This window comes from Stegodyphus dumicola, chromosome X1 (assembly GCF_044657685.1).
Source record: "Stegodyphus dumicola isolate Sdum_Otavi_A_Nest chromosome X1, ASM4465768v1".
Classification (NCBI taxonomy): domain Eukaryota; kingdom Metazoa; phylum Arthropoda; class Arachnida; order Araneae; family Eresidae; genus Stegodyphus; species Stegodyphus dumicola.
The window spans coordinates 238,806,873-239,093,779 of NC_140780.1; the positions used below are offsets into that span (position 1 = coordinate 238,806,873).

The 286,907-nt window shown below is 33.7% G+C and overlaps 2 protein-coding genes and 1 long non-coding RNA gene across 4 annotated transcripts; 2 read left to right on the forward strand and 1 right to left on the reverse strand.

Moving 5' to 3' along the window:
* Nucleotides 1-21,730: 21,730 nt before the first annotated feature.
* LOC118202861 (sushi, von Willebrand factor type A, EGF and pentraxin domain-containing protein 1-like) lies at nt 21,731-161,603 on the forward strand. Its single transcript, XM_085807230.1, has 32 exons — nt 21,731-22,405; nt 41,214-41,428; nt 50,061-50,240; nt 54,506-54,655; nt 55,196-55,429; nt 61,323-61,502; nt 64,676-64,769; nt 64,873-64,985; nt 68,073-68,327; nt 68,672-68,772; nt 74,252-74,402; nt 76,390-76,635; nt 81,464-81,576; nt 87,762-88,052; nt 92,250-92,430; nt 98,024-98,185; nt 99,218-99,379; nt 112,150-112,311; nt 114,600-114,851; nt 116,764-116,918; nt 117,030-117,318; nt 120,034-120,307; nt 124,890-125,097; nt 130,339-130,486; nt 132,206-132,262; nt 143,513-143,644; nt 147,662-147,784; nt 147,915-147,952; nt 148,050-148,148; nt 149,839-149,890; nt 154,532-154,980; nt 161,174-161,603. The coding sequence occupies exons 1-32, from the start codon at nt 21,978-21,980 to the stop codon at nt 161,333-161,335; spliced, it is 5,856 nt and encodes a 1,951-aa protein (XP_085663356.1). The 5' UTR covers nt 21,731-21,977; the 3' UTR covers nt 161,336-161,603.
* Nucleotides 148,557-187,512, reverse strand: LOC146993453 (uncharacterized). Its single transcript, XR_015038394.1, has 3 exons — nt 187,385-187,512; nt 180,530-180,647; nt 148,557-148,940 (listed from the first exon to the last, which is right to left on the reverse strand). It is a non-coding gene; the product is annotated as an uncharacterized LOC146993453 (long non-coding RNA).
* Nucleotides 187,513-187,956: 444 nt separating this feature from the next.
* Nucleotides 187,957-243,593, forward strand: LOC118202862 (dnaJ homolog subfamily C member 25 homolog). Of its 2 annotated transcripts, none has more exons than XM_035375070.2 (12): nt 187,957-188,115; nt 188,244-188,272; nt 204,486-204,551; nt 204,640-204,693; nt 204,770-204,824; nt 212,322-212,428; nt 212,575-212,646; nt 218,537-218,602; nt 227,892-227,956; nt 234,051-234,216; nt 239,121-239,263; nt 243,287-243,593. In XM_035375070.2, the coding sequence occupies exons 1-11, from the start codon at nt 187,962-187,964 to the stop codon at nt 239,238-239,240; spliced, it is 954 nt and encodes a 317-aa protein (XP_035230961.1). In that variant the 5' UTR covers nt 187,957-187,961; the 3' UTR covers nt 239,241-239,263; nt 243,287-243,593. The 2 variants fall into 2 exon arrangements, with proteins under 2 accessions (XP_035230961.1, XP_035230960.1); XM_035375069.2 differs by having other exon boundaries at nt 187,958-188,115; nt 233,955-234,216.
* Nucleotides 243,594-286,907: the final 43,314 nt, after the last annotated feature.

The window sequence follows — 286,907 nt, forward strand, 5'->3', positions numbered from 1 at the left end:
TGTATAATGCGGCTGTTCGATTAGATAGTCGTACTCCCCTATGTTTTTAATAACTTCGTGAGTGGAGGAATCACATTTTTCGTAGAATTTGAATGTAATCTTTAGTAATTTGGCATCTAATGGTAAAATCTTTAGAGAATTATGGATGACAGTGTTCCTAACGAACCACGGAGAGTTCGATAGGAATCTGAAAATTTTACTCTGAAAACTTTGAAGCCTTGCTCTGTTTGAACGTGCAGTAGCTGCCCACGCCGGAGCGGCATATAGAATATTGGGTCGGATTGCCTGTAGATAGAGTGTTCTTTTAGCACATCAGAGAGTATATGCTCATTAAGGCACGTTGTGCTTTGTCTCTCATATAATTAACATGAAATTTGAAAGTTAACTTCTGGTCGAGATAAACACCTAGATATTTTACTTGGTGCTCACGTGACACGATTTGTCCGTCCATCGTAATTTCTTCTAAGTCTTGAGGGATATTTCCTTTTTTAAGTAAATCACTTTTGATTTTTCGGGGTTAATTTTAATTTTCCATCCTTTAAATCAGGGTGAAATGTAATTAATGGCATTCTGTAGTTTATTTTTTGCATGATATGGATTGAGTGACATAAAAGTGCCGTGTCATCGGCATAGCATGCAGTGAGAATATTTTCAATATTAGGAAGATCATTAATATATAAATTATAGAGAAGCGGGGAAATTACTGACCTCTGTGGTAAACCCGCGTGAATTTTTCTTGTGGTGGAATAGTTATTTTGAATCTTAACTTGAAAAGTTCTGTTCTTTAAAAAATCAGAGATTAGATGGATGATGGAAGGTGGGAAATTATAGTTCATCAGCTTTATGATAAGACCGTGATGCCAAACTTTATCGAAGGCTTTCTCTACATCCATAAAAATAGCAGCAACTACTTCCTTTTTATTAAAATTTTCACTTATGAATTCTACGATTCGGGCGATCTGCTGAGTCGTTGAGAATCTAAATCCGAATAGATGGTCTTTGATGATGTTATTTTCATTAATAAAAGTTGATTAGACAGACAGACAGACAGACAAAGTAGACAGATGTCTTGTTTTGCACCCGCTAAGTCTTTCTGCACCGATGGGCGAAAAATCAAGCTTAGGTGCGAAGGAAAGGTATATAGAAAGGGGGGGCAATTTCGTATTTCAGAGGAGAGTAGAAAGGAACTTCGTACATTTTGTACGAGTTCGAAAGGTCAGGAAGAAAAGATGAGACAAAATAAAATTTAAAATAAATGGCCCAAAAAATAATAGAGGGGGAAAAAAGGCCTATAGAAAGAAAAGGAAAAGAAGTAGAAAATATCCTAAAATACGATTGTGTCCATAAATGTAGTTAAAAGGAGAAGAAGCTGTCTTCATTTACAATAAATAGTGTCTCACAGGTGTGTGTGTAGTGAGTGTGTTTAATAATGCTGAATAGATGTGATATTGGGGGGGGGAAGGTGTAAGTGTTAAAATGCTTCGTATCAAGGTATTTAGCATTGAATACAAAGTAATATGTATGCTTGCATCCTGAGACACAACAGCAAAAGACCCATAACATCAAACAAAAGTAGCTATTAATTTAACTAAAGAAACTTACGCTATTTTCGTTCCCAACATTTTCATACATTTTTCAAAAAACAGCAGCAGACAAAAGAACATAGAACCATACAGAAGAAAGCGAAAACGCTGCTTTCGCATGCTTCAACTTAAATGACAATCTTCGACGACAATACAAGACCACAACCGCGCACACACACACACAAAAGTATATATGTTTATATATATGTGTGTGTATGTGTGTGTAAATTACAGAGTATACGTATTAAAAACATAAATTAAACATAGTATTTATTAATTTACCTATCATAATTTATTACAAGTTTAATTATTATACTATCATAATTTATTACTAGTTAATTAATGCTAGTTTAACACATAGGAACACTGTTATTTATATAAGCTTATAGTTCTAAGAATTTATTTACGCCAATGAAGAATAATCCATCCCTTACATTTGGACATTTAACAGATAGCAAGGAACAGTATGAGAAAAAAAATCGGCGAGGTGTAATATTATTTGAAGGCGAAAATATATTTAAGCGATCTAAAAAAAAAAAAGGGGGGGAAACCAAAAGATCCGAGAGGGAAGTAACGCGATGCCCCAAATCCCCAATTTTCCTTTTCACGAGATTCCTCAAAACAAGATAAGGGGGGCTTTATAAGTGGGGACAGATGTGAGCTGATAACGATGGCGTCTGTTTGGAATTGTAACCACAAAGGAAGCCACAAGCAATGAGCAATTTCAAGTATTGTTTAATACTAAAAACTGATGAAAAATTAAAATTGATTGATTTAAAGGCACTTATTTATAGAAATTTTATTTACTTTAGATGAAAGAAGGGTACTCATATTAAAATTCCAGGCTTTCGTACTATATCCTCACATTGTGCGCAGTTTCATTCTCATCAACATCGGAGCTTAAAATCTTTAGGTTTTGTAGAAAAAACACTATTTCAAAGTAATTTAATTGATAATCACTAAGGGGAAAGGAATGTTTTTCACTTTTTAACAGAGCGCTGCGAAAGTGCAGCCGCTTGCCTCGGTGATCTCAGCGCCCTCTCCATAAAAGTTGATTGAAAAATTACAGGACCGTAAAGCGCTGAAATGAACAGTTTTTGTTCCGAAAATTTTCTGGAATCCGAATATAAAGCCTAAAAGTTTCTCGAATCTTTCAAATAGGAAAAATGAAAGGTAAAGAAAAAAAAAAAAAAAAAAAAAAAAAAAAAACCCTTCATTTAATATTAAAAGTTTATAATTAAAGCAAAGTTTTAAATTTGCATTTAATAATAATAATAATAATAATAATAATAATAATAATAATAAAGAAGCTAAAAGAATCAGAAGTATAAATTCTGAAAAGACATCTACGTGTATAATAAAGCTACGAATGTTATATTATAAATAAAATACACAATCAATTTCATCAATTCAATTTTTTCACAATCAGGTTCATTTTCTCACTATAATTTGCTATAAAGATTAAGAATCAGAGTTTAAATTGCACCCGAGACCACCGGAGCCCGGCTCCGGTACTACTCAGTTTTCGAGATAAACTATAATTTCAGTCGGAGCTCACCGGAGCACTAAACAAAAGGGATCCGGGACTTTTTTATGCAAATGAACCATAATTTTAGCAGATAATTTTTTTTAAAAACATACCTTAAAAATTGATTCTAACTTCTGAATGCAGGTCTGTCTTTCCCTCGCACTCAAACCTTCCACAGAGTTTGAGACTTTTAAGGGAAGAAAAACCCCCAATCATATATCAAAGGCTTATTCTCCAGGATGTACAATGAATTTGTGACAGGGGGTAAATTTTCTGTTTTTGAAAGTATTAAAAGTGATACCCTGGTCGTGCACTTTCCACGCTGGTGACTTCCTACTGCAGAGCTCCTGTAGATTTTTTGAATGATGTAAGCAAACAGAAAGACCACTGCTGTCACTGGGACAAAGGTGTATTACGATTATTCTCTCGTTTTCATTTGATCGTATTCAGGGAAAATTTCTTCTTGACTGTTAGAGTTAGACAGGACATTGCCATCAGAAAATCTTGAACTTTTCCCTCTGTATTTTCAAAGCTGCACCTTTTCCGTTAAAATTTCCTTCTATATCCTCATTCTGTTTTTAGACTTGTAAATATTCTCCTTTTGTCTTTTCCTACTGGTGTATGTGTGTGATTATGGCAAAGCCTCGAGGGCTATCTGCCTAAGGGGAGGGATGCCTTCGTGGAGGACTTTCTAAGGGGAACTGGCTCGTATACACGTTACACATGGGGAAAACCACGAAAACGCCCATGCAGCCAGCCCCTTTTCCTACTGGTGTGCTGCAAAAAAGGAATGGCTTTTGTATCTGTCATCCCTCAAGATAATGCATTATACTTAAGACGGAGATCGGCCGAGCTGCTTCTTAGCTTCTGAGTGGAATTGCGATGAGTGAACGTGACATTTACCGTTACGTCTTTACATTTCTTTTAATTTAAATTTAATTAGTCAATTATTTTAATTTTTAGTTGTTTCATTTATTTATTTCTTCTTTTGTTCCTCTGAGTACTCTGTAGGGCACTGGCACTTCTAATTTTAGAAGATAATCTTCCGGAATTTGAGTGGAGCAAGTGTTGAGGACGAATAATTCCCGAACAAGTTATGAGCATGTGGGAGTGTTCCTTAACACTTCCGAAGCAAGTGTTTAAGAAGCAGGATTGTTTCAATAGTTGATATAGATAAACACTAGCAACAGCATTCTAAATCCTCTTCAGAAAACTAAAAGAAATCAAAAACTCATTACTTTAAACGCTCATAAAAGCTCACCTGCCAGGCGGCTGCTAATGGTGATACGAGCACCAGAAAAATTAAAACCATAGTATTATTTTTTTTGATAAATGCTTCTATAAGACGTAGAAAAAAAGAAATCTTCACTACTCTTCGAAAGGTTTTAGTTAAAATGCTTAAAATTTAGAATTCGAAAGATCAAAACGACGAAAAATGGAGTTTTGGAATCTTGGATCTTTTTCAAAACTCCAGTTTCCCATCTGTAACTTTCCTTGCACTCACGTTCTATCGCATTAGTTAATGAATTCTGTCATGCGTTTTTATAATAAGATGTAAACTAGGTGGACGACAGAGGCTGTATATTGGAAGTGTATGAGTCATACAGCTTCCTGAAGATTTTTTTTTTTTTTCATTCGCAGACTCATTTCCCTCATCAGTAAAGTAAGAGTCAATTTAAGATAATTATCAGCCTGGTGATTTCGTAGTGTTCGAGGTCCATATCTACGTCAGTTCTCTCAGGAATAACAAAATATTTGACAGTGATGGGCCCCTATACTCCTCGGGTCCATGCACAGTGCCCGAAAATCAAAACGGACACTACGTGCACTGCTTATAGCGTTTCTCAATAATAATAATAATAATTAAAAAAAAAAAAAAAAAAAAAAAAAAAAAGGCCTTACATCTGTTCAGAAACTACTGAGGTTCCCATTCTATTTGGGGATCACACGGGATGCGAATTTAATTTAATTAATTAATTGTTAAAGTTACATGATGTTAGCATAAAATAAAGTTCTATAACACTGTATTCGTGTTATTTTACAAAGGCTAGATAATTCAGTTCTTTTGAATTTTTATAAGCTATTATTATTACGGCCAAATTTATCAAAATTTATGCATCGAAAACAGAAAACAAAATTTAGCGTTCTGAAAATACCATTAGGAAATGCTCCCTCATGCGTAATTTTCTGTTATCTGCGCAATCAGCGACTGGCGGAGCAAACAAGGAAGTTTTTACTTTTGTTTGGTGTTCTTTTCTGAGAACTTAACTGGAGTTTCGAAGTGATGAAAACAGCTTCCGAAACGTCGTTCTTGATTGCGAATCGAAATGTTATTCATTGCTGATGATAGGTATCGGAAAGTTCTAGTGAAACGCTTTGATTAATCGAAAAACTGGGGTTTAATACCATGAATGGTTTAGATTTCCGTAAAATGTTAAAAGCATTTATTTTTTATTCATAATTCATTAAATAAATTTTAAAATGAAACCCCGTTTCATAGAGCTAATTGTGGGTAAACCTTTTCAGGCAAACGTGCCACGTTCGCTGGAAAAAAAAAAAAAAGAAATGGATAATTTTTCTTTAAATCATTTTTGGCAGCGACTTTCTGAATACATTTTGCATGAAAAACTCTACGAAAGTTTCCTTTTAAACTTCTTATTCTGTTTCAAATCCTGCAAATGAAATGGTAAGTCCTTTACTGGAATTAGAGATGTCCTTTCCTGTGTTTTTTAATGCATTATATTTAAATTATTTGTTTTCATTGCAAAATAATATATTAACTTCTAAATAACGATACCATGAAAAAAAATGCCCGGTTAAGAGAAAGGAGGTATCCTCTTTTTGGACTCATCGTTTCAGTTTTACTTTTGTCCATCATTTAAGTCAGCGCGGTGTTTTACTTAAGACTTTACGATTTAAGAATGAGAGATAATCAGGTTGATAAAGAAAAAACAAAGAAAGAAAAGAAAAATAGCAGAAATTGGTAAAGGTCATAATAATTTGTCAATTAGAAACAAGGCAATGCGCTTACATTAAACAGTTGTTTTTTAATTAATTTTGAGATAATAATTTAACTAGTGTGAAACATATTTTATAGATTTAATATAGATATTCTTAAAAATGTGTATACAATGCCAATAAATATCTAACCCGAGCAAAATGCTCTATATAAACTCATTGTTAATCATATCCATGGCAATAACGTCCTGGCGCTGTCATATATTAGTCCACTTTCTACACTGAGGATAAATTCAAAATTTATTAACTAGTTACATAAGACGCTAATAGACAAATATCTAATCTGAGTTAATATCAAATTATTTATAAAATTCTACATGCGCTATAAATTAAAAGATTCAGACAGTTACTTGTAGATAAAAATTTGAGGAATGGATAAGGAGCACGATAACTCATGATTTTTATTATTTTTACAAGTACGGTAATACTAGTATGAAGAAATCAAGTTTCCTTAATTTATACTTCTTTCGAGGTATGGAACATGTGAGGTTATAATGATATATAATATAAAGAATAAAGATCTGAAATTTATAACTGGACAAGAAAATGTGTCCTGAAAGTTTGAACTTTCATTCTCCATTTCACATTCCTGGCAACTGCGTACTTTAAAACGTCCTGTTTAAAAGCCTAATGATTTTCCAAAAAAATTTCTTTTGGTGTAAAATAGTGAGGATTTTATTTTGAACATCGTTAGAGATCAGAAAATAGAGGCAAAATTTGAATGAAGTTTAGTGAAAAGATGCTTAAAATTGTGTATGATGTGGCTCATAAAAGTAAATTGAATATTTTACAATTCTCAACAGATGACCAGCTAGAACGTTAATATCATTCTTCACTGGGGGGCTTTATGAAAGTTAAATACAAGTTTTTATTCTTAGAAAATCTTTCGAAGTGCGTATCTTCTTGGGTGTTTTACAATGTCCTTAATTTTCATAAACAGTTATGACACACATGAAAAATCAGTTGATTAACAGAGGTAAATTTAGAGCGCATGCTTTAGAAAATTAGACAGAAAATGTATAGAAAGAAAGAGATTGATGTAAAATTCCATTATATCTAATTTTAATGTTAAATTCTACCACATCAGATATATAATCGACCAGAATTATCAACTGTTGTTTAGTAAATGTAAATAAAATGTCATAAATTCTTAAGCTTTCATGCATCGACAACCTAAGTTTTTAGAACTCTAATTTTTATTTTTGTCGTCATTTCGCCTAACTTAGAAACAAACTATCTTACGAGTGAAGTATCTAAATTTATAGGTACGCAAAAATTCTTACCTTATACCAGCAGGGCTTATCCGAATCATCTTGCTGAAACTCACATCCAGAAACTGGTTCTGTTTCGATTCAGTATAAAATCAAGCAAAGAGAAATTAAATAAACTGTCGATTCATTAAGCATTTTTTATTAGTACATATTGCTAACTCCAATTATTTACAGAAGTACTAAGCTGGTAAGCTCACACATTCTCCTTCGAATTAATGGTTCTTATACAATCATAACCAAACCGACGCGGCGTCTATTGCCGAAATCAAAAGTTCTGCAGCGGAATATGAGCGGAGTTAGATGAAGTGAACCATAAGATTTCAGGCAACTTCCCACTTTTGAGTTTTTTAATGTCAATAAAACTCAAACACAGACGCGCTAAAAAGGTCTTCCGTTCGAGCCTCTGAAAAGGTTTTAAAATTCGTTCACAGCGAGAATGAGATGTTGCTCGAATTTATTGTTCTTCCAGGAATTCGTTTTTGAATGTTACAGGTATCAGTGTGTAGAGTCATTAGGATTTTCTGAAGCAGGGAACATGAAAAATATGCACTGCCCGTGCCAGGAATCGAACCTGGATCTCTCGAATACGCTCCGAGTGTGCTACCGTTATATCACGAAGGCATGCTGGAAATAGGGAGAAAATACCTTGTATACTCCCCCCTTTAAAGGGTGACTGAGGATTAGGGGACTCAGTCGCCAAATTTTGGCTACTTTGTTTTGTACTTTTTTTGTACTATTTTGAACTTTTATTTTGTACTACGTCCTCTGGAAGGAAGTTGTGCTGGATTCAGGGTCCAAATGTGGCCAATCTTCAGGTTTAGTTAATTCTCTGATTTCCACACTCGATTATAAACAAATCTGGCTCAGTAACCATTTTTTTTGCTATCCATCACAACGCGTTAATAGAATCTGTCCAATAAGTCGTAGCCATTCTCTCAAGATTTATATAAGTTTTAAGAATATTAACTAATTTAGCACCAATCGAACACTGTAAAAGCTCCAATCTAGAAACAAATATATGTTTTAGTGGGGTTACTCGACATCTCTTCTGAATTAACGGACATGTTGTATCTTTATCCGTTTGATATCTTACGAAAACACAGGTTGAGTAAACTTATTTACTAGCATCGCAAAACGCGTACGAGGATATGTCAGCTTCTTGCTGAGAGCCTGTTAAAAGACATTTTAGTATTTCAAGTTATGGCAAATTTTTCAGCTCGTTTTTTCATTGTTCAAACGTTTTTTTCATTGATCCACGAAGTCTTGAATCCCATTTTACTTTATTCTTCCAACATTTTTGCAAAAGTGTATATTAGGCAGCAGTAGCTAAAGCCTGTCAGTTCGAAAATTCGATGGATAGCTGAAAGAATTTTCCTTTTGGTTACTGCTGGTTCTTCATTGGTAAAGGGTATTAGATCAATGATTAGTTAATCTTCATGCAATCTCTAATTCATTTTCAACACTTTAATAACCTTTTAGTTTTCCGTAAGTTGCACAGAGGAAGCTGAATTTTACTCTTACTCTCGGGATTCGAATTTAACTTCTCTCAAAATACTTTGCGATTCAACAATTAATTTATTTAGTTCTTCGTTGCTATTGATACTGCATACCACACTGTCAACATAAAATGCCTTTATGAGGAAATGTACGGTTTTCCTATAATGGTCTGGATAATTTTCAAGTGGAATTCTAACATGAACCCTAAAAGAAATGGGATAAATGATATCCCGAATACTACTCTTTTGTGTTGATAGAGAGTTAGGTTTTCTTTTTTTTACATTTTTCCAACAAAGAAATTAAAAAAAAAAAAAAAAAAAAAAAAAGGGGGTCTGTCACGTTTTTGAAGCGCAATTTGTAATAAAGTTTTCCTTACATCAGCAGTTACCCCAAATCTACCATATTGAAACCTACTTATGACAGAAGATATAAATTCGATATGATTTGTACCTTTTACCAAACATTTGCTGATCGATGGAAACTTTTTTCTTTCACAGATCCATATGAAACAGGGCGAACGCTTGAGTTAAAGTTTCTTATTTAGCGCTAGTTTCCTTAAATAACGGCCTGTGTGGTAAATAATGTTCTTCAACTATTTCTTGACTAGACTTCGGCTATTTCTTGACTGACTAATAATTTAAAAGACGGAATGTCTTTTAAATTATTTCTTCTTTCACCCACTCATTAAGCACTTCTTCGTAGTAGTGTAATTTTTTATTCTTTCTATTGATTTGACACAGTTTGCAAGTCTTGTTTTCAGCTATCTTCTTGCAGCTTGTAAAAGGATAATATGATGATGATCTTTTATCCAAATTTTACCATGTAATTGCCTTCTGATATCTTTTAACATTTTGAACAAAACGCATTTCTGCTGCCTCTTCTAATTTCTTTTTTGATCGATTTTCACTGCAATCTCGAATACCTGTTGTATCCAACCGCCATAATTCTAGGATACTCAAATCGTTAAAATGGAGAGAAAGCAGATAACAACTTCTAGATTTTCGCCCTGATACTCACATCAGCGTCTACCCTAAACGTGTATGCACGGCATTCAGTCCCTCAGATATTTGCTTGACTTTACACGTGAACAATCTCTCTGTAAAGTCAGCCCCAACTAACATATGCATTTTGTTTGTAGCTTTTTCATACATACAAGTATGTTCGTTAATGGAAAGGTCACTTATTAAAATATCAGTCATTTGATCTTACTGATAATTCAGGAATTACTGATTTTGGGCATCGAAGCGCAAATGTTTTCTTGATCCATAACATCTAACTCGCAAGAGAAACTCTGATCAATATTACTTATATTATAAGGTATTTATCCCGCCTTCTTAGCATGCCTTCGGGGTGTAATGGTCAGCCTACTCGGCACGTATGCAAGAGGAACGTGGTTCGAGTCCCGGCGAGGGCATTGCTAATTTTTCACATCTTCTGCTTCATACTGATCTAATGAATCTACAATATTAATGCGATACTTTCTGTGATCTTCTTTTATTTTTTTCAAATCCGAAAAATAGACCATGAACAGCAGTTTCTTCCCCTAAACATTCTAATTTTAAAGCAGCTGCCATTAATTTACTGAGAAAAGATTTTACAGATACAATGTTAACTAATATTCTAACTTAATTATCTAATCTAAAACATTTAGACCAAGAAATAAAACCAAAAGTTTGCAAAAGCAATTGTTTCGAAAATGAACTGTTAGCAAGTACTCTGTTACCGACGTCATTGTTAAGCATATAACTATTAAGATTTACTTTCAGCAGTTGTACTTTGATTAGCATAACACAGAGTGTCAGAATTATTTTTTAACAAAGTTTAACAAACTACTTGGCCTCTAAATGTGTTCGATAAATGATTAGTTCACCTCATACAATGAAATCAGTAACCCTTCTCCATTAAAACATCTTTTCGATTTTGCAAAGGCAATGAAAAATCAAATTTAAGCTTCGATGATTCATATGTTAATTCATTACAAAATATGCACTAGAAGTTATACCTTTTAAACGCTCCTTTCTATTCCATTCCATTTTCCACTGTCCATTAAATACATTTTTATTTATTTTTTTATTCTCTTCTGCCGAATAGTTTTGTTTCGGTTTGTTTTCGGTTTGTGTGACTCATAGTCTCGGCGCCAACACTTGCTTAATTTGCTCTCGACAAGGTTATTCAAATTGGATCTTTCTGTTGCATTCAGTTGTTGGGATAAAAACTCAGACATCGGCTTTAAATCATATTGTATTTTCCAGTTTGTTTATTAAACTCAAAAGTTTAAATCTGGAGATAATAATTTTATTAACATAGGCATTGAAAGATTCCTTTAAATGAGAATTAATTCCAAACAATTCGAGAATTCAAATTTCAGTTTGTACTCTTGAAATATTCTAAATAATATAGGGTCTCTTGTATTTTTTAAACGTGGATAATAAACTCTTCATGTGGGTGTTTATTAAGATAGTCTTTTTTCCGAAACGAATTAACATAATATTTATGTCAGTATCATAATTTTCTGGCATTATCACTTAACTTTCTATTGAGCAAAATGCAGATCCTTTCAGATATGTTCTCAAATAACTAAACTAACTAACTTTATCTAAGGATTCATTTTTATGTATCGCTATCTGATAGGTATTCTAAAATGTGAGCCATTGATTATTATCTCCATAGAAATTATTATTAGTAAGTTTCGGTAATTTAACACTAGCTATTTCTGACACAAAAGCGTTGGATATTCGTTTAGGCATCTGCGATGTCGTATAGATTTCCATTGTATTAATCTTTGACAACTATATTTTCTTTGCTGCGCAAAAGGTCCACGTCATTATCTCGTCTTGATATTCTTCTGCGCTTTTTAATTCATTATCTAAATTCTAAGATCTACAACGTACTCTATTTCTGCATATATAGCTTTTAGTTCATCAGAGCAAATTCTTATATTCGTATATTCTAAAATTTCTTCCAAGATGTGTATAGAAACTTCAAAATTGTTACTTTCAGTTTCAATACCATTAACAATTTTAGTGACTGAAGATCTAGTACTAGTACGTTTCTTTTTTAACCTATTCAAAAATTTCTCAGACATATTAATGGTTATGTGTGTCAAAATAATTTTATAAGCTTCAGTTCTAATAAAATCCAATCAAAACTCTTCTTTATAAAGCCCATCCTGGAAAGGATGCCAGACATGTCGCCACTCCGCTTAACTTACAAATAAAACAATCTTCGGAATGGCGTATCTAAATTTATCGGTAAGCAAAATTTCTTACCTATAAGATTATTCCGGAAGAGCATTTCCGTTGAAAGTAGATCCGAAAATTCTTGTTGAAACTACATCCAGAATCTATTCAATGTAAAATTGATCCGAGAGACATTAAATAAACTCCAAATTAATTAAGCACTTTTTAATATTACATACTAGCAGCATCTCTGCCAGCCTTCGTCTGACTTTTAAATGTACCGGAAAAATGGCTGAAGGGAACAATAAACGTTAAATTTAAAAACTGCGTAGAATTTTATTCTGCAGAACAACTTCATAAAAAAACTTATTACGCATAACAAAATTACAATGAAATAAGCAATATCCCTTAATACAAATATTAATTATGTTAATAAATAAATTAACCAACTTCCCTTTGCAAAATCTTAAGAACTCAAATGGTATAAAGGAGGTTAAGAAATTTGTTTCCTAAAATAATCACTCAAAACTTTTCACTATCTTAAAAACAGTGAAATGAGCAATAAATAACATAAAAGAATACAAAAAACAAAAAATTCTGAAAAGCAAAGTATAATTAATGATATTTTATCTTATATTTTCAACAGAAAAAAAAATTACAATGAAATAAGATATATCCCTTAATACAAATATTAATTATCCTAATAAAAATTAACTAACTTTCCGTTGAAGAAAAAAAAATGATGCAAAACTTTTCAATATCTTACAAACAGTGAAATAAGCAAAAAATAACATGAAAGCAACTCAAAAAACATAAAATTCCGCGCAGAATTTTACTCTGCAGAACAACTTTATCAAAAAAAAAATTCAATAAAAATGTATTATATATATATATATATATATAAGTGGCAATGAAATATGCCAATCTCTTAAAAACAGTGACATGAGAAATACCCCATATTATGGGTTGCCAAACCCATATTTCTAAAAGAATGAAACTATTCAAAATGACGCGATTTCATCAAAAATCTATCAACAACCATAAGACAGGAAAATAGTTGCCAAAATCACATTTTTAAAGATGTGAGCTGTGAGAAGTGTATTCGGAAGCTTCATTAAAAAATTTTTTAAAAAAATACAAAATATTATCATTTTTCCAAAATTCTTTTCGTAAAAGCAGTCGCAAGGATGAAAGTTTAACGTTTCCAAAAATCAAAGAAAAATAAACTGTACATTTTTAAAAATAAACTTTTTAAGAAAAAATTCCGTTGTAAAGGTGTTAAGCTCCCTTTGTTAAATAAATTCGTATTTAATCGATTTATTGATACCCGAAATTTATTTTAATTTCGTAAAATAGTTAAGTGCCTACGTTTCATGACGATGTGAAAATGGAGTGTGTAGAGTAAAATCTCGCTTTCCTATAGCCCATTATGTGTCAAAATGACGCGATTTCGTCACAAAACATAAAATTAAAAAAATTCTAATTCGAATTTCGAAAAACTCGTTTCGAGGTGCACTGGCTCTTGTCTAGATGCACCTATGTACCAAATTTCGTAGTCGTGGGTCTATTAGCTTACGCGCAGCGCGAACGAAAGACACACACAGACAGACTCTTTATTTTATTATATGTAGAGATCGCTAACTACAATTATTTATAGAGGAATGAATTGGAGAGATCCTACATAACCGTATTCCTTCGAATGAATGTTTCTTGCACAATTAGAACAAACGCGACGCGGCATCTATTGCCGAAATTTAAAAAAGTTACGCACTAGAATGTAGGCGGAGTCAAACGAAGTGAACCATGGGCTTTGAGACACCGCTTGTTCAGTACAAAAATTTGAAGCACAAACTCGGATAGATATTCTTTGCGGTAATTCGACAGAAACTTTACCAGGGTAATTCTGTATTTTAAAATAAACTATTTGTAAATCTCATACTTATGTATTTAAAAGAATACTAATCTAATCTTTCTTCGTTGTTCGTGGTTGATATTATCAATTTTCCAGTGATCCATTCAAGTGAGTTGGTTAATTCCTCATGGCAATTAAGAAAGGGATATGTATCTCTAAAAAGTACTTTTCATTGGGATATTTTTACTGAAGTCGGCTAGCAGCAATGAAAAATTTGTATTTTGAGAATTATGAATGCTTCAGTAAAGCATTTTAAAAATTCGTAGCAAACATACTACACAACCGGCACCAACATTTTGTGCTTTGGAAAAGAGTTGAGCCAACACCTCCTAGAACTAAGATCCTAGATCGTGGAGTTAGTTCTAGGAGGTGTTGGTTGAGCTCGCTATGAACATTTTATTAAACATATCTTGCAAATGTGCCTTCAACTTTGCAGTTACTGGGAGGATAAGACTTGGACACGAATTTGGCTGCAACGGAATCAAAAGAGCTATTTATCATCATTTTATTTCAACAATACAGTTATCCGTCTTATTACCAGGCAGACTGTCATGGAGGTAATTGGCGAGAAAAAGTTCTAACAGAATTAACCACTAAGATAGAAACATCATTTCAGAGATTACCTCAAATAAACGTAAGATAGGGTATCCAGGAAACGTAGAGATGATGCGTTAATGCGGTAGTCATCCAAATGTAATTTTTTAGATTTCTAATACATTCTAACCAAATCTAGCCCTTCCTTTTTTGGGGGGGATGATAATATTAATAATGACAACAAGAATAGCAACATAAGAAGTAAAGATTTGAGTTTAATATTTTTCTCTTCTCTCACTTTCCCAAGTGTCATATTTAGGAACACATGCATAATTTCTATGGTTTTCCGCAACAACTGTTTTTTGCTTTATCGCATTTAGCATTAAGTCTTTAATGAGTCTATTCTTGAGCATTACGAGTAAAATAATAACGATCATAGTATACTTGACGAAGCTAAAATTCACATTTCAAAGATAATCCTACGAGGAACCACAGTTCACTACGTTTTATCAAGCTAGTCATAAAATCTATAGCTTATCGATTTGGACAAGAACTTTCCTTATCGCCATGTACTCCAGCATGAATAATGAACAGCTACTGCCTCAGTGGTTCCATCTGTACGAACTGCCACGCTTATGATCAGAGTCGGTTGCCGACACTCCAGCTTAGGCGCAATCAGACATTCAGCATAAGACAACTACAGTCTACTGACCGACTGACCAACTATCAGTTCCAGTTAAGTGCTTAATCCCTACGCTGTTCTCAAAATCTGCATGACTCTCTGGAGGGAACGAGCTCGCGACTGAATTCAAAGTGATTGAACAATATGCAATTTGTCACAAGATAAGTGGACTAGTAAAGGATTAAGTTGCCAAGCATCTTGATTTTGGATTTAAAGTCCCCATGAGCAAAGGAAGCAGTTTTCCAAATTTTAGCAAGATCAGCCGGGCTAACAGTTTAACGAAGCAGGATTTTAGACTTTACTGTATGGGGCCAAAATGTCTCTTCGCATGTGTTGAATTTTATATTTTTATGAATATTCTGTTCTAGGAAACACTATTCTTTATTTTTTTAGTCATTTTTATCATAGTCGTGGAGTCTAGTAAAAGGCGTTATGATTTCAATCTAAGGGATAACCGTGACTTGTTTTACTATGCTATATGCTGTGATAATCTCCCAAAAATGAGTCAACGGAATGCTGTCTTAATAAATGAAATATTTCTCAACCCCTCTTATGGGATATATTGAAGAATCGTGAAGATATTATTTACAAACAAACAAAGAATAATTGAAAACACGAAACAGAGAATTAGAGGGAAAGATTATATTGTTGAGAGAGCATTGATGATTTGGTTTATAAATGTTCGGGGGAAAGATGTGGCAACCAAAGGTCCATTAATGCAGCAGAAAGCTGAAAAATTAGCCGTAAGAACTGGGGAAAATGATTTTGTAGAAAGATATGACTGGTTTAGCCAATGGAAGAAAAAAGAAATGACTATCTGCAAGTGCATTCATGATGAAGAAAGAGATGCTGATTTACCTACTGCTGGAATATGGTTGTTAAACAAAGGATCGAAATTCTCTACAAAGTACTGTTCTGAAAATATTTATGATTCAGACGAAACACGTCTGTGCTACTAATTGCTAATAACACATATTTATTTAAAACTGAAAGTTCAGAAAGATCTAAAATATCGAAAGATAGTGAAGCCCTTTTATGCTACATACAAATACGTGGTAAACAAGAAAGAAAACTTTTAATAATCGGAAAAAGAAAAATTTCTGATGCTTTGAAGGAGTAAAATCTTTGCAGTCTTTTTTTTTTTTTTTTTTGGAAATAGAATGAGAAAAAGAATAATATCTTCTTCTTACTGGTAGTTGTACAATACATAATTGTAATATTACATTTTGAGCATATTCAAGTTGCATATTTACCAGCAGGTATCACAACCATAATTCAACCTTGTGATCTAAGGGATTATTAGAGTAATGCCGTGATATGAGAGTTAACAGACTGATGTCCTGAAGTAACCTTAGAGTCCTTAATAATGTAGATAATACTGATGTAAATGCAAATGAATTATCAAAGAAAACTGACCTAATAGATGCGTTACCTTTGCTGAATATGTCTTGGAACCCCGTGCCAGAAAATAAAGAATTGCTTGAGCATTCAAACCTTTCAATAAATGATAAAATAGATGAAGCTGAAAACGAAATAAACAACTAACCGACTAATATCAGTTGTAAAGAATTTAAGAATCAGATAATAAAATAAAAGAATTCACACTGCACCAGAATTAAGGGATGCTTTCCGACTGTTAAGATTAGAATTATAGCATTAATCAAATAATTTTCCAGAACGTTTATGAATTTAAGCAGTTTATAAACGTAATTTTGAGCAACAATTGCAGAAAATTTAGTATTCATTACTGTTTCCTATTTAAAATACTAGTAATATTTATATGTTTACATGTAAAGTAAATATTTACTTTACATTTTAGAGTAAAATAAAATTAAGTAAGTAAATATTTATATGTTTCTGTTTATGTTTATATCAATTTAGTTAAATTCCATTGATATTTTGAAGGGCATTTGTCTCATCTTTTAATGTTATTATTCGGTTAATATTATCAAAACAGTCACGGACAAACCTGATCACAAAAAAAGCGGCACCTACTGTATGAAAAATGAGTTTTCTTTGGTACAACAGTTTCCAAAAGATCAGTTTTATCAATACCCTGCAAGGCATTTTATCCTTTAAGATTTCTAGATTTCTCCGTACTGTAAAGTTGATTTCAAAAATTAAAGTTGTAAGAATGATGGAGTAAGAAATTATCTTAAAATGTTACCAAAAGGTTTTGAAAAAAAATTCTAAAATAGAAGAAAAATTAGAAAACTAAAAAATTGAAAATTCAGAGCAAATTGTTTGACAGGAGATGTTAAGGAATTAGTCTTTTGAATGTTATGTAGGTAATTGTCTTCGATATTTATATCTGAATTTTTTTTAGATTTATTTCGAGTTTTTAGTCTCTAGAAATTTCATTTTCTTATGTCTGCTCCAATTTCTCGAATTTCTTATAGAAAAATAGATGATGTGAGAGGCATTAAGTCATCGCTGTAATTAGATAATAAATAAATGCAGACTGTACTATTGTAAATGCAGTAGGTCTGTTGTTGAGTACCATTTAACAGCAAAATAAAACTGTGTTCATTTCTTCATAGTTTATAGATGCTCTTCCTGATGTCTTTGAAAGAATTGTTTCAGGATGCATTTTAATCTTTCTCACGAACCACTCCACCAGAGATATGAATATCCAAGCTATCTTTTGCATGGTTATTACTTGAGGTATAGAATCTCAAATAATTGTATCGAACATTGTGTCTACTCCAGTAAAGCTGATACCGTTGTCCAAGTAGTAGACATAAAGTTGATCCAGACAAGCTATAAACTTTCGAAAAGCTCGAAGAAAATTCTTAGTTGTCAGGAATAGATGAGTTCTAAATGGGCAGTTCTGAATAAAGAGCATGTGAAGATTACGATCCGTGTCTTTCGATTTCTTTTAAGACTAAAGGATCTTCTAGATCTATCCCAACTGTTACAGCTACTATTTAGAACTATTGTTTCAAATGAGTTCTGGAATGCTTTCGAGAACAACCTCCTTAAGTTCAACAACACAAACTCAGGGCCTCTTATGCACAGTATATTGAAAGCAACCCATAAATTTAATATTCAACAGATGTGGAATAATTTTCCTATCTGCTATCACTTATATATATATATATTTTATTTTTGCATTCATTTGATTTCCAAATTAGTATGCCAAGAAAAGCTAAGTTTAGAAATGTGGATCAATGTTGCCCAGCTGATATAGTCCAAGTGATAGTGATGCTAACTGCCATACTAATCGGCTCGGGCTCAAATCCAGGAGAAAGCATCGATAGAAAGTATTTCGTATTCGCAGTATTTCGTAAGCGTATAGTGTCTGTTAGGCAAGGGGGGCACTCAAAATACACTGCGAAGTTTTCTTGAGAGATTCGTGGCAGGAAATGAGGTATGGGAGACACTTGGGCCCGCCCCCAGGGTTTTTGCTTTCGAAATTATAGCGGAAGTATACAGTTACTGAGGTGGGATTATAGCTGTACGATCAATGATGAAATTTTGATGTCCAACCCACTTTTTCTTGTACCTGTTCTAGATCATTGTTCTTCACCAAATTTCGGCTATCTGTGCATATAGTGTGAGAACAAATTGTTCGAAATTAAACACGTGTCTTTCATGTGATAATTTCAGATACTGGAAAAACTAGTATTGTTATTTAGTTGATTTAGATGTTTATTCTATTAACATAATAAAGCACAAAGAAACGATAAAAAGTAAAAATAATTAAGAAAGTAAATTTATCAAATTTATAAAGTAATCCAGATTCTGTATTCGATACTCTCTATTACAGTGTAAGGATTATGTTAATTTTATGAGTTAAACTTCTTTCCTGTCAAATTCTTAACTTCAACTTAGTACTTTCGGCCAGAACGTAGTTTTGGAATCACTCTGAATACTTAATGAGGAAGAGGAGCGGTATTTAAACCGCGAAGTTCTACTTGCTGAACTAGAGAGAAACAGAGTTTCTGGTTTGCGCGCGTCTGCCTTTTGGCTACTCTCTCTCAAAGCCGTTATTACGCTCTGCCGTACTCAGGCCCTTGATAAGCTTCGTAGTCAAATAGAGTTAAGTTAGTTAAGGGTTCGTAGTCAAATAGAGTTAAGGGGCTAACTCGATTAGAATCTTGATAGCTTCGGCTATATCTCTTTCGTTAATCTTAGTTTTAGTTTATTTCTTAGTCCCTTAAGTTCAAGCCCAAGTGTCGGCTTTTTCTGTACACTCCAAGACGAAGTTTTGTTAAATCTTATTGGAATAATAAAGGGTTAGTTATCCTTCCATCTTGTTGTTTCTTGTTACACGAACTTAAGCGATTATTCTCTAACTAGTTCTTAAGATTCGTGACTTTCTACAGTAACTGAGAAATACACTATTATTGAGAATCTTACAACAGTATTTGAGCTGAGTGTTATAGCACAGCAAATCTGTATTTAGTTTTATAAATTATATTTGAATTGTATAAAAATATTTTTGAATTTATCATTTAAAAATAAACTCAATTTTATAGCAAGCCATTCTTCCGTAAATCTTTCAATATTGCATTTATTTCCAACGAGTAAATTTATTTCATTTCTCCACCATGTACAGTATTTTTATTTCCAAAGGATAGCCTTTCATTATTTTCGAGGTTTTCTGAATCATATAAAAACATCACCACTTTATTCATATAGCAGTTTTATGTGATTAAAAATGTCACTATTTCCCTCTTTTTTCTACTCCTCTTAAGAATCTGCGCTAATTTTAAGTGGGGAATTTCTCTTTAGTTCATTTTAAAATTTATCACATTTTCAGACTTTTGCTCTGTTTCTGAGAGAGCTTTATTTTAGTTCCTAGTTACTTTTTTCATTAGTGTATATGATATTTTAAAACCTCCTATTTACTATATATTTTTGATCAAATGAAGTGTTCTTAAGACCTTTTTAATATTAATAGATTTTTATTTCGTATTATTATTTTTTCGAAATTTGATTGTAATACATAGCATTCTCTTCTTTTTTTCCTTCAGAATAAATTTTTCATTTAAAGATTATTTGGTTTAAAAATCTTTCTTTTTATTACATAAGTTTAATTTTTAATTCGTAGTATATATCTATGTAATTTAAAAATTGTTTGGCGTTAAGAATTATTTAAGATGAAATTTCAAGTGCTATTATTTTGTCATCTTAGTTGACGCATGTCATAGTATCCTTTTATTTCAGGTCTTTTCATTAATCATATTTTTTCTTTCAACATTTTTATTTTCGATTTACCATATATAGCAAGAGAATCTTAAGAAGAAAAGCAACAAAAATTTCTATTAAGAAACATTAACCACGAAATTTGGCACTTCCTTTTAGTGAGTGTACATATCTAAAGAGTGATGAGAGTAAAGAGGGACGAAAATTACGACAAAAGCTGTGACTAGATTTTGGAATAACATTGCAACATTAACTTCAATTTATACTGGTATTAACATAAAAGATAAGAAGCACATTCAAGGTTAATTTTTAATCTCAAAGATGCACAACAAACAAGTTTCAGTGTGTTTCAGAAAAGTATGCTGAAAAACATCGCAAACTTTATTATTACGAAAAGTGATTGTTTGCTTTTTAAGAACAAATTTTTATCATTTTGTTCTTCTTCCAACTTTTCTAATAGTTTTTGGGAGTAGTGTTTTTCCATTTCCCGTACGAGGAGCGATTATTTTGTTCATAAATAAAAAGTAATTTTGAACAAAAATAGATCAATAAATAAAATATTAATGATAAAATTAAACTAAAATAATAAAAAATAAAATAAAAATAATAACAAATAAAATAAAAACAATAAAAAATGAAATAAAAATAACAAAAAGTATAATAAATAAAAATAAAACGTAAATGAGCCAATTATTGCCCGCATAAAATGAGAAGTCCAATAAATCGAATATATAACGGAGAAAAAAAAAAGAGAGAGAGAGAGAGAAAATGAAAGAAACAGACTCTGTATGAGACACAATAATTTTTCTATGAAGCCAATTTATAGAAGAGTTAGAACCAGTCAGGAAAAACGATTAATTCACTTATAGCCAGCAAAAACGACGTATCCTTATAATTCCAGTATCAGTTCTTTTACCCATATCTTTTGGTTTCCTGTGATATGCATATTACAGTTCTGATAAAAATCTTTTAGCAAATTTCCCACGTTTAAAGAGCTATCTTTAAGTAACTGATAAGTTTATTTATTATTAAAGCAGCATCTTCGAAGGTTGTCTGTATTAAAAGTATAAGGGCAAAAGGTAGAAAAAATCTAAATCGCACTCAATAAACCTTCTCAGTTTCGAAACCAATCTCAAATTCACACAAAATTTATCGTACTTTTTTCCTAAGAAGACTTTTAAACACTGATAGCGTGAAATGATAAAACGATAGTAGTTAAATGAAAAGCTGTTTATGCTAGCCGGTTGTCATCATTCAGAAATCATTCAGAAATAAGTTTCATTTTCTCAAAGGAAATCTGGCACTCGAAATTTGCCTACGTCATATATAGCCATGCCCCTGACGCGTTATTTCCCTTCTCGTGATACTGAATCAGCGGTAGTATTTTCCCTTTCGAGTCCGTTAAGTTTTTAAGGTCAGACATGGTTTCTTAACTGCCGCAAAAAATCTTTTCGCTCCTGTGTGTGTAAGTAGTGAACTGTCGCTAATAGTTCATGTGCTTTTCTAAAGCAGCTTTGTGAATCCTCCCGATCTTAGTTTCATGGATTATAGCTGCATTTTCTCTTCTTCAAATTGCTTTGAATTTAGGTAGACAGAATAGTGGTTTCCAACCGTTTATCGAGATGTTATTTATTGCATTTGCCTATTTTACTTTTGTCGCAATTCTTGCTGAAAGAGTTCCTATCGATGAAAAGCTTGGCACTTTCTTGGGCACACTCGAACGATATGCACCGAATCCTAATGATGTAGTTTTCCTTCTGGACGAGTCAGGCAGCATTGGAGCAGAAAGATTCGAACACGTGAAACTATTCACCGAATTAATTGTACGCCGGTTACCTGTGTCTTCCGAATACACCAGAGTTGCTATCGTCACTTTTGCAACAGAACCTCGGACACATGTGAACTATATTAGAGACAGTTTGGGCAATAATATGTGCACACTCCTAAGGAGTATAAAGCATATAGACTACGCTGCCGAATGGACACATACAAAAGAAGCGATGATTGAAGCTAGGAATATCTTAAGGTCTGCAAGGCTAAATTCTACGAAGTAAGATAGATTTATTGATTCTATTTACTCTGTGTTTAATCAACTCTTTTTTGATTAATAATATAAATAACCATTTATTTAAAATTTGTGTTAAATTAACATAATTTGTTTTATTTATTAATCATTTAAAAATGACAAAAGCTTAAAACAAATACCTATTGATTTTCCTTGAATATTTTCATCTGAAACTACAGAAGGTTAATTGAAAGCTCAGTTTTTAATGAAACATAGTGAAAGAGTAACCCGTCATATACAGTACAAAAGATTTGCAAAGCGGGCCACTAGAAATAAAGCATTTCTCAATTTTCTACACTTTCCTATACGTCTTCATTATGCAGAAAAAAGGAGTGTTTAATATCATTTAAACAGGAACTATATGGTTGGGTGTTGTTGTTTGGTTTAACTGTGACAAAGCACGCGAGGACTGCCCGCCAACGGACAAATGCCATCGTGGAGAACATTAAAAGAGAAAGTGGCTGGTATATGTGTGAAAACTATGAAACCGCCCCTTCAGACAGCTCGTTCCCTTGGTCAAGCTATCAGTGTTTAACGATTTTATCCATTTGTTCACTGGGTGGGCCTAGAAACTGCAAAAAACATTTTTATCATTACACAAATGTAACTGCAGCTGAAGGCATTGATGTTCAAAGTGAAGCAAAGAATGCCAAAAAAAAAACCTATTCTTTATGGTGTTTGTTGCAATAAAACAACATATTCATTCGGTTATATTTATGCTCAGTATTGTTTCTCTTTAAAGTTTTTGTCATGATTTTTCATGGCTTAAGATATTTCCATCTTTTCTTCTTTACTTAACCCACTCCTTTCAGTTTTCACTTTTACTGAAAAAGTAATAAAGTTATATAAGATTTCACCTCGCATTGCTTAAGACGTTACATTTTAATTCCTTATTTTTTAAGGCCCACCAGTGGCCAAGCGGTAAAGTTGGATGATGTGCCTGAAGATATAACGGAAGAGAATATGATGAACTTTTCATTTTATTGCATAATGAACATTTTTAAGTTCATAAGCAATGTAATTTTGTAAGGTATAGCATGCCTGCGTAGTGTTGTTGATTGAGTTGTTTGATCAGCACACTCGGCGCGCATTCAAGAGATCCGAGGTTCCAGTCCCGGTGAGGGCATTGCTCATTTGCACGTCTCCAGCATCAAAATAACCTAATGTCTCTACAGTGATGCCCGAGCTTAAAAAGATGGTGGAGAAATTATTCTGCACCTCCAGGATTTGGCGATTATGTCCCCTAATCTTCAGAAGAAGTTAGTAGTTTCAATCCATTAATAGGCTAAAAATTATATAAAATATATGATGAGAATTTTGTGCTTCGCTTTAAATATTGAATGATTAATAGTTAATCAATTTTCGATTTAGTTTTGTTAGGATTAAGTAAAACGAAGCGAGTGCAGAAGTGCTGAAGAATCGCCATTTTTAGTTCAAAGGGGCTTTGTCCCTGAAGGACTATTGTTTTCGTTTTGCGATTTTGCGTCGATTCACTACAAACGGCGAATCACTTTTCAAAATTTTGCCACGAAGTATTATCTCCCTGTGTTATATTCAAAGAAATTAAATAATGAAAAATCTACATAAATGTATGTATATTTCTCGCATTGGGATAAAACAATGGTACATAGAGCCATCGAATTTTGAATGACGTAATACTTCTACGAATATGGCATGTGGAAGACCAAATTTGAAATCTGGAATTTGTTTTATTATCAATTTAATATTTTGTAATACTTTAACGAATTTTTGATTAACAAAATCAAGGATTTCAAAGCAAGCAATGGCAACGTTGTACAGAAAGAACATTTTTATCTCCAGCGCGTGAGTCTCTGTATCGGAAATTCTAAAGGATATGCTCACTTTAAAACTATTTTGCGATATTGCTGTTGAACTGAATTTTATGGTTTAAGTGCGAAGAACGTGATATTTAATAAATAAAAGTAACACACAAAATGTTAAAAAAACGCCCCTTTGGACGTAGTTTAAAATCTGAAACATTTCAGATTTTTTTTTTTTTTTTTTTAATGTGCTGCTTCAGGACTGTGTTTACGGTTCAAAATTGAAAGTTAACAATCAAAATTTATCTTTTAAACGTATTTCTAAATTTTCGCAGCTAATTTGTAGTCCCTCTTAGCCGGTCATCTGAGGCAAGTGCTTCGCTTGTCTCCCTCTTGTCCAGGCTCTGGGAGACATCCTAGTAATATTTAGTGACCTGTTTTAATATTCATTCAGTGTGCTGCATCAACAAGATAATTTGAGCGTATTTTCTACTTTTTCAAAATATTTATAAATGGTAAAAAATATTTTTAGGATCATTCATTAATATGATACCTTAGTAAGGTCTTTGAATGATCCTATGGCCATCTTAACACTATCTGAGAATGAAATGGTAATTTGAAATGCACACTTCTCTGTGTCGTTCGTCAGTGTGGAAGCTTGCAAATGGTCTGCATTACTCGCCGTTATTTACTTGTACATTATCTTATCTTCGAAAACTTGAATTCTATTGTTGATGGGGGTTGAAACTTGGTAGCACTTCCACGGTATCTAAAGAAATCAATCCATATTTTTGAAATATTAATTGATAAGACGGAATTGAACGCTATAACTCTGTGGCATCTAACTTCAGTTCAGTTTTTGATCAAGAATCTATTGTGAGAATTTACAATCGCAATACTTTAGCATTTTGAACTTTAATGTTTTTCTGAAAAATGAAACCAGGAATGTGTTCATATTGCATTTTCCGGGTTTTATATCATTCTTAGTCATTAAACATATTATTTTCTTTATTGGTATTACTTGTTATGTAGTTCGGTTGTTCGAGATTTTGTAGCGTTATCTTAAACTTGGAAGATAATTTATTTTTTCGGAATTGTTTTTTTCATATTTCCTTTTCTTTTTAATTTTGGATTAAATGTTTTCTACTATAGCTATAGGTTTATCACAACCTGCTGCATCTGCATTTTTGTATTTAGTAAAATTTTTTTGCCTGACATAACGTCGAAGGTGACTGTGATTGCTCTCTGTATTAATGATCTAAAGGCAGATTTACTCTCACCATTGGCCGAATGGTTACGACCGCTGAATACTGGTGATCCCAGGTACAAACCTAGGAGAACAGTCTGGCTATATGGTTGGATTTCATGGTTTTCCCCTTGTATAACCTGAATATGAGTCAATCCTTCACGAAGGCATCTCTTCCTTACGTAGATAGCTCTCGAGTGGTTTGCGATCTTTAGATAACCTAACCTGAAGAAGATACTTCGCTTCATTTTGGTACGTTCGGAACTATTAACCAAAAACCGCTGCAGCTTCAGAAAACTGTAACTGGTGTGTAGTTCTCTTAAAATTACTATTCTGCCTTTCAGAACATTAAGAATGTCCCGATTAACAGTGGGAGCGCTGGGCTCCAGTTTTCTTTCGAATATTTTTTAATTAATTTTGAGTTTTTATAATTATTAAATAAATTATTTTATTTAAATATTTGTATCATAAAAATAAGTAAGCCCTTACACCTGCATCAAAAATAGGTTTCTAAACTTATCACAGTGTTTTGAAAATTATATAAATTTTATACAATATTCGGGTTATATCTTTCATAAGTTCATATGATTCGAAATTTTTATATTTGATGTGAATCGGATGTCATCCCATAACATGCTGTCCATTGCCCTTCAAAAAGCAAGTGAAATTCTTTTGGTGGAGGGCACAAGCATGTGACAGACTTACACAATCAAGGATTTGACATGGTTCGCAACGATGAATTTGTGAATTTAGAATTTCTTTCATCTGTAATCAATATACATATTAAATTTTACATTAATTTAAATATTTTTCGGACTCTTGTTTTTCTGTGCTTGGATTATCCTTTTATCGATTATCGTATCTCTAAAATGTGCTTGGACTACTGTTTGAAAACAGTGAAATACATAGAATAGTTTGGAAGTAATTAACGATTTTGTTGCGGTAAAGCTCATTTGGATATAAATTAAAACTTTGCAACCTTGACATGGTATGTTTTACGTCCACTTCCGACCTGATAAAGAACAACTTTGCTAATTATGTTTTACTCCCTTCAGATTTTGATAATATTCGATCATTGTAGTGGGCTCAAGGCTAAGGGATATTTAGTTCTTTCTTGTCCTAGTCAGAATAGAAGAGAGAATTTGACAGGGATAGGGTAGGAAGTGACAAAGATGAGACAGCAGAACGCAAAGAGCGTCGTCCTGTTCTTATAAATTGCTAAAGTTGTTTAATATTTACGGCAAAACGCTTATTATTATTATTATTATTATTATTATTTTGCAAGATGTTTAAACAATATTGTATTGTGTCTCTAATGGCCACCCATTGACGCCGCAATTTAAAGCGGAGATGAGAAAACATTCTTTTCTGCTTAAATAGGAAAGTAGCATCGATGAAGAGATAACACTGTACAGCCTGTTTGAAATTATTTGAAGTGCTTAAATGTTTAACTGGAGAAAGCGCATAAGGGAGAAAAAAAATTAAGTTATAGATTTAATTAACGGGGAATTCTGGTGAAATAGCAAGGCTTCCGCAGTAATGTCAGGGTGAATGATTATGTAGAGACATTAGGTATTTTTGAAAGCAGGCACGATGAAAAACTAGTAATCGCCTTCGCCGGGAATCGAACCACTGACTTCCGGAATACCGGCCCAGCGTACAGAACCACTATACCACGAAGGCACGCTGGAAAGGGGGGGGAGAAATATCCGATCCAGATCCTATGCGTGTTTGAGTGGTATACGGTCCTAAGAAAGGTTCCAAAGTGGGTGCGTATCCCTTAAAAAAGGGCAAGTGGCAGGCTTCAATGCCGCCAAGAAAGGAAGAAAAAATTACTTTTATCATCGTACTAGCAGTCGTTAAGGTAGCGCCATCTCTCGGTAGCCGTGGAAGATATTCTGGAAAGTCAGTTAGGTTTAGCTGAGCTTGTCCTGTGCCGCCATCTGCTGAGGGGAACTGGAAGTAGTCTTGAATTCTGGAACTAGGCTTAGTAAGGTAGCATAAGTGTCGCCATATATTGTCGAAAACTGTAGTTCAGGTGAGATAAGCAAAGAACGAAAGTCTTTAGTAATGGCAGCATTTAAAATTTCTGAGCATTTAAAATGGCATTTCGAAGATTTAATTATCTTCTGAGAATCTGAACGTTAGCTCTTTTATACGGAAGGCAAGTATCATTTTTTCTGTAGTGCTGTTGGTGTTTTTAATTGGATGTGCGATTCCGGTAATGCTCTGAATAAATTTGAAGACTTTGGGATCTTGAAAAATTTGAGTGACTTCTGAAATGGTTTTAGGAGTATTTTTCTGTTGCAATGCAGCGCTAAAATTTAGGTATTATGAGCTTGCTGGTTGAGCATCTGGATTATTATATAAATTTGGAAATTTGGTTTAGGCAGAGGGGTGTGGTTATTTTCTTTTCTGTTAATTTATTTTCGAATCTTCTTTTGTAAACTTCACATCCACGATAGGAAGGTACTTGTTCTTTTGAACAAAAAATACATTTTTATTTTTCATTTTTTTTTTCATTTTAATTGGCAAGTGTTGCTTCTGTGATTCCCTGAGCATTTGCAGCAGCGAACTTTCTTAAAGCAGTTTGACTGTGAGTGACCGAACTCCTGACAGTTAAAACACTACACAGAACGTTTGCGAGGGGTGTACTTTTATATTTTAAGGTTGAAATCAAAAATATTATTCAAGCGATGAATTTGTTCTCCAGCGGCATTTCTGTGTAATTCGATGAAATAAATGGATAGTAGGAGTCTTTGGTCTTCAACTTTCTTGGAGAATTGTCTGACTTTAATAATTGGGAAACCTCTGCTGGTTAGAACTTCGGAAATTTCAGTTTCTGTGGTAGTACTGGGCATATCTTTAAGGATCACTTTAATTGCAGATTCACTGTAAAGTGAAAAGGTGCGGAACTGTAATTCTGTTCCTTTAAAGGATTGTATTAAATTTTGAAAATCTTCTTGTGTGGTAGTTCTTAAATAAATTGCTCAGTTCTTCATTTGGGCTTCAAAACTACTTTTGCATTTTCTTGGCACATTTGCCGAATAGATCGCCAATCGGGGTTTGTTTCCGTATTTACAATAGGAGGAATGTTTTCTGGTGGAGTAACTTCATGAGTGTCCATTGCTGTACTTAGTGGGGTGAATTTATTTTCTTCTGGTATCGAAGACTTTTCTGCTAAGCTGATTGTGGGTTTACAAGGTTTTGCAGGTTTTATCCATTTAGTAAGCTTTTCAATTTCTGCTTTCTTCTGTTCGATAAGTTCACGTCTGATATTTTTTTCTGTGTCTATAAAGTCCTGATATAATTCGTGGTTGGGGTTGTTTTTAATATGCCTGTAATTATTGTTAAGTAAATTCAATTTAAGATTTGCATCTAAAGTCGAGGTAAGTAAATCATCAGCTTTCGGGGACTGGAGTGGCGTTGATTTTTTATTTACTTCTGGGGTTTTTTCCGTATTCGTAGTTACGGCTTGAGCGGCTAGTAAATTTGGAAAAATATCTTTGAATTTCTCTTGAGGATTAGCATTGCTATCTGCTTTTTTACTTCTTTTCTTAAAGGGTTGTCGAAATCTTGGTCTTTATTTTTGAGGAATTGTTTGCGAAGCTGATTACTGGCGCTTGATTTTGCGGAATAATCTGACTCGTTAACATTGGAATTCATCGAATAATCTGAATCTATCTCGTAGTCGCTTTCTTCTCTATTTGCCCAACTTTTTATCCGGAGCTTTATTACTACTACTGGCCATGGAGGGGAGCGAGTAAAGGTCAACTAACCAAACATCAAGATGAGAAGAATCAAATCGAAAATCAAGAGCTCTGGTCAACCGCCTACCGTACTGGGTTGGGCTTTGATGGATGTGATGTGTGTGTATGGAGAAATACCTTACATACTCCCCCTTTTAAACGGCGACTGGGGTTTTTAGGGGACCCAATCGCCAAATCTTGTGTGGGGAGAAATCATCATCCACCACCCTTTCAGTTCGGGCGCCACTGTAGAGACATTAGGTATTTTTGAAAGCAGGCAAGATGAAAAATTAGCAATCACTTTCGCCGGCAATCGAACCACGGATCTCCGGAATACAAACCCAGCGTGCAGAACCACTGCACCACGAAGGCACGCTAGGAAGGCGGGGGGGAATACCTTACAATTATATAAGCGAATAGAAGTTCGAATTTAATAACATCATAGCTTAGGGCTGTGTTTGCTATAGGACTTGAACGAATACCAATATAAAGTCAAAAAGAAGTATAGTATACGAGTATCGAATGAAAAGCTAAATATGCATCTAAGATCTACATTTATTAAATTAATTCTACTATTTTTATTACTTTTATCAAAGTAAGGTCTATTTTAACCTTATTATATAAACAGTATACTGTTGTTAGCTCATTTAAAAACCATTGAAAAATTCATTCGGTTATGGTATCCGGATATAGTTTCAATTTTAGAAGGCCATTTTCTCTTTAAAAATGTTTTCTGATTATTTGTTTCATTATCCGTGCATTGATTAGCATGCATAATCAGGAATTTGATGTTACATGAAAGATGCACTTCTTTGTATAAAAATGGTAACTATCCGTTCAGTACTACTGTCAGATCTTTGCTCAAGTAAAATGCGTATACTACTGTAGAGTGATTAGGTTTTTATTTCATAGCAAAAGTGAAAACGTGTAGTGCTCTCGCTAGAATTCGAACTTCGAACTTTCCGACTGCTAACAGTACGTGCTATCTAATTACACCACAAAAGCATGTGTTAAAGAGTGATTAAATACCTTACAGTATGTGACAAAATAAAAAAGAAACTGAACCTCATGAACTTCTTTAAAATCGTTAGAAATTTCCGTTTTTAAATGAATTCTAAATGCTTGGTTGAACTTGTTCTCGGGAATATTGATTTGTTGGCACTCTTATTTATTATTTTTATTTTTTTAATACTCTACCACAGCAGTTCCCCAACTGTACGCCAGAAAGCCCTAAGGACTCCTCTTGCATATCTCAAGGGCTTCGTGGCCGCTGCAGGAAAATAGAATAAATAAAAACTGAAGAAAATAAAGAATAAGAAACAAAGAGTAAAGTAAAAACAGAAAAAAGAAATTACATCATAAAGGGGATTTTTGGCCAATTTCAGTTTCATATCTCAGATGACGCGTATCTGTTAGAAGAGGGCTATATAATCGCGTTGTTTATACTATATAATGTATTTTTCCCCTCCTTTCTACATACGTTCGTGGTATAACGGTAACACACTCGGCGCGTATTCAAGAGGTCCAGGTTCGAGACCCGGCGAGGGCATTGCTCACTTATCGTGTTTCCTGCTTCAAAAATCCTAATAACTCTACAACTATGAAGAATATAAAAACGAATTTTTGGATTCCATAGCATATTCCTCCTCCTCCTTCTTAACGCCTTAAATGGTAGAAACAGTCATTGGTGAGACAATTGCGTTTTGTGTGAGAATATTTAGTCCAAACTTTCGTCTAATGTTGTCTGATTTGATTTATAATTCCTTTAGTTTTTATTACTAATTTGACTACTTCTCACAGATAAGTCAAGTATAGGTATTTAATATATGTTTAATAATTTGTACGCAGTAATAAAAAATTTCTATTATATAAAATTTCAATCTTTATTAATTATAAAGAACATTTTAAAATTTGCAGTTTTAAAATGTTCTTTATAATTGACGAGATCAAAGAAAAAAGAAATCTTCTTTAGTTTCTGCATCACGTTTGTCTCCATAATGATAGCAGGTATTCATCACAAAATAAAACAGGACGTTTTAATTCCTTGATAATATAACTGAACGTTTTAATATCGCGCTGGAAAGTATTGCAACTTCACTTCACCAAGAAGAATGGGGAAAAAATTAAGACATAATTCTTACTAACCGGTATTCCCGTTAAAGACATAATTTTTACAAACCGTATTCCACGGACCTCAAGCCATTAAGCTGCGTTTATAGCATCTGTTGTGGCTCTTGATATTTCGCCTTGATCTTATTGAGAAGAATACAAGTTTAATAATGATGTTTATCACGATAAACATAAGACTAAAAATAATTTGCTATAGGTGTAGGATATAAATTTAAATACAAATGTTTAAGCAAGGGAATACGTAAGTGTTTTTGTAAGTACCTTGTAGAGACATTAGGTATTTTTGGAAGCAGACAATATGAAAAATGAGCAACGTCTTAGCCGGGAATCGAAACGCGGACCTCTGGAATACGCACTTAGATCACTACACCACGAAGTCACTCTAAGAAGGCGGGAGAAATACCTTATATACTCCCCCTTTTAAAGGACGACTGGGGTTTTAGAGGACCCAATCGCCAAATCCTTGGTGTGGAGAATCATCATCAACCACGTTTTTAGTTCGGGCGCCACTGTAGAGACATTAGGTATTTTTGGAAACAGACAGGATGAAAAATGAGCAGCGCCTTCGCCGAGAATCGAACTGCGGATCTCTGGAATACGTACCCAGCGTGGAGACCACTACACCACGAAGGCACGTTAAGACGACGGAAAGAATACCTTATAACCTTAGGCATACCAGCGGCCGAGCTGTGTCGGTTCCACGAAGTCGCCGAATACTGATAGTTCGGTTCTGGGTTTGAATCCCGGCGAACAAGCTGGCTGCATGGGCTTTTTCGTGGTTTTCCCATGTGTAACGTGTATACGAGCAAATGCCCCTCAGAAAGTCCTCCACGAAGGCATCACTCCCCCTTAGGGAGATAGCCCTCGAGATTTTTGCCGTTATCAAGTAAACCAAACCGTATTCTAAATTCATGAATCATTCCGAAAATTAAGGTTTCTCGGCAAACATATAACGTCATTCATAAGCTTCTTCTACTGCACCAGTGGCTGAGTGACCAAGACCGCTAAATTATGGTAGTGCGATCTCAGGCGAACAGAGTGGCTGCATAGGTATTTTTTGTCGCTTTCCACGTGTAACACGAATACGAGCCAGTCTCCCTTAAAACGTCCTCCATGAAGATATCTGTTCTTAACCATATAGCCCTTAGGTGTTGTATCGTATTCAATTTACAACCTACAAGGTTTTTTTTTTCGTTTTGTGCAGAGTTTAGTGTAAAAGAAAGAGAGTACAACGTAATACTTTAACTAATACTTAGCAAGTTTACGGATTGTTTTAGGGATAGCTAAAGAATAAGGACTGTGCAAGGTATTTCCTCTCTTTTTAGAAGAAATTTTTCATCCGAGAAAAATTCGATACTTTGATAATATGTTTAAACTTCATATTATTCAGTTATAAAATAATCACATCATTATTGCTTCTGTAATAGGTTTAATACAAGAAAAAAGCAATATTTCGGGAAATAGAAATAATGGGATACGTTTTATGAGGGTTTTAGTTTCATGCTTCAAGTCGGTTACCACTTTCCTTCAATATGCAACGTTTTGCAGGAGGATTATATTTACTTTATATTGAATGGTACTTTAATTTTAAAAAGAGAATTTCCCACATACGATATATTCTAGTTCTAACAATAACGACGATATAAAAGTTTGCAAAATGATATAAAAATGGGTATTTTATTATAAAAATTACTGTCGATATTATTGCGCGTTTTTTTATCTTCATATGTATAATATGAACATGTACATGCTCTTTCCTTATCTATATATACGCTGTTTGTATATAAATTTTTTTAACCTTTAGGTAGAGGGGTGGACTGTTTCATACCTTCGATGTTTTTGTTTATTCCATTTTTTCACGGAACGTTTAATTTCTAACCACCTCTCACCACTAAAATCTGTTACTTTAAAATAGGCACTTCAATAGCTTTCCAACTCTTTTTCGTCTTTGCGATCGTAATAGTGTCCTCATCACCACAAAACGTTTTTTTTTCCTCCACGTCATTTAAGACTCTTATTCAAATTAACATGCTTTCATGCGCTTCTTACGAAGGAAACCTCGCTAGACGGAAATGAAATGGGAAAGAAGCAATTAGGACCCTCAACCATCTGCCGTCACCATAGGTACGAGACAAGCTGAGCGGGGGAAAATGCCACTGAAAATGCCTATCATAAAGTAACAAAATTTAGTAAAAGATCTCAATTGTATGATGAAAACTTTAATTTTTTTCGTAAGTCACTGCACAGTTGCACATAGCTATCAAAACAATTTCTTATCCATAGGAAGAAAATAGACTGTAAGCAACTAATTGCCCAGGATTTTCCGTATCATATCTGATTTACAATCGGATTGTCTGGAAAAGAACGCTCCTCGAAGGCCTTAAAGCAGTCATACAATGTTTCGTAATTGTATTTTCACTTTCACTTCTGAATAAATGCAGTTCTTTCCTGTTCCACTTTCACATGTGAGTTCCTCGACTCTCTTATCTTTTCTCAAGGTCATTTGAATAATTTCAAAGTTATATCAGAGGTAATAATTTCATTAGCAATTTAAAGCGGTTTATTTAATAAAGACGTTCACTTAAGAAACCTTTATTAATTGAGCTCGTTTTGTTCCTCTTAAAAACATTAATATTCATTGAGATTTTTTTAACTCTTTCGCTACTATGGCGCGTTAGAAGCTAATGCAAACAAAAGATTAAAATCGTGTGAAAGTACCGTTGACAGTTGAATTGATCAGGATTAAAGGCGCTAACATACTACGCATTTGAAATTAACGCGTATAAATTTTGTCACCTCAAGAACTTCAACATAGCTTCCAGTTATTTAACAAAAACCTTAACTATAACATAAAATAATAAATTAAGGCATATTTTGCCTTTCACATGTGGTATGCGTATTATATGCAATAATCTTCCCATGAAGTGTATTAGATACCAGAAAAAAAAAATAAATTCAGAAGAGTTCTAATAGAGAAAATCGCAGAAAAGAGGAAATACTTCTACTATACTGCACAGTATTCATGAATTTTAGTTTATTTCGCCTATTGACGAAATGAATCACCTGTCTGTATCTACATCAATATGTTTGAAAGAGAGCTATGATGAATAGCGAGTTTAATCCGTGACACAGTTAACAACAGGAAAGTCTATTCAGATTTGTTCTACTGGCAATTTCTTAAACCTGCTAGACAAATTTCAACTATTTTTAAATTTCTAGTTAGTTTATGCTCACTAAGAATACGAGACGTTGTAACCTCGTTAATTTCTGTGCACTAGATCAGTATTGCTGTCTGTGAAACTGAAGCTAGGTACTTCTTTTTTTATTTAACGTTTTATGTATGATGCTAAACCTTAGCTTAAGTACGGAAGTTAAATTCATTATACGTCATGTAGTTTTGGGAAATTCAGACGAAAATGCGATAGAAATTGGTTGGTTGATTACGACAAAGCAGGCGAAGACTATATGCAGAGTTTCCTTGGGGTTTTTTTAAGGTATACTGGTCTCTATTCACATTACGCATGGGGAAGAATATGACGCCATTTAACTGATTCGTTTGCAAAATAAAAATGCAGAGTGAACTACCATAGTTAAGCAATTTTATGAATTGGCTACTTGTCGACGATGGAGGCTGGAATATTATAGTTTTTTCCTTTCAACATACGTTGCATAAGAATTATGTACACGCGTTTTGATTTCATATAATCACAACTATGGTTACGCTACTTAATACGCTTTCCTAGTACTGCAAAACCTGAAACTGATTATTCTGATGCTAGATTTCATAATTATCGTGAATGATTTGAAGTTATTTTGTTAAAGATCGTGCTTAAGGAAATGTATCTGCTATCCTTTGCTGATGTTGATGAGAAATTCTTCTTTCTTAGTCTTAATGATATTGGGGTGAACAATTCCTGAGTAAACGTTTTGATTGGTAATTTAACATTTGAGCTGTATTTGGACATATCCTGTGTTCCTTGAGAATTTTCTACCTTCCTAATGAGCAAATTAAAATGCAGCTTTAGAGATAAATTATTCTGCAGCTGTGCAAAGAGTGGTAAAAAAATAGGAAGAGTTTTGTGGGGACAGAGCAATTGATGAGGTTAACAGATGTTAGACAGAATGGAAGAAAGTGTTGAATAAAAGCGTAAGTAATATAAAGACGAAAATCAGTTTAGTAGTGGTTGTTCTGATTTTCTTGTTTAGACGTGATTGTCAATGTAAATAACGTGTTATGTTTTGCAAGAACTGAGTTGTTCTTCGATAGGATGTCAGAGCGTGTACATTCTGAAATTTTAGTGACTTATACTGCAGAAAATAAAGGAAATGAGTATTGGGTTCTGTAAATAATTATAATCCCTTGCTAATGCATGCAAGATTGATAGGATTTATAGTGTAATTTAAAAATGCTGAATCAATTCTAAATATGTAAGGAAATGCTGCTTCTGTTTCGCTTAATTCCACTGTTAGTTAGCTTCTCTGCCGAGAAAGTAGAACTGCTGGGAAAACTTTCTACAGTAAGCTACAGTAACCTACTGATGAAGAATTAGACCAGAAACTATGTGTGCTAAAATTTAAAGAAAGCTTAAAAGTGAACTAAAAGGGGGGGGAGAAGTAGAATATAATATCAATCAAGAGGAGTTTAAAAGGTGTTAGCAATATGTTGTTCACAAGATTCTTTGTTCTGGGAAATAGATACGATCTGTTAAGGTAAATTTTGTTAATATTCCTCTAATACATACCCCTCTTAATAGTTGCTTGAATATATCCCTTTCTTGAGTAGCTGTAGCTTAGACTGTAAATTTGCCTTGGTGCATTAAATATTGATTAACATGTTAAAAAGTACTGTCACTGTAGACAGTTGTATGCTCTTTATATATCTATAAGTACACCTGTTATGAATAATCAGTTGATACAACAAGATGCAGACAAAATCTTACTATTTCAAGGATGTTTGACTGAACTACAAAAAATAAAAAGATTACCATATCAATACCAATGGAACTTTATTCACCAACTCAGAAGTAGTCAAAATTCATCTATCTATTTTCTAAAACAAATTGGATTCAAAAGATAAAATTTGTTGCCAAAAACGATAATACAAGAATATACAAAGTAAACATTTATAATTATTAAGATATTTGTGAGTTACTTTCAAATTAATTATTTACATTTTATGCCGTTACATTCACTCCCCTTCCAGTAACGAACGTTACGTTAGAAAGAAGAATTGGAAGAAGTAATGGTGCTTATCATCAAAATAATAACAAAATTAATGTATAAGTAAAACATCAGTTTTTGAATCGCAACGGTGTCTTAAGAATTCTACCAGTTCGGGATTGTCTTAAAGCTGTTTTGATTTTAGGTTAGTCTCAGTTATTTTGGTTTGAATTTCAATCGACGTAAGCGCTTGTTTACACAATTTGGAGTCGTAGGTTTCTTGTTCAGGGATTTGTTGTGGTACAATATATGCTGGCTTCAATCTGTCTATCGATGCATTTACTTCTTTATTCTTTATCCTGAGAGTAAAATATTTTGGTAAACGATTGATAAACAATGTGGACTTTCATTTTGGGGTTCGAGTTGCTTACGAACTCTGCCAATGCGCAGAAAAACGTGAGAAGCTAATTCTAAATCTGTATGTACAAATAATTTAGGGATACCTTTATTTTGTATTTCCTTCAGCCGAATTAATTCCGTATACTTTTGTAATTTACGTATAAAAGTTCCAGGTGGTGTGTGACGGATTTTTCTCTTCAAGGAATTTCAATTCGGAAGTTTAATATTTTCTCCATATACCAATGGTATAATACCATTTCCGCTATTGTATAGTTAGTATTGTTGTGGATTGCCGTTCGTAGGCCTAAAAGAACCGTTGATAATATCTCACTCCAAAATTTATTATTATGGGCTCTGAAAGCAGCCTTTATTGATCTTGTGGAGCCGTTCTACCTTGCCGTTGCACTGCGGGTGATAGGTTGTAGTGTGTGAGAGCTTAATGCCGCAGATTCTTGACAGGGTTTGAAATATTTCAGATGAAAATTGATTTTCTTAATCAGTTATTAGATACAAGGGTATTCCAAATCTTGCTATTCAATTGCTATAGAAAGCTTTCGCTACAGTTTTTACTGACATGTCTTCGAACAGAATAGCTGCTATCCAATTTGTTTATCTATCTATACATGTTAGAGAGTAGGTGTTACAATTTGATGGTGGTAACTGACCAACAAGATCAACGTATACGTCTAGAAATCTTTCTGCTGGCGTTGGATATTCGCCAGTTATTGATTTCGTATAGGGGGATATTTTAGAGTTTTGACATGGAATACAAGATTTCGCCAAATGCTGAACATCTTTTTTGATATTTGACCGAATAAATTTTGAAGGGATTAATTTTATTGTTGGTTTGATTCCAGGATGGGATAATCCGTGAAACTGATGAAATATTTTCATACGATGACTCTTGGGTATATAGGGTCTACCATGCTGTGTTGAAATATCACACCATAATTTTTTCCAGATGGAAGGGAAAACTGCTTAAAAGTCAAATTTGTAGATTTTTGCAATGCCTTAAATTCATCCTCTCTGTCTTGTTTTCGGCAGTTTCGTCATAGTTAATTAAGGCGATTTCTTCGATTCTGGATAATGTATCCGCTACTACGTTATTCTCTCCTGTAATGTACCTAATAACTGTTATAAATTCTGAAATGTATTGGAGATGCCCAGTTCGTCTTAGAGATGCTCTATCTAGTTTTGGGGAAAATGCATAGATTAAGGGCTTGTGGTCAGTATACACTATGATTTTTCGTCCTTCCAACAAATGTTTGAAATGTTTAATGGACAGATAAATTGCGAGATGTTCGCGATCATATTTACTGTAATTTTGCTGCGTAACGTTAAGTTTCTTGAAAAAAAATCCGATTGGTTCCCAACTACCATTTTCAATTTGCTGTAAAATTGAAACGACTGCCGAATCCGAAGCAGCTGTGCACAATGATAAAGGTAAGTCTGGGTCGGGGTGAGAGACAAGAGCTACATTTGCTAAGCTTGTTTACATATTTCAAATTTCTCAATGGCCTCATCCGTCCAAGTTATTTTTGGATTATCTCTTTTCTTTGCGCCTTTTAGGTAGTCTTGTAAAACAGCTTCAGTACTTGTGGCGGTTTTTAAAAAACGACGGTAGAACTTAACCATTCCAAGAAAGGTTCGTAGTTGGTGAATTATGTCAGGAAATTTAATATTAAGAATAGCTTTAACCTTGTCAGGAAGAGGTTTTTGATCCTTCAGGTGTAAATAGAAAGTCTAAAAATTCCAATTCATTAACCCCAAAAAACAGGTTTAGAAATATTTTGTATTATATTAGGATTAAGTCTCAATCCATACTTTTGCAATCTATCAAAAACTAATTTTAAATGCTTTTCGTTTTCCTTTTCATTATTTGATGCAATTAAAGCATCATCCAAATATGTAAAAACAAAATTTAGTCCGCTAAATACCTCATTAATAAATCTCTGAAAGGTAGAAGATGCGTTACGCAACCCGAAACTCATGACATGAAATTCATATAGTCCAAAAGGGGTTATAATGGCAGCTTTTGGCTTATCATTTTCATTAATAGGAATCTGAAAATATGCTTTTTGCTAATCAATTTTAGAAAATATTTTAGTATTTTTTAAAATGTGGTTGAAATCGTCTAATCGGGTCATAAGATAACGATCTGGTATTGTTTGTGCATTCAAACGTCAAATCCCCGCATGGTTGGAAGGAAACATCTTTTTTCGGAACCATATGAAGGGGATTGGCCCATTTTGATTTAAAGGGACGAATAATATCATTTTCTAACATATATTAAAATTCCTGTTTTGCTGTTTGTAATTGCTTGGGATCCAATTGTCTAGCTCTGGTATAAACAGGTTGTCCGGTATAACTGTAATATAATGCACAGCACCATGCTTAAATGTTGATACTGACACAATCGGTTTTGTTAAATCTGGATATTGTTGTAATAAATTTAGCATATTTAGAATTTTACTATCTAGAGTACTAACAGCATGATCCAAAAACACTGTTGTTTCATTACTTCGAACAGATAGGTTAGTTATTCCATCAATTAATTGCTTATTATGAATGTCAATTAAAAGTTTTACTTTATTTAGAAAATCAGCTTCTATAATAGCTCTATCAACTTTAGCTAATATAAACGAAAATTGGATTTCTCATCTAAGTCCTAAATTTAAAGATAAAATTTTAATTGCATAAGTAGGAATTTCTGTTTCATTCGCTGATAATTTAAAATCATCTGCTTTTGTAATATGAGTATTCGCAAGAATGAAACTTAACATCAGCACCTGAATCTACTAAGAACCGCAGTCCTGTGTTTTGTCCTTAACAAACTAGCGCATTGCTCATTTTTCATCTCTCCTGCTTCGAAATTACCTAATGTCTCTACAGTGGCGCCCAAACTAAAAAAAGTGGTGGATGATGGTTCCCCACCACCAGGATTAGGCGATTGGGTACTCTAATCCCCAGTCGCCCTTTAAAAAGGGGGAGTATATAAGGTATTTCTCCCGCCTTCCTAGCATGCCTTCGTGGTGTAGTGGCCAGCACGTTCGACGCGTATTCGAGAGGTCCGTGGTTCAGGTCCCGGCGAGGGCATTGCTCATTTTTCATCTCTCCTGCTTCGAAATAACCTAATGTCTCTATAACTTATTTAACTGTGATACCAAATATATAACTATTTAAATAAAAATAAGTTGTTTTACAATTGCGAATAACTTACTTCACATAACGCATTAGCTCTATATTTACACATCACTCCTTCACATTAATACTGTTAGTGAAAAATCTAAATATTATGAGTATTATGAAACAAATTGCCAAAGAGAGAGTTAAAGGAAATACTAAAAACCATACTTACAGTAAAATGGCTTTATTATGACACAATAACACGCCGAATAAATACTAATTCAGAAGTCAAACAACAAAAATCAGCGTTATATTCACAAAATTTTCACAGGACTAGTTTCGATGGTTTTACCGAACCAGCTGAAGATGATGGTTCGGTAAAACCATCGAAACTAGTCCTGTGAAAATTTTGTGAATATAACGCTGATTTTTGTTGTTTGACTTCTGAATTAGTATGGCTTTATTAATTCGTGACAATACTGATAAGAAACCTAATTAGAGAAAAGAGACTAATTTACTTTTAATTCGTGAAAGAGCTTATTCAATTGCAACGAGCAGAACTCAAATGCAGTTAAAAAGGTGTGCTGTTTTTTCATTATCATTTAGATAAGAAAAATACATTTAATTTTCACAAGACTATTTATATACTTTTTATTTTTTCACTATTGAATTTATTTGGACTACCATTCACAAATCTAATCCTTAAAATTGCATTAAATAACAAAAAGTAGTTATTTTGAGTGAGTAATGGTTTATTGCTTCCGATGTTTTCTATTCTTACCAAATATATAAGAAATCAAAAGCGCTCAAAATATATGTTTGCAATGGATAATAGTAGTACATATTATTATTTTTAATCAAATAAATTAATGTGAAGATTATTTTCACTCTGAAATAAATTAAGTGTGACGAAAATCCAAAATATAATTTAAGTAAATCTGTAAATATTCTGAAACAGACACATTGGTTCGTAAATGGTTATTTCTAATAATAAAATGAAATGTTTCGCTTCTCACTTTCAGCATCTTTCACAAATATTAAATTCATTTTCATTTCCGTTTGAGAGAAAAGCAAGATAAAATTTACTTAGTCTCTTGTCTAACAGTATTACAAAATTTCATATTTTATGGTTGTTAACGTATAATATATTATAAGTTACCTTAATTTAGAAATTTATGAAATTTATAAAGCATTTTTTTCAGGATAATAATTTTACTCACGGATGGTCAGAGTAATGATGGACATAATCCAGTTTCTGTAGCAAAGGAGTTGAAAAATAGCGGAGTTATAATTTTTAGTGTCGGAGTTGCTGAAGTTAATGTGGAAGAAGTTAAAGAAGTAGCGACCTCTCTTGATCACATGTATATCTTATCAGACTTTTCTTATATTGAAACGGTGAATAAACACTTAATAAATGGTAAGTGTGAAGTATTTTGTTATTTATTTACTAATGTTATTTAAACTTCTTAGGCAACTGAAACCTAAATTAAAATTTCTTTACATATTTGAAGCGTTCAGATTAAAGATTTATAAATTTCATTTCTGCTGCAATAGAAAACGAAAATTCTCATTTTGCTCTTCCCTTATTTTCTGAATACCGAAAGAAGCAATTATAGAAACATAAGAATAATATGGCAAGAGAAAATTTGCGTATTTTATAGCTGAATAACAGTTTACCAATACTTATAGAGGAATAATATTTGGTTGTAACGACAGTTTCCCAGCAAAAAACGTTCTTAATAAAGTTAGAAAAAAATGAAAACAGTGCCTTTAGTGCAGGTAGCAATCACCATTCGAAATTTATAATTTTCTGCAAACGTTTCGGTAGTTTTTCAAAGACTTCGGCCCAGAAACCTGGTGGCCGCGAATCCAAAAAAAGACCAACCTCATTTCGGACGTCCTGTACAGAATGGAAGATAGCGCAAGCAAGTTATAGCTGCAGGTGTTAAAAAAGGTAGAAGTCCGAAGGAGCGAAGTTGGGACTATATGGTGAGTGTGGAAAAAGATACCATTCGAGTCTGCGCCGAGTCCAAACTGGTGAAGGCAAACACGTGTGGTCTGCGTTGAAAGTTTAGATACTCTGATGAATACAAATGCCATTAAATAGATAAAAAGTTAACCTGGTTGCTTACTGAGTAAGCAGGCTGAACAGAATATGATTTTAACATCATTTTTTAAATTGATGAATCAAAATTAGGTGAACAATTTTTTTTCAACTCATGTGAAACAACCGTTAATTTTGCTTGAAAGTATATAAAAAAGGAAAACAAAATCCTGTAGCCATTGATTCGATGTAACAATCATTATATGTAATACATCTTTCTTTAGAAAGAAATTAAAACATTTTATTGAATACATTGAACTGTAAAAAATTATACTTCTTAATGCACTTACTATTAAATGCAAATTTTTTTAATGGTTGGTCATAGACTTATGGTTCAATTTAAAGAATGAAAATGAGATAATTTTATTCAAACATAACAATTTAGTACATATGAAGCTTAAAATTTTATTAGGACTATGGTAAAAAAATCAATTATTAAAGTGCTTACAGTGGTTGAATTTGTCAGACAAAAGTAGTCTGTTACAGCACATTAATAAAATATCATTTACTAAAATTTTGATGTTTTGAACGGTTGGTCGTAGATATGTGATTCCAATTTAAGAAATAGTCACGTAATTTTGTTCATAGATATATCTGTTACTTACATTATATTATCAGGTTCAGTGTTTCGCCTTACTTGCTTGGGGAACATTCAAGAACCTGACTCGGAACAGGGAGCTTACTAAAGCTATGCTCAATAAATGTGGGAAGTAGACAAGATACACAGGAAGGGTATACGAAACCCTTTATTTTTCACTCTTTACAATAATTTCCGGACTTCGGAATACAGAGACCAACCACTTGTGGTCTGAACGTAAGAATATAAAAATATTAACTAAACTCTAACTTAACTTTGGAATAATAAACAAGGGCCTACGTGGAAGATTGGCCGTATATTAACAGGAAGCCGTATGTAGTACAGAGAACTGTTAACACTACAATACGTTTAAAAATTATCAAGAGGATTAAACCTCTGGCCTGGAAGGCAACCAGCAACCGAGTAAAACTGCTAAGGCAAGCGGCCTGCTTCTACTAACTCCTTCCTCTCTCTTGCTTGGCAAAAAGCCACAACTTAAGTACTTGGCGTTCGCCAGACAAATTTGCATAAATAAGTTAAAGCTTTTAATTCTGGCCGGAAGTATAAAATAAGAAGTGATAGTAAAGATTTAAAATAAAATAAACGTTAGTAAAACTTAAGATCCTTACAATATTGCATGAAATTAAACACGAACTTAAAATCATATTACACGAATTTATAAACTTGTAATGTAAAGTTATGTTACACGAAAATTAATTACGACACTTAGTTACTATTATATTGCACAAAACGAAGAGTTTTGTTTGGGCTGTACATATAATGTCAACCCACTGACAAGCCAAAATTCACAAAACTAGCTTCATATGTTTGTAATGATTAAATTTCATTTAAAGGCATTTGTAAGATTATAAAATAAAGTCAATTTTGGAAAAAGTTTAAATCGACATATTTTATATTTATTTAACAATTGGAAATAACAAATTTGCCTACAATTGTGCACAGATGCATATTTTAATAATAGTATGACGCAGATTTACTCTCCTCCTGGCTCAATATTTAAGCCATGAATAGCTGGGAGATTATTATGAAGACTATGGTCCTTTTGGTAGCAAAAAATATAGACTCTATGTAGAAGACGAAGTAGCGAATACTCACTGTCTTTGAAAAATAAATACTGTTGAGGAAGATTTTAAATAACCTTTTTTATTTAAACTATGCAAAATATCCATTTTGACCACTGTTAAACAAATGCACGCACTTGGTGTTCATAATTCACCAGCACTTGTGGCCAACTAAATTAACAGAAAATAAAAAAATGTAAAATGAGCATTAAATTAAGATGGCTAATCACTGGCTCCTTAGCTTAACCAAACACTAAATAGACTGCACACAGCAAAGCCAAGCCTAGAAATTTCAATATTAAGTGAAAGGTGTTTAACACCAACTAGAGAGCTAAATTCAAACATGCAGCATAAACTCGGAACTAACTTCGCTGCTACTCCTTTCAAACTCTTGAAACTTCTGAACGACGTTTAGATTAGCATACTACGTCATTTATAAATTTTCATTCCGGCAGAAAACTGAAATAAGGAGGAAGAGGAAAGTAAACCTAAAAATAACTGGTTAGAGTAAAAGTCCTTACAAGACTTTTTCAAAAATCTTTTGTTTTCTTTTGGAGAGCTGTCTTTAACTTCTTATGACTGAAGACTAATATGCAGTTCTGCACAAATGTTTATTTTATTAATTAATTTAGGTTAAATGGCCTACTGATTTTAAATATTGGAAGCTGAAGTCAGCTGAACACCTGGGAAATTATTATGAAACCTTACAAAAAACAATTTTCTGTTTTCTTGTAACTCCTTACGACTGAATTGAATGCAATCAGCATCAAATTAGATATTTAAATATAACCTCATGATATTTTGATTGGGAGCACTTTAAGATAAACGGCCTCTTTCAAAGGGCCGATTTTGGCTAAAAATCTCAAATTTGTTTTATTAAACATTTTTAAAGGCCAAATTCTTAGCTATCAAAAACAACTTTTATTTTCTTGATATGTTAATTAGATGTGGTGGTATGCCAATTTTTCTAAAAGGCAGCAAACCACAGCAAACCGGAAGTTACTGTCTGCCACACCGGAAACCAAAGTTTAAAGGGCAAATTAAAGACGCAGTTTTCCCCCTTTTTACTTCCTTGTGCGAAGTAAAAAGCAAGTATTGAAATCGCGAAAAGTTTCAGGCAGCATAGTTTAACGAAAATATCCATTTTGACCGCTATCGAATGCAATTTAACGATGTTTTTGCGTGACATCTGTACGTAAGGACAGAATAAAAGACTCTTTTCCTCCAAAAAATTATAAAACTGCTTTAAAATAAATTCTGAAGAGAATTTTTCGTGTTGTCTGTACGTATGTATCTCGCATAACTCAAAAACGAGTCTGTTACCCGGCTCACTGATCTCAGTTTCTTTACTCTTATATGTTTGTAAATTATGCATTTTTTGCTTTAAAAATGATTGAATTATGTTGTTCTTATCTTCCGGTTAAGGGTTTTATGCCTTTAGGAAATCTGCAAGAAATATTTGTAGAATTATCAACAATTTAAAGCTTTTTAAGTGCGGTTAAGACTAATTTTTAAATAACACGGCGGATATGCTTGTTTACATTTGAAACAGAAGAATAGTAGATTTGTTGCCAATATAGAGAGACTAAGCTTCGCAACAACAAAGATAACGCCTTCATTTATTATTGCGAATTAAATCATGCTTAACTCTTTTTTTGAATTTTTTCGAGGAAGTAAGTGTTTAAGATTTACTTCCTAATTTTTAATATAGATATTTTGAGTTTTTATGTATTTTTGTCTTGTCGCGAAGTGAGAACTCAATTATTTGAATGAGAAATACTGAATCGTCTGTGAAAAACTGTTTCTTTTTTGTTTTGTTTGATTAATTTCTTTTATATATTGTTCTAGATTTATTATAATAATTAAATAGAACATGTGGCAACGATTAGATAGTTCTTCAAAGGATATAAATTTTGTGTATTCTGAGTTATAATATAAACGAAATATAACGCTGTTAAGTGAACCTAGCGCCAGAGTGTCGCTATGATAAACAAATACAGTGAATTTTAAAGAGTGCATTTATTCTATTGTGGTTTATGCGCTATCGACGAAGTAGATTTAATTCAATCCAATAAGTTTAAATAAAATGCGTATAATTTAATATTCCGTACAAGGAAGTCATGTGGTGTACACATCAGATTTTTTATGTTATGTTTTTAGATAAATAATTTTAAGCATTTCAATATGTATCGGTAATGTGGCAAAGTATTATGCATTTTCTCATTTTCATTTGGCAGTGTGAATAGTTGTGTATATAGTCATGTAACGTTAATCTGAAAACTGTAAATGCGATTTTTGATTAAATGTTTTTTATTATTTATGTTCACAGTAACCATGATAACTCTAAAAGTTCCTTATGGAATCACTTGAAATTTTGCAAAGTTTTTACATTATTATGCATGATGTAGAGTAGAGTTGAAGATGATGAAGAGTTAGAAAGTTAGCCTTATAGAATTTTATTATGTCATTTTTCCTTCAATAGTTAAAATATTTTTTAGTGTTGAGTAACATATTTGGCCATATATTTTTAATTAATCAATATTTTTCTAGTGTTCTGCTTCACTGTATGCTTACGGTTAGTGTATACAACATAAATTTTTTATCTGTCAACTGATTGACAAGAAGCAACCGCAATTATTATCAGCCTTGTGAAAGAATAACTTATTTAGAGTAGAGGGCATGTAAAATTATGGATAAAGATGAAAAATCGTATCAGTAGTGAACTTCTTGAACCTTTCATCCTTGATATTAATGTCGCTTGATATCGTCTTCAAAATTATATTAACTTAGCAAGTCTTCGTTTACTCGAGTGATCATTGATGACAAATCTTCAGTCCCAAAAGACCTTCTAACAGAATACACATCATCTAAATTTTCAAGTCTAGGCTTAATCTGATCTTTTATTAAACTCATCTGATCTTTAAATTCTTTTTGTACACATGTTTTGTTCTGGGCTTTATGTTCTTTATCCTTATTTATAGTTTGCCGTTTTGTACAGAGAATTTGTATTCGAGATCCAAAAATTGTGGTACTGATGCATCCATTTCTAGATTTGAAGAATCATATGATCTTTCTGCTAATTTTTCTATACAGTTAAATTCTTTTGAACTTGCTCCACAAATATTAAACCATTGCATGGAAATGGTGTTCCTCAGTTGCAAAATTTCCTTCAATCATAATAAAGCAGATTTTATGTAGCGCATAAGTTTTTCCCTTCAAAATTCATTAAAGTGCTTTTGAATTATTTATTTCTTCGTCTTTTCATTCTTTACAAACGAAATTTCTGTTGATTCTTTAATAAAATCCGTTTATGCTTGGATGGCCAAATCTTGCAGACAACGCTGGTATATTCTGCCAAACTACTAGAGCGTCTTTTGTATTAGACACAACGAATGATATGAATAGACGCAAGTGATGATATGAATACACTGAGATCGTTCTCAATTGTTCTGAGAAATCTTGTTTATAGAAAGAATGGCCCGAATACTCATTAAATACTCACTTCAAAATTAAACACTTTTCTTTCAAATGTACCAGTTCCAACACAACAATGCCAGCTTTCTGAACATTAATAAAACTTTCGGTTGTCTAATTTAGAAACGCTTGCACTATAACTTCTGCAAAAATAGAATTAAATTTTCTTTATTTGAGTAACAAGTTCTCTTTGCAGATTGGACTCTCTTAAATAAACGGAAATCTTTTTAGATCTTCGGTTCTTACGACGCTATATTGGTGCGAATTGAGTTGAGCTTCCACAATAGCTGAAAGTGCTTCTTCCCAAGACAATATTTTTAAATGAAGTTCTTCTGCTGCCGATTCCTTATCTGCTCGTTTGTACCTGGATGATTATTTAGGCGAACGTACAGTATCTTCTAAGAGTTTTGCAGGGTAATGCATTCTTTGCATAACCCAAAATTACACATTGGGCAACTCATATTTGTTCTTTCTATGTTCATTTGTATACAACGAGCACAGCGGCGTCTTGATTTTACAATTATTGGAGGGTGATCCCCAACATTCTGGAGATTCTAAGTCATTTTTAACCCAGCAGTACTTTTTAAACTTTTAGTGGTCTTGTGAGTAGTCAAAGGGTTAAAATAATTTTCGTAGTAATGTTTATGAATGTATACTTGCTTCATCATCAATAAAAGCAGTAAATAGTGTTTGATGAATTCCTGTTCATTAACTACTAATTACCGCTGCAACAACTGTTTTAATTTTCAAAGTTTTATACATTGTATTTACTCACGTATCCCCATTTTTTGCTAATTTTATCATAAGAAAATCGAGAGGGGGGAATTATGCGAGTAATTTAATTTCCAAAGGACCCGGTTACAGTACGAACATAACAAATGAAACATCATCATGGGTAGACTGCCGGTAACTCTCATAATTTTTTAAAAAAAACCACATTTCAAAAAGACCGCATAGCTATGTTAACATTACAATATCTAACAAGATACCTTCATTTTTATGTTCTCTGTATCTTGAATCTCGCCTGCTCTTATTTTTGTCTTCTGTCACTCCCTAAGTCTCAAATCATTTAATGCTGCTGGAAAGATTGCTTATGTCTCGGATGCAGTTTTGAAAGTTGTCGTCATCGTTATTATGGCTACCGTTCAGTCTGTCTTCAAATGTACAGTGATCTTCAGAACCTTTCAAGAGCATTAGATATTCCCGTTTTCTTGATGTTCTTCACTGTGATTTATCACAGCTCATGCATCCAACATCCATGAACAAATAAATTAGTAAAACAAAAACAGACACTACATTGACGAATACGTTTTAAAATTTAGGGAAGCTCGCTTTCGGAACTTTTTCTTGAGTAAAAGAAAAATTACGCGAATACTTAAGAGAATTTCACAATCATATGCTAAGCTAGGCGGGACAAATACAAGAGAAGGGAAAATATTCGAGTAAACATGGTATTAACTGTTAAAACAGTTATTTTTTTCTGATTTTTTTCAGCTTTTAATATTTCATCAAATTTTATTTAATTTTTTATTTGCATTATCAGTTAACTGTTTATAATTATGCATGTTTATTAATTATTTCTTTATTATGACATTACTTTTTGCCCTAGGATTACCTTTTCTTTCCCAGTATCTGTATCGCGTGGGTGGTGATAATTTGCAACAATACATGAGTGGGTAGTGAGACTGAAACGTTTGTTAAAGTACTGTTATAAAGGATATTATTTCGATGAAGATTTCAGAATTATCGAGATTTAAACTGTAATATAACTCGACAAAGGAAATTACATTTACAACGGTAATCAAGTCTAATACTAAATTCATCGGAATCTAAAGTTCTCTTGTATTGTAAAGAACTCGAAAGAAAAATCATAAAATTATAGGCTTTTCCTTATGCTATCTTTCCTGAACTCCTCAACTTCCCCTCGCATCTCCTCACCAGGACGCTAATTTAAAGTTAAGGTAAGTGAAGGGAGTATTTAAATGGGTGAATCTTGGAGTTTATTCAGAGCGTATTTTTGCTAGCCAGCGTACGTCACGCGTTTGTCCTTGCTGTTACGTAGAGTTAGTTGCTGATACGCCTTTTTGACCATTTACATAATTATCACGCTGGGTAGGTTGTCGAGTCAACCTACTTAGTCCTTAACTTAAGGTACTAGTCCAGCACTACTCATTTGACTTGAATTTATTGTGTTACGGTTCTTAAGTTCCACCGCAAGTTGTCGGTGTTATTGTAAAGCACGAAGTACGTGTCTTTCTGTTCATAGTTGAAAATAATAAAGGGTTATTTTCACCATTCTTCGGTGCTGGTATTATTTCACGCCTGCGCGAGAAGTCGCCAGGTTCCTTAGTGGGATCTAGTAGAGTTTATGTGGCCAAGGAAAGTAAGATCTTGTAAAATTATATTAATCAAACTCACTATTGTTCTTAACAATAGGTGTAAATAATATTTCTATATAGTAGTGTATTATTAAGAGTTAGAATTCACAAAAAAATTTCACAGAAATTCCAGGAACAGTGAAATTCCTGAAATCATTCAGTGGGATTTGAGAAAATTTAATATATATTAATTTATTATTCTTCAAGTAATTATCTGGTTTATTTTATTATTTTTTGCTGGTTTACTAAAAAATGTACAATTTTGGTCTTTATAAATTTTTTTAAAAATTTATTTGAAATTTTAATTTGACAGCTGGAGTAATAAAAAATAGGAAGAATGAGAATATGATAAACAATGTATTTTAAAATTTCGTGTTATAAAAACTAATTTATAATGAAAGATGTATCATATACGCTTTGAATTATTTTTGCAGATACAGTCGAAGTCAGCTGGGATTACACTAAAGACACATCATTATGCAACACGTACTGTGATAGTGGAAGTGACTGCTGTGATAATAATGCTAAATGTTATTGTGGAACTAAAGGAGGGCAGTATGAGTGCGTTTGTAATGCTGGACACTTCGGAAGTGGTCACAAACATAAGTGCCATTGTAAGTAGTCATAAACATCAGTACCATCAGTGTCATTGCATTCATTTGTTAATATTTATCATGATCGAAAATTATGTTATTTTGCTTTCATTTTTAGAGTGTATAACTATGAATGATACTTTTGTTCATATACTAAATTTTTCTCTTTGAAGTTTTGATACGTGTTTCTGTTAGATTTCACATTTCTGAATCCAAATACTTTCATTTTCCATTTCCGCAAACCAGTTTTTGAGTAATACAAAAACCTGAATCCACACTGCTTTTATTCATAGCTTTAAGTACATTTTAATGAATCTAATTTCTAATTTTAAGTTAAGTGGAGGTAAGTAACTTTTATGCTTTCTTATACTGCTTTATATATCATACGTTTCTCACCAGGCATATTATTTTCGTATAGGGAAAATTTTTATGACTGCCACATCCGTTCTTACAAAACGTAGGAACTGATAAAATCTGATTTTATCAAATATTAATGCACAAACTCTAAATCAGTACAAAGGTACTTGCTATGATCTTTTTGTAGTATAGTTTGAAGAAGTAATACATGAAAATCTTCATAAGTTCCTTTGGTGGAAACTGAAGGAGCTACAGTAATAACATATCCATTCACTTATATTGCATTTTAGTATTTAGATGAACTGCTAATTTTCTGAATTATGTGTTGAATAATCTAATCTTGATCATCATGACAGTAGTACTGTTTTCAATCCCACTTACTATATTTATGATTTTAGGTTCTGTATTTTACTTTACTTCTGTAAAGAATGTAACTGATTTGTAACTTGCTTATGATAAAATATTTTACTTCAACAATAGTGACCATTTTGGACTAAAATCGCCGTTTTGAAGCAAAATTCGATTTACAGAGGTATTATCGCATTCTCAATCAGCACACAAGACACCTGCAATTTACCTGAAAGATGCAAAATGCCGGAATATGCAGATGACTAGCATTTCACGGCATGCACTTATTACAGACAAAATTAATGATGTCTTGAAGTTGTATAAAGAGGAAGATTGAAATGTCAACTTTTCATTCGGAAATCGCCATTCATTTGGAAATTTTTATTCGGAAAGAGGACTTTCGGCTCGCCTTATATTTTGAGTGCTCGCATGCCGCACAGACACTATACGTTTACAAACATCCATGGATTCTTCGGATTCAAACCCAAGCCCTTCGGTACGGTAGTAGAGTCCCTAACCACTATCCCGGTTGGGCGACTGAGATTCTATTTGGAGAAACGTCGTAGCCTCTTGGCAAAGCGGTTTATCATACTGTACAACTGATCCTCGCCACGGCCGTAATACAACGAATACAGTGATAATTTGCAGTCGGAGGATCCAGGAGGGTCACGTAGAGTAACGGGAGAAATATCAGTAGTTCACATTCAGAAATGCCGGAGACTGCTGGACAACAGTTTCGCATCGTTGTTAGGGATCGTGTAGCCAAATACCTCCTCCTGGGTCAGGAAACTGAGTGTGTTGCACAACACTAAGTAGCTTCATGTACGGTGCGAAGACTTCTGCATCATTACAGATTATCAGCAAGGCGACCATTTTCTTGGCTACTCTGAAGATAAAGCACAGGAATCAGTACCTAAAATGGCGTTTCAATGACGCACACGAACGCATCAATAACTTCACGACGACTTTAATGACAAATTTTACTTTGGTTTGCGGCATTATAAGGAAGTATCCATATGTAGAATCGCTAAAGTGAATGAATGTTGGAAACTTGCTTTTCATACACTCATATCGACACAGCAACTGAGTGTATGGTTATGGGTACCATTGGATAACACATCTTATTTGCCTTTAGTCCGCATATGCGAACTGCGATCAGCCACTATTATATTGTTTATTTTGGTACCTGTTCCATATATTCCGAGTCTTCGTCATCCCACTTTTGAACAAGACAGTGTGAGATTATCTGTTGCCCAGAATGTCTCAGGTTTCTTAAATAAGCAATATTGTCGGCTTCTGGCTTAGCTGGCATATTCTCCTTATCTCCCACCATCTGAAAACCTCCGGTTAGAGAATTGCAGAGAAATTGGCCCGACGACACTCAGCCATAGAATTGAAGTTGCATGCCTTGTAGCAGCCATTTAAATCCTATCTGATTCCATGTCCAGCTATCGTTTTTAAAGACAGAAACTCGGGATTCTGAGTTCTTCATATTTGGTACTGCTAACAGCTTTCCCTCATAGCGTGGAAATTTTATTAGCTTAGGAGTATAATTCAAAAAATAGCAGGCGCAATTAAAAACATCGCGATGGAAGGGCACCATTTCATTTTCAAATTTCAGAACTTTAAGCAAAAAGCACGTCGATCAGTCGCAGCTTAGTAAATGCATTATTTTCTTGCAAGTTTGGCGATCTGCTAAATTCGTTTTAAATATACGTTTGATTATATTACAGGAAAGTCATTTCCCGGTTTATTTAAACACAGAGCTGTTCAAAGCAAAGACAGCAAGATTTAATTTTAATTTTAGCATAATTCTTTTGGAATGTGATCTTCGGGCTACTTCCAAGGCAAAGAAAGGATACAACCAATTATCACCTTGGGTCTTCCAGGATTTGGGTATACCGAAACTGAATCTAGACATACAGTGTTTGAGTAGAAAATGTTTGATAAAGATTCACATTATGTACTCCATCCTGGAATATTTCTTGGTTTTCGGAATTAACGACTGCTTAAATGTTAAAGAAGAAATAGATTCTAGCTTAGGTTAGGTTAGGTTATTTAATTACGGCAAAGCCTCGAGGGCTGTCTGGATGGGATGCCTTCGTCGAGGACTTTCTAAGGGAAACTGGCTCGTATACACGTTACACATGGAGAAAACCACGAAAACACCCATGAAGCCAGCCCGTTCGCGAGATTCGAACCTCGGACCGAAGAACCAGTGTTCAGCGACGTTACCGCTCAGCCGCTGGTGGACTTTAGATTCTAGCTCTACACTGTAACAAAAACATCAAATTTACACTTCCTGGCCATTAAAAGCTCTTTCTCGTGAAAAATGTGCACCATAAACATGAAAATTACACGAAAGATTGAACATGCTGGGATATGCGAATGGTTTGCATATCAGGGAGTGCGTAAGCAAGAGTAATGACGCATCGAAGAAGCATAAAAAAACGGATTTAATCCTATTGTTCTGTTGCATATCACACTGATTCGTTGTTTTTGTATTGTTGTTTGTGTTATGCTTCTGGTAAGGAGAAGAAACGCATGCCAACCAATCTCAAAATTCCTTTGCGAGAATCGTAGCCTATCGGGATTGCGGATTATCGTACTGTACGACTGATATTAGCGTTGATCAAGATGAGAATTAACAGTGGAAGTTCTCAAGAGGGCCATAGATCGTGAGGGGAGAAATCTCAGTGGCACACACTTAACATTGCCTGAGACGACGCACATCTTGTGCGCTCTATTGTCAGATATCGTATAGCCACAACAAATACCCTAGATCAGAAAACTGTGGATGTTTCACAGCTCTAAGTAGCTGCATATAAATCGTGCAAAGCCGTTCGTATTGCTACAAATTGTCAGAAAAGTGATCTTTTCTTCGGCTTTCCTTGATGCTACAGCAGGTGTGATATGCTGAGCGATGCATAAGAACACATCACTGCCTTTTCCGATGCATCCTGTTTTTGATTACAGCGTCATGATGTTCTTATCCATATGTAGAGGAACCGAGAAAAATGAGTGCTGAAAGTTGCGTTTCTCATCATCACAGCGAAAGAGCACTTGGATTCATGGTATGGGTTTCCACTGGATACACATACAGTTCACTTATGATCTATATATTCGGAATTTTCCCATATCATAGGCTGTACCATGTTTTAGAGGCCTCCTTTACTGCATCTTTCAATAAAATGATGAGAGACCGCCTATAAATCGTGTCTTACGTTTCCTCAATACACAAGCTTTTTAATTCCTGCTTAGGTTGCACAAATTGAAAACATCTGGTCAATAGTAGCAGATACACCACCATGGCATCTAAAGCCGCTATATGACTTCATGCCGAGCTGTATAACTGTAGTTATGGTTGCTAGAGGCAGAAGCTGGGTATAGTGGATTCTGCAAGTTTCCTATATCCAAGCATTAATTGAATTCTTAACCATTTCGTCTGTGCATTACAATGTATTCTTAATATAAATATGAGTCTGTTAACTTCAGTCCTTCACAGAATAGCAATTTTAATAGTCAGCAGTGTATATCTTTTATTTTATTGTATTTTATTTTCTTATTATTTATTTTTCCAGTGTGTCCTAAAGGAACGTATAAAGCCGATGCAAGTAAACAGCCTTGTATACCTTGTCCAGAAAATTTCACAACCATTGCTGAGGGAAGTTCCAGTTTCTCAGATTGCATATGTCTGAATGGTTATCAAAGACATGGAAATTTTTGTAAACGTAAGTTATTTTATTATTATTATTTTCCTTTTGTTTGCACTTGTATAGTAAATTACTTTACCCTGAAAGAGAAAAGGGTAATTTAAATATTTGTATGAGCGTTGGTTCAGCGCAAAATATTTTCTTTCGAAAGAAATTTCTTATTAAAAAAACAATTTCAGTTTTTCAAAAATTTGGAAAGTATTCCTGAGTACAAAGTTTTTAATAAAATTTTAAGAAACGCTTTTTTATTTGATGTAAAATTTTAATCTAAAAAGAGTTTCATTTTTATATGTTTTGTTTATTGAAAGGAGCTTAATTATCTTTTATTTTATTAAAAATCCTTATATTATTTTAATAAAAGTTACTTTTATGAAATATGTCTAAGGTATATACATGACATATTTTTAAATAGTAAGTACTTCTCAACTTTCAGTAGCTTTGAAAAAAGTTTTATTATGCATGAGTATGAATACCATCAGAATATAAGATTGGAAAGCAATCTGTTTTCATATTCCATAAATATTATTGCAGACTACTTATTTGCTTTTCATTTTACAGCTATTGAGTGCGCAAAGCTAAGTGCTCCAGATGGCGGTGTTCTTGTCCCTTCGCGCTGTGAAGCTACCTATGGAATGAAATGCACATTCAAATGCAAGGAAGGCTTCTGTCCATACTCTTGCAACGCGACTGATTTACAGAGTACTAATGATTTTCCATGGCATCATTTACCAACTCAGTCCAGAGAATGCCTGGAAAGTGGAAAATGGAGTGGCGTAGATTTTCACTGTGAAAGTAAATTTCATCTCTTTGACTTAACAAAATCTCGTTTAATAATTTTACTGGTCATTTGAATTTTGGGAATACAGAGAAATGTTATTTTATGGACCCTAATTTGATGATTAACATATGTAACAATTCAAAGACCTAGACCAGTAGTTATCAAATCTTGTTCAATACTGCGAGATGTTCCATGTAAAATCTAATACGTTTTCATAATTTTATTTAATAATAATCCTCAAACTTTAATGTAGCTAAACCCAGACTCATTTTAAATCGTGTTAGACTTCGTTGATGCAACATACAATTGAATTAAGGGGGCTCATACACCTTAAACCCCTTATGATCTTCGAATATGTGACTGTTGCAAGAATTGGGATATTTTATTTATTTTAAAAGCAATTACTTCCAAATTTTTACAGCTGACTACATAATACAGCTACTTTAGAAACTAGTAACCAGAAAGTGTGTGTTGCCACAAATATTTTTGTAATTTAATCCGCTTTGTGACAAAAGTTTTCATCATGTTTTCACCTTGCGCGCATGATATTTTAAAAATGGCTAATGGTACATACTTGAAATTGGATGGAATTCTTTATATGGCCACTATTTTCTAACTGAACCAAAAATTTGATGAATATTTTAGTATTAAAAAAATTTATGTTCGAAAACATTACAGATTTTTTTAATAAAATACATTTTATAAACTCAACTCAAAATAAAATAAAAATTTAACATGACATTTTTAGAATTTTAGGTTCACAGTAGTTTCCAAATGTTATAAAAATTATATATTAAATATGGAATTAAATTATGCAACAGAATGTTTTAAACTGTGCGCGCGAGGTGGAAACATGACGAAAAATGTTGTCACAAAGCGGATTAAATTATCAAAATATTTGAGGCAACATAAACTTTCTGATTACTATTTCAGAAAGCAGCTATATTATATAGTCAGCTGTAAAACGTTGGAAGTAATTGCTTTTAAAATAAATAAGTTATTCCAATTCTTGCAACAGTGACATATTCTAAGATCTTATGGGTTTTAAGGTGTATGAGTCCCCTTAACTCCGCATTCGAGAAAATGACGCCAAAATTTTGAATCTATTAGTTTTGCTCTACTGAAATTTGGTGTTCAATTAACTAACTGATTTTATAAACTCTACGTACTCTAGAGAAATTCAAAGTTAAGTTAGTCATCAATTACATTAAATATTCAGAAACAATATTAATTAAATCGTCGAAATAATAGATAATTAATTAATTATTTTCTTGAATTTAATACAAAGAATTTCCAGTGCTGCGTATCAATAAATTTAATGTAAAACGTAAGAAATTTAATTTCCCATTGTATATAAATGCCCCACCTGATTTTGATCAAGCAGTGTAATTATTTTGCTTAAGCAGTCGAAGGTTTTATTTCGTGAGCATAAAAAGAAATATGAATTTTGAAGGTTAAGAAGCTTAACATTTAACTGGTCGCCTTAAGGATGCAGGTAATGTATAAGGATAATTAAATGATGTATACTTCTAAAGAAGATTTATTTGCAAACAGAATGCAAATTTTTATTAAAACACTCTAAATTGAGAGATTTCGTGGATTTTTTAATATTGAGTTTTCCAAAGCAAATAGTAGACACGCAGTTCCCATTGCTAACCGTTTGAACATTTAAGAGTAATTTCAGATAACTAAAACAGTGTCGAAAACTATGCAACCTTAGGAGCTAAAATAATACCAATACAAAAACCATTACAAGTACCGTTGAAACAGTACTTTTAAAGGCATCAATTTTGGGGTTGCTGAAACTGGTATAGACCGTACAAATGTAAAGTGCATACAAACAACAGTTCTAAATTTAAAAGGTAAAGTGCATGCAACTAGTTCTAAATGTAAAATATTTAGAACATAAAAATGCAACAGTCCGCTCAAAAACAATTTCCTTTTCTGATACAAATGTGATACGACTGTAATTTAAAGTTTTATGCTGTGTGACATATATATCGATATCTCCAAGCTTTGTTAAAATAAGAAGCGTGAAGATTGAACGGAAGAACTGGTTTCGATCAGGACATCTCTAGATCGCAACCGTTTTATGCTCTCTGGTTTGCCAACGTATGAATTTATTAGTTAATTACGAAAGGTGACGTATTTTGAAGCTCCCCAGTTATATTGTTAATAACGACAAATCATGGACATTTATCTGGCTTCGCATCTGTTCTCGTTTTCATCATTTTGTAGGAAGAAATTTTATCAGTGCTTTCTTGATTATTTAGAGCCCCGTTAAAGAAACAAAACATTCGGACTCGGCAGTTCCACTCTTCACGAAGTCCAACAAAGGTACGCAGATTTTGTTGGACTTTGTTGTTCTGAAGCGCAACAGCCAGCTTTCCTGAGAGCTTATTCCCTGGCCACTAAGGACGACTGACCAGCCGACTGACGCTAGTGATGACAGCTAAGTGCCCCCCCCATTTCAGTCTGAAGTAAAGGCCAAAGCAGTAGTACTTCGTTCCTCAACTACCAGGATCCTCCTTTCCAACTTTACGGTTCACAACGCACGGCAAACGCATAGTCATTTAACTCTCTATGAGAAACTAGAAATAAAAGGATCTCACTTTGAGCCCCAACTTCCGAAAAGGGAAACCTCAAGGAAGAAAAATTAGAAAGATAGTAGATAAGAAGAGGGGGAAAGGAAAGATCGCTGGTGCTGCAGGATCATGACCTTTATCTCACCAAAAAGGGTGATCCCATGAAAGGGCTAGGATACTTCGGGACTGCCACACTCGTACTCACAAAAAGTGAGCCTCTGAGAGTCAGCTGTGAGGAAAAAACTATTCCTAAACAAACATTTTTATTGCAAAAATTCATGACCGATGATGGGAGTGTGAGAAATAGGTTTATCATATCTGTATCTTCATTTTTGTGATTAGGATTTATAGCGCACTGTAAATTAATTAGCTATATATTTTCTGCTTCTATATTTTCTGGAGTGTTACTCGTGGTTGTTTTGAATGTGAATGAAATAAATGTAATTCGAGATTCAAAATTATTAAAATCTTAAACCTTTCTTGAAATTCGTGCCATAATTATTAAATTTCGTAAAAACACAAATTAATTTACAGGAAATGTACTAGCGGACTGCATAAAATTGCTTCAGGAGCCGCCTGCGAGTTTGAGACTAACTGCGTTCGTGTCAAGCCATACTACATTCGTGCCAAGTGAGAAGAATCATTTAAGGGAAAACTACCAGATGCAAAGGTGATTCGTTTGCGAGACAACAGCCATGCTCGTAATGTGTCTGAAGACGTAAATGTGAAAAACATTCGTGTTATGATTCTGCCTCCCGAAGTAGCAAGCCTTGCCCAACTAATGGACCAAGGATTTACCCAGAATATAAACTACTACTTTCTTTTTGTGCGTCGACATGTTAACTGTAGTGTTCCTCACTCTTATTCTGCTAAATGAAATGCCGAGGAACCTAATGAAATGTTAAGCGTATTATTAGTTCAAATAACAGAGATCATAAACTCAAGAAGGGTTAATTACCCTTTATTTCATTTAAAGTAAGATGAACAGTCGGACCCTTTCTTCGGGCTTACAACAAAGCCTCCACTTGTACTTAAAAATAAGAAATAAGAACTAATTATGCCTAAGAGATTTAGTCGAAGATAACACAGTTGTAACGTAGTTTGCCCTTAGTTTTAAACTAGCCGGCCAACTATCAAAAGGCACGTAATATACGGCCGAGCGTAACAACAATTAGAGAGACTTAGCCCAAAAGCAAACGCGCACTACTCAGGATTCCTAGCTCTCTCTCTCTCTCGAAGTGAGTTGAACTTTCCTTTAATACTATCTCTTACTCATTTGCGTTCAACGCGATTCTAAAACCTCATTCTGGTAGGGAGTTGTAAGTTAAAACGAGGTGCGATAGGAAACGTTAACTCAGCGGTGCCCAACCTTGTGCTCGCCGATCCTTTTGTATGTGCTCGCCAGCCCGCATAGGTACTATGAACAAAATTATTTTAAAAATAAAGATTGATTTATATTTCTTATTGCTAAAATATAGTAAGCATTTATAGTTATAAGAGATATCTTGCAAGACGTTATAAAATAATTGATTGTTGACTGATGAACTTGATAGCGAACATGGAATCTTATTGCTTCATTCCGATGTTAGATGGCTCAGCAGGGTAAAAGTACTTTAACGATTTGTAGAACTTCTTTCGTCAATAAAGCAGTTTTTAGAATCCGAAAATGAAAGTTATAAGGAATTGGACGATAATAATTGTTATCCGATATGTATTTTCTCACGGATATAACAGCTAAATTGAACAAACTGAACGAAGATCTCCAGGGAAAAGAGAAAAAACCCTTTTTCAATTGACTGGGACTGTAACTGCTTTTCAGATAAAGTTAAATTTGTGGATAAAGCAGATGAAAGAAAATAATTTCACCCATTTTCAGAATTTATAAAGCCATATTATTAACCACAAGGCAATTGAAACAGGGAAGTACTCGGAAAACCTAAATGCACAAAATTTTAAGCTCCGCTTCTCTGATTTCCATAAAGTTCAACCAATATTATTATTCATCTCAAACCCATTTGCCGAAATTAATATTTCAGATGTATCACATAAGATTGGAAATATGTTTAACAAAAATGTTGATGTTTTGGAAATGTGCTCGCGATAGGCCAAAGGTTGGGCACCACTGCGTTAACTAAATTAAAATAACTGTTATAAAATTAAAATATGCCTTACAAAATTTTGATGGTAGTTTCTCTGATTTTCAGAAACAGTTAATATTGAAAAACACTATATTTATTTTATCTTTTGCTGTAAACATGTAAAGACCGTTACATTGCGTCTTTGATGGCGTAAACTCTGTCATATGATCCTGTTTGTCCTATGATCGTGTAGAAAGATGAAAATTCTGGTAAGTTTTAAAATGAGCCTTCCAGCCGGGTCTGACATTTTTTAGTTTTATGTTTGAAGATTAGTATTAGTGAAGAGAAGGTGCAGGCTTGAGTGAATGTAAACAATTCTGTCCCTGTTATACAGTTGGACTTGCTTTGGAAGTATAAACTGTTTTTAAACTCCTAACAGACGTGAAGCGAATTATTGCTGCATGTGAAACTACAGAGGGCTACATAGACTTGAAAAATTTTAAACAGCCTTTTCATTTCATTTTTTAAACATAAATACACTTTTCGTGCTCCCAGAAATAAACCACCATTTGTGGCGATGCAACTAAAGTAAGAGTCAAGTTTAAATTTAAACGTAGACTCGTAGCCAAGGACCACACAATTAAATTTAAATCAAAGATGGCTCAAAATTCTAACTGGTGTATAAGTTAAAATGTCGGCAGCAAATAATGCAAAGCCGAATAATTACAAATTTATCGGTGACGGCAGATCTAAGTAACGGGGCCTCGAGAGGCAGAAACACGCTCTGTCTTACAATCCAAAAACCTCAGCTTATATATTTTCTAACTGGTTTGCATTATGGGGATTAAACAGAAAGTGGAAGTTATAGTAAAAACTGAAATTATAAAGGAACGGTTATTTCAAAATGGTAATAACCTTATAACATCCCACTTTTTCAAGGAAACGACAGAAGAAAAAAGGCAACTTTGTTGTTATCAAATCTTAATCCCACCTCCGTCTTTATCTTCTCATTGGTTGTGCACAATTTCATGAAGATCCAGTGACTGTTCAAGATGCGCTATGTTTTTACTTCTTCCAAATTGCATATACATTTACTGTGGATAACATATCTTTGCATTCGCGACGTTAAAACGTTTAAGACCAAAACTCAGTAATACTTCTTCATACTTCAATATATATTTTATATAAAAGTTCATACTATAAATTAAATATGATATTTTTACTAATCATGATGCTTTCTTCAGAGGTAAGATGCCCGATATTAGAGCACCCTTCCAAAGGAAGTCATAACTGCTCTGGACAGGACTTCACTTTTGGAACAACTTGCCAGTTTCGATGTGACAAGGGTTATGAATTACTTGGTTCAGAAAGCAGAACCTGTCTTTCGAATAGTTCATGGACTGGCTATCGCAGTAAATGCAGAGGTAATATTTTTTGTTTTGAATCTTTTCTCTTTTTAAAGTCCAGTAGAAAAATACCATGCATTATCTATTATAAAGTTTTGTAGCATTGCATGTGCAAGCACGAAACTCCCATATTCAGCCCCAAAATCAATACAATTTGTTCAAATACAGAAATCCTGTGAAGAATTTATAATTGCATTAAAATTATTCTACATCTGCCATTGAAATATCAAAAGAGTTAATAATCAGTTCTCAAACATTATAAGAAATCCAAGATGATATCTAAGAATATATAGCAGTAGTAGAATCCAGTGATTTGTGATATAAATTATTTAAATTTTACTAACGGTTTGCTTTATGTTAATTGGGTTTCTTTATACCGGGCCTTTACTATGTTAAAATTACAGTGTAATCTTAATACATAGCTCTACAAAATTCTCCCCGTTACATTGCCGTTTGCTGTAAGGAACCGCCCATAGAATGGAAGGTTAGAGCGGCTGACGTAAACGGAGTTCCATTATGGACCTTATAAGGTCCATGAGTTCCATAAGTGAAAGAAGTTAGGCGGTTCGTTCCATTCTAATCAATGTCGTTGTACTTGTGATTCTTTGAAAATGTAAGCCCGTCCATAACTGCAGCTTATCAGCCAGTCGATGATGTTGATAATTGACGATAAATAGCATTATTTATTTTATTATAAATTTTTATTGCGTTATCAGCTGTTAGGTTTGATAAAAAATAAGTTTTAGTTAATTAAGCATCTTTAGGAGTTATAATATTTCATAAAAGTTGGAAGCTTAAAACGAATTTTCCACCTTTTCCTCTCAGAATGTTATGACTGAGGAAATAGGGGCAAAAGTTATAAAAAACTATGTTTTGCATAAGATCCAAAGCATAGAAAAGTGTTGAGGAACGTGAAAGAGGGGGTAAATTGTTCCACTGTCTCACTATAAATTACAAATATGTTCGATAAATATATTCCTGTAAATATATTCCTGTAATATATTCCTGTATCATTCTGAGAATTTGAATTTTATAACTGAAATCAAATAAAAAAATTCATCATAATCGTTTGGCAATCGTAGTGCACGCTTTTTCTGAAACTTCATCTTGCTCTTTATACTGCGACATAAGTATTGTTTCCAACTTTACTTATGTAATTCCAATCTTCCTCTTTGTATACCTACTTCTGCATTACTGTTTTTAGATGTTGATGGCAGTTTTGTGCAAAAGCTTTCTGTTCAATGACATTCACTTTTGGAAGTTAACTACCATAATTTTAACTGTTAGTTGATTTATTTGCAGTAAACTGCTGTGGTTAAATTCTAGAGCATGTCCAATAAGACGGAGTTTTAATTTTCTTGTAAATGAAATCAGCGGGCAGAGATACGAAGTTGTTTAACAGTTGTCAGTTCTGCATGTGCAGTAATCTCGTAAGGGAAAAGTAATATCTAAACATGAGAATATTTTATTCTTTTTTATTTTGTTCAAGCTTCTCCTTGATATTAGAAATTTCTTCAACCTCTCCTGTTGCTCTATTAATGAAAATGCTTTTTTTCCCTGCACTAATTGTGTATTTTTTGTCAAGACTAATTTTTGTACAGCAGATTATCTTATGTCTTCATGAATTAGCTACCTTTTCGTCTCCTGATATAACTGAATTAATTATTGTTTGAGTTAGTGAAGCACAAGTGGCTGTCCTTGTCTCAAATTTGCCTCTCGTTTTATTACGAAATTATATTTTTTTTTCAGTTATATGTCATAATTTAACCAAATTTTAATTTGAGCCATTTTTAACAATTTTAATATAATTTTTTATGCATCTCTAACTATAAATAAAAGTTATGATAAATAAGTATAAAACTGCCCAGGAAGTCACTTGGTAACTTGTGAATATACAAGAACAGCAACAGCAGTCTTCTTCAAGTAAAATTTTAAAATGAAGTTAAAAAAAAAAAAAAAAAAAAAAAAAAAAAAAACACTCTGTTCATTTTTCTTGTAAGATTATATCCAAATTTTACTCTGAATTTTAAACTTAAAAAATATTTCGAAAAGTATAAAATGTGTTGGTTAGCTGATAAGGTATTTCTACCGCCTTTTTAGCATGCCTTCGTGGTGTAGTGGTTAGCACAGTCGGTGCGTATGCGAGAGGAACGTGGTTCGAGTCCCGGCGAGGGCATTGCTCATTTTTGATTTCTCCTGCTTCGAAATAACCTTATGACTCTAAAAGCTGAGAATTGTTGGCACAACAACAACAACAACAAAATGTCACTATTGACGCAATTAAAATGCAAGCTTGAATTGCAACTTATGTATTTTACTTATGGCTACCATTTGGCAGAGTTACAACAAATACAAAAGATTTAAATCAACTGCCCAGTGCAACTGGTATGGCCAAATGAAGCCTGCTTAAACTGTGAATGCTCAATGTATTATAAATGCTTGGTAAGTCAAAGGCTACTTGCACCTAAGGCTTCTAGTACCAGTATGAATTGAGTATTCCTTCAGTGATATGCATTTAAACGTAACAGAACTAAAACAATATATGCTGGAACCAGATGAAACTCACTGAACCGGCAGAGGAACCCAGAAGAACTGTCATCATGTTATTAAGTATATGCTAACTTAACTAATTAATTAAGTCTAATTAAGTACTACTAATACTATAAGGTTAACTAATTAATTAAGTACTACTAATACTATAAGGTTAACTAATTAATTAAGTACTACTAATACTATAAGGTTAACTAATTAATTAAGTCTAATTAAGTACTACTAATACTATAAGGTTAATTAATTAATTGTTACTAATACTATAAGTTATTTTCTTTTTCCTTTTCTCATGCCTTCGTGATGTAATTGGAAGCATGCTTGAAGCGTATTTGAGAGGTCCAGCGTTCGAGTACCGGCGAGGGCAACGCATGTTTTTCACGTCTTCTGTTTCAAAAAAGACCTAGTGACAGTACAATTTCCTAAATTTCCTGAAAAGTTATGATAAAACAGAAAATATTAAAGGAAAATTTATAAACTTCAAAAAACTGACTAGTAAAATTGCCACTTTAAATCTCTGAATTTATTCATGCAGTTATAAAAAATGTGAATATTAGTAAATGGAAAGACAGATTTTCATCTTTTCTTTTTCTTTTTCTTGTATTTTGGTCTTTGTTCATTTATTTACTTATTTACTTATGTAGAAATTTACTGCGAACCTCTGAAGACAAATGATATTTTATTCGTGAAACCTACGAAATGCAGCAAAGAAAATATGCCATATAGATCCATCTGTCAGTACGTGTCAAGTTTATATTATATTTTTATTTTTCTCGTTTCTAATTTTTCTTCTTAATTTATACTTACTGCATTGCAATTAGCAACTTTTGTGCTGTTTTAGATATTACTGCGCAAAAGGTTACAATTTGACATCTCCAACAAATGCTGATGGAATTAATGAATGCCTAGCGGACAGAAAATGGTCTCAAAGTGGACATAAAATTTCATGTAATGGTAAGTGATCTGCATTTCTTAAGGTCTTGAAACATCCTCTGGTAAAGTAGATTCATCTCTTGTATTGTATTTTGCTTACTTTCAAGCAATTTTAACTATGTTTGTCCTCATGCACCAAAAGAGCCAATAATCATATTAAATGTTACCTTATTGTTATAATTAATTGTTTAAAAAATATTAAATTGAATGAATTTGACGAAGAAAATGAAAAATTACATCATAAAATGTCAAAAAAAATGGATAAAAATTATTGAAAAAGAGTGTAAAAGTTTTTAATTTTTTACTATCACACGTATTTTATTCGTTCTTTCCGTAAGATATCTTTTACCCTAAACTGTAAAATTACCTGTGATTGTCGTTGAATTCAATCATAATTTTTTTTCTTTTCTATGCCTGAATCTTAATTTGAGTGCAAATTTTTAAGTATAGAATTATTTTTATTGAATTATTCAAATGTTTTACATCATTAAACTTCTTTGCACATTTACTGTGAATAAATTTATGCATTCAAAAATATTACAACTTAAACTAGATCTGTAATTTCCTTGCCTGCAAATGATAAGAATTTAATTTTAAAGCATGTTTTATTCTTTCGGTCATATCATAAATATTGGGTTAGCTAAAATTTCGAAAAAAGATTAACGTTCTTACAGAATAGTAATAGATTAGCATGTAATATCGTTTCATTTAGTTTCAAGAAGGACGTAATGAGTAATTATTCATAAATTATTATTGTTGAAGAGGATATTTTTAGTACTGTATTTGATTTAAGGATTCCCTTGTTTTAGGGATTGTAAAAAGGATTTAATTATTTACTTAAGCATAAAAAATAATTTTAGGAAACTTAAAAATATAATTATATTGTTGTGTAAAAATTTACTATTTTGAATGATCATTCACGTTTTCGAAGTAAATAAATGATATATTCTTATTATAGTAAAAATGATTATTATTATTAATGATATATTCACATCGTAGTAAAGACGTAGCCCATTGCTGTCCTAAAGGATATAAATTTCACACATAATGTATAATGCAGCGAGGCTTATTATCACTAAGAATTCAGTAAAACAAAGCAAGATATAAATTAAATTTTTGTAAAGAATGTAATGTATAAAATTTGAGAGTGAAGCTTGGAGCTCAATGAAGACAGTATGGAGCCCTAGGCGCAATACCGCTTCAGAAGCCCGCATCCATAGTTTCTTTCATTTTATGAAGAAATATTACCAACATTTGAACTACAAGATGTTTCGTGGTACACTTAAAAATATCTGGGTCCGCCGCCCAAGACATTGTAGATCTAGGAGGTAAACAGAACTCAGTTAATCAGGTCAAAGGATTTTCTCTGATTTGAATTCCAGTTTTTCGGAATAGGAGCAGAGTTCCTATATTTCTCTGTAAATGAACAATCTCTAAGAATGAATGTTCGCACAATTTATTTAACTTCTTTGTGGCTTAATAAACCGTAAATGACTTATCTCTTACCACAATCAATCGCGTTTTTAAAGCGAAATTAGCAGATCTCCAAATTTATCAAAACATTACGTATTTTCTAAATTGCGACTGACCCACCTGCAACTTGTTTAAATTCTCCAAATCTGAATAGAATTAAATAAAATCCTTCCATTACACTTTTTTCAACTGCTCTTGTATTTTTTAAACCATTTTTCTGGATACTAAAAGTTTTAACCATAACGGAAAGCAGTTAGCTTATTTTACAACTTCGTAGCAGAAGGATGAAATGACTGAAATTTTAGTCATTTTAAGGCACAGAATTATACAGAACACAGTGTCCCGAGCATCTGTCTCTAAATCTAAAGCAGCTGTATTACGGCTGGGCATGAAATCAAACAGAGTTTGAACTGTAGCTGCAATCTATGCGGCTTCAGTTCTATGCTAGATATTATTTCTCATACTGTCTGCCGAGTTTTACCGGGCCAGTTTCTCTGAAATAATTTATCAGACTTTTTCATATCTGGAAGTCTGGAGAATGCGCCTGCTAAGCCAGGAGTCGAAAACATTGCGAATGTAGGAAACCTGGCATTGTCTTGTTAAAAAATGGGATAACGGAGACTTTGAATATATAGCACAGCTACGGGTACTGTAAACTTAACAATATGACGTTGGATGATCGAATTTCGAATATGCGGGTAAAGGCAAACGAGATGTATTACCTATTGGTGTCTATAACCAAACATCCGGCTAGTAGGCCGATATGATGATTTGAAAAGCAAGTTTCCAACATTCATTCGCTTTGGTAGTTCTACAGGCGGATACATTCATCATAATGCTGTAAACGAAAGAGAGATTTGTCATAACAGACGACGTCACGCCATTGATGTTTTCATACACATCGTTGAATTCGCCATTCTAGGCATTGATTCCTGTGCTTTAGCGTCATAGAAGTCGAAGAAATGGTCGCTTTGCTGACAGTCTATAATGATGTAGACTTCTTCGCGCCTTACATGCAGCTACTTGGTGCATGTAAGGCGCGACACACTTAGTTTCTTTACTCAGGTTGTGATATATGGCTATACGATACCAAACAACTATGCGGACAAGATGTGTTGCCGTTTCAGGCGTTGCTGTAGGGAGGCACAGTTCCGATTTCTCAGTGCGAGCATTCGCTGGGCTATACGATAATCTGCAGTTCCAGTACGCTACGACGTTCCACGAACGGATTGTGAGATGAGTTGGTATGAATTTCTTCTCCTACGATGCATGACATCACATCTAACATAGAAGCAAGGAATCAACATGATTTCCAAATGAAAAATTGATATTTAAGTCTGCTTTTTTTTTTTTTTTGTATTGCTCTGATGCATAATTATTCTTGTTTCGGATATGCATCCTATGAAATGACAAGTATTTACATAACCCCGCATGTTCTACCTATTATGAAAATTTCAGTTTTGTTGTACGCATCTTTTACGACATAAAAATCTTAATGGGCCAGCTATGCATATTTGATGTTTTTATTACTCTTTAGAGCTAAAATTTATTTCTTCCTTAACCTTAAGAGAGCTGCCAATTTCCAAGGTTAAGAAAATTTCAGAGTTGGAATACATTTTTTTTATTCTTTTTCAGATATTTCTTACCCAAATATCAAATGTCCAGAATCAGTTTCGGTGAATACGGATCCTGGCAGGCCAACAGCTATGGTTGATTGGATGCTTCCAAATGCTACGGATAACATTCTTGTGTTGAATATAAAAATAAAGCATCCTTCTGGCATTACGAAGCCCCCACACGTGTTTCCTATTAACACAACAAAAGTGGTTTATGAAGCTACTGACGTTTCTGGCCTTAAAAGTACTTGCTCCTTTAGTGTCACTGTTTATGGTACGTATTAATACATTTAAATGAATTGCCATAGTCTGTCTTGTATACGCATATTTGAGAATGTTCTGAAAAAATAAACGGGCTTACTGAATTCTTAATAAAATTATGCATAACTGTTACATAGTGTTAGTGACATATTTGAGTGCATTGTCTATTAATTACTAAGCACAATTATATTGAATCATATTTTAAGAGCACATGGTTTCTTTTGTCTTTTTATTTCAATTTAAAATTTGAAAATGTAAAAAATGCTAATTTATGTTTAAAAAGTCTCTAAACCTAACAGATTTTTTTATGCTAAACAATGCTTTTTAAATGTAGAAAATGTGCATTTATTTTTCCAGACAAGGAGCCTCCTAAAGTTATGTATTGTCCATCAGATATAGAAGTTTATCATGACAAAAATGAGCTTATACCAGTTATGTGGAAAGAACCTGAATTCGAGGTACTGTAATGAAGCTTTATAGCACCATACACTCCTGCTAAAAAAAGGCACACAAAGGCAAAACATGGATCAATTTCACGCAAATCCATTAAATAGTTTTTGTTTAATTCCATAATCGTGAAATTGATCCAAGAGGTTGGTGTAGCATTACTAGACCACACAACAAACAATAAAGCAAAGAAATACAAAAGCACATACATCGCGAAATGGGTCGGAGGAATGTACAATGGAAACATCACGCTAATAACGGGTATGATACCTTCTAGCTGAAAATGCGTGCTTGACAACGGCGAGGCAAGCTGGTAATAGTGTCGTTGATCGATTTTTGTGAAAGTAACCCCCATTCCTGTAGTAATGCATGTCGGAGCTCGCGGAGGGTACCTGGCGGCACAATACGACCTGCTATCCGTCGTCCCAACATATTCCGCACCTGTTATGCGGGATTCAGGTTCGGTGATGTAGCACACCACGGCAGATGCCACGTACGCAGTGTCCGGCTTCACTCTCCAGATAACTCTGCACCACTCGAGCTCTATGCGGGCGAGCGTTATCGCCGATAAACAATGCGTCGGTACCCATTGCAGCGATTAAGAACGCACAAGAGCAGTAGCATTTCGTCGCGATATCGACAGCTCTGAGGGAACCACCAGGAATCACTTATAGGTCGGTTTAGCTGTTTGTTGCTATCCCAGCCCGTACAAATGAGCTTCATCTTCTATAATGGTCTTTTTCGACAATGTTTGGCCCTCGATAGCGTGTTCCTGGCTCTCGCCATATCATTGCCCTTCAGGAATCATTCCGGATTATAAATCGAAACTCATCCATAAAATGTACTTAGCCCCACTGCAGTTTGGCGGCTTATGGCCGTCCTGCAGCAACACAGAGATGTACTCCAGCTGTCGTGCTATTAGTGATCTACGGCGTCTTGCACACAGCAAACGGAAGCGATGTGGTAATCCTCCGGCATCCAGACCCGTGCCTTCTGCAGGGGTTTCGATACCTTAGGTAACGATTTCCAAGCCTATTGATGACACTACGATGCACATTCAGCTCTATCACAACAGCGGATTTTCTTGCACCAGCTTGCAACATCCCGTTAGCCCTCCAAAGCATTTCATCGTGCAAATGGTGTCTTCGGCTATTGCTTTCCACTTTGGGTATCTCGAATTACATGCAACTGTCGCTGTTTGCGAATTGAAGCATGCGTCCGGCATGCCCCTTTTTAGGCATCCTGGTATCACTGCGGGATTGCGGGATATTCTAATTTTGGTTGTCTATTTGCATTCGGCGATGCAACCTCTACCTCATATGTAAAATTGCATGTTTTAACTCCCCTTTCTGCATTCTTACCTTTTTCTTTTATTTTTTTATTTCTTTTTTTTTTTTTTTTTTTTTTTTTTTTTTAACAGAGTGTATTTAGTTACTGCATATTCTCTTTTAAATTAAATTTAGCTTCCCGTACAACATGGAAAATTTTACTAATTTTGATTACTGTCTATTTTTTTCGGCGATGCAATCTCTACCTCATATGTAAATTGCATGTTTTAACTCCCCTTTTTATATTCTTACCCTTTCTTTTAGCGTTTATTTCTAATTTTTTTGGCAGAGTGTATTTAACTACTGCATATTCTATTTTAAATTAAATTTAGCTTTCCATACAACGTGGGAAAATTTGATAATTTTATTTTTAATAATGTTATCAGATGTGTATATTCATAGACCTCAATTATGGCTATTTATATTATTGCGTATTTCCGTAAATGCTTACAGCATAACAAAACACGTAACAGCAAATATAGATTTAAAAATTCCATTTCTTATATTATATTTTAGATAATCAGTTATAATATTTATGCAATAACATGAGTAATATACAACAAACTAGGCTTTACTGGTTTATTGGCGTGGTTTTAGAGATGTTAGAACGAAGAAAAATGTCTAAACGTATTTCCAAAATGTTAAGTGATCCCTCTATTGATGAGAATTTAAAGCATACTCAGATGTGAAATTTGTTTCCGGTAAAATAATAAAGGGAGTAATAAATAAGTAAATAAGAACTTCCAGAAAAAAATCTGAAATTTGACGATACCTGAAGATATAAAGATTTTCATAAAAATAGAAAGTTTTAAGAAAAATTCATTTATTTCATTGCAAACGTTTTTGGATAATTTTGACATGAAATATATACTTAAGGCAAAAATGTGATAAGTGATTAAGTTTCGTGTTTTATTTCCTTGAATGGTATAACATTTAAAATCAATAGTTCCAAAATTCCTCTAGGTAAGTTGGCGGTAAGGGCAGAAAGGCGCAACACTCTCGAATCCCACCTGCGAGCTGCATATAAGCATTCTGTACCGTGCCACGCACATAGGGTAAAAAATCCCTCCTCGTGAGTGGATATGACTTCCGATGACATCACTTCTTCTACGCTTAGGAACATTTTGACTTTGCTTTGGCTCGAGGGTATACCTCCATACTGTTTTTACAATTTGTTAGCAGTTCCGAAAACATTATTATGTACTTTGTATTTGTATTGCTATGAGATAACACTTCTTACAAAACTGTAAGGTGGTGAACTTAATATAAAAAAAGTAGTGGTCTTTTTTTCCTCTAGAGAGAAAAAGTATTATTTCTTCTTGTTCCAACTCCGTAAATGTGTACTAATAGAGAGGAGAGAGTTTTTAATAAATATATTCTCAGAGGTTTTTAATAAATATATTCTAAATTTAAAACCCTTCATATTAGAAGTGTTGTGATTATTAATTCCTTATTTCATGTTCATTATGTACATTCTCTGCAGATGCAATCTCCGAAAGCATGAGACAAGTCAATTTTCGGAAATAGAAAACCCGACGTCGGAAGTTAAATAGTACTCACTAAATTAACAATATTTATAATCAGTCTGATAAAGTAAAATTTATTTTTGAAGTTTGACTAATATAGATTTGGAGCAGAGAAACAGATACATATTTTAAATTGAATAATATTAATTTATGAATATTGCCCATTTTTAATGTATAACATCTTTTGTACCTTTGCATAAAAATAGTGTTTGTCAAATAAAGAAATTTCCTTTCTTACATAATTATGTAAGAAATAATTATGTATTAAATTCAGCGACAATACTGAATGCACTTTTTTCTTTCATTTAAGCCAACAGAATATTAGAAATGCTGTAGGATTTTCCACAGTGTAATTTCAAGTTACCATTGAAAGTGAAGAATCTTAAGAACTGATAAACGAATAATCACTTGAGTTCGAGTGACAAAAAACAACAAGATAAAAGGGTAAAATAACCCTTTATTCCAATCAAGTGTAACAGAACTGGAGTTGTACAATAAAGCCGACACTTGGGCTTGAACTTAAGAGACTAAGAATCAAACTAAACTAATTTTAACTAAAGAGATGTAGCCGAAGCTATCAAAATTCTAACAGAGTTGGCCGCTTAAGGCAAATAGGCTGCGAATGTTATCAAGGGCCTAAAGTACGGCCCAGCGTAATAATAGCTTACGAGAGAATATCCTAAAAAGGCGGACGCGTACAGCCAGAATATCTGGTATCTCTCTCTCTCTAAGACAGTAGAACTTTGCGGTTAACTACCGCTCTTCCTCATTAGCATTCAGACGGGATTCTAAAACTGCGTTCTGGCCGGAAGTGGTAAGTTGAAATTAAGAATCAATAGAAAAGGAAGTTTAATTAAAAATTTAACTGTTAATAAAATTAACATAATCCTTACATAGACATGGATAGGGAAATATCATAACATTTGCAAAGGAAATATTTTCTGCAATATGAAAGGAACAGAATGCAACAAAACTGCAATAATAATAATAATATACTCACTAGAACACAATGCCTTTATAGTTGGATCGAGGTCGTCGTGTTTTGATTTTTGCACTAAATTCATGAACTCAGCTATTTGTATAATTTAAGCGCTTAAGATTGCTTCTGATATTAACAGCATCTTTGAAAGATTTCATAATTTTATAATTCCATGAAACAGGAAGCCATATGTAGAACGCTAAAGCTAAATGTTTTCGTTTTAAAGAAAAAGGAACGATAATTTTCACGCTTCCGTGTCATTCGTCGATAACAAAACCGTACAAATTCCGTCTAAGCGTCATTACGATGACGAGAAAATGATGTCATCGAAAGGTATGTCCGATCACAAGGTAGGGATTCTTCCCTATGCCCGTGGCGCGGTACAGAATGCTTATATGCCTGCGGGCTGCTTTTGGTCAAAACGTAGGTAGGGCTTCTACAAATAGCTCTCGTGTTTTACATCAATTAAATGAAGTAAGCTTTAGTTAAATTTCCCATTAACAGTTTTTAAGTGGACATTTTTAGATGCTTGTATTTAGAGTTATGCATGAATGCTAAAAAGGAAGCCAATATTCTACATATACCTAAATTGCTGGCCTACTGATTAGCGTAGCAATTTAAGTATATGTAGAACATTGCCTTTAAAAGTCAACTCTCAAATTCAGTGCGTTACAAGTAAATAAATACAAATGAGAATGTATGAAATGATAAGTTGAAGTTTAAATTCTAGAATCCAAGCAGCTTTCTCATATTTTACATTCTTCTCTAATCTATGCAAAATTACCTTTTGTGGGATTTTATTTATATTGAAATATACATGCATTTTTAATAAGCGAAATAATTTTTTGAATGTTAGCAACATGTCATGAGATATCTTCAAATTGGTAACATTAGTTTTTTACTTTTATTTACGCTTTTTATCATATTTGCATTGAATGGGATTTTAAAGAAACACTGTAATTGAAAATTTAACAAAAAGGAGTCTTTTTAATATATATGCTTCCCCTACATCTTTTTAACGTAATTTAAATATAAAAATTGAAATAAAATGAAACCTAATGTAAATCACAATTTGAAAACCCGTATTATAGTTCAAACTGTCAAATTATGATACACGAAAAGTAAAACCAAAAGAGTTAGATTAAATTTAAAACAGTTATCATTCTAGACTTGCGTGTACTTAACGCATAAATTGAAATTGATGACTAAAGTTACTGTAGAGTGTGTGTGTGTGGTTATGGCAAAGCCTCGAGGGCTATCTGCCTAAGGGAAGAGATGCCTTCGTGGAGGACTTTCTAAGGGAAACTGGCTCGTATACACGTTACACATGGGAAAAACCACGAACCCGTTCGGGGGATTCGAACCTCGGACCGAACTACCAGTGTTCAGCGACTTTACCGCTCGGCCGCTGGTGGGCTTAAGAGGAAATTAAATATTTGCTAAGCATTTTAAGCCAAAAATATTTAAATGATTTCAAGAAATTCTGTGTTCTTGCAATGCTGATCGATATGAAAAGAAATTTGATGCAAATATGGCGTCGTAATGAAATTGTTTTATTTAAATAAATATTGCTCTAACGTGCTTCATCCAGAAATAATGTATCTATATATAGTAATACAATATTAGTAAACTAATATTTGTTTTTCTTTTTTATTAGGATAATTCAGGAAAATATTCCTTGTTTAACAACAAGAAAAGTGGAAGTGAGTTCAGTTGGACAGACAAAACTACTAGTAACATTGTTTATTACAATGCCACGGATCCGTCGGGGAACACAGCCGTTTGCAAATTTGTAGTTAAAGTTAAACGTACGTATATGTCTATTTAAAAGTCTGCGAGTGTCATTCGCGAAGTATCTTTTTCAGCTTTTTTTTTTTTTTTTTTTTTTTTTTTTTTTTTTTTTTTTGTGCATTATCCTTTTTAGGTTATGTATACCGATCGTTTTAGAAAACAGGTTGAATTTATTGATAATAAACTAGCATTATGTATGTAACTAGCATTATGTACCAAGAATGTAAGAAGAGTGGAAAATTTTGTAAATTTATATTTCATAGCCTGGAAGATAAAGTGGCTACCGTAAATTAAGACAAAATCATTGTAAACAAAAAAAAAAAAAAAATCTGCATGGGGAGATTTTTATGCAATTTCGTGAAAACAGAAATTGCGTTGTAAGTTTCCGAATAGAATTTTGATGTTCTGAATGGAATTTTAATCAGAAAACATTTTTCTCACCTAGATGTGACCTCAATACTCTGAGCATTGAAATACGTATGTTCAGGATATATATCTAAAGAATACCACTTCAAACTTTCGTAGAATTACTGTAGGATAGTACCAGGATCTCAAATTCGTAAGCGCAGCGGTCGTAGTGGCAGGAAAAAACGGACAGGGGCAATCTTACAGCACACTCAGTCAGCAAATTAATGAATGCTGAGGGCATGGTGTTGGAGATATAGATCCTTTATACGCTGCATTTATATGGTTGTACTGCAATGTAATTTCTTGAATAGTTCATTTATTTTAATTAATTTTGTTAGCACGTTTTAATTATATTTTTAACAATTCGTTTCCTAATTCTTTGTCTTATTTAAGGTGTTTCTGTTTGTTTCATAACTTATAATTTTCTACATACACAGGATTCTGAATTCCTTTCCTGATCCTCTATAGTACATAAATGATAACTCTTATTCTTTGGCTGCTATGCTTGCTTTAATAACCATATTTAAGATTTTCATCACATTCTTAACTTCATTCTTCTACCTTCATTTGGTACTTGTTCATATCAGTCTCATAATCTGAGCACTCACCTTTAATAATTCCATTATGTAAGTTTATACATAATTTTTTAATTTCATTTAGTTTTTAATTTTCGTAACTTATAACTTCCTGCGTATCTTCAGTATTCTTGTGTTTATCTTAGCTTTTAATATTTTTTAAATGTAATGATTTGTGTCACGTGTTTCTTGATGCGTTTTCTTGCTTATTCAGTTATTTTACTAAATAAAGCTTACAGTTTCCAGATCAGGTAGTACGTTAAATCTTTCAGTTCAATTTTCGCTCAATTTTCAGCTCTACTTTTGAAACTTTATTATTATTTTTATTTAATGAGTATAAAATTTCCAAAATATAAGTATACGAACCAAAATTCAGTGTTTAGATTTATTTTTCACGAAGCATCCTTCATGATTTGACTTGAAACCTTTTTTGACATGCTAATCTTGCGCTCCGTTCATTGGTTATCACATTCTTCCGCATGGCTTCCAGATCGCGATTTTACTTTACAGTTTGTATCACTAACTAGTAACGCAGTAAATGCTAGTTTCTATCGTCATAGAGTAACAATAATTCAGTAGACTTTACCTTCTGATTTATATTTGATTCGCATACACATCTTCTGCATTCAGAACTTCAAAACTACTTCTCATGTGCAAAAATAATCTTTTTATTTTTATACAACTAATGTGATACATATTCGACCAACTAGTTCTACATAACTTCATTATTTGTATAAATTAATGTGAGCCTAAAGCTTTTAAGACATCGACATTTTTCCATGTATTTTTTTTAATAAATACTGTTTATAATTATGACATTGTCTTATGATGCATAGCTGCTTAATTTAATTTTGGGTTTTTCTCTTTTAATATTATTCACAGATTCTTTTGGTGACCGACAGTATACTTTTATTTAATATATAATATATTCTAGGTTTAGCAAACTGTATATTTTTACTTAGCAATGTGTAGAATTACTTTAAAAACATGTGTGTAAGTGTATAAGTATTTGGTGTTGCAGCTTATTCTTGTCCATATTATAATCCACCTGCAAATGGAGTGCTGACTTGCGATACATGGGCAGATGGACGACTATGCAGTGTGTTTTGCCACGAAGGATATGAATTCGTCGGCAATAAAAATGTTCATAAATTATATATGTGTGATCAAAGAGTGAGAAACGGAAAGAGTGTAAGCAAGTGGATCCCATTTCCCTCCGCTGGGCAATCTCCAGACACTTTTAAGGTGCCATGGCCCGACTGTTCAAGTAAGTGAAATTTTTTTTACTGAATTTCTGTCGTACTTCTATAATAAGCTTGTGTCTTAATTAATTTTGAATTTCTCTTGCCCGCGTTACTTTTTCAACAACCATATAATTCAGCATCTAATTTACTCAAAAGCCGAAATTTGGAAGTGTTCATTTAAAATAGGGTGCATTTAAGATGCATATTAATTTCCTAAATATAAGAAGTTATGAAGATTAAAATTAAATTTAAGAGCAATCTTACGTGTTATCCTTCCAAAAGATAAAGATACCGACAGGAAATGTACTTAGGACGAAAATGAAACGTGACAAAATTTGAATGGAAAAGAATATGAATAACATATAAAAGACTGAAAACGGGAATACTTCAAAATATGAATTTATGTGTCCTATTTACTTGCTTTCTCTTCTCATTTCGCGAAGAGTCTCTCTGTTTTCATTCTTTTCACAAAATCAAACTACAGTTTCTGATTTAATCTTTAGTAATTCAAATTCTGTCATTCAATTTAACTATATGCGATAATTGCAGCTGTTTCATAAACGCTTCCATTAAATTTTTCACGTTATATGTTTCTCCTCGTTTTCATCGCTGTTACATATTACAATAAATATTTTACTCTTACCCATATTTATTACATATTTCTTAACACTGTAAAACAGTGTTAAAAAACTATCAAATTCAACTTTATTTCTGCTCTTAACTATATTCTAACGAAAAGCTGACTTTGAAACAATTTAATATTTCTATGCTATCATTCAATAAAATCACAAAAATAATCGTAATACAATAGGTCAGCCCTGTGCAGGGGATCAAAGTAACTAAATAATAGCAATGGTACAGTTTTGAACAATTACTTGAAAACCTCTATTTTCTAAAAAGTGTAATTTAAATCTTGAAATGTTTAAGTTTACCTCGACACGGTGTCGAAGTATATGAAAATAAAGTATATTTTACTTCTCATGTGGACATGCAAAAGTTGCAAACAATTAAAAAAGTGCTTCATTTTCGAAACTTCTGAACAAGAGTGTGTTTGGCTCATAATTGCTACAAATTTATAGATCTTTTATTAGCAGTTATAACAATTAGTTTTATTTCCGAGGCTTGCTACAGCAGTCGTATATCTGTATCAATAGTCATCTTGTATTAAATAACAAAAATCAGTATCTGCCCTTATTTAAGGAAAAAGGAGCTTTGCATTTTGCGCGATGAACAAATGATATACCAGTGCATAGAGAATTTTCATTTTTTTTTTTTCGATTTCCTCATTCAGAACCATGACTAGTATTGTCTCGGCAACTGAAGACATCCAAGACGGGAAGCATATAAGCATTCTGTACCGCCCCAGGCGCATAGGAAAGAATCCATACCTTGTGATTGGACATACCTTTCGATGGCATCATTTTCTCTTGGCGTAATGACGCTTAGGTGGAATTCTTACGGTTTTGTTTTCGACAAATGACACGGAAACGTGAAAAATATCGTCCGGTTTCTTTGAAACGAAAACATTTAGCTTTAGCGTTCTGCATATGGCTTCCTGTTTCATGAAATTATAAAATTATAAAATCTTCCAAAGATGCTGTTAATATCAGAAACAATCTTAAGCAATCTCAGAAGCAATCTTAAATTATTTAAATCATGAATTTAGTGCAAAAGTCAAAACACGACGATCTCGATCCAGCTATAAAGTCATTTTGTTCTAGTAAGTGTATTATTATTATTGCAGTTTTGTTGAATTCTGTACCTTTCACATTGCAGAAAATGTTTTTTTTTTTTTTTTTTTTTTGCAAATGTTATGTTATTTCCACATCCATGTCTATGTAAGGATTACGTTAATTTTATTAACAGTTAAATTTTGAGTTAAACTTCCTTTACTATTGATTCTTAATTTCAACTTACCACTTCCGGCCAGAACGTAGTTTTAGAATCACGCCTGAATGCTAATAAGAAAGAGCGGTATTTAACCGCAAAGTTCTACTGTCTTAGAGAGAGAGATACCAGATATTCTGGCTGCACGCGTCCGCCTTTTTAGGCTTTTCTCTCGTAAGCTATTATTACGCTCGGCCGTACTTTACGCCCTTGATAGCTTCGCAGTCTGTTAGCCTTAAGGGCCAACTTTGTTCTAATTTTGATAGCTTTGGCTACATCTCTTTAGTTAAAATTAGTTTAGTTTGATTCTTAGTCTCTTAAGTTTAAGCCCAAGTGTCGGCTTTATTGTACAACTCCAGTTCTGTTACACTTGATTGGAATAAAGGGTTATTTTACCCTTTTATCTTGTTGTTTTTGGTCACTCGAACTCAAGTGATTATTCGTTTATCAGTTCTTAAGATTCTTCACTTTCAACGGTAACTTGAAATTACACTGTGGAAAATCCTACAGCATTTCTAATATTCTGTTGGTTTAAATGAAAGAAAAAAGTGCATTCAGTATTGTCGCTGAATTTAATACACTTATGTAAGAAAGGAAATTTCTTTATTTGACAAACACTATTTGTATGCAAAGGTACAAAAGATGTTATACATTAAAAATGGGCAATATTCATAAATTAATATTATTCAATTTAAAATATGTATCTGTTTCTCTGCTCCGAATCTATATTAGTCAAACTTCAAAAATAAATTTTACTTTATCAGACTGATTATAAATATTGTTAATTTAGTGAGTACTATTTAACTTCCGACGTCGGGTTTTCTATTTACGAAAATTGACTTGTCTCATGCTTTCGGAGATTGCATCTGCAGAGAATTTACATAATGAACATGAAATAAGGAATTAATAATCACAACACTTCTAATATGAAGGATTTTAAATTAAGAATATATTTATTAAAAACCTCTGCAGGATATATTTATTAAAAACTCTCTCTCTCTCTTTTCTATTAATACACATTTACGGAGTTAGCACAAGAAGAAATAATACTTTTTCTCTCTAGAGGAAAAAAGACTACTACATTTTTTACATTAAGTTCACCACACTACAGTGTTGTAGGAAGTGTAATCTCATAGCAATACAAATACAAAACACGTAATAATTATTTCGGAACTGCTAACAAATTGTAAAAACAGTATGGAGGTGTACCCAAAGCAAAGTCAAGGCGTTCCTAAGCGTGGAAGAAGTGATGTTATCGGAAGCCATATCCACTCTCGAGGAGGGATTTTTACCCTATGTGCGTGGCACGGTACAGAATGCTTATATGCAGACGGAAACAGCGGGCCCATTTGTTTTCTTTTTATGCTTTTCATTCATAAGTTCACTTCATTTGTGTCATTTACGCCTCACGAAAGCATTGCTATATTTGCATAGTGCATCTGTTACTTCAGTTTTCCTCTTCACAGCAGTCATGCATTGGCAATTCCATGTCAATTAGGTATCGAAAGATTCTTATGTACCACGTTTTTGACTGGATCGCTTTCTTATAATACTTAAAGTTAAATCTAAGTTATCAATATCTTCTGTAGATATATTATACACCTTTATGACTTTTGGATATGTAATCATTTGAAAATCATTCTTGAACATGAAGAAACTCAGTATGTCCTCAGCTGGTCGGCTTCACGCAAATAATAATAATAAATATACTAGTTTGTTTTTTTACTAAGTCACTGAAGATAAATTCACTTCAGTGTTTGCAGTTTTCTCAATGAACGATCTTCGTCCCCTTTTCTTCCGTTTTTCAGCTTTATAACACACATCCGCAGCCGCATAAATGGACATTACGTGGACATACATCTCTCTGTTTCGCTTTATCTAACTGCTAACCCAAAAGCACAACCAAACAAGTTACCATGAACAACAAGGGCCAAACATATATGAACCAATCAATATAAACATATATCAAACATATGTGAACAAATATGAAACAAATAATTTACTGATTAGAAGTGTCTATAATGACTTTAGTACTAAACGTTTTGTAGGGATTTCACATAGAAATTTCAACTTTCATGAAAATTTTTATTTTAGCTATTTTGAGCTATTTATCAAAGAAATACGAAATAAAAACTCCTTTTAACTTAAGGTCTCTAGCCATTCACAATTTGCTATATTCACTCTGCTAGAATTTCATTCGGCGTGTAACTGGTGGCAACACCTGAGTACAGCGTGTTAGAAGAGGTCTTTTTCTGGCCTGAAACTTAATTTTTCCAATAGCAGTTTTTCCAAAACCACCTATTTCATGCGACTTTAATTTAGTCACTTAGTTTTAGCGAAGAGCTAAAAATAAATATTTTTTAGTTTCTTACATTGCCCCATAAATTGCGCGAATTTTGCTTGATCGAGAATATGTGTGTGAGTATGCTATTACTAAATTGTAATAAGGTCATTTCTGCACTCAAGTCGCTAATTAAATTTCATTCCTTAACAGTTCTTTTTTTCATATGTGCACAAAAGTTAATCTTTGTTCCGACAGAAGCATTAATTAAAGCCTTAATTATTGGCTGCGGTATTCATGCACGTTTTCAAAATAAGAGGTAAATATTTAAAGCTAACTCTAGCTTTGATGAAGTAAAAATTTTACTGAATAAATGAATTTTAACTGTCACCTTTTTATGGATCTATTAAAGCAATAAAATTTCAAACTTTGCGTCGCTCATTTTTAACAGGGATATCAAATATTGTCTCTTTATTTGTAATAGTTTTACAAATATCTGAAAACCATTGCGCATGTGCATGTTGATGTACTACAATTTTTGAAAAATCTTAGTTCCCTTCATCACTACTTTGAAGTTATTTCAGCTTAAAACACTTTTTTGTCTCATACCATGTTGTGGAGAAAAAGCAAACTTTTGTCCATCAAAGTGTAACGAAAATTTTTCCTTTTTGTCTCTCTCACAGAAATGCGCAGCCCTAAAGCTCTAAACATTTCATTGGAAATGTCGTATCCCGTGCAATACTGCACAGAAGAAGTTATAAAGGAAATGAAAGAAAGGTTTATCAAAACTCTCAAGGTATTTTACTTTGTTTTTTTCTTTATAGACTTCAGTTATATTCATCAGTTTTAATAGCAAAAAAATGAGTCTTAAAATTAAAATCTGGTAGAACTGTCATTCAATAAAGTAAAACGTAAAAGCTGTAACATTTGTAAAAGCTGTAACGTTTATAACATTTAGCAAGCATTGCTTGCTAAATGTTATAAATCCTAGAGTAAATTCAACGTAACTTAAAGATCTGATAAATTCAAATTCCCTCATGAAGCTAAACAATTTGGCTATGTATTCATACTAAAAAATTATAGTAAAATATATATAAGCATATATATTTGTAATCATTTACATCAGATTTTGTACTGAAGATTTCCCGAAAAAGAAATTTTGTAAGCTATGTCTAAAGTATGGAGCTAACTTTAAATCTCCGAAAACGCAACTTTGTAAGCTATGCCAAACAAACCTTAATAAACCTTAATAACCTTAATTTACCTTAATAAGAAATATTACCACGTCTGACCTTAATACAAACTAAGTCGCAACGTTCCATACCTTCAATTAAGCGTTCAGCTGCATCAGATGGCAGCAATTGGAATTCCTATATTAAGGCAGTTTCCATCTATTTTAGAGTAACTGGAGGGATATAGGGACAGAAAGAGCAAGTCCAATAGCATCCCAAAAACCTTCGATGTGTTTGAGGTCAGGTTAATATAGTGGCTACTCCATGCGAGCAGTACAGTCAAAAGTCGTTAATCCGGACTCGTCGGGACTTCGGCGATTCCTGATTATCGATTTTTCCGGATTATAGATCATCAGTTTAAATCTGGTAAGATGGCATGCAAAAATTACAAAATTAAAAATATGAAACCGTAATTTATGAAATAAAGAACAATTACGAACTAAAGGGTATCAAAATTTACAAAAAGAAAAAGCTTAATATTTATTTGTTTACTTTATTAAACATTCCTTCAATGTAAGTTGCTTCGTTTCATGTGATAATACTTTCTCTTTAATTCTATTAAACAGACATAATTTCTTGTTTAGTTACAAAGTTCCGCTGTTCAAGTCCTATAATTGCTGTGTTGAGAATACCGACTAATTTGTCAATCCAAATGTTTTCGTTTTCAATAACCTCTGGGTCACTTTCTTCACTATCAGAAGCGAATTATAATGACGAAGAACTTGATTTAAATCATATCAAAGACGGAGATGAAATACTACACTTAGTACGGAATTATAAACCAAATAAAATAAAAACATCTACCCTGAAGTAAGGATAGTGCTGACAGATCAACTTCCAATCCTCGGCGTGAAATTGATAAACAGATTTCGGATTTCAAAACATACTTTCGCTTTGTAGATACAAATTACATATTAGTAAATATATATCGGAAATTCTATATGACATAATCTTTCTAATCTATCATAATTTAATAATGACGTTTCTACCCCCCCCCTCTGCCGCAGAGCAGCGTGAAATTGATAAACAGATTTCGGATTTCAAAACATACTTTCGCTTTGTAGTAAATATATATCGGAAATTCAATTTGACATAATCGAAATTTCAAGCTTACTTTTATAAAATTGCTCTAACAGTCTGCAAAAAATAATAGGCCGGATCCAATTCGAAGATTAAGGAACAACGCAATCTGCAACATTAACTGAATTAGATAACTTTAGCTTAGCGTATTACTTCGTTACACATTAAACGCGTATGCGCACAAACATATTCGCAGCCGTAAGAGTCTTACGCGCTCTCGTAAACGCCTGTGCGCATGCGTGAACGCGACGCATGCGCAGAAAGTTTGTAGCTTTGAGGTCCGGATTATAGATCATTCTGGATTATGGGTGTCCGAATTAACGACTTTTAACTGTATCATCACTCTCGAGTTATTATGAAAATTTGCTTACGTGGATGTGCACTGCAGTCCACAGGAATAAATGGACGACCAGCTGGCTGAAGAGCACAGTAATACAGAAAGGTCAAGTATTTTATCTCGATTGCTTCGTGTTGTCACAATATCTGTTATATAGATGTACTGATCGGTGCAATATTTCAAAGAAAATCCAGTCTACTCCATAACACTACTGCTACTGAAGGCGTGATGTTCTATAATATGACAGGAATTATTCCGTGTTGTCTGTGTTTTTTTTCCAGATTAAGGTCTACAAATTTATTCAACCAAAAAACTTAACTCATCTGCTAGTAACACGTTAGTCTGCTTAGTTGGCTTTCCTCTACAAATGCTGAAGACTCCATTCGAGTTGTGCTTCTCTGAATTTGACGCTTAAGGGAAGCCAAGTTCATAGTACTTAGGTATAAAGTATTTTATATTGGAGTTTTGTCGCACAGAAGTCGCAAATATCAACCTTCCTAATGTTATAATAACCATAGCTCTTAGGGTTCACATGTTCACTTGCCCATTGCGCTTACCTAATGAAGCCATATATTTATTATCAAAGGGTGCTATAATACTTGGAAGATTCGTAATAAGTCTCAGAAAAGTGCCAAGAATAACAGCAGTCGTTGTAGATGATATTGAAACACAGAAGTTGTTTACACATTTTTAGAACGATTTCTAATAGGTATAAAAAGATAATTTGGAGAAAACATTTCTGGCAGAGCTTATTATTTGAAATAAGAAATGTCGTTTTCTACTTTAAATTTATTCATCTTTCAAAATGCTGTGGATTGAAGGATATTTGCATTTTACGAAGAAACATATTCCTATCCCATAATTCAGGACGTTGTAAAATGCATGGTATAAAAATTCCTAATCGGAAAGAGGAAAAGAGTCAGTCAGTACCTCTACATGGAAGAAGACTCCAAAGGAATATCCAAAAAAGCTACATACTGTTTCTCATCTTTCTAAGATTAAATCATTGGTAACAACAGAAAATTTACCGACGCAAAAATCAATCGCAAAGTCTTTAAATACTTCTGTATCAACAATAAATAATGTAATAAACCAAGATTTACAACTTATAAAAGCTAAAAAAACATAATGTTTTTCAGCTTATGTGGAGATGCGTGACTCAACCCAGAACAATTTGTAAAACTGTGCATGGAAACTATATTTAGGAGGAGATAAGTGGAAATACGTTATGACCCTTGATGAAACAAGGGTTTACTTAAATGACTGAAAGAAGAAAGGTCTTTTTGTTACAGAAAAGGAAGAGAAAAAAATGTGCAAGCTGGATTCCGTCGATGCAAAGAATTAAAAATACGAAGAGTGAGGAAAATTGTTAAAACCAAGTCAGCGTACTATCAGTAGAAATTTTTACATCCAATATTTGCAGAAGAAATTCCATTTCTTTATTCTAATGAATATAAAAGAGTGAAATTTCATTAAAACAAAGCAAAAATCATACTTTGAAACATATGACTAGATTTCTTGAAAAAAATGGAGACTAATACAGGTGTCGCATACATTTCCAACGCATTCTTGCGAAGTCCCCTAATATTTCACTTATGGACTGTTGTGCTTTGGTCTCTTGAAAGAGCACTTTTAATCTCAAACCCTCCACCGAACCTAGAAAGTAGTAAAAGAGGCATGCATATCCATACCTCTGAAAATTTTACGAAAAGCCCTTCCATCATGGAAATTACGATGTAGACTTATAGTCTAGACTCTAGAAAATAGCCTGTTAGATCAAATATTTAAAATAAAACATTGCGTATTTAAAAAAACTGTGCATTTTAAACATTAAACGATTCTGAATTCTTTCTAAAAATGTGTAAACACTATCTGTATTTCATAGTAGTTTTTATCCACTATAGTGCATAATTTAACTGGACATAAATAGGAATATATAAATATCACTGAATCATCTGTTAAAAGTTAATTAGTCAGTCGGAAAAATAAACAAATTGTATAGCCATTCATTTTTTTGTTTCAAATTGACTTCTGCTGAAATACAAGTGTAATATAAACAAAAACAAACGCAGAGGCACCCGTGACTTCTGTTATTTACACTATATTCTTTTCGTTTTGAATATTTTTTTAATTCACTTAACAAAGTTAACTCATTCCTCAAAGTAAAATATTTGAAAACATGAATAAAATGTTCATAATATTTTCCTGCTGGTTATAAGATTTATTTTAACTGCCCTTGGATTAACAGTGATTTTGAGTTACGTGAATGTTACCCAAGTAACATCTATCACCCAGGAATTGATTGCAGTTGTGTTAGCCTAAAACAAGTGAAATGCATTTAAACTTTACTTTCTATAAATGCAATTATTAATTTTATTGAAATTCTCGTTAGAAAAATTAGATGTGATGTTAGCACACAAATAAATATTTTATATCATAGAATGTGTCAGTCTTCATTGCATAGATTAAGATTCTCCTTCAAGACATTAGTTATACCCGGAAGTCAGTTGTAAGAGCTTAGGTTATATCTGAAATTCTAAAAGGTTGTAAATGTTGTTTCTGAAAACAAATCTTATCAGAAAATATAATTTCATTGCTATGATTTCTTTTTCCTGAAATTTTATTATTTTTTATTCTTTTTATCATAACTGTTTAATCATGTCTTTTAAAATTAATTAATTCATTCACAAATAAACATTCTGCATTTTATATGGGAAAAAATATGAATTAAAATCAAGAAATCTGAGGTTTATTAAAAATCATCTTCGATTTTAAGGTCATTCACACCATATATGCATCACTGATTTTAATCGCTGTTTTCAGTTCAAAAATATTGATTATACGACTTTCAGTTTCATTTGAACTAAAGCATGCAGTCTCCTTAAAAGCAAAATGTAGTTTTTTCCTTGGCGAACTAATTATATGCTGTAAACTGTGTAGCGTCAATTCTGATCACCATGACGTTTTTAGTCATAGCTCAAACGAATAATATACAACTGTACTGTATTAGGATTTGATAGTACTTATTATTAGATTATTAGAAGGTTATGTTGTTCAATAATATTGTCAAGCTCGTGATGATGAGTTTATTTTGTATATAATTACACGTTACCTCGAACGTGTCCTAGACACAGTTTATTCCTACAAAATATCATTTTTAAACGTTAGGAAAGTTTTCACTAATAGCATTTTGAGTGATGCTTTAGCAGTGAATGCCAAGGGTTGTAATGCTTCAACTTCTTCATAGCCCCTAAACGGCACAGGTTCATTATGCCATGAGATATTGCTGTATGGCATTATGTCGAAAGGAAATGCTTTTTTAGGGATACTGTCTATTTATAACTTCATGAATGTGAACTGTAAACTTGGAAATCTGCAGTGTGATTTCCTTTGATTGCTGTCTATAGGAAAGAGGAAACTTACTCTGGCTCAGAGAATGCTATGCTTGCAAGCAGGAACACTGGGATCTGAGTAGTTTACTGTTTACTCCGGATGAAAACTATTCAGTGATTCACTCATTGCCATCATGGGAAGAAACCTGCTAAAAGGTAGGCTTTGACATTTTAGTATCATTATGATGATGGTGGTATCATAGTGTAGAGTGACATTTTATTGGATTCCTGAGCACTTTTCTTATAACTTGATGGAAGAATTGTCATTATATATTACTCGAACTTTTCAGTGGGATAGTAAAGTTCTAGAACATCTTTTAAGTGGGATAGTAAAGTTCTAGTTCCTTTTTATGTTTTATAGTACAATCCTATGTAAAATTAGTTTATCATATAAATACTTGAATGTGGGATATCTTTTCTACGCAAAAATTAATAAACTACCCTTATTCAAATGTTATTTGAGCAAGATTCCATATTGTTCACATTTGTTCACTGTTCAACATGTGCCTAAGTTCGGGAGCTTGAGGTAATGTATTAAATCTCTAACCACCTGAAATGTTTGGAACAGCACTGGACGAGTTTTGCGGATAAACTTGAAGATTTGCGCATTACACCATCTTGAAGATAATTCTGTATTTTCTGTATTTTTTTAATTTTCTCTTTTTTTGGGAGTAAAATATTCACATATCGAGAGCTGTCTGGTTACGGTTATATGATCTGAAGAGTTTCAAATATAATCCTTAATTTTTGAATAGCAGTTTAATGTTACGGAATTCAAACATGCTGCATAAAACTTCAAATAATGTCATTTAGAAATGTTTTCATTCTTTAAAAATGTTTTCAGATATATTTTTAAATATTTATATTTAACATTTGCTTATCTGGAATAAAACCATGTTTAAGGTAAAATAAACAACTACAAAACCGTATCTTTTCGTAGGTTCAGTCTCAGAATGAAAAGATTTTTAAAATGATATGCCCTAAGGACAAGGGCTGCAGTCCTGAAAATGTAAACATAACTTGCAGCGAAGCACTATCAAGAGTTAGGAGGAGTCTCAGAATAAGTGATGTTCACGCTGCTAAACCCTATGAATTGGAGATCCTGAAACATTCGCCTAGTGAGTCTAGATATCGTCGATTCCTGAAGCCAGATGTGCATCCAGTACTCAAAATTTCATTTAGTTTAGAGTTGCATACGAATGAGTCTGATACCACGGAGGAGAAACCGAATGTAAGTATGATTTCACTTAAAGACTTTATGAAAGTGCTATCGAACTGAACTGTGTTTCTTAAAGATAGTAGTAGTGTGTATATATGCATTTCATAAAATCATTTATTATTAAGTTGCTTTAATTTATTTTAAAAATAGTTTATAATGTATGAGATTAAAAATTCATTGTTTTGATCTTAAAAATCAATAATTTGTCTCTCTAACAAAAATTATATACTAACCTTGAACTCCAGATTAGTTTGAAAATTTAGAACTGATTCCATTCATTCAAAGAGAACCACACCAGTTAAAATTAGCTGCTGAATCTCTATATAAATCTAAAAAAATATTATTACTTATGAAGTTTCTGACCGCTAAAGACGAATTCTCAAATAATAAATTTAAATAATAAATTTCAGCACTTTTTGAATTTAAGTCACCAAACAGCACTGCATTGCATAAAGTAGAAGTTAAGTTTACGTATTTTTAACCATCTCTTTATATTGATTTTGTAGCAAATGTTTTTAGCATTGTGTACTTCTAGATGAACAGAACTGATTCGCATTTTTTGTACATTGCTTAGTTCTTGCTGCACTTTATAATATTTTCATTATTGCAAATAATGTTACTATTTTATCAAAAACCCCTTGCTTAGTGTTTTACAAAATTTGGAGTGTACTCTTTGAAGTAAGGTCGTCAAATTGTTTTTGCTTTACTTATGTTAGTGACTGCGTATTAGTTAATGACTGTTTCTTATGTACTGTGTAGCTTTTTGCAGTTCTCAAACTGGTGTTTTTATTCAATTTAGTATAAGCATCTGCTGTAAACTGTGTTATTATTTTGTTAATTTCATCCATATATCTCATCTGTACTGGTCCTTCGATGAAACGTTTCTGATTCTGAAATGAAGAAACCACAGGTAGCGGACTCTAACATTCTTTATTTGAATGGACTGCTTCACACAACCCGAAGTACACATGATTGATGAGCCACCACATTAGGCTAAAATAAGCGCAGTTGTCAGAAAAGTCATTCAAGTTGCTACCAGTAACACTTCTGGCGAGCATTACTTGCCCTGTATGCTCCTTTTCTTCTTGCCTTGTCTCTTCCCGACAGTATACTGATTTAAGCACGATATGACTTCACTAAAACCGTGTCACAATATGAATCCCGTTTGAAACATTCCGGTCCAGTAAATTTTAAAATATCAACACTTAATCAATTATAATTAGTCATACAGAGGTTAAATAATAGAAAAGTATTTAGAGTCTCACTTGTTTGGCAACATAATCAAGACTCTATGTAGATCTAAGCGACTTATCGCTATCTTCTCGACTTGCAGCCAGTTTAATGCTTCATTTACATTTTACAGGGGCGGCTTCGTTTTACACTTGACTTTTCACTGCATAAAGTCTTTTCTTTTCTTTTTTTTTTTTTTTTTTCTTGGTTTCTTATTTATCAGAGCTGAATTTTTTTTTCTTAATTCAAAGGCTGCAGGTTTTCAAATTTCATTTTGTAAGATTTTCATCCACGGTATCTACTAACATGTTCCTCGCCGCAAAAAATACAGGAGGGTATCTTATCAGTGTTTTTGCACTCCTGGCATTGGACACATTAAGTAGATTTTGAGGGGGGGGAGTGTATTTTTAGATCATCACACTTTTACACATATACTGAATAGTGAAAAACTGATTTGGCAGGTACATTCCTTCTCAGCTCGAGGAAAAAAATGGGAAGCTTCTCAGTTTTTCTAATCTTGTAAATCGCTTCACAATGGAGAACTTCTTTCTGCGTCATTAAATATTGCCTCTTCATTTACAGATACTAGAAGATTTTTTTAAACTGCTGTCCTGTGTCTTTCACTTGCTGATACGTTTGGAACCAGATATTCCGTTTTTTAAGAGTTCTAGTCATTTTTCTGAAGTCTGAGGAGTTCTTCACATGAACAAAGATAGAATGAATTTTCATATGAGTCTCGCGATCACAAATTTCTGTAAAGGTTATCGATTTTTAACCAAAAGGTTGAGTTTTGTGCAAAATTATTAAGGAAACTTTCCTTCTTTCAAGTTTTCATTTTCTCAATCTTTTGCTTTTAAGTTTTCAAAGCTGTGGAAAGGTTTTTCATGCTCTATTTCCATGGGTTCGATATTTTTAGAAACTTTAGCAGGATTTCTGAGGACTTTCCACTCATATTTCTGTATGTGCATATTTCTTCAAATATTCGAAGCTTATTCGGTTCTGATTTATTTACCTTTACCTCTGAGTTTTTTGGTTTTATTCAGAAGTGCATCGACAACTTTCTGGATTCCATCTTCATCTATCAATTTTTATTACTTTTTTGGATTGGTCATGCGATCACAGCTTTACGGGGGCATCAGGTTTCTCCTTGTCAGTGTGGAGTTTCACGTGGCCTTCGGAGGTTTGCTTAGCTAAGCCTTTTTTCATTTCTGTATCGGAGAATACTCTCTTAAAATTCGATTGTTTTTGAAACTTCCTGGAAATTTTGTTGAGAATAGGATTTTGTTTTCAAAATTTCATGTGGTCTTGAAGTATGCGGTTGAGTCTGAGAATCAGCATAATCGCTATAATCATCATCCTCGTAGTTATCATGAGTCCTGAAAAACAGTTTGAGGAGCTGCGTAGAGTTTGGCATTTTTAGGTAGCATAAGCTATGTCCAAATTCCATGCAGACGTAGAGCGAATTATCACTGTGTCTGAAAAGAACTTAAAAATCTTAAGAAGTTTTGAGAAACATGCCTATCAAAACACAACTGGAATGCAAATGCACGACTCGTACTTACAAATCAACCACGACTTGTGGCGATGTTACTTAAAGTAACAGCCAAATACAAGTTTAATACCAAGTCTCATAGCCAAAGGTTACACAAATGATTTAACGCGAAGTTGGCTGAAACTTCTCACTTTACAGTAACAATTTAAATGTCGGCAGCTATGCAAAACCAAAGAATGCAATCTTAGCTAAGTTAGCAGAAACCTAGTAACTTAAAACTGAGAGGCAGAAACATTGTTTTTGGATTGTAAGACAACAATCTGAAAACCTCATATTAAATGTTGATAGCTTACTCTGCATTCGGTAGGGAAACGTAAAGGAAAAGTGACAGTAATGATCTGAATCATAATAATTGGTTAAATTAACATAACAGTACCTTACAAGTGTAATCCAAAGCTACACTTAAACAATCAAGTCAAAATATTTCGAGAGAACAGAGCAGCATGCTACACGATCAACGGTTACCGCTCCAAATCTCCGTTCCATATGTCAGAACATATGCACCGTTCGAGTCGTTCCAGCAGGTAAACACAAGTCATTCAAGTTTAGTTCTCGATAACTAAATAAATTGGTGAATGGGATTTTCTTTTTACCCCTTAAGGAGCACAAGTTCTAATCAGTTTCTCATAATCTACTTCTTGAAAATGTTCTTTCCACTACCCACCATGTAACCAACATTGTATAGGTATGTAAACCAACCTTTCAAAGGAATTTATCAAAGAAATGGCTTATTACAGAGCAAAAGGGAACCGAAAACTTTTGAGTACATAAATAAATTTCATTTTAGATATCGAGTTCAGATTGGAACCTCCAATGTTTATAACTTTGCTTAAATTAATATAAGAATCTTTGTTTTGTAAAAGTTAAGAATCTCAACAAAACGTGGCACAAATTTTTGATTTCCTGTTCTAAGGAAAGCGTATGTCCATTTGTTCAGTCACATGCTTAATTCATAGTAATTTTTATTAAAATCTTTCTGATATCAAGTAACTTAATTAAAATTTTGTTACTTCTTATCACCTTCACATAATCTTCGTTAAATTTAATTGAATACAAAAGTCTTTATGGTAATATTTAGAAGTAATTTCATAGCCTTAGTACTGAAGCCAAAGCATAATTCGTATTGCTCAAATAGAACTTAAAACATTAAATTATTACTTACGTAGTTACCATAGATTTAATAAATTACTATACAGCTGTATTTTACCAGATGGCCATAAAATAGCATTCCACAGATAAATGCTCTTAATGTTCAACGATTCGGAACGAAATTCGAGATATAATGTTTTCTCGAAGAACAACAATCAAACCTTCACTGTTGCCGCTACAGCAAACAAGTTTGAAATTTTTTCTTTTAGTTTTGGCATGCAAATTATAACAGTTGTGTATCTTGTTGAACATATTGCGTAATTTTTTTTATTCCTTAGGAGGAGAATATAATAGATGAACTAAATAAAGAACCGGACTCTCTTCTAACCTACATGAACGAAAAGGTATCTGGAAACATAAAAGATGTTTACAACCTAACGTCTGTACCCAGTCCTGAAATCAATTACGAAATCATGGCTGTGTGCTCCATTGGTCAAATTAGAGTGAGAAATTCTTGCCGTAAGTGTGATTAGTAATGGTGATAATTATTGAATGTATGTTAATTATTAAATACGCATTTGCTCATATAATTGTAAATTAATTTAATTAGTGTATTGCAACTAGCTACGTATTTTCTATGATGAGTTATTGTTTTGAGAATTGCTTTATTTCAAAGCAAGTGTCAAAACTGGAAGTCGTCCGCTTGCATAATTTGCTGCACACTTCTGATCTGTACTTCTGTTGCAAAGGAATACCGCGAAGATATTTGTGGTTATATAGTAAAACAATGGCAATCTTGTTATAGATTCGGCAAACTGCTGCAGAAGATGTCATTTCTAACACTTTGCTCTTCCGTTTTTGACAGCTTTCAAATGTATAGCTATTTTATGCATATACATTAAAATGAAGACTAGTTAGCTGATGAATAATTGTAAAATAATGTAAAGGAAAAATAGGAAGATTTTGAGGAGAGGGGTTAACTATAATGTTTAATCACTATCTGTGCAGAATTATTCACGTTAGTTCTGCTTTTTAATTTCGTTGAATTTATTTGCTTCATTACTGAGCAGATACAGAGTTTAAAGAATCCGTAATCAGTATAATATCTAAAGTGTTATTAAAAATATACTCCATAACAAAACAAAAAAAAAATCGACGCACCAAGAAGGAATCATCCGATTGCTTTAAAATTTCGTACGCATAAATGTTTTGACCAAATATGCAAATGATTAAAATTTGGTGTCCAATAAATGAATAGTACAATCTCCAGCGCATCGGAACTGCGCATCCAGCAGATTTACATAAGGAGCTATTCTTGAAGTGTTAAAAATTTCTGTTACATTGCGATTAAGGATACCTTTCGACGACTGAAAAAATGCCTCGCCGCAGGATTCGAGCTCATAACGAGCAACTTTCAAGAGTCGTATCATTCTACTGAAAGAGGCAGGTTAGGCAAATCAGAGCATTGCTCGTCATATGAGTCGAAGCGATGCGACGATTAGATGATGCTAACAAGAATGGGTGGACAATGACAGATTTCAGCATCATGATGGTAGCGGTCGACCTAGAGCCATAACAGATCGGGAGGACATTTAACTGTCAGATCAGCTGTCACAGTGCTTGATTCATCGCTATCAGCCATTAGATGTGCGACCTGTACACGGTCGCACGTCCCTTCATGACCATTAACAGACACTTCATGACCATTAACAGACGGCTGATAGAGCAAAATCTACACTCGTATCGACCGTTATGCCACCTGACGCTCACGCCTGCACACTGTCGAGCCAGATTACAGTGGTGTTTGGCTCGATCAGGTTGGAATGATGCTGACTGCGGACGTATAGTCGTTAGCGACGAATCCCTCTTACAACTGTGTCGTGACATTCATCGAAGACGTGTCTGGAGACGCCCAGAATAGCGTGCCTATCCTTCTTTCACTATTGCACGCCACACAGGCCCTCAACCAGGGGTTATGGTCTGGGGTGACGTTTCCCTTGATAGCCGGACCCCTTTGGTCGTCATTAGAGGCACACTTACAGCACAGCGGTACGTCGACAACTTTCTGAGACCTGTTTTGCTACTGTTCCTTTGCAATACCCTGGCCTTATTTTTCAGCAAGATAATGTCAGGCCACACACTGCACATGTTGCTATGAACTGTCTTACAGCTTATCAAACGCTTCCTTGGCCAGCTAGATCGCCAGATCTCTCTCCCATCGAATATGTCTGGAATATGATGGGAAGGCGACTGCATCTACGAGGGAGCGTTGATGACCTAGCCAGACCATTATACCGCTATTTGGAGCAAATTTGGCAAGAAATACCTCAGGAGACCATCCGGAAACTTTATCAGTCAGCTTATATCCAGGCTAGGAGGTGAGTCAACACCTTATGGAGCTCGTTACTTTGTAACTATATAACTCTGAAATAAAACATTCAATTGTTCTTAAATTTTAATCATTTTCTATTTCTGTACATAATGTTCCTATCCATCAATTTTTGTCTCCATCGGAAAACTCCTTCTTGGTGCGTCGATTTATGTTTTATTTTGTTATTATAGAGTGTGTTATGAAAATACTTTCATAATATTGTAATTTGGAACAGAAATAAATCCGCTATGGTATAGAGATTTTGTTTTTGTTTTTTATGTTGGAACAGCTAAATTTAGTATTCATTATGCCCATTCAGCAGCATTTCCAACACAAGTTACTGCAAAAAATATTTAAGAAGATGCAAATAGCACTGACATCGTACTTAGCAGCTGACGTAAATTTCTGCTTCTGATTTTAAGGTTTTGATCTTGCTCGCCTTGCCATGACTAGATATATATGACCTTAGCATATCAGCTGGAAAGATGTTTCAGTATTAGTCTGAATGCCTCAAAGCATCCACAGAGCTTTGAATCAATAGGCTACTTTAATTTATAAATGTAGCGGCAAGGATGGGCAAAGTTTAAATTCGAATTTATATAAAACCTCTGGGCATGAAATATAGTTTGTTATTTTAAAATAGGCACTCCAAGACCATTCATTGCCAGCCCTCCCCATTTGCAATTGAAACGCTTGTCATCATCATCACACAACGGGTATTCTTTCCGGCTCATTTGAGACTATATTAAAGTCTAATTATATTAAAGTCTGTTACTAGTAATTGCTGAAGTCATTTTCTGAAAGTAATGTAATACGTAAGGCAGAAGTCTATTTTACAATGATTTAGAAATTTTATGCTTAATTGTATCTGAGATTTTAAACATTTATTGCACCATTAGCTAATGTGATATTATAGATTCTTCTCCTTTTTTGATACACTTGTGCATTTGAAAAATACTTACAGCGTGTTTCAAAAAGAATACACGTATTTCGAATGCATATATTTATTAAACTGTATGACATACGAATATGAAACTTTACATGAAACTCTCAAGTTCAAATTACAGATGTTACAGATGTTCAATATGTCCTCCATCAACTACACGAACATTATCACATCGGTACACAAATTCCTCCCATAATCTGGAAAGCATGTCCGTTGTCACTGATGTTATGGCAGTACGGATCCGGTTTTTCACCTCTTCCAGGTTCTGTGGGAGTGATGGTGCATAAAAGTTGTCTTTAATGAAATCCCACATGAAGAAGTTACAGGGTGTCAAATCCAGTGACCGTGGAGGCCAGCTGAAACATGTCAAGTCGCCAGCCCCTTGACGGCCAATCCAACGGCTCGGTAAAAATTCATTCAAATAATTACACACTTGGCGACACCAGTGAGGGGGTGCCCCGTCTTATTGAAAAACGAAGTTGTCTTCGTGCAGCCTCAGAAACAACCAGTTTCGTATCATAGCGAGATACTGCTGACCGTTAACCGTGTTTCCATCAGAAGAATGGGCCGTAAACAGGTAATCGGGATATCGCACAAAACACATTGATTTTGGGCGAATCTCGCACATGTTCAATGGCTGCATATGGGTTCTGTAGTCCCCCAAATTCGAACATTGTGTTTGTTTACATGACCATTAACATGAAAACTCGCTTCATCACTGAACACGATGCGTTGTGCGAAAGTGTTATCATTGTCAATAGCATCAATAATCTCGTTACAAAATGCCACACGTTTGCGTTTGTCATCAGGACGCAGAGCCTGTAACAAATGTAACTTGTACGCCTTCATAACCAACCGACGTCTCAAAACATGCCAAATTGTTGTTGTAGGCAGTTGTAACTCCCGACTGGCACGAAGAGTTGATTTTGGAGGTTTACGTTGGAAAGCAGTTTGAATTCGTGCAACATTTGCGTAGGGAACACGAGGGCGGCCAGGACTCTTTCCTTTACATACACAATCCTGTATTTACAAACTGTCGATACCATCTGCGAATGTTCCACCCATTCGGAGGATCACTTTGGTACCTCAACTTGAAACGTCTTTGCACTGTAATCACGGAATTGCACTTCGCAAACTCGAGAACACAAAATGATTTCTGCTGTGGAGTAGCCATTTTAAACATGTGACGGTTACTACGCATAACAGAAGACAACTGACATCCAGCCGCTATTAATAAAAACGAGACTAGTATTCGTTTCGCCAATAGCCGAGCTGAGGCGCAATGATCGATAGTTTGGACAAAATAACACTTTGTAATACGTATATTCGTTTTGAAACACGGTGTATATTTTAATATAATATTATGCGGATGCTGTATTGTAGATGGCTCTGTATCATTTATTATGTATCCTGATTTAAAGTATTTCCTTTTGCGCTTGCCTTTTTTGTTTTCTTGCTGTTTACTTTCTGATTTGAACAATTTTATATTTTCATGATTAATTACAGGTAATATAAATATATGGCAGCGAACAAAAAGAGAGATACAAGTCGACAAAATATACTTTCTAACTCATAATGACTCAATCAAGCGATCGTCATGTTGGAGTGCTTTTAGATTGTACTTTTATTTATCATCTCATTATATCATCCAGCTTTTTGTAAGGGGACCGGCATATATGAATGAATTCGTTGACAAGATAGATAATTTTAAATGATAACTAGATAGAAAAATTAGAATAAATATAAGACACCTGAACCCCAATCATTCTCTTATTCTCATTTGCTTCATTCTCATTCTTATTCTCATTTGCTTCATTGAATCATTCTCTAATTTGCTTCTCACTATACAGTCTATATACAAATACATTCAAGTTATATATTAGCCCACCAGCGGCCGAGCGGTAAAGACGCTGAACACTGGTAGTTCGGTCCGAGGTTCGAATCCCGCGAACGGGCTGGCTGCATGGGCGTTTTCGTGGTTTTCCCCATGTGTAACGTGTATACGAGCCAGTTTCCCTTAGAAAGTCCTCCACGAAAGGCATCCCTCCCCTTAGGCAGATAGCCCTAGTGTGCTTAGCCATAATTAAAAACACCACACCACCACCAAATTATATATTTGTATATCTCAAATATTTGTATATGTCAAATGTATTTGAATATGTAAATGTATTTGGATATGTGAATGTATTTGTATATGTCAAATATACAAATACATTTAAAATTATACTGTTCATTAAAATATTTTACGTAGTTACCCCTAAAATTCTAATTCATTATTCATACAGTTTGTGCTTGGCTAATAAAGTACTCTAGCATTTTGAATTATTTCTTGTTTAAAGTTTTATACTTGGCTGGGTTACATCTGGTGGAAATAATAAGATTTAATGCCATAACTTCAACAACCAAACTTTACATTCTGAATAGCGTTAATAATGACTTTTTTGCCAGTAAATCTATATCCCAAATGAATATTGTTTGCTTATTTTCGTTTTCAGCATTTGTGTATGGATAATGATTTGTTTTTTTTTTTTTTTTTTTTAGTCTCTACTTACGACTGTATGTTTCTAAATTGAGCTTCAGAGTGATTAATCTTCATTTTCAAGAATTATTTTACTTTTGTGCTATATAGTTTTTTGTAAAATTTATCTTTAATGCTGATAAAATAATGATGTGATTCATATCTCATATTTTCCTTGAGATGTAGCGTAGTAGAAATTCTGAATAATCAAAAATAGTTTTATTTTTATAATTCACGAATAAAAACGAATTCCTATGCTATTTTATCATTTTTGCAGTCAATTGTCCGGCTGGAACGTTCAAGGATGATATAACAGAGTCATGTAAAGAATGCCCAACAGCAACATATCAAGATAAGGAAAAAAGCTTATCCTGCTTGCCTTGTCCGAAAGGGTACACTACATACAGTATCATGTCTAAATCCCTAGAAGACTGTAAAGGTTAGAGCTAATCATGTACTATTGTTTTTAAAACATTCGTTTTCTCTGCTGTCAGATTTTCGTATGCTGTCATCTATTTAAAAAAATACGTCTTATTTTCTCAAGTAATCAATGGGTCTTATTTTTCACAAATAAATATATTACCTTAGAATGTTTTACATAGGTGATGCTCATTTGTATAGTAAAATCGAATGGTAAAGAGTTAAGTTTTGAAGCTATAAACTTTCGAACTATTATTGCATCTAAGTTTATGAAAAATGCTTTTTGAAAAAGGTGTGTTAAATTTTTAAAAATTTAGGTAAATTCTCAGTTTACTTGCTTACAAATATCGTTTCCATTTTCTTTCTTCGAAACTAAGAGTTTTACCTATAGAAAACGTAAAATATTTCTCAAGTACCGTTTAACATATTGATTTACGTATTCCACCTGAGGAGAAGATTTTGTGTCTTGTCATACCCATATTTCACGACGTGATTTCTCTAATTCGAGAAAGGTGATAGAAAAGCAGATGTAACGTATCTGAAGAACTATCACACTTGAGCCTAAAATTATAAAATCCTTTATTTTCTAATACGTTTGATGGAAAAGTAAAACTCTAGGCTCTGTGTTTTCAGTTGCTTATTTAATTTTAGAACTGGAGTTTTTTTTTTTTTTCGGGGGGGGGGTTAATTTTTTCAAATTTAGTTTTATGTATATATCTGCATTTCCCCAAGTGCTTTCTATATTTTTTTTACCTTTGATTCTAAAGCTTCTTCTCAAAGTACTTAGCATCTCATATGTTTCATTTTATCTTTTAAATAAAAGCACTTTAAAGCATCTGCCCTGTAGTGTACTCAAAAAAAAAAAAAAAAAAAAAAAAAAAAAGAGCACTATAGAATTAAACAATTGAATATGCGGAAGAGACGTTCGCTTAGCTTATGCTCATTAAGTATGTAAACTGAATTCTAGTTGTTTACTTTGATTTAGTTCAATGAAATGATAGATAAATGTATTACGTCTTCCTTAATCTTATCCTGAACATACATTTTTCAGCTCCTTGCCTTCCTGGAACGTATTCGAATACAACTTTTGAGCCATGCTTAACATGTTCTTTGCACACTTATCAAGAATACAGTGGAAGAAAAGACTGTCGTAAATGCTCTCCTGGTTTATACACATCAAGAGTGGGAAGTAATTCATCGAGTGATTGTGCTTGTAAGTTTATCATTTTTGTAACTAGTTAAATACGCAGTATAAAGCAGGTAATATGTGTAGATTAATGGAGCTCACATGACTTTTACTAAACGTTTAATTTTGAAATTAAAACAAATATGAGGTCTATAGCCCGCTGTTACTAAAACTGTAACTGCTACAGTTTACTTCATATTATTGTTGCCCCCTCGGGGCATATTTTCTGCTCTAATATTTACTTTAAAAATATCAAAACGTGTCCCAAGTTAAGTAAGAAAAGTTTATGTAAAAAACGTATATACAGTGCGAAGAAAAAAGGGGGGAGAGTTCTATACCTCCCGATTTACTGGGCCGACTGACAAAATTCAAATTGCGTTTTTCATGTCTCGAAAGCGCGACTTAGCATATATATTAGATTTATATATAGCACTATTCTAACATAAGTATTTTGACACAAAATCGGACCTTTTTCTGAAATAACATACCAATTTTTTTACATATTTCCATTCTACGACTCAAATTATGCCAGATTGCCAAGTATTGTAAAAATCGTACAGTAGTTTAAAAAAATTAGCTTTCAAAATTTTAGCTCCTCAATGTTAATTTAATTTGGCATATTTTTATTCATATCTCTTTTTTTATTAAACTTTTTTGATTTTTCCTTTGACATTTCGAAATTTAGATTCATTCCAAAGAAAATTCAGCCATTTTTTTGTGTTTTATTTTTTAAATTTCAATTTTTAAATAATTTTTATAGATTTTTCGAAAAACATTTTGAATTATAACCTATAAAATTTTACCATCATCTTAAATTAGGTGTAGTTCTAAGCACACCTGCAAAAAATTTGAGTTTTTTGTTCAAAATTCTCTAAGATATACACGAATTTATATATTTTCGCGTATAGAAATTTGGCATCTTTTTTTTTTTTTTTTTTGAGCGATAATAACGCCAAATGTGGTTTATGGATTTTTTAATTGAATTACCACAGCTATTTTTAACCTTAAATTTCAAATAAATTTTTACGAAGAATTAATTATATGAAATTTTCTCTCAGTGATGCGTAATAAATATTTATTAATACTATATGAAAACCTATTTTTTAAAAATTATAGATGATATTATTCAAATTTTTAACTTTTTTTTAAATTTCTTTCTTTCTTACTTTTTTTTAAATATTTGTAAGAGTAAATTTTTATCTTCGCCGTGTTATCGTCTGCTAAATTTCTTTCCTTCTTCCCTTTTTACTCCCTTGTACGAAGTAAAAAGGAAGTATTGTAATCGCGAAAAGTTTCAGGCAGCATATTTCAACGAAAATATCCATTTTGAGCGCTATCGAATGCAATTTAACGATGTTTTTGCGTCATATCTGTACGTAAGGACAGAATAAAATACTCTTTTCCTTCAAAAAAATTATAAAACTGCTTTAAAACTAATTCTGAAGAGAATTTTTCGTGGCGTCTGTACGAACGTATGTACGTATGTATCTCGCATAACTCAAAAAACGAGTAGCCTCAGAACGTTGAAATTTTGTATAGAGGACTGCTATAACATGTAGATGTGCACCTCGTATTTTGGTTGCAATCGGCCGCACCAAACGTATATAAATATATTTATATATATATCCACTCTGTTACCCGGCTCAGTAATCTCAGATTCTTTACTCTTATATGTTGGTAAATTGTACATTTTTTGCTTTAAAAATGATTGAATTATGTTGTTTTTATCTTCCGGTTAAGGATTTTATGCCTTTAGTAAATCTGTGTGCAATATTTTTAGAATTATCAGCAATTTTAAAGTTGTTTAATTGCCGCTAAGCCTGTTTTTAATGGCGGCCATTAATGTTTACATTTGAAACAGGAGACTAGTGGATTTGTTGCCAATCTAGAGAAACTTAGCTTAGCAGCAACAAAGATAACGCATACATTTAATTATTGCCAATTAAATCATGCTTAATTCTTTCTGGGAATTTTTTCGAGGAAATAAGCGTTTGAGATTTACTTCGTGATTTTTAATATAGATATTTTGAGTTTTTATGTATTTTTGCCTTCTCGCGAAGTGAGAACTGAATTAATTAAATGAGAAATACTCAATCGTCTGTGAAAAACTGTTTCTGTTTTGTTTTGTTTGCTTAATTTCTTTTATACATAGTTCTAGCTTTATTATAGTATTTGAATAGAACATGTGGCAACGATTAGATAATTCTTTAAATGATATACATTTTGTGCATTCTGAGTTATAATATGAATGAAATATAATACTGTTAAGTAAACCTAGTGCCAGAGTGTCGTTATGGTAAACAAAGTGAATTTTAAAGAATGCATTTATTCTATTGTGGTTTATGCGCTGTCGGCGAAGTAGGTTTAATTCAATCTAATAAGTTTAAATAAAATGCAAGAAAAATTGCGTATAATTTAATATTTCGTACAAGGAAGTCATGTGGTGTACACATCAGATTTTTTTAAATACTTGTAAGAGTAAATTTTTACCTTTGCCGTGTTATCATCTGCTACTTTATTTTGCATTTAAATTGAATTCCCTAAAACTGAGAAAGTTCGTTTGATGTTTATTTTCACAAAGTTTTAATCGAACAGGACGTTGACAGTTTGGGTCATGTCCCATCTTTAAAAATTATATATATAAGTATCCATTTTTACATTAATCCTCTTCGAAAGAATGTTTTAAGTAGCTAATTTTCTCTCGTGTTATAGATTGTATAAAAAACATGATGTTTAATAGGATTTAGGTTTTTTTGTAGCCGAGATAATATTCGGGTCACTCAGTGGTACAGAATAAACACTGCTGGACTTCTTTTTCTGGTCATTTAGCAAAAAATATTTTAAATAAAATATTTATCCTTTGGACTTTGCTCTAAACTTTATTTATAGTTAAAATGCTTAGAAAATGAAAAGCTGTCTTCAATTGAAACGCAGTTGATGTAACTGATATTTTAAAAAAATTGACAAGAATGCAAAATTTATGGAAGTGTAACAAAATCTTAATTTTCTTGTGGTGAGCACTGAAAATAAGTGTATAAGGAAAGAAGAAAAATTAGGGAGAAAAGTAAGCAAAAATTTGAAGGGGAATTTGGCTGTCAGAAATACCAAGGTGTTTCGAAAAGTTGGATGTTTTTGAATATACTTTCAGAATACTTCAAGGAATTTGGGTGTTCAAAGGGAAAACACTTGAACGCGTACACCAGCAAATACTATCAATTGAGCTTGTGCTAACGGAAGAGACAAAAACGATATCATTGCAGATTAAAGTGAAGAACGACTGGTTTTCGACTATATGTTTGTATAAATTTAAATTACGTTATAAAACATCATATCATCATAAACGGAGACTCCCATGATTTCTTAGTCAAATTATTTGAATATTCAGGAATTTATCCAGTGATGTATGTGGATGTCACCTAAAGTCCCTCTTGATGAAACCAGTCTTTTCTTGCATCTCATGTCTTCAAAATGCTTAAATGCTTCAAAATGCTTCTAAACACTGAACAAGGCTCTGACTAAATACTGATGAAACGGATTGAATTAGATTATTAAGTTGCGGTAAAGCAGGGTTATCTGCCTAAAAAGGAGGGATGCCTTCGTGAAGAACTTTCTAAGCGAAACCATCTGGCATACACGTTACGATGTAAAAATCACGAAAACGCCCATGCAACCAGCCCATTCGCCGGGATTCGAACCCCGGAGCGATCTACCAGTGTTCAGGGACTTTACCGCTCGGCCGTTTGTGGGCCTTTATGAAATGGAAGACGAGAACTTTATTTAAAATAAATGTCAGAAATATTAAGATATTTCGAAAATTTGGATGCTTTTTAATATACTTGCAGAATGCCTGAAGAAATAGGCAAGCCATTAAGAAGAAAAAAATAAATTTTTACACAAAATTTAGTATTTTTTTTTAAATTTAAACCTTTTTAATCTTATGATATTTGATTCTTGCGATTTCAAAAATAAAATATTTGACTAAAATAGGAATAACATTTTAAGAAACTAAATGCAGGATGATAAAATTGTGCAAAGCAATGAGCACAATCTTAAGCTATTTAAAGCAATATATGTAAGTCATTCTAAGTTAAAATGTCGGTTATAAATCTTTCTCATTTATATATCTTTTCTGAATGGAACATTGAAAGGCGTGTTAACTGTGCTTTACTGTATTTTCTCTTTTAATATATTCAGTTTTCAGACGCACCGTAGCCTGGAACGCAAAGTACTCTTCCGAAAGAACCGCAATTCAAATAAATAAAATAAAATCCTGCAAAATATATATTAATAAATATATTTAAAATGCTCACTTTGAATGAATAAATAGAAAATTTTAAAACAGTTATCTGAAGAGACAATGCGACATAAACAATTAAAATAAAAGTCTAAAAATTTAAAAATTACCTAAAATAATAACTATGACAAAACAAAATTATAAAGAAAACTATTTAAAAAAAATAATAAGCGATGCACCTTTTATTTAAACTACGCAGTTCGAATGGGTAAATAGAAATTTTTAAAACAGTTATTCGAAAGAGACAATGCGACATAAACAATTCAAATAAAAGTCTAAAAATTTAAAAATTACCTAAAATAATAACTATGACAAAACAAAATTATAAAGAAAACTATTTAAAAAAAATAATAAGCGATGCACCTATCAGGTTCAATGTTTCTTCTAACTTTCTTCGGAAACATACAATGACCTGACTAGAACAGAGAGCTTACTAAAGCTATGTTCACTAATTGTAGTAAGTGGACAGGATACAGACGAAGGGTATACAAAACCCTTTATTTTTTTCTTTATATACAATGACTTCCGTACTTCGGAATACAATGACCCTCCACTCGGGGTCTAACTTAAAAGATATCAAAATAAAACTAAACTCTAATTTAACTTTAGAATAAGATTGGCCTTATAATAACAGAAAGCGTATGTAGCACAGAGACTGTGAACACTACAATACGTTTAATTTATCAAGAGGATTAAAACCTCTGGCCTGGAAGGCAAAGTAGCAACTGCGTAACTTCTAAGGTAAGCGGCCTGCTTCGAACTCACGGCTTCCTCTCTTCTGCTTGGCAAAAAGGCCACACTTAAATACTTGGCGTTCGCCAGACAACTTTGCATAAAACTCCTTCACGCTTATAATTCTGGCCGGAAGTAGAAAATAAGAAGTGATAGTAAAGATTTAAAATAAAATAAACGTTAGTAAAACTTAAGATCCTTACATACTTCCCGCCAGAGTTAATTAGTTTGAAACTGAGGTCTAAAACGACCTTGTTGAAAACTTTTAGCTCTAGAAACTAACGCGAGGCCAACCTTTAACAAAAAATGCTTCGCTAGAAACTAGAAAAATTTAAAAGAAAGAAATTTGTTACAATAGCAGCTCCCGGAATATACAACAATCTTTTTTCTTTTTCATCTGTACTGCATCAAAACAGGAGCTTTATTCAATTCTGGTTCCTTCCAGAGATCTGGAAGGAAAACTAGTTTAATGAAATGTTACAGAATGACATTGCAAATAACATATAGAATATACTTTTCTTAACATTCTTATTTCATTCATGACTATTTTAATTATCTCTCCCCGTGCTCTCTGACATGTGTTGTAAAAACACCAAACACGAATGTGTTTCTGTCTATGTGTTCAACACTTCCTCCTACAATCAAAACACTAACGTGTTAAAATTCAACATACGAGACCTCTTAACACACCCTAATTTCAACTCTAGACCCTGAGGTACTATTCTGAAAGTGGCTAACTCTAAAGTGTAGCGTCAGAGAGCCTAACTACATCATTCAACCTTTAACACATATTCAGCATGATTTAATCTTTACAGTCACACGAATAACAAATTTTTTAACATTACTTTCACTTTTACCATATCACGGTATTTCTAAACATTCAAAATAACAGTTCACATGTATACAAGAACATATCAAGATGCCGTTAATTTTACACATTTGAAAACATCCATTAGTAGTACATTGTTAACTTCTATTCTTTTCAAAGCAAGTGCCAATTCTTTCTACATTGAAATAATACTACATTTCAAAAAGTCTTTCAGACTAAAACTTCTTTCTTGTTAGAATGTTTTAAATAAAATTTATACAATAACTTTTTACAATATTTAAGTCTTTAGACAACGCTATTATACATCAACTTTAGTTTTACGCGCGAGTAATTGAAAAACATAATAAGAAAATCGGTCACAACTCATTTCTCGCCCTTTTGGCGATAAAGGTAGACCTCGCATGAGGTAAAACTTCTTCAAATCTGCCACTTGCAGTAAGAATGAAAGATTAACTTAAGTTTGTAAAGTAACACAAAATTTTACTTATCTTTGTAATATTCAGACATCCTTTTCTGGGCCCAGTCTTTAAAGGTGCTGCAAACCGTAGCTTGGTTGATCCTCCTTCTTGTACGGGCTCGCCCTTCAGTGCTTTCCTCTGGAAGCTTCCGTTTTTCACCACTACGGCCACCCTTGAACATCTTCCTTCTGTCCTCTGCTTGTGGTCTTGGCCGTTTGAAGGCAGCTGGTCTTGGTGGAACCGGGAAACTTCTGTCGTGATCCTGCTTGGACCTCGTTGTTGGCCGTTCAAATTTTTCTTGTACTTTTTCCTCCGCCGCTGATGGCCCTTCCGCAGTTCGGCGACTTTTGCTGCGGAGAGTTCTGTCGGATGAGTCAATCTTCCGTTTCACAGCCGGGTTATAGTTGCCGTCCTTTCTCCCGGTCTTTTCCACATACGTCGTCCTTCTCCCTTCTTCATTCTGGGGGTGTTCGTGAACTCTGTTTTTTGGACGGTGGAACGACTTCTTTTTCTTTGTACCTTCAATTTTTCCGCGGGGCAATTTTCTTTTCACTTGCTTCTGTCTCTCATTGGCTTGCCCTTGTACTTGTCGTTTTCCCACCTCTGGAACTTGTACCTGCGGTGTCTGCCGTACCGGATCCTGCAAAAGATCTGAAAAGATTTGCATTTTATTACGGTCATAGAATGGTTTTATCTGGTCAATGTTTGCGGAACAGGTTTCGCCATTTCTTGCCTTTAATACTACAACAGCGTGAGTTATTTTTTTTATAACATATGGTCCTTCAAAGCGTGGGAAAAATTTGGCAGTTTTATCTTCTGGTGCTGAAGAAAGTGAATGCTTAATTTTTAGTACTTCATCCCCTACTTTATAAGTTACTCCCCGTCGTTTCAAATCATAATAGAGCTTCTGTTTTCTTTGTGCTACTTCCGTATTCTTCTTTGCTTCCTTAATTAGTTTTTCTATATCACCCATTTTAAATTCTGGGGCTCTTTGTTGCACATAAAATAATTTATCTAACGGTGTTATAATCTTTCTGCCTAGAAATAACTCAGCAGGAGTTTTGCCCGTTGTATCATGTTTTGCGGTCCTAAGGGCGAAAGCAAATTCATTGACATAGTTATCCCAGCTTTTATGAAAATTTTTAACATAACTACGGATAATTTTCACTATATTTCTGTTGACCCGTTCCGCTATATTTGATTGCGGCCGATACGGGACCATTTTTAAATGACGTATGCCCAGTTTTTGGCACATGTCTTCAAATATATTACTTACAAATTGAGGACCATTATCCGATATAACTTTTAGGGGCGCCCCGTATTTTAAAATATATTTATTTAAAATAGAATCGGTAACTAATTTCGCGGAGGCTCGTTTTAAGGGAACAATTTCGGTCCATTTACTAAAATGATCAACTATAACAAGGAGATAGCGACTTTTGTTTAACTGACTTTTTGGGAAAGGGCCCAATAAATCGATACCGATTATTTCATTTGGAAATTCGGATTTAATACTATTTAGAAACCCGGCCGGGCGGAAATTAATATAATTAACGGCTTGACATGTTGGGCAGGACTGGACATACGCCCTTGTTAACTTTTGCAGTTCAGGAAAGTAGACTGCCTCGCGTACGCGTTGAGTAGTTTTTCGAATACCAGCATGAGAAGCTAAAGGGCTGTCATGGAGCTCTTGCAGGATATTTAATCTAAGACTAGCTGGGATAACAGGTCGAAATTCGTTGTTGGAATTCGTAGTTTTTGTATAAAATAATAGACCATCTATTAGTTCGTAATGGGCCGCCCTATTTCTTATCGCCACAATATCTTGGTGGCTAAAATTTTCAGGATCCTTCAAATACTCATAAATACTTCCAAACTCAGGATCCTTACCCAGTTCGGTTATTACAGTTTCTCGGGAATTTATTGTACACGCTGTCAGCATTGCAACTTTTACGGTATTACCCTGTTCGTCTAATTTAATTCGTGACAGGGCATCTGCTACGATATTTTCCTTTCCGGGGGTATGCTTGATTACCAGATTATATTCTTGCAGCTTGAGTGCCCATCTTATTAACCTTGGGGATAAATTTTTTCCAGAGTACAATCTAGTTACCGCCGCATGATCAGAATATACTGTTATCGGCGCCTTTCCAAAATAGACTCGGAACTTTTGCACTGCTAACAGAACTGCAAGTGCCTCTCTCTCGGTCGCGGAATAGTTTCTTTGTGTTTGATTTAAAGTTCGGCTAAAAAATGCTACTGGCTGCTGATTTTGCGAAAGTACCGCTCCTACCGCATAATCCGAAGCATCCGCTGAAATTTCTAAATTTTCATCCTTTTCAGGAAATTTCAACACAGGGGCTTGCGTTAATGCTTGTTTTAATTTTTCGAAAGCACTATTGGCTTCGGCCGTCCACGAGAATCTTGCCTTTTTCCTTTTTAATTTTAACAATGGCTCAGCAATAGCCGCAAAATCTTTTATAAAGGACCTATAATATGAACAAAGTCCTAGAAAAGAAGAGAGCTTCTTTGCCGTGTTTGGAGTCGGATACTTTTGTACAGCGATTATTTTTGATTCATCTGTCTCGATCCCTTTTTGCGATATTTTGTAACCTAAATATTTTAATTCAGGGGCTGCAAATTTGCATTTTTCGACATTAACTTTTAGACCGGCCTCATTTAATAAAGAAAACACCTGTCTTAAATCCTGTACATGTTGGTCTAGATTATCACTAGTAATAATGATATCGTCTAAATAGATAAATGTGGACTTTCCGAGAACAGGTCTTAACACAATGTCCATGCATCGCTGAAATGTTGCTGGGGCGCCTGAAAGGCCAAACGGCATTCGCAAAAATGCATAAGTGCCAGACTTGGTTATAAAAGCAGTCTTAGGCACGTCCTCAGGCCTGATCCCTATTTGAAAATAACCATTCGTTAAGTCTAAAGTTGTCATAAATTTGGTTGATTTTATGTTCCTTAAAATTTCTTCTATAATCGGTAACGGATATACCGGATATTTCGTTATGGAATTTAATTTACGGTAATCAATAGCGAATCTCCACCTTTTTGGATGCTCCAAAGGATAATCATTATTTTTCTTACATAAAACCACCGGACTAGCATAACTACTTGAGATAGGCGTTACGATCTTTTTACGTAGCATATCGGTAATATGCCATTCTATAATTTTTTCCTTATTCTTATCATACCGGTATGGTTTTTGACGAACCGGCAATGCATCTCCGGTGTCAATACTATGGTTGGTAACCTGGGTAAATCCTGGAATATCACTAAATAAGGAAGCAAATTCACTTACCACTTGTCGGATTCTATCTTGCTCGTCATTAGGCAGGTGGTCGAGATTTACCCTTGGCGGTTCAACCTTTTCTACACGCACTGGTTTCATCGTCAGTTTAAGAGACGCTTCATTAAAATCCAGTGTAGCTTGTGCGTCTGAAAGAAAGTCTATTCCTAGTATTAAGTGTGCTTGCAAATTCTTTACTATAAAAAACATCACCTTTACTTGTTCGTCCTTGATACGGATGTACAAAGGTACTTTACCTACGCACTTACATTGTTCTCCTTGCGCCGCTAATACTGTTGTATTATCCGCATTATATATGCGGTATTTGCGAAAATACTTTCTAAAAAAGACTTCTGCCACACAGGAACACTGCGCGCCGGTATCCAGGAGTGCGGTGGCCGGGATATTATTTACCAAGACTTCAATCTTCGGAAGAGTTAAATTTTTCACCATTACTGTATTTAACTTGTAGGAAGAGGGGTTTTCGTGGCCTTCGGATTTCCGCACCCTCTCGTCAGCAGAAATCCGTTTTAGTTTAAATTATTTTTTCTTTCGGTGCTTTCCTTCTTTCTCCACTGGCCTTGAGACTTTTTTCCTGGGTTGCTATTGAACTGTCGACGTTCGCCGGCTGTTTTTGAATGCTCGGGTTTCCTTGCCCACTGATTCGCTTTTTCTCCGTAGCCATGTGCTTGAGTTTGCTGTAGTCTTGGCGTACCAAATTGGTTTCGCTGTTGATATTGGCGTCTTCTTTCGACGTCCGCCGTTCTTCTACTTTCAAACTGGATTGCTAGCTCAAATAATTTTTCCAGTGTAGTCGGATTTCTCAATTCAATAAAGTCTTGCACTTGGGGTAGTAACCTCGGCAAAATCACTTGAATTATTTCAGGATCCGGACGGTTTCCATACAAGAGCTTGAAAACGTGAATTTTTCTTAAAATAAACCTGGAGAGGTTTTCCATTCTTTGTTGATATATACTGAACAGTTCTGTTTCTAATTTCGCACGATCCCTTACAACAGGGAAGGCTTTTAGTAGGGCAGTCTTGAAATTTTCGTAGGTATAGGTGGGACTTCCTGCTTGACCCAAGAGACTTCTGCCGATACATTTGAACCAGTTAAGCGCTTGGCCCCTCAAAGCGCTGGTAGCTAAGGTAACTTTTTGAAACTCGTGCACGGGGTAGAGCATGAAGTGGTCATCCAATTTTTCCAAAAAACTGGTTACCTGTGAGTTTCCATTAAACGTTGCTTCCGGTTTCATCGAAGCGCGCATGGTCTGGACAATATACCCAAATCCTTCCAGGGCGGCAGCTGGCATTTCTGGATTCTGAGCTGTTTCTGCAGGCAGCACAGGTTCTTCTTGAAACTCGGCCATGGTTATTCTTCGTCGGGCGCCACTATCAGGTTCAATGTTTCTTCTAACTTTCTTCGGAAACATACAATGACCTGACTAGAACAGAGAGCTTACTAAAGCTATGTTCACTAATTGTAGTAAGTGGACAGGATACAGACGAAGGGTATACAAAACCCTTTATTTTTTTCTTTATATACAATGACTTCCGTACTTCGGAATACAATGACCCTCCACTCGGGGTCTAACTTAAAAGATATCAAAATAAAACTAAACTCTAATTTAACTTTAGAATAAGATTGGCCTTATAATAACAGAAAGCGTATGTAGCACAGAGACTGTGAACACTACAATACGTTTAATTTATCAAGAGGATTAAAACCTCTGGCCTGGAAGGCAAAGTAGCAACTGCGTAACTTCTAAGGTAAGCGGCCTGCTTCGAACTCACGGCTTCCTCTCTTCTGCTTGGCAAAAAGGCCACACTTAAATACTTGGCGTTCGCCAGACAACTTTGCATAAAACTCCTTCACGCTTATAATTCTGGCCGGAAGTAGAAAATAAGAAGTGATAGTAAAGATTTAAAATAAAATAAACGTTAGTAAAACTTAAGATCCTTACACACCTTTTATTTAAACTACGCAGTTCGAATGGGTAAATAGAAATTTTTAAAACAGTTATTCGAAAGAAACCATGCAACTTAAACAATTAAAATGAAATTCGAAAAAGAGAAAATTACTTAAACTAATAACAATTTTAATTAAAAATATAATATGAAGAACATTATTTGAAAAAAGGAATGATTGTGACTTTTTTTCCGCTCACAGGAAAGGAAAATTGGTTGTCATATATATTAAGAAGTTCGCCAAGTGAACTATTCCTGGCACAAACTGAAAAAAAGCGCCAACATAAATTTGTGAATTTCTCCGTAAATTTCGCACCAAATTTTACAAAATTTAATATCTAGGCATAATTTGAGTCGTAGAATCAAAATATGGAAAAACGTGGTATGTTATTTCAGAAAAAGTTCGATTTCGTGTCAAAATAACTATGTTAGAATAGAGCTATATATAAATCTAATATATATCCTAAGTCGCGCTTTCCAGACATGAAGAACGCAATTTGAATTTCGTCAATCGGCCCAGTAGAACGGGAGGTATAGAACTGTTCCATTTTTTTTTCCGCACTGTACATAATAGATATTTATTGATTTAAATGTTATAGAACCCAAAGATAGGAAAAATAAAGACATTCGAAAATATCTAAAACGCCCTTTCTTTGTAGCTTAAAGTGTGAAAAATTCTGTAAATTTTTTATTATTGCGTTCAATAAAAGTAATCTCATTTTAGACATTGTATAAATATTGCGCTTTGTTCGCAAAGCGTCTCGTTACTAAAATTATTGATAGATTTCATATTTAGGCTTTCTATTTTTACTCAAGAAGCTGTGTTAAATTAAGAAATACAGAAATCTCCCGCGACGAAATAGAGTGTTATTTATAAATTTACTTAATTATGCCTATTTTGTAAAAGTTTTATACCTTTTCTCTTCCCCTAATTCATATTCTTAGAAGCAATAAATTTAACACGTATCGAAGGCTACCGTGATTTAGAGTCCAGATGCAAAAGGAAAAGAATTTTTAAGCATTTAAATTGCTATTCTGTTTTGATGTAGCCCAAATATCGTTAGTCGTATGTGTAAAATTGTTACGTTTGGTACAATATTTTACTACAAATATTGGTACCTGATTATTATTATCACTTTAAATAAATAAAAGTATGTGCATATACGTGTATATGTTCCAGTTTTTTATTCTATCAATAATTTATTTTAGACCCTTGTAGCCTAGGATCATATTCAGACAGCGGTTTAAAACCCTGTGTTGTCTGTCCTGTCGGATCGTATCAAGATGAAGCTCAACAGAATTCTTGTAAAACATGTCCTCCTGGTAAAAGTACAGAGACTTCCGGCTCAAAATCAGTAAAAGAGTGTAAAGGTATGTGTCAGTTTTCACAATTAACGTAAAGGAAATATTTCTGTTGAAAATGATTACAAAATCGTAAAAGTGTTGTCCTTCAGATGTACAGAAAATGTCTGTTGTAGAAGATAACTTATATATTAATGTGTTTTGCATATTAAAAAATGTCTTCCAACCTCAAAACACAGTAGATGATTTCCGTTGCAAAATTTAATTATGCAAAACTAATTACAATTTACGTAAAGGAAAGAATCTTCCGTACTGGAAGATTTCCAATGTAGATTATAAGTTACTTTCGCCTTCCTCACGACGTTCTTTCGTAGTGTAATCGGTATCAGGTCCAACAAGCAGTCGGAAGATCCGGAGTTTTTTGTGATTCTTATGGCAAATAAACACCTAATAGCTGTACAGTGGTGCCCAACTAAGATGTGGTGGACGATAATTCTTCACTATTTGAATTTGGCAGAATGGGTCTCGTTCTTTTCACTTAAGCTGCCTTAAAATGGGAGAGAATGTAAGAAGTTTTCTCCTTTCTTATTACTTTCTCCGCAGTGTATCCGACTGGCAATCGAAAAATCCAGTGCTCGAACCCGCCGACGACGCAGATGATTTTTCGTAATTCGTGCTTCAAATAAATGCCTAACAGCTCTGCAAAGTTACAGCACAGTACATGTTCAATGGCTGAAATTGCTTTTCCTTTAATTGATTAAAATGTAATAGATTTGTAAAGATATGTATTTTTTTAGACTTGTATATATCTAATTTTATAAGAATAAGTCTTGATTTAATGGGCATTCTAAGTTTCTGGTAAAACACAAATGTATTATTAAATAGTTCTGATTACAGGATTTTGCTTTATTTATTACATGTTTAGAAACTTTAAAATTATGGAGGAAAAAAAGGCGAACTTGGATTAAAAAAAAATTGGATTTACGGGTGATCAGCATATGTCCTTTTTCATCAGGAACAAAAAAAAATGGTTTGCTATGTAGAAACGTGAAACCAGATATCACTCAATCCATAAACATGTTTTCATAAAATTATAATAAAATTATAAACTGTAACAACTCTTAATGTTAATCAAAAATCTGCAAAATCCGCAGTTATTATCATTATTAAACTCGATGTTGACTTATTGATGTATTTTTTGCTCTTTAAGAATATGGAATTAATCTTGATTTTAATAATTAATTTGCTCCGATACCTTAAAATTTATGCAAACGCTGTAGGTAAATCTGATTAAACCTTATATACTGAGTTTACTCGAGTTTTACAGGATTTCTCTACAGTAATTGATTTTTACTCCAAATTGAATTGACTAAAATGCTTCATGAGAATAAGTTCTTTGAGTAGCAACTATTCGCGGAAATATTTGGTCTGACTAGAATTGCCGGTTTGGCTTTAACTTTTAACTCGAGTAAAGACGAAACACTTTCATATTTACGTATTTTTATCAATTATTGTTCATTGAACGGGAGTTGGTTTGTTCCCCTTGAAAAGTCAACTAATTTCCGATCAATGACAATAATTACATGTTTTAATTTTTCCTTTTACAATTGTAATATTATTCTTCGTGACGATTTAACTCCAGTCCCCGTTAAAACATTATTAACATTTTGCTTTCAAATTACTTCAAAACATCTTTCAAAATATAACTTACCAGTATGGATGCACACTTTTAAAATAATTCTACTTTAAATAAACTTAGGAGATAATATAATCAATTAATCAATACTGTTTAGGAAATAAATTATATATATATATATATATATATATACATTCTATATAAATCAAATTGTCATACGTATACTATAGGACTTTACTCTGTGCAATAGAGTTATTGTGCATATATATCTGTACAATCTCTGCCAACTCCATGCTCATAGGTATCAAAATCGAATCTGTTTTTAATATACACCTGATAAAGCGTTCTTAGGAGCCTCACAGAAGTTGCTGGTATTTCTAGATAGTGGAAGACGCGGATAAATACCTGCTTACCCCTGTTAGACATCAGGTAACCCCGTCTTCCGTCACATGTGCTAAGGATGTCCAGAAGACCGGTGCCATTCAAACGGACGCGGAATAAGCGATGAGAAATAATATACTATTTTCTATTTAAAGATCTTAAGTGTGAAGCAAAAGTCTTGGCTTAGGCAGTTTCTAACTGAGGCAGATTTAGTAAATAATTTTTATTTTTACATGAAGTACATTTTATATTCTTAAGAAAAATAAAAGTATGTGTTTATTTCGTTATAAAATTGCTTTTTGTCAGTGCATATACTTACAGATCGGCCTAACTTTTACAGAAATTGACATATGTCAAGTCTACCGGCCTTGTCCTAATGTGTCTACATGTATTTGCACTGAAGATGGCTATAAATGCTTGTGCCCCGAAGGATTGCTTGGACGTCATTGTGAAATTAATATCGACGAATGTGCATCTGATCCCTGTATTAATGGTGGAACTTGCACTGATGGCATTGGTGATTACATATGTAGTTGCCCTGAAGGATTTTCTGGACATCAGTGTGAAATTAACATCAACGATTGTAAAGAAGGTAAGTGCTTTCTTATTAAATTTATTGCTTTTGTTTTTGTTATGGAATTTATCGATTTATACATATATAATAATTATGGATTGTACATGGGAAAGACTTTTACTGATTTTTTTAAGTCTTATAAACAACCGCGCTTTTTTTTTTTTTTTTTTTTTTTTTTTTTGAGGTTTCTTACATTAATTTCTTACTCTAACCATTCTATATTTTTCAGAAAGAAAGCAAAATAATATATATTATTATTAAGTAACTAAAATTATATATATACAAGAAGAAACATAAGAGGCACAAAATTAAAAGCAAATTTTTATACCCGTTCCTTGCTATAGCTACAAGATTGAAGTAAAATAGACTTGAAGATTCTAAAGTTAAAAGTAAATTGGAGTCAAAGCAAGGTAATTCCTCAACGATATTAATATTAGCAATCGTGTATAAGAGGTTAACACAAAATACAAACATATCAAAATTAAAATAGGAATTTATAGTAGTACAAACTCCAAAAATAAAAATGCAAAAGGGAAAAAAACGCAGGATAATAAAAAATAAAAATAATAATTAATCTACCTTTACTAAAACTCCAATTCAGGACTCATCAGGGGAAAAGAAATTAAAGCTTCACAAAAGTCGGTTAATATGTTTCGAAAACGGGTTTTGTTCTCCTGGTTCATTTGAGATCAAAAACCAAAATAAGAATCTATTAAATGTTCATTTAAGACTCTAAAATTCATATAAAACAGAAAATTCGAATCTCAAATGTACTAGTATTTTCCCTACACGCCTTCGAAACACTTGATAAAAATAACATTGTCCTAAATTTACTACTCCAGGGAAAAAAAAAAAAAAAAAAAAAACCCACAAAAATTTACATTATGTTAAAAAGACCATTAAAAAAATCAAATTGGTCTAAAATCATGATATGCAAATCCGAAATTCAAAAGCAAATAAATATAAAGCCTATCAACTTTAAACCAAATTATCATTTAAACAACACTAAAAAAAAATTGGGAGGTCCCTGATTATGATAAACTAAACTTTTAATGCCGAGAAAACGAAAAACCTTTCGCAAAGATTCTTTTATTTAAAGAATATTATATTCCGTATAATAAATAATAATAATATAAATATTCCGTCTAATAAATTCCGTATTAAGAAGCCGTATATTTCACGATATCCTCTGCAATGTAGGGCCATAAATAGGTAGTGAACGTTTTCTGTAGTTATAATTTATGGAGCAGGTCTCATTTCTGCCTGGGCCCACAAAGAACGAGCGCGAATTTCTCGCTTCTAGGAGCCCACAAATCATCCTGTAACTCTTCATAACCTTATGCTCGGGAGAAAAACTTTATGTTTTCTTCCGAAAACAAAGGAAAGTAAGCGCTGAAAGAACGCTACACCTTGGGTATCAGACTACCTTAGTCAGGCCTTATGCTGAGGCTTTATGCTACATTATAACAGGGCAAGGCATTACCTGTACAATTTAATTTTACATTTTTTATGTTACATTTATTTTCTACTGTTTCAAGCTGCACGTTGAAACAAAATTTTAAAAGAGTTTTATTTAAAAAGATAAAGTAAAAAGATAAAGGATATAAACTTAACGTTGCTTTATTAAGTCTGAGCACATAAAATATTCACGTAACTCGCCAGTTTGACGTTAATATTAAATTCATTGGCAGTTTTAAAATATTAATTACCACAAATAAAGAGAAAAATCTCAACTAACTGTCATAAATCAAAGTTGAATTTTACATGAAGCAACTAAATAATTATTTTAAGCCTAAAGCTAGATGACATACATGATTTTATAATATAATCCGAGTTTAATTTCCATGTGCATTACAAGTGTATATGTTGTAAGCATTAAGCATCTCTGAAATATAATAAAGGTATATCAGCATTTTGTTAATATTTTTAGGTAGTTGCGAGAACGGTGGGACATGCATAGACCTGATCAATGACTATAAGTGTGAATGTGTACCTGGTTACAATGGACAACACTGTGAAATAAACACTTATGAATGCACTTCGAATCCATGTCATAATGGAGGGATTTGTTTTGATAAACTGAATGTAAGAAATCTTTTTCATTTTTTTACAGTACTAGTGTAGAGGCTTAAAATTCAATCGCGTATGTGCCTGTTATCCTTACAACCTTACAGTTATTGATGATTTCCTCTACAGAGTTACAAATGCTGCTGTCAAGCTGGATTTGGGGGAGAAAATTGTGAACTAACAGTGGAGCCTCCGGATCCTTGTGACCATATAAATTGTCTGAATGGTGGAGCCTGTGTTTCTAATGGAAGTGACTCCAGTTGCTCTTGTCCCTTGGGATTCCGAGGAGAATTCTGTGAAGAGAATATTGATGATTGCTCAGATTACACTTGCTATAATGGCGGAACATGTGTTGATGGCATTGAAAATGCTACCTGCCGCTGTTCCCTGCGGTTTACTGGAAAACACTGTGAAGAAGGTAATAAATATAATTTTTCAATTATATAGTTTATTAGTCATGCATAAATTATGTCACCTTGAGTTTATTTTCTTTCAAGCTGGATATATATCAGTATATGAGTTAATAAATCGAAGGTCGTAACTACGTATTGAGAACCTAAAACCGCTAGTGTGTAAAGACATTAGAATTTTTTTGGAAGCAGGCAAGATGAAAAATGATCAATCGCCTTCACCGGGATTCGAACCAAGGACCTCTGGAATACCGGCTCAGCGTGCAGAACTACTACACCACGAAGGCACGCTATGAAGGCAGGAGAAATACTTCATATACTCCGTCTTTTAACAGGCGACTGAGGTGTTTAGGAGACCCAATCGCCAAATCCTGGGTGAGGAGAATCTTTCTTTCTTTCCACCGACAGCGAGGCAGCCGGTCCACTGGGTAGTTAGCATATCGGCCAGGTAGCCCCGCTGACGGAAATAACTTGATCAAAATAACACACTTATATATACATATTGTGCTCAAGACGACTGCTGGGGGCAGTGCAAACAAATGCTGGACGAAGACGATAGTGCAGTGATGGAAGAAGGGTGCATTGCGTGTGAGAAGAACAATTTCAGTTGCATATTTACAGAGTTATGGATAGGTGGTTATAAAAGACATCCACAACGTGAACAATAAATGAGTACAGTGCATCATCCAACACCCTTTTAATTCGGGCGCCACTGTAGAGACATTAGGTTAATTAGAAAAGCCGGAGAGATGAAAAATGAGAATCGCCTTCCCCAGGAATCGAACTACGGACCTCTGGAATACCAGCCCAGCGTGCAGAATCACTACACCACGAAGGCACGCTAGGAAGGCGGGATTAGTTAGATCTTTAACATAATCAAGAAGTTCCTGTATAATTTGCTTTTCATTGGAAACTTCTGCAAAATTATTTTCAATGTCTTCGTTAGACTGAGAAGTAAACATTAAACTATACAGCAACAACTTAATGATAAAATGAGAAGGAATAACTCTGTTAGCATGTGCAAGCAAGAATCCCCAGCTATACTCCAGAAAAGAGTATATCCCAAAAATACATAAACGACGCCTTTAGAAAATAGTGACGAGCCAGCATGATACATTTGAACATGCGCTCCGAAATCCGTGAAATTTGAAGGAACCATAGTATAGATGGCAAAATTTTTTATACTAATCTGCGAATTATAACGTTATGTGTATCTTCACAGCATGCTAAAATAAAAAAAAATTTTAATTTTACATATTATTTAGAATTTACCACTTAAAACTTTTATATACCTGGGAGAAGGTATGATACTTTGTCACTTGGTGAGAAGAGGGAAATGGCATAATAAAGGTTTATGACCGTTATTATATTATATTTCTTAATTAATAGGATTGTGGATATGAACAAAGCTATTCCACGCTGTGCCAGTGTAGATGAGCAATAAACGTATCAAAATCATTCAAGGTACAAAACAAATTTGAAACCTCTTCAGTAAAATCTTATGATTTTTGGAAAGAATGAATACTTTTTCTTACTACAACACAAGCACTGATATTTTCCTTTAAGATATGTACTGCATTTCACCTTTACATTATAAGATTATTATTTAAATAAACCAGTTACTTATAGTTTCAGCCTTTACTATAGCTACTGCTTTCCGTTTCCTCACGAGAATGTAAATGAGGTTAGATAGGGATTAAACTGGGGTTTTTAGATTGTAAGACAGAGCATGTTTCTGACCCTGCGCGTGCACATTACGTTTAGTTCCTGGCAGCTCTGATAAATTGTAATTATTCTATTTTGCATTATGTCGTTTCCGACACTTGAATTTGATACGTCGGTAGAGTTACTGAGCCAACTTAGAGTATATTTAAATTGGGTAATCTTTGACGACGCTTAACTTGAATTCGTCTGTTTCTGTTTAGTTACATCAGCACGAGCTGTGGTTGAGTTTGGTAGTGTTCTAAGTTCTGCTTGAATTAAAAGTTTTATTTAAACCTTTTCCTGAGATTGTAGTTACTTTTAGATATAAAGATAATTTGCTTAATGCCTGTTAAGGGTTTTGAGATTAATTAACTTTTACCAGATCAAGGAAAATCCCATAACATGAAAAATAAAATGTGAGTTACTGAGCAAGAGAAGATGTATGGGCATTATGTTCATATCATATAATATCAAGAATTAATTTCCTAAAACGTTTCAGTGAATGGCTATCCTAATTCACATAAAAAATAATTAGATATATATTGGGTATTATTTAGAAAGTTTTTTATTAGTTTTGTTATTAAATAGTATAATAACTAATAAATAACTAATATATGAATTAAATTCTCAATGTAAATTGTTTTAAATGGTGCATATGATCTGATTTTTGTACATTTTAAGAAAGATTTGAATTTTTTGTATATATTTAATTGCATTTAAAGGGATAAATCCTTTATCTAAAAGTATGATTTCTTTGCATTGCTAAGATGCAGATACCTAACGTCGTTATTTCAGAATTGATTGTTTTTAATTAAGAGATTTGTTAATATTAATTTTAGGTGCTTATAAATGAGTAAAATAGACAGAAGTAATTAGGTGAGTGCTACTAATTAGTAATTAGTTGTAGTAATTAAGTAAGCAAGTGATAAATATTTAAATAAATGAAATGGATATTAAATGAAACTATACTTATGTAAGAGAAAAATTATACAAAGGTGCGTTTTTTATATGTGTTATAGATGCAGTTCCTGAATATACGCTGAGTTTCATGAAACAGACAACATCAAATTTCGTAAAATTGGAAACTCACCGTTTAATGCATGCTATAACTGTCTCTTTCTTTATGAGAACTAATTACAAAAATGATAAAAGTAGAGCCACTCCAGTGTCATTTAGCTATTACAACAAGAAAGAAAAAAAACTGGTAGACAATGCTCTGACTGTTTTGGACATTAATCGAATAGTTCTGTTTCTGCATGGAGAATTGATTCATACTGGATATGTTGCTAATAAGTAAGTACGTTTAATCTTTCCTAGTAAATGTTAACTAATTACGTTAAGTGTTAAATAAGAAAATGAAACATTAATATGCACACACACTCCTTCAAACGCTGCTGAACTAAGCTAAGCTGCTGACGTACAAAATGTACATAATAATGAGCAACTCATTAAAAACGCAAAGGATTTTAAACAAAGTAATGGAATAATTCAGTGTTATACCTAAAAGCCCGGGCCGTTGGATGTCCTCGTTTGCGGTTCGATGGGACGTAGTCCTATTACCATACAGATAAGACTACGTCCATTGTTTAGTACACGAGTCTTCGAGGCTTTTTTACTTAACAGTAAATATGAAAACACATAATGAAGATTCATTAAGTGATTACAGGTATATTGACATAAACCATAGATTTATAACATATGATAAGGAAATGAAGTATGCAAGAATGTACTCAGTATAAAGAACAATTTCCTAAATGTTTGAAATACAGGTTTAGAAAACTGGAAAAAGAACCGAGAGATAAATATCAATAAGAGATGAGAAAGATGAACTAAAGGATTCTGAGTTTAAGTTTGAAGATATTTCATTGGATAAAGCAAACAAAATTCTGGAAACAAAAAGTACATAGAGAATATTGTATGTTGGACACCTTATTTAAAAAAACCTCAAACTGCAAACCAGAGCACTGAGAACTAGCACTCTGTAAGATAACACTGAAAAGGACGAAAAATGTGTTTAAAATGAAATTTTTCTTAGAGAGCACAAGATAATACGATGGATTTTTGCTTGTGAAACTTCTGCTCGCAGGAAGCTGTTGTTGGAAGTGGTCAATGTTAAAGCTGTTGTTGGAAGTCTTATTTGTTGGAAGTGGTCAATGGTTAAACGGAGACTGCTATGAAGTAGTTATGGATCATGTGAAAATACATTTTTGATTGTGGAAAAGCATAGAACGGCGTATTTGGAGAGGTTTGTTGTAAGATTATGTTTGTGGTCAGGATTATCTGCTATTTACTGTGGAAGAGATTGGTAGTGTTGTCGGTAAATTGCGAAATAGAGGCGCTCAAAGGCTAGACGAGATTCCCGCAATTATTGTAAAGCAATTATTTTTTAGTTCCTCTGATATTTTGTGATGCTGTTTAATAAGTGTTTAGTGTTATCTACTTTTCTGTAGATATGTAGAATTATTTTTTACCCCTAAGTCCTGTGGTTCGGCTAGGCCTATATCTTCTGCGAACGTCCCAGAGAAATTGCTGACTAATAAATCATGTCATTATTTACTAAGGAAAAATCATATTTCACCTAGACAGTATGGATTTGCGTCTGGTCGGTCCACTGAGAATGTATTTTATAATTTATTTAATATTATTAAGATACAAAAAGAGAAATATAATACGGCGTTGATATCGTTTAATGCGTATGGGACTTTTGATGCTATAAAATGGCCATCTCTACTTGAGCCTTGAAATTCCAAGGAACATTTATAAAATATGTATTAATTATTTTTGGGACAAGAAAGTTTTCTATCGTTTCGATGAAGACATAAAAATGAAAAATCTGTATTAAAAGGGCGTGCACGAAGTTCCTGCAGTTCCTGCTCCGAAACACAATTACATTTAGTTTTAAAATACGTAAAGGCAGCCAACAGGATCTAATATACTATGTTACGATTGAACGATACTAATAATACTATGTTACGATTACGATCTAATATACTATGTTACGAATGAAGATTTTAGGATCACTTCTACGGAAGATTTATATGATAGGAAGAATTATAAGACTGCTCGAGAGATCATAAATATTGTCAATTCAAATAGAGAAAGAATTGGAATTGTGAGCTGAGTTCAACTTTTGATTGCTTGTGTTTTTGTTTGTTTTGTATTGTTTTTACATGATGTCGTACTAGTTTTATTTTGTCTCGTCATGTGACGTCTTACTGCATAGCTCTGTAACCTTGATTTACTATTATATTTTTATGTTCATTTAGTTTTTTTGTTTTTTGTGTGTAGTGTGATGTGGGCTCAGCCCCTTTGTGTCATAAGACGAGCTTCGCTCGTCAGGCAGGCCGGACTGCATCCTAAATAAGCAATAAACTATGTTGCGCTGATGATATTCTGCCTGTTGTTAGCGAATCCTCATTGAAATAATTGAGAAGAACGTTTCTGTCTGTTGTTTAAGTTTTAGATAGAGTTGGGCTATGAAAGAAAATTTGAACTTTAACTATTTTTATTTTCCCAAGATACGAGAAATTGACAAGACCGCCTAGACTGAACCATAAGGATGTTTATGATCAAATGTGTTGATAATCTTAAATATCTAGGATTGCATATTGAGAACAAGCTGAATTTTTAACGTCATTTTGATCATTTATGAAGAAAAACAAATCGAATTTTATTGTGTTTATAAGAGAAATTTTTTAGCTAACGTATTAACTCTCGAAAGCAGTATTATTAGACATATTTACAATTTTGTAATTATTTCCATAATTATACATGGAGTAGGAGTATGTGGCCAGGCCCAAGGACCTGCGGAAAATCATAATCAAGTTAAATACACTTCAAATACCGTGGCTGCTATCACTGACCAGATACTTTAGAACTGTCTCAACGGAAGCCGCTTGCACTTCGCCGGTATACCGCCCCTCTCAGTCAGATATCGTTTTAATTTTGATGAACTGAATTTACGCATACAGAAGGAATGAGTATTAGCATATTGTACAGCAATTTTTGTTTTTAATATGTATGTCATCCGCAAAGTGAATTTCTATCATATATCATAGGACTGTTGCTAAGGTTTATATCCCTAACATTGGCTGATAGTTTATGCTTAAAAATCTAACATATCTACGTTAAGGCCATAAATGAAAACCCAGGGGGTAAAACCAGTTTTGCCACTTTATGTGAAAACTGAAGTAATAATCTAACATATCTACGTAAAGGCCATAAATGAAAACCCAGGGGGTAAAACCAGTTTTGCCACTTTATGTGAAAACTGAAGTAATAATGCCATCTAACGGGTAACAGTAATAGCTTCTACATCATGAATTACTTCAGGAGAAAAAGTATTCATATTCGTAACTGTAACCGAGAAAATATTTTGCATTACTGGAAAAAAAAATTTTTTTTGTCCACTCGCCAAGAGGAAAGAAACGTTTATGTCCAACTTCTTTTATCAGACTTATTCATGTTCATTCTTGTCTCTTCTAACGACGGTCTGTTAGTTTCGTGCATCGGTACTTCTGTAGTGCTTGTGAACATGGAAAGTGAAAATTCCAGTGCAGGCTTCAAGTCAGTGACCGCGTTTTCTTCCAAGAAGAGGGGATAAAAAGAGAGATTCTGCGATGTTATGAAAATTTTAAGAGCAACCACACGTGAGTTAGGACCTGACTATAAGTGCAAATATTTTCAGCGCTTTCTATGATTTTTGATGGTGAAAACAGCGAATTCTAAGCTTTTAATGAACTTGGGAATTATAATGCATGTTATCATTAACTCTCCAGTCTTATAACGCTTTTACCTGCAATATGCTGACTGTCTGGAGAATGAGGGATCTTCACACAATGCATATTCCTCTTACCGAACATGTTGTTTCCAAGACGAGCAACGTAATGATAATAGTCGTTTCTAAACTAAGTTTGTAGAAACGACTTTGCTTCATTCCACGAATACAAAAAATGGGCTTAAAAAATAAAAGAAGCTTTGTCCGATGATGTAAAAGTATCGGTGGATCGCAGAGAAAACGTACAAACCGAAAACATGTTTTTCCTGAGGAAACTATTTCTAAATCAATTAAGTTTATCAGTTCCCTCAAGGGGATAAAGCTTTATTATTCCTTAAAAATATGTACCGGAAGAATTCAACATCACAAAATTACGTGGCATGTGCAAAACAAACAATCCATTGCCGTATGATAAATTCAGAGATATTTTAATTCCATGTTTAACCCTGGATTCGGTTACCCAAGAAAGGACACTTGTAGTCTTTGTGATACATTAAAAGCAGAGACTAATATGTTTACCAAAATATCGGAAAACCTTGCTCAAGGACAGAAAAAAAAAAAAATGCAAAACTAATTCAAGACCTGAAAAAATAATTGACAAACAGAACTTTATTTGAGGAAGAGCCAATTATGACAGCGAAGGAAATTTGTGTTTCCAAGCTTAACAGAAAAGATTAGGTAAAAAGAATTTTAGGAACCTTGAAAAACAATTCAAATTTTGTTTCTTTCTTATTTTTACATATTTCTTGTTTACTATTCAAATTTTGCTAAATAAAGGTTAAAAGTTTATTACGAATTTTTGTATCATTTTATAACAATATTTCCTTGATCACCCAAATTATATAAACTAAAAATTCGTTTTCTTCAAAATTCCTGTCAGTGTACATTAAATGGTCCGTTCCTCCCGGATCTTCAGTTGTCTCAGCGCAAAATACTGCTGCATCACGTTCCGAGAAAATTTTACTAACCATGGGTTTTTATAGGACCAAGCATTCGCACAGGCTTTTGATTATTCCGAATGCTCCTCTAATACGTCTTTTAATTGTTTATTCATCTTCATCAGCCTTGAATACTAATTGGTTTGTTTTGTATTTCTAGAGATTCTAATTGGCACCACTATGCAATAACATGGGAGGGCAGTAAAGGAGAATGGATTTTTTACGTCGACGGAGAAATTATCGTCAATGGCTCACAGCCTGGGGAGAAAAAATTGTTTTGGCCTGGCGTGTTTATTTTAGGTCAAGAGCAGGACAGTCTCGGCGGAACTTTTAGCGTCTCAGAAGCTTTTGTTGGGAATATAACAGAGGTAATACAATTATTTGTCGATTATAGATATGTGTAATTATAAACGACTTTCTTCAATGTTGCTTGAAAGGTCATTTGGAAATAACGTTAAACTTGATCAGTTGCAAAAGCGTAGATTCTAAACTAATTAACTATTTCTAGCTGTCTTAACATCAACAGACAGTGAGAAATGGAATTCTATTAAAAATTATATACCCTTGTTTTCATATGAAAGATATATTTGCTTGCAACTGTCAAAGAACTTAAATTTCTTTATGAAAATGTATAATAAATTGAAAATAAACATTCACTTGTTGCCGTTCTACTACAGAATTCTTGATATTATGAAGGTATATCTGTTGGTTAAGCCATTCAATATATTATTTTTTATGAATGCATAAAAGGTATTTCATCTGTATTTTAACAATAGCTTCAGAATTATCCATAGGAAAACTTTGATCCGGCACTGATTTTTTGTGAATATGCTAGGTGAATGTGATCTGGTGCTTTTCCCGTATATGAGGTCAAAATGAGACCGTGTCCCGTATAAATTACTCTATGAAGATATCCCTCCCTTTAGGTAGATAATCGTCTATCATATTATTTTAATTAATTAAACAACTGAATAGTAGTTAAAAGAAGCTTACGGACCAAGGACCAAGGCATTTGGATTACGGAGTACCTTTGCAATTAATTGCAATTACCTCCACATCATCGTTAATAAAACCGAAATAATTAAGAGACAAGCAATCGCTAAAGTAAAAGGAAGGAGCAGTTATGCTAAAGTCAAAACGTCGAAGGGTCCTTATTGTTAGGACACAGGAGGAGAGTACGAGAGTTTATCACAAAGGAAAGGCATTTAGCTCCCCGTTGTGAATCAACTTCAGGTAACTCAGATACAGAGTGAGAGCAACCGGAACGCGAACAGCGTGAATGGTTGCTATGGAAACAGATCAGCTGATGGAGTGAGGCGCAGTTGAAAGAGAACCGGTCCTCGGGTTAGGTACAAAAAGTATTGTATCCAAACGTAGAGCTAAGAGCATTGGGATCAGGGATTAATCTCTTTTAAAGTCCTGCTTGGGATGGTCGCCGAGAGGGGGGATGGGTCAGTGACCGAAGGAGGGAGAAAGAGGCGAAAAACAGTTGCGGCGAGTCGTTCAGATGGCGACGATAGTCATAAGGGCATAAAATACGGGAGTTCCGTTCACACCTGAAAGAACGGTGTGTAAAGCGTGGCCAATGAGAGAAGCTAAATTTGCGCATGCGTGGATGTGTCTACAACTTTCCCGCGCTGTTATCCTGCTCGATTGATTTCCCGCCTTCGCTCTGCTTGTTTTGTGACAGCGAAATCTTCTGTAGAACGCAGCCTCTTTTTAGCTTCGCTCTGATTGATCGACGCTTATCCCAAACTCGACGTAAAGTTGAAAACTTTGAACCCTATGCCACCAGCCCTAAACCAGATTTTGTGACGTAGGACAGACTGGTTGCCTTGGCAACGGAGCTCGGCTTTAACCACGTCTGAACGCTTAGCTCGGCTTTAACCACGTCTGAACCTTTTACGCCCCCGTCTGAACGCAGCTTTATCTTAACTGCCGGGGCAGGTTTTGAGCGCAAAAGAAACGTTAAGTGAATGTAAAAAGAAGTTAAGTCTAACATAATGAAAATAGTTTTAAAGAAATCATTCCTAAGTAGTGTTGATCTTGAGTCATTAGTCAGGCCGAGGCAAGACTGAGTGGTGGAAATAACTAAGGAAATAATTGAAGTTAATTACAATTACAATTAATTAATTAAGTGAAGTCTGGCAAATAAGGTCTTGGCAAAGGCAGGTAAAATATCCTCAGTGCAGCACGGGGATGGATTTCGCGAGAAACGATGTCAGATTAGGTCTGGGGGAGTAAAAACAGTTAGTAGTAGCCGGGTTAGGCCCGTGAAGTACTTATATTTTATTCAAATTAGTTTCCCTAGTCAAGCAGGCAAACCCTTTTAGACTTCCTATGGAAGATGTTATAAGATCTGTCCATGACAGCCTTAGGTCGTTTGACAGAGCTGGGTTCCACCGGATTGTAAGCGGGAATAGCGTGCAGGGCCGGGTTACTAATCTGTTTAATACGGTTAAAGAATTTTGCCGAAACATGCGTGAAAAAAGCATCTAGGGGAGGAATTTTGAGGTCAGAATGAAGTACTTCATTACGAACGTACCAGTGAACATTAGCAAGGATGCGAAGCGTGACGTTTTGAAAAACTTAGATCTTCTTGAGGTGAAAATTAGCTGCGGTGGCCCAGATGGGAGCAGCATGGGTGAGAATTGACATATGGTGCTGGAATAAAGTAGTACTTTATTTCTGAGAGAGAGGTGGCTTCTCTTGATATAAGTTGCATAAGTTGGGTTCTAGTCGTTCTGGCTTTAGCTATTGCATTAGAGATGTGGACGCCCCAGATGAGCTTCGCATCCAAGTAAACTCCTAGATATTTATAGTAATCCAAGAAGCTTACGGAGAACCCAAACAAAACTCGGGGATATGACTGCGTCAGATTTTGCTGCAGTTGCTAATCTTTTTGTTACCCCTCCCCACAAAAAAAGCTGTTAACAGCTGTCGAACAGTGCTACAATTATGAAAAGAATTTAGAAGGAATTTTCCCTAATGTGTTAGTGCCATCGTAACCCTGAACGTGCCAGTATCTGTAGCCCTAGCAACATACCGTTTTCCGAAATTAAAGTTAATAGCAATTGCTTAGGATCTTCAGTGAATGGTAAAGAATTAAGAAGTTTTTCTGTAATGGCAATAGAAAGGTAGATTGAACATTTAAAAGTTAGCTAAGGTGTTTACTGCTCAAAAATCAAGAAATAAGGTTTAAGTAAGTAATTTAAAATAAAAAATAATGCGAAATAGAAAGATCTCAAAATGGACTCAGATGGGATGAATGCATACCCGAAAAGAGTCTGAAAATTGTCGAACTTTTCGAATCCTTCATATAACACTAATAAGAAGAGAAAAGGGAAAGAAAATGTTTATTTAATGTTAAAAGTCTTGATAAAGCAAAATGTGAAATCTGCGTTTAATGTAAAATTTAAGAATACTGATTTGAAATACGCATCTGTATTGTTATCTTTATGGAGAAGATGCAAATGAAATTTAGCCAAGGAAGTATGTTATTAAAACTAATGAAACTTAAAATTAATTTTTTCAGCATAAATTAACAAAACAAGTGTGAGTAACAGCTGAAATTATCTACATTCAAAATCTTCTTTAATCAAAGTAAGTGTAGAGGAAAGAGTATCTTATATTAAAGAACGCGTAGAGAAAACAATGTGTATGGCGTGGGCACACTCATCCGATCTTACAAGGTTAAAGGGGAAAACCTCTTGCCTTCTGACCTCTTGCAACGTGAAGGAGCGGCTAAATTTTTCCCTACCTGCATGCTGTGCACTTATCGCATCAAGTGGAAGTGATTCTTTATCATTAAATTTGGCGTGGTTTATTTTTACACTTTAAGCATAATTGTTAATGTTTAATAATGTTTACATTCGAAGCATGCGCTGATATGTTTGAATATGCGTAATTTCATAAGCTAATTTATTTTGTTTACTGCTCATTGTTGCGCATATTTAAGGTATATTGTAAAATAAAATGATAAAACAATTTATCCATCTTTTTTAAACTTTATTTAATATTGCTTATTTTTATTCAATATCATTTAATCTTATCGGCCAAGTCTCAAAATGTGTATACAACTTTAAAGTTGGATTTATTCTCTACTTTTTAATTCCCTCATTCTCATTCCCATGCAGTTCATAACCGTAACGACATAACTAGTTTCATGCGTTCTGTTATTCGATTCGTTAGAGAATCGGAGGCTAACTAGTTATCTGAAGAATGAATTAACGTAGACAAATAAGCACTAAATATGGAGAGCTAAATTTCCTCCAGAAAGTAAAAAGCAAGCCACTAGGAGGTGACATTGGCGATCCATATTCGGAATTATAATATTAATGTTCTTTTAGTTATGAGCGCATGTTTAATAAACACAATTAAACTAATCTTTCGAATATTTTGAATAAAAATATCCAATTGGTTTTTGGAACAAAGCGTAAGATTTCAGTTTCGTAATCTCAAATCTCATTTAACATTCGAGAGCTTTAAGGATTCTATTAGCTCATCTGGAGTTGCAAGAGAGACGAAACGCTCGAAGAAAACATGATTAAGGGCATTTAAAATCCATTACGGCAAAGTTTTGAAAGTGCTTGATAACTTCATTGACTTTATATTATGCAACTGTACAGCGGCCATAGTCATTAGCGAGGATTATATACTATTAGAATCACGCTTCTCGAAACCTCATTATTGCAGAAACATGTGCATTGTAGCACTGTATGTCGCATTATGTGAATAACAATGTTGTTTAAAAAGTTTCTAATATCTTCTTTTTACCTATTGTAATGTACTTTTGATATAAATACTGTTTCACATTCTGCATGGTCACAAATGTCTTTCTTTGTAGTATAGAATCTATGTCTTTTTGGGAACATTCTTAGAAGACTCTACGTAGAAGACTACGTAGCGAATTCTCGCTAAATCTTTGAAGAACAAATACTACAGAAGAAGGTTTAAATAACCTTTTTATTTGGAACTAACATAACAAGATGCACGCACTCGGTGCTCTCAATTTACCACTACTTGTGGCTAAATTAATTTGAAATAAAAATGTAAAATCATAATAAATTAGGATGGCTAAACGACTAGCTCCTTAGTCATTTAAACAGCTAAATCGGCTGCACACAGCAAAGCCGAGCCTAGAATAATATAATCTGAAGAAGGACCAACTACAGAGCTAGTATTTCAAAGACGCAGCATAAACTTGGAACTAACTCCGCTGTCCTCACGAACTCTTGAAACCGCAGCTTAAGTACTGCTTCTGAACACACATAGATTTTGCATACTACGTCATTAAAATTTACATTTCGGCAGGAAACTGAAATCCGGAGGAAAAGGAAAGTCAAACTAAAAAGAATTGGTTAGAATAAAATAAAGTCTTTACAGTAGTGCCTTTTACTCCCTTATTCTTTTGATCAGTATATATTAGAAAATGATCGGATTTTGAGTTTCTCTGGTACCCTTTATATAAGTTGTAGAAAGTCAAAAATTTTCCGAGAACGGAGCACATTTTTTTCCCATTTTTGTATTTTAGAAGAAAATTTGTATTTTTATTGTATTTAAGAGTTACATCTTTTCCAATAAATATTTTGTTTGCTCCTCCCATGTAGTTTAACGTTTGGGATCAGTACATGTCGGAAGATCAAATAAAGCAGCTTTCGTCTTCTTGCGGTTTTGTTGGGAATGTCATTCCTTGGTTTACAGCTTTGAGGCATATTTCTGGCAGCGTCTTGGTGGAGGAAAATGAATGGTGCAGAGGTAAGATAGTAAAATTTATATAGTATGATAGAAGTATGACGAACTGAAATTTAGCTTTTACACGCACAATTGCCTGGAAATAAATAGCTGGCAATCATTAAAGACGGAGATCTTATCTTGTAACGTGATTCCTAGATGTGAACGAGATCGCACTGTACAGAACCTAACAGTTTAAAAGTTGAATTCTGTGTCAAGATTGCCAGTCTATTATCGCTCCATTCTAAATCTTCCAGTAATGTAGCATCAACTCTGAAGAAGTTTTAAACAAATCTTTGTATTAGAACTTCAATTTAACAACTTAACACAACCTGCGCAATAACAGGATAAATTACCGCTTCATGTATAATTTAACAGAACACAAAAGTTAGAGTGAAACTTACGTAATTTTAATATGAAATTCACAAAGTTAAGTCCACATGTTAATTTTGACTCAGGCCTTCAATTCACGCGAAAAAACACTGCTAGCAAAGGCTAAAACCTATTCAGATAAATCTAGGAGCTGGGTGGAAAACGTACTAAGACGGTAGCGGTTGCTGCCAAAAGCTCTGTCCTAACTTCAAGAATTATATTCTAATATACATTAGCTAACCTGAATCTTGGTAGGATCCGACGAAAGTAGAAGTGAAAGTACAGGCAAAATGATAAGATATTATGCTAATAAACATGGAATCCCTTCAAACTGAAATACGACTTTTCGAGGCTTGAAATAGCTCTACTATCTACATCAATTTCCCATCGTTCATAGAAAAACTTTTTTTTTTTTTTTTTAACATCATAAGTCTCAATGAAGCTGTGTGCCCTGTCTTGCTTACTTTATCTTCTTCCACATTCCTTGCTTACCCAAACTGAAAACTAAGCCTAAAATTAATTTAAATGCTCAGAAGATATGCTTTATATTATTCTTTACTTTATTTATTTATCATTTTATTTATTCATATTTCGTTTTATTTATTTATTAATTATCTTGTTTGTTCATATTTAATTTCATTTGTTCTTCTTTACTTTTTTGGTGTATGAGAGAGAAGGATGCACGAAATAAATCATATATCAGATAAAGCCATTTATAAGGAAAAATTGAGAACCACTGATTAAATATTGTTGGTAATTATTACTTATTGCAAATAATTATTGTCGCAATGAGCCTTTTTTCTCTAGAGGTATTTTATTAACATTTTCAAACAGAATGTGAACTTTGAGAAACATCAGTCTCATTGTTTGTTGAGATCTTTCTTCATTTCACAAAATTGCAATTTTTTAAGTAAAAAAAGGAACTAATGGTTAATTATTTTGTCATAATTTGGTATTTCAAATATACATTACAAAATAAGAATCCTTTAGAACATAGAAAAGAAATAGGCATGAGTTCAGTAAATCAAGGATTTCAGACGATTTTGTGTTTTGGGATCAATTTATCTTAAATTCTGGAATATAAGAGTATTTTTTCACTATTTTAAACTTCGAGATTGAGAAAGAATTGTAAAGCTGTTGAAAAAAAGCCGTAATATTGTGTCGTATAAAATTTTAATGTAAGGTAACCCCCGTAATGCATCAAAACTAATACAATTCCGTTTGTTGAAAATATATTCCGTTTTGTTCTGTGTTACCGTATTGTCGGTTTCTAATTGCACTGAAATTTAAGTTATTTAATTAAATACATTATGAAGTGTGTTATTTTATGTGAAAAGAATATGAATTTTCATATAATTTAATTCATTATAGATATTGGTGCCTGCAATGAAAAAGACTGCAACTGTTTTTATTCAAATAGATCATCGGGTATGTATCAGATAATTTGCTTCTTTAAAAAATATTAAGAAATCTTAATTATTTGTCCTTGTGATTCTCATGATTTTGATAAATCTTTCGGAAACCTTTAGCTGTGCAGAAATTCTGCCATATCGATCAGACAACTATAGATTTTATTTGAAAGAATTAAAAAGAATAAATAACAAAATAATAAATAGTTTTCGAATTTGAAAAACAGCATATTTTTAAATTAATTGCTACTTTAGATGTACCGTTTGCATGGCTAATACGAAAGAATTTTTCTTTCCTTATATTTTTAGATGAAAAACGTTATATAGAATTTTGAATTACAATAATAATGTTCCGTTTGAAATGAATGCACAAGTCCGATAAAAAAATGAACAAAAGTTTATTATTATCACAATCAATATGCTTAAATTTCCTCAAATATTCATGCAGTATTACAAAATCTCACAGTAGTTATCTTTTAACTACTCAAACGTTCAAAAGAACTTAATTCAACACAGCTAAAGAAAGCTAATCCGCGAATTCGCTACAATCAACAAGAGCAGTTTTCTAAACAACAACAAACTAGGGAACTACTACTACGAACTGAGAGGTTTTCCTCCTTTTATAAGATTTTTAAAATCACGCGTTAGAATTTTCTAGTACTTTCTCGAAATCAAAAAGAGATATTTATTTATTTAATGCACGCGCTCTTGTATTTTCAATTTTCCGGCTTAGCTTTATTTTAATATTCGTCACGCGCTGCACTGCGCGAGAAATAAAACTATTTAATTTATAATTGAACTAACATTAGCTTTTTAAATACCAAATTCGTAACACTGCCCTCTTCCCAAGGACTGCACGTCCCGGGCAGTACAATCCCTGGACAGGAAGCTAAATTTACAACTGTGGCATAAATGCATTAATAAGCATTACATTACAATAATAAACAACATGAACAATAAATGCTATAAATAAAACAAATAAAATGCTACCAAATACAAATCAAATATTAAATGCAAATCAAATACTAAATACAAATCAAATCAAATACACATTTAAAAACAAAAATGGTCTTACACTATTTACAATTATTTACATTACGTGCTATGGCCATAGTAATGAGCTAGCCTGTCGTAATGAACGACTTTAGGTTTAGAGAGCTAAGAGACTTTAGGTTACGAATCCGAACCACGACGTCATTCAATCTGTTCAGCACTGTATAAGTTCATCCGAAGGTGACTGTAATTCAGGCCTGACTCCTTTTCGTCGAATCGGGTTCCACAACCACACCTTGTCTCCTTTGTTGAATCTATGTCCAGTAGCTCTTGTGTTGTATCTGGTCTTCACTTTCTCCATCGCCAAATTCACTCACTTTCGTGCGGAACGGTGCATCCCTTCAAAACGGGCCTTGACATCTTGGATGTATTCCTCAGGCGATGAAGGCGCATCCGTGGGGCGACCAAATAGGCGGTCACAATGCTGCTGACGAAGGTCTCGACCGAAGAGCATCTGCGGTGGAGAATAGCTGGTAGTCTGGTGTTTCTCTCCGACCCTAGTATGATTTCGGCAGCTTTCTGAGTAGGGTCTTTCACATGAGACGTCGGAGTTTCCAAGCGATGATCTCTTTTGAAGATGGATCATCATGTCTTCAGATGCTGAGAACAGCTTATTGTTTTTGAAGTCTAAGGAAAAATTATATTTCCTTGAAAAGTCCAATCTGAGTATACATGGATCTGTAATATCCGCCACATATGCTGCGTGATGGTAGGCGGCACTTCCAAACGTGATGTTCAGGTTTAACTTCCCAGCTGTCTCGATTTTGTCACCATACGCAGTCTGAAGGGTAACACAGGATGGAGTCGAAATAAGTTTATCTTTAAACTGTTCAGCTAAATCTTTTCTGATGATGGTAACATTAGCTCCTGTGTCAATGATCATATTGCAAGGAACTCCATCGATATGCCCGTTGGTGGATAGTCCGTTACTGTTGCCACTCACTGTAGAAATCTTGAGCGCTTTAAAACAAGGTTTTTCATTATCCGGCAACCTCCGTTCCTTAATATGGTCATTAATTTGTTTCCTGCGTCGTTGCTGAGAAATGGTTTCAGTTTTCGTACCCTGGGGTGTTCTGCAATTCTTTCGTACGTGGCCTTCAGCTCCACAGTTCCAGCACTTTGGTTTCTTGTCAGTCCTTTTCCTTCCCGTGGCATTTATTTGTCTGTTTAAATCGTATGCCTTATTTTCCGTGCTCTGGGATGTTCTGCAGTTCCTTCGTAGGTGGCCTTCAACACCGCAATTCCAGCACTTTAGGTTCGGTTTCTTTTTACCACTATTCCGTCTTAAAGCATTCACTGGTCTTGTCAACTCAACCGTTTTATTACCCGTGCCCTGGGGTGTTCTGCAATGCCATCGTAGGTGACCTTCAGAACCACATCTCCAACACCTTACAGCCACTTTGTTCTCACTGCTACTCCGTATCAAAGCATCGACTTGTCTGGATAAATCCTCTAAACGAGCCATCAATTGATCCACTGGCTCGTGGACTCGCACAGCTCTGACTGGGTAGCGATCTCTACGAGTTGCTTGCTGGGCTGCCTCGACTTTTACGGCGTACAACAGAGCGCTTTTTATGTACTTCACATCTGCCATTCGCAGAGCTTTCTGTATTTCAGTATCCCGGATGCCATCGATGAAATATTGCAGCGACAGGATTTCTCTTGTTTCTGTCGGGCATTCCGAAAAGGCGTGATGTGACAACCTTTCAACATCCGTGGCGAGCTCCTGAAGTGTTTCGGTGTGCTTCTGCTGACGGGATTTTAGTTGAAGCCTGCTGTAGTCTTTTAAACATTTCTCGCCAAAGCGCAGCTCCAATGCGCCGGTGTATTTAATTATGGCAAAGCACACTAGGGCTATCTGCCTAAGGGGAGGGATGCCTTCGTGGAGGACTTTCTAAGGGAATCTGGCTCGTATACACGTTACGCATGGGGAAAACCACGAAAACGCCCATGCAGCCAGCCCGTTCGCGGGATTCGAACCTCGGACCGAACTACCAGTGTTCAGCGACTTTACCGCTCGGCCGCTGGTGGGCCCCCAATGCGCCGGATAGAGCTTCGAAGTCAAGTCTTTGGTTTTTCGGGAAAGCGTCTGCAGCATATCCGCTGCGTCTGCTCGTAGAGAAGCGGCGAGATGACAGGCCTTAGCTTGGGAATCCCATCCATTCGCATCCGCAAAGATAGAAAATTGTGTCTATACACCTGCCAGGATGTCTTCCCATCATATGTGGATAGCTTCAGAGATGGACGAGCAGGCATCAGTAAGAATTTAAAACCCTCAGAATTGCTTCTTGCCGTCGCTACGATCTTCTTTAAAGTATCAATTTCTTTGGCAACTGCAGACATTCTCTCATCAATTTGTTGATTAACGGAACAAACTCTTCCTTCTATTTCTTCTTTGACCGAATAAACTGTGTAACCTATTCGTTGTTCCACGTCCAAAACTCTGTCTTCTATTTGCTCTTTCACAGAAGAAACTATAATCGATTTGTTGTTCTACGGCCGAAACTCTCTGTTCTATTTGTTGTTTGACAGAAGAAACGTTTTCTTCAATTTGCCCAACTTTGTTTTCAACCGCGTCCATTCTGCCTTCGATAGTCTCAAATTTATTTTCTATTATGCAGGTAATTTCCCTTTTCATCTCTTCCTGAGGCCCACCAGCGGCCGAGCGGTAAAGTCGCTGAACACTGGTAGTTCGGTCCGAGGTTCGAATCCCACGAACGGGCTGGCTGCATGGGTGTTTTCGTGGTTTTCCTCATGTGTAGCGTGTATACGAGCCAGTTTCCCTTAGAAAGTCCTCCTCCTCCACGAAGGCATCCCTCCCCTTAGGCAGATAACCCTAGTGTGTTTTGCCATAATTAAATACACCACACCACACCACATCATCTCTTCCTGTCCTGCTTCAATCTTCTCTTGACCTGCTTCAATCTTTTCTTTGACTGCATCTTGACTCAATTTCATTTCTTCCTTAACGGATTCCTGGCCCAATTTCATTTCTTCCTCAACGGAGTTGACGGCCCCTTGCATCTTTTCTTTGAAAGCAGCAAATGCAGTCATCATTTGCCTGAATTGTTCTTCCATCGCTCTTGTAATTGGCATTCAAAACCCCACTCCTGACACCAAAAATTGTTCCGTGTGTACGGGTTTGTTTGAAATGAATGCACAAGTCCGATAAAAAATGAACAAAAATTTATTATTATCACAATAAATATGCTTAAATTTCCTCAAATATTCATGCAGTATTACAAAATCTCACAGTAGTTATCTTTTAACTACTCAAACGTTCAAAAGAACTTAATTCAACACAGCTAAAGAAAGCTAATCCGCGAATTCGCTACAATCAACAAGAGCAGTTTTCTAACCAACAACAAACTAGGCAACTACTACTACGAACTGAGAGGTTTTCCTCCTTTTATAAGATTTTTAAAATCACGCGCTAGAATTTTCTAGTACTTTCTCGAAATCAAAAAGAGATATTTATTTATTTAATGCACGCGCTCTTGTATTTTCAATTTTCCGGCTTAGCTTTCTTTTAATATTCGTCACGCGCTGCACTGCGCGAGAAATAAAACCATTTAATTTATAATTGAACTAACATTAGCTTTTTAAATACCAAATTCTCAACAATAATAATAATTGTGAAATGTTTAAAAGAGACATTGAACTAAACAGCAAAATTTCCTATGCTTTTCTTTTAACTTTTAAATGCAAATATAATAAACGAAAATTTAGTGAAGGCAGCAAAAAAGAAAAAAAAAAACTGTGAAGAATTAATTCAGATGAATTAAGTTCCAGTCCATATGATACTTCTCAAAAATAAAAGCATTTAAATAACTTGTAAGTCATAAAGTGGCTGCTAGTTTTCCCCGTAACATGTCGCAAAAATAGATTTTATACGTCTTGCTTTTATTGTTACATGTATTAATTACCGCTTCCTCTTTTATGCGGCCCACCAGCGGCCGAGCGGTAAAGTCGCTGAACACTGGTAGTTCGGTGCGAGGTTCGAATCCCGCGAACGGGGTGGCTGCATGGGTGTTTTCGTGGTTTTCCTCATGTGTAGCGTGTATACGAGCCAGTTTCCCTTAGAAAGTCCTCCTCCTCCACGAAGGCATCCCTCCCCTTAGGCAGATAACCCTAGTGTGTTTTGCCATAATTAAATACACCACACCACACCACATCATCTCTTCCTGTCCTGCTTCAATCTTCTCTTGACCTGCTTCAATCTTTTCTTTGACTGCATCTTGACTCAATTTCATTTCTTCCTTAACGGATTCCTGGCCCAATTTCATTTCTTCCTCAACGGAGTTGACGGCCCCTTGCATCTTTTCTTTGAAAGCAGCAAATGCAGTCATCATTTGCCTGAATTGTTCTTCCATCGCTCTTGTAATTGGCATTCAAAACCCCACTCCTGACACCAAAAATTGTTCCGTGTGTACGGGTTTGTTTGAAATGAATGCACAAGTCCGATAAAAAATGAACAAAAATTTATTATTATCACAATAAATATGCTTAAATTTCCTCAAATATTCATGCAGTATTACAAAATCTCACAGTAGTTATCTTTTAACTACTCAAACGTTCAAAAGAACTTAATTCAACACAGCTAAAGAAAGCTAATCCGCGAATTCGCTACAATCAACAAGAGCAGTTTTCTAACCAACAACAAACTAGGCAACTACTACTACGAACTGAGAGGTTTTCCTCCTTTTATAAGATTTTTAAAATCACGCGCTAGAATTTTCTAGTACTTTCTCGAAATCAAAAAGAGATATTTATTTATTTAATGCACGCGCTCTTGTATTTTCAATTTTCCGGCTTAGCTTTCTTTTAATATTCGTCACGCGCTGCACTGCGCGAGAAATAAAACCATTTAATTTATAATTGAACTAACATTAGCTTTTTAAATACCAAATTCTCAACAATAATAATAATTGTGAAATGTTTAAAAGAGACATTGAACTAAACAGCAAAATTTCCTATGCTTTTCTTTTAACTTTTAAATGCAAATATAATAAACGAAAATTTAGTGAAGGCAGCAAAAAAGAAAAAAAAAAAACTGTGAAGAATTAATTCAGATGAATTAAGTTCCAGTCCATATGATACTTCTCAAAAATAAAAGCATTTAAATAACTTGTAAGTCATAAAGTGGCTGCTAGTTTTCCCCGTAACATGTCGCAAAAATAGATTTTATACGTCTTGCTTTTATTGTTACATGTATTAATTACCGCTTCCTCTTTTATGCGGCCCACCAGCGGCCGAGCGGTAAAGTCGCTGAACACTGGTAGTTCGGTGCGAGGTTCGAATCCCGCGAACGGGGTGGCTGCAGGGGTGTTTTCGTGGTTTTCCCCATGCGTAACGTGCATACGAGCCAGTTTACCTTAGAAAGTCCTCCACGAAGGCATCCCTTCCCTTAGGCAGATATCCCTGGAGGCTTTTCCGTAATTAAATAACCTAACCTCTTTTAAGTGTAATTTTAAGCGAAATATTTTGCTCGATTCAATCAGTATTTCTTTTATAATGCAAAAGATTTTTAAGAACTATATTGTGTAAACTTTTCCTCAATTTTTCGGATTAATGATGCTCTCACTTGTTTCTTTCCACCTTCATTTTCCGTGTGTTCTGCGCACTATAATCTTTATGATTTAGTGGCCCGCGGTCACTTTTAATTGGCCATTACTGCATTGGAGGATTATATACATATATTGAATATTAACTGTTCATAATATTTCAATATTTTTTATGTGCATTTCAGTGTTTTTTCCGTTTGGAAACCTTATAACTACTTGCATTGCTTTAAAATAAATAATGATTTAAATGATTTGGAAAAAATTAGTGGTGGTACAAGAATAATCTTCTAATCTAAGATTTCTCGAATGGAATTTACAAGATTTCCCTGATTTCAGAAACTTCGCATTTCCTACTTTCAGAAATGCACTGCATGGGAGAATTCTAGAAATAAAAGTAATTTCAGATCTATACAAGGTGAAGCTTCTTGCCCATAACGTCTAAGCAAACTTGCCCATAACATATCGCAAAAATACATTCAAAACATTCTTGCTAGTGATATTACTTTTTTTAGGGGGGGCTAAGGTCTCTATACGTAATTTATATCTCTGAAATTTCACAGTATAAATATAAACACAGATATACACATGAATATTTTTATTTCATTTATATGCTTTTTGAAATTATACAGGATGTTCGGAAAATAATTGGCAAAATTTTAAAGGGAAGTAAAGAAGACAAAAATAAGCATTTTTCTCGCAGACTATGTGTCCGGAAATGAAGTATTTAAGCGCTAGTGACGAAGAAAGACAGGACAAAGGAAATTTAACAAACTGTTTAATAAGTGCTGTTTTATAACTGACGCTCAAATGAGTAACCATCAACACGACCACACCCTTTGCTTCATCGGCGCATGGATGTCGTATGCTTTCAAAGATATCAGATATGTGTGTAACATCTCCAGCACCAGCAATCAGTCTGAAAATGAAATCTTGTTCGGAGTCAATGAAAGTATCGTACACGGTGTTTTTCAAATGTTCATACAAGAAGATATTGAAACGTGTAAAATCTCGTGCTCATGGGGGCCAGCAAATACGTCTACCTCGACCAGATCAGCGATTTGTCTATGTGGCATCCTGGTGATTCCTGATATCAGTACTAAAATGTGCGGGAGTACCACCATGCTGGAATCAGATTCTGCTTTGAACTGCCTATAGCATCCTGAATATCATTTCTGGATATACATTCTACGTTAAAAAATGCTTATTTTGATCCCCTCTACCATCCTTTAAAATTCTGCCAGATACTTTTTGAGCACCCTGTATATATATGTATGAATATCCACCTTGACCGTAAAAGTTCTTATGCGGCTTTTGTTTTCGTAGCCATTGGTCGTAGATATATACTTCCACTTGCAAAGAGCTTTTAAGTGACAGAAATATTCTTGTTTTGGCATTTTTAAATTCTGAAAATATATTTTGTGAAATTTACGTAATCTAACTTTATATGATCCTTCGTCCCAAGTTATGTTTATTAAAAAATAATTATTAATCTGCAAAATAAAACTCAATATTCTATAAAATAAAACTTCTTTACCCCATTATCGAGAAATGTGCTACTGTAACACTAAAAATCTACACTCATAAAACAAATTTACCCCTTTTTAGTCCTTAGCAATCATAAACTGAATAACGGCACATATTCTTTCATCGTAAATCGCTCTTACAGCTACCATCGTGCTCAGTGCTTAAACTGCGCGCGAGTCAAATCCAGCTTCTAGCTTTTCAGTTTTTGAGTAAAACTGGAATTCCAGATGAGACCCTAAACAAAATGAGGTCCTGCATTTTGTTTAATTATTTAATTATTTGCCATTAATTAGATTAGTATATTAGTTTTTTGTTTCTCGCTTTTCATTTTATTTAATTTCAGTTACTAATTATTTATTATTTTATTTATTTATTTTTATTCTTTTCTCCTGTAAGCTCTTCTAATTTTAAAAATTAAGCACTGACTATAGTGTGGTCTCAGTGATCACTATTTCAAGTTAAATTCAGTTTTACATTTTTATTAAATCCAGGCAGTTTGGCAATTGTGGTTGATTCATTTCTTACCCATCCTGTAAAATGCTTGTATCATAAAAACGTGATTTTAGAAATTTTCAATGTATCCCTCCTTAGAGAAACTCATTTTTCATGAAAGAAATTCCAATATATATTTGTTACTTTTTATATCAGTATTAATGTACTTTAGTAGATGAACAGAAAAGCTTTGGTTGATTTTTAAGGTCCCAATCACAAAAGAAAATTTGACCTCTTCTTTTTTCCTCTAAAATGCCATATTTTTGTTTTCTTTTCAGTCACCCAACAACAAGAATATGAAATTGTCATCCATATTCAATAATTCGTTTAGAATTATTAAAAGTTTAATAATTATTAAAAGTTTAGCATGTAAAAGATTTAATAATTCGTTTAGAATTATTAAATCTCTTACATGCTAAACTTTTCGCACATATTCTTTCAAGCTGTTCCTGGAATTGTGCGGCAGAACTTTTTTTGAATAAACTGCTGTTTATTTGTTGATAGATCGATGATTAATTTTCTTACTTCTTACTGTAAATTGACGAAATAAGGAAGTTTTCTTCTTTTGATCTTGATTTTGCTATAAATATTTGTTTCGTGAGTAGCATTTAGCAACATGAGGCTGACATGAATTTGATTTTTCGTCTTAAAAAGCTTTATCTTTTTCTCTGGTTATCCTGTTGCCTTTAAAAATTCCTAGAGTCTTTTTTTTTTCTTTTATTTTAACCTGAATTATCTCTAAGCTATTCAGCAGAGAATATAACATGTAATAAAATAAGGCCATCAATTAGAATAATAACAGCTAATATTGTAATTATCAGAAGTTAGTATTGTGCCTATAAAACATCAAATATAACAATAACTAATATTGTAACAGGCAAGCAGCTAATATTGCATCACTAAAACCAACAATTATAATTATTGTATAAATTGCAAGCGAATAGCTACAGAATCACAAATATGGTGAGATTAATCATCTCGGAGAGAAAACTCATACATGGACTAGAAGAGAAACACGCTAATGTGACAATCAAAAATCGTAAAACAACCTTGTATTTAGCGTAAGTATATTGAACTTATACTTACGATAAATACAAGGTTGTTTTTACGATTTTGAAACTCATACATGTATGCCATCTAACAAAATCAAGAACAAGATTGAACTGAACACATATTCATCAAGGAGCAGATTACATGTTAATGAAAGTGCTCAATAAGAAAGTTGTAGGGAAGTACACCACCGGTCCTACTGGATTAATACCTAATGGACCTTCGATTTGGCGATTGGGCCCCGTCATCCTCTTTCTCCCTTTTAAAGAGGGACTATATAAGGTTCTCCCTTCTTTCCCCGTGCCATCTGTATGTAACTGGATAGTAGCACGTTCGATGCGTAATCGGGAAATCCGGATTTCGAATCCCAGTGGGGCAATGCACATTTTTTATGTTCCTGCGTCGACATAACCGTTTCTATTAAAATTGTGTTTTTCTAATAAAACTATCGTATAAAGTATGTTATGTTTAGGGTATACTTAAAAAACTTTTCTTAAATTTTTCCAATAAAATTATTTATAAAATTTGCCTTGTCTAGGGTTATTGAATAGTTTTTCTTTCATGTTGCATAAGATACAAAACTGCGTGATATAACCCATTTCTGTTAAAATAATTTCATCTTTATTAGGTTATTAACTATAATTCAGTTTATTATAGTACTTCGAATTTTGCTGAGAAAATTTCATTTTATTAAATCGTTTAGATTTTGCCTGATGAATTATATATTATTTCAGGGTATAATATCCTGATATAATTGCAACCAGATGAATGAAAAGGCATTAATAACATATTATATTAATAGACCTGTTAAATGTACCTAAATATATATAAATAAGCTTTAGTTGAATGCCAAAAGTCTGTGAGGATACTGTTTCTGATAGCATAAACTTACTTTATCTTCCACCACTGCATTATTTCTTTCAGCGTCAATAATACTATTTTAAGGTTCCTAGATCTGAACTCATTTAGAGAAACAAATCGAAATTGATTTAATTCTATCGTACCCCTTATTTTCGATTAAAAGTTGATTTGATTCTGTTTTATATCTTATTTTCGATCACGTCCGCTCTCCCACTATTCAGTAAATTTATATAAACTTTAACTAAAAACTATTCATTGAAGTGTGTTAATTCTTCATTTCTGTAGGATTAAAAATTAGCATTTTAAATGAATACCATTTCGAATGAAGTATATTTTATTTAAACAGGTAATATTTATTTATTTATTAACTTTTCCATGGTTATTTTAAATATTTTCAAGGATATTTAATAAAGATATGAAATGAAGATTACAAACAGTTTATAAACTCAGGATAGTCAGTTTTCATTTTGCGTCTCTATAACTTGCAAACAACTCACTTATTTATTTCTAAATTTTTGGGAGTAAATTTTGAAATATGAAATCTGAAGTTGGTCTTGTATTTTAGATATAAACGTACGCTTTTAACTTGATAGAATAGCTTTGCTACCTTGCCCAACATTTCTTTTCTCATGAAAAAGATGCAACTCTGGCTAACTGTAATTTTAAAATGGAAAGGTTCTGTTAAGAGAAACTGTCTTTTTATAAACTGATTTTTGTGTTTTCAGATAGCGTTTGCAGCCATATAGTTTCAACATGCAATCCGAATCCTTGTGTCCACAACCAGTCATGTATATTCAATGGTGAAGATTTTTTCTGCAACTGTACCTCGGGATTTCAAGGAAAATATTGCGAATATGGTAAAACTCGTTTCATGAATTGCATATGGCATATTTTTGTCTCCTTGTGTTTTCAATTAAATCTGAGTACTGAATGTAAATATCTTTTTTAGTATTTTGTTCGAGATCGAATTTACTGAATTTTCAAAGCTTATTTAGTTTCACTGACACCAAACATATTTTTCCTGTCCCTTTCTTTTTCACCTTTCTTCACTTTAAGTCTTCAGCCTTACTTTCATTTCCTAAAATGATGTCTCTTGTTAATGTTCATAACTATTAATAATATTGGTAAAAATTAATTCCCGATTCATTGCAGTTACAGTGTTGTATTTTATTTAAAATATAAAATGCTATATTTTAGATGCTAAAACAAAGAGGTATGAAAAATAGTTTTTTATGTATTTTAAGTTACTTTCATATAATTTTAGTATCATGATTTTAAAATAAGCAGATATAACCATAAGAAACATAAATGAAATTTTCTAAAAAGAAAAATATATTTCTGTAAGTAACACGCAGGCAGTTACTACTGAAATATCTCATATTTCATACTCTCATGTCTGGAAAAAGTATTGTTTATACACTTTTTGAATAATCTAATTTAATTTTATCAGCATAGGGAAATATTTTGTGAAAGAAATGGCCAATATTTATATGATCCTTTGCAATATATTTATGTTTTGATATAAATTGTTTCAAATAAAACTTGTAAGCTTAATTGTTTCAAATAAACAGCACGTCTTGGTTTGCTAGGTTCGAAAAGAGACCACTTTGAGAAAATAAAACTTGTTTTCACATCTTAATATTTTTTGAAGTGACATGTCAATAATAAAAACTTTTTGCTTTGTCATTTACTATGAAGCTTATAATGATCTGTATTATTACAAATTTAAAAGCTTTCGTTAAGCATTTTACAAATAACAACGAAGCCCTAATTATTTCATCATATTTGCTGTCTACTTATTGCTTCTTTCAACATAGCAGCGTTTATAAGCAAACTTAGAGTTTGTGCTTTGGAAAATAAGAGAAGGACGGTTATCTGCATCTAGCATTTATCAACAGTTTTTTTTATGGTTAAATGTTATAATTAAATTATGATCACATTAAGAGTTAAATTTCTTTTGATTATATTTCGATTTAAATTTAAAGAGGATATCTGAAATGCTCTTGCTAACAAAAGTTCTTTTCATCAGCTTTTAATTTAAATTTGTCGTTTGAACTAACGTGCTCCTTTTAAAACTGAGTTGAAATTTTTAAAATTCTAAGTTTTCAAAGAAATATATTCGGTGTACATTTTGAAATTGTGGCTAAAAGACCTAACTTACAGTTTGCCATGATAAGCATAAATGCATCCTTTGCTGTCACTAGGATCAGCGTATGAAGTATATGGGGAAAACCTCACTGTAATTGGTAATTTATGTTACCTATTAAGATAGTTGGCGAGTATTGAATTAGCTTTTGGAATATAATAAAGACCTAACCAGTTTATGGTTGTGTTATTAACAAAAAGTGAGTTGATTTTTATATTGCAAAATTTCATTACTTTTGATTTAAAAAAATCTATTTATTATCTAAACTGTAAGGCAAGGTTTCATGACAAAAATGTTCATACAAGAAACTCCATATCCATAAATCCCTACAGGGAAAGATACCCTCGCGAAAAGCTGCTTACAGAGTTGCCCATGTGGTCGAAAGCTGCCGCAGATAAAACATCCTGCTAATATATGCTTATGGAGAAAAATACGCGGGGAAATTTAATCGATATTTCATCATGTAACTGTTTTGAATAGTGCATTTTTGATTGCTCTAAATATTGTTTTAATAGTAAGGTGAAAACAGTTGATATAAATATGAATGCATTCATGAAAGGTGTTGTTATAAAACATCTGACTATTAGTATATAAAACATCTGACTAGGGTTGAGCTGAGTTTTGAGGTTTTGTGTCGTGTCTTTTACAGATCCAACATCCTGTATAACTTGTACAATAATAGTAACTTGGTTGCAGATAAATATGCTTTGTAATAGTTTAGTATATGTGAATAGCTGTTCTGTTCCCTGACCAGTTGAATACAGAATTTTCAGTCATAAGTTAGTAAATTTTACATTCCCTCTTCTACAATATTATAGGATTAAAAAACGTTAAAATATGCCTGAGAAATTTTCCTAAGGCCATTTTAATATTATGTAGCTAATGATAATTATGCATATAAGGTGCGCGTATAAAATAACCTGACAAATTAAAGCACCAAATGATAAAATAAAAAAGTGCAAGAAAAAATGTATATTTGAAAAGAGTGGCTCTCAACTCTCGTTAAAGAGAGTTTAAATTGGCCATTTTGTCATTTGCATATCGAAATTACGGAGTCGTTTTCATTTACTGAGAACACGTTGTAGCAAAAAAATTGCTTCGAATTGGAGCAGCATTGTAACATTTAATTTTGTTACAAATTAGGTAAATCTGCTACGAAACGTTAGTGATGATTCGAACAGTATGTGGTGATGTACCAAGAACACATGTGTGTGAGTGGTACAACTGCTTTAAATGTGGGCACGAAAGCGCTGAAGATGAATCAAATTGGTACGCCCTTCAACTTTAAGGAATGAGGAAAATGTGGAGAAAAGTCGTTGCTTGGTAAAAGCTGATGGACTTGTAACAATTCAGTAACTTTCAGACAAACTTGAAATAAGCAAAGAAAGCTGTAGATTAATTTTAACTAAAAATTGGAAAATGAGGGAAGTTTGTGCTGTATTTGTGCCTCGAATTTTGACAGAAAAGCTTGCTGTGAAGATTTTCTGACTATTGCGAGACAGGAAACAATTTCGTAAAGTGTATCATAGCAGGATATGAGACCTGGTGTCTACAGTACGAACCAAAACCAAAATGAAAAAGTGCACCGTGGAAAGAACTGTTTTCTTCCATATAAGTGAAAATGTGCCGAATGTCGAAATCAAAGACTGAGATGATGCTAATCGCGTTTTTCTATCACAAAGGACTTATTCACCAAGAGTTGGACCTGAAAATCAATCAAGTAATCAGAACTTTTACAAGGAGAGGCCCTTTTTCGATTAAGAAACTGGAGAAGGTGAGTTAGGATGGAACTTTTTGATTAAGGGCTTTGATTAAGCTTGGTAAATTCTATTTGAACAATAGAATTTACTAAACTTAGTAGACAGGCCTTGAAGTCTACCTACGTTATAGGAAAACCTGTGGTGTAATGATTTGGGTTTAAAGAAAACCCATAAAATAAAATCGTTTTTTTTTTTTTTCTGAAATATTTAGTAGTAGTAATTTAATACTTACATATGATTATTAAAACAAATCGTAGTAATATGAGGTTCTAGTTGTAATGATCTCAAATTACATATAAAAGATAGTCAAAAATCAACTAAACTATATGAAATCTTTCTTTAATTCGCTGTTATAATAGTATTTCTGATTGTGCTATTTGCTGTGAGAGCGTTTTTTTTTTTTTTCCATGCAGGTATTTTCATGTGGGCAGTCATATCAACCGTGTTTCTTCTGTAGCCATTTTGAATGTGCTCTGTTTTCTTGTGGCCTTTTATCTGGTCACCAAAAAAAAAATCTTTCTTAGTAGTAAAGTTAATGTAGAGTTTATGTAAAGCTATTATGACTATACACAATAAACCATCTTGAAGAGAATTTTTGAAATGATTCTAGTTCCTTTTTCATTTTCTTAAGAAGAAATGTTTAAATGATACAGGAAAGTAAAATGAAAAGAGAGAAAAACATTTAGGAAACATTGTTTTCGGTAAAATGAAAGAAATCTTCCCTATTTAGTGAACGATATCCCATCTCTTGAGAGTTCTATTATATTTCTGCGTGAATTCTACCTTCTTTTAGATTATTAGACAATTTCATCAATTTGGGAGGCAATGTTTAGTTTGGAGCTTTTAATGTGTTCCTTTATATTCTAAAGCAGAATTCGTAAAATAATGAAACTGTATGTAATGCAGTAATTTCAGTATCTCATAAAACTAGTATTTAAGCTTCAGAATTCTGAATATCTCTTACATAGATGTGGATGAATGTTTAGAAAATCAAGGTGGTTGCTCACATGGTTGTGTTAATGACATTGGAACATACCATTGCACTTGTCCTGAAGGTATGGTTCTCTCGAAGGATGGCTCCATATGCAAAGGTAATATTTTCCAACATCCTTTTCCACATCCATTTGCTTTAAAAGTAACTTGTTTATGTATGCATGTGTGTGTCTATTATGGGTAAATAAAATTTTTCATAATTTTGTGATCGTTAATTCATAATTTCAGATACCAAATTTTGTCAAGAAAGTCAGCGAATTTTTACGGTATGTTTACATCCCGTTATATGTGCTTATAAGCCTTTAAAATATAGCATTCCTTTCCAAAACATTAAATATAATAATATCAATTTCTTTCCCTAAGGATGGAGAATGGTGGCTGGATTCATGCCGTAACTGTTCATGTATTCATGGAGAGATCTATTGCGCTGAAATTCTCTGCAGCCCTATCACATGTCAACCTGTAAGTAGTCTAGATGTCATTAAAAGTATTTTATTACTTATATTATTTTCAGGTTTCGAAATTTTTCACCACAAAGAAAGCTGCTGTTGAAATAACATACTTTCATAAAAGATACTGTAACCATTCTGTCAAACAAAACCAAACTCAAGCAACTTTGGAATTATATTATAATTTTCATTCACTGCAAAAACATATGGTCGAAGCTTACAGATTCTTGTAAACAACTTCATCTTACAACTTTATTTTGTTGAGTGAACATTCTCCAAACTGTAAATTTCTGATAATTTGAAGGGAATGAAGCATAGACCCTGTGTAGGATCGAACTATTCTAAAGAGGATCTCGCGCATCTAGCCGATGCTTACCAGCTGTCGAATCTTTTAAATAAATCACCAAGAGATCCATTAACAATTAAATTTCATTTAATGAATAGCATAAGAATTTTTACAGAAGAAGGGATCAAATTTAACATTGCTGAGTTGCACACTCGTGTACGCAGCCGTAAAAGAATCAAAGACAACAAACTAGCTCTTTTACACTGCTGGAAAAGAATTCATCTATCTTTTTACTTCAATCCAGTGAGACTGAGGATGATTTCTAACATCCTCTCCCCTTTTGAGTCTGCAGCTACTACAGGAGGCTCAAACTCTTCCCAAATATTAAACAGATCAAGACGATGAGGCACTTTAACAACTCTTCCGGATTGGGTGAACTGGACATCCGAAGAAGGCCTAGAAGAATCCAACATCGGTTCCGGAACAGTTTCACTTTGGCCGACATTACTGTTCTTTAATCTGTAAAAAAGAACCTAAAATTTCATTAGATGATATATCCAAAAGAAAAATTCTCTGGATAGGTCTTACAAAAACATTAGAGTGAGTTTTCAGTTTAACAGTTCACATTTTACCGTTTTTTCCCGGTGGAAGTTCTATAACTTTGACAAGAGGCCAATTAAGACGTTTTTGAAGATCATCTCCGATGAGAACTACATCTACTATCACATTGAAATAATGACGTTTCTGGCCTTGTTGAATTAATAAGCCAAGGTACTCTTTTCGAAAACGCATTCTTAATTCCTTTAAGAGCTTAGTACGATATCGGATACGTTTACGATAATGATTAGGATCAATAAAATGAATATCAGTCACCTTAGTTTCCGAATTTTCAAGAAGGAGCATAGTTGGCGAAAGACGAACTAAATCAACGGAATCAATATGAGTACGTAAGTGCACGTAAGTTGATCACAGACTCACAGTCTTATAAAATGGTTTCTAGTTCCACATACGTTAGAACTGCTGTTCCCAAGATTCTCCTCAAAAGTTTTTCAGTATTCTAACAGTCTTCCCATCAGGTGGCGGTAGGTGGGTTAAATCTCCACTGAATTCGATACAATTCAGCTTCTTTATAAACTTTATTCCAGTCATTTCACAAAGATGTTGAATGCACCTTTGAAATCGCTACCGTTATCGCAATATATAATCCTCGGACGACCTCTTCTGGCGATGAAACGTCTCAGAGAAGGAAGAAAAGAGTTGGTGCTTAACGACATAACTAGTTCCAGCTGTGCATTTCACTCCGTTTACATATATTTATTGCTTTTCATTATATCGTCGTAAATTTTAATGGACTGCTGAATAATTTTCAATATAATATTATTTTAAATGTTAACTTTTGCTCTTTTCTATATTCCAGGAAGAAAACATGGTTTCATTACCGGGTGACTGTTGCCCTAAATGTGTTTTATGTAAGTTTCATCCTTTAGTGATTTTAAGTTACTACCTTGACAATTAGTGGATTCTAAATTTGTGTTTCACAAATATAAAAGAGACTAATAATGCAGAAATTAATAAAAAATCTGCTCAAATGTCATATATAAAGTACTATAGTGAAATGAACTCAGATTTAGTTATTATTTCTGGCGAAGTAGTTGCTGACTATCTGTGTAGAGAAGGACTTCCAAAGAAGGAATGACTCCTATTTGTTTTTTGCACGTGTGCTAAACCTCAAAATCCAGCGCATTCCAGGAGCTTTGTTGCCGCTCATCGAACCGGGTACCAAACTATCAGTATTCCGCAGCTTTAGCAATTTGGCTATTGATGGACAGAAGTTTCGGCATAATTAACGACTGTAATCTGTAAACATTCCGCCAAAATGTTTTTAGATTATTTTAATTTTTATTCGCATGTAATAAGGCATTTCCTTGCTAATTATGACTAAAGAGAAATAAATAAAGCTAAAATAATAGAAAATATTAACAGCATTTGAGAAAAAATGAACGGCATTAATAAAGGTTAATTAAATCTATAGTGGAAAAATCTTTATTATCAGATATAATTCTCATTTTAGAAATCAGTTATTTAGTAATAGGAGTTTAAAAATTATACGTTATTATACATAAGCATAATAAGCCACTGGAAAGGTTATTGCTTTGAAATAGCTTAATATAAATGTAGCTTTATAAAAAAAATAGTTATTTCTACGTGCAATTTTTGGATGTTGAGGCATATATGAATATTGAAAAAGGCATTGACACGGCAGAAAAGCCAGTATAACAACGATATCGCAAATAATTTGAGTAATAAAATTTGGTTAATGCGCAGTAACAAACAGCATAATGAAAAATAAACTCTTCCTTTTGAAAAACTACAAAAAAAATTTTTTTTTAAGTCGTGCAATAAATCTGATTGGTCAGTAGAAACCAAAAGAAAATACCCAAAGTAGCCAAAAGAAAAAAAAATGTGCCACGAGATGGTAAAGAAATGTAACGACACTTGATATTCCAACACCGCAAACCTATCTATATACTCATTAAATATGCACAACTAATGAACGCACACAGCACGCTGAAATAGAGTACGTCAAAAGGTCACTCGCTCACTATAAATTCAAACCGGTTTCCTTGTAGTACTGTTAGCGACACTCTAATCGGAATAGTGGTTAACGATACTGGCTGTCATATCGCTGGGCCCGGGTTGGGCCCGAAAAATGCATGGATGTTTATAAGTTTAGTGTCTGTGCTTTATAAGGGCACCCAAAATGCTGGTGTCCTCTCGAATGGTTTGGTGTGAGAGAAGGAGGGCTGGGAGAGCCTCGGGTCCTTCCCCCAGGCGCTCTCCACGAAGATTGGGGCCGAGTTTGTGCAGTTCGTGTGGTAGGACGATACTTGTACAACCAATGGTGAAACTGTGGTGTCCCGCCTCCTTTTTCCTCTCCCGTTGTGCTGTTAACCGTATTCAAAGAGCTTCGTTCGAAACTTGTGCTTCGTTCATAAGATGGTTTTGCAGTCTTAGTCTAAGTGGTTTAAGGCATAAAAGTCATTAACTCCATTCACACTTTTGTAGAAGGACTTAAGTCATGGCCAGTCAGGGAAGGGTAAGCTGCGCATGCATAAATGTGTAGCTGACTCAGGGAAACTGTGGACTGATATTTTCTTCTTTGTGATTGGTCGGCTTGACAATTCCAAGTGACATAAAGTTGAAAATTTCGAACATTTATTCAAAATCCTTAAACCAGGTTTTCTGACATAGAAAGATCTGGTTACCTAGCAACGAAACTCGCTTTAGACCACTAACTCATAACAACCGTATGAACTAAGCCCATACGCAGTTGACCAAGTTTCAGAAAGGCTGCATAATAGCCTTTGGGACACAGGGCCGTTAAATCACTAGTCACAAGGATCGAGGCAATAAAACAGTGAGACGATATTGTCAACAGTAGAGGGCAGAAAAAAAGCGTGTAGAACATCAGCTTTTCTCTAAATGATTTGTAGGTGTAATCCCACATCACTATTGCACCAAAGACAAACACATACCCTGAAGCTTCACCAGCGCCCCAATCTGAGCACAGATGTTGTCAGCAGTAGTTCCAACATGCCGCCCTTTAACCAGCAGAGGATAGTGGCAAACAACGGAGGATGTCTTTTTTAGAAGTACTAAAGTTTTCGTTGGTATATATTATTTGAAGAGGTATGTAGATCCTATTCCTGAAACGAGTAATATTTAAAAGCATTAAAATGCTGTTTTAGAAGATTAACTGGCGACCGTTTGGGTAAATCATTGGACAGCAGCAATTTGTCTCCGATTCAGTCCTGAAAGAGTTGATCATTAAGGTTTTCTTTACATGTGCAAAGTAAATAAATTTTGGTTTCCCCCAGAACTTTCTGCACTAAGGCAGATAGTTCATCCAGATTGTAGCCTTTATTATTGTTGCTAATGAAAGAAATTATAATCTAAAAATTGCTTAGTCAGTACACCTGAAATGTACAAATGATGATACGAATGAAAGGAATCAAACTCATTTCAAATTATGACTTGTAAATTCTCGAGGAGTCAACTGTATTCCAGGAATAATCTTCCTTCTTTTATTTCATTTTTTATTTATCTAGATGGAACTTACGAATAAATTTGATTTTTGTTCCGTTGTCTAATTTTAACCCTAGATGAAATTCTTACTGTATCCAATAAATACAACTCTCACAACGAAATCAAAAAAGACGAACAATATAGACTGCAGTCATAATTAATCCTTATATTATTATCATAAACTAATAACTTCAAATTTTGACAGAAAATGCGACGTTAACAAATAAGATGGACCACCACGCAGTCATTTTCTTCCGTCAATGTATTTTCCCCTTTCCTAAACGATCCGGCCGATGTTGCCACGCAAGCGTTTCATAATCCGCGAATTGTTCGCAATGATTCCATTCGGTTAGTTCGCAATAAGAGGTGCTAAGTATTAGAAGTAATATGAAATATTGAGGTACAAGTGAACAAAATTGTGAATACGTCGTAAAATGGAGAATTACATATGGAAATTCTGACTTCATTCTAAAATATGAATTTTAATTTAAAAATATATCTAGTTGTTGTTGTTTTTTTTTTTTTTTTTTTTTTTTTTTTTTTTTTTTTTTCATTAAAGGTAAATCGCAGAGCAACCTAAACATTACGTTGGAAATCAAAGACGTACTTATATATGAGAAAGAACAAGGAAATCAGCATGGACATGAAAATGTAAATGACATTAAAGTGATGCGTTAAAAATGTGAATAAAATCAAAGTTTATATATGAATTTGAGTTTAAGAAATGAACAGCAAGAACGTAGATTAAAATCATGTATTTGAAGTGAGCAGCAATTACGTTTAAAAATATATAAACTATATTAACAGCTGTCCGCATGCAGAAGGTGTTATAAATTACAAATATTAAAAATATGATGGAAAGCAATAATAACGTCTAAAATGAAAAGATATTAATATATATTCGTCTAAATTAAAATATATTAATTAATTAATCTAAAATTAAAAGGTATTAATAATACAATCTAATACATATTAGAATTTATAACGGTATATACTAGAATTAAATGACTGAGATGTGTAATTTCCGAACGAAAATCGAGTTTCGAGTTCTGATCGAAAATCGAGTTCACTTTTGGAGGGGGGATGTCTGCACCCACAAAATAGCGAACAGATGCGAATCTTGTGATGCAAATGTTGTCTGAAGTATTGTTCAAATCATTAGAACTTCAACGCCAAGGACGCTATAGGACTTCTAGCAACTGAACAGGAGTTGCAATGCTATTAGCTCATCGAAATGCAATCGCAAATTCCATGCAAAATGGAGTTCCATTTCGGTACTAGTCCTTCATAGGTTATCTCCACAAAATTTAACATTTTCATGAATGATTACTCCCGATTTTACTGATTATGATTACTCCCGATTCTACTGCTTATTTTTCATTTCATTAAAAATCAAGACTCATTTGAGGGGGAAAAGTTTTAGCTTAAATGCACATAATCGTCAAAATCAGAATTTTATGATTCTACTATATGCTTACTTTATTGTCATGTATTGAAAGTTCTCTGAGATAAAAATTATTTAGCTGTTTAGAGATTTATGGATCTCCTTTACAAGGTCCTACATTCTTAATTTTGTAATACTTGTACTGAATTGTATTTGCATTTTTACTGAAAGTTTTAGATAAAGACTATAAAAATAGTTGTCTTGTTATCAATTTGATTTGAATTTTACATTATTTATAAAAAAACTTGAAAAAAAATTTGTGAACTATGACAAAAAGCTGTTCTAGAAAACTTTTCTGAGAAGCTCACTCATATTTCAAATTACCTGAGTGCAGTACTGTGCTCTTAAACTTAGCAATCTATCGATTTGTATAAAACTGAAACCTTATTATTTTAAGACAGTAGTATTTAATTGTAAAATTGATAGTACTTTATATATTACTTTAATTTATTACTACATTATGATGAAAATATCATCAGTAATATTATTTTATGACTAGTAATGTAATCTTAGATTTATTAAGATGAATATTTGATATTTGTGGAAATATGTAATTTATATTCATTCAATTTTTATGCAGGGTCATTCTGTTTGATATCACCAAACAGCAGCATGACGTCTTTTGATTTATCACAGTATGAGTTTCTGAATGATTGTACTCACACCTTGCTTGAAGACTGCATCAACGGCCTCTTCAAAGTGCAGTTCAGTTCAGTTAAAAACTACTCTCAAAAAGCTTTAATCATCTACTATGAATGCCTCAAAATTGAGATTACTCATTCGGGATTAATACTTATGGATAATGAAACGTTAGAACTACCTTTCATCGAAACATCAGTTTACATCAATTCTGATAACCACAGCATAGATATATGGACTCATTCAGGCCTGTATGTACAGTGGTATGCAAACGGTGAAATTCTGATTGCGGTGCCAACCCATATGTCTAAACACATGTGCGGTCTGTGTGGAAACTTCCAATCGTATAATATAATCAAGCCAGGAAAATATAATTTCTACGGAACATCAGTAAGGAAACTTTCTAATTTTCTGCATGTAGATATAGTACTTTAAAACCGAAGCCACATTATTTTTTCTGCATATTTTTTTCTAGAGTTCAGCAATTATTTTTTTCTTTCATCTTTCTTTTGAATTTTTTCACTCCTTTTTTAAAAATCCTTTAAAACACTACACATTTTTTTTCAAAGCATGATATATATATATAAATTAAAATTTAGGACTTTCAAAAGTTACATCTGCATGCCATTCATATATATTCTGCTGCTTATTTAGCATATATATATCTTATCACAAAAATAATTTACATCACAGGTTTATAATTTCTATTATTTAAGAGGGCAGTCACATTGGAAAACAAAATTCGTTAAGTTCATGCATTCATCCAATAACTTGATATAATAACTTAAACATAAAAATAGCAATTGGTTTTCTTTAATAGCACTTCGAAAATTCAATTATATTATAAATGCTCATCTACGTACTTGACACTTTAAAATGCTTTGAAATTCTTACACTGTCCGTAACATCTGAACACTTATTGCATGCTCATTTTAACAACGTTTTTGAGCTTTTTATAGCACTTTGTGGTAAAATGTGTTGAAAAATACTTCGGACATTGCGAATTCTAAAATGTTTGTATTTAATTTCAAGTTTCAGAGAAACAAAACAATGATCATGACTCTCAGTATTAGAGCTGTACAATTATTTCTGTTTGCATATTTGTACGAAAAAAAGGGAAATTTATGAATCTTCTTTATACATATCGTCATAAGTAGTGGTTAATAACTATATTATGCATACATGTATGTATATTGTATAAGTGAAATAAAAAGAAAATCATTACCATCTTTTTATTATACATCTTTAACATTGTACCAAACTGCGTAAATTAAGGCCGAATACGTTTTTCTGTACATTGTTATAATAATATATAAATATATGTAAAATCCCATTTTAACAAAAACCTACTAATTTTGTTAACCATAAGTACAAGAGAATTGATCAGGATTTGTAAAATTATGCCATGATTTATCACCTAAATGTTATTTCATACAAAGAAAATTAAAAGGCAAACAACTCCTAATTTTTTATTTGTATGGTGCTTTCTCTATCTGCTGGAGCAAATTCCTTCCATAAATTTTAATGCGAGTTAGATAACATTTTAGATACCCTGTGGATCATAAAATTCAAACACCGAAGCTGAAACACCGAATTTAATCAATCCCATGAGGAATTTCTCTGCGAGTTCCTCAAATACATAATTTTCAGAGTGATTTTGAAGTTGTCATCTTTCTTTATAATATTAGAAACTCCGTATCAAGCGGAAACATTTAAAATTTTCAAATTCTCAAATATAGATAATTTTAGAAAGTTTAAAACATTTTTAATCAAAGAATACTTTTAAAATTGTAGTTTCAGTTTTAATCCGCAAGTCCTGAAATACGACTAAAAATGTAATAGTAGAAACTGATATTTTCAGCCAGCAAAAGTACAATATCTGTAGATCTCTCGAGAATACAGGGTTCTCTAATATGACTGTTGGCAAAGCTGGAAACGTTGCAATAAGCCTGTAAGGTACGGTTTGATGCGAAATATTCTGTAATACCTCGGATAAATATGTATACTGAAAATATGAAACTATTTAAAAACAGTGCCAGTTCCAAAAATGAATAATAGTACATAAATTTGGTGATAATTTTGTAAGGAATTCAAAGAGTTAGCTATCTTTCCAATTTTCTTTAACACCATTAGCGGATGCGTCAGTGTTAATACCTGGTATTTATACAGGTAAGTGAGAATTTGACGAAACACTGAACAGTTATATTTTGGAAAGAGGATGCATTCATAGAAGACTAAAGAAAAATTTCTTATTTGTTTTACACGTTGGAAGATCTACGAAAACTCTTTGCATTTTGAATCTCTTTCTGCTTAGGATCGAAGTAACAAGGAAGATCTTCCAGCTTTCAACATACGAGATTTTTTAAAACAATATATGTGAATCTACCCATCTAAATTGCATATTTATAAAACCGTTAGCTGCTAAAAGCCTGAAGACAAGCAAATAAAAATTTTAAATATATTATTACGATATTTATGTATGTAACGTTTTTTACAATTTTCCAGAATTTCGAAATGCTATTTCTAGACTTCACTAAGGATCGATCTCCGAATTTGAAAATGTAAAATAATAAAGAAATAGGTGCATACAGAATGTTAATTTACATGCATATATTCATAATGACTTACATTAGTTTTATTTATGCTCACATATTTGTTTTCATGCATTATTTGTCTCACTCTTACAGCAGTTCAAATAAGATGTATAAGCTTTCACAAAATTTTGAAACTTACCTTATTGAAGAAAATTGCTTTATATTCCACGTTCACCCTGAGCATAAGATATACGTTTTGCAGAACAATCATTACTCTGATTATAGATGACGTATAATGAATAAATAATCAAAATGCAGGGATGTCATCAAAAAACTTCCCGATATATGAACCCTCAGCGGCCTATCCACTCAACCAATCGAAATAAATTTTCAGATTTTGTTACTTGGAGGTATGCGCTTGAGATTGGAATGATTTAAAACAATAGAGCTGTCACGATTATGGTTACAGTGTAACAATTTCGAAATTCTTATCCACTTTTCACCACACAGGCAACACCCCCCTTTTTTTCTAGCGCTAATTGATCAGTGCATTGAAAACCATAAATGGCGTTGAAATAATACGCGTATGAAGAAAATTGTCGGCATAAAACATTTGAAAAGAAAATAATTGTAAAGGACCATAAAAACACAAGAGAGGGAAAAGAAACTTTCATTATAATTATAAGTTTCCAAACGTGTACAACGTTCCGTGGTAGAGCCATCTCCCATAACTTTGCAGTTTGATGGCCATCACCATCCCTCGACCTCAATCCGATGGATTTCTAGTTCTGGGGTTATCTGAAATCTACGGTTTACACATCTAATCCACGAGATTTGTCAGAACTGAAAGATGCTATAAAATGTGAAGTTAAAACAGATTCCTCATTGTTTTCGCAATATCCCGCATGCACTGCGCTATCGTCCGCGAAGGTGAACACGTTGAAAATTTGCAAGTCTAAATAATACCTTTTGCCTCCTCTCCTCTTTTGTGTTGTCACTAGTCTTTTGCAATGCTCTTCTTTTCAAATATTTTCGCCGGCAAATTTCATCAGACATGTGTCATTCCAACAATATTCATGTTTTTTCGGTGCTGTAATATATTTGCACAGGAAAGAAAGTGGGTGTTGCTGTTCAAAAATTTCGAAATTTTTCGATGTAATAGTAACTGTAAGAGTTCTGTTGTTTTAAATCTTCACAATCTCGAGCGCATACCTTCAAATAACAATATCTGAAATTTCATTTCGATTGGTTCAGCAGATAGGCCTCTAGGCGTTCATATATCGAGGAAGCTTTTTATGACCACTTGTATATCTTTTCTCAGCTATATACGAGTCGAATTATATACGATCTCGTATGCCGAATTGGTTAAAAGTAACCGCTGAAGAAAGCAAAAACAACTACAGTTAGCGAACCGAATGAAAACCAGTTGCAACAGATTGCTTTTATGTAAACATAAAGCAAGAAACAAATAAATAATCACTAACTTACGTAAAGCGTAAATAAAAAAATTGACGAAATGATTTCGATAAAGCAATGAAATTATTTACTTGAATTAGAACACTGTAAATTTTATTAATACTTAAGTAGTAATGCACTGAAAAGTGAAATCATTCTGCTTGTTTAGTACAACACAATGTCAAAAAGTTATCCATAAAATAAATGTAAGTTGATGGTTAAAAATATGTATAAGTTAAAACTTCTTGCTATGAAAGTAAGAGTATTTGAAGTGGTACAAAATCGGTTTATGCTTTAGCCTCAGAAGATTCAAGTAACACGAATAGAAGTTACAAGGATGGAATGCAAGTCTTAGCTGCTTAACACGTCGACAGAGAGAAGGTTAGCTTCTTAATGGGTAGCAAGGATTAGTTACTTAACGGGGGCATTCGAGGGGGATATTTTTAGAGAAATTAGCTGTTATTGAAGTTAAATGTGGGAAAAACCATGACTACATCGGCTAGCTAACTTTTTTTGTGGAAACCGAACCCAAACATGGGTAGTGCCACATTTATTGCATGATATTCAGTCAAGAGGCTACTACTTGCGATTTGTTACTAAAATTCACAATCTGATCCAGATACTCGAATGCTTGTGTTACTAAAAATACATCCACTACATTTCTATACCGTGAATAATTCCTTAATTCTGTTCATGGCATAAATTTCATTTTATTCAGAAGGTGACTCATGGGTTTATATACTTCCTTTCAAGCGAAAGGGGTCATTCGGCAGAATATTCACAGAGACAAACGTTAAGTACTGAGAAATGCTGAAATGCTATAAACTACGTTTTTACAAAACATCTGAACAGTTATGCGCTGAGTTAAAATGTGTAAAACAAAGGAAATTTTGATCTTCAGTGGAAAACTTTCCATTTAAAAATTTTCATCATGAACAAAAATATCTGAAAACCGAGTAATAAAATAAAATAAAAGCTTGCACTGCTTTCGTTTTTCCCCTGATTAGTAGGAACTTACTAGTAAAGCATTCCTCAAAAATTATGGCCACATCCATCTGTCATTTAGCTGTCTCATCACCAAGAATGTTGCCTAGGGTGCAACTGATTTGACGCCGGGGGGGGGGGGAAACCAAAACTTCAATCTCGGTTTTGATGGAGAACCCCCGGAAAACTGATCCGAGTGTTCCCCACACCTCTTCCTCCACATCAACCTCTCGAGAAGACTTTCGGTTTCACTTTCATTTTAAGTACCCTCGTGCCGCAAAAACACAGTATACTTACAAACATATATGTCTTCTTTTAGATTCGAGCTCGGGTCCAAGACTACGCCAACCAGCTTCTTTACCACTCTGCTAGGGCAACTGCACTGTTTGTTAAAATACTGCATTCCCCCCCATTTGTATGAAGTAGGTTGTTGTTGTTGTTCCAAACGGGTAGGCAGTTACACTTTAATGCGTTCAATTATGAAATGTTAGATGACGATTTTAGATGATCAGTTTTAGATGTTAGTTGACATTTACAAATATGAGTAATTTTATAAATATTTTTATATCAGTAACGTCATACAGAGATAAAAAAATACTATGTGTTTATGAAATATGAGGCTCCATGATCATCAGCTTTCTTTGTTTATCAATCCAATATTTAATAATATAATCCATTATTTTATGGTGCATTGATAAGATATGTAGTTATGCTTCCTTTTACCTGACATTTACAGTAGTCGCCGCTTTATGAGATTACGTTTAATAACATTAACCGAATGATAACATTAATCAATGCGAAAAAATATCCGTTAAAATAGCGATGGAATTTAAATTAATTTAATATGCAAATAACAAGAACATATAAATAGGTATTTTCACAGCATTTTAACTAAGAAAATACAAAAGTTTGTTTATGAACCGTTCATAACGTTTCTGAAAATTATAATATTTTATTTGTGTTAATGTCTGGAATTCATCTCTCATCCGAAAAAAACATACCAATACAAAATTTTAAATTAAGAACAAAGTTTAGTTTGTCGCAGGTGTTTTCAGGTAATTCTTTTTTTCAAAATGAAAAAAAAATCTGCAGTCCTCCCCCTCCTGAAAAAGAAAGACTTGTCTCTGATCGCCTTCAAAATCGATAGTGCTTTTCAAAATTGGTATGTCAAAGTTTGTTTTTTTGCCTTATTTTAAATGACTGACTGAAACCAAGCTGTTCGGTGACTTAACCACTCACTTGGCGGCATTTCTCTGTCACTGGGAAATTTTTAAAACTATTTTCACTTTATTTGGCAGCTTAACTTTAAAAAAATATATATTTTATATTAGTTTGATCATATTAATCGAACTGTTGATCACAATAAGCAATATATTTCACATATTTTCATATACAAATGGGTGGGACCTCAGCATATCGATAACAATATCCGAATGGTAACTTTAACTGCGATCACATTAGGTGGCGTCTACTGTATATGCGTAGAATCTATGAATCTCCTGCTTCTTACATTTCATATTCTTTTCTGCAAACTTTTAATACACAGACTAATTTTACTAACATAAAAGCGCATTATTATTCTTACTAACCTCTCATTTTATTGTCAACAGGATGAAGAAGATTGCTATCTTCTCGGTGAAGATTATCTTCTCGTTGAAGATTATACATATAATTTTGCTCTGAATTGCCGTCCTTCATTTGCCTTTCTTGTGACAATTTTCATAATATTTTATTTGTGTTTTGTGGATAATTTAAAACAGTTTTATATTTGAAAGTGCCAAAAACTTAAAACATTTATATTTGTGATGCTAAAAAAATGTGCTCCCTTTAATAAACCAAAGATGAATATTTGTGATGTTAAGAAAAGGGTGTTTATGTATGAAATAAAGTTGAAAATGTTCAAATTTGTGTATGAAACTAATTTATGTTTAAATGATTACCATCTCCATCGCATGTAATATATGAATTTTTAATCGTTTTTGATCAAAATAGTTTTTATACTGTATAGTTGTATATTGCATTAAAGTGTAGTTAAAATACTGTTCTACAATTTTTAATAATACTTAACATGCTGCTGTGATATTTAAAGATGATTAATAAAATCCTGCTCATCAATTTGATGATTCAAAGTACTACATTATAGGCAAGTTTACTGATATAGCTCACACAATTTTATACAGCACAAAAATCAGAAAATTCGATAAATAATATCTCATCATGCGCGTATCCAGGGAGAGTAATAAAAGTGCCCTAGCACCTTCTGCTTTCACATGGATGTTTAAAATCCGATTCATATTAACGTTTTAATGTTTTGACATTTTAATTGTTTAAATTTCGATTCATGGGCTACGCGCATGACGGCATTATTTCTCTTTGCAAAGCAATGATAAAATCATACAATGAAATTGAAAAATGATAGCTTCGTTGATTACAAGATACAAGAACAGCTGCATAAAAGTATTATATGGTATTCTGGTGAGAAAGACTTAGAAAAAGAGGTTAAAAACTTTCAAGTATAAAATGTACTAATAAGCATAATTCTTTTTCAACTCATATAATTGTTTTACATTTTTCTTAGAAATATTTGCTTAATACAAACAATGTAAGAAGAACGTAGTCTGCGCGAGCGACGAAATCAACTCGTTCATTTATTCAAGTTATCTTACATATCCCCAGCTGTGTTATACAGATTGACTCTCTTTGGTAGCAAAACCTAGTAACAAACTCTTAACAGACGTTATGCGAAATAACGCTACATCTGGAAGTTTACACACAGAGCTTTGAAAAGGTTTTAACAACCCTTTTATAAAAATCAGAACTTTAACAGAACAGCACGTCTCGTGCTTGAGAAACTCAGCCAGCACTTGTAGCAAGATAACTTAAAATAATAGTTAATTAAAACTTTAATTAAGCTAGTAGTTTTAATTTAACGCTAAATTGGCTGACAAATCTAGCCGACGTAAGTATTCAAAAATTCGACAGCTATAATGCAAAGCCAAGTAATTCAGGCTATCAGAGCTGGAAGAAACGAAACGTGCACATACACCGGCAGAAACACGCTTCGTCCTACAATCTAACAGCATCAGCTTAAATATCGAACTAATTTGCATCCTGGTGAGAAACGGTAAGAGAAGGGACAATAAAAATCTACGTCATACAATAATTAGTTATGCAAAATAATAATAACCTTATACTGTTAATGTTTATTACATTAGGGAAAAAATAATGTACAGCGTGAAAAATTCTGAAACATTAAATGAATAACTGGTACAAGAATTTAAAAATTTTTCTTGTTATAAAATTGTAATTTATATATTCTTCTACGGAAGACGTGAAAAGGAAATCTTGGAATTAGTCATGAATTTATTTGGGGAAAAAATTAACGTTCAAACAAACATCTTTATTACGTTACATTTATCGCTACGGCATACAATTTAGAAATCTCTTTATCATGATTCTGATAATTCTTTTTATATATCTTCAGACTGCGTATTAAAAAAATTAATTTCTCAAACCTGTTCTTTTCCTGCAGCTAACAATTTTAATAATTTCCACAACTCTAGTAAATAGAAATTGTCCTGAATAAAATTAATTTCTGAAGATAATCTTCCAGTTCCTAAACGTCTATTGCTGAAGATGATAGACTAATCTCGTTACTTTATAGCTCCTTCAAATTTGTTTTGAATCTGCCAGTTGTGTTTCAGATGAGTTTTTAAATTTGTTGCTTTCACGATTGGATACTATATGACTATCTTAATGAAATATTTTTATAAAGTCAAAAACCGTTCATAGAGATATACTGAGAACTAATCAAAAAGTGACGGTTTAACAAATGTTTTTAGAGTAAATCTGAACATGTCAAGTTATTACAGTACAATAATCGAAAATTATGTTAATAATAACCGAATAAATTAATTTAATACATTCAAAAGTACAGAGAACGCCAAAAGTCACTAGACTTTTAAAAATTCATAAAAAAATTAACACCTTTATCTTAGAAAAATGCGATTTGCATCAAAATTCATATCACAAATTCGTATTGTTCTTGCAATTAAAATATTTTAATTCGTAAATTCGCCAGTAGAGGGCGCTGCACTGTCCTCCTAATCTTTAATTAGTGTATAATGATAGAAACTATGCTTAAAAGCTGTAATTTTTTATTTTCAGCTAAGTCGCAGTGTCGTCAGCGTCTCGAGACGTGGTAGAATTCTCCGGCTGGGAAGTTACAGAAACGATTCTGTGTTCCTTAGTAGATCTCAGTTTCTGTTATATATTATTATTCTACCCAGCCCATGACATCAGTAGATATCCGGTCTTATGTATATGAAAGAAATTGCGTTTGCACAAAATAGCGAACACGACAGCTAATGTGGGCTTAGATAACGGACAGGATAATTTTCAGCCGCAGACTGGTCAAACAGGATGAGACAAATTAAACTTAGATAAACTCACTCATAAACAAATTACCTGCCAAATGCAGATTAATTATTTCATAAATAAAACTCAAAAGCGCCACTCATTAATGATGAATACCACTAACTAGTGGGTTACTTTCTTGCTACAGAAAGAATTAACCAAATAGTAGAAAAAATTAACCAAGCGTCTGAAAAGACAAGAAAAACTCCTCCAAGAGCTCAATCAATAGCGAGGAAAACTCGACTAAAACTAAACAAACAAAATATGCTGCTCAAGAGACAACAGAAACAAACTCAACTGCTAATGAATTTAAAATACCCAAGAAAGTGCGTACTCTTATTTAGTCCACAAAATCGGATTTAGAACATCCTATAAACTTGATCCATAACATCTCCAGATAGAAGATGTTATGGATCAAGATTTAACCACTAACAATACAGAAATCACAAATAGCTCCGCAGCCAGTGAAAACACAGGCTAAGATGGATTAAGTCCCCCAACCAAACGAGCAAGTAAAATCCCGCCGATTGTAACAGCTGAGGCAGATATCAACTGGAAGAAACTGAAAGAGGAAATTGAACCTTTGTGCACTAAAGAGATAGTAAATGGTGATTTAAAAGGCCAAGCACTTAACATAAAATTGCATATGCAGAAGGACAGTTACTAAATATCTGAATGAGAAAGGAACATCTTTCCATACGTTTTTACTAAAATCAGATAAACCAATCAAAGTTATAATAAAAAAAATTACTCTCAAACACAGACGTAAAAAATATAGAAGAGAAACATTTACAAACCTGGATATAACTTTTCTAAAAATAAGACAACTTACGAAATATAAACAGGGAAACACAATCCTACTACCTGTGTTTCCTGTTGAGACGCCGAGAACATCAGAAAGGAAACAAATTTATAAACTTGAATACTTCATGTCTATGAGAGTAGTAGTTGAACTGTTGAACTAGTATACAAAGCAAAGCCTGGCCTGTGCAATGCAACAGTTATGTCAGCGCAGTGGACGTAGCCTAAGCATGTGCTATAATAAGACAAGATTTATGAAATGTGACCGTTCACTAAACTTTATAGTATGCATAAAGTATATATAGAGGGATAAAAAAAAATATCTAGCAAAAATGTAAAGGTGCGTAAACGGGAACGAAATAAGCAGATTTTGTAATGAAATGTATGTGTCGATATAGCATATTGAGATGGTACAGAGTGCTATTGAGAAGTAGGTAAAAGCATTGCTGGCGTAAACTGTTACCTCCCGTGCGGCGTTCTAGGGATATACATTGCAGCACAAACATGGAGCTTAACGGTATGCATTTTATCGAGGGGGCTGTAGACGGAAATGGAGCAACTGGTCAAAGAATGTACTTGGGAACAATTCTCTGACCTCGTTTAAATGGCTGCTCCGTTTAACCACATAGCTAAAATGCATGTCGACGAATTCCGTATTCGTGTATAAATGCTTACCGCTCAAAATACGCACGGATAAGAGTTTTGCAAGCTAAACACTTTTACTTACCACTCAACAACTCCCTCAAAACGCTGTCTCGGCACACACATCTCATTAAAAAAATCTGCTTGTTTCATTCCCCTCTATCTACGTTCACTACATTTTTGCCCGATATTTTTGAATCACCCTATATATGTTTGTGTACAAGATAAAAATTTTAATTTAGTTTTATCTTCTTCTTCGTACTGCACTTACTTTTATCATAACCTAGCTCCCTCTTATTTCAACTAAAATTTAATGCGTAACGTTAACTGATGATCTCTATGAGAAAACGCTTAGTTAATTAAAAATGTCTTATTGCAACTAAGTCTCTCGAACCCGTTGCCCTTTACTCAAGCGAAAAATATGAAAAATAGCTTGGTAATATTTTCAGCTGCAGCAAACTCTTCCATCACGCATCTGTTAGCATAATTAATAGCCGATTTAAATGCCTTATAAAATTTTAATTTTTGTGTAATTTATATGTCCATCACTTAAAATTATACGGCTGCGGGCAGCGAAATACCGACAGAACTGGTAAATTAAGTCTCCCAAAACGTTTTATATGAAATATAATTTTCCGATCTATGTAATGATATATAGATCGAAACTCTGCGACTATTAAAATAAGGCTAGGAAAGAAAATATTAATACTATTTTTTTTTTCAATCTTGTTCGAATTTTGAAACATTTGCGTTATAGAATAATTGAACGAAGTGCGTTATAGAAGTACTTTCATCCAATTGCAATGCGAAATACTCACTGTGTTTTATTTTTTGAATAAATGTCTGTTTTATGGAATTTGCTATTTCATGAATTCGTTGTCTTACTATATCATTTGATAACGGAATGTTATTAGGTTCATTAGTCGTTTTTTCCTTGAATAATGTTAAAACGATACCTTTAACTGCTGGTAATATAAGGTTTTCTCTAATAGTGTGAGCCTGCCTAGTCTTAGCAATTCTTAGGCTTACCAGGTAACTAGCTTCCAAAGCTTTTTCACTGGAAGTTATAACGTTGCGCGCCTCCAACTTGCACGCAACCAAGAGGTGACTGTGAAAACTTGTATAAAAGATAGAGCCTTGTGAAGGTTTAAGTCCCTTTTTATTCAACGTAATAAAATTACAATTGCGTGCTCTTGACGCTCACAGACTGTGCCAACTTGGCAGTCAAAATAAAATTAATAACCTGAAAAGAAAGTAAAGACAAGATTCTAACTACGAGGCTCTCTAAAATAACTAACTCACCGCGTTTTACAATACCGCTGCTAATTCAGCAGACTTGAAGCTCACTGGAACGATTACCACTACTTCCCGCCAAGCACATAGGCCGCAACGGGGGGTTCTTCAATTCTCGCTAACTACCTCCACGCTCGTGCAGTAAGAATATCACACACCGAACTTGTTTCCTCTCTATTTAAATCATACTACTTCCGCTGATAATTTGAATGCTTGCGCGTTGTACTAAAATTTACATATTCTGGCATTGGCAGTTCCAGAGGAAAGTAAGGCTTGACAGGAAAGATAGTTTAAACTTAAAATAAATGTTAGTTAAAATAAATATAAACCCTACATTTGCCGCTGCCAGAATTTGGAAAACTTGGAAGCAGGTCCTACAAACGACCTGTTGTAAGTTTCTCTAATTCTGAACTAATTGGCGAGAACCTCGTTTACACAAAAAAAATCTTATGTAACAATTATATACTAAAATTCTGTTGATCATTACAAAGCTTTCTTCTTACAGCAACTTTTCCTGGACTTCATCAATCAATCTTGGTCTTTCCTTCCAGCATCTGGAAGAAATAAGTATCAGTATCTTTCTACATACATTATAATTTACACTTTCTTGACACAATAAATTTTTGTTTTTAAACGATTCGTTTTTCTTAGTTATTGGTTACTTCACATTCATTCAATTTTTCAAGCATTAATTTAACTTTACCCTGGCTCTCCACCGTGTGTGGTGTCAAACGGGAATATTCGTGTTTTAGTCTTACAACACTTCCCCTAACCACCATGATTTGTTAGAATTCAACGACCAAATAGACACACCTTACTCGACATTCTACAAGTCCATGAGCTACTTTAATAGTCTTAAAAACTCAAATGTAGGTGGAGAACCCTACAAAACACATTCATTCTAACTTCCCCCTCATTCATCTTTAAACATGCAGGCTTTCGCTCTAAAGCATGCCTTTATCTACAATTTACTACTTAAATTTTGACTTCATTGCTTTTAAGCATTCACTTTTAGCATCTACAATTTTATGCTTCTAGACTAAATTCTACTTTTATATAACATTCAAGTATTTACATACATTTACAAAATTTTAATGCATATGCTTTTTACAATTTACCATAAAATGAATAAGAGAAAATAAATTTTTACTTTACTCATTCTTCGCCAAGCTGGCGGCACTGAAACTAAAATTCTTATTAGTACAAGAATACGAAGTTATTTTTATCTTCGGCCAAATTTTGGCTTTAACATAACAGAATTAGTCTTTCGACCAACAGAAAATGCTTGTTTTTAGCTTTTACATATAAAGAAAATAATACTTTTGCCTTAGCTAAATAAAGTAAAACAAAACTAAGTCTCAACCGAGACATATTGACTTTCGTCAAAACATAGAACTTCGTACTTATGCATAACATTTCGGAACAAAAGAGAAAAAAAATTATAGAAGGTTTTAACTTATCTTTGAGCTTTCGATGCTTGAAACTCCGTCATCCGTTTTTGGCAAAATTGATCCCAAGTTAGAGGTTTCATGGATGTCAATCTTCTCCTTATTGATCTCCGAGTGTCGTCCACGTTGCTTTTTCTTTTGCGTCCTCTACATGCTGGCCTCTTGACGGAGTAATCGTCTGGTTGTTGGCCTTTCCGTTTCTGCCTGGAACGGCTGGTCTTGACGTCCTCCGGTTTGGAGTCCTTCTTGAATTTCTTCTGTTCCTCGTATTTTTGTGCCTCCTGCTGGCGTTTCAGTTTCCGGAACGGCGGCCTTGCTGGCACCTGACTCTGTGGCCGTGTGCGAGTTCTCCTTGATGTGTAATTTCTCCTGCCATCCTTTGTAGGTGGTGTTTTTCTCTTTACCACGGTTTCTTTACCCGGTGCATCTGTATTTTTGTTTTTCTTAAACGCTGGAGTTTGAAAATTATTTTTTCTTTTTGATACCGACGTCCGGGTTGTAGAAGTGCTAGGTCTCTCTTCAGTTCTCTGTTTCTTGGGTGGTGGAATAGTTGTTGTAGTCTCTGAACCTTCGTTTAGACTTGAGTCCTGCAAGAAACTTTTAAGGATTTCAAAATCATTTGGATTATAGTATTTTTTCACTTGGTCGGGACTTGCTTTACAGATTTCCCCTCTCTCGTTCTTAAGATATGACTACTCCTTTGATTTCCTGAATTACATAGGGGCCTTCAAACTTTGGAGCTAGCTTTGCCATAAAATTGTCTGGGGCACTTGATAAAGAAAATTTCCGCTTCAATACTTTATCCCCAACTTTAAAATCTGCTTCACGGCGTTTTCTATCGTAATATAGTTTCTGCCTATTTCTTGCCGTATCCGAGGTTTTAAGTGCCTGATCAATTAGCTTTTGCACATCTTTTTGTTTAAACTCCTGCTCTCTTTGTTGCACAAAGAATAATTTATCTAAAGGCGTAATTAACTTTCTGCCTAAAAATAATTCTGCTGGAGTTTTTCCCGTAGTATCATGATGTGCCGTTCTTAAAGCATAAGCTAATTCATTTATGTAGCCATCCCAGCGCTTGTGATGTGTGCTCACGTAACTGCGAATTATTTTTACTATGTTTTTATTAACTCTTTCTGCTATGTTAGCCTGTGGTCTATACGGAACCATTTTGATATGGCGTATGCCAAGTCCATTGCATATGTTTTCAAATATTTGACTAATGAATTGTTTTCCGTTATCGCTAATGACTTTTATCGGTGCACCGTATTTTAAAATGTATCTGTGTAAGAATGCATCTGCGACTGTTTTGGCTGACGCGCGTTTAAGTGGAACAATTTCTATCCATTTTGAAAAATGATCTACTATTACTAAAAGAAAACGATTTTTATTTAACTCGCTCTGGGGGAAGGGACCAAGGAGATCTATGCCTAAAATTTCATTCGGAAATGTAGCGCGAATGCTATTTAAGTACCCGGCCGGGCTGTAATTAATATCATTTATTAACTGACATTGATGCAGGACCTGACATACGCCGTTACTATTTTGTATAATTGCGGGAAATATACCGCCTCGCGTACCCTTTTTATAGTCTTTCTGACCCCGAGGTGGCCCGCTGTTTTTTCTTCGTGCAACTCCTTCAAAATGCTTAATCGAAGCGAGGCTGGGATGACTGGCTTATACTCAAGATTTTCGTTTGTTGTTTTCGTATAGAATAATAAATTATCTATTATTTATGCTCTATTTCTTATCGCATCGATATCTGTATGCTCAAAGCTTTCGGGGTCTTTCAAATAAGCATAGATATTTCCAAATTCAGGATCAGCTTTCAGTTCAGTAATAACCGTATCTCTAGAATCTAAAATTTTTGAAGTCAACACAGCGCATTTAAGTTCATTTCCTTCATCGTCCAGTTTTATACGAGAAAGTGCGTCAGCTACATTGTTTTCCTTACCCGGTTTATATTTTATTGTGATATTATATTCTTGGAGTTTTAAAGCCCATCTTATTAACCTGGGCGTTAGATTTTTCCCCGAGTAAAGTCTACCAACAGCCGCATGATCCGAAAAGACTGTTACTGGCGATTTACCGAAATAAACTCGAAATTTGTGTACAGCCATTAATACGGCTAATGTTTCTCTTTCTGTACCTGTATAATTCCTTTGTGTCTGATTCAATGTTTTACTAAAAAATGCCAGCGGATGGTTATTTTGCATAAGAACCGCCCCACCGCATAGTCTGACGCATCTGCTGCAATTTCCAGGTTTTCGTCCCCCTCAGGGAATTTTAAAACAGGGGCATTAATAAGCGCTTTTTTTAATCTTTCAAAAGCTGTGTTAGCTTCCGCTGTCCACGTAAATTTACTCTTTTTTCTTTTGATTACTAAGAGTGGTTCAACAATATTAGCGAAATCTTTTATGAAAGATCGATAGTAGGAACATAACCCAAGGAAAGATGAAAGTTTCTTGGCGGTATTGGGCGGTGGGAAATTCTTAATAGCTTTTATTTTTGAATCTTGCGTTTCTATACCCTTTTGCGAAATTTTATAACCGAGATATTTAAGTTCTTTAGTTCCGAACTTGCATTTTAAGGCGTTAATTGTAAGACCGGCCTCTTTTAATAATTTAAAAACTTGTTCGAGGTCATTAATGTGTTGTTCCAACGTACTACTCGTTATAATTATATCATCTAGATAAATTAAAGTTGATTTTCCTAGGACAGGCTTTAGAACAATGTCCATAGCTCTCTGGAATGTTGATGGGGCCCCACACAACCCAAAGGGCATGCGTAAAAATGCATAAGTGCCCGATTTTGTTATAAACGCGGTTTTGTGTATATCTTCAGGTCTCATAGCTATTTGATAGTAGCCAGACGTTAAGTCCAAAGTAGACATATATCTTGTCGATTTGATCTGTCTAATGATCTCGTCTATAACCGGCAAAGGGTAAACTGGAAATTTAGTAATACTATTTAGTTTTCTGTAATCGATAGCAAACCTCCAAGCCCTTTTATCCGAAGGAGGAAACTCGTTCTTTTTCCTACATAGTACGACTGGACTCGCGTACTCACTATTTATGGGCGTTATTATTTTATTCTTTAACATCTCCTGAATATGTTCTTCGATGATTAGGTCTTTTTGTTTATCATAACGATACGGTTTAGTCCTACAAGGTTTTTCGGCATTTAATTGAATCTTGTGAGTTACTATCTGGCAGTTTCCTGGTTTTTCTGAAAACAAATGAGAAAAATTACTCACCACTTGCTGTATTGCTTTACTTTCATGGTCATTCAGATGGCTAAGGTCCACTTCAGGTGTCTCCACAGGTTCCACCACCCTCTGGTCCATCTCCAACACCACGGAACTATCTTGAAAATTTAATTTGGCCCTCGCGGCCTTTAAAAAGTCCATACCTAAAATAAGAGAGTGTTGTAGGTCTTTCACCCCAAAAATTAATACTTTGAGATTTTCCTCTTTTACCTGTAAGTTTAATGATAATTTCCCGATGCAGTGACTTGTTTTTCCTTGCGCTGCTATAATTTCCGTATTTTTGGTTTTAAATAGTCGTATCCTATAAAAATTCTTTTTGACGAACTTTTCACTCATAAAATTTCCTTCTGCTCCTGTATCGATGAGGGCTTCTACTGGTACATCGCCAACCAGGACTTGTATAATTGGTAGCTGTGAGTTTTTTACGATGACCGTGTTTAAATGTCTATTTGAGGGTTTTTTTAAAAGTTCCGGGGTCTGGACCCTTCCTTTCACAGGCCCCTCTAGTCGTTTAAAGCTTTCCTTTCAATCTGTGTCTTCTGGGTACGCGGATGCTTATTTTCAAATTTTCTTTTTGGGCCTTGACCTTCCAGTTTCGATGCGTTAGCTTGATAGTTCTTTCCCCCATATGAGCGATTTCCATTTCTGGTTTCCTCCTTCCTTCGGGTATGTTGAGAATATGTTTCCCCTCTCGCTTTTTCCGCTATTCTGCGATTTTGAAACTTCACCGCCAATTCGAAAAGTTCCTGCAATGTGCTTGGGTTTCTAATTTCAAAGTAGTCTTGGACAGCGGGTAACAATCTTGGTAATATTATTTCAATTATCTCCGCATCGGGTTTTTTCCCATACAGCATATCCGTTAGCTTGATTTTTCGTAAAATAAAGTCCGTCAATTCTGCTGTATCCCGTTGATAGAAACTATATAGTTCGGCTTCCAGCCGTGCGCGATCTTTCACTATGGGGAAGGCCTTTACTAACGATTTTTTGAAATTTTCAAATGTATACGTCGGGCTTCCAAATTCACCTAGAAGAAATTTGCCTATATTTTTCCACCATAGCGCGTCCTGTCCTCTTAGTGCTGATGTGGCGATGGCAACTTTTTGTCTTTCAGGCACAGAGTAGAGCTGAAAGTGGTTTTCTAGACCTTCGAGAAATACCGCCACCGAATTTTTTCCGTCGAAATGGACGTTTGGCTTGATTGACGCTCTCAAAGTCTGGACCAGGTATCCAAATCCTTCTAACTGACTTGTCATTTCTCGGTGTTGTCCAGCCGCTTCCATCCAGTTTTCGGCCATTTCAGTTCGATAATTGTTCGGGCGCCAATATAACGTTGCGCGCCTCCAACTTGCACGCAACCAAGAGGTGACTGTGAAAACTTGTATAAAAGATAGAGCCTTGTGAAGGGTTTAAGTCCCTTTTTATTCAACGTAATAAAATTACAATTGCGTGCTCTTGACGCTCACAGACTGTGCCAACTTGGCAGTCAAAATAAAAATAATAACCTGAAAAGAAAGTAAAGACAAGATTCTAACTACGAGGCTCTCTAAAATAACTAACTCACCGCGTTTTACAATACCGCTGCTAATTCAGCAGACTTGAAGCTCACTGGAACGATTACCACTACTTCCCGCCAAGCACATAGGCCGCAACGCGGGGTTCTTCAATTCTCGCTAACTACCTCCACGCTCGTGCAGTAAGAATATCACACACCGAACTTGTTTCCTCTCTATTTAAATCATACTACTTCCGCTGATAATTTGAATGCTTGCGCGTTCTACTCAAATTTACATATTCTGGCATTGGCAGTTCCAGGGGAAAGTAAGGCTTGACAGGAAAGATAGTTTAAACTTAAAATAAATGTTAGTTAAAATAAATATAAACCCTACAAAGTAACAAAACCTTTCATTATTTGTCTACTGTTTCTGAACTCCAATAAATTCCTCTTAAAATATTCTTCATATTTATCATTTAAATTTCATGCTTAAATTCAAGATGTCTTTTAAGAAACGATGGTTCATACTTTGATTGGATAATAGTTCACCGCAAACAATACATTGAGGTTGCGAATCCATTTCATCTCCATTCCAAGTAAATCCAAATGATAAATAACTTTCATGATAATTTCTAGAAACAATTTTTCTTTTCTTTTCAATATTCTTATTACTAGTAGGTTCTCCTGGGTCCATCACCTGTGAATCGTCACTTTTCCGCTTAGCCAATCCTAGCCATTTTTGCATTTTGAGGATCTAGGTTTTTTTTATTACTTTTTTCACAAATATTTAAATGCACAGTATATTACGAGTTCTTCAAAAACAAACGACCATATTCTCAAATCGCGTAGAAAAGTAAGGAATACAAGGCAACAAGAACACAAAATATATGCTGTTAGAGATATCAAACCGACTTAAATGTTTCTCATTTAAAATGGAACAATATGAGCCCGGAAATGGCGATATAAAGTGCTGACATGCTTATAAATATAAACTCTAAGAGAATTAATGTTATCTTTTTAGAGGAAGTTATTTTTATTTCCTATTAAATACAGAATCCATTTCAGTCACTCCCTATAAAAACATCATTTATGGCAAATTTTGTTATGCCTATGGCTAAAAGAAAATTTGTGAAACGTGCTACATGGAAGAACCATGAAAACTACCATGCGAACAGATCTTTCGCCTTTTACATCTATAAGTGGCTATTGACCTTGAACAAAGCTCAGATCGCATAAATTTACGAGTGTTAGAGAAAAAACTAAATCGTTATATTGGGGTTTTAATTTTTGAAGTTAATAGTTAAAAATACTTTGCTTCTTTGCGTACAACCTAGTCTTCTCTTGCATATCACCAGTGGTACGCGTACCACCGGTTGAGAACCCCTGATATAGAATGTTTGAAGTTGAAGGGGCGAAAGTTATTGACGTCCAAGGCAAACAGTGTATATCTGTAGAAAAAGTCAAATTACCGTGTAGAGACATTACGTATTTTTTGGAAGCAGGTAAGATGAAAAATTAGCTACGCCTTCGCCAAGAATCGAACCACGGACCTCTAGAATACCGGCCCAGCGTGCAGACCACCACACCACGAAGGCACTCTAGGAAGGCGGGAGAAATACTTTATATACTCCCCCTTTTAAAAGGCGACTGGGGTTTTTACGGAACACACTCGCCAAATTTTAGGTGCGGAGAATCATCCTCCAACACCTTCGGGCGCCAGTGTAGAGACATTAGGTTTTTTTTAGAAAATCCGGAGAGATGAAAAATGAGCAACCGCCTTCGCCGGAAATCGAACCACGGACCTCTGGAATACCGGCCCATCGTGCAGACCACTACACCACGAAGGCTCGCCAAGAAGGCGGGAGAAATACCTTATAACACCTCCAAATAAAAAATGAGCAGCAGAAAGTAGTTTTCTTCGTTATGAAATATCTATAAGCTTAGGTAATTTTTGGAATAGAAGTTTTAAAGCGGAGACTAAAATTAGTTTTCAGGAAGCCACGGCACTGGTGGATATGAATGCAGTTGAGAAGAAAGAAACGCACCCTCCGCCCTGCGAGCTGAATCACCTGACAGCTGAAGAGAAACACAAGATGGAACAATTGGTGAGTCTTTTTTTAAATTATTTGACGACACTCCTGGACTCATTGAAATTGTAAACCCCAGTATGGACACAGTAAATCCCCCCCCCCCGTCTAGCAAAGCCCTACCGCTGTACCAAAATCTCAGACGAAATCATTAAAAAGCTTGTACAAGAAATGCTGAAGAATAAAGTAATAATTCCCGTAAATAACCCTTACGCTAGCCCAGTAGCACTATTCCCCCATCATCAGACCATAAGTCATGGCGTTTTGTTGTAGATTACCGAAAATTAAATAGAATTACCAAATATCCTGTTTAGTCACTGAGCATAATCGAAGACATAACTAGGAAGATAAAAATCACCGAACAAAACTACGACGCTAGATCTTACATATGTAACATCAGAGGATGTGCCATAAGTCACATTCATTACAAAGGTCAGGCATTCATGCCTTTTTGAGAATGCTGTTTGGCTTATGCGGAGCTCCCGCCACGTTTCAGAAGGCCATGGATACTATATTAGACCTGTCCTGGAAAAAAGAACACTTTTATTTATCTAAATGATATAATTGTAACTAGCAAGATTACAGACGAACATATTAGGGATTTGCACGAAGTGTTTTAGCTTGTAAACGTAGCAGGATTAAAAATAAATGCTTCAAAATGTAAATTTGCTGCAAAGAACGTCGTTACTTACGCTATATCTCAGCAACGAATAGAGACAGGGTTCCAAAATAATTACAATAAAAGAGTAGCCGCCACCAAATACAGCGAAAACGTTATCTTCGTTTTTTGGCTTCTATTCTTATTATAGAACTGTTATCAAAGGCTTTGAATAGATAGTCGAACCGCTGTTAAAATTTTTTTAAATAATAAAAGAAAGAAAGCTACATTTACTTGTGCAGCCGAAACAAACGCAGCGTTCGAAAAGAACTTAAAACCGCGTGAATTGTTTGTTTGAATTGCTCCTGTTTTGAAATTTTCTTTAGATGACGGCAACTTAGAGATTACTGCAAATGCTTCAAATTATATGCTATGGTTGGCGCTATGCTAACGCAGAACGGACAGCCTGTAGCTTTTTTTAGTAAGACTCTTAATCCAACTCAGAGGAATTATGCGGCTACAGAAAGGGAAACGTTAATAGTTCTTTTTGCTGTTCAGAAATTCAGAGCGGATTTTGAGAAGACACCTGTTATTATTTACTTAAACCATGCTGTCGTGGGTAGTTTATATTCCGGGAAAATTTTAGTGCTATGATTTATTAGATAGGCCCTTAAACTGCAAGAATATAATTTAATTATTAAGCACACTTCAGGAAAACAAAACATCGTAGCTGACGCTCTTTTGAGAATACATTTAGATGAAGAAGGGAACTAATTCAGATGTGCTACATTAACTGTGAAATTTCTGGATTTTTTCGAGACTATTACTTCTAAACTACAAACAGACTCAAAATTTAAAAGTATTTATGCTGATTTAAAACATCCTGAGCATTTTGAAAACCAGGACATAACGGCTACCAGAAATAGAGCCGCAAATTATGAAATTATTGATAATCATGCAAAAGCAACAAATAAAAACCAAGAATTAAGACCTGTTTTTCCAGCCAGTTTAAAGGTGAGTATTTTGCAGGAATTGCATGTATCTCCAATTTCAGGCCCTCTTATCATAATGAAAACGGTACAGCGAGTTCGCTAAGCTGTTTATTTTCCACAGCTACAAAAGTTTCTTCCTGCGTATGTCATGTCGAGCCATATTTGCCAATTAGTTAACAATGTTAATTATAGCCCAGCGAAGCATCTAAATAGCATAAAAGCCACTTTTCTAAACGAATTAATAGGAACTGCTTTATTAGGCTCATGTCCAACGCCGTGAAGTTAATAAGAATAGGTATTTGCTCGTTATCACGGATCATTTTTCAAAGTGGACAAAACAGTTCCCCTCAAAAAGGCTTTCCAGGTATTATCATGTTTAGGCGTCCTTCAAGCAAATACCAGTTCAGATACAAATCAGCTATCCCAGCGCTTATAATAATTCTTTACATAACTAAGGACAATTATTAAATATAGTTAATAATTGTCCGTAGTCTGTCCGTTTGTCAGATTGTGTCAGATTCTTTTCTAAAAAAGTTTATTTTAAAATATGGAGCTCCATCAAAGGTAATTTGGGACAATGCAAACAGTTTGTTAGTCAAATCTTTGAGGATTTATGAGCACGGCTTGGTATACGATATTTAAAAATGGTTTCTAATCCTCCTCAGTCGAATATGGCAGAGCGAGTAAATAACAATATAGTTAATAATTGTCCGTAGTTATGTAAAGAATTATTATAATCGCTGGGATAGCTGATTTGTAGCTGAATTGGCATTTGCTTCAAGGACGGCTGAATATGATAATACCTGGAAGACGCCAGTTAAATTATTTCTTGGCAGAAAGTTAATTGCCTCTTTGTTTAAACGAATTTTATTTTCAAAAGAGCTCTCCGGAATTTAAAATGGCAGATGAATGATGTTAGTCAACGAAACTATCCGCAATTCGGATATTTCAAAAAAAAAGAAAATTATACAATGATAAGAAACGCCGTGATTTAATTTAAAGTAAGAGATAAAGTTCTGAAAATTAAACGTTCTCTTTCGTGTGCACCTGAAGATAAAATAGGGAAAATTTTGCTCGAAATATTAAGGGTCATTCTTCATCGAGCAAATACCCTAATCCGTTGAATATCTTAAATGAACAACGGGGAAGAATGTTATGGCAAATGCTATCAGTTAAAGAAATATTATGAGCCTCTTGTTATACCCCTACTAAAAGCTATTTTGCAGGAATCACATTCCGAAAGAAATACTATAAAATTTCCAGCGACACTGAGAACGCAGGTTCGCGAAAGGAAAAGACGGGGTATTACAAATGATGGGACGGAGGAAGGGGGGGAAATTAAGGATGGTCGCATCAAAAGGAAATGAGCTGAAGGATAAAAAAGGGATCAGGACTAAGCTTCCAGAAAGAAAAGGACAACAAAGTTCAACAATCTACTAGATAAAACTACCGACCAACAGAGAATCAGCGCCATCTAAAGGATCAGCGAACAAGATCTCAGATGCCGTCAAAAAGGATACCATCTAAAACATTCAACGCATACACCGAAAGCGGTCAAAGGAGGAGTAATGATTGCAGAGAAAAGATTACGAGAGTCAGAGGATAGATCCGGCGAGCCAATCTAGGAGTTTTGAGGAGAAACAAGAAGTTCCGACAAGAGGAAGAGGCAAGCGATTCCAGAATTCCCTGAGTGGCAGACAAAGTCTTCAAGATTTTGTGAATGACCTACCAAACAGAAGTTGCTAGAGCTTGTGGAAAGCGATTAGAAGCCTCGTCGGAGAGTGAGGATCGACCAAGCTGCTGTTTATCCAACTTGGTATGATTTTGTCGCCAAATGGATGAGTGACTACCAGCGAAGGCAAAAGATAAGTGTAATTAAAAGATTAATTTCTTTAAGTATTCAATTTTTAGTTTACATCTAAAAGTGCAACAATTGCTGTTCATTTTAAGTTTTGCCTCAAGCATGAATATTTCAGTTCTGTTATGTAGCAAGAAGTTTTTAATTTAATCATGCATTTATCGCAATGATCTCAAATTTAGTATAAAAATAGAAATTCGAATTTTAGTCCAAGAGACTGAGTTTTGAAGAAGTTTGGCGTGTTTGTGGAATAATTTTAAGCAACTGCTGTACATGGGATGTAAAACTGAATAGATATTGCTCAATAAAATGAATTGTAAATGATTCATTAAGTATGTTTAATAGATTAGCTTTGCAAACGTAAAAGTTTCTGTTAAAATATGTGTTAACGGAAAGCAAATGCTTCCATACTTCTAAAATTTGAAATCTTGACGTGCAAATGAAATGTTTAAGTGCAAGCTAGCAAAGTAAGATAAAATAAATTAAAATAAAAGGTAACGGTATGCATGCAATTAAATGTTAGGCTCTCCAGCCAACACTTAAGTTTAAAGAACGCTTCTGCTTATCACATTAGGTACAGTTCTGAACGTGTTCTTCGTGTCTAGTGTTAAATTATTAGCGTGTAGGATTTTGGTCAGATGGTAGTGTTGAAATAATTGTACAATAGCACACGCTTTTTCATTCAGTAAATTTTGCTGGAGAGCAGAGGAGAAGAATAACCGCAAGTTGTATGAATGACTTTGATGAAATGAAACAGTAAGTGAATATTTAAAATATGTTAGATGTTTTGCTAAATTGTTTTTCCATCCACATGCCTGGAAGGAGATAAGATTATACCTTCGCATGTAATGAAATTATTGTACCAAGTTGTGATCGGCTGCAAACCTTAATTTTAGCATAGATTGTAAGTTTTTGATTATAAAAAATTGGCTCCAGTTAGGTTTTAAAATTTAAGATCTTACCTAGCTCGAAATTACTAGAAATGAGATTGATTTCTAGAGATGAGAGGAGAAAGAAAGTGGGAGAAAGGAGGTAAGAGTATAAAATGAAATATAAGGAGAGAAATAGGGATAACGATCAAAACAATGCAATTATGGAAGAATAATATCGATCAGGTGAGAAAAATAGCGTGTGAACAAAATGGTAATGAAGTGAATGTAGAAGTCGTTTTACTTGAAATGGAGTTTATAACAGGATGGGTTAAGGCGTTTTACAGGAAGAGGATTTTACAGGAAGAGTGTGGAAAGATGGAAACTGGGCTTAGGTGAATATCAAAGATGATAAATGAAGATGATAATTAATACAATCAAAATGCAGTACTGATCGAAAGAAGGGAAAAAAGGGTTGAGAAAAAAGCGCATAGAGACAGGCGGGTGTGAATACGATAGGACACAATCTACACTGTTGAGTGCTTTACATAAAGCTGGGAGTAACAATAGCAACGTATGGCAGGATGAATGAAGCGGAGACATTTTGTTAGTGAAATTTTGTTATTAATTTACACAGTTTATTAATTAAATTATTAATAAAATTTGTATTATTTCAACAAAGTATTTACTTTTAATTTAATTGGAAATCATATTTTATTACATTAGTACTAGTTTAACAGACTGAGGGACTCTGTATTAATATTAGCTCAATATTCTACCCAATTTATTCAAAGAAATATAGAATCACCCGCAGCTCACATTTGGATATTAAACAAATAGCAATGAATACTGTGAGAGAACGCTAAGCTTTAAAAAAAATTAAAACATAATATTTAGAAGTGAAAAAAATTTTAAGCGAATTAGAAATTGTATGGCGAGGGAAGGAGCAATTGGCGCAACCTAATGCAACTGCCAATGTCCAAAATTAACATTTTCCCTCTGAGATGGATAATACCTGATTGACAAGAAACGATAACGAAAGTAGCGTCTGCTAAGAACAGTTGCGAGAAAGGTACCACATAATTATGAGCAATTCCCAACTGTTATTTAATGTTTGAAGCTTATGAGAAAAATAAATAAATGAGTTAAGAAAGCACTAACGTAAGAGAGATTTGATTTAGTTTAGAGAAATGAAGGATACTTGCCTGAATATTTTGTCCTAGATCCTAGGTTTCGGTTTCGTAGACGCTGCTGAAAATAAAGAGCGGAGAAGAAGAGATTGTTCTCAAAGACAGGGATCCCCTCAGTTCTATGGAGACCTTGCTGAAAGAAAAACACAAAAACTTATTTAGAGAGGTGAGAAATATTGAATACATATTTAAAAATTTTGGAGCTCTGCTAAAATGCCACCACTATCACAGTTCGTGACTGCAGCGCTCTCCCCAGCTCAGCTGATTTTGTAAGTTTCCATATTAAGTGATCGACGTGAGAAAGATTTTCTACGAAGTCATCCCAGCGTTGTTTCGTATAGTTAGTGCAAAGCTTTTTCATTTCTCTATTTGCTTAGTGATAATTTTCCTTATCCCTTGGGTCAAGGGCACGTTGCCAAATTTTTCGTAATATATTTTTATGCCTGATTTTAGCAAGAATATCTGCAGGGAGTTTATGATCATTTTTAGAATTTCATAAGTGGCTTAAGAGACTGCACTTTGGAGCTTAAAAGTAAAATTAACTTAGAAATTCTCCATATTATCTCGTGTGTTTAATTTAGTACTTGCACTGAAGTTATAAGTGAAGTCATCACAGTTAATTTTACTTAGAATTGGCGGCAGTTAATAATTGTCCATATAAAGTAAAAAAAAAAAAAAAAAATGGGGAAGCTGGTCCTAAAGTAAATAAAAGTGGAAAGTGGTCAGACTGAAGATCGTAATCAACGTTAAGCTGAGGAATTAGTGGGATATTATTAGTAATAAGTATGCCCAGGACATCTGACTGGAATCTCGCCCGCGAAGAGTAATGAGTCGGTTTAATCGAAGTAAGGATATTAATTTGGGAAGAATTCATAGAATTATTTAAACTGATACAGTTAGACTTTTTTTCAGGTGAATTGAATCGCAAATACAGTAATTCTGATAGACAAGTAATCGCAAAAAATGCATTCCCCTAATATATAGTTTAACAATATACATGATATAAAAAATGGCAATGGTGGCAAAATGAATATATATATATATATATATATATATATATAGTTTAATAATCGTTTCTATAATAAAAATCAAATTTTTAATCTATTCTATTAAAAACTGCGATAGTTTACCACTCACGATTTTCACTATTCTTTGAAACATTATATTTTTAATACAAATCTGCTGCTAGCCAAGTCGTCAAACTTTCATTTTCCTGTTGCGATGTGATTTTTTTACTTTCGATATTTCAGTTTTAAAGATTTAAAATTCTATTTCGAGAAAATAGTAATACCATAGTCAAGTTTTTAAAACATCTCGTTTCTTTTTTTAGATATAATCAGTAATGTCATTAATGTTTAATTTGAACACTGTCTAAAGTTTAAAGCACGAAGAGTCATTTTGACGTTACTTTATACATACAGTCATGTGACCTTCTATTTTGCACTGACTCTGAAAGAAAAGGCTGAAATGGGAATCCCTTCTACCCATGCCATTGTATTACGCTCTTTTGCAAAAAATCGAAGCACCAAGAAGGACTTTTGCGATCATAACGAAATTTTGTATGCAAAAACATGTTAATCGAATATGCAAATGATCAAAGCTTCAACGCAAATGAACAGGCATTGCGATCGTAGCACTCATTTCTAGTGCGTAGTTCGCAAAGTATAAAGCCAGTAACAGAGGAGGAAAATTTATCTTTTTTTTTTTTTTTTTTTTTTTTTTTTTTTTTGCTGCCATTGTAATTCCGTAAAGAAGCAACTAAAGATGCCATTACGACGATATCGAAGACCTTACAGGCAACTAAACGAGTTCGAACGTGGTCGCATTGTAGGGTTGCGTGAAGCTGGGTGGTCATACCGAGCAAAAGGCCGCCACCTGCAGCATACAGACACTGCTGTGCAAAGATGTTGGCAGCAATCTTTGCTACAAGGAAATTACCGTTGAAATGAAGGCTCTGGAAGGCCAAGGAGCACAAATGCGAGGCAAGATAGGATGATTGTTTGACAGGCCCGAACCGCCCCAACGGTATCATTGTCGACTACTCAACGCACTACAGCCACGTCTATACCTCCCGTGGTGCCGTCCACCATCTCACGGCGCTTGTCTGAGGCGGCGTTACGCTCACAGAGGCCTTTTAGACGTTTGGCTTTGACCCCACAACATCGGCGGAGCCGTGTGGAGTGGTGTCGCAGCCGATCGTCATGGCTGCCATCAGACTGGCATCCTATAGTGTTCAGCAATGAATCCAGCTTCCCTCTTGAACCAGACGACCACTGTGTTCGTGTCTGGAGAGGACGGAGCCAGCGGTCCCAATCAACTTTTGTTTTACAAAGGCATACAGCCATAACCCCTGGTGTGATGGTGTGGGGTGCTATTTCTTATGACAGCAGGTCATCTTTAGTCATCCTCCGTACGTCTTTAACAGCTCAACGATATGTTGATACCATCCTGCAGACGGTTGCATTACCCTTCATGGCACGTCATCCTAGGGCCATTTTCCAACAAATTAATATCCGGCCACATACCGCTCACATATCTCTGGACTGTCTCCGTGCGGTTGATACTCTTCCTTGGCCAGCAAGGTCACCAGACCTTTCACCAATCGAGCACGTCTGAATTCTATTCCGTTTGATCACTTCTATTTTATTTTCTTCAGTTAAGTTTTTCAACTTAAGTTCTGCTAATTCAGAAGCTTTACACATTTTAATACATATCTCCAATGTTAACTGATCTTCCCTTAATAATCTATCTTTGAGATTTTTATTTAGAATTCCACTTACTATTCCATCTCTTATTAAACTATCTTTTAATTCTGCAAATCCACAGTTGCTACTTAATTTCTTTAAATCAGTTAAAAAAATACCAAACGATTCATCTACATGTTATGTTCGACAGAAAAATAAACGTCTATCAGGACTTTCGTTTGCTTTCGGTATGCAATAATTTTCGAACGCTTCAATTACTGTGTCAACATCCTTCTTATCTTCTGAAATTGAAAGTATTAAACTTTTCAATTGCTTCTTCACCAATAATATGCAATAAAATAACTGCTTTAATTTCAAGTGATTTAGTAATACCACCAGACGCTAACATATAAATTTAAAATTTTTGTTTCCACTTGTTCCAAATTTCGCTTAAGTTACCTTCGAAATTTAGATTACTTAGTGGCTTTAATCCATCCACATTTAATTTAAGACTTTAAATAGTTTATATATACGTATACGTATTTTTAGCCACTTCGAATAAAAGTAGACAACGCACTTACCAGCGATGTAAGTTTCGATTTCACTGTAAACAACTTCCCATTGTGTTTTTGTTTAGAATATACAGTTATTCACAATTGACGCTGCATAGTTCTTAAAAAAAAAAAAAAAAAAAAAAAAAATCTTTTTTAATCTACGGTCGACTGCGCCATGTATTATTTTTTTATGTTGGATATGTGCTCAGTGATGATTACAAGACGTACACAAACATCGTTTATTCTACATTGCTAATCTACTATTTCTATATTACAGTTATGATTAATGATAATAATAGATACAGTTACATAGATAACAGCCATCAAGAGAGACTAACTTCGGCAACAGCGTATTATTCGTTACCTCCGAGTATTTCGAACTGTGTTGGGCTTAGAAGTTTACTTTCGAATTATTTATTTTTTGTTATGGTACCGAACGTGAATTTACAAGTGATTATGAAAATAGCATTGATATTTCGAATATTTCGGACTGGTGTAGTGATTATCCTCCCGCTAAAGTGGATCAAGTTCTGACAGATTTACTGAACGAAAAACATTATGATCAATTTGATTTTATAAATGCGCTAAACTCTCAGAGGATTCTGCACGCAATGTGTGTTACGCACTGTCAATTACATACGCAATGTGTGTGACGACTTTCTAAAGGAAATCCATGAAAGAGATAAGAGCCAGCATCCACCCGATGCTGGATTTTCAAGTTGCTGCCATACAGGGCAGTATAACAAAGCAAATGTGAAATTTTTCGGACACATAGTAAATCTGCTGTAGATTAAGGTGCAAATATGCTTAAGGATGGTGCTAATTATGATAAAAATTCTACTGTTATTAGTTCTAAGGAAAATTATGATGTTATTAATAGTGTTCAAATTACCAAAGCTGAATATTGCAATAAGAATTCTACTATTGATGACTGGGGTGTAATTCAAAATAGCTCTAGTAAAATTTTTAATTCTAGTTCTTGTAAAAATTCGGATATAGCTGTAAGTGCTCAAAAATCTAGTAGATCGGATCAAATACTAACCGATGACGGCTTTTGTCTCCCCGCAGAAAACCTGACACTTTGCCAAAATATTGAAAAGTAAAAGTGATATTAATACTGGAAATAACTTTTCTCTTTTGGATAATGATTATGCGAATAATTCTGAAAATGTTACTGACAAGAAGGGTAAAATTTGCAGAACAGCCTTGTTTGCGCAGTTTGCGTCAAGACTGTTCTCCGAATACTATCGGACGAGAATATTCTAAATTATAATATAGAAATTGTAGCTATGGATATTCTAAAGACATCCAGAATAAAACTAATTACGGTGATACTGTAGAGTCTCTTGGTTATTTTGAAGTAAAAGATGTGAAAAATTTGGAATCCCTTCACCGGAGCTGGACCTCTCGAATACGTGCCAAGTGTGCTACTATTACACCACGAAGGCATGCTCGATTGAGGCAGAAAATACCATATAATACCACCTCTAAAAGTTAAAGAATTTGTTAAGGAACTTATAGATGATGTTAATGATATTTTTACAGCTAAGATCAGGCGTGAATTTCTTTAAAATTTTCCCAGTCGACATTGATGGTCACTGAAAAAGGGCACTGTATTTAGAAATGAAAGATGTTCAACATTATGTAATGTATGCCAAAACAACTAAACCATTTAAGGTAGTTTTGAGAGGAATGCCCTTTGACACTGCTGTTGGTGATGTAAAACCGTATTAATTGAGGATGGTTTTTAACAAAATCAAAATTTCTAATATTATTAAACTCGGAACACGGGTTCCCGTGCTAATCTTCCAGATTGAGTTGTTCAACGAACCTGAAACAGAAAGAATCTATGATGTTCAAAATATGTTGCGTTTTTTGTCTCTGTGGAAAGTTACCAACTTAAAGGTGATGTCTCACAATGTATTAAACTGCCAGCATTTCTTCCATTCCTCCCCAGTGTAAACTCCTCCCCAGGTTGTGAAGTGTGCTGGCGATCATAAATATTCAGAATGTGAGAGTAAGAGGATAAAAAATCTTAAACGTTGTAATTGTAATTGGGTCACTCAGCAAATTTTAGGCAATGTTTCCAAAACACTATGAATCTGAAAAAAAAAAAGGACTCCAAAATTTCAATGGCACCTTCTAAGAAGCGTGGGTAAGAAAATTGATCCTATATTGTCCATTCTTAAGGGGGAAACTGTACAAAGTTCCAAAACGCCAGCTGAAAAAACTAGTAGCGAAATTCTTGATGATAAAAATACAGAAAAACCTGAAGCAAATTTTGCAAAATCCACAGTAACCTATAACCGGCCTGAAAAACGTGTTCACAAACAACGTAAAAATTCGGAAAAAATAAATCTTTCTTTAATATAGTTCTTTAATATTATCTTTCTAATAATTTCTTTAAAAAGAATCAAAGAAATAAAACGTATGTTTGCTGATTTTTCAGTTCTAGGTATCGTTCGCAGAATAATAGCTGGTAGAAAATCAAAAGTCAAGGACGCACCAAAGCCCATTGATAAAATGTTCGTATTGTTCTCTGTCTTCGAGGAAATTTTTAGTATACATTCTTTCGTGCACATAAAAAAATTCTAGTTTTCACGTTTGTATCTAATTGTGTGGGATATTTATTTTGGATTTTTAGTTTAATTTCGGTTTAGCATTTTTCAGTATTTTGGTGTGATTTTTCTGTCCTTGATATCTTTCGCTGTAACACAAAGATGAAACATTCAGATAAGTAGAACTTCTTTTCCTTAAACTAAATCAAATATCTGTCACTGAAGTACCTTTAAATTCATTTATTTATTATGTTCATTATTATTATGCTGATTTTATTATGTTAAATACTTAGTAATTGCTTTAAATCATGTGGTTCCCTTTTTGGTAACTATTCCATAGGGACGCTATCGTTATTAGTAGTCCTTATCAGTAGCGACGCCTATTAGACTTTTTAGACTACGTATCGGGTCTAAAAAGGCGATCTTGGACGGTTAAATTGATAAATACATAAAATTTTAATTAAAAAAATTAATTAATATTAAAATTAATTCTGTATTTTTTTTTCTTATTTATTTTTGCTGATATGCTCTCGCCCTGTATGGATTTATGATTTAGTCTGATGCTCTTTTCTGAAAAATGCATGAATATGTTGGACACCGCAATAGACGATGTTTTTTTAGTTAATATATAATTTTGTCTGATATTATGTGTTCTTCGTTGCTGTGTCTCAAGGTAGAGGCAAACATATAGCCTTTCTTCCCTATGTTAAAGAAAAAGAAAAAAAATACTTTAAAATTTTTTATATTTTAGTTTCCCGTCATACCAATAGTTAGCTTCTAAACTAGACTTAAACTGTTAAGTGACTGGACCCCCAAAATTTATAATTTTATATTTAATCCCCCCCCCCATCTTCACATCCATTCAGCTTTACCAAACACACTCACTACACATGTGGATTTGATGAATAAGCGAAATCGAAACTCATCAGCCAGAGCATTTCATAAGTGAACTAAAGGCTTATTTTGGTCTTAAAAGAAACAGCATATTTATTTTTACAATTTCCATTTTTGTTTGCAACATGTTACTTATTTTTTACATAAAAATATAACAAACTTTTAAGAAATAAAGCTTACGAAACGCTTATCAAAGAACACTCCAAGTAACGACCTTTTTAGTTCGACTCGTTGTTGCCACACGGCGAATCTTAATAACTATTCAAAACATTACATCTTGTTGCCACTTAGGAAGTCTTAATAATTATATAGAAACATTAAATTATGTTCCACTACACACACACACCTGGAAAATACTATTTAATGTGAATGACAACAGCTTCCTTCCCTTTTGACTTCACTCATGGCCACAATCGCTTTTTTCTTTAGAAAAATTCTCTTACTTCTTTTCCTTTTCTTTCTATAGGCCTTTTTTTAATTATTTATTTATTAATTTTTTTTTCTTTCGATTACTTTTGGGCCATTTATTTTTAATTTTATTTTGTCCCATCTTTTCTTCCTGGCCTTTCGAATTCCTATAAAATATACGAAATTCCTTTTTACTCTCCTCTGAAATACGAAATTGTCCCCCTTTCTTGGCACCTAAGCGTGATTTTTCGTACAACGGTGCAACACAAGACATCTGTCTACTGTATCTGTCTGTCTGCCTTGCTCTATTATTAAGTTTTGTTTGCAGTATATTGGCAACATCAATTTCATGTTTTTCTTTCCTCTCTCCCTCCTTTCCCTAGTTAAGACAAAATTAAATATGTATTCAGTTATTTTATCAACCCTTTTTTTGGCGTTGTTTTTTGATTCTACATTTGCTTTAATAGACAGTTTATACTGTGGCCAACATGATTGTTATTCAGGTATATGATGGGGAGACGTAAACACTTTTTTATGATGTCTCGAGAATTATTTATAAAAGCGATTCCTTATTTATTTTTATTTTAATTAGGTATTGGCGGTGTTATTTATTGAATACTTATATTTTCAGTTCTGGGCGTGACTCGAGATGCATCGAAGGTATGATATTTTTTATGAATTCATAGTAAATTTAATTATAAAATTTATTTGTATCTAGTGAAAATGATGCAGTTACATCTGTCATGGGTGAGGGAAATTCAGCTCAAAAAGTGCTTTTCTCAGTAAAAAGTACATAAAAATTTTGATATAATTCTTTCGAGTGTACTTATTGGTACTAGTCTTCGATCTATATATTTTTTTTCCCTTGTGTGTGTGGGGGGGGGGGAGCTAAGTACTAATCTTGCCTATGTGCATTTAAGTAACAATCAGTAGTACTTTAAATTCAACATTTTGTGTGTGAGTGTTCTCTGGTGTAGAGAAACTAGAGGGTCACATAAAAACACTGCTGCATGAAACACACATTAATTGCATGTAATTTGAAATTACATTTAAAATTTTTGTAAACACTTACTATACTTATACATACAGTGCTAAAAGTGGAAATATGAGAGAAATAATTTAACAGATTTGCTTACAATTGCTTAGGGTCCCAAGAGAGCATTAAATGTTTTGCCTAATCTTTGGAATATGGTAACTAGTAGTTTGGCGACATTTTGGTAAGGCGATAAAGGTTACTAGCTAGGACTTTAGCTTTGTACATGGATAAAGTCAAGAGTGTGCGCAATGCCATTTTCGTGCAATTCTGGGATTTTTTTTTTTTAAGTGAAAATAGGTCGACGTTTAAATGGATACCGTGTATGTGCAACGCGGCAAGCAGTTTGCGATTCTGCACTTTCTCCCTATTTCACACCTAATCTTCGTCATAATTAAGCACTTTTGTTCCATAAAAGTTCTAGTATAAGCATAATTCGGCTAGCAGATTGTTGGAAAAAATGTTGAGTAAAACAAAAAACTTGCCTTTACTTCGTGAAAACAAAATGGCATCCAAACAAAAACTAGCAGGTTGCTGTAGCAGGGTTGGTCACCAAAAAATTGCCAAGTTACCATAATCCAAAGATTAACCAATGTTTAACGTAAATGTGTATAGTATAATCTCCCGACTTGCATAAATTCACAGTTACGTAAGTGCACAAAATCCATAGCATTCAAACTGAAATCTGCCTGTTATAAATAAGGATTCTGGAAACAATTCTTCTTTTCTGTAGTTTGTACGTCTTATCTTTGGAATATGGTAACAGGTAGTTTGCAGACATTTTAGTAAGGCGATAAAGGTTACTAGCTAGGACTTTAGCAGTGTGCATGGATAAAGTCAAGAGTGTGCACAATGCCATTTTTGTGCAATTCTGGGATTTTTTTTTAAGTGAAAATAGGTCGACGTGTACATGGATACCGTGTATGTGCAGTTCTTAAAAACGCGGCAAGCAGTTTGCGATTCTGCCCTTTCTCCCAATTTCGCACCTAATCTTCGTCATGATTAAGCACTTTTGTTCCATAAAAGTTCTAGCATAAGCGTAATTCGGCTAGCAGATTGTCAGAAAAAAATGTTGAGTTAAAAAATAAAACATGCCTTTACTTCATGAAAACAAAATGGCGTCCAAACAAAAACTAGCAGGTTGCTGTAGCAGGGTTGGTCTCCAAAAAATCGCCAAGTTACCATAATCCAAAGATTAACCATTTGTACTTCTAGCATTGAAGTAATATCTGCATTGTTATTTTGGTCAGTTCCTTATCATCATTAGTGTTTGTTGTTCAAAATAAATGTAAAATGCAAAACCAAATAATGTTCATTTATAAAACTGTATATAAATGATATACATATATATATGAAATAATCTGGTATGTGGTTAGTGGTGTAGATAAAAGATGTAGTAGTTGCAGTCATACTTGAATTTGTTTTCATTTTTATTCTTATTGATGAACATTTATTTAGCCAACACAGATATAAAGCGGTGTAGAAGTTTAACATTTTTTAAGATGAAGAAAACCAGCAACTAGTTTGGAAGAATAGCAGAGAGCAAATGTGACATGTACAAGATGAAATCTTGGGCCAAAATAAGTTGGTGATGATTCCTATTTAATTTTTGTTGGTTAATAATTATTTTCTAAAGTTTTGATTGGCTGAGGTCTTTATGTAAGAGTCTGTGTCATTAGCATTATATAAGATAGATACTAAAATGGCATAATTTAGGGATTGAGCAAAAAGTTAATCTTTGGAATATGGTAACTTGGCGAAAATTTGGCAACCAACCCTGCTACAGCAACCTTCTACTTTTTTTTTCGCCGCCACTTTGTCTTCACGAAGTAAAGACAGGTTTCTTTTCTTTTTACTTACTCAACATTTTTTCCAAAAATCTGCTAGCCGAATTACACTTAGGCTAGAGATTTTATGGAACAAAAGTGCTTAATCACTGCAAAATTGGGAGAAATCGCAAACTCCTCGCCGCGTTTTTTTTTTTTTTTTTTCATGTGCACGTCAGCCTATTTTTACTTAAAAAAACATCCCAGAATTGCACAAAAATGGCATTGCGCACACTCTTAACTTTATCCATGTACACTGCTTTTTCCTCATAAATTAGAAAAATTTCAACGAAGATGCAGGAAAATTTTGTGAATCTTTAAAGTCGGTAAAAATGACATACAGTCAAAAGTCGTTAATCCGGACTCTTCGAGACTTCGGCGATTCCGGATTATAGATCATCAGTTTAAATCTGGTAAGACGGCATGCAGAAATTATAAAATTAAAAATATGAAACCGTAATTTATGAAATAAAGAACAATTATGATCTAAAAGGTATCAAAATTTACAAAAAAAAAAAAAAAAAAAAGCTTAATATTTATTTGTTTACTTTATTAAACATTTCTTTCGATGTAAGTTGTTTAAGTTGCTTCGTTTTATGTGTGTAAGCACGATTGTAAATTATTTAATTGTTATTAGACAAAATATCTATTGAGAAAATGGCAACAGCTAATTTCTGGATGTCGTTCTATTTATAATTTTTTTTTTAAATATACATTGAGATGATGTACGCTTGAAATGTTTAATGGTACGATGCAGTAAGTACGTTTGTTATGTACGTTTACGAATACGTTACGTGTAGGTTATTAAGATTTATCTTTAAATAAATGTTTGTCTTTTACACCCATTTTACGAGTGATTAATTCAACTACAAAAGGAAGTTAACATGTGATAATACTTTCTCTTTAATTCTATAAACAGACATAATTTCTTTTTCAGTTACAAATTTCCGCTGTTCAAGTCCTATAATTGCTGTGTCGAGAATATCGACTAATTTGTCAATCGAAATTTTTTCGTTTTCAATAACCTCTGTAACTTTCTTCACTATTGGAAGCGAATTATAATGACGAGGAATTTGATTTAAATCATATCAAAGACGGAGTACATCGAGATGAAATACTACATTTAGTAAGAAATTATAAACCAAATAAAATATAAACATCTGCCCTGAAGATAAGGATAGTGCTGACAGATCAAATTCCAATTCATTGTGCGCCGCGGCGTTCCCCCCTCCCCCTGCTGCAGAGCAGCGTGAAAGTGATAAACAGATTTCGGAATGGTTCGATAAATAAAGGATTATACCTTTATCTATTTTTTGCAGCAATTCCACTTTTTGTTTAATGGACTTTGAAACATACTTTTGCTTTGTAGATCCTTTACATGTTAGTAAATATATATCGGAAATTCTATTTGACATAATCGAAAGTTCAAGCTTACTTTTATAAAATTGCTCTAACAGTCTGCAAAAAATAATAAACCAGGTCCAATTCGAAGATTAAGGAACAATGTAATCTGCAACATTAACTGAATTAGATAATTTTGCTTAGCTTATACCGTCCATTATACATCAAACACGCATACGCACACGCATATTTGCAGCCGTAAAGGTCTTATGCGCATGTGTAGCAGAAAGTTTGTAGCTTTGAGGTCAGGATTATAGATCATTCTGGATTATGGGTGTCAGGAATATAGATCATTCCGGATTATGGGTGTCCGAATTAACGACTTTTGACTGTATATGAAATTACCTGATCGCGAAAAAGTATATACCCTTTCTAAGGATGAACATTTGCACGTATAAAATAAGTAAAATATCCAAAAACTTTTCCCTCTAAATTTTGTATTATATACGTCACCTGCAAATTTATAACGCTAACATTAAAAATGGTTCAAAATACTGAGTGTCAAATATTTAAATTATTTCCATGAAATAATGTTCATGTTCTACAGTCAGGAACAAACAGGCGACGTGAAACTTGAGGCAAAGAATAAGTCACCTCTATTCTTTGCTGGTTTCGTTTCCCTGCCATAAGCAAGGTTTTGTACATTTGTCTTCTCTACACTTTTCCCCAAAATGTCTATGATACCAGCAAACAGAATAATCTCTCCTTTTGGAATTGCTTCTTTCGTTATTGCGATCTCCGCGATTTGGCGAACGACCACGAGAAACAGAAATGGGATCAATACGTTTGTTTAATTTTTCTATTTGTTTAAATAATTTATCCTCAAAAGACTGATCGACTGTGAAAGAAACGGCACAAGTCCCTGGGGTTGGATTTACTTCTAAAATTCTGTCGGCAATTTCTGCAGCTTTATCTACAGTTAAATTGGAAACCGCTGCCAAAATAGACTGAACAGTCGAAGGCAAACGTTAAAGGAATAATTCTAACATTAAGTTATCAGGAACATTTAAAGATTCTGCTCGACGTTTCATATTTCTAAGCAAATCGGAAGGTTTTCGAGAGCCTAATTCTTCTCCAGATAATAATTGGCAAATTTCTTGCTGAGAAGATTCTCCTAAACGATTTATTAACTCAGTTTTGAGCTTTGTATATGGATCAACAGGGTCTGGTTTCATAAGTAAATCCCTCACAAGTGATGCAATATCTGGAGGAAGATGAGAAACTACATAATTATATTTAGTAATGGATTCTGTGATAGGTTTGGGGGTGGCAAGAGCAAAGGTACTTTCACACATAATAAACCATAAAGATGGGTTTGATCGGTTATAAACCGGAATTTGGACGGCATGAACATCAGACATTGTGCAAGGTTTTTAAGCCAAAATAAAAGCAAAAATTTAACTAAAGAAAATGAAATTAAATGATAAGTAGAAAACAGAATTATAAAATGATCTATAATTACTACTCATCTGTGATTCGGAGGATGAAAACCGATGTAATCCATTACTTCTGGTTTGGAGATCTTGAGTGATGGCTTGTAGTCAAAACTGAAAGTGCTGTGAACTGTTCATACGGCTTGATTTAAGACAGTCCGGGTTACCATTCTGGTGTTTCCTATAATATTGTTACCTATATGTTTTGCCACCAATCCTCGAATTCCATATCACAGATTATGTTCTTACTGCATTAATATAAATATTAACAAGACATAATGCACCATAAAAATTAAGCTTTATTTCGGAACTTCGCACACACTCCCCGACAGCCGGCCTGTTTTTGCTCTGCTCGCTACTCGTAAGAAGCTTCTCCTCTAGGGTTGCCACACTTATCGGAGAGTGCAAGGCGCGCTCCTTATCGCCATCACCACAGTAGTACATTGCTTATTTTGTGCTTTACCCCATAAAAATGGCTGCAAGTGATAAGATTAACCTGAAGTTTCTCTACAATTTTGAACAAATAGGGGAAAAAATATTGTAAAAATATATTACAGGATGCCCCTTAGCGAAAACTGGCGATTAGCCAGCAAGGCACAATTTCAAGATGGCCGCTACACAGAACCAAAATAACAAGTCAAAGAATTGCACAAACTCGGTGTCCATATACACATCAATCTATTTTCACTTAAAAAAAAAAATTAGGGAATTGCACAAATTTGGCATTGTGCACTCGCTTGACTTTGTCCATGTACAGTATGCCATAGATAGAGTGAGAACATTCTAGAATTCTTAGCCGTTTTTCTCTGGAATGTTATCGAAGGTAGGTTAACCCGGGAGAAGTCGCACGGGGCACAGTTACCCCATGCATCAAAAATCAACAATCCTAACCGGAAATATTTCATTTTAATGAATCATCCTTCTAGTATCCTCCTGTTTGACACTCCCCTTGAAATATGTATTGTTATTTTTGCTTGTTTTTCTTTTCTGCAAAAGAAGCAATTGTTTCATGGAATCCATGAGGCAATGGGGTGACTCAGTCACCCCGTGCGATCGTTACTGCTTTGAAATTTTTCATTAGTAGCAGTTTAGCCTCCTGCTCTTGAGTGTTTCCGTTGTTGGTCTGTTGGATTATTTGATAGATAATGGCTTACAAACGTAAATTTACCGAATATGAAAAAGAGATGGAACGTTTAAAAACTCTATTAGATGAAGTTGAGTCTCCTGAAAAAGAAATTGATCAAGACAATGAAAATGAATCTGATGAAGAAATATACACTCCTCACGACAGCGAAGTGAATTTGAGCAGAATGATAAAGACAACAGAAATCCTGATTTAGAAAAAATATTTTTATTAGCAAAAATAAGAGTTTGGCAGAAAGAAAAACCAAATCAAAAAGTGAAAATCACTTCTCAAAATATAATAAGTCATTTACCATTACCATTTATATTTACAATATAACGGAGTCTCTAAAAAGTTGGGAATTGCTTTTTAATGCTAAAATGATACGATCCATTGTAGAGTGTACAAACTTTTATATTAAAAAAATATCGTTAAATTACACCAGAGAGCGGGATGCCAAAACGACAGATGATGTGGAAATGAGAGCACTTTTTGGGCTTTTATATCTGTGCGGCTTACATAAATCTTCACATACAAATATGCAAGATTTGTGGGCTACTGATGGATCAGGCATTGAAATTTTACAGGACACAATGTCATATAAAAGTTTTAATTTTCTTCTCAGTGTCTGTGGTTAGACAATGTGACCAATCGTGAAGCTCGGAAAAAATTGGACATACTGGCGGCTGCGAGAGAATTTTTTGCCGATTTCAATGAAAATTGCCAAAAGATACACATTATTGATGAATATGTTACTATCGAAGAAAAATTGGAGAAATTTCGAGGGTGGTGTTCTTTTCGTCAATATATACCCATCAAACCAGCGAAGTATGGAATCAAAATATTTGCCTTAGTAGTTTCAAGAACTTTCTACAGCTATGACATGGAGATATACGCAAGACAACAGCCAGAAAGTCCCTTTAGAGTTGAAAGTTTACCATTTGAAATTACAAAACGCCTGTGCACCCCTTTATTTGGTTCAGGCAGAAACGTAACAATGGATAATTGGTATACGAGTTATCCTCTAGCAAAAGAACTGTTATCAAAGAAGCTAAATATTGTAGGAATCCTGAAGAGAAACAAGGCTGAAATTCCCAAAAAGTTCATCCAAACCAAAACTAGGAACATTTATTCTTCTATATTTGTGTTCCAAAAGAACGCGTCACTAGTATGGTATGTGCCTAAAAAATCAAAATGTGTACTTATGTTATCTACAATGCATTACGACGCCGCCATTGATGAAAGTGATGATACCAAGACACCAGAAATAATTCACATTTATAATGCAACAAAAGGTGGTGTAGACAAAGTTGATGAAATGTCATAATTATATTCGACAACTCGAAAAACCAACAGATGGCTGATGGTCATTTTTTACTATGTTGAACGTTGCTGCAGTAAATGCCCGAGTTGCCTTATTCTCAACAAAGACCCCTCCCTTACAATATCGAAATAGGAGCAAATTCCTAAAAAATTTGGCTATATATCATATACAGCCCCACATAGAGATAACAAAAAATATGACAATGCTTCCTAAAGTGATTCGTGAAAGCATTAATAATGCGACTTCTAGTGGATCAGAAGAACGTCCATCAAAGAAACCAAAATTCGACAAAGGCTGACATGCTATGTGTCCAAGATCCAAAGACAATAAAACTACAATTTCTTGCAAAATATGTGATAATTTTTCATGTAAAATTCATTCTTCCTATGTTTGCCAGAAGTGTATGTTAGCTTCTGATTCCTGATTAGGTATGTAATTATTTTAAATGGAATTGTTTCTTAAATATTGAAATAAGTTTTCTTAAGTAAAGAAGTATAGTTTCTTAATGAAATATTGAAATTATTGTTTATAATAAAATGGTTTCTATAAAATTTATAACACATTTTCCTAATGAAACTGATTGGCGTGACGCAGTCTCCAATGTCAGTGTTTGGTGCGCACCTTCTGCCGGGTTAAAAGCTATATACTCTGCCTATACACGGAAAGAGTAGTGAGAGTGTGTAGTAGAGTATCGTGAATTCAGAGATTAGCTTGAGAGTGATCAACCAAGTCGAGAGCTATACTTTAGTGTTTTGCCATGAAGCTGTCTTTACTATTATGGCTTGAAGGCTGTATTACTGAAAGTTTCAGCATATTCATCATAGTTTTTTTACCTCTGTAAATGTGTCTTTGGAACTGTCTGTTTAATACTGGTGAATAAGTTGTGTTTTGATTCTTCATCAAGTATTATCAATTACTTCAGATCCACGAACTTGTAAAATGCAACATTATGTATTAACATCAAAAGAGAGATCACTTTAATTAGTGCAAAAAACATCAAAACTAGGGGTGAAGTACAGAATCTCCCACTTATTTGGCATATTATGTGTGGCGCTTTTTACAAGAGTAAGAAGGATTTTTGTCAGTTTCCTTTGGCTTTTTAAGTGAAAATACATCTATGTGTACATGGACAAAGTTAAGGGAGTGCACGATACCAAATTTGTGCAATTCTCTGATGTTTTTTAAGGGAAAGCAGGTCAATGTGCACATGGATACAGAGTCTGGGCAATTCTTAAAAATGCACCAAGCAGTGGGTGATTCTGCACTTTCCCCAAAACTAGAATGAGTACCAACTGTCCTGTGTCCTCTTTACCATTGAGTTAGGGCTTAGTTTTACATTTGATTCTAAATGTGTTTATATCTGAGATATCGGGATGAGATCTCAGTCTTATGAAAGGTATTTTAGAGGTGCATGTGGGTGTGCTAGTTTATTTATGGACGATAATGCTCATCCACATTAAGCAAATCTCATTGACAAATTTCTAGAAAGTGAAGATTTTGAGTGAATTTCATGTCCAGCAAATTCTCTTGATCACAGCACAATAGAGAACTTGCAGAGTTACCTTAGAAAAAAATGTATGGAGACAGCCTTCTCCTAGAGATGTAAATGCACTGAAGATCACGTTGGTTAACATCATTATTGCCATCACGAAAACACTTACAGGTCGGGATATTGCATGTCATATTAAATCCATGAGCCGTAATTTTTTTTTTCCCCTGAACTCTCCTTCTAACATAGTACGGTACAAATTCCGAAATCTGGACGTCCAATATCCTAGTTTCAGACCACCAGTAATTTTTTTAGACATTTTTCTTGAATAAGCATTGCCAAATGCCAAGCATAAATCATTAAAAGCAGTAATAGTTTAGTTATTTCAAATGAAAAACATAGCAGAATGATTCTATTAATATTACTTGAAAAAAAAAAAGTTTTTTTTTTACTATCCACCTGCTTTCCACCTGAAAATTTTCGCAATATGATGTGTTATGTTGTTATCAAAGTCGGGAACTTATGACTTCGGCAAAAGGTTTTTATGTGGCAACTCAGATATGGCTACTTATGTCTTAAATAAGTGTGCTTACTGACTTGCAGCCACTTCTAAACCATCTTTGGTATGCATTTAAAAAAAAAAAAAAAAATTATGCTTTCTGTTCTTGATAGTCTATCAGCAAAAGTCAGCTCTCAGTTTTCGTTTTTCCAATTTGTTTCACATGAAAATTTCTGCCAGCTCATGAAGGATCCAATTTTGGGTTGGCTGTATATTGGAAGAAAAAGAGTCAAGGATCCGTAGGATGCACATCAGAAGACCTGGGTGGGATTCATTTAAAGGGAATAGCTTCAAGTCCAGTTTCATTTCTCATTTTTTCAATAAATAGAGCAGTAGATTTAGAGGTATGGCTTGGAGCCTTATTCAGTTGGAACTTAACACAGTGAAGGTTGGCTAAAGAGATGGAATTTCTTCACACATGAGAATTTCTGCCAGCTCCTGAAGGATCCAATTTTGGGTTGGATATATATTGGAAGGAAAAGAGTCAAGGATAGTAATCCGTAGGATGCACATCAGGGGACATGGGTGGGATTCATTTAAAGGGAATAGCTTCAATTCCAGTTTCATTTCTCATTTTTTCAAAAAATAGAGCAGTAGATTTAGAGGTATGGCTTGGAGCCTTATCCAGTTGGAACTTAACACAGTGAAGATTGGATAAAGAGATGGAATTTATTCTTTAAAAATAGGTGTTAAAACATATTTCTGAATAGTAATCCAAATTCATTTTGACATTTTTTTCTACTTTCCTTATTTTAAGTTTTCCGTTATAAGAAAATCCAGTACAGTCAAAAGTCGTTAATCCGGACTCTTCAGGACTTCGCCAATTCCGGATTATTGATTTTTCCGGATTATAGATCATCAGTTTAAATCTGGTAAGATGGCATGCAGAAATTATAAAATTAAAAATATGAAACCGTAATTTATGAAATAAAGAACAATTATGATCTAAAGGGTATCAAAATTTACAACAAAAAATTGCTTAATATTTATTTGTTTACTTTATTAAACATTTCTTTCAATGTAAGTTGTTTAATTTGCTTCGTTTTATGTGATAATTCTTTCTCTTTAATTCTATAAACAGACGTAATTTCTTGTTCAGTTACAAAGTTCCGCTGTTCAAGTCCTATAATTGCTGTGTCAAGAATACCAACTAATTTCTCGATCAAAATTTTTTCGTTTTCAATAACCTCTGTGTCACTTTCTTCACTATTGGAAGTGAATTATAATAACGAGGAATTTGATTTAAATCCTATCAAAGACAGAGTACATCAAGATGAAATACTACATTTAGTAAAGAATTATAAGCCAAATAAAATAAAAGCATCTGCCCTGAAAATAAGGATAGTGCTGACAGATCAACTTCCAATTCATTGCGTGCCGCGGCGTCCCCCCCCATGGTTAGTGAAACGAACGATATGCCTTTATCCATTTTTTGCAGCAATTCCACTTTTTGTTTAATGGACTTCGAAACATACTTTCGCTTTGTAGATCCTTTACATATTAGTAAATATATATCAGAAATTCTATTTGGAGTGACGAATCAAGGTTCACCCTTTACCGTTCGGATGGTAGAGTCTGGCATCTACCTGGAGAACGTCTCCTGCCAGAATACATTGTGCCATCAGTCAAGTTCGGGGGAGGTGGAATTATGGTCTGGGGGGTGTTTCTCCTGGTATGGGCTGGGACCCTTGGTCCCCATTCATGGTAAGCTCAACTCCGATGCCTACTGCACCATTTTGGATGACAATGTGCTTCCTATGTTGTGGCAGTTTTACGGGTTGGACCACTGTTACTTTCAGGACGACAATGTCAGTTGTCATGTTTCGACATTAACCAAGGCTTGGTATGGTGCCAATGGAGTTCATCGAATGGACTGGCCTGTCCAGAGTCCAGACCTGAATCCTATCGAGAACCTCTGGGACGAGTTGCATCGCCAAATTCAGAGGTGCACTACCCGTGCAAAATCGGTGAAGGAACTTCTATGTCTTCTCCAAGCCGAGTGGAAGAAAATACCACTAGCTGTCATACAAAGACTTGTGGAAAGTATGCCCCGGAGGGTCCACGCTGTAATTACCTCTCGTGGAGTCTCTACCAACTATTGATTTTGAATAAAGTTAGTTTTTCTTTTCTATCACAGGTGTCCAAATACTTATTGGTAGTCAGTGTAAATCAAAGACTTGTCAATTGTAACTATATATTTCCATTTTTTACCTGCCAAATAATTTTCATAGAGCACTCTGCTTATAGTCTTATGCTGAGAAATGTGTTTCGGAGCTAGTGATGAAATTTTTTTTTTTTTTTTTTCTTTTTTCATTAGCTTTAAATTAGATTTTATAATTTTGTTCGCAATTCCTGCAGAGATATTTAAAGATTTTGCAATAGCTCTTTGGGGGGGGGCTTTAAAACATGAGATGCAACTTTAGATTTAATAAGAGCTGTATGTGCTTCTGTTGGGTGTGTATTTTTTGCCTTTTCCTTTTCCCTAGTCTGATGTAAACTTTGACATTTCTTTCCTTTCATATTAATTGTGTCTCTTACTCGTAGAAATATTAAGACCATGCTTTTCACATCTTTTTTTAATAATTGAATAAGAGTATTTCTCTTCTGACAGCACAAAAATATAGCCTTTGATCCATTCTTTATTTTTCAACGACATTTTAAAGAAAATATTTTTAATACTCCAGACAATAATCAAACTTATTCTAATTTGATGCCAGTCATGTTTGTATTTTAATATTAATATTTAAATTCATGCAAAAAATCAAAATCGTTACAAAAATGTGTGAACACTCTCTGTATTTCCATGTTTTGATTCTATGCCTAAAATTATGCCAAGTACGAGGTTTCTTAAAAATTGCGTGCAAATGTGCTTCAAAAAGTAGCACATGGAATTTTAGTTCTGTGATGTTAATTGGAATGGGTTTATATCTAATATTATTCCGTTTTTAATTATGTTCTCTTTTTTGGCTTTATCTGAAATCAATAGTTAATCCTACTAAAGTTCATAGAGTTTTTTCATTTATTAATAAGTTTCTTTATCAGTTTTTCAAATTTTGTTTGGATGATAAGCTACACCATTTTAAAAGAAATATTTTTTCGGCACATTTCCAAAAGATTAAATTTTTATTCAAAATTGTTGGAGCTAAATATAAATTGAAACAGGAAAAATATTTGTTACTTATTTTAGAGTTGGTAAACTTTTAAAATCAATAATGATAACAAATCTAGACTTTTTTTTTTTTTTTTTTTTTTTTTTTTAAACAAACTATTCAGGTGATGCATCTTATAAAGGTTTCACTTTTCAATAAAATTTAGTGGTTTCACTTTTGTATTACAGTATTTTGTATTTGTATTACATATTAAATCTGTTAATAATAATAGCAATTAAACATTGCCATAAACTAGCAGTTTTTTAATTGAATTATATTAAAAACATTATTTTTAAAAAAATGATAATTGATTAAATTCAAAAGAAATGTTTTCATCCAAAAACATATCTTCTGCATCTTATTTTCAAATTCTTTATACATTTGTTAGAAAGAGTGAAAATTTTTTTAGTGCATTTTAGTCCGAGTTTTTGATTTTTGGTAATTGAAGATTGCATTCTATAACAACAAAAGCAAATGTAATAAGTATAATAACTAAATTGCTTGAATATTTTAATAGATTCAGGTATTTTAGTTACACTTTTTTCTTGGTGTTTTTCAAATGCAGTTGGAAATTTGGGGATGTTAAATAAAAATTTGTTAATGATTCTTTGAAAAATTTTGTACATCTCAAAATACAGTCTAAGAATTTACAATAAAAGTTTTTTTAAGAAGTGAAATATATATGTATGTATGCAGGGGCATGATGTATTTGAGAAGAAAACGATGGTTTGAAGAAAAATATTCTTATAAGAAAATCAGGTATATTGCCACAGAATTTCATATGTGTCTTTTTACACTTGTAGTAAAATCTCATTCAATAAAATCACCTTCAACTTTGATGGTATCTTTGGTGCAACCTCAGAATTAACTGTATGCCAGGATCAGGTGATCCTTATTTACATTGGCCATAACATCCACAATGGCAGCCTTCAACAACTTCTTGGTATTGTGAGGCTGCCTGTTGGTCTTTCTGTCAACAAAGCTCCAGCCATAGTAGTGCAGGGGGCTGAAATCTGAAAAGGTAGAAAGCCATATTCTGAGGTTACATGATCATGAAAATTCTCGGCTGGTCACTTCTGAATTGCATAAGCTGTTTGGAAATGAGCAGGGTCCCACTGAAATGCTTAATGTCTTCCCTGGGCCTTTACTTAGGGATTGACAAGCGTGTCTAGTGTCTCATTGTAGGCAGCGACATTGATCTTTAAGCCCTTTGTAAGGAGTGAAATGGCATTTCATGGCCCTTGTTGCTCGCCACATTCAAGACCATCACAGATGATGGGGTGGTGTGCATAACTGTGGGGACTTCAACTGGTGTCATGAAGGGCCATGTGTTATTTCTCTTGTTCATTTTATGAGATTGATAAAAGTCCTCATCTGAGAAGGTGGCATTCTTTGAATAGCTGTAGTTGGCAGCTAAGACAACGAGAATAGCATGTCTTTTTATCACCTATGTTACATTTGATGCTGCCATGTTGGAGCTAACACAGAGAGATGTCATATCGGTGTTGTTAAAGAGAAATAATAAAAAGAAATAATAAAAGGTTGTGGCTTGCTAAGTTTGTGACCTCAAATACCTCGCGCACCTTGTCTTAAAAATAAGTTAAAAAGAAGTTGAAATCAGATGTTCATATGCAGATTTCAGCTTAATACCAGAAACAATTTTAAGCTAAGCAGTTACTATAAGCCTACTAGTGTAAGGATTATTTCCCCCAAAATTAAGGATATCAGGCTTCTTGGTATTGTGAGGTATAATTAATATGAGCTGTTCAAAACAACAAAGCCAAATAAATGTGTATTCAGCATTATAAAGGTGCAGTGCTCATCTGCTTACAAAAGTGAATCACTTAAGAAGTTATTTTATGGGCTTAAACTATGGGCATTTTGCAACAAATGTTATTTCAAACCATAAGTATTAAGAAAAATCTATTCATCTGAAAAATATATTTCAGATGACATATGCTATTCTTCTAATACACTATGTAGAAATCTATATAAATGGACTGCAAACTTTCTAAATCATCTTTTATCACTAGTTATGTACATTCAGAATAATGACAATTTAATTTTTTGATATATTTTGACATTCTCTTCTTCGCAGCGTTTTATACTTTGGATTAGAAGTGCCGAAACAAATGCTAGGGCCTTTTAAAACTAAAATTCCTTTCGGTTCAATTTCAAATTTTGTTGAGCAACTTTAAAAATTTATTTTTATGAGTGAAATTATGGTTTTATTTAAGAAGAGAACCAAACTGTTTGTATAATTTTGTATATATATATATTTAATATTTTTATGGTAAACTTTTCTTTGAAATGTTAGACTGCAGAAGTTTTCAGATTGCAGGATTATTGTTTTTAATTATTTTCTGAAAAATAGCTATCATTTTCATACGTGGTTTTCTTATGTAAATGATTGCCATGAGTTAAATCTATATTCACTGTTCACCTTTTCTCCCATAGAATTTTACTTTAAGTGGTGTATGAATTCATTTGATAAATTATTTATTTTGGAAAATCTGAAACTTAAAGAAAATTTTCTGTGAAGACATTTATTTGATAGCTAATTTAACATGATATTTTTTATGGTTATCCACTGATGACTCACTAAATACTAAAATCCCAATCATCATGTTGAATATGGCAGATGATTTTAAATATCAAATTTTATTCTCCAATAAAGGAAATTTCAAAGGAATATCTGGTATTTTCTTGTTAAAGTAGCTACCATCCTTTGTCACCAAAATTGGCTAGCCTAATTACCAAATGGGTAACATGCAAATTTCAAATGTTGTAAAAGACTTGACTTAATATGGGGCTGTTCTGATAAAGAAATGCTGAAGTTCAGTTCTAAAATAAGCTTCTAACTTTTTTTTCAGGGTGGGGGAATAATTTTTTTTTATCTGCAAATAATAAGATATTGCAATAAAAATGTAAAATTAATAAGCTAAGTTTTAATTGTTTGATAATGATATTATTTTTAGCACCATGCTGAAGATAAATGCTGACTTTGAGAAGTAAATAAATGTAAAACTTAATAAATTAATTTTGTAAAATTTGGTATTTAAGCATAATTTAAGGCATGAAATTGAAGTATTGCAAAAAGCCCTTATGTTATTTCAGGAAAAGTCTGATTTCTGTGTTAAAATATATGTGCTACAGTTATGCTACATATAAATCGAATATATGTTCTAAAATGTGCTCTCAAGACATGAAAAATACAGGTTGAATTTTGTCAACTGGCCTTCTAGAATGAGAAAGCAAAGCAAGGACATCCCTCCTTGCTTTGCTTATGTAAAGCACAAAAACTTTCTTCTGGAAGCAAATCAAGGTGATGGGGTAACTTTCAAACACATTATAAGTAAGCTTTATTTAACTTTGTCAATTATATGAAATAGTTTTGTTTAAATTCATTTAAATATTAATTATATAAATAAGTTTGGATAGAATCAAACAAAAATTAGGAAGTGAGAGATATTTATGTATTTTAATTTTGTAATGTTGTATTTTGGTCTCCCAGACTAATGAAATATATTTTATAGACTGATATTGGAAAGGTGTATCGCCAGCTGGCAAAGAAGTACCATCCAGACATGCATAAAAGTCCAGTGAGTTATTTCTTTGTTTAAATCACTATTAGTAGCATAGAACATATACTGAATATATAAGTGAACTGATTTTAAATTTCTTTTCTAGGACAGTAAAAAGAAAGCAGCTGAAAAATTTACCTTAATCGCAACTGCGTATGAGGTAATTTTTTATGTAAATTATTATTGATCTTTACTCATATGAGGTACAAATATGAATTTTTCCTTGCATTTTTTAGATTCTAAAAGATGATGACTCAAGAAAGGATTATGATTACATGTTGGATAATCCAGGTTTGGTACATTTATTCTTTTCTTCTAATTATATATGATATATTTGGCAATGCAAAATAGAATGAAAAGCACATGTACTTCATAATAAGTTGTTATTTTGGAGGTATTTTTAAAACTAACAGTACTTATGTTTAAATATATGAAGTTGGTAGATTTATCCTGTTGTAGAATCGTTTATGATTAGTGTAAAGCCTAGATAAGATTTCCTTAAGTAAGTATCCAAAATGTTCAGTTATTCATTTTTTATTGTAAAGTTGTCTGATGCATAAAAGCAGGATAATTAAATGCAGCAGTTAGGCCATACATTGCAACCTACAGATCTAGGCAAATCCTTTATGATGCCTCTAGTGTCTGCACTTTGGTCCTTCTAAACCTCCCTGCTGTGCTTTTTTGTGCTATAATCCCACACCTGTCTGTTATTCTGCCATGAGCCATGACAGTGAAAATGTCTCTATACCTCTATGTGTAAACCATTTTCAAATAACAAGTATCTGTAAGTGTTCTTGTATGTGAAAATCTAAGAAGCAGGTACAAAATATCATATTCAGAAGTAAAAAAAAGTTGTCACCAATGCACAGCCACACAATAACATCTCATTTCCCGGTGCTCAAAAGTATTTGAGATCTATAAATACTCAAGACAATGCGTCAACCAACCAGCATGAAATGCTTTACTCCCAGTTGACTTGCAACTAACTCAAAAAGAAATAATAACCCAGGTGATAAGAAAACATTACTCCTCCTCAAAAAAAGAAAAAATACAAGAAAATGAGTAGCCAAAATAGTAATAAGTACTTCATTCAGAAAATCAAAAATTCAGTATAGCAGCTCAACTTGTGAAAGTGATTGAGTTCAGTGAGATGGACATGAAAAATGGTTTAGTACTTCTAAAGAATCTTCTTTCTTGTCAAACTAAGAAACAGCATCAGCATAATAAATGCTGATAATGACTAGCTTTACTTCATGGAGTGCTGTTAAACAATTATTGGATAAGCATAACCTTGTTTGCAGTGAATTATTCAGTGGGAAGTGGTTCAATTTCATGATACTCTCTGAAATTAATTTTTAAAGCTATAGTCACCTAACTTTTCCACCAACTGCAGATGGCCTTATGTAAATGATTGATTTCTAGCATTAGTCGAAAGTCTCGCAAATTGGACTTGCACCCTTTGGGAGCCATAGTGCTCATGCATTTCTTGTGGTCAATTACAGCATTTTGCTCATTGCACAATTTTAAGTTTTTGCATATCCTTTCAAAATTTTTAAAAATAAGGTACTGTTCTGTTATCAGGACTGAATGCAGAAATGTATGTATGTATGTATGAATGGGATGTATATGTTCATGTATGCATGTAAGCATGAATGTGTGTGTGTGTGTGTATACATGTAATATTTTAAGTGTGCAGTGTGAATCTGGTACTTTAACCTGTGGCTGTAGACATGGCTGAGCGCCACTTGAGATAACCACTGACCTGACTTTGTTGTAAAAGTCTTTACAGTGTTAATAGTCATCCTGGCAGAAGGGAATATTTCTTCCGTATAAAAATATAAATATAAATATTGCATGAGCATACAAGGCCTGTGTATAAGCATAGATATGTTAATTCCAAACATTGTCTTGTACCAGTTACATATGATAGTTACATAAAATCATGACAGTTATGTGCACATTTAAACATTATCTGAATTCATATTTACAATACTTTTATTGATATAATCAAAGTAAACTTGTAATTCATTTACACATTGACTGAATTTTCATTGTCATTTTAAACTGCTTTGCAATATTATTTTTATCAAGTACATACAAACTGGATAGTAATATGCTTACATTACAATAGTTTTGCTCTTACAGTCCTGTTACTATTCTTTTCTAGTGTTGATTTTCAGTTGTAGTATTTTCAGTTGCTATTAAAATTATGCTGTGGAGATACAATTCTCAAGGGAGGGGGAGAATTTCTTAGTACCTTGCTGAGCATAGCCTGATCACCTCCTCTATTTTAGCTTTCATTTGCTTGTTGCCACAGGTATTCTCCGCCCATTGGGGCCAGTCTTCACTGCTTGCCATTTTTAAATGCAGTTTATCAGTTTGTGGGTAGCTGAAGAGGAAGTGATCTGCATCACCTACCACACCACATTCACACAATTGTGATGCTCATTTGCCAAGTCTCTTAAGATAATGTGGGAAGGGACCATGGCCAGTATAGAATTGAGTTTGTGCTCCGCTGTATGTATTAACTGAGCATGTAACTTTCGGAAAGAACTTCGTTGCCAGTAATACCTACATGAGCTGGAACCCAGATCAGGATAGGTCTGTCATCTGGAGGGATACTTAGAGGAATTTTCTGAATATCTTTAACCAAAGGACTCCTTGTCTTGGGCCCTCGGATGGACTCCAAACTTGAGGCAGAGTCACTATATATATTGACCTTTATTCCTATTTGATATTTTGCCAAATTGATGGCTGCTTTTAATGCAAGAAGCTCTGCTTGAAAGCCGGTATTTTTGTCTGCCAGTCGTCTTTCCCAAGTTAACCACTTCTCCTTCTTGGAGTACACAGTAGGTGCAGCCTGTGCTTTTCTTCGCCTTTGAGCCATCTGTCTAAATAGCTAATGCTTTCTCATTTGTCGAGGTGTATTGCATGTGTATTGTGTGTGATAAATCTGTATCTGCAGGGTGTCCAAGCATGATTGGCTTGCGCTTCTCATAGTCTGTGTAGTAGAATGTCTTGCCACAGAGACATTATTTTCCAGGTGCAATGTCCTTACTAATAGTGATTCTCTCTCCACTAGGTCCAGTGGAGGGATACCCGCCAGCACTTGCAGTGCCGCAGTTGGGGATGTTCTTTAACTTTTGCATATGATCAAAAGTTGCATTAATTGGATGGTGAGAAGCTGCCTCCTCATATGGGCAGTAAGCTTCCTTTCCCGTATGGCAGCCCAGCCCCATATAATATGATCTTTTCTGAGATTGTTCTGTACCAGCTTTTGAGCATAGTGATTGAAGTGCCCCCAATGAGGTCTTGTTGGTTTAACCATTGAATTACTCAGCTGATTTATTTTCTGCTTAAGCTCTTTAATATGAGGTACCCAGGAAAGCCTATTCTTAATTATAATACCTAGATATTTAAGGTCAGTGACGTCTTTTATAGAGACTCCATTTAGCTTTGGATTCCTATTTCGCACTCCATGCCTACATATAAACAGTTGTTTAGTTTTATCTGCTGAGCTATTTAATTTGTGCTGATTTTCCCAGCTTGCAAAAGTATTGATTGCATTTTGTGCCTTTAACCTAATGTCCGTGCTACCAGAAATGACCAATAAAAAGTCGTCCGCGTACGCCTGGATACCCACTCCTTGCTGTTGATCATAGAGCGCAAAGGCTGTGTTCCCTACAAGATTCCAAAGTGTAGGTCCCAAGCAGGAACCCTGGGGACAGCCTCTTTCCAACTTGACTTTGAGTACATCATTGTTCGTTGTAACCTGTATCCAACGATCCTGCAAGTAGTTGCATATAAGATTCAAGATTTCCTTTGAGCATTTTCAGGATTTCCTTTGAGCATTTGATAATGTCTAAGCATTCAACTACATCTGGCCACCACAATGAGTCAGATGCCCCTTTCATGTCCAACGTAATAACCAGTGTGTCCAAATTGTTGTCTTTGTTCTGCTCTATGTTATCTAGCAGTTGTTTTAAGGCATTGTCTGTGGACTTTCCTGCGTAGAAGCCATATTGTTTTTCGTTTATAGACTTGTTCCTGTACATGTGGAAATTAAGGCATTGTAGAATTACTTTTTCTAAAATCTTGCCGATTGAAGTCTTATAGGCCTATCTGATGCCGGGTCTGATGGGTCTTTTCCCTGCGTGTGAAAGAGTGCAATTTCCCTAGTTTCATGCTTCTAAGGAAGTGGTCAAGTTGCCAACAGGCTGAGCATAGTTTTGGAAACGAACCTGTCAATTCTTTGTGAGTTTCTTTAACAATGGTATTATCTATGCCATCGGGACCTGGTGCTTTTTTGTCTGCTAAGGCTTTGATGATATTATGAACTTAGTGGTCTGTAGGAAGTTGTGGGGGTTGAAATGTAGACATGGCTGGGTGGAAGAGGCAGGAATAAGATGTTGATAAAACTTAATTGAAGAATAACCATCTTTATTTTTACACATCTCAAATCATCTCTATGGCTGGCAAAATATTTTTAAATCATATTTGACTACAATAATTTCCATGTACACAAGTTTTAAACTGGCACGACATGCTATATAAGTAAGCATAGCAGCAAAGCATCCTGCCAGGAGGAAAGAGTTAGCAAAAAGGGATGCTATAATTCAAAGGAAGAAGGGAGGGTGCCAAAGGTTTGAGTTCGAGTTAGAAAAGTTTTGGTTTATAATTATTTTGATTGGACAAGAGGTATCTTCTTTAAGTGTTATGTAACATGGAAAGACCTCGAATTTGGGAGAACAGATGAATTTAAGGCAAGAGCGTAAAATCTAGAATGGTTAATTTTAACACTAGAATTACGGCGGGTGTCATTTTGACCCCTTGATAAGATATCTGCATATTTTTCTATATGATATAATATATTTGTTAAAAAGAAATTAAAATAATGCAAATTATGACAGCTACAGTTTATTTTAAAGAATATAGAGACTTTGCAGGTATGTAGTCAAATAATAAACAAGCATTCAAATATTTTCATTTTCGATAGCTTACATTTCAGAAACACAGAAAATAAAATGTATAAATATTTACACGAATTTTTCCAAAGAAAGTGGTTTTTAATCCAAATATTAAAGTATTTTAAACAAACTTTTTGCTATAAAGAGTACATAGAAATAGAAATGTATAGAAATATTTTATTTACAGATAATATATTAGTCAGTGCAGCAATTAGCACACACACTTATCTTTCTGATTTTTTTTTGTATAATATCCGCATACATATTTATTACGGTTGTCGCAAATATTAGAAGTTTTTTCCTTTGCATTTCCTTACTTGACTTTTTTTTTTTTTAAATTCTATTGAATCTTGTCCATTCACAAAGCTACTTGAAGAGAGAACAAATTTGTTTTTACTAGATATATATTCTTCTCTTAGTTCTTCTGCCAAACGCAATAGAAAATCCCTTCTGCTGATATTTTCTTTTGTAACTTCCTTATACAGAATCCACACATTTATGCTTGCTAAGTCCAAAATATTGTAGAATACATGTACTAGCCAACAGCGTGATGGTGCTTTCACGGAGTACTTTCTTGCCATTTATCCCAAATTTTGTAGAATTGTAAAACTGTATTACATCAGAAACCTTCTTTTCATTACATTCAAATTCAACTGATGAATGGAGTGTACATAATAAAATTATGTTTTTGTTCCTTTTACCTTGATATGATGTAAGTGTTATATAGTTGTGTTTCATCACAACTGAAGAAAAAAAATCACAAGATGTTTCATCTCCATCTTTATCTGTACAATTATTTTCGATTTCAGAACCAGAATTGGCATTAGATAGTTCTTGCATCAGTTTAACGATTTCGTTATGTGTTAGTCCTTTTCTACGCACCATTAGTACGTCACTGTAATAAATTCATGTAAATAGAATAAAATTTTCCACTAAAACTTGTTATGAATAATAAAATATCTACGAAAAATCTACAAACGTTCAGCTCATAATAATCTCTTTCCTCTTGTTTTCTTTCCGCAAGCAAAAGTATTGCGCATATTTCAAATCCTGTGACTGGCAGATGTGAAACTACGCAGACCCACCATTTTCTTTTCCTATGTCTGTATTTTGTTTAGCAGGTGCAAATAAAATTAGTTTACAGAAGTAACAGTGTTCAGATAATACAAAGGAATGTATTCAAATTTCTTTTCTCTCAAAGGGGTCAAAATGACACCTGCCGTATTTCTAGGTATAATCATTTGTTAGGTGTAAAATAAAAATAGATTTTCTTAACTATTTCGTAAATCGCAATGATTTAGGAGAAGTCGAGAAAAGATTAAGATATTTGAAAAAAAAAGCTGTCAGAGATAAAAGTTCGCTAGGTGTCAAAATGTCCCCTTCCATAAATCTAGTGTTATGGTAATGTGTAAGATTTTAAAAAATATGAAAGCAAACTTCTAATTTTAATTGGCTAGAACCTCTTTTATTTTTTATTTAATTTGAGGGCTTCCTCTCTCTATCTTAAAAATAGTGCTTTGAATCTAAATTGTGTCATTCAAATTAATCATGAGATCTTATGTAATGCTTAAAGCAGATACTTCTTGCCCAGTCAAATAATTGTAAACCAAATCTTTTTAACTCGAACTGAAACTTTTTGACTTCTTCTCTTCTTCCTTTAAATTGCTGCGTCACTTTTTACGTAAGCTTTCCTCCTGCTCAGATGCTTTGTGGCTACCTTTTTGTTCACTGAATATGTGGCGAGCTAACAAAAATGTAGGGTGCATAAGATGCTCATCCGTATGTGAACCAAATATTGCAAATCCAGAATTGCTTCTTCAATAATAAAATTATCTCGAATCTGGCCATGTCTGTTTTGCCAAGTTTTTTCACTAGGCATCTATTATGCCACCACCAAGTCCCAAATCATTTGTATCATGACATACATATATACATGTTGCATTATAATGCATAGGAGGAATACAATACCTTGAGTAGCTTCCTGTCGTAATGGCTGAGGGTTGAATGTGTACTGGCGAAGATAACAAAATTGGATTTTTACAATCGCGAATCTTATTTTCACACATGTCAAATCATTTCTTAATAGATAAGGTACTTCTAGATTATAAGCAATTACAGTAATTTTTATATACACTGGTAAAGGAATACAACGTCATTTTAAGCAAGTGGGCATAGCTGTATGTTGGAAGGCAGAACCTAGGGCAAGGAAGTAGGCGTAGTTAACCTGTGAGCAGTATTTATACCGAGTGTATGCAGAAAGTACTCTAAGCTGTGGCTGGTTAATTTTAAATTTAGTTACCTTTTTGAAGCAGTGTTATGCAACATGGAGAGATCTCGAATTTGGGAGAACAAATGAATTTAGAGGGGAGAACACCAAATCTAGAATAGTTAATTTTGAGGTCACCAAATGTATTTTGTTATATCTTACATATGTATATGCACATGTATGCGTACATACACGTATACATTTATACATTTATGAATCTGGTCCCAACAGCAGAACAGTACCAAAAATAATATACTGTTGCTTTGTAAAACTATTTAATACAGCAATTTAATATGTGTAATATGACAAAATTATGTAATAAGTTAGAAGAATGTTTAATGTATGCTGTCATTCAAAAACAAAAAAGTTAGCCCTATTTTTAGCCTGTAATCAACTAAAATTCATATTAATTATGTAATATTAAACTTATGGCAAATATGCATATAAGTGTTTGAATTGTAGCCCAAGTAATTGTTAAAACATTATCATTTTGGGCATAATATCTTGATATGTTATTTCAAAACTTTGATTTGGAGTCTTTATATTTTCTTGTAGACAAGGTGTATGGGCATTATTATCGCTATTATCGTCGGCAGATGGCACCAAAAGTTGATGCCCGAATTGTGATTGTTGTTACTATTACTGTTATTTCTGTACTACAGGTAATTTGCATTAATTTTTCTTATTGTTAGAAATCAAATTTTGTAAGTTACTGAAGTTTACATTATCTAATATGACAAAACTGTGCTATTAAACATATATGTTAGCATATAAATTTATTTGATAAATGTTTCTCTTTTATGTTTAGTATCTAGGTGCATGGTCCAGATATAAATCTGCCATCAATCATCTCATAACTGTGCCAAAATACAGACTGAAGGTAAACTAAACAACTCGTGTTTTAAATTATATTTTTTAAATCATTACTTTGAAATGTAATGCTTTAAGAATAATTGCTATTTCTTGTGTTTTATGATTGCTTATGATATACAGTAGTAGTGCAAGAGCACTGTATTCTGTTTAATTGGAAGACATTAATATCATAAAGATTCCAGACCATTTAGGCAATTGCTCACATTTTCTGCTGAAGTCCTTTAGATTCATTCAAACTTTTCTGTCATTTGCATGGCCAGATTTTTTAAACTGCAACCAGGAACAGCTCTGAAATTGTCTTATGGGTCATTTTGCACCAGTATGAATCTTGATTTACTGCTCCCTCCCTTTACTGTGGATAAGGTGTTTTTTTAAGTATAAGTAAAACTTGCTCTTTCCATCAGAATGTGAATTTTTTTTCTTCTCATATCCATTAGCCGAATTATAGGTTGTAATATTGGTAAGCAAAAATATATCAGTTCATCTGAAATTTTAAAACTATACTACACAATTACAGAAAATCAAAATTTTCATCATCTGCTCTGTAAAGCATATCAATCAAAACTTTAAAGCGTATCAGATGTTTGTTATCCATGAATTCTTATGGACAGATTTAGCCTTAAATCACAGAGACCTAAGCATTTCTTGATTTTTTAAGCTATTTTTCATTACTTCATTACTTACTTCATTATTACATTTAAAGCTATTTTTCACAGAGACCTAAAGCATTTTTCATTATTAATGCAGAGTTTCTAAAGTAAATTCATTGTTTTTAATTTTCCTGTATTTAGAATTTTAACACTGAAATGCCTATTTGAAGGTTATTAAATATAATAATATCCAGCAATGTACTGCAATTTCTGAACAAAAAGGGTTACAGCCGAAAACGTCACGGAGAAAACAATGCAAGGCAAAAATGTAGTAGTACAAAACATCATGGGAAAAAAGAAAGCAAAGAGAAGACATCGCATTTCTAAAACATCGTGGTCGAAAATAAAGCGGTTAAAAAACTTCGTAGTTTAAAAACATCATTGTTGAAAACATTGCGGTAGAAAATAAAGTACCTACAAATCATCGCATGATGATAACATTGCACACATGTGTTTTCAGGGTTTAAGAGTTGTAATTGCATATTTGCAGAATGACTTTTAATATTTGCATAATGGAGCACAAGAGGATATTTTCGCTTCTATATTTCATATTTTTGAATGAACTAACAGATTTTTGCTGAAAAGTAAGAAGGAAACGTGAACAATTAAAAATTTAAAAAGAGTAGAAAATTAATGCAACTTATAGCACTTAATATAGAATTTTAAATTTACATAGTTAATTAAGAAATTAATCTTTTTTATAAATTTTTACTGATAATTTTTCATGAAAAATACAGTCTATAAATGGTTAGAAAAAGGTAGATAAATAATGGTAGGAGGTTAATTAACTATCTAAATTTTAAATTCTAGTAAGTGTTATAAGTTGCATTAATTTTCTACTCATTTTCAGTTTTTAAATGCTCAAGTTTTTCTTCTTACTTTTTTAGCAAAAATCTATTAGTTCATTCAAATATATGAAATGTAGAAGTGAAACTACCCCTTTTTCCTTTTTGCGCTCCCAAATGATTATTCGAATATGCAGTTACGACTTTTAAAATCTGAAAACTCATTGTGTGCGATGTTATTGTTAGGCGATGTTTTGTAGGTACTTTATTTTTTCCCATGATATTTTTGATGATGATGCTTTTAAGCTGAAGGTTTTTAACCGCTTTATTTTCGACCATGATGTTTTCTCTTTGCTTTCTTTTCTCCCATGATGTTTTGTACCACAATGATATCACCTTGCATTGTTTTCTCTGTGATGTTGTCGGTAGACACCACAAAAAGTAAGTACACTTGTACAAAGTTATGGGATGAATCATTGTATAGCTTGTGAGAGTAGCATTTTGCTTGTAGATAAATCTTGTTTATTAAGAGCTCACAACTGGCTGAGTGACTGTATGTGTCAGGTAACCAAAATAAAGTTAATGCGTCACTCATCGAAAACGGCCCACAGAAATCTTAAATATCCATTTTATTCTTTGAAATAATCACTGTTAGTTTCATTACATGTTTCCAATGACACACAAGCTTATAAATGCCCTTTTTGAAAAAATCCTTTATTTCGAGTCCGAAAATTGTGATACAGCCTTTGGGACATCGTCATGCTGTTCCCGCAGGTGATTATCCTTGGCTAAAAACAGGTAGTAATCTTATGGGGCGATATCTGGGAAGTAGGGTGGCTGAGGCAGAACTTCCCAACCTAGTGTTTTGATCACCTCTTTAGTCTCACTTGCTGCTGAGGTGTGGCATTATCGTGGCAGAGGAGAACTCTTCTGTTGACTGCTTTTAGTGCAGTGCAGCTGAAACTTTGCAATTGTGATGAGTAGACCTTGGCTGTTAAGAGTTTTCTACTTTCTAGATATTCATAGTGAACTAAAGTGCTGGTCCACCAAACACACAGCATTACCTTTTTTGGTGACTGTCTGGCTTAACAGCCATTGAGACCAAACCAGAAGTTGAACAATGATGTGTCATCTTCCAGTTATCATACATGATTCATTTTTTGTCCCATGTCAAGATTGATCCAGAATGATGTTTCATCTTCCAGTTATCATACGTGATTCATTTTTTGTCACATGTCAAGATTGGTCCAGAAACAAAGCTTTATTTTGGCATGACAGCAACGACAAGCAGATGTTCAGTTGTTGGACCTTGTTTTCCTTGGACACAGGACGGGAGGAACCTGCTTGATTAGCTTCCATGTCATCCCAAGTTTATGAAGTATGATTAAAGGTACTCCAAACCTGTGTGCAAGCTCTTGGCAGGTTTGCTGAGGATTCTGCTTAATTTCCTCCTTCAGCTGGACTTCGTCGAGGATGGATGGATGACTAACAGGCTTTGTCTGTTGTCTCCGGAAGAAAATCGGCTGAACCACTTTTGAGCAGTCTGTTCACTCACCGATATCTCTCCAAACACAGAGTATATTCTAGTGGCTTCAGCAGCTTTTGTTTCCTAATTTGTACTGGTCAAGTATAATAGGTTTCAAAATCTCCTTTTTCAGTGACATGTTCTTTCAAAGATTGTGCTTCCTACAAAAGCAATAGCGAAATAGCAACAGCTCTCTATTGAATAAGGGTTGAAAGCCATGTAAATATATGGCATCATCAGAATCAATTTGTCCTCACTAACATACAAAAAGTAAACATTCTCAAAAACCACATGAACTTTCTTAGTTACCTGGTGGTAGAATTTTTTGGAAAGTATACTCTAAGCACTTGTCTCAAACTGAAATTGCTTGCTGGCTGATTGCATGTTCTGAAGGCATTTGACAAGCTGGAATTTTATACATAGTTCACTATGAATATATTGCACCATACTTACCCTTAACCTTTTCAGAATGGACCTCCCCTTATACGCATTCCCTAAGAACGTCTCTTACAGCCGGGCATCCCATCCACGTATCACTAGAGATTGCATTCAGAGGACGGGTGATATGTATACACATTTTAAGGTGGAACGTTTTTCTGAAGGCCACTAGATGGCATCCTATGTCCATTACTTTTGAAATGAACACAGTTTTAGGTTCCTGACCTTGAGTTTGATTTTGGTATTTTACTCATCAGCTGTTGCAAGGGTTGGGGGGAAGTGTAAACTGAGGTGGGCACTTTAAATTGACGCATGCTAATATAAGCATTTGCGTCTCATTTATGTCCAATTCCTTTTTTTATTCTATTTTCCCTCTACTATGTGCGGTCTTTCAGGGTTACTATGTGGCGTTGTGTTACATTTTGCATTGCCTTCAGATATATTTCCGTTTCTTTTCTTTTTATTTCAGAAAGCCTCACCTCCAGTCTATTATGGCGGGAAGGTGCTATTTATCAGAGGAAGAATACCCTCGTATGGTTAATGAACCATTTACTAATGCAGATGAGAGTGATGATTCATTTTCTAAAGAGTTAGAAAGTGATACTTTAGAAGTTAGAACTTTAGTTAAAAAGTGAAAGTATATTTTTGTGTAAAATAAAGAAAAAACATTATTAAGTGCTAATTTTAACATCTATAAGAGCTCAAACAATAATCTGAAATGATACCAAAAATTCATTGCTAGGAGTGAAACTTTTTTTTTTCTGATTTTTTTTATAAAATTAGGCTTAGCGATGCAAAACCTCTGTCCTGTACGGTGACTGCCTTTGATTCCCTTCCGTCCTGCACAAGCATCTTAAACAAAGGTGTGCCATCGCAAAAGGATTAATGTATTAATAACACCCCTTTATAATCTGGTGTTATGGTGGTGCGCTGCAAGTTTATAATCTGTTTGAAATTTTTCTTTTTATGTTTAATTCTTCTTAAACATGGTTTAGTTGAAAACTTATTTTGGTAATATTTAATTCTATTTTCCTGTATAGTATCTTTTTTATTTATCAACTTTATACTTTTTTCCTCTCTCCGGATTTTTCAGTTAAATTTTTTCTTTTGATACCCAATCGCTTACTCAATATTTTATTAAAACATACAAAAACAACAATAGTAATGTGCAGGGAAAAATTCAAATATATTCTTTTTTCTTTGAAATTTAAGGGTTGGTACTTATTGGGTACCTTAGCTATTTCTTTCACATGTACATAAAGAATGCGTATCTCTATCTAATTTATAATAACCTTCTTTGTTTCTGACTATATCTTGATATTTGATGGCATTTCGATTTTGATAAATGGAGAAGAATTGTTAGAAACTCTTTCATTATGGACAATTAATGCCTATTCATTTTTAACTGGGGAAAAAATTTTCACTCCCAAACAAAGTGATTATTTTCATTTTAAAAACTTGTACTTAAGGATATTTATCTTTTGACGAGTACAAATAAAAATGTTTGTCTTCAAGTCTTTGAATAAAATTTACATCACATTTCATTGGAATTTTGCTTGCAGGTATAAAGTAGATTTTTAATACTGATGCAGTTGTGAGACTGTCCTAGAATTCTAGTAACATTATTATATAAAATTTGCACAGCAAATTTTTTACCTAAAGCTGCTGCAGTGCAGAGTCAAGAGAGAACAGCAGAGATCCTTAAAAATGTTCGTGTAGGCAACCTCCTATTCTGCCAATTTTTGAAGTTTATCAGTTAAGTCATTCTTACAAGCAATAACTATATAAAGGTGCATTTTAGTTATGGATACGGTTTATTTATGCCTTTGTCAAAAGAGAACAGCAGAGTTTTGTAAGTAATGGAATATATAAAGAAATGGTAAATTAAGTCTTCATTGCAATGACAGTGCAACATCAGTTAATTAATGGGTGGCAAAGCATGTAGTGTAGTTTTAAATCCAGTATATATCACCGCCAATTAGTGAAGAAAGTGATAAGATGTTATTGAGAACAAGATTTCACTTCATTACTTAATGGGACTTCTCCAGATGGTAAGTGGCAATGATGCGATTTGAACAATGAAACTTCCTCTATAAAATTAAAGAATGTCCATTGTTCCACAAATTTTCATGTATCTGATTTTATAATTTCTACACTTAATTTTATCAAATTTAAATTTAAATTTTAAATAAAAAACTAGGAAATTTTTTTAATCTGGAATTGCTAGTATCCTGCCAATTCTGGATCTTGAACTTTGGACTGTGTATAAGTAAGTGTTAGTCTGCTAGTTTAGTACTGAAATAAATTTTTATTCCATAGTTTTGTATATGGTTATTTTAACACATTTTTTTGTATATTCAAAAGCTAAATTGGATGATTATTTTCTTATTCTTCTGCACTGGGAATGCGTTTACTTTTCTTAGTGTGTTTTGTTTGATGATTATATATTGTGCAGAAATTAATTTTTTTACGTATTTATAATACCTTTCTTTTTTTTAGGCACTGGAGATAGCAAAGCAAGAAAAATTGTTGGAAATGAATAAAAAACGGGATAGGAGATCAAAGGTATGCTTTGAACTTTTATAAAATTTTATATTGAAAATATGCTAACTAAGCTGCAGTAACTGATCTTAAAGTATCTTGAGAGAAAACATTTATGGGTAATCTTAAATGAGAGGTGTTCAAAGAGTCATAATTTGTTCTATTCCAGCAACTGTTTTTGAAGAAAAGGAAACATTCCCCATTATCATACAAGATGGTTTTATTGATGAAAATTCTATAGTTTGCTTTAAAAAATGAATTTTAGTTTTTTCATGGGCATTTTCGTGGTTTTCTCCATATGTAACTTGTATACGAGCCAGTTTCCCTTAGCAAGTCCTCAACGAAGGCATTCTACCCCTTAGGCTGATAGACCTCGAGGCTTTGCCATAATCACACACTTTCTGACTGTCCAAAACAGCAAGAACGTTTTTGGGTACCTGTGTCATTGAAATAGATTTCTAATTGTGTTATTACAAAAAAGTGTTTTTTAAAATCTTTATACTGATATGTAGCAAAATTTCATTTCTTTTTGTTTTGAGATTTGTATGACCCTGAAATAGGCCTTTTTTCCTCTTAAAAAAATGCTTTTAAGGAAATTACTGGAGACAAATTACCCTGCAGGAAAACAATCTTTTATGTTCTTAAAATTTCCATGAATCAGTCTTGACCATTAATGAAACTTCATACTGAAATCGGTATTTTAGTAGGTTATCAGCTAGATTTTCTTTGTGAAAACATTTTTCGTAATATGTCTTTCTGAAGCTGTCACTTATAGTCTATGGACTGGGTTTATATACTACCAGTTATCGGATTAACAAAATTTGTGGAATGATTAAAAGTCTGATGCATGTAATTCCCATTCCTGCCATTCATCAGTCATAATATTTGTTCCCACATTCTTCTTAATCAGTGGTATCAGTCTCAGCTGATAATTTCATGTTCAATTACAAAGTTCTGTAATTCAAGTCCTGTAATTACTGTTTCAAAAATTCCCAATTAACTGTGAATGGAAATCTTTTCAACTTCTTCTTTGTCACTTTCTTCACTGTCAATATGTATATTATCATTTTACAAGTAACACCATCTGTTAGTTTATTGCGTATTGCAGGATTGTCATCACAATAGAAATACACAATAGAAAACTATTATATAATCTTTATTCATTGTCACTTCACATTTCTTCACAAATTCCATTAATTGGAAAATTTTGCATTCTGTAGTATACAAAATCTGTGGCCAAAATAAAGTGTTTTTTTTTTTTTTTTTTTTACTGTTTACTATCAGAGACTGTAACACATGTACATCTTGTAAGCAGGTGGCACAAGTGTAATTTTCTAAGTAATACTGAAAGATTAAAAAACATTACATCTATTAATGGCTTCAGGAAGACTAAGATTATTTCTTAGAGTCTTTATTATGCAGTTATACTACTAAACAATATTAACACTTTAAAATTATTTTATGACATTTGTCTTATACTTTTAACAGCTATGAAACCATTGTTTTTTTCTTTTCCCTTGTTTATTGCTTTATTTGCAATATCTGAAGGCAAGCACCAAGTCCACTTTCACTTTGCAGATCCTGCTGCTGCTCCAGAATTGGAACTCTTTTTGATAATATTGAAAATTTAAACTTCAATTTTGATAAGACAGCTTTAATAATATCCTTCAAAAATTGGTGAGTTGGTTCAAATTAGAAAGTTAAGGAAGAACATAACTTGCTATGTTAACTGAATTTCTTCGTAATGTTAATTCTTTCTCTCTTTCCCACTGACATGCAACAAAATAATCGCAGTATGAAAAACATCCCATTCCAAGTAAAAATGTTTCGGGGCTTCACTTATTGTTAAGGTTTGCTAGAAAAGTGTTACAAGGACTGAAAACATGGTCATTGCTGACGTCAATCAGTGTATTGTCATCAGCCATGGTGTGATTTCCTAGTCAGCATGTGTTGAATTGAAAGTGACGTACACAATTCCGAGTTAATCAGAAGAAAATATGCTTTTGACCGCACATCTGCTTCTTCTTCTTTTTTTTTTTTTTTTTTTTTTTAATTTTTTAAGCCCAGAATGGCTATTAATTTCATTTGGGCATTTTGTGTTGGTTTACTGTAAATCTCGGTTCACTTTTCAAATTGTTGCTACCAAAGATTAGAGCCCTGTGTTATATTTAAAGAAATTAAATAATGAAGAATCTGCAAAAATGTATGTATTTTTATTGCATTGTGATAAAACTTACAGTACCTGGAGCCATCCAGTTTTGAATAATGTAATCCTCCACCGAATATGGGCATCTGGAAGCCCTAATTTGGAATTTGTTTTATTCCTTTTCATATTTTGTAATACTAAAACGAATTTTTGATTAACAAACTCATGATATCATTGGCAACATTGGTATCATTGAGTTTGTTGGTGGCAACATTGTATGGGGAAGAAAAACATTTTTATATCCAGCGTGTGAGACTGTGCATTGGCAAATCTAAAGATATGCTTATTTTAAAATTATTTTGCGATATTGCCATTGAATTGAATTTTATGGTTTACTTCCGAAGAACATGGTATTTAATAAATAAGGGTAACACACAGAACATTAAAAAAAATGTCTTTATGGGCATTTTCAGATTTTTTGTCTTCATTCCTAAACTTTGTTAAAAATTATATAAAAAATTTTGTCAGGTTATTAGATGATTCTGGATTTCAAATTTTGTGTTGTATTAGATGTCTTCAGTGTGAAGTCTAGACAGTAACTGGAAATGCATAAAAGTTTCACGTGTTTGTTGCGGTTTCAATGCATCAAATTATTAATTAAAATTCTATAAAGCACGGAAACAGAATGGTAATGATGAAAATTTTTTAAAATGTTTGTTAGTTGTATGTTCCCAATGCACACAGATTCCTGTTATTACAGGTGTAAGCTTGTATTCATATTTTTAGAATACTTGCTCAATAGTTTTAGACTCAGATCCTCAGGATAGAAAAATGAAGCTACATGCCATTTACACAAACTTACAGGTAGGCTTGACTGGCATGCTTTGCTTGATAACTGCTAAAATGTTACAAGTACATGTATTAGTGAGTTGGCTACCAGAATTTCACCATTGGACCTACTTGTGTAGTCTTACCACACTAGCTATTAAATTCTACCTCAGTTTCGATGAAAAATATCCTAGGACAGCGATTCTCAGCTGTTGGTACGCATACCACTGGTGGTATACAAGGAAACAAAATGCTTTTACCTATTAAATTCAAAAATTAAATACCCCAGTATCCTGTTTCATTTTTTCTCTAATGCTCGTAAATTTATGCAATCTGAGCTTTGTTCAAGGTCAATAACAAATTTGGACGTTAGCAAAATAATCCATTTTTATTTTCACTAATATTCTTTTAGCCATAGACATTACAAAATTTGTCATAAATTATGTTTTCAAAAGGAATAATAGAAATGGATGTTGCATTTAATGGGAAATAAAAATAAGTTTCTATAAAAAGGTAATAGTATTTCAATAATTCTTTCAGAGTTGATCGATTTATTAGCATGTCTACACTTTATGCAGCCACTGTTTCTGGGCTCATATATTTAGGAACATATTTTTCATATTGTACCATTTCCTGGCTATTTTCAATTAGAATAATTTCTTTTACATCGATTTGTTGTCATTATCAGCAGGTATTTTGTCTTCTCTTTGCTTTGTATTCCTTACTTTTCTACGTAATTTGAAAATAATCATAATTTTTCAAGAACTCTTAATATTTGTGAAAAAATATTAAATTTATGGAGAAAAAGCTAGGATTGACTAAGCGGAAAATTGATCATTCACAGGTGATGGATCCAAGACAATCTACTAGTACTAAGAATATTGAAAAGAAAAGAAAAATTGTTTATAGAAAATATAATGAAAGTTATTTATTATTTGGGTTTAATTGGAATGGAGATAAAATGGACCCTCAACCTCAATGTGTTGTTTGCGGTGAACTGTTATCCAACCAAAATATGAAAAGATTGTTTCTTAAAAGACATCTTGAATCTAAGCATGCAAATTTAAAGGATAAATCTGAAGAATATTTTTAAAGAAATTCCTCGGAGTTAAAAAAACAGTAAACAAGTAATGAAAGGTTTTGTTGCTTCAAGTGAAAAAGCTTTAGAAGTTAGTTACCTAGTAAGCATAAGAATTGCCAAGACTGGGCAGGCTCACACTATTCCAGAAAATCGTATATTACCAGCAGCTAAAGATATCGTTTTAACATTATTCAATGAAAAAGCGACTAGTGAACTTAAAAATATTCCGTTATCAAATAATACAGTAATTCAATGAATTCATGAAATGGCAAATTCCTTAAAAGGGACAGGTATTCAAAAATAAAACACAGTGAATATTTTGCATTGCAATTGGATGAAAGTACCAATAAACGAACTTTAGACAATTATTAGTTAACATACGTTTCGAAGACGATAAACAAATTGCCGAGGAGTATTTATTAATTGACAATTTTATGTCTGAGCATGATATTCCTTGGAATAAGTGCATTGCTGTGTGCAGTGACGGAGCTCGGGCTTCAAGAAAACAATTCCGATGTTATTTCTCAAATAATGAAAATCGCACCTGGAACTAAATTTACCCTATGCCCCATTCATTGCAAAGCTTTAGTAGCCAAAGCAATCTCTAAAATCTGAAAACCGTTTTGAATTAAGCTGTTAAAAGTGTTAATTTTATTTAAAGCCTAGATTTAAATTCAAGAATATTTACGATTTCATGCTAAGAGATGGGTAGTGAACATGAAACACTTTTGGTGCATTCCAAAGTGAGGTGTTTATTCAGAGGCAAAGTATTAAATTGTCTTTTAGAACTTCGATCAGAAATTCAAATCTTCCTCTGTGATTCAAAATTTGAATTACAAAATTGTGTATTTTGTGAATTATTGTTGGTGCGTTTAGCATATTTAGCTGATATTGTTGGGAAGTTAAATGAGGATTATAAGGACAAAGTGTTAATTTGCTTAGCATTAGAGATAAAATAAATGCAATAATAAAAAAACTCGAGCTAATAATCAAAGAATCGGATGATAATATTTTAAGTTTTTAAACACGTTTAGAAAGTTTTCTAACCAAAAATAATTCGAAAATAAAAGAATTAGCATCTGATATTAAAAACTGTTGTTTTTTATTGATATATGATTTCAATATGTATTTTACTGAGGGTTATGAAAATGAAAATTGGATTAGAAATCCATTTTGTTCAAATGTGTCTTAAATTTTATCTCGGGATGAAAAAGAACAGTTTATAGAAATTTCTTCTTTAACTGAAGATTTGAAAAATAACACATTTGTTAACTTTTACCTTAACCAAAAAACAGAATTTAGAAGCATTTCAAATTAAGCTATTCAATTTGTATTGCCTTTTTGCTCAACCTATTTGTGTGAACAAGGAATTTCTTACAAGTTATATTTTTTAAATTAATGTGGAACAAAATTTAAAGTGGATCCTAATTTACGGTTAAAACTAAGTGAAATAAGACCAAACATAAGCAAATTGATCTCTCTTAAACAAGCCCAAATTTCACAATAAATTAGATTTTTATAATTAAAATTGTAGCCAATTTTTAATCTAATATTTTTAATGTGTTCATGTTTAATACAAATAGGTTGTGCAATTGGCAAAATATATATTTTTTTAATATTTCTATTGAAAAATTGAAAAAGGAGCATTGTAAAATTGAAAACCACTGTTCTAAGATATATCTGATTATCCTCCACCCCTCTTACCCTACCAACAAACCATTCAAGATGACTTCTGGCTTGCTATGTATTTTGAGTGCGATTTTGCCAAACTCTGTACACTTACAAACAAACATCTACACCTTTTCCGGTGGGCCATTAATAGATGGGGGAGGCCAGTTGAAGGAGCTTATTTTGTATAAATTTGCATTTCAGGATTGAGGCCCTCAATTTGTAGCATAAAGGAATTTGCCGTATAGTCTCTCCAATGTGATTTTGACTGTCTAGCCCTCCTCCTGCCTTTGTAAGGAGGTTCATCAGCTGGGATCCGGTTACCTTTGTCGCATTAAGTTGCAGAAAAGGCTATATGCAATTCATTTTCCAGGAGTAACAGCTCAACTGTAATATAGTAACACACATATTTAACTGTTTCTAAAGTTTTTAAGCAAGCAAAATTTTCAAACATTTTCATATTGCTCACTTGCTTCTTGATGCCCAGTTACTGCCACAAAGACCAGTAACGCAGCCTTTGATTTTCTGAGCATCCACCAATGCTCACATTAGTAAATTTTAATCTGTGAATATGATTGTAAAGTAACTTCTGAACAGACATTGCATTCCAGACCACACTATTGCTTACCAGTGATCAGTGAGCATTAGCAGCAAAAGTGTCTGTTTCATTTGACATAAGGTAATGTCCAAGAAGTTACATTGTTCAGTTAAGTCATGTTTTGCTGTAGGCATTAAGTCTGGAGATGGGCCAACCAATGCATTGCAATCCATAAAATGCATTTTTTGTTAATGCCACATAATTTGCACATGCAGATTTGTTGACTAAGGAGCCGTTTCTTTTAACAAAATTTTAGTCTTATAAATTCATTTTAGTTTTCCATGCCATCTCCAGATTGGCACGGTATATTAACAATACCCAGCCTCATGTAACACTTTTTTCACAAGATTGCCTTCACAACTACAGACCCTTTTCTTTTGTTAACTTGATGATCTAAGCTTTTATGATTGACTGTTGGATACATGATGGGATGTGCATAGAACAATTTCAGAATGATGAACTCGCCAACCATTTTGGCATAATTCGATCTTTTTACCCTAGGATAGAATCCGTATACTGTATGTTTGTGTAACTCGCATGATAACCACTTGCATCTGTGCCAGAGGTTATTGTGAAAGGCAATGTATTCTTTTGCTGTTATAGCTGTTCTTTTAAATAAATTATACACTTCTGGGTAATCGTAAGTTTCTTTTTTGGGGGTTACCTGCTTTTTCCCCCCCCCCATGGAAGGTATTAAAAGTTGTAAAATATTTATGTTTTGTGTTTAAATTTAGAGCCAAATGTAATCATAATTTATCACTTTTTAAAATACTATTAATAAAATGTTGAAAGTAACATACATCTGCCTCTTTAAAATTCTAAGATTCTATTCAAATAACATTCCTGCCTAGTGTTTAGTTAAGATAGAGTGTAAAAATAAAAGTGAGCAGGAGGCAGATAACATAGAACAGAGTTGTAGAGTTAATTTAATATTACTGCTTTAGTGTTTTAGCCCAAAGTAGCATGATCCACTTTATCCGGTCATGAGATTTTTTTTGTGACTTGATATATATTAGATTATAGTTTAAAATATTTTGCTCTCTTTGATAATATAAGTATTATCTTAGCGAATGAAAATTTATAAAAACAGAGACTAAAATAAGTAATTATAAAAATTTAGCTAATAGAAACTATTTAAATATAGATCTTCATGAGCATATCCAAAAGCCTGTGCTACTTCTAAGATTAAGTAATTTTGTGTCTTAAAGATCTTTTGTTCCTAACTGTGATTTAGATGCTAGATTTTTAAGGAGCATAGAATAAAATTCATTGTAGATTCTTTTGATTTATTTTGAATTCTTTGAATTTCCATCCTTTCAGTTAATCATTCTCTTGCCTGAATATGTGTACATGACCAGTAACTGTTCTGTAAGCTGCTGCTATTATATTTTTTATAGTATTATAAACCCTTTGTCTTTACTTACTTGGTAAAGCTGGATATTTTTCTATAAAATATATTGTTGCTTTCTAACAACTGACCTAATTTTTAAGCATCTCATATAGAAACTGTGCTTTAGTAATTTCATTTAAAGAGTTGTTATGGAAGGAATTTTTTTTTTGGGGGGGGGGTTATCAGTCAGGGATTGTAGAGTGTTGGGAAGCAAACACATGAAATCTCTCATATCTTGCTATGGAATAAATGGTTGTCTGATTAAAGTTTGAATTTCTTGGTAATGAGCTATGTAGCTAGAAATGCTTCTAAAAAGTGTCTAATTTAATTTCAAAGTTTAGTAATGGAAACTGATGTTGTGAATCCAAGTTTCACATAAAGAAATTAAGTTTTAAGACAATGCGTAAACTACAAATAAAGGAACAATACTGTTGCATACGTACGGGTTCGTTAGGAAATGAATGCACAAGTCCAATGAAAAATGAACAAAATTTATTATTATCACAACAAATATGCTTAAATTTCCTCAAATTATCGTGCAGTATTACAATACCTCTCACAGTAGTAGTTATCTTTTAACTTCTCAAACATTGAATAGAACATAATTCAAAACAGCTAAAGAAAGCTAATCCACGAATTCGCTACAATCAACAAGAGCAGTTTTCTAAACAAATTCTTAAAACAACAACAATTTAAGTAACTAACAACAACAAACAAAACAAAATCACAACAAACTGAGAGGTTTTTCTCCTTTTACAAGATTTTTAATTGCGTGCGAGAATTTTCCAGCACTTTCTCAAAATCAAAAAGAAATATTTATTTATTAAATGTTAAATTCACTTGCTCTTGTATTTTTAATTTTCCGGCTTACCTTTCCTTTTATATTCATCACGCACTGCATTGCGCGGGGAATAAAACAATTTAATGTATAATTCAATAACATTAGCTATTTAAATACCAAATCCCTAACAATACAAAGGAAAAGTTTAATATTGTATGTATTTATGGAAATGTACAGTTTACTTTTAACAAGTAACTCAGAATTAAATATTCATCATACTGTGGCAAAACATGCTAGGGATGCTCTACCTTGCATGCAAGGGTTATCTAACCACTGTGATTTCCCAAGAAGGACTTTAGCATTTCATGGCCTAAACTTTTCAGCGAGTATTTAGCATCACTGAAAATTAAATTATTTTAGGTTTTCCTTTTAAAATTAAAGTGCAGTTACAGTAAAGCAATTGATTAAAATTGCTTAAGAAATAAAATTACGTTTTTGGAATTAAGTTAGGAAGAAATCTTGATAAGGTTTCTAAGGGCATTTGGTAAATTCTACTGAAGAGAATCTTCCATACAATGAAATGTGCATTTTTACACCAGAGAAATATTTTTGAATTGTTGTGATATGTTGGATTTATAATATAATAATGGTTTCTTCTCTCAAAGCTATAAAACATTTATGTATCTATAGGGTTGATTATCTTATGACTGATATGTTTTCATTGATTTTGATTGAATTTTTTCATTAATTATATTTATCATTCTTAGAGCAACATATTTTATATTTATCATTAAGATATTCAATTATTTACTGAAATCTAGGACCAAATTAAAGAAGAAGCTGAAGCTGTCCTAAAAAAAATATTAGAAGAAAAAATTGACATAAGGTATGATTAAGAAATATAAAATCAATGGCATATTTCTTTGTTTTTGTTTGTATTGCTTTGATGATTTTATGAATATGCTTAATTTTTCTCTGTTCTGAATGAAGTAAATATCTATATTTTATTTGCATTCAATAGATTTTCTGCATAAAGTTGTTATTGTAGATGCTGCTGTTTACTTAAGTAATTCATGAGCTTCAGAAATAGTGTTTATGAAATAATGTAATGCCCTTATATCTGCTGATTGGTATCCATCCATTCAGTTATTTACAATTTGCAAAACATCTTGAAAATAGAAGTTTAATTTTCAAAAAAAAAAAAAACCTTCTGAGAATGGACTGTGACGTAATGAAATGCTTGAAATCTGTCTTGCTGAATACAGTTTTCTGTGGGCATTTTTGACCATTAGCATTAACATCCACACTGTTATGCTGGCTGATAGTGCCTTTTCAAATTACAGTTCATCTTCCAGATGTTCATCCTATTTACTTTCATAGATGTGTAGATGGGTAGGGAAACGGTCATGAGTTTTATATTTAAAATCTCCAGAAAATCACCCCCCCCTTTTGTTTCATTTATGAAAATGGTAAGCTGAGAAATTTTTTTGTGAGAAGTATAAAATACTCTTTTGAAATAAGACAAGAAATCATAGACATTTATTGGAAGTTGAGGATCTTGCAGCTGTATATAGATGATAATGTTAGCACCAAGATTAATTTTAGCCAATAAAAAATGTTATGAAAGTTAAAGTGATCAGTGGAGTCTTGTGAGTATTTACCCTGGTATGCAGAAAATCAGTAATAGAGAGCACTGTTGTTACTTTAGATTTATACAACACGAATGAAAGGAGATTCAACTCTAAATAATAATTTGTGAGAATGTATTTAAGAACTTAAAGAAGCATCTATGCCAGGGACTGTTTGCCAAATGTGGCCCTTCTATTGGCTTAATCTAACTCCTCATGAAATTCTGTACAATGATATTTTCATCTCTTTCCTACTCAATTTTGTTTGTAAATTATCAAAGTCAGCAATCAGCAGCATGAATGCACATGTAGTTCTAGTATATATGCATGACTATGCTGGAGAACAACTTAAGTTGAGAAAATTGTATGCTAGAAAACGTGTATCCACTAAGATGTTTAGTCCAATCATTTCTATCTAGAAATCAAACAAAGACATGTGCAAAGTGTTGAGCAAAAAGACTAATCGGGAAAGGTAGCTTACGAAATGAATATTCAATCCCTAAATTTTTATTTATTTATTATTTTGAAAAACAAAGTGTGTTTGTTGCAGACAAAGTTGAGTAAGGGAAATTTAACTCGTCAATTTCACTACATGAGAAATGAAATTCTCGAAGTCTGGTTTTTAGACATTTAGTGTGCCTTCCACTGCAAAATTGGTGATTAATGATTTTGCATCAGAAGAAACCGTGATGAAATTTCTAGAGAAATACTTTTTAATTTATTTATAAATTCTGGCAAAGTTTTTATGGTATGTGAGTGTTATTAGCTAACAAAGCTGAAAATCTAGACTAAATATTTGTCTGATGGTTTGGAGGCTGTGCCTAAATGTGATACAGCTAGGTTGGAATGCAATCACTTTTATGAATTTTGGTAGAGCCATATAATGTGGCACAATTTGCAATAGATGGGATTGGCAATTTTTGTAAGTTGGTCAGAAGGATTTGCAAATATTTAATCATAGTTTTTATTTTTGAGAGGTCTAAAGGTGGAAGATTTTAAGTAATCAGATTATGTGGGCCTTAATTTAATGGAAGCATCGGTTTAAATGCTTCTGTCTATGACTATCTGGCCACTTTCGTTGGCCTTCGAAATGATAATATCTGGGTTAGAATGAATTTCACACAACGTAGCTTTTTCTTTCTCTTAGAGTAGGGTTCAGAGGTTTACTGTTAAATTTCATGTTATGGGCAATATGATTTCTAATAATTTCTTTCTGTGTATCTGAAACTCTACTTAATTTGAAAATTTTTCCAGTGCATCCTAAAATCTTTGGAATGGAAGGTTTTGAGATTTATGAGAAGTTAAAATTATAACACTTCTAATTTATTTTATCCTTTTAAATAGTTAATATATATATAAAATAATAATTTTCATGTGAACTGCTTGTAAGATTTTAAGCATCTTAAGCATACTCTGTTTTTGGATTCTGATTTATAAACAGTAACATGCACCATCAACAGTAGGGAAAAACAAGTGATTCCAATAAAATTGGGTAAAGGAAGCATTGAAATATATTTTTTGTAACCAAGTTTTTATTGTTTTTATGGATTTACATACTACAGTAATGCCATATTCATCATTTCCTTCTAAACTTCTAATGATTCTTCCGAGTTCCCCCCCCCCACCCGTTCCATAGATAGTGTTAGCAATATAAGATCTTTGGAATGCATAAAAACAAATCATGAGTGCTGACATGGCCTGTGATCAGTGTTTCACTGGCTTCTGAAGCTTCTTAAATCAACTCCCATTTGAAAATGTTTTTGTGTGAAAAATGTGCATCTTAAAACTAAAAAATATATTTTATTTTGCTGTTCTGAAATTACATGCATGATTGTATAAAAATGTGGTTACTCACAACTCGTAGACACAATGATGTCTATTTATTTTAAGACATATTTCATTCTATAGTTTATTTTTGTTAGTGTATTTACTGGGTATTTTTTCAACGTGCATAGTATATTCGTATGAAGAAACAGAGTAAAGTCATCTGCACAAGTTCATAAATAAGTATTCTTTTTTTAATTTAAAATAATTGCTAAAGTAGTGAACTAGCTATTTTTCGATGTGCATAGTGTATTAATATAAATAAATACAGTAAAGTCGTCTACACAAATTCGTAAATAAATATACTTTTTCTTATTTAAAATAATTGCTAAAGTAGTGAACTAGCTGTTAAATTACTCGAATCATGCCATTGTTTTGCTTTTTATGCAGCATATTTCCAACTGAAGTAACAAAAATAATTTGACAATTTCTCAAGTTCAATAGCCAAAGAAAAGAATGTCAGTCCTTCGGCTTGGAAATCAATAGTCAGGTTTGCCACGTTACCTGAAAAACCAGGAGAAGTCAGGAATTTTGTACTGCGATCCCCAGAAAAGCGATTTTCGCGTGAATGTCAGAAGTGATCACTTTCTTGGTGAATCATGTATCACATGAGCTGCATTCAGACGGCTGGCATACAGCCAGTTTTTGCAGCATCAATCAGATTGTCTGTTGGAAAGGCAAAGCAAGTTTCCAGTATCTTAGGTTTCCAATAACCTTGAGAATCCAGAGATTCCCATGCATGCGTGCAGTGCATGTTGAACGAAAGTAAATCCCCCCATTCTCATATAAAAGAAAATCTTTTTAACCTTTCCTTTCTTAAATGCCTTATTTGTCATTTTGCAGTAAAAAAAAAAATAATAATAATAATTAATCATGTAGGCTAAACATTTAATATATCTGTATCACCAAAATACCATCTATTTTTGTACTTCAGTTTTAATCCTTACATAATTAACTTTATTTTAATGTTATTTGTATCATTTAATGTGCCTTCTTCCATCTAAATTTATTTGTTATTATTTAATAATACTTTCAGATTTCAGGCAATTTTCTCTGGCATATTTGTGAAACTAATTCTATAAGTAATGTGCCATACCATCACAAAATTTAGTGCACATACTTATGTATGCTGCTAAATAAATATAAAATACTTTATATAATTTAAAAGGATCATTAAATAGATTTATTTATTTATTTGGCTGCAAAATGTCTGCAGAAAAGACATGTTTAAATCTTGATTGGGCAGATTCTAATCTCAATCCTTAGTGGAGAAAACAACTTTTATTATAGTTACAAAAGTAATGCTTTGGGGATTATATATATGTGTGTGTGTGATAAAACTGGTTCGATGATGCGACATGAATGATTTGATTATGAATGCAGCACAAACTTTCATTAAAATTTTCATTGAAACAGGACTTTTCTCGTGATTCACTGTGAACATAGAATAACAAACCCATGTAGATTTCTTCATAATTAGAACAGGCCAAGGAATGTAATGAAAGCACACCTTTTTGAGGCACTGAGATATAAGAACACTGAGATATAGATATGTAGCAATGTTGTTTAGAGTAAATAGTTGATGATTAGAGTGTCCGTCATTTTGATGAAGATGCAGTCAAGCCAGATTAAGTTCCGTATTTATTTAAATTCACATTTTGTGGCCACAATTCACTTGGCACTCCAGTCGAGCCTATTTCCAGAACATTCACACTTTTGATACTATACTGGATTGCAGCAAAGCATCTTAACTGGATGAAAGCTTAAGCGAAAATAGAGTGAGTGTCACGGTAATAATGAAAGAAGTCAAGTTTAAGTTCAAATTAGTTTTGGTTTACAATTATTTTGATTAGGCAAGAGATATCTGCATTAGGCATTACATAAAATCTCATAATTAATTTGAATTACACATTTTAGCCTTAGGCGTTATTTCTAAGTTTGCTTTCGTATTTTTTATCTTGCATATATATATATAAAATCATGTAATTGACAAATTTTTGTGTTTTCAAGTGGTACCATAATTAATTTACCTTCAGCAAAACCAATGCGCACTAGGCGGATAACCTGCAATTTTCTTAAAACACACCTGGAAAACCTATAAAAGTCAGGGAATTTCATTCTCTTGTTTGAGTGGCAACCCTGAATAGTGAAGGGAATTCATGATGGCATGCTCCCGAACACATCATTGCTTCAGAAGTGCTTCTTCAACTGCCTCAACTGAATGCCATGCAAAAATATTGTGCGTATGAATTACGATTAAGCATGCTTGTAGGAGGAGGGTGACTGACAATAAGAGCTCCTATAGTGAAAATTGTAAATAATGTAAATACATTAAGTCAGCAGAAACAAAAATTCGTGGTGAAAGAGTAAAATTGCTTCTCCTGTTATAAATGCCTATAAATCATTCTTAATAAATTCAGTACTGTAAGTTTTCTACATGTATCATTGTATTTAAAACATGATAGAATTGTAGATTAGTTAAGTGATAGTGAGTAAGCGACAGCTAATAAATTCTAGTCAGCTAAGTGATAAGATGGCACTGAAGCTCTCACACTCTCATTGTTTGAGTTTTCATTTTTGCCTCCATTTTTCACTTCTGAGTGAGTTAGCTACCTTAAAAGAGATATTACTAGTGGAGAAATTCCAATATTATAGAGGAAAGTAGTGATTTTTAACCCAAAAGGGCTATTATTCTCGAAATAGCATTTTCCATCAAATCACTAAAAGCCTTTAAACATTTTTCAGATTGTTGCCACCAAAAATTATTGCCCTGTATTATATTTAAAAAAAAATTAAATAATGTGGAATCTGCATGAATGTATGTATGTTTCTCTCATTATTAAAAAACAACATTATTTACAGCCTCCAAATTTTTAATAGTGGTGTCCTCCGCCTCAATATGGGCACCTGGAAACCTGAACTTTGAATTTCAAATTTGTTTTATTATCTTTTTTGTGTTTTGTAAAACTTAAACAAATTTTTGTTTGAAAAACTTATTGATTTCAAATTGAGCAGTGGCAACACTCTGCAGATTAACATATTTTTATCTCCACCACACAAGACTGTCTATCAGAAATTCTAAATATTTTTAGCCCAAATGATCTCGAAACGTGTTTGTGTGTGCAAATGAAAAAAATACTCCTTTGGGCATAATATAAAATCTGAAAGCTTTTTTCTTATTTGTTCTGATTACCAATGTGGTACTGATTCTTTTAATTTTACTTTTAACAAACTTTTCAATCAAAGCTTATAACACAATGCATAAATTTTTCTTGGTCTATTTAAACTAAGTTAAAATGTAAACAAACTTCTTGAGGGTGAAACAACCATTTACATGTGATAAAATAAATTATATATTTTTAAGCCATTATTTATTAATATTTATTATTGAAGTTTAATAATCCCCCTTTTTTTTCCCTTTCTCTTGTAAAGGGGAGGTTATTCAAAACCATCAGTAGCCGACATACTTTGGATACAGCTTATCTGTCTTCCTTATTCTATATTAAAATATATTTATTGGAACTTCAGATGGTTCTGGAAATTTGTCATCCTCAAACATGAATATGGTGAAGAAGAAAAACTATTCTTAATTAGAAAACATCTCCAATGTTCTTTGACGCAGTGGGATGCTATTCCTGAAGAAGAAAAAGAAGAGTGTTTGGAATCAAAACTTTGGATCAAAGATAATTTTGTGGTTTGTTCCATATAAATACGTAATTTTTCAATCTATTTCATTCTCAGTTTTCTTTAGTATTAGTGCTGAAACCATGGAAATTGTTCGGTCCCTATGTCATTTTAAACTGTATCAAGTTTCTTTAGTATTAACACTAGAACCGTGGGAGCTTTTCTCTCCCTAGAATTATAACAATCATTTTGACCATTTATCATATTATCTGTTAAACAGAAAAGTGAAATGCACATTAATAAAACTATATTCTGATTTTATAACTTTAAAATTATATTAATTTATGTACAGAAGTATGCACATGCACGGTGTTCTGTAAATTAGGACAGATTTATCACAAGGATAAATTTTCTTGGCTTAAATTCCAGTATCGTTCCAATATTCATCGGTAGATACCTTTAACCTTTCCAGACCCTGATGAATCAAGTGATTCTGTTTCATCCAAATTGGCAACTTAAGTTCAGTGTGTGTCATTTTGCTCTTATGCATGCTAAAAAATACAAGTAGGCTTTCTCTTATTCTATATATGTAGATTGTTAAAAAAACTCATCGAGACATGTGTTAATGATATAATAATAAATGAAAGCATTTATCTTCAAAAGGCACAAAAGTTATCTTGAGCTTCTTCTAAAATGCATAGTAGTAAAAATACAGGTTAAAGACAATGGATAAAAAGTTGATTTATATGAAAACTAATCTTGAAACACGACTATGTAAAATAAAATGAGTTTTATCTGCCCACTGGAAATAAGTGAGGCAGTGATTGGAACTGTTGATCTCTAAAGAGTGAATATTGCAAATTAGACCCTGGAAAAAAGATGTGCAGCAAAGAGCCTTATGATGTTTTGCTACAGTATTAATAGTATTGGAATATGCTTTCAAATATAAACAAGTTAATGCTATTTAATGTTAGTTTTCCTCATTTTTTTCTAGTAGTTGGATAGCATTGCACCATATTTTGATGAAAATTTAAGCTGAAGTTCGTTTTTAAGCCACTTCTAAAAGTATCTAAATTTGTACAACATCCTGTATATATATATGTAGAGAGAGAGAAGCAACTCCCCAATCGATATATATGCTTCCAGAGGCATGTTGTATAAGTGCCATATTAAGTGGCACATCAGCATAGAACTTAGTAGATCTTAATATTAACTGCAAAAATAGGGAGCCCATGAGGGAATACTCCTTCATACCATCCTCTCGGCACATGCAGTTCATAATTTTATATTTGAAGCTACAAAATTTGAGTTCCATAAGTGCACTGCATATCATCTCAGATGTATTTGATAACATAGCTGTCTGGTGACTTAAAACATAATTGATCCTAATTTACAAAATTGCAAATTGGGATGGCTCACTAATTGTAATTTGATGTCTCTATATTTGTATGGCTGTTGATTTTCCTATTAGAAAGAAGCCAAGTACATCAGAATAAATGCAGAGCAAAAATGAGTGTAACTCTTCAGAAAAGATATGCACATTGCAATCACCTGTAAGAGATGTTATTAAATGTACTAGGTTTCCCTGGAGGTTAGCTAAACAAACACTATACTCTTATAGGGCCATTAAAGCTTCTGCAGTCTTGATATAGGATCTATGGATTCATAAGGTGTACTCCACGTACAAATTCTTCCTTTACTATGAATTAGTACTACCCAAATGAGCTGCATAGCTGTGTATCATGCATTGATCACCAGTACTTCAGTTGGTTGTTGGTTTCACGAGCCCATGTAATGGATATTCTGTAGTCATTATGATAATGATTTTTTCATGCTGGGGCATTCAGATCTGATGCTATATGATGCAGTGTTGTATCTTTAGCACTTGAAATGGTTTTTGCTAACTGATTCCATCATGTTCATCCAGAATATTTTTGCAGCTACAGTGAATTGTCTGTGATGTTTTTAATTAGTTCATTGTATTATTTTCTGTACTTTATTAGTTTGCTTTATGACAAGTAATCTACAAGTAAGAGGAAAGCTAACAATTGAATAATTTTAAAAGTAAAGATGTTGGCATAAAGTGATTTTTCACAAAAATCCCTGGAAATATTTTTTAATAATGAAAACTTTTATTGCTAAAGTAGTTACATTTGCCATTGACAAGTGGTGCTTCAGTTGTGTTAGTAGTTTTTACAGTTCTTAACACACCTAGGATTTCAAATATTTAATGTGAGAGCTATCATTCATGAAAATCCCTGTCAGGCATGGTATAATAGGTGCAGGTTGAAGCTAGGCTGGGATCTGTGCATTCATGTAAGCATATTATGTATCACCAGGTCACCGGACCTTACTATTTTTCCGTTCCAAATAAAATTCCAAGGAAGATCACTGGGAGGTTCTAAATGTCTCCCCCTACCACCAACCTCTTGAAAGGAATTCAGCTTGCCATGTATTTTGAGTTTTCTCTGTCCATACAAGCACTGAACTCTTAAAAACATCTATGCCTTCTCTGGGATTCAAACATGGGCCCTTTAGTATGGCAGTCAGAGACACACTAACCACTATCATATCTGGATGGTGACATAGCATTACACTCAAATCACACATCACCATCAAATAGATTTTCAGCTATAATTCCTGTCAGTTGATGGTGATTGGCTTCTTTTAACATGTCCATCAACATTGGTCAACCTCTGTGTACTTGTAATTTAGTAGCCACATAACCAAAAGTCATAAAATGTAAAATCAGAAGATCTTGGTAGCCATTCATGGTAGAAAGAACAACTGAGGCCGAATGTCAGTCATAGCACGTGGACATGGCTTGTGATATGTTGAGGCAGTCCATCCTGAACTATGATTACATTATGGAGTGCTTGTCTCTCTTGCAAGGATGAAATGTTAATGTCGTTTTAAAGCACTACTTATTGCTCACTTGTGACAGAAGGAGTTCAAAATGTATAGCTGTGTACTTCCTTGAAGGAAAGGGGGCATGTAATAATTGCACAATGAACCAGCATTAAGCAGTCAGCTTTGTCTGATGCGAAAGGGTTTCCATAATCGTGTGTGAGTTCTCTCATGCCCAGATAGGACAGTTGTGAGCGCCAATTAGCTTCCATTAAGCAAACAGTGTATCTCATTGATCTTCAAGATGTTACAAGGAAGTTCATGTTTTCTGTCTGTTGGAAAGCCTGGTGTAAAGATTCATGACATTATACATTGCTTTAAAAATTTTGCATATTGTATAGTGTTAGAACTTGTATTGAAGCTTAAATCTTTGGCAGATGTGAAGACAAAATGTTTGCTTTTGATCAGTTTGATTGCTACAGTGATTCTGTTATGACAAAATGTTTGCTTTGGATCAGTTTGATTGCTACAATGGTTCTGTTACAAACCAGTTTGATTGCTACAATGTTTCTGTTATCATTAATATGTCTGGTTAATACTCAGTTTCATTATTTCTTTCTTTAAACCCTTAAATGCATGTAGTTGCCATTTGGCAATATACTCATATTTAGTCATGTAAATCAAAACACAAATATTAGCTTACTGCATAGTGTAACCAAGTGGTTACAAACTGTTTATCTGTATAGTTTTGAAAGTTTCAATGTGATGTGACAGTCATTATTGTGAGTTCATATGTAGGGTGTGGACATTATTTGTGTTTATGAATTTTTGATTTTGTAATTTTTGTTATTCTGATGTATTCAAAGTTTTAAAATTATTTGAACAAGTTTATAAGATATCTATTATTATATAAAATTGTTATACCAAATTTGTTTTCATAATATACCCATTTGACAACAATATTTTTTTCAAAAATTAGAATAAAAGCTTTAATTAGATTTTTTTAGTATTTTGCCTATTTTATTTGATATTAATTCTAATGTATTTTTGACTTAAATTAAAAAAAAAAAAAAAAAAAACATGCATTTTAAGGGTTAAAACAGTGAAATCATGTAATTTTAAAATCTTCGAAATATAAATATGTATAGATTGTTTTGGTAAAAATTTTAAATAGAACTCAAAGCACCTTAAAAATTAATCAAGTTTAGAATATGAACTAATTTCAAACGTAAAGCTTTTTATAATGAAACTCTCCGATAAATATAAGGAATTTAAAATGATTTCAGCTTAAAGCTTTTCAAACATAGTATTCTAGTTAATTTTTTTATCTGAATTTTAACTTGGAAATTTATATTCCTGAACTAGGCTACTGGTATTAATTCTTCATTCCTTTCTTCAGTTTTCTGACTGAATTGCTAGTTTTAAGGGAAAATGCATATTAGCTGTCCCTAAGTATAATTTTCGCTTTCCTCTCAAACTATATATTAGAATATTTCAGCTTAGAATATATACCTGTTCATTAAAGTTACATGTGTGAACAAATAAAAAATAGTGCAGTTAATAGTCTGCAGCTTAAAAAAGGGGTGACGCCATGATGTATGCAGATAACAAACAATGAGGAACTCTGTTTTTTTAATTTGAAGTATTCATCTCAGTATAAGTAAAATGGCAGTTAAATGTTTGGCAGTAGACAATAGATACGAATATTTGCTGTTTACTGCCCATTATTATCAATAATGTGGGCTATTTCTGCATACAGTTGCTGCCTGTTATTTGCAAGACAGCTGTTAGTATTTATACATCTATGTTACAGTTAAATATAAAAAATTATTTGTAGTTACGAACTGTTCTAAATTTTGGATCTTCCTGAAACTTTAGAAGATTATACTTGCATTGGGTATTAAGTATAAGAACTGCCATTTTTTTTTACCCTTTTTGCTTATAACCCATGATCTGTATATTTTCAAAATCCACTCTTTCAAACTTCTAGTTTGTAAATTACAAATTTTCTCTATATAAGTATACATGTTATAGCATCATATTTATAAATTATTAGATTGATAAAATATGTTTAATGCTAAAAAAATAATCTTGGATTTTATTTAATATATGATGAATTTCTACCAGAAATGGAAGCAGAAAAAAGAGGAAGATATGAAAACAAAACTTGCTGAAAGTGCACGGTATAAAAGTTATAGGAGATACATGAAAAATCATGGTCCTGGTCAGATTACATTGGATGACTGAGTAGGGTAAAGATGAGCTGAAAAGTAAGTGTAATTTATAAATTGCATAAATGTAAAAATTAATTAAAGTATGCATAGTATTGATGTTACTATAATGCATTTAAAGTTATAATTAACATACATGTTTTATAAAAATAAGCTGCAGCGTATATTTTTAAAAGGATTGATGATTTAAGCTAATTAGTATTTTTTAAAAACTAATAATATGGTGTTCAGTTAGTGATATTTGTTGCATTGAATTGCATTTGTTGAATTAAAATATACTACATAAGATATATATATATCACTGGGATCATAAAATGAAGTAAAAAAAAAGTAATAATATGAAATGGTGCTATTTTAAATCTGCAGTTTCACTAAAAACGTTGCTGCATATTTATTCAATAACTAAAAATTGGCAGTTTGATATCTTAATGAACAGCCTCTAAGCTATCTTTCCTCCCCTTTCTCTCTGTTTGTTTGCTTTCTGGAACTGGCAGAAAAGGTACCCTACCCTTCTCTGGCCTTGCAGCATCGGATTTTATAATTACTTCTTATCCATATTGTGACTTCTCTGGCCTTGCAGCAACAGATTTAAGATGGCTTCTTATCATTATTGTGCAAAAGTTTGAAACATTGAACATCTTGGAATGGATCGATCTATACTGAAATAATTCAGCTATAAACTTATATGTTTTTAGCATTAAAAATTTTGCTCTGACAATTTATGTTTTTGTGGATATTCTATGCTGGATGTATAAACATGCTAATAATACCGTGATGACAGAAGAGTAACATTCTGGCAGGCAGAGTCTGCCATAAAGAGCCAATAATAGCACAGCGATAAAGAGTGCAATAGTTTAAATTAACATGGCAATGACCCGGCACATACAATTCATTTGTATGTGAAGAATATCAAGAAGAGTGCTAAATTGATTATGCTTTTTGGCCTGCAATTTCAAAGTTTTATGGGTTTCTGGTGATCTCAGTTGTGGGTAAAGATTATGAAGATAATTTCATCATGTAAGAACAGTTAGTAAACATTCATTTTCAGTGTTCTTGAACAGTTAGTAAACATTTGGTATCTAATCATCCCAGGAGATTATTAATGGTAGATAATCTCTCTCTATCTCCAATATCCACAAAAAAATAACCATTTTAACTTAAGCTTATCTTCTTAGTCGCCTGCAGAATTTATAGATGCTATAAGAATATATAACAGTAGCTTCATAAGAATAAGCATAATGCAGGATAACTAGGAGTTATGTACCATCAGCTCTGCACATATGAGGGAAGGATTATTGTTCCCCCCCCCAAACATGTCTATTAGACTAAAGAGCAGAATTCAAAACTTCTCCTCAGTGATTACTAGTGCTTAGCTTTACTAAGTGCTGCTAACTCCAAGAAATTTTACGTATCTTTGTATGTCAAGAAGGTATCGTGCATCAGCATCTGGCATCTATCGTATCTCAAAGAAGGTTGTACAAGGTGTGGCTATTAATTTCCAGGACTGCTGTAATAACACCAGAACAGATGATGTGAAAACGTAACCTTTTAATATGTTTCGAAGTAATCCCGATCTGCCGTAATACACTTTTGTGCTCGGCTGTATAAGTTGTGGGAACAACTTTTAAAGTCCTCTTTCGGAAGGCTCTTCAATGTCAGCGTCACGTTCTTCTTGATATCTTCAACATCCACAAAGCATGTTCCTTTGATCACAGTTTTGAATTTGGGAAACAAAAAGAAGTCTGCGGGGACCAAAAGTCAGGAGAGTATGGTGGATAATGCAGCTCCACGACCTCATTCTTGGACAAAAACCTCTTCACTGGCAACGCAATGTGATGGCGAGCATTGTCATGCAATGTGACATTGACATTGAAGAGCCTTCCAAAAGAGGACTTTAAAAGTTGTTTCCACAACTTATACAGCCGAGCACAGAAGTGCATTACGGCTGATGGGGATTACTTCGAAACATATTAAAAGGTTACATTTTTCACATCATCTCTTCTGGTGTTATTAGAGCAGTCCTGGAAATTAATAGCAACACCTTGTATAATGTGACATGGTCCACTTCATTACAATGGTATTGACCTGATATTTGCTTTTTCTCAGGCTCATTTGGTTCACTTTCATGCAGCTATTTTGGTGTGGGAATATCTAGAAAGGAAAGGTTATTAATCTAGTTGAGTGTACTTTTAAATGCATCATGCAGACATGCGATTGCTGTTATGCATCCTGTATAATTTGTATCTGAGATACAGTGTGCATGTAAAACATTATGACAGACTGTTGTCCTAAGACCGTCTTAGTATGTTGAGGACCTATGAGGTTTATGTTTCAACATGTGGACTCATCATGCATGTATTAAACTGCTTGATGCAGTTATGACCCCAGTATGTGCAGGTTACATATTCTAAAGCTTACTGGAAACATGTTAATCTGCTTATATTATCAAACAAGATATTGTGTAACATGTATAAATAGGCAGTATTAAATTGATAAATTGTGCCTAATGCATTACTAACAATACTGTATGGTGTATACTACATTACATTCTGTAATAGAAAATATCAACACTGTGGTATAATCTTTCTCTTATATATGGATATAAAGAATTTATTATAAATTATGTCTCAGAAGATGACTGAGAAGTAAAGAAATATGGTACTCCTGTCATACTGTATAATGCATTGTTTTAGGATATGATAGAAATAAAAATGCTTTCCCAGCATGTGTGGTCAGATACTTTTGTAAAATGAGGCAAATTTTGTCTAATCATACAAACCTGTGCCATAAATTTTGCTGTTGTGCAAGAAAGTAATTTACATCTGAAGGGTGACCATACTACTTTTGTTCCTTTCTCTTCACTTACATTGATCTGAAATGCAAATTTAGTTGTTCATGCTTATGACTGGTATGCAAGACAATATTGCAAGCAATTCTGCTGAATAGTTTTATATTACATTGATATTAGTATGTAAATTTAGGTCAGTTTTTAATGATTTTATGGATTTGCAGTCTTCATGTAAGTATACAAAATCTTTCATAAGGGAAGATTGTGCTGCCCTGTCTTTAAATGAAAAGGTAAAGCTTTTTTTTTGGAGGGAACTGCAAGTTTGGAAAAAAGTGAATGAAAAATTAATTATAAAAGTACAGTGTATTCTTGATTATCCAGGTTAATGCCCGGGAAGCAGATTATGGATAATCCAAATTTTTTATATATTGTATGTACGTTTATTTCTCAAAAATCAGAAATTTTACCTTGTTTTTGAAAGTGTTTAAATATTTGTCAAAATTCACTGTGTATTTTTCAAAGTGCTGTTTTGTCATTGTATTCAAGTACCCTTTGGTCAAAGAAGTCCAGTAGAGTTTCAACAGAAGACATTGCTGTTTCGGGGCAAATGTAATTGTAAATATCTTCTTAGCTTGTGTTCTCAGTATTTCTCTTTGCCTCTTCTGTCTAAACATTTGAAATTATATCCATATAAGTTTGATAATATATACTATTATATTAAAGTTTTGATAGCGACCATTCCAAGCAACTGCTCCGTTGCGTGGAATGGTCACTATCAGACCATTCCAAGATGTTTTCCCGATCAGCATTTTCAATTTTTGGCATACGACTTCAGTTATTGTATCAACTTCATAATTGGATAAATCTCGAATTTCTGTATTACAAAAAATCTTTCTTCGTGATCATTGTTATTGGATATAGCTACATGGTGTCCAATACAGTTTTCTAGGCTAATACCCGGGAAGCTAATGCTGGGTTAGTGCCCGGGAATCAATTTTTCAAATTTTGTATTTTTTTTTTCCAGAATTTCAAACTGTGCTAGGCAATCAATGAAACGCAACCTAAAGACAAAGTTCAGCAGGTTTTAGAGCATGCTCAGACATTATGCATTTGTTTCTTTACACACTCTAATGTGTAGCATCATGCATGGATAATTCACAAACCAGATAGTCAAGAGTACACTGTACTAGAATTTATCATATGAGAATTCGCTTATTCTTCATGTTCAGAGTTCTGTAAAAAATAATTTTATGATTGTTCTTCCTTTCTTCTAGTATTGGAGTTGCTTTCTTTGAGGTGTTTAAAAAAAAATCTCAAGATCGTGAATGTCTTCAAGCTCAAGTTTTCCAGATTGTGATTCCTTTAACCCTCTGGATGTACATATATTTATGTATATTATAATAAGTGTAAAATTGGCTGTGTTGTATTAAAAGACTACCCAAAACATTATTAAGGAGCTTTTCCGTGACCTTTGTTTTTGATAATGTATTAAGGTATCCAGAAAATTTGTTGCTGTCAGAATAATAAAATCTACTGTGAGACTCTCTGTAAATATTTCAAATAAATTATCTTCAGCTCTTATCTTTTATAATTTAAATAACTGGTGTGCTTGTTGCTCATACTGTGCATACATACACACACATATATTTATATATGAATATATGCAAAGTAAAAAGGAGTTCAAAAACCTAATCTAGTTGTGTTCTGAAAGCTGCAACAAATGGTGGTAATAATGCAAAATAAATAATACGTTTAAAATACATCCCATATTCAATTTGGAATAAATCATATGAAAAAAAAGTACAGTGGCAAATCGCATAAAAAGAGGCAAAAAACGTAAAACCAAAAAGGGAAAAAAAATTACATCTATCACTGCATTGTCACATCAACGATGTCACCAGGGGTTAGTGCAACAAGAAAAATAAATATATCAGTGTGTTTCTGAAACAACAAGATGCAAATTAAAGTTTAATACTTAAAATACAGAAAATCAAACAAAAGTAATCTGTCTTTATCATTCCAACCCTTACAGGCTGTATAGTACAAAAATTGCAAAATTATAACACTGAAAATCATAAAAAAAAAAAAGCTTTAAAGTTTTTTTTTTTTTTTTTTTTTTTAATTTTTAGCAAACTGAGTCCGAAAAACATTAAAAACAAATAACCCAGTATATGAAGAAATAATGACATATGAAAATTGGAAATCATACAGGCCAGATACAAAAAAAATGTTTTGCAGAATTATAGCATCAGCATTATAAATATGAAAAGAAAGCTTAAAAGTCTAATAATTATTTTTAATTTAAGAGGACTGAGTCTAAAAAGCGAAACATGTATAAGACTGTCTGAAAAGTCGTGACATATTTTTTCTGTGTTCTTCAAAGCTCCTTTATTTATGTAAGGAACAACAATCCGTCAATAATACATCCCCGATTTTTTTTATAATGTTTTAGTTTCTTTTAATGAGCTTTGTGATTCCTCATTCACAAAAGAACCTAGCATTGTGAGCGAACAGCTGAACAAGGTGCTCATTTACGGCCTCATCTGAATTGAATGATACACTACAAAAGAAATTTTGAAGAGAGCGAAACAAGTGAAAATCTGAGTACAAGAAGATCAAGCAAGTTTGATACATGTGGCAACACTTTCATTCAAAACTCCAATAATTTTTGTCAGATCATCAAACTTTCACTAAAATGTATTCTGATTAAAAAGTTGAATGGTTTATTCCGACAAAAAAAGAAGAAAACGTCATAGTATCCACAAATGTGTTTGAACCAAATGAAAAAATATCTTTCAAACGGATACTAACATGGCTGACAGCAAATTCTGCATATTGTAGGTTTGTGCCAAAATCAATTTAACATTTCTCTTGGAATTTTCCAGTTTGACTAGAAGATAGATTTTCAGGGTAAAAGGTATAAATAAAATGAAACTAAACACCAAAGCAGAATGTTATACAATTATTCTGTACATCTGAGTAAGTCTAAAGAACATGACATTATGAATTGGCAGTAGTGTATCAATGTGTTAAACACAGCCAGAATAATTCCAGTTTAGGTTATGAAATAAATGATTAGCATCACACTATTCAGAAATTGCATCGTATTTTTTATGGTAGGGATTAAATGTGAAATGCTTGTTAAAAATATTCTTACAAGTATAAGTGTTAGAGATTTACACAAAAACATCCATGCAGCCAGCCTGTTCACCAGGGTCAACTACCAGTGTCTATAGGTCTTAATCACTTGGTCACAAGCTTAATCCTGACAGGGGAATTTTAAAAACATTTAATTTTCTTGAGAACCCAGATGAAATTTGAAAATGTGCAAAAGCATTTAGTTTAGATCTTAATAGTGCTGATAATCATTTAATGATAAGTATTAATGAATGATAATTTCAATATCAAAAAGAAATGCTCAGTATATCAGTTGCATAAATGCAAAAATAATAAAATGTGAAAACTGATTAATCAAATTGCATATTATGTAACGTTGGGAAACATGCTTTGGAAAATTTAGCTATCGATATTGAAACAATTACATTATAAGCTGTATAGCCAGTTTTCAGTATGTGCAAAGGCATCAACTTCATATGCCCCTTTTCTGTAGATTATGAATAAAATGAAATTTTATGGCCATGTGTTCCAACAGCATGATTTTCATTAACTCCAAATGTAACCAGGCTCACCGAAGACAGCTGTTTTTGAAGAGATATGATTGTCCTAATTTTTTCTACAATGAAAATGGTAATAAGGAAAGTAAGGCACTTGTATAGCAATGTTGGGCAACAATTTCTTATGCCTTCTTGAATTTTAAGAAAATAAATAATTCATGTGTATTGGAATTTTTTTATACAGTTGCTGCTATAAAAGATAAAAATTGCACATACTTAGTGATAAATACAAACTCATAGTGCCTCCACTATCCCAAACCAAATTTATAAAAGAAATGTGTCCATTTTATGATAATATTTTAAGTTATCTAGAAAATACGTATGAATTTAGTCAACATTGGTACAAACATCCAGTCAGATCCCGACTCGTCGGAACTTCGGCGATTCCGGATTTGGGATTATTCTGGCTATTATATCATCACTTTAAATGTAGTAATTGCTTTATTAAACATTTCTTTCAATGTAAGTTGCTTACTTTGGTTCCTTTTTTTATGCATGTGTGTGCGTGATAATACTTCCATTTTATTTCTGCAGCCAGACATAATTTCTTGTTCAAATCCTGTAATTGCCACATCGAGAATTCGCACTTAACTTTCAGTCGAAATTATTTCGTTCTCGCCAACCTCTCTGTCACTATCTTCAATATCAGCAGTGATACTTTCTGCATGTAGGACCAGGATTGCAGATTTTGCCATCCATTAGTTGACTGATGATTTTCTTCAGAAGTTCCATTAATTGGAAAATTTTGCTGTTTGTTTGGGATATTTGAAAAACCTTCAAATTCACAGCTATCACCATAAAACTTAGCTAGTATCCACTATATACTACTCACTATGTATCATGAGATCGACGATTAAAGCCATGGACTATTTCCCGCACATGCTTAAGGCTTATCAAAGTCCTGAGTATATACACTGGTGTGGAGAAAAATTAGCTTATCGGCCAAATGAAGAGGTAGAGCCGACTGAAAGACCAATCAGGAGATCGACCAAGTTCAGGAATGGTAACACATGGACATATATGCAGCTAGACATAATGGATGGAGTCTCTGATGGGTATAAAGATCTCTATCAATGTAAGCTTAAAAATAAGCATGAGGGGCTAATTTCTCATGCTTATTATTAAACTTACATTGATAAAGAAATAACTGAGCTTCTTGTCTCCTTTATCACAAATAGAAAATTCTCCGTTTCTATTGGAAAGGATATTTTGAGTACTAGGATAATAAATGTCTGTGTACCACAGGGGAGTATTTTAGAGGCAATTTTGTATCTACTGTATTGCCAACTTCCAGCGTACACACTTGGATCGGAACAACTTTCGTAGACGACGTCTGCTAACACGAATCATACAGTGAAAAAGCTGCAGGATATCATATCCGAGGTGGAAAAATGGTGTACTCTGTGGAGGATTTCAATTAATGCGCAAAAGTCAGTTGCTAGTAATTCGTAGAAAGCACACACATACACCACGTAAAAGAAAGTTATACTTGTGTAACAAAGTTGTCCCTCAGGTCACCAAGGCCAAATATCTTGGAGTAGTCCTAAACGAAAAAAACTCACCTGGAAGGATCATATAATTAATGTGTGGAAAATAGCATTTGGTATAATCAATGGTTTAAAGCCCACGTAATGAACATTAGACCACTCATCAACTGTGCCTCACCAGCATGGTGTACTGCTAAAAAGAACGAATTACACAAGCTGCTGCTTATATACAGAATAAGGTCCTAAGGACGATAACATGCACATTTTTAACATTAGTAATGCCACGCTGCATAAAGACTTAAAGGATCACCACTTTGGAGGAACACCTGCACAGCTTAAATGAAAACTTTTTTGACAAAGCAGTTAAATGCTCTCATATCTCAATATGTTAAATTCTATTATTTTGGATGAAGGTAGTAACAGAAGACCTCTAGCGGCCCACCTCACAAATGGCTCAAATTTCCCTTCTTGATTCCCATGATGTGAAATATCTTGTACATATTGTATATAATGTATCTAACTTGTATATTTCATTGTTTATGCATTTGTATTATACAGTCAAAAGTCTTTAATCTGGACCTCAAAGCTACAAACTTTCTGTGAATAAAGCGTTTACGCATGCGCGTTTAATGTATAACATATAACGGTATATATAACGTATTGCATTGTTCCTTAATCTTCTAATTGGATCTGGGTTATTATTTTTTGCAGATTGTTAGAGCAATTTTATAAAAGTAAGCTTGAACTTTCGATTATGTCAAAAAGAATTTCCAATTCTGGAGCTGCCAAAGGATCTACAAAGCAAAAGCATGTTTTGATGTCCATCAAACAAAAAGTGGAATTGCTGCAAAAAAATGGATAAAGGCATATCCTTTGTTTCTCTAACCATTCCGAAATCTGTTTATCAATTTCACGCTGCTCTGCAGTGGGGAGCGGCGCGCAATGAACTGGAAGTTGATCTGTCAGCAATATCCTTATCTTCAGGGCAGATGTTTTTATTTTATTCGGCTTATAATTCCTTACTAAATGTAGTATTTCATCTCGATGTACTCCGTCTTTGATATGATTTAAGTCAAATTCCTCATCATTATAAATATCACGAATACACATCAAATAGTTTTCTAGTTTCAATTTTCTAATTTCGACTATGCATAATGTATGCTTTACGCATGCGCATGTTGAATAAAGTAAACAAATAAATATTAAGCTTTTTTTTTTGTAAAATTTGATATCCTTTAGATCATAATTGCTTTTTATTTCATAAATTACAGCTTCATATTTTTAATATTATAATTTCTGCATGCCATCTTACCAGATTTAAACTGATGATCTATAATCTTGAAAAACCAATAATCCGGAATTGACGAAGTCCGGATTAAAGACTTTTGACTGTATTTATTTTGGTATTCTCGTGTACTGATTATTTATATAAATTATTGTGCTTGCCATTGTACTTTCACATGTTAGGACAATACTTTCGCCTCGACTTTTCTGTCCATGATAGTTTTTTATTGTTGACCGCGCAATATCTCGGTTCCTCCTCTACGTGACCTCCATTCCCTGTGGAATGCCATGTGCAAACTTATTCATGTGATGCACCTTTAAGGCAAACATTCATCGAGCCGGAGAAACCGCACTAGGTGTGGTATTCCAGCCATATCATATCAGTCAGTTGGTCAGCTGCACCGACAGTTCAACGGTGGTCGCCCATGAGCAACCATGGCAGCTGTTATGAAACTGATTAGTATCTTACAAACATTAAAAATAAATCTGCTCTTCATTTGATGTACGAGGTACAGATGGCGTTGGCTGTCATCAAAGTAGGAAAAGGAAAAAAAAAGGGGTTTTCCCTTTCGATGTCGTGACATAAACTGATTGAGATGTTTTAAAACTTTAGGGGCACAGTAAAATGTCCCGGAAATTGTTATAATATAGTACAAATTCCGTAATCCGGACGTCCATTATCCGGAATGATCTATAATCCGGACCTCAAAGCCACAAACTTTTTTGTATGCTTTATGCATGCGCGTAAAGAATGCACATACATTACGTGCCCTATACTTCCTCAGCCATTTTACCTTGGTTCTTTACTCTTATTATTTACACAAAATAAAGCGCGTGCTTTATTTTGTGTGTTAGTGCTTAAACAATAACCCTTATTCTTCGTATGTGGAACGCGGATTTTCTCATAAATTTTTAATGAATTCAGAAATAGTTTTACACCAAATACAAAATAATTTTGTTAGTACTCTAATCCGTTATGCCATTGATTACATAATCAGAAATTGATGAATCATCAACAGAACCGCAACTGGCTATTTCACGCGTGGTAATTAAATATTCGGAAAGGGATTCACCAGATTTTAAGTGTCGTTTAAGTCCAGGCATAGTCTAAATGAACCGCATTTTTTTCTACTTAGCATGATATTACTTGCGTAATCAGAACAGCTTGGCTTAATGATTTGTTTCTGTAACTATTCCGAAATCTGTTTATCAATTTCAGGCTGCTCTGCGGGGGTGGAGGAAACGTCGCAGCGCTTAATGAACTGGAAGTTGATCTGTCAGCGCTATCCTCATCTTCAGGGCAGATGTTTTTATTTTATTCGGCTTATAATTCCTTACTAAATGTAGTATTTCATCTCGATGTACTCCGTCTTTGATATGATTTAAAAAAATTTCCTCGTCAATATAATTATAACGAATACACATCAAATAGTTTTCTAGTTTCAATTTTCTAATTTGGACTATGCATAATGTAGGCTTTACGCATGCGTGTGTTGAATAAAGTAAACAAATCAATATTAAGCTTTTTTTGGTAAAATTTGATATCCTTTAGATCATAATTGCTCTTTATTTCATAAATTATGGTTTCATATTTTTAATTGTATAATTTCTGCATGCCATCTTACCGGATTTAAATTGATGATCTATAATTCGGAAAAAACCCTAATCCGGAATCGCCAAAGTCCCGACGAGTCCGGATTATGGACTTTGTACTGTATATATATATATATTTAGTATAATTGTATTATGTTGTAGTGTAGATATAATATAATAAGATGAATCAACTTCTTCGAGTGTTTATTTCCCATGCATCAGCATTAGTGTCGATTCACTTACTTACATGGGTAGTGTGAAGAAACACTACCCAGGTAAGTAAGTTTTGCTTTTGTTTCTTGGACTGCTCTGTATCTTGGATGAGTGAAAGAAATATTTTTATTTTAATGATGAGGCTATGTTTTAGTAATAATATAAAGTGGTGTCCCGCGATAGGATCTTAAGAAATAAACTTTAAAAAAAAATTATTTTAAGGGTTATAGATTTTTGATGTATTAAGTATAATGAAGTTTGAAATCGAAACTATTTTATAAAGCATTTTGTTTTATTTTAAAAGATAATTATGGAAACTTTAAAGGCTCTGAAACTTAAACGGACAGGTTTACACACTTCTTTTGTAAAAACTGCTAATATTTTAAAAACAGAGTTAGTGAAAGAAGATTTTTCTGTAGATTTAGTACGAGATAAACTTACTAAACTACAAAATGTTTATTCAGATATAAAAAATCTAGATGATAAAATTCTTAATTTGTTAACTGAAGATGGGAAAACTTTACAGGATGATGTTACTAAAGAAATCGAAAATCGCGAGTTGATAGAGAATTTGTTAAATTGGCTACCATTTTGGTTGCACTTTGAGAAAATTCGCACTGACCCTACTTTATATAAAAGGGACAAATTTTCCTATTTGATTCAGTGTATGAAGCCCAGATCACGTGCTGAAAAATTTATTGAAAGCTATTCGGTGACTTCGGAAAATTATGATAAAGCTGTTTTAGCTTTGAAGGAACGCTTTGGAAAACCTAAATTATTAGTAGAAGTGTATGTTAGGGAACTAATTAAATTAATTGTTTCTAATGTGAAGGCAGATCACAAGGATAAATTACCTCTTGATAAACTGTATGATAAAATTGAAGCTCAGTTGAGAGCCTTAGAATCTTTAGGTCTTAAATCGAGCGAAAACATATTGTGGTTATTTCCGACAGTTGAATCGTGTCTCACGGAGCATGTTTTAAAGGTGTGGCAAAGGAGTTCACTCTTTAATCAGCCTGAGGGAACTAATCTTTCTCGCCTTACCAACTTAATGAAATTTTTAAAGGCTGGAATGGAGGGTTAGGAGAGATTAAAATTGGCACGTAATGGACTCGATGGTGTTAGTCGTAAAGAAGGATATCATAATAAACCAAGGAGGGAAACAAAAAGTAAATTTAAATTTAAGAAACAGGCAAATGTTCCCACTGCCACAGGTTTTCTTACAACTAAAGAACATGTATTTTTTGGAGTAAAATGCATGATAGTAAAAATTGTTACAATGCACGTTCATTATCTCTTTAAGGAAAGGATTTCTAGAGTTAAAGAGAAAAAATGTTTAAAATGCTTGGAACTAAATCATATGGCAAATTTCTATAAACAGTTTGTTAGGTGTTTTGCTTGTGGTAAATCACACTCGGTTATTTTGTGTCCAGAAATTAATAATGAAACTGAACCTCCAACAGAAAAATCAGAAATAGACAACATATGCACGGCTGCAGGCAGGCAAACTTGTACCGCTGACGTAGCTTTAATGACTTTATGCATAAGAGTAGCTGGTGTCAAAAAGCATAAAGATGTTAGAGTACTCTTAGATTGTGGTTCCCAGAAATCGTATATTTTGAAATCATTAGCCACTGAGTTGGGGTTACCAATTATTTCCAAAGAAAATATTGCTCTTACTTTATTTGGAGGTGCCAGAACAGAACCAAAGTTGCATAACAAATATCGGGTAAAATTATGTTCAGCCAGACCGCGTAAGTATTCAGATCTAGAATTTGAATTTTTAGATCCAAGATATAATATGTGGGGATATACCTCTTGTACCCAAGGGTCCAATATTAAAAGATTTAAAACAAAACAACGTTTGGTTGTCGAATTTGGGAGCAGATTGTCCAAAAATAGAAATGCTCATCGGTAGTGATATGTATAGAAAAATTCTCACGGGATCAGCAAAACAATTAAAGGGAGGACTAACAGCAGTCTGTACGAAACTTGGTTGGACAGTTGTGGTACATCGGAGGAATTTGTTAATTACAAAGATAAAGATGCTTCCATTTTGTGTGCAAGTTTAGTGGGCCACGACTTTTAAAATCTCCGATCTTTGGAGCTTAGAAACGATCGGAATATTAGATGCTCATCAGAATTCAACTAACGCTGCTGAGGAAGAAATTGCCCACGAACAATTTCTAAACTCTCTTTCCAGAAACGAAGATGGTCGTTATTATGTCGGATTACCTTGGTTAGTATATAATGCAGAATTGCCCTCAAATCGTCATGTAGCAGAAAAAAGATTGTTTAGTGTCACCCGAAAACTCAAGTCTTTACATAAATATGAAGAATATGATGGAATTTTTAATGAATGGATGGAGGAGAGTGTAATTGAAATAGTACCAGACGATGAACTGAATTCTAAGGGGCACTATATACCGCATCACCTAGTATTTAAACCAGACAGTGTCTTGACTAAGATAAGACCTGTTTTTGACGCATCATGTAAAGTTAATAGAACGCCCTCCCTTAATGATTACTTAGTAAAAGGACCAGATTTAATAGAAAAAATCTCTTCAATTTTGTTAAGATTTAGAGAAAAATGCATTGGTGTAACCTCTGATATCTGGCGTGCATTTTTTACAGATTGAATTACGGAAAGAAGATGGGGACTTTTTTCCTCACAGTCCCTATGGAAAACTATGAGGAAGGAAAGAAAAAATAATTAAATAATAAATTTAAATTAATATTAATTAGTTTGATTAAATTAAGAAAAATGTAAACATAAAGAGAAATTTAATAAATTATTAAATTAATTTTGAATAGTTAAATAGAAAAAAAAAAAGTATCGGACCTCGTCTTATTTGAGGCATCGTCCGGAATTACAATTCCACTTAGATGCTAAGAAGCAGCTCCGCCAATCTCCGTCTGAGTTTAAGCCCTTGATTATACATAAAATGTACTATTCCAAGGGATGACAAGTATCAGTCTTTTTTTGCAGCACACCAAGGAAAAAAGATAAAACGATTAAAGCTCCACTAAGGAGAATAGTGAGAATTCTAGAAACAGTATGAGGGTATGGAAAGAAATTTAACTGAAAAGTGTAGCTTTGAAGATAAAGAAGGAAGAGTTCAAGACTACCTGATCGCGATGCCCTGTCGATATAATTTTAGCCGTCAAGCAGAAATTTTCCCTGATTACTTTTCCTGAATACAACGTGAGAATAAATATAAGACTTCTCGGTACAAGTGGCAGCAGTGGTCCCCGCGTTTGGTACATCATTCAGAAAGTCTACAATTCTGCAGAAGGAAGTCACTAGCATGGAACGTGCACGACCAGGGTGTCACTTTTAGTTCTTTGAGGAATACAAAATTTACTCGCTCTCATAAATTCATTGCATATCCTGGAGAATAGGTTAGTTATGTTAGGTTATTTAATTACGGCAAAGCCTCTAGGGCTATCTGCCTAAGGGAAGAGATGCTTTCGTGGAGAACTTTCTAAGGGAAACTGGCTTGTATACACGTTACACATGGGGAAACCACGAAAACACCCATGCAGCCAGCCTGTTCTCGGGATTCGAACTACCAGTGTTCAACGACTTTACCGCTTGGCCGCCGGTGGGCCTAGCCTGGAAAATAAGCCTTTGACATATAATTGGGGGTGTTTCTTTCCTCAAAAGTCTCAACCTCTATGCAAGGCTTGAGTGCGATGGAGGCTTGCATTCAGACGTTAGAATCGGATTTTTAAGATATGTTTACTATTAAAATAAAATTTCCGTGTTAAAATTGTGGTTTATTGCATAAAAAAAAGTGCCTGGGCCCTTTTATTTAGGGCTCTGGCTGAAATTATAATTTGTCTCGAAAACTGAGAAGTACCAGAGCCGGGCTGCGGCGCAATTTAAGCTCTGCTGTATACACAAATGCCACAAAGTGAAGAGAAATTTAAATAATACCAACCTGCACCCCTTTAATTCTCATTCTAAACTTTCAAAATAAATACAGATTTATCATATGAATACAATGCATCAAAACAAAAATATATTTAGTACTCAATTTTTTTTTTTTTTTTTTTTTTTTTTTTTGTTCATTCTTCAAAAAATCTCTTATGTAACCTCAATAATTTGAAAGAAAAAATTAAATTATATCTGCACAATGGCAAGTTCTGTATTTTTAGTAGAAAGCCCACTCAATCCCTAAATATTAAAAATAAATATTTAGGATTAATAAATATTTTTAATATTTGGAAATTTATTATTCCCGAATTATATGACTATAATAACTAAATCCTTTATGCCTTAAATTTACTCTCAGAAAGAACTAAGGGTTATAAAAAAGAAGCATAGATTTTTCATTTTTCAAGAATGAAAAAGTGAAATTATTACAGTCAAAAGTCGTTAATTCGGACACCCATAATCCGGAATGATCTATAATCCAGACCTCAAAGCTGCAAACATTCTGCGCATTCGTCAAGTTGACGCTTGCGCGTAAGACCTTTACGGCTGCGAATATGCGTGTGCGCATACGCATGCGCGTTTAATGTATAACGGACGGTATAAGCTAAGCTAAAATTATCTAATTCAGTTAATGTTGCAGATTGTGTTGTTCCTTAATCTTCGAATTGGATCCGGCTTATTATTTTTTGCAGACTGTTAGAGCAATTTTATAAAAGTAAGCTTGAACTTTCGATTATGTCAAATAGAATTTCCGATATATATTTACTAATATGTAAAGGATCTACAAAGCGAAAGTATGTTTCGAAGTCCATTAAACAAAAAGTGGAATTGCTGCAAAAAATTGATAAAGGCATATCCTTTGTTTATCTAACCATTCCGAAATCTGTTTATCAATTTCACGCTGCTCTACGGCGGGAGGGGGGGAAACGCCGCGGTGAGCAATGAATTGGAAGTTGATCTGTCAGCACTACACTGACTACCAATAAGTATTTGGACACCTATGCAAATGACTATATCTGCGGTCCTAAGGTACGTCACGGACTCCGCTGGTATATATCGTGTAGGAAACAGCATCGGCTTTAGTCGCATGCAAGATGCCTCGCAGTTCGGAGCTCTCTGATTTCGAGAAAGGTATAATCATCGGGTATCACAAATGTGGCCGATCCTTAAGGGACATATCTAGCGATCTGAAGTACTCAAAATTGACAGTGGCCTGTGTGATTAAGAAGTGGAAGGTGAGCGGTGATTATCGGAATGTGCCCCGAGTCGGCAGACCAACGAAACTGGGAGATAGAAACCGACGAGTGCTGTCCAGAGAAATTCTTAAGAACCGCACCCAACCGATGGCCCTCATCCGCGAGGAGTTTCAACAGGCATCCGGAAGTATTGTTTCAATGAATACCATCCGTAAGGAAGCACATTTGCTTGGTTTTCATGGTCGTGCTGCTGCCCATACGCCTTTGATCACCAAGTCCAACCGCGCTGCTCGGTTAATGTGGTGCAAAGCACATAGAAATTGGACCGTAGACCAGTGGAAACGGGTTCTTTGGAGTAACGAACCAAGGTTCACCCTTTACCTTTCGGATGGCAGGGTCTGGGTCTAGCGTCTACCTGGAGAACGTCTCCTGCCAGAATGCATTGTGCCAACAGTCAAGTTCGGCGGAGGTGGAATTATGGTCTGAGGGTGTTTCTCCTGGTATGGGCTGGGACCCTTGGTCCCCATTCATGGTAAGCTCAACTCCGATGCCTACTGCACTATTTTGGATGACAATGTGCTTCCTACGTTGTGGCAGTTTTACGGGTTGGACCTCTGTTACTTTCAGGACGACAATGCCAGTTGTCATGTTTCGACGTTAACCAAGGCTTGGTATGGTGCCAATGGAGTTCATCGAATGGACTGGCCTGCCCAGAGTCCAGACCTGAACTCTATCGAGAACCTCTGGGACGAGTTGCATCGCCGAATTCAGGGGTGCACTACCCGTGCAAAATCGGTGAAGGAACTTCAATGTCTTCTCCAAGCCGAGTGGAAGAAAATACCACTAGCTGTCATACAAAGACTTGTGGAATGTATGTCCCGGAGGGTCCACCCTGTAATTACCTCTCGTGGAGGCTCTACCAACTATTGATTTTGAATAAAGTTAGTTTTTCTTTTCTATCACAGGTGTCCAAATACTTATTGGTAGTCAGTGTATCCTTATCTTCAGGGCAGATGTTTTTATTTTATTTGGTTTATAATTCCTTACTAAATGTAGTATTTCATCTCGATGTACTCCGTCTTTGATATGATTTAAATCAAATTCCTCGTCATTATAATTCGCTTCCGATAGTGAAGAAAGTGACACAGAGGTTATTGAAAACGAAAAAATTTCGATTGACAAATTAGTCGGTATTCTCGACACAGCAATTATAGGACTTGAACAGCGGAACTTTGTAACTGAACAAGAAATTATGTCTGTTTAATAGAATTAAAGAGAAAGTATTATCACATGAAACGAAGCAAAGCTTAAACAACTTACATTGAAAGAAATGTTTAATAAAGTAAACAAATAAATATTAAGCTTTTTCTTTTTGCAAATTTTGATACCCTTTAGATCATAATTGTTCTTTATTTCATAAATTACAGTTTCATATTTTTAATTTTAGAATTTCTGCATGCCATCTTACGAGATTTAAACTGATGATCTATAATCCGGAATAGCCGAAGTCCCGACGAGTCCGGATTAACGACTTTTGACTCTATTTAGTATTCTTATTTAATGCAATGTATGCCTTAATTTTAAGAAAGTATACAGATCTAACACAGTTTTTTTCAAAATGCTTTCATTATGTATGAAAACAAATTTTTGTTTATTGAATATATGAATTTTAATATTTTATGCTAACCATAACTCAATATAAACCTGAATCGCCAGTGCTGTGAGCAAACAGGCATAGAAATCGTAGGAACAGTACACCTTCAAGCAATGGTGGAGATACTACTAAATGATCCTCGTTCTTCTTTCTGCATAAAAAAAATTCATCTCTTACTATCAGATCTTTTACAACTCAAGAATACCAAACATAATCATTACTCAACCACCTATAATTATAATGCACTTGCTGGCCTTTTAAATGCTAATTAATAATATAGACTATCCCACCGGCGGCCGAGCGGTAAAATCGCTGAACACTGGTAGTTCGGTCCGAGGTTCAAATCCCGCGATCGGGCTGGCTGCATGGGCGTTTTCGTGGTTTTCCGCATGTGTAACGTGTATACGAGCCAGTTTCCCTTAGAAAGTCGCTCCACGAAAGCATCCTTCCCCGTAGGCAGATAGCCCTAGTGTTCTTTGCCGTATTATCAATACACCAACACCAATAATATAGACTATATATTTTAGTAATTTTAATTTGTTTAAATATAATTTTGAAAGGGTTTTTTTTTTTTTTTTCCCCCTAATCCGAGAACCTTTTCCCATTTAAGCTCATGGTATAAAGCTATCACTTTGCCAATGTAATTAATATTTAAACGCTACAATTGTTAAATTACTTAGCTGACACTTTAGAAATAATTTTTCTCTTACAATAAATGCTTCTATATTGTAAATCTTATGTCGATTAAGAATTCTCTTCACCTGTTCAATGTCCATATGATTGCCATTAACTCCAATTTGCTGGCATGATAAGTGCTTTTATATATTTTTTTAACAACTTTCATAAAAATTAAAATTTGTAAGAAAAAATTTTCAACATTTAGGATTGTGCACTGTTGTGGTTTAAATGAGAAATAAACTAGGATTTGATAAAATAACATTTATTAACAGACTTCAGAAACAAGCATGAGACATACCTAGATATAAAATGGTTTAAAAAATTTCCGCATATAATTGTTCCAATCAACAACTGTATTGCATATTACAAAACTCAACTAAGGTCAGTCCATGGTACCAATGATACATAAATTTTACAGCTCTAAGGAAATTTAAATGCGATCCTTCAAACCAAGTGCGAGATCTGAGACTTTTTTCTGGGCAAGATCTAAGATTGAAACGTTATTTTGGTGTATCGTAATTGGTAAAACACATCATTTCAGGATTATTTTTACAAAATTTTCAGCTATGAGGAATGCCTTTATTCTGTAGTAATTTCACTGCTTCCTCCTCATTTTTGTTTTTGTAAATCCCAGGTAACTTTGCTATTGAACAAGAATTTCTATCTATAGAAGAGAAAGTGTTAGCACAAAAAATTAAACAAGTTACATTGAAATAAATACTTAATAAAGCAAACAAATAAATGTTGAGCTTTTCTTTTATGTACATTTGGATTCCTTTAGGTCATACATACTTTGTTATTTCATAAATCACCATTTCATATTTTTAATTTTATAATTAACCTCTTACTGGATTTATACTTAAGATCTAATATGCAGCAAAATACCAAATCTGAAATTGCCAATGTCACGAATATTCTAGATCTTTGACTTTGTACTATATCTCTAACAGCAGTCAGTATAAAGCCATGCTATACAGGATATAAAAAATTGCAGTGACAGTTTCCTTTTCAAGGATGTTCATGGTCTGAACAACATTTTGTTGTTTAGGAAATGCTGCTCAGCACAGCCAAAAACAAGTCCAGCAGACATTAAATTTAATCGATGGAACATCGTGCATAATTTTTTTAATTTCTGTGGCATGTGCTCAGAATGAGAATGTCAAACAGGGCCCGATAATTAGGTTCTGCATGCTTTCATAGAAGACGGGGAAATAAAATACATCTTCTGTTTTGAAATGACATCAAAAGGAACATTTTCTAGGTTTCATTACAAAAGCTTTATATATTGCAGCCCAGTGCACAAAGACTACTGTTAGTATTGGAAAAATGCACAACCCAAGCTGTACGGCATGTAAATTATATTTATTTAATGAGAATAAGAAAGTGTAATAAACAAATAATAACATATGAATATTTGGCTCAGTTCACTCATAAAACCAAGATGACTGATCACACTGTTGCTATCTTCAGCAAGTTATCACATATTTTAACACTGTTTTTTACAATGCCCATATAACAGAAAAAGTACCTACATTTCTAATAGCAGTTTTCAAATGGAACACTATCATTATGAGTTATAAAATATACTTTTTATGTGTTATTAGGGCAAGTTATTAAATTATAAATTATAGAATTTTTTAAAGTGTGAAAACTAACAGTCTCTTAATGAAGAAAAAGTTATAGAAATGATAATTACTTATGTCTAAGTAAGAAAAGATATATTTATAATTTATTTAAATCTGTTATTAAAGGGATAGTAAGAATCAATTACTCAAGTATATGTTAAAATCTAAAAGAAACCTAACACTTATAAATGTAATAATTACTTAAAATGATCCTTCAAAATATATTAACCTAACTATGTTACTTCTGATTAACATTTCTTACATGATAAAATATTTCTCAGCTTTACAACTTAAATACATATTTTGAATATAATACCACTCATGATATGTTCCCATATATATATATTAAAGGAAAATATATCACCCTTGGTAAGTGTTTGTATATGTTACAAATTAGACAACGGAAGCAAAGGAAGATGAAATGAGATAAATAAAGACTGTTAAAATGAATAAATTATTCACTTTTATACATCCACTTGGTATTTTATAAGAAACAATACATATCTTAACAGAATTATTTAATAGGTAAATATATAGAATACATGTTGTTGGCGCCTGATCGTCTGCTATGCGAAACCTTTCGCCTCTAACTTAGTTGCCTCGTAACGAATCTTGTAACGCGCATGCGTCAGTATCGTTTGTGTTTGTAATTCTTTATATTAGCTTGTTCGATGAGAAATTTGTTGCTTGGATTTGAATGGCTGCTAATTGATCGGTTAATTTTCGAACAGAATAAAAGATGGATTTAAAAGAAAATTAGTTTCGTTATTTCGTAGCTACAGTCCATAACAGTGGTCCTTACACGCCGGAGTGGAATTGGCTAAATAAATTGTTGTTTCGAACGTTAAAAGCAATAAAAACTTTAGTTTGATCGTGTATTAAAAACGAAAATGGCTAACGCAGATGATGAACTGAACAATAGAGATAATGCTACAGTATTGTTATTAGATGAAAAACTAAAAGTGCTGAATCGACGTCGTGGAAGCTTTAAAACTAGGATTACGAAATTGGAAACTTTTTTTGAAAGATTCAAATTTGAATGCTAACAAGATGCGCCTTCAGTTCAAATTGGATATGGTTTCTGACCTGTTATCTCAGATCAAGTCGTTGCAACTGGAATATTATGATGTCATTGATGATGAAAATTTATCGAGTGTGGATTTAGAATTTGAAGAAATGAAAGACCGTTTAGAAGAAATAAAGGTAAGCTTAAAGCATTATTATTAAATTCAGATTTAGTTGATAAATCTTTAATGAATGATATTAAGGATCCTAATTCTATCTCTGTTAAGTTACCTGATTTAAGCTTACCAGAATCTGACGGTTGTATTGAGAACTGGAGTAATTTAAAAAAAAAAAAAAAAAAATTGATAGTTGATTACAAATAACTCTCTAACTAACAGTGGTCCTTACACGCCGGAGTGGAATTGGCTAAATAAATTGTTGTTTCGAACGTTAAAAGCAATAAAAACTTTAGTTTGATCGTGTATTAAAAACGAAAATGGCTAACGCAGATGATGAACTGAACAATAGAGATAATGCTACAGTATTGTTATTAGATGAAAAACTAAAAGTGCTGAATCGACGTCGTGGAAGCTTTAAAACTAGGATTACGAAATTGGAAACTTTTTTTGAAAGATTCAAATTTGAATGCTAACAAGATGCGCCTTCAGTTCAAATTGGATATGGTTTCTGACCTGTTATCTCAGATCAAGTCGTTGCAACTGGAATATTATGATGTCATTGATGATGAAAATTTATCGAGTGTGGATTTAGAATTTGAAGAAATGAAAGACCGTTTAGAAGAAATAAAGGTAAGCTTAAAGCATTATTATTAAATTCAGATTTAGTTGATAAATCTTTAATGAATGATATTAAGGATCCTAATTCTATCTCTGTTAAGTTACCTGATTTAAGCTTACCAGAATCTGACGGTTGTATTGAGAACTGGAGTAATTTTAAAAAAAAAAAAAAATTTGATAGTTTGATTACAAATAACTCTTCTTTAAATGATATTCAAAAATTGTTCTATTTGCGTTCTGCATTAAAAGGAGACTCGAAAGCTGTAGAAACTCCAGAAGACAGTTTTCAGTCTTTGTTTGAGGTTTTAATTGATAGATATGAAAATAAACGGTTGATTGTTAATTCTCATATTATGAATATTTTAAATTTTGAGAAAATACATGTTGAATCTTATAAGCGTCTTAGAAATCTAGTTGATGTTTTGAACAAAAACCTAAGAGGTTTAAACTTAATGAAATTAGAAGCTAATGAACTAACACATCAATTCCTTATAAATATTGTCATTCAAAAGTTAGATAAAGAAACAAGAAAACAAAAAGAAATGAGTTTAACATCGACTGAATAACCCAAATTCGGTAGGTTCATGGAATATTTAGAAAAACGATCCCAAATGTTAGAAAATTTACATGGAGTGCAATTACCGTCACTTAAAATCTAAAACTTCTTATACAAATAAAACCAGTCGAACAGCAATTCCTGCATATTGTGTAAAATGTCACATTTGGTATATAGTTGTTCTTTATTTTTGAAAATGACTCCATTGCAAAGATTTAATATTGCTAAAAAACATGCACTTTGTATAAACTGTTTAAGTGATAAACATAAGCTTGCATCATGCAAATTCAAATATTCTTGTCGTTTATGCCAAGGAAAGCACAATTAGCTATTGTGTAAGTCTGAAACTAAAAATTCTTTCTGTGAAAAAACTTCGCCAGATCAAGATACAATGTCTCACAAAAGTGATGGGACACTTGTGATTTACAAAAGGAAACTGTAATAAAATAAATTAAAAGAACATGAAACATTTTTTGCGGATGTGTTTCATACTTAAATTTAGTAACAATTATTACGTAACATACATTTTCTCATAATATTAAAATATTAGTTTAATAAAAATACAATTGTTTAGAACGGAGCAAAAAATGGCTCACATAAGTGATGGGACACCATTAGATACTACTACGTACTACAATAAAAATACTTTTTGTGGTTTTTATTTTTACTCAAAAGCAATTAGCAATAATTTATAAAATCGTCTGCAGTATTTCGCTCCAGTTTGTTTTGGAATTTTTGTGTTTTTTAGCTCTGTGCAGCCATGAATGCTAAACGAAAAGAAACCTTGCCTGAAGTTCGAAAATTAGTTGTTAATCTGCATATTGAACTTGGAAAATCTATTAGAGAAACTGCTGAAACAGTTAACTTGAGTCATTCAACAGTTTTTAATATCATTAAACGATATAAAAAGAATCATATGATTCAGGACAAAAGAAGATCTGGCCGACCATCAAAGCTATCCAATGGAATAAAGCGAATTATCGTTCGAAATATTAAAAAAAATCCAAGAATGAGTGCTCCTAAAGTTGCTGCTGATTTACAAGCATTATATGGAATAATTGTTAATCCTGAGACTATTAGAAGAGTAATTCGATTTGCTAGATATCACGGTAGAGCAGCCAGGAAAAAATTCTTCGTAAATGAAAAGAATAGAAAACTCAGACTGGCTTTCGCAAAATCCAACATAAATAAGAATTCTGATTACTGGAATGGAGTTATATTTGCTGATGAGAGTAAATTTAATATATTTGGTTCTGACGGTAGAATCTTGGTGTGGAGAAAACCCAGGGAAGAATTTCGCAAACAGGACTTGGTGCCAACAGTAAAACATGGTGGAGGAGGAGTTATGGTATGGGGGTGTATGTCGTCCGCTGGAGTAGGTAGTCTTGTTTTTATTGACAGTATAATGGATCAGTACAAGTATATTGACATTTTAAATCAAAATTTGAAATCTTCAGCACGAAAATTGAACCTTCATAACGATTTTAAATTCTACCAGGACAATGACCCCAAGCACACTGCTTTGAATGTTAGACTCTGGCTGCTATATAACTATCCTGAAATAATAAAAACACCACCACAATCTCCAGACTTAAATCCCATAGAGAATATTTGGCAAGAATTGGAATCAAGAATTCGCAAACACACCATTTCTTCAAAACAACAATTAAAATCGGTGCTTCAAGACGAATGAGGTAAAATCACTCCAGAAATCACAAAAAAATTAGTCGAAACCATCCCAAGAAGATTAAATCATGTTTTAAAAGTAAAAGAATATCCAACAAAATACTAAAACGTTTTAAAAAGTAAAATGTTTGGATAAATATTTGATGGAAAAGTAAGTGTCCCATCACTTATGTGAGCCATTTTTTGCTCCGTTCTAAACAATTGTATTTTTATTAAATTAATATTTTAATATTTTGAGAAAATGTATATTATGTAATAATTGTTACTAAATTTAAATATGAAACACACCCACAAAAAATTTTTACACGTTTTTTTTTTATTTATTTTACTACAGTTTCCTTTTGTAAAGCACAAGTGTCTCATCACTTTTGTGAGACACTGTATTTCGCCAAGTTTGCAGTTAAAAAATCTTCCCATTTCAGAGACTGCAGTGCTCGTAATACGCAAAGTAAAAAGAACCCTAGTTCGCCCGATGTAATAAAAAATTCAAACTGAAGTGGTAAAGACTTTTGCATCTTTAAAATAAAATGTCAAACAAAACAATTTTGCTTTCTACGCCTTGGTTAAGCTTTGGTCACCGATTCGAAGTGATTATATTAGCGGCAGAGCGATACTGGATAGTGCATCTCAATCGCATTTTATGACCTCGCAGTTCGATTCTTCGCTTTGTCTTAACAAACATAAGGTAAATATTCCTGTTAATGGTTTAAGTGGAAATACGATGAATATTAAATGGAAATTAAATGACGTTCTTATTAGTAATAATGATTCTTCTTTCAACTCTGTAATAGACTTTCTCGTTGTACCTAAAATAACAGACTTTGTACCTGCTACCAGAATAAAAGTAGAAAAACTGAAAATACCTGAGCATATATACTTAGCACATCCAGATTTTGACAAGCCAGGAGAGATCCACCTGATATTGGGTGCTGAACGTTTTTTCGAATTAGTGAAGGAGCAAAAGATTCGATTATCTAGTACTTTACTTTTCCAAGATCCAATCTTCGGATTTATTGCTAGTGGAGTTGTTGAAACTGAAAATTCACATCAATATTGTGGGCTAATCTCTCAGTCAGAAAGTCTAGAAGAATGTGTACATAAATTTTGGCAAATCGAAGAAATAGCCAACGAACCCCGTAGAAGCGAAGAAGATGAGTTTTGCGAATTGCATTATCAGAAGACACATAGGAGAAATGAGAGTGGGCGTTTCATAGTACAAATGCCTATTCGAGAAGAAGCACCTCATCAATTAGGTGATTCAAGAAACATTGCTAATAAACGTCTTAATCAGACGATTAAAAGGTTAAATAAAAACCCAGACCTAAAAAGGCTTTATATCGATTTTATCAATGATTACGAAAGCTTACATCATAAAGAAAGGGTTGAAGAAGAAAATCCTCCACCCTTACTTTCTACCTTCCTCATCATGAAATTTACAAACCTGAAAAATCACCTACGAAATTGCGCATTGTGTTTAATGCATCAGCTCCTACTACTACAGGATTGAGTCTGAACGACATTTTACTCTCAGGAGAGATTAAAGAAGATATTTTTGATTTAATTGTTCGATTTCGTAAACATAAAATAGCACTGGTCGCATTCATTAAACAAATGTTTAGACAGATTTTAATCGATTCATCGCAAAGGAATCTTCTACGTATCTTATGGAAAGAGCATGAAGACGACTCACCTATTATTTTTAGATTGAATACTGTAACGTACGGGACTAAATGTACTCCATTTCTAGCTATAAGAACTCTAGAACAGTTAGCTTTGGATGAACAGCAGAAATACCCGTTAGCTTCTGAAGTGATTCTTTCTGACGTCTTTATGGACGACATAGTTACAGCAACCTCTGATTTTGAGTCTGCTACTGAATTAAAGAATCAACTAATAAAGATATTCGAAAGCTGTGGAATGTCTTTACACAAATGGCAATCTAACTCTAAGAGTGTATTAGACACTTTAGTATCTAAGGAAGAGTTTCACTTTGATTCCACTAAATTTACGAAAACTCTTGGCATAATTTGTCAACCGGAATCCGATATCTTCGCTTTTAAAGTCGCTTTCCAAGGCAAGTCATCTTTTACGAAAAGAGATGTCCTTTGAGTCATTGCGCGGTTGTATGATCCTATTAAACTACAGTCATCTGTAAAGCAAAAATATTCCTTCAGAAACTATGGTCTTTAAAACTGAACTGAGACGATGAATTACCTGAACCATTTGCCAGTGAATGGAATCATTTCATTTTAAAGTTAAAGGAATTGGAAAATCTTAAGATAGGAAGATATGCTCTGCATTCTACAACCGATAAAAAGGCTATCGCAGGTTTCTCCGATGCTTCAACATCTGCGTATGGAGCAGTGGTCTACCTAAATGCCACTCAAGATAACCCTTGTTTAAAGTTACTGGCAAGCAGATCTCGAGTAGCCACTTTAAGGACTTTATCTTTACCACGCTTAGCCCACCAGCGGCCGAGCGGTAAAGACGCTGAACACTGGTAGTTCGGTCTGAGGTTCGAATCCCGCCAACGGGCTGGCTGCATGGGTGTTTTCGTGGTTTTCCCCATGTGTAACGTGTATACGAGCCAGTTTCCCTTAGAAAGTCCTCCACGAAAGGCATCCCTCCCTTTAGGCAGATAGCCCTCGTGTGCTTTGCCATAATTAAATACACCAACACCACCTTTACCACGCTTAGAACTCTCAGCTTGTCTTCTACTTGCTAAGCTTGTTAAAAAAGTTCTGATTTCGCTAAATATAGACACTGAAAAGGTAACATTATATTCGGATTCGGCAATTGCATTAGCGTGGATAAACGCTTCGCCACATCAACTGAAAACCTTTGCTGGGAATCGTGTTGCAAAAATTCAGTCGTTATCAGAAAACTTCGAGTGGAAACATTCTAAGGAGAATCCTGCTGATTTGGTTTCTCGTAGAGTCGAGTTGAGTGAACTTTTATCTTCAGAATTATGGTTCAATGGACCTTCTAATCTTGACATGAATGTTATAGAAAAGGCTAGTTTGCATGTTAAGGACTATGAACTTTACGAATGTGAATTGAAAAAATCTCCAGAAATTTCTCTTAGTATTACTTCTAGTGCTGATTTCATTAACTATTTTCTTTCTTTAAGTAATAGTTTTGTTAAACTAATTCGTATTCTTAGTTTTATTTATAGGTTTATTTCCAACTGTCGACAAGGTAAGAGGTCATCAGGTCCTATTATTAGAGATGAATTTACGTATGCCAAGCTAGCAATGGTAAGGCTAGAACAGCGAATAGTATTCAAGGAAGAAATTCAAGCCCTTAGATATGGTAAAATTATAAAGTATAGTCACTTAAGTAATTTAAATCCTTTCGGCGACGAAAATGGAATACTTAGGGTAGGTGAAAGATTAAATAAATCATCTTTATCCTATGACCAAAAGCATCCTATTCTGCTGCCTAGGGATCATAACTTAACTACTATAATTATGCAATACTTCATTTAAAAAAATTAAATTTAAAAAAATTACAAAAAATATACATACATTTAAAAAAATTACATGTTGGTGCTCAGACTTTGCTGCATTGTGTTCGACAGGAATTTTGGCCACTAAACGGCAGAAACACTGCTCGTAAAATAGTACATAACTGCATTATCTGTTTTAAAAATAAACCTAAAATAGCCCAACAACTTATGCCACCATTGCCGAAGGAAAGAGTTTCTGTGAGTCCCCTTTTTTCCGTAACTGGAATTGATTTATGCGGACCGTTTTACATAAACTATAAAAATCGACGAAGAGGTACCTTAAATAAGATATATGTGGTTATTTTTGTATGTTTAGTTACTCGAACGATATATCTCGATTTTGTTACGGATCTAACATCGCAGGCTGTAATTGCAACACTAAAAAGATTTTCGCATGACAAGGCCTTAGCTCAACTATATGTTCGGATAACGCTACCAACTTTGTTGGAGCCAACGCCGATTTGAAAAGGCTGATAAAACGCGGAATATCAAACCTATGTATTCTACCTATGAACGATTAATGTAGTGAATTTATATTATAATTACTTGTATTAATATTGCATATCTATTTTATTCTAAAATGTTGTAATTTGTTATTTGTTTAATAGATATATTATTGCATTTAATTGTTTCTAACTGATATATGTATCAAACTTTGAATTTCTTAAATAATTTATATTAGCTTTGAAATTAATATTTCAACGCCGGGCGGGATGTTGGCGCCTGATTGTCTGCTATGCGAAACCTTTCGCCTCTATCTTAGTTGCCTAGCAACGAATCTTGTAGCGCGCATGCATCAATATCGTTTGTTTTTGTAATCTTTTTTATTAGCTTGTTCGATGAGAAATTTGTTGCTTGGGTTTGAATGGCTGCTAATTGAGCGGTTAATTTTCGAATAGAATAAAAGATGGATTTAAAAGAAAATTAGTTTCGTTATTTCGTAGCTACAGTCCATAACACATGTTATAATTACAGAGTTATTAATACTGAACTATATAGGCTAAACTAAGAATAGTCATTATTAAATTAGAAAGAATTATTATTATTTTATTGTTCACTTTCAACCAAATGGTATAATCACTATTAAATATTATGGTTTACTAAATCCCACAAATTTATATAAAAGATGTAATAACACAGGTGCTGAGACATGGTACGTACAACTCCACCATTCCATAAGCCAAAAAAAGCACTTCTACCTACATTGCTATCATATCATATGAGCTCATGTTCATCTGAAAGGCGTTCCCCTCCCCCCGTGTATACCTAATATTTATCTTTACTGTAATGCGATCCATATGCAGTGCTAATAACTGCCAATAGCTCGACACTTAGTCAAGCCATTATAAAAAGCACCATAAGTACACTCTGTTGAAAAATGAACCGCCATTTTTCTTTATTTAATACCCCCCACTAATCACAGATGAAGTTTGCTGCTTCAGTAATTATGTTTGACACATGCACAATTACATATAACCCGCCATTACGAAATATCGGCGATCAAGTATCACGATACAAAATACGACATATCATCATTCTTACACAAAATACGACATATGTTTCATTTTTTCATTTGTTGAAATGGGCATGGCCTGTCATGACCATAAGACCAACTTGTTTGGTTAGGTGGGTCGGGCTGCGCCCGCTACTGATGCGACATATCATCACGATAGTTCGTCCATCTCTGCGCATGCGGTAGCCGCACAATTTCGCCGAGACGTCGTAAATCGCCAAATTTAGTCGCGGGTTTGCGTTTCCTAGGGACGAAGTAAAAGTACGCCACCGAGGTCCGCTATTGTAACGAGGTTCTCCTTCCTTACGAGCGTCTTTTCAGAGGTGTTACAGGTCCTCAGTCGCTCTTCGTGGACAACAATGCTCCACCTCATCGTACAGTTGCTGCCGTTGGAGAGTGATGATATTAAATGCATGGGCTAGCGAGCAAGATTTCCAGATCTAAATCCCATCGAGCATGTATACGACTTTCTAGGAAGACACGTGGCAGCACATAACTTATCGCCAGTAAAGATTCCGGAATTGCGATTGGTGCTACAAGAGGAATGGGCAGCAATGCCTCAACAACTCATTGACAACCTCATACTCAGAGTGGACAACCTGTCAGTCAGAGGAGATCATATTCCCTACTAAAGGCAGGTTGTATTTTGCTGGACATTTGTCACATGTATGTTTCAGCCTTCGGCCACACTGGTGCGCCATGCTACGTTTTCAATAAAATTCCTTTTCATCCTTTTGATTTCTTTCTGGGAAGTTTCGCTTACATTACCCATGTTCTTATGTCTTTGGGGATCTTGTGGTTATTATTTGTGCTGATTTGGAAAGCTTTTGCATAATGTTATACTCTAAAAACCGTCTGGTACTTAATTTTTGCACAGTAATGTAAATTCCAACATACACTTAAGACATGGCTTATCCAGGGACGGCTCTTAATATTTTGCGGGTCAAAATTTCCGCTGCTAAGTGCCATCCTAGATTTTGCAATCTCTTAATTTTGTTGCTCAGTGCTTCTTTAAATTCTAAAAATTTTGCCTTCCCTCAATTCTGCTGCCCGGTGCGTCTACACCAGCTCTGGCTCAGATCCTGAACGTAACTGAACAACAAATCAGCTATTCTCAATTCAGACAGCACTAAGTGTAATCTTTTGACTTACGCTTTTTTTAATCGAAATAACTTCCTGTTAAATTTCTCCTCGTCAACACACTCGAGCGGAATTAGCTGAAGTCTGAAATCATCGCCAAGCACAAAATAAAAGGTTACCATGTTGTTTGGTATTCAGTTAATAATATTAAAAAATTGTTTAAAAATTGTTTAGACATCTCAGCGTGAGTCATTTCTCAAGCTGCAGTGTGTTGATAGTCATGCGGTAATGAAAGCAAAACAATAAATAATGATCCGTCAGGTTGGTGTCAACGCCGAAGTTAAATTAAGAATCTTTGATACCTTGATACTTTTGATATTCCTGTTTCAGCAGGAATTACATCCTGTTATTACAGCCACCTCTAACCCCCGTTAACACGTTGAGCGCGGCGCCGGGTGAACTTTCCGTAGGGACCGGCGCTGGAATTTTCGTTCGGCCGGCGTCGGTCCCTAGGGACCGGCACTGTAATTTTCGTTTGGCTGGCGTCGGTCCACGGGACCGACAGTATTAAAGTTAAAAAATAAATATAGTTTCAATGAAATGTGATCAAATTTCGTTTTAATGAAATGTATTGAAACATTCTAAACAAAGATACGGCTTAGCTCGTTGCCGGCTGAACGGAAAGGACAGCAAATTCGGCGTCGCGCTCAACGTGTTAATGGATACATAACATACAATGCTTCATAAGAATACCTTGATAAGGAACTGCAGGAAGAAATTAAGAATCAATACTTTCTACATGTTTTATAACGAAAAAGTATGAAATACGCATACGTAAAGCATTAAAAGGGGGTTTGCTGATGATTCGGAGATCCGGATTTTAGTTCATTCCATACACTGAACATTCGGATTTTGGGCTTTGTACTGTATTTCTCATCGAAAAACTTTTCATGTTATGAGAAATCACTTGTTAAAACTTAGCTACGTTCTACGGCAAAATCAATGGAAAATATATTAAATTTCTACCAAGCACAAAAAACAATCATCAGCGATTATCAAAGCATTCAAAGCTCACAAAATAGAACATTATCCCATTACACCAAAACATAAACGACCCGTTAAGATAGTTATTCGTGGCTTACCCACCCAGGGTTGCCACTCAAATAGGAAAATGAAATTCCCTGACTTTTCCAGGTTTTCCAGGTGTGTTTTAAGAAAATTCCAGTCTATCCGTGTAATGCACGTTGGCTGTGCTAAGAGATAAATTAATTATGGTACCACTTGAAAACACAAAAATTTATAATACATAATCCCCAATCTGCCCAATCTAGATTTAAAAATGTCTTTTTTTGCAGGCATTTTGCAGCTAAACGAAAGAAAAATCTATTTAATGATATTTATAAATAAATTCATGTATTTTATATTTATTTAGTAGCATACATAAGCAAAAAATATGTGCATTAAATTTCGTGATGGTATGTCATCATACTGCTAGAATTAATTTCAAGATTATGCCAGAAAAAATTGACTGAAATTTGAAAGTATTATTTACTAATAAATAATAAATAAATTTAGAGAGAAGAAGAAACATTAAATAACACAAATAACATTAAAATAAAAATAATTATTTAAAAATTGAATTAGAATAATCAACGATATTTTGGCGTATAGTTACAGTAAATAGTTAGCCTAGGTGACTGATTACTATTTTTTTATTTTACTGCAAAATGACAAATAAGGCATTTATTAAAAAAAAGGGGGTATTAAAAATATTTTGCTGTAAAATCCTAGTATACGCTACGGCCTTTTCACGATTTTGAAAATTGTCGCCAACACCAAAATGAGCCGTTTACTGCTCATCATAATATCCCCAAATCCCGTGTATACTGTACATGGAGTCTATTCTAACGTCTATAGTACCCTATACTAGGATTAAACCGATTTTATTTTATACGAGAATAGGTATTTTCCTTAGTTCAACAGCCCACCAGCGGCCGAGCGGTAAAGTCGCTAAACGCTGGTAGTTCAGTCCGAAGTTCGAATCCCGCGAACGGGCTGGCTGCATGGGAGTTTTCGTGGTTTTCCAATGTGGGACGTGTATACGAGCCAGTTTCCCTTAGAAAGTCCTCCACGAAGGCATCCCTCCCCTTAGGCAGATAGCTCTCGAGGCATTGCCATAATCACACACACCTTAGTTCAACATGCACTGCATATGCGCACGCAACATGCACTCGATACTCGGGGTTACTGGAAACCAAAGGTTGCTGGAAACTTGCTTTGCCTTGTTAGTGAATTTAGTGAAAAAGGCTTCAATGTATTCAAAATCGCACATCTTACTCGTGCTCGTACAAAACAACCTTGCCCCTATTTCAAGTTAAACTTTTAATCACAGACAACATCGATCATCGATGATATTTATAATGTAACACACATAGGTTTATTCATTGTTAAAACTGAAAAATACACTAACAAAAATATTGTACCACAATGTCAAAACTGTCGGCGATTTTATCACTCCTCAGACAACTGTTTCTTTACACAAGTGTTTTAAATGCGCTCAAAACCACAAAACTTCAGACTGCCAGACACCTGGATACATTGAAAACCCTACTTTTGCCAACTGTTACCAAAAGCACACAACTTCATACCGTGGATGTGTTAAATGCCCCAAAATCAAACTTTCTACACCACCACCAAAATCCACCTCTAACATAGCTAAAACCCCAAACAATGTTCCCATTTTCACACCTTCACACAAAACCAATAGCAATAACACATATGCCCAAGCAATTAATAACAAATTCCAACCATGTAAACATCAAGAAAAACCCACTAATAGTTTAAATAACAACTTCACAAATTTACTTTCAACCATTAAAAGAACTAAATAGCATTTTTGGTAATGACAGATTTTTTTTAAACAAATAGAGTTGGTAAAATGTAGTATAGATAAACTCAGAGTTGTAGAATCACCATTAGATAAAATATTTATAATCCTCACAATTTGTGAAGAAGTTAATATATTCAATTAATTTACTTAACTTATTCACTTAATTATTCTATCTCTCCAACTCTAATACTTTACACTCGTTTGCACGTACTACCCCTCAACCGTTTTGAACTTAAAGCCTCATCCAGCCAGCGATCGTCTCTCACGTGACTGTTTCGATGTTCTAAAGACTAGCCCTGGCCACGCCTACCTAAATGGACACTCGATCCAAGGCCAACTTAGGGCCTTATCTAGTGATGGGCAACTTCGGTACATTCTTGTACCCGGTACGAGAGTAACGGGTACAGAGAAGTACCCGGTACAAAATACCCGTAACTCAAGTAACCGTTACTTTGAAAAGTACCGAAAACCGTTTTCAAGTACCGAGTACCCAAGTAACGATTTGGAGTACCGAAGTAACGAAATACCGGAGTAACGGTTTGCTGTACCGGAGTACCCTAGTAACGGTTTACTGTATCGGAGTACCCTAGTAATGATTTGGAGTACCGAAGTACCCTAGTAACGATTTGGAGTACCAAAGTACCCTAGTAACGATTTGGAGTACCGAAGTGCCCTAGTAACAATTTGGAGTACCGAAATACGCAGCTAACGATTTTGCGCACTGAAGGAACTCTGCCACGTCACCACGTGTTTGATTTTATCTGTACGGAGTAAGATTTTAAATATCAGTAAACATGTCAACTACGGAAGTGTCTGAGGAGCAGACCATTCATGGACACAAGGAGTGCATATCCACCATTTCGCAAATACAACCAGATACTACTGTCCTCGTACCAAAACCGAAGTGAGCTGAACCGTGGCCTTCGAGATTAGATGGCCTGGTCAGCTGCAGAATCACGTGATTTGACGTCACGTAAGGCGTCTGAACTTTCACCCTTCGCACTGCATTGTGTGGACACTGCAAGCGAAGACTTCTTATTACGTTGATTGCGTGCTGTATATTTTTATTATTCGTGTGTTTTTTATTGCTAAATTTAAGTAATGTTGTTAAGGATATTTTCGTTTTTAAATTGAGATTACTAGTTAACTTATTTGTTAACAAGAATAACGATCGACGTCTACGTAGAGCTGTCTTCATCATGCCTGCACGATGTTGCGTTCCAGCATGCAAATCCAATTACGATGGCACTAATGAATATGTATCAGTATTCAAATTTCCAAAAGATACAGTAAAACGGGATTTATGGATCAAAAAATTTCCAAGGAAAAATTTTATTTTAAGTGCTCGCAGCGTTGTGTGTGAAAAACATTTCGAAAAGATGATATTATTCGCTATGATTATTTACCAACAAACGAAGGTACTTTTATTCAGATGTGTAGAGGGCAATTAAATAACGATGCTTACCCATGCATTTTTTTCTGGTTGTCCAAAATACTTATCTGAAAGTCCAACCCCTCAGAGGATGAGCAGGGAGGAAAAAAGAGCTAAGATGGAGAAGCATATTTTTAATGAATTTTTGAGAAAGGACAAAATAGCATCATTTGAGGATTTTTTTTCTATGTTACCAAATAAATTAAATATTTCAGATACTTCAAATATTATTTTACATAAATCTGTTGCTGGTATTTATATTTTATTGCTCAGTTTTCATCCATATCCTAAAATTGAGAAAAGTATCTTTGCATCGCTTCATATAGATATAGCAGTTTATCTAGGAGATGAAGTTGTTCCAGTTGAAAGTAAAGAAGAACCAGTAAGTTGAACAGCATTCTTTGCTTGTCAAACTTACTGAGATATATGTACAAAACATTAACATGTTTGATGTTCATGAAACTTGTTTAATGTGTGGAATTCTCTTTTCTAGCAGATTAAAAAAAATAATGAGCACCATTTCAAATATTTGTTTAAACAATCATACTAAAGTTCTTCAAAATAATATGCATACAAAAATCGATGAAAGGAAACTTAAAAAAGTCAAGAATACGTGATGAAAAGATATGAGTATGTAAATGACATTGTTTTATTTTTTAAAAATAGTGTACTAAATATGATGCAGTTCAAATATATTTTCAATAATGTATCTTTGACCTTTAAATTTGTTAATCCTTTTGCTGTTTCCTTATTATTTGATAATACTTCATAATTTTTCAAAATAAATTATCAATTGCGATTAATTATTGCTTCAGTATACTAGTACAACTTGTACAGTATTTGCTAATTAGACAGAAATGATGGTTTGTTCTATGTATAGTTGTTTTGAGTTTTTCGTTGGCAAATTTATTGATTTTACGCTTTTGTGAAACATTATATGGATGGCTTTTATTTGTAAATATATTATTTATTATGCATCTACATCTAACTAATAATGTAAATATTATTAAATGATGTAAATATTATTATAATTATTGCTATAGATAACATATAAATATGTGAAAATTATTCGTTTTCTGTAAGGTTGCAGCAAAATTGTAATTTACTCGTATTTAATTTTCAAAGTTTTGAGATTTAAATTTTTTCTGTGGCTTTTCTGTTCATTTTATGAGATAGTAATTTAAATGAATTAAAAATACATTTGCATAATGTTTGTAAGCTCTGAAATATTTATAGTTTTAAGGAAAAATTAATTTTTATGTCTTTTAATTTGCTAAATTATATTTACTTTTGTTAGTGAATTATTTATATTTCTAAATCTTTTCATTCCTTTCATTCCTCTCCTTCTCAAACTAATTTTTATGTTAATAAATAACAGCCTTTTTATTTACTTATTTCAAAACTTTCTTTTTTGAGTGTATCCTAACAAATTATTACAATACAGTGTAAAAAAAATGCACAAGGTAACCTAAAACATGGCATAGAAAATTTCGTGAATATTTCTTAAAAAATAATATTTATTAAGTTATTAATCTTAACTGCAAATGAATATACGACCTTTTATATACGTTTTCAAGTCTCTGAGAATTTAGTTATTATGCATTATTAAAAACAAAACACTCTAAACATCGAACGAAACGCTCGCATTCAAATCTGAAGCAAAGAAAGTCACTGAAGGATCGGACGCCTTTCGTGACGTCACTCGTAGCTAACCAGGCCATGTTATCTCGAAGGCCACGGCTGAACCCTCATCGATCCTCCAGTAACGAATACCGAGAAGAGACGCATATTTTCGTTACAAAGTAACGAATACCGAAAAGCACCCGTTTCGGTACAGAAGTAACGAATACCGAAAAGTACCCGTTTCGGTACAGAAGTAACGAATACCGAAAAGTATCAGTTTCGGTACAGAAGTAACGAATACCGAAAAGTACCCGTTTCGGTACAGAAGTAACAAATACCGAAAAGTATCGATTTCGGTACTGAAGTAACGGGTACTTGGATGTACCGATTTTCAGTACCCGTTACAACTACATACCCGTTACAAAATACCCGGTTCGGTAGTACCGACTCATCACTAGCCTTATCACTTCTATAGACGCGCGCGCTTACCCGGGACAATTCCGAGAAACGAGATTCTAGTAGTACGGCTTTAAGCGGCAGGCTTCCGAGAAATGTTTCGTCTAGCTAGGAGAAACGTGTCCCGGCTACGAGCAACATTTTAAAACTTTCCCCAAAATGTTCCGGCTGGAGACGTGTTCCTCGAACGTTCAACCAATCATTACACTCCAACGGGCCAACACAAACGAGCAAGATCGACTGAGTATAAGTTGGCCTCAAAGAGGCCTCAAGGAAATTTTCTTTTTAGCTAAATAAAGAACAAAAAAGTATTTTTGATATGGAATTTTTACATTACTAAATTTATATAAAAATATATTTTTTAAATATAGATTCCTACAGCCATTAGAACATTGAAATAGTTTTTATAGCATTCTGCTAAAACATCAAAATTTAAAGATATATATCTCAAATCAGTATTTAAAATCATAAAGCTTTTAGCTACCTTTTTCTGGATATGCACACAAAATAACACTTTTAACCAAATTGTTGCAATAATAGACATTCGATTCCATGTGAGCAAACTTCAAACTGCATATTAAAAATGATAAACAAGAAGTAGATTAAAAATTGAAAAACAAGAATTATTTTGCAGACAAGCTATTAATTTTTTTAGAAGTTTAAAATGCGAACTGGCTAGATATGTTAAAGCACCAGCATGTATATATTCACTTATCATATAAAATTTGCTTACAATTTTAGAAAAGTAACTGTTGATTCAGGAAAGCTTTAGAAACTTAAAAATTACTGAAGTTTTCTTCATACAAATTTGTAGCCACAGCTTTAATGTTCTCTAAATAATTTAACGTGTAATGTAAATAAAAGTAATATGCTTAACTCCATCAGTACTGAAATGGCATAGTTAAGATATTAAGAATTATCATACAAGTATTGTATTGAAAGGCTTATAATTTTTATATAATACATGAAACTACCTTGAATTATAAAAGAAAACTAATTACATAAATATGAAAACGTGATTTCGTACCCATTATAACCTCATGGAAATTAAGAATACAGCTGCGGGAAATCTCTTGTCAAAAAGTACATTTTGAGTTGTGTAACATTATGCATGTATTTAAAAGTATAAACTGAAAATTCAGAAGCAAGTTGACAAGAAAGTGTTTTTAACTTATATATGAATTTGAAAAACATATGAAAATGTTTTAAAAACGTATCATGAATCATATGAGAAATTCGGCATTTAAAAAAAATACGAGAGAGAAGTCACACATCTTTATATGAAACTTAAGATTCTCTAAAAGGCCCTCTAAAATGTTAAATAATTAAAGTTTTAACTAACACCGCTAAAGAGCTAAAGATTGGCCTCCAAACGAAGTTGCAATGCTAAAGCGTCGCAACAACATGGCTGACGACTCACCCATGGAAGCTGCCATTATCAGTCGTGACGTCACGCATCGTGACGTATCAAGGCTTCATTTTCATTGCATGGAACATACGGGGAAGGCTTACTCCATCTATTCTAACCTCCTTGGTTGGCCTTGCCCGATCGCAAACTCTCAGTTCCGAACCGAGCCTCGATCAAGGATCAAGGAAGTTCGTGTTACGGAGTTCTTAGGCATAAACCCTTTTACCTCCACATCACTTACATTGGGCATGAAGGAAATGAATTTGCTGATACTTGTGCTAAACAGGCTACGTTGAAGAACTCAATTGACATTTTTCTTCCTACTTCTTTAGAAACTTTTAAAAATGTTTTAAAGAACAGTATAATTAATTTATGGCAGAACTTCTGGGATAAAGACTTAAAAGGCAGACATACTTATAGATTCTTTAAAAAAGTTAATAAAAAGAGGTGTATTGGTAATGGTTTTTGGCCCAATTTTTAACAAATCATGCACATGTACCAACGTATTATAGTAGATTTCATATTAAATATTTGAAGTGTCTATGTGGTGAACAAGAAGCTGATGTAGAACATGTAATTTTATGTGAATTATTGAGAAATAAGTGGTTAAAATTCTTACCATGTTTGAATAGAGAGAAAGATATTGTAAAAATATTTCAATTTGAAAAATTTAAAAAAGGAATCATAGAAATTATGAAATTTATTACTTATCAGGTTCAATGTTTCTTCTAACCTTCTTCGGAAACATACAATGACCTGACTAGGAACAGAGAGCTTACTAAAGCTATGTTCACTAATTGTAGTAAGTAGACAGGATACAGACGAAGGGTATACAAGACCCTTTATTTTTCTTTATATACAATGACTTCCGTACTTCGGAATACAATGACCCTCCACTCGGGGTCTAACGTAAAAGGTATAAAAATAAAACTAAACTCTAATTTAACTTTAGAATAAGATTGGCCTTATAATAACAGGAAGCGTATGTAGCACAGAGACTGTGAACACTACAATACGTTTAATTTATCAAGAGGATTAAAACCTCTGGCCTGGAAGGCGAATAGCAACTGCGTAACTTCTAAGGTAAGCGGTCTGCTTCGAACTCACTGCTTCCTCTCTCCTGCTTGGCGAAAAGGCCACACTTAAATACTTGGCGTTCGCCAGACAACTTTGCATAAACTCCTTCACGCTTATAATTCTGGCCGGAAGTAGAAAATAAGAAGTGATAGTAAAGATTTAAAATAAAATAAACGTTAGGAAAACTTAAGATCCTTACATACTTCCCGCCAGAGTTAATTAGTTTGAAACTGAGGTCTAAAACGACCTTGTTGAAAACTTTTAGCTCTAGAAACTAACGCGAGGCCAACCTTTTACAATCATAACTTAGCTAGAAACTAGAAAATTTAAAAGAAAGAAATTTGTTACAATAGCAGCTCCCGGGATATACAACAATCTTTTTTTTTTCATCTGTACTGCATCTAAACAGGAGCTTTATTCAATTCTGGTTCCTTCCAGAGATCTGGAAGGAAAACTAGTTTAATGAAATGTTACAGAATGACATTGCAATTAACATATAGAATATACTTCTCTTAACATTCTTATTTCATTCATGACTATTTTAATTATCTCTCCCCGTGCTCTCTGACATGTGTTGTAAAAGAACACCAAACACGTATGTGTTTCTGTCTACGTGTGCCACACTTCCTCCTACAATCAAAACACTAACGTGTTAAAATTCAACATACGAGACCTCTTAACACACCCTAATTTCAACTCTAAACCCTGAGGTACTATTCTAAAAGTGGCTAACTCTAAAGTGTAGCGTCAGAGAGCCTAACTACATCATTCAACCTTTACCACATATTTGCCATGATTTAATCTTTACAGTCACACGAATAACAAATTTTTAACATTACTTTCACTTTTACCATATCACGGTATTTCTTAACATTGAAAATAACAGTTCACATGTATATAAGAACATATCAACATGCCGTTAATTTTACACATTTGAAAACATACATTAGTAGTACATTGTTAACTTCTATTCTTTTCAAAGCAAGTGCCAATTCTTTCTACATTGAAATAATACTACATTTCAAAAAGTCTTTCAGACTAAAACTTCTCTCTTGCTAGAATGTTTTAAATAAAATTTATACAATAACTTTTTTTTTACAATATTTAAGTTCTTACACAACGCTATTATACATCAACTTTAGTTTTACGCGCGAGTAATTGAAAAACATAATAAGAAAATCGGTCACAACTCATTTCTCGCCCTTTCGGCGATAAAGGTAGACCTCGCATGAGGTAAAACTTCTTGAAATCTGCCACTTGCAGTAAGAATGAAAGATTAACTCAAGTTTGCAAAATAACATAAAATTTTACTTATCTTTTTAATATTCAGACATCCTTTTCTGGGCCCAGTCTTTAAAGGTGTAGCTGATAGTAGCTTGGTTGATCCTCCTTCTTGTACGGGCTCGCCCTTCAGTGCTTTCCTCTGGAAGCTTCCGTTTTTCACCAGTACGGCCACCCTTGAACACCTTCCTTTTGTGCTCTGCTTGTGGTCTTGGCCGTTTGAAGGCAGCTGGTCTTGGTGGAACCGGGAAACTTCTGTCGTGATCCTGCTTGGACCTCGTTGTTGGCCGTTCAAATTTTTCTTGTACTTTTTCCTCCGCCGCTGATGGCCCTTCCGCAGTTCGGCGACTTTTGCTGCGGAGAGTTCTGTCGGATGAGTCAATCTTCCGTTTCACAGCCGGGTTATAGTTGCCGTCCTTTCTCCCGGTCCTTTCCACATACGTCGTCCTTCTCCCTTCTTCATTCTGGGGGTGTTCGTGCACTCTGTTTTCTGGACGGTGGAACGGCTTCTTTTTCTTTTTACCTTCAGTTTTTCCGCGGGGCAATTTTCTTTTCACTTGCTTCTGTCTCTCATTGGCTTGCCCTTGTACTTGTCGTTTTCCCACCTCTGGAACTTGTACCTGCGGTGTCTGCCGTACCGGATCCTGCAAAAGATCTGAAAAGATTTTCATTTTATTACGATCGAAGTAGGGTTTAATTTGATCAATATTTGCGGAACAGGTTTCACCATTTCTTGCCTTTAACACTACCACAGCGTGAGTTATTTTTTCTATAACATATGGTCCTTCAAAGCGTGGAAAAAATTTGGCAGTTTTATCTTCTGGTGCTGAAGAAAGTGAATGCTTGATTTTTAAAACTTCATCCCCTACTTTATAAGTTACTCCCCGTCGTTTCAGATCATAGTATAACTTCTGTTTTCTTTGTGCTACTTCCGTATTTTTTTTTGCTTCTTTTATTAGTTTTTCTATATCACCCATTTTAAATCCTGGGGCTCTTTGTTGCACATAAAATAGTTTATCTAACGGTGTTATAACCTTTCTGCCTAGAAATAACTCAGCAGGAGTTTTGCCCGTTGTATCATGTTTTGCGGTCCTAAGGGCGAAAGCAAATTCATTGACATAGTTATCCCAGCTTTTATGAAAATTTTTAACATAACTACGGATAATTTTCACTATATTTCTGTTGACCCGTTCCGCTATATTTGATTGCGGCCGATACGGGACCATTTTTAAATGACGTATGCCCAGGTTTTGGCACATGTCTTCAAATATATTACTTACAAATTGAGGACCATTATCCGATATAACTTTTAGGGGCGCCCCGTATTTTAAAATATATTTATTTAAAATAGAATCAGTAACTAATTTCGCGGAGGCTCGTTTTAAGGGAACAATTTCGGTCCATTTACTAAAATGATCAACCATAACAAGGAGATAGCGACTTTTGTTTAACTGACTTTTTGGGAAAGGGCCCAATAAATCGATGCCGATTATTTCATTTGGAAATTCGGATTTAATACTATTTAGAAACCCGGCCGGGCGGAAATTAATATAATTAACGGCTTGACATGTTGGGCAGGACTGGACATACGCCCTTGTTAACTTTTGCAGTTCAGGAAAGTAGACTGCCTCGCGTACGCGTTGGATAGTTTTTCGAATACCAGCATGAGAAGCTAAAGGGCTGTCATGGAGCTCTTGCAGGATATTTAATCTAAGACTAGCTGGGATAACAGGTCGAAATTCGTTGTTGGAATTCGTAGTTTTTGTGTAGAATAATAGACCATCTATTAGTTCGTAATGGGCCGCCCTATTTCTTATCGCCACAATATCTTGGTGGCTAAAATTTTCAGGATCCTTCAAATACTCATAAATACTTCCAAACTCAGGATCCTTACCCAGTTCGGTTATTACAGTTTCTCGGGAATTTATTGTACACGCTGTCAGCATTGCAACTTTTACGGTATTACCCTGTTCGTCTAATTTAATTCGTGATAGGGCATCTGCTACGATATTTTCCTTTCCGGGGGTATGCTTGATTACCAGATTATATTCTTGCAGCTTGAGTGCCCATCTTATTAACCTTGGGGATAAATTTTTCCCTGAGTACAATCTAGTTACCGCCGCATGATCAGAATATACTGTTATCGGCGCCTTTCCAAAATAGACTCGGAACTTTTGCACTGCTAACAGAACTTTTGCACTGCTAATAGTTTCTTTGTGTTTGATTTAAAGTTCGGCTAAAAAATACCACGGGCTGCTGATTTTGCGAAAGTACCGCTCCTACCGCATAATCCGAAGCATCCGCTGAAATTTCTAAATTTTCATCCTTTTCAGGAAATTTCAACACAGGGGCTTGCGTTAATGCTTGTTTTAATTTTTCGAAAGCACTATTGGCTTCAGCCGTCCACGAGAATCTTGCCTTTTTCCTTTTTAATTTTAACAATGGCTCAGCGATAGCCGCAAAATCTTTTATAAAGGACCTATAATATGAACAAAGTCCTAGAAAAGAAGAGAGCTTCTTTGCCGTGTTTGGAGTCGGATACTTTTGTACAGCGATTATTTTTGATTCATCTGTCTCGATCCCTTTTTGCGATATTTTGTAACCTAAATATTTTAATTCAGGTGCTGCAAATTTGCACTTTTCGACATTAACTTTTAGACCGGCCTCATTTAATAAAGAAAACACCTGTCTTAAATCCTGTATATGTTGGTCGAGATTATCACTAGTAATAATGATATCGTCTAAATAGATAAATGTGGACTTTCCAAGAACAGGTCTTAACACAATGTCCATGCATCGCTGAAATGTTGCTGGGGCGCCTGAAAGGCCAAACGGCATACGCAAAAATGCATAAGTGCCAGACTTGGTTATAAAAGCAGTCTTAGGCACGTCCTCAGGCCTGACCCCTATTTGAAAATAACCATTCGTTAAGTCTAAAGTCGTCATAAATTTGGTTGATTTTATGTTCCTTAAAATTTCTTCTATAATCGGTAACGGATATACCGGATATTTCGTTATGGAATTTAATTTACGGTAATCAATAGCGAATCTCCACCTTTTTGGATGCTCCAAAGGATAATCATTATTTTTCTTACATAAAACCACCGGGCTAGCATAACTACTTGAGATGGGCGTTATGATCTTTTTACGTAGCATATCGGTAATATGCCATTCTATAATTTTTTCCTTATTCTTATCATACCGGTATGGTTTTTGACGAACCGGCAATGCATCTCCGGTGTCAATACTATGGTTAGTAACCTGAGTAAATCCTGGAATATCACTAAATAAGGAAGCAAATTCACTTACCACTTGTCGGATTCTATCTTGCTCGTCATTAGGCAGGTGGTCAAGATTTAACCTTGGCGGTTCAACCTTTTCTACACGCACTGGTTTCATCGTCAGCTTAAGGGACGCTGCATTAAAATCCAGTGTAGCTTGTGCGTCTGAAAGAAAGTCTATTCCTAGGATTAAATTTGCTTGCAAATTCTTTACTATAAAAAACATCACCTTTACTTGTTCGTCCTTGATACGGATGTACAAAGGTACTTTACCTACGCACTTACATTGTTCTCCTTGCGCCGCTAATACTGTTGTATTATCCGCATTATATATGCGGTATTTGCGAAAATACTTTCTAAAAAAGACTTCTGCCACACAGGAACACTGCGCGCCGGTATCCAGGAGTGCGGTGGCCGGGATATTATTTACCAAGACTTCAATCTTCGGAAGAGTTAAATTTTTGACCATTACTGTATTTAACTTGTAGGAAGAGGGGTTTTCTTGGCCTTCGGATTTCCGCACCCTCTCGTCAGCAGAAATCCGTTTTAGTTTAAATTATTTTTCCTTTCGGTGCTTTCCTTCTTTCTCCACTGGCCTTGAGACTTTTTTCCTGGGTTGCTATTGAACTGTCGACGTTCGCCGGCTGTTTTTGAATGCTCGGGTTTCCTTGCCCACTGATTCGCTTTTTCTCCGTAGCCATGTGCTTGAGTTTGCTGTAGTCTTGGCGTACCAAATTGGTTTCGCTGTTGATATTGGCGTCTTCTTTCGACGTCCGCCGTTCTTCTACTTTCAAACTGCATTGCTAGCTCAAATAACTTTTCCAGTGTAGTCGGATTTCGTAATTCAATAAAGTCTTGCACTTGGGGTAGTAACCTCGGCAAAATCACTTGAATTATTTCAGGATCCGGACGGTTTCCATACAAGAGCTTGAAAACGTGAATTTTTCTTAAAATAAAGCTCGAGAGGTTTTCCATTCTTTGTTGATATATACTGAAAAGTTCTGTTTCTAATTTCGCACGATCCCTTACAACAGGGAAGGCTTTTAGTAGGGCAGTCTTGAAATTTTCGTAAGTATAGGTGGGACTTCCTGCTTGACCCAAGAGACTTCTGCCGATACATTTGAACCAGTTAAGCGCTTGGCCCCTCAAAGCGCTGGTAGCTAAGGTAACTTTTTGAAACTCGTGCACGGGGTAGAGCATGAAGTGGTCATCCAATTTTTCCAAAAAACTGGTTACCTGTGAGTTTCCATTCAACGTTGCTTCTGGTTTCATCGAAGCGCGCATGGTCTGGACGATGTACCCAAATCCTTCCAGAGCGGCAGCTGGCATTTCTGGATTCTGAGCCGTTTCTGCAGGCAGCACAGGTTCTTCTTGAAATTCGGCCATGGTTATTCTTCGTCGGGCGCCACTATCAGGTTCAATGTTTCTTCTAACCTTCTTCGGAAACATACAATGACCTGACTAGGAACAGAGAGCTTACTAAAGCTATGTTCACTAATTGTAGTAAGTAGACAGGATACAGACGAAGGGTATACAAGACCCTTTATTTTTCTTTATATACAATGACTTCCGTATTTCGGAATACAATGACCCTCCACTCGGGGTCTAACGTAAAAGGTATAAAAATAAAACTAAACTCTAATTTAACTTTAGAATAAGATTGGCCTTATAATAACAGGAAGCGTATGTAGCACAGAGACTGTGAACACTACAATACGTTTAATTTATCAAGAGGATTAAAACCTCTGGCCTGGAAGGCAAATAGCAACTGCGTAACTTCTAAGGTAAGCGGCCTGCTTCGAACTCACTGCTTCCTCTCTCCTGCTTGGCAAAAAGGCCACACTTAAATACTTGGCGTTCGCCAGACAACTTTGCATAAACTCCTTCACGCTTATAATTCTGGCCGGAAGTAGAAAATAAGAAGTGATAGTAAAGATTTAAAATAAAATAAACGTTAGGAAAACTTAAGATCCTTACATACTTCCCGCCAGAGTTAATTAGTTTGAAACTGAGGTCTAAAACGACCTTGTTGAAAACTTTTAGCTCTAGAAACTAACGCGAGGCCAACCTTTTACAATCATAACTTAGCTAGAAACTAGAAAATTTAAAAGAAAGAAATTTGTTACAATAGCAGCTCCCGGGATATACAACAATCTTTTTTTTTTCATCTGTACTGCATCTAAACAGGAGCTTTATTCAATTCTGGTTCCTTCCAGAGATCTGGAAGGAAAACTAGTTTAATGAAATGTTACAGAATGACATTGCAATTAACATATAGAATATACTTCTCTTAACATTCTTATTTCATTCATGACTATTTTAATTATCTCTCCCCGTGCTCTCTGACATGTGTTGTAAAAGAACACCAAACACGTATGTGTTTCTGTCTACGTGTGCCACACTTCCTCCTACAATCAAAACACTAACGTGTTAAAATTCAACATACGAGACCTCTTAACACACCCTAATTTCAACTCTAAACCCTGAGGTACTATTCTAAAAGTGGCTAACTCTAAAGTGTAGCGTCAGAGAGCCTAACTACATCATTCAACCTTTACCACATATTTGCCATGATTTAATCTTTACAGTCACACGAATAACAAATTTTTAACATTACTTTCACTTTTACCATATCACGGTATTTCTTAACATTGAAAATAACAGTTCACATGTATATAAGAACATATCAACATGCCGTTAATTTTACACATTTGAAAACATACATTAGTAGTACATTGTTAACTTCTATTCTTTTCAAAGCAAGTGCCAATTCTTTCTACATTGAAATAATACTACATTTCAAAAGGTCTTTCAGACTAAAACTTCTCTCTTGCTAGAATGTTTTAAATAAAATTTATACAATAACTTTTTTTTTACAATATTTAAGTTCTTACACAACGCTATTATACATCAACTTTAGTTTTACGCGCGAGTAATTGAAAAACATAATAAGAAAATCGGTCACAACTCATTTCTCGCCCTTTCGGCGATAAAGGTAGACCTCGCATGAGGTAAAACTTCTTGAAATCTGCCACTTGCAGTAAGAATGAAAGATTAACTCAAGTTTGCAAAATAACATAAAATTTTACTTATCTTTTTAATATTCAGACATCCTTTTCTGGGCCCAGTCTTTAAAGGTGTAGCTGATAGTAGCTTGGTTGATCCTCCTTCTTGTACGGGCTCGCCCTTCAGTGCTTTCCTCTGGAAGCTTCCGTTTTTCACCAGTACGGCCACCCTTGAACACCTTCCTTTTGTGCTCTGCTTGTGGTCTTGGCCGTTTGAAGGCAGCTGGTCTTGGTGGAACCGGGAAACTTCTGTCGTGATCCTGCTTGGACCTCGTTGTTGGCCGTTCAAATTTTTCTTGTACTTTTTCCTCCGCCGCTGATGGCCCTTCCGCAGTTCGGCGACTTTTGCTGCGGAGAGTTCTGTCGGATGAGTCAATCTTCCGTTTCACAGCCGGGTTATAGTTGCCGTCCTTTCTCCCGGTCCTTTCCACATACGTCGTCCTTCTCCCTTCTTCATTCTGGGGGTGTTCGTGCACTCTGTTTTCTGGACGGTGGAACGGCTTCTTTTTCTTTTTACCTTCAGTTTTTCCGCGGGGCAATTTTCTTTTCACTTGCTTCTGTCTCTCATTGGCTTGCCCTTGTACTTGTCGTTTTCCCACCTCTGGAACTTGTACCTGCGGTGTCTGCCGTACCGGATCCTGCAAAAGATCTGAAAAGATTTTCATTTTATTACGATCGAAGTAGGGTTTAATTTGATCAATATTTGCGGAACAGGTTTCACCATTTCTTGCCTTTAACACTACCACAGCGTGAGTTATTTTTTCTATAACATATGGTCCTTCAAAGCGTGGAAAAAATTTGGCAGTTTTATCTTCTGGTGCTGAAGAAAGTGAATGCTTGATTTTTAAAACTTCATCCCCTACTTTATAAGTTACTCCCCGTCGTTTCAGATC

Coding starts and splice junctions, on each gene's coding strand:
- LOC118202861 (XM_085807230.1), top strand. CDS start 21,978: ATGTTATTTATTGCATTTGCCTATTTTACTTTTGTCGCAATTCTTGCT. Junction 50,241..54,505: donor TCACAAACATAAGTGCCATT/GTAAGTAGTCAT, acceptor TTATTTTTCCAG/TGTGTCCTAAAGGAACGTAT. Junction 68,773..74,251: donor GGAAAGAACCTGAATTCGAG/GTACTGTAATGA, acceptor CTTTTTTATTAG/GATAATTCAGGAAAATATTC.
- LOC118202862 (XM_035375069.2), top strand. CDS start 187,962: ATGTTTTTCTTTCCTCTCTCCCTCCTTTCCCTAGTTAAGACAAAATTA. Junction 204,825..212,321: donor TTACATGTTGGATAATCCAG/GTTTGGTACATT, acceptor ATTTTCTTGTAG/ACAAGGTGTATGGGCATTAT. Junction 212,647..218,536: donor TGCCAAAATACAGACTGAAG/GTAAACTAAACA, acceptor TCTTTTTTTTAG/GCACTGGAGATAGCAAAGCA.